At 41.7% G+C, this 288358-nt stretch overlaps 1 protein-coding gene and 3 long non-coding RNA genes across 15 annotated transcripts; 1 reads left to right on the top strand and 3 right to left on the bottom strand.

Moving 5' to 3' along the window:
- The first annotated feature begins 54875 nt into the window (after window positions 1-54875).
- Window positions 54876-253684, top strand: lef1 (lymphoid enhancer-binding factor 1). Of its 11 annotated transcripts, none has more exons than XR_011353913.1 (11): window positions 54880-55666; window positions 55795-55864; window positions 55986-56113; window positions 147343-147523; window positions 161195-161285; window positions 178815-178937; window positions 180403-180565; window positions 188353-188460; window positions 191379-191430; window positions 227897-227951; window positions 236484-236562. XR_011353913.1 is itself a non-coding variant. In XM_069925776.1 (10 exons), exons 1-10 carry the CDS (start codon window positions 55454-55456, stop codon window positions 251160-251162), a joined length of 1206 nt encoding a protein of 401 aa, XP_069781877.1. In that variant the 5' UTR covers window positions 54877-55453; the 3' UTR covers window positions 251163-253684. The 11 variants fall into 11 exon arrangements, 8 of the variants coding, with proteins under 8 accessions (XP_069781877.1, XP_069781878.1, XP_069781876.1 ...); XR_011353914.1 differs by having other exon boundaries at window positions 54883-55666; window positions 191382-191430; XR_011353915.1 differs by lacking the exon at window positions 188353-188460 and having other exon boundaries at window positions 54876-55666; window positions 191382-191430.
- Window positions 80913-108989, bottom strand: LOC138757825 (uncharacterized). Its single transcript, XR_011353918.1, has 3 exons — window positions 108788-108989; window positions 87241-87339; window positions 80913-81220 (listed from the first exon to the last, which is right to left on the bottom strand). It is a non-coding gene; the product is annotated as an uncharacterized lncRNA (long non-coding RNA).
- LOC138757824 (uncharacterized) lies at window positions 113638-119521 on the bottom strand. Of its 2 annotated transcripts, none has more exons than XR_011353916.1 (2): window positions 119347-119521; window positions 113638-113879 (listed from the first exon to the last, which is right to left on the bottom strand). It is a non-coding gene; the product is annotated as an uncharacterized lncRNA (long non-coding RNA). The 2 variants fall into 2 exon arrangements; XR_011353917.1 differs by lacking the exon at window positions 113638-113879 and adding an exon at window positions 119115-119183.
- A 12631-nt stretch (window positions 253685-266315) lies between the features above and the next one.
- On the bottom strand, window positions 266316-276550 carry LOC138756283 (uncharacterized). The gene is made up of 3 exons (XR_011352946.1): window positions 276466-276550; window positions 273074-273198; window positions 266316-266450 (listed from the first exon to the last, which is right to left on the bottom strand). It is a non-coding gene; the product is annotated as an uncharacterized lncRNA (long non-coding RNA).
- Window positions 276551-288358: the final 11808 nt, after the last annotated feature.

Genomic DNA, 288358 nt, shown 5'->3' with positions numbered 1-288358 from the left:
ACCTGCCTCTATCAGTTGCTTAGACAAGATGCTCCAAATTGGAACCACTCTCTGGATGAAACAAATTCCTCCTCATATGCCTTCTAAGCCTTTTACTCCTCACCTTAAACCATGTCCTCTGATCTTAGCACCTCCACCTTTTGGAAAATTTTCCTACACTCTACTCTATCTACACCTTCCATAATGTTCTATACCTCTCATAAATCCCCTCTGAACCTAAACTCCAATGGCGACAAACTCATCTGATCCAGTCACTCCTCATAGAACCATAGAATGCTATAGCACAGAAAACAGGTCATTCAACTCCTCTAGTTAGTGCTGACTATCATCTCCCTTGTCCCACTGACCTGCTCCCATACCATAACCCTCCAGTTCTCTCACATCCTTGTAGCTATCCAATTCACTCTTAAAACACACAATTGAGCTCACATTCACCACATCAGATGGCAGTTCATTCCACACTCCCACCACCCTCTGAGTGAAAAACCTATCCCTAATGTTCCCCTAAACCTCTTCCCTTTCAGCTTAAAACTATGTCCTCTCATATCTATCTCCCCCAATTTAAGTGGAAAAAGCCTATTCACATCCACTCTGTCTATACCTCTCATAATCTTGTAAACCTCAATCAAACTCCCCTCATTCTTCTTCTCTTCAAGGAATAAAGTCCTAACCTGTCCAATCTTTCCCTGTGACTCAACCGCTGAAGACCCAACAACATTCTAATAAATCTTCTCTGAACTCTTTCAACCTTATTGATATCCTACCTGTAGTTAGGCACCCAGAACTGCACACAATACTCCAAATTTGGCCTCACCAATGTCTTAAACAACTTCAACATGACATCCTAACTCCTAGACTCAATACTTTGATTTATAAAGATGCCAAAAGCTTTATTTACAACACTGTTCACATGCGACACCACCTTCAGGGAACAATGTATCCACACTCCTAGATCCCTCTGCTCATTTGCACTTCTTATTGCTTTATCATTTACTGTATATCTCCTACCTTGGTTTGCACTTCCAAAATGCATCACCTCACACTTGTCTGCCACTTTCTGGTCCATTCTCCTAGCTGGTCCAGATCCCTCTGTAAGCTTTGATAACCTTTCTCACTGTCCACTACACCTCCTATCTTTGTATCGCCAGCAAACTTGCTGATCCAATTCACAACATTATCATTCAGATCACTGATACATACAACAAACAAGGGTTCCAACATGGATCCCTGAGGCACACCACTGGTTACAGGCCTCCAGTCTGAGAAGCAACCATCCTCTACTATCCTCTGCCATCTCCCTCACAGCCAATTCCAAATCCAGTTTACCATCTCTCCTTGAATACCTAGTGTCATAACCTTCTGAACTTGCCTTCCATGTGGGACCTAGTCAAAGGGTTTACTAAAGTCCATATAAACAACATCCATAGCCTTGCCTTCATCCAATTTCCTGGTAACCTCCTCAAAAAACTCCACTAGATTTGTTAAACGTGACCTACCACGCACAAAGCCATGCTGTCTATCCTTAATCAGCCCATGACTGTCCAAATACATATATATCCTGTCTCTCAGAACTCCTTCCAGTATTTTACCCACTACTGACATCAGGCTCACTGGCCTATAATTACATGTTTTTTTCTGAGCCTTTTTAAAACAACAGGATAACATGAGCTACCGTCTAATCCTCAGGCACCTCACCTGTGGCTAAGGACATTTAGAATATATATCAGCCATGGTCCCTGAAATTTCTACCCTAGTCTCCCTCAAGGTCCAGGAGAATGTCATATATGGTTCAGGTGATTTATCTACCTTTACTCATAACTGACACCATCCTGGTAAATCTACTCTGCCCCCTCTCCAACACAATCATATCATTTCAATAGTGCGCTAGCCTGAACTGAACACAATATTCCAGTGGTAGCTTAACAAATCCTATTAGACAGAAAGCAAGAGTAGGAATAAACAAATCTTTCTCAGGTTGGTAGTCAGCAGCTGAACTGGTAACAATAGACTGGTCCTTGATCTCCAGTTGTTCATGATCTATACCCATATTAGTCTAAGTATGAGGTCACTTGTCTAAATGCTATTGGTACCATATAAACCAGTATTACCTGTCAGATGGTTGGGTGGTTGGTGACTAATCCGGCTCCCCCACCAGGCTTGCCTGGTGCAGAGGGTGGCTGGACATCCTGCAGGATGTAAAACAAGACTCAAAGGGCAGACAAACCCTCTTGTAGGGACAACAGTCATCTAGAAAAAGCATGCCATGAAGTATGGAAAGGGCATCGAAGCTTGGTCTGGCCAATCACTGCAACAGAAATTTCCCCAGCTGTCTTGGACCTCACCATACACTGGATGTGAGAGGGGATGTCGAGAGGGTGGATCTGGACCTGTACAACTCCCTACTCACCTAAATCTATTCACACACACGCTGTTCCTTTCTGAGGAGTGGGGATTCCTATCAAACCCCACAAACTGACTAAAAGGAACCATCGTCATCTTATGCGAAGGATAGCCAGAGGAAGAGAGTCTATGACCAAATATCATATTGTATAAGTAGCATCATAAGTTTTCAATTGATACAAAGCTCATTGGGATTATGAGAAGTCAGGATAAAGTGAAGAACTCTCAAAGATGAATGAATGGGCAATGTGGTAAAATGTGAAGTTATTCACTTTGGTGTTAAAAACAACAAAAATGTCAGGTTATTTTTCAGATGTTGGGTAATGTTGATGTTCAAAGGGACGTTTGCGTTCACAAGGCATTGAAGGCCAACATGGAGCTGTATCTTACTTTTTCTTCTTTAATATGGGAGGATATGAGAGCAGGATTAAAGATATCTTATTGCATTAATATGGGGCTTTGGTGAGATTATGGTTTGAATATTGTATATAGTTCTGTCTCTTTTCCCAAAACAAAAGTAATACTTGCCACAGAATGAGTGGTGCGAAGTTTCAGTTATGGCAGCATTTATCATGGGATCAGAGACGGCATGGACCAGACCAGTATACCCTTGAGATTTAGAAGAATAAGGAGATCACATGGAATCTTCTAACATTCTTGCAGCATGAATGAATGGATAATATTTCCACTGACTGAGAAGTTCAGAACAAAAGCTCATCTCCTTAGAACATTGAGTATTGAAATAACAAGAAAGATCTTCAATGAGTGGTTTGTGAAAATAGATGGAATTCTCTAGCCACAAAGGTTTTGTAAAGTTATTTGCTGAGTATATTAAAGGGGAAATAGATAGAGTTTTATTTATTAAGGGAATCAAATGATCCATTTAATTTAGAAGTACAATACAGTAATAGGCTCTTACGACTCACGAGCCAGTGCCATCCAAATACACTCATGTGACTCATTAACTTTATAGCCCCATACATCATTGGGGAATGTGGGAAGAAACTGGAGCACCCAGAGGAAATCCACACGGTCACAGGGAATACATGCAAATTCTTTACAGACAGCGGCAGATTCAAACCTGTGTTGTTTCCTACCCATTCTCAAGATCGATCCAGGGCCATACACTTTGGAAAACAGGTCATCTTTATGGAGTCTTTTATCAAGATTCTTTGAAATTACAAATAGGAAAGAAGTACCTACAGCACATTTATTAACCTTGAGATAACCTGAAGCATTTTATCGGCAACAAAGAGTTCTTGAAACATAGGAAACATACATGCCAGACTGTGCAGAACAAGATCCAACAAACAAAAAATGTGACATAGAAACACAAGCAGAAGATGACAATGTCAGGATCATTTGTTTCCTTCTTGGAGATGGTGAAAAGACTTGAACAAGCAAATAATTCAGTTTGAAAGCTACTTTTTCGTTCATCTGAAATTCTGGACTAAGTGCCTATATGGGTGGAGGTTAAAAAAAATTTCCAGAACAAATTACCATGGCTGGCAATTGTTCTTCATTCAACAAGCTTACACCAGTCCACACTTATGAACATGGGGCTGGTGCAAGAAGGAACAGAAATTGAACATGAGTCATCACATTACTGAATATTAGAACAAAGAGTTTGCTAGTCTCATCCTGCTCATTTTTAATGTTCTTTTTTATTGCATATTTGTGGAACTTGTTAAATTGGCTGTCAGGAATGCCAATATTGCAATAATCATTGCATAAAAGTATTCATTGGCCAAGATGCACATTAGGATGTATAGAAGATGCAAAAGGTGGTATATCAAATCAAATTTTTGATGTGAATAGAGCCTTAATAACTTCAGGTCAATGGTTGATTATTTAAAATGTCTCATTACCACAGGGCTGCTGCAAACCATAACTTTCCCAGTGGTTCCAGTGGAGTTTTTGTGGTTGTCAGATACATGTTTTGTACGTTGCACCTTAGATTTTCACAGAGAATTACATTATGATTTCACAGTCAGCTATCTTAAAAAAGAACTTTCATAATCTGATGTTTTTTTCCTTGCAGAAAATATCACAACTAGCAACTAATCAGAACCCACGTTAGACCAAAATGAGACACATTGGGTCTCCAACGCTACTTCAAGGTCAGTAAGATGAGCAGCTAAATCATTGTCAATTAAATTGGATTCTGGAGCACAAAGATTTATGGAACAAAAGTGAATGTGACAGGATATTCGGATATCTATATAGCAGTGCATGGAGAATGCATGGTCAAAGTGAAACACAAGGACAAAAAGCAAATGCTAGCATTCATCGTGGTACCAAAGGATGTACAGGCCATACAGGGTTTAACAGCCTGTGAGAAACCGAACCTGGTAAAAAGAGTCCTCGTTGTGGAAAGCGAAGGAGAGACAGTCTATGATGAACTCATGAAAGAGAACAATTACCTATTTCAGGGTCTAGGCTGCCTTGCAGGAGAACACACGATCAGAGTGGATAAACATGTGCAACCGATAATACATCCATGCAGAAAAGTTCTATTTGTGCTTCAAAAGCAACTAAATACAGAGTTGGACAGGATGGAAAGCCTGATCGTGTTTCAGAAGATAGATGAGCCAACAGAGTGGGTGAGTTTACTCGTTGTTGTGGACAAAAAGAATGGAAAGCTTAGAATTTGCATGGATCCCAGAGATCTAAACAGCAATAAAGAGAGAACACTTGAAGCTTCCAACACATGAAGAAGTCATGTCATAGTTTGCATATGCAAAGTTTTTCAGCAAGTTAGATGCATCATCAGGATTTTGGCAGTTGAAGTTGGATGAAGCAAGTTCAAGACTGTGCACCTTCAATAGTCCATTTGGCAGATACAGATTCCTAAGGAATCTGAAGTGTATCACAAAACTATCTATATCATCTATGAACACCTAGACAGAGTTGATATCTCAATGGATGAGGAACCGCGAGAATGGAGCAGGATGCGAGACACATGCACCAAAACCTTTAACAATTAGTGGAAACAGCACTAATCTGCAGATATATTCTACTTAGACTTTGAGAACTCTTGGTCAAATAAAATATGATGTTTCTCATAATGAGCCAAACAAATTTAGATCAACTGACCACGCAAATAGACAGATATATGAGATGACTTGTTATGTGTTTTCCTTTAAATGTTGTATGTACATTTATATGTTAAACTCAATAAAAATATTTTAAAAAGAAAGGAAGGTTCATTGGTCACATGGGTGTATTTGGGCCACACAGATGGGTGGGCCAGAATAGCCTTTTACTGTGTTGTATCTCTAAATTAAATTAAATCAAATAGTTATTCATATGGTCTCAAAAAAAGTATCTGACCTGAAATATTGACTGGTCTTGTCTATAGATTTTGCCTCTGCCCCTGTCTCTCCAGCTTTAACTCCCAGAAGCCAACCATTTTAATATCCTTCACCTCTCCCACACAGATACATCTGTCCTTGACCTCATCCATTGCCAAGATGAGGACAAACATAAGTTTGAGGAACAACACATCATATCCCTCCTGGACAGCCTTAACCCAAAAGCATGAATATCATGTTTTAAGTTAGGTAATCCCCTCCCTTATCTGGTTCCATTGTTTTCATTTCTTCTTTACTGTCTCCTATTTTTGCTTTTTCTCTCTAACTTCTACCCTCCACTCCCAGTGGTCTCTTGCTGTACCAGTCTCTCCAGCTCTCCCACTCTCTTTCTAATACCCCTACACATCTTCCCCTCCCCAGCCTCTTAACTTGATATCACCCCTCCCTATTTTGGCCTTGATAAAGGGTCTTGACCAAAAAAATTGACTGACCATTTCTACCCATGGATGTTGCCTGATCCGTTGATCCCCTCCAGCCTCTCACTGCTTGCTCAAGATCTCAGTATCCACAATATTTGCCTTTCCCTCCAGCTTCTCTTTGTTCACTCAACATAGCGATCCACTTCATTATCTATTAATTTCAATTCCTTGCCCCATTCCTACGCAGATATGACTGTCCATGGTCTCATCCACTGCCAAACTGAGACCATCTGCAAATTGGAGGAACAACATTTCATATTTAGTCTGGGCACCTTCCAACTGGATTGACTTCTCCGGTTCCCATTAGGGCCCCCCACTCCCAATTCTTCTCTTTCCCTATCCCTCTGTCTTCTTTCCTCCAGTTTCCCTTCCCTTCTCTCTCTCTTTATATCTCTCTCTCTCTCTCTCTCTCTCTCCATATTCTGTCTCCTTTCCTCCACTTCTGCATTCACATAGCTACCCCCTCCCCTGATTAAGTCTCAAATGTTCTCTCCTCCTCTCCTATCCATGTCCACCCTTGGCCTCTTGGCTATTGGCCTGTGCTTCTCGCCCTGTCTCTTCTTTCCTCTTACCCCTTGCTTTTTATTCAAGCACCTGCCTGTCTGCTTCTTGTTCATAGTGTGACAAAGGGCTCAAGCCCAAAACATTGGTTATATATCTTTGCCTCACATGGATGCTGCGAGACCTGCTAAGTTTCTCCAGCACTTTTGTATATTTACTACAATCACAGGGTCTGCAGACTTTCTTGTTTTACCCCATGAGGAAGCGTATAGGAGGGAGACAGATCAGCTAGTTGAGTGGTGTTACAACAACAACCTTGAACTCAGAGTTAGCAAAACCAAAGAGCTGATTGTGGACTACAGGATGGGGAAATTAGGATAACACAAACCATTTCTTGTTAAAAGGTCAGCAATGGCAAGGATTAAGAACTTCAAGTTCCTGGGTATCAACATCTCTGAAGATCTGACCTGGGGCCTTCATGTCAATGCAATCACAAAGAAGGCTCATCTGCGGCTATACTTTGTGGGGAGTTTGAGGAGATTTGTTACATCACCAAAGTCTCCTGCAAATTTCTACACATGTACCATGGAGAGCTTTCTGACTGGTTGCATCAGAGTCTGGTGTGAAAGTGCCAATGCACAGAACTGAAAAAGACAACCGATAGTTGTGCACTTGGCCAGCACCATCATGGGCATCAATCTCCACTCCATTGAGTATATCTACAAGAGGCAGTGTCCCAAGAAAGGAGCCTCTATGCTCATCACACAGGCCATTAGGAATCTGAAGATGAACACCCAGTGATATAAAATCAGCTTCTTCCCTTCTGCTGTCAGATTTCTGAATGAACAATGAACCACAGTGAACCTCACTTTCCTTTATTTTTGAACTAATTTATTTATTTTTTAAATGTAATTTACAGCAATATCTGCACAAAGACGCTGCTGCAAAACAACAAATTTTGTGACATGTTCACAACAATAAATTCTGATTCTAATTCCAATTCTTTTTTTCTATCCACTTTAATTGGCTGGATGGTGCCAATTTTGTTTCGAGCTACCAGCACAATATGGCCCAAGCTATTGACTGTGTGATAGACCTTTATGATAGACATTTAGTCTGCCAAGATAAAATTTCCCCAGCAATTTTCTTGGTACTTTCATCAGATTTCTCTGGTGATTTCCTGTGCAATAAGCTGCAATTACACTCTCCATCCACTGATGGTGCTGCAGTGCCACTGTTGGTGAAAGAATGGAATTACAACATGACAAGTTTACATGTGATGCTTTAGAAGTTTAGAGTCTCATGAGAGTGGGATTAAAAATGAGTGCAGAGTGTGTAATTTTAAAATAGAGATTAGCAATGTATATTTCACATCTGAAAAGGGTAAACGGCATAAAAGGAAATGTGACAGTAGTTAACAATGAACACTCTTCCAGGTGTTGGCTGATACTAAATCATCACCTCCGGTCCAATTATCCCCACTTTTCATTGAGACTGCAATTCACATTGGGTTTTTTTTTGTGTATAGCACAAGAGGTGATCAATTAATGCAAGTGAATAAATAAATATTTTGTGAAAATTACATTTTGCAATCTATTTAAGTCAATAAAAAAATTGCACACGATCATTGGGATCCAAAGAGCAAGTAATTTTTTATGACTTTAGGATTTCACAAAATGTATGCCCAAGCTATTACTAAACTACAAATATATTTATTTCTTTATTCTAAAAGGAAAATAGAACGAAACCAGGAAACAACTGGCGAGTTAGCTTAAAATCTCTTAGGGAAATGTTTCTCAGCACGTCAAACAAGCATCCTTAGGAAGTAAGGATTATCGAACATTCCACACCCGGCCACTTCGCTAGGTGTATGCAGTAGCCTGAATAAAACGGGGGAAGGAGCACAGGGTAACAGGTAAGAGGTTACAGGTGGGAGGGTAGAAGAGAAAAAAAGCTGAGACGTGATCAGTGAAGAGGGTTGAGGGTAGCTCAGGCATGAAATATTGGTTACCCTTTCCTTTCTATGGATGTTGCCTGACCTACTGAGTTTCTTCAGCATGTTTGTCTATTGTTTTGAAAATCCTGCATTGGCAGACTTTCTTGTTTTTCTCCTCGTGGAAATGTTAGCATCTTTTAATAAAGATATTATAGCAGGTCACTTAGAACACTTCAAGGCGATCAAGCAAATTAAACTTGGTTTTATGACAGGGACATCGTGTTTGTTCAATTTTTTGGAGTTCTTTGAAGTAGCATGTGCAAAGGATAAAGGGGTACTAGTAGATCCATGGTACTTAGATTTGCAGAAAATGTTTGATTGGGTGTTGTATCTCACCTAACAATAGAACCCCAGAACACAGAAACAGCCTTTTTCCCCAACAGACTATTATTTTGCCTAGTCCCATTGACTGCACCTGGAGCTTAGCCCTCCATACCCCTCCCATCCACGTATTTATCAACATTTTTCTTAAAAGTTGAATCAAAACCACATTAATTACTCAGATGGCAGCTTGTTCCACACTCTGCATGAATAAGGTTACCCCAAATGTTCATTTTAAATGTTTCTCCTCTCATCCTTAATCCATTTTCTCTAGTTCTTGTAAAAGCACACAATGCTGGAGAGACTTAACAGGTCAGAGTCCTTTATGTAGCAAAGGCAGAGATACATAAAGCACCTTGCTGAAGGACTCAAGCCCGGAACGTCAGTTATGTACCTCTGCCTTTGTTACATTAAAGGGCTCTGTTTGACCTGCTAAGTCTCTCCAGCATTGTGTGTTTTTACTTCAACTACAGTGTCCACAGAATTCTGTGTTTTAGCTTTTCTTTAGTTCTTGTCCCAACCCCAACCAACCAATTTTCCCCTGCAGCCGCTGCAACCGTGTCTGCCTGTCCCGCATCGGACTTGTCAGCCACAAACGAGCCTGCAGCTGACGTGGACTTTTACCCCCTCCATAAATCTTCGTCCGCGAAGCCAAGCCAAAGAAGAAGAAGTTCTTGTCTCACCTAGCCTCAGTGGAAAAAGCTTATTTGCATTTACTCCATCTATACCCCTAATAATTTTGCATTTCTCCATTAAATTTCCCCTCATTCTCCCACTCTTTAGGGTAACGGTGCTCAACCTTTTTCTTTTCACTTACATACCATTTTAAGTAATCCCTATGCCATCGGTGCTTAAGGTGGTTTGTGAGTGGGAAGGGAAGGTTGAGAATCGTTGCTCTAGACCCATTTGTTACTGAAATATTTTGCTTGAGAAAAATTGTCATTGGCCCATTTCCATTAGAGTTATGAGGAACAATTAGATACGATTAAAACTGTGGTTCTCAACCTTTTTCTTTCCACCCACATACCACCTTAAGCAATCCCTTACTAATCACAGAGCACCTATGGCATTGGGATACTTAAAGTGGTATGTGAATGGAAAGAAAAAGGTAGAGAACCACTGCTCCAGAGAATAAAGTTTTAACATTCATAAAGTCTAAATTAACAATGAACCATTAGACTACTTCACTTTGTCTTTTTTTTGCTTTATTGCACTATTTTTATTTATTTTGAAATGTAATTTATATAAATGTTTTCACTGTGATGCTGCCACATAACAACAATTTTATGACATGTTCATGACATTTCCGATTCAGATTCTGATTCTAACCTATTCAACCATTCCCTGGGATCAGTCACTGAACCTGCTCAGCTCTCTCAGAGAGATTTACAACCCTCATTATAGAGGCATTTCTCCATATTTCAGTCCTTGAATAGATGATCATTTACTCAGCAAAAGGGACGCACGATTGGCGTGGTGGTTAGCGCAATGCTTTTACAGTGCCAGTGATCGGGGCTAGACTGGGGTTTGAAGCATGCTGTCTGTAAGGAGTTTGTAAGTTCTCCCTGTGTCTGCGTGGGTTTTCCCCAGGGGGCTCCAGATTCCTCCCACCCTTTAAAAAAAAACATACTGTGGGTGTAGGTTAATTGGGTGTAAATTGGGTGGCGCGGACTTGTGGGCCGAAATAGCCTGTTATTGCGCTGTAGGTCTAAATTTAAATTTTAAAGAAAGCAATGTTTCCTTGTTCTACTATTCTCAATGGGTATCATCCAGACTCCCTGAGGGCCACAGCACATTTGAAAGGTGGGGGGTGGGGGCACGATCTGAAATAATTTAATTTTTTTTAATCTAGCCGATAGGAGAAAGTACAGAAGAAACCAACTGAAGCGTCATCATCACAGTGAAGGGTGCCCCTACTAGGAGACAATAGCTGAAAACTGGCTGAGAAAGGCTGTTTTAGGCCATCCAGCCAGAGGTTAGAATCCCTTAGTATCTAAAATACGATTGGAAAATGCTGGTCAGGCTGCAGCACTTGCAGACTGTTATTGTTTCAGGCTGATGTTCCCTCATCAAAATTTACAAATCAAAGATGCTTTAAGTGGCAGGAAAGCAGGAGGAGGGGATGAGAACAAAAGGAATGTCGTGTCCATCATGTATGTGGCGGAGACCAAAAGAGACTGAATGACATAATTGGTGGAGGTGCTGGCTGAGAGAGGAGACCAAAAGAGACTGAATGACATAATTGGTGGAGGTGCTGGCTGAGAGAGAGTAGTGAAAGCTTATTGTTCCCAGATGATCCGCCTGTCCCACCATGCATGTTATCCTGGAGATGACTGCAGTGGAATGGAGACAGGTCGCCCACCTCTTTGCTGAATGCAGTTTAGCAAAGAGTCCATGGAGAGGAATGCAAGAGTCCTTGTCATTGTTTTCTACATGTGATCAAATCAGGTTCGGTGGATTCGCAGAGAAATGAACCCAGACACAGGCTTACCAAACAAAAGGCCCTTTGAAACTGCTGTGTAAAATGGGGTTAAACAGGCAATTTGCCCAGTTATCACCCCAGTTACACAGCAGTTTAAAAAGGTGAACCCCAATGGAATCCAACTGGGTCCCTGACCTACCTCAGAGGCAATCAGGGAACCCAGTTAAACTTATCTAGGTCCTGTCCACAGGTAATTCTGGTGACATCACCACTTGAGTGCGTGCATCACTGGCAGCCAGCATCCAAACATCCGGCAGTACATCCAGCGAGTTGGTGACGTGTCATTGCGAGGGCAGGATCTCGCTTAAATCACTGGGTTGGTGATTTAATAGGTAGATCCCCCTGAAATTTAAAAGGTGCTTCCAGCGCCTTTGCCCCAGTAATCGCAGGGCTACTCAGGTGCTGCAGTTTAAAAGAGGCTAAAGGATGATCTTTATTGAAACATGGGGAAATAGTAATGGGGATGTCACTTGGTACTTTAAACAATGTAAACAGTCACATTACATACAATGATCTCCAATACTAGTGGCTATTTATTCTCTCTCTCTCTCTCACATGCACACACACACACACACACACACACACACACACACACACACACACACACACACACACACACACACACACACACACACACACACACACACACACACACACACACACACACACACACACACACACACACACACACACACACACACTTGCATTGACTTCAATATGTACTCCCGGTTCCCTGTTCCAATGGGTTACGGCTCAATGCTAAGTATTCCCACAATACTACGGTCCCTAGACAATAATGTATGGTTGAATAGATGGCAAGTGGAATTACAAAATTGTATACCTTTATAGAAAATAATGTATAATTTATGGAATCAACCAGAAAAATTTGATAAGATTTGGAAGCCATATATGGATTTAATTGGTAAAAGTTCATCTGCAGCATTCATTACTCCCACTCCAACTTGCTCTAGCTAACTTAGACGTTCAAGATAATATTTGTAAATTTGAAATTGAATTAATTAATGAATGATATATGATAAATTCGGGTAAGCTTTTTTTCCTTTTTTCCTACTTTTTTGGGGAGGGGAGAGGGGAAGAAAATATAAAATTAAGTATCATTTTAAATCATTTTATTATTTTGTATGATTATGGATAAGTATGCTATGTTTGTCATTGATACAATAAAAAATAAAATTTTCAAAAATAAAATATTTCAGTCCCGCAGTCAGTATAGTGCCCACTTTACCAACAACTCCTACAGAGACGTTCACAGTTCGTGACCTGGCATAGAGCAGCATTCATAGTCAACACCAAGGATCAAAGAGAATGAGCTCCTGCATGCAGTGGGCTTTTAAAGCGCAGTAAGCTGGGGAGTCCGACCCAGGTAATCAGTAAGTGCTTTAAAGGGGTGAATGTTCTAGTTATGGGCAGAATCCAACCTTGATTGGCAGGTGCTGCGTCTTCAGACTAGGTTCCAGACAGAGAGGTTACATGACCCTCCATAATCCACACTACACGGTTCATCCCAGCAGTAGCGTGACAGAGGACTCTCTGATCTGCAGGCTGTCCCCAGTTACACAGAACTGCTGGAAGACCATCAACTTGGTGAAAGACGCACTATGGTCTGCCCGAAATGTTGGTCTTTCAGCACATGGAGACGTGGGTGAGGGAATGCTGCCGGCTGCCACATTCCAGGCTGCATGAGTATGTGCTGAGGGATGCACAGAGACCAGGTGCAGCCAATGCGAGGGGCTGAGGGAAAGGATCAGTCTAGAGCCCTCCCATTCCCAGGTATTGAGGGACTGAGACTGAGGGAAAGTTCCTCAAACAATATAGTGCAGGGAGAAACAACAAGGAGTCATGGGGGTGGTGCTGTAATGGCACTGAAACATGACCACGACAGTGCTAAGGGTGTATTTAGAGAACAAATGTTACAATGTACATTGATGGGAATGTACAGATGTGATTGACGCTATGAAAAGATTTTGAATGGTTTTCTTTTTTGTAAATAATTTAATGTGATTAAAGTTTATTTTGGGAAAAAAGATGATCCAACTGGTGGAGGTGCAAATAAGGGAGTAGGGGGGAATGTCAACAAAGGAGAGAGGAAAAAAGTGGTAGATTGCAGAAATAAGAGAGAATGCAGGAAATAAGAGAGAATGCCGCATACAGAATCCCACATTTCTTCTTTCCTCTTTCATCTGCATTCATGTCCCTCCAGGCTGAAATTATAGAAAGGGAAAAACTGGGTTAAACTTACAAGTTGATGAACTGGCTAATTCTGAAACAAAAGGGTCTTTGACCTGAAGCATAACGTCCCACAGATGTGACCTGAATTGCTGAGTATCTTCAGCATTTTATGTTCTTATTTTTTAATTCTGATAAGAACTGGAAAGCTTACTGCTATTTATCTGAAACTGTTGGAAGATGAGATGAGTGGTTCCCCCTTTTCCCACAGTTCAGGGAATGACATAGTCAAAACCAACCGCACAAAACCAAGTTACAGTCTCTAAAATGTGTTAACATCCAAAGCAGGTAATACTCTTGTCTCAGGAACCCATTCCGCACAGTTACAACAGGCAAGAGGATGCAGGGTCCTGTTATCTCATGGGTGTGGGTGATTTTCTGCTGCTCTTCACGTACAGGAAATGCCACTATTTATCCTTGTAGTTGCCCTCTGAGGAGAGGTTATTCCAATGATAAAACCACACAAAAGGCAATAGGAACCCATCCTTTCATGTGTGAGATTCCCTGGGGCAACACAGTACATGGACAGACAGCTCCAGACTGCTGAACCTGACTATGTGACACCAGGTGAAATCTTAATTGTTAATCTAAAAATCCCTCCTTCCTCCTGACATGCTTACCTGATAGCACATGGCATGCAGCCAACATAATCCTCTCCAGCAGCGTTTCTGAAGTGTGCTGTTTTGGCACGATGCAATCCTGAGATAACTTGTACTTCAAACAAAATGAGCTGCGTTTTAAAGGCAGCAGATATATTTTCTCTAGTCCTCCTTCACTGTGTTGGTAACACAGTTCATGGATCCATCAAGGGGACCAAATCTCCGGGTATGATAGCCGCATTTTATAGTGCACATCTTTCAGCCATCTGTCTATCCAATAAAATGGTCTTTTACGGTGCCAGCAAATTGCCATGAATCAATCTTTTCAAGAAAATTTATTACTTTTTATCTTCCCATTCTGCCAGCTTCCCACTTAATGAAAATCATCCTCAGAGATGGAGAGGGGATAAAATATTAGCCCTACGCCATGCCCGATGGATTAAGCCCCAAGCCAATGCAGAAACTAGAATGATGTATTGTTTTATTCCCCCACTCCCACCACCCCCCCCCCCCTCTTCCACTACCACCACCCCACCTCCAACCATCTCCTGGTCTTTAGTCTGATCTTCTTCTCCCAAAGTCATTTCATTAACAATTAGCAAAGAGATGTGTGCTATGAGCTATTCCTCCAGATGAGACGCCAGCATGATTAGCTTAGCAACTATAGCAACCCAGGTTGGAATCTGCCACTGTCTGTAAGGAGTTTGTACGTTCTCCCCTTTGTCTGCATGGGTTTCCTCAAGGGCGCTCTGGTTTCTTCAAAAATATATGGGGATTATAGGTTAATTGGTGCATTTGGCAGGGGGTGGGGGGCATGAGCTCGTGGGCTGGAAGGGCCTGTTACTGTGCTATACGTCTAAATAATATAAATTTAGATCAGGAAGGGACCTTGAGTATGAATCATACCACACCTCATTCTAAAGGATGCTTGGTTTGATCAGCTCATTTGTTTTGCCCAGTTTCCCATCTATCATCAAATAATTAAGAACAAAGAACATTGAATCTAGTTAACATGACACTTCATCTATAGGTTCCCTTTGTAGACATGTGCAGCTGTTCTGCTACACTGAGTCATCCAGCTACAGACATTCTCATGTTAACCCACAGCAGCAGAAGAAAAAGGACCTGACCTTGTATGTGCACTGTGAATTTGAAGCATCTTTAAAATCAAAATGGAATCTCCGGCTATTTTCTCCTGGAAATGAATCAAGCTCGCATAATTACCTGGTTTTCATTTAAGCAATTAGGTATTAAGATTAGAGTGAGGTAGGGTTTATTGTCAAGCACGTATCGTACGAATGCATTTAAAATGTGGAATCACTGATGAGATGTTGGGATTTTAGGGGTTAAACTTAATGTGCATGGGCAAACTAAAGTTGTCATCACTCTAGTGGTATAATGATAGTGATTGTTGATAGATTTACTTTTATTTCAACTACAAAATTGGGGCTGTTTATCCTTAGAACCAGCGATTGCAGCAAACTGTGGCCTCCACCAACTCACTGACATACATATATTGGCCTGAAGGTTTCACATATGGATATCAATGAGGAAATGCCTGTCAGCTTCCTTGCTCCTAATAATTGCTCAGCTGGAAAGTATAAAGTCTTCAAATACCCTGCCAGCCAGACATGAGAGATCCTACTCCATATTTAACCCTCAAAACAAAGTCACTGGGTCATTATCACATTGCTTTCTCCAAGATAAGTTGGCTGCCATCTTTTCTACATTAAAAACTATTTCCATTTAATGAAGTTTCACTGGGTGCAAAATGCTTTGCGATGTCCTGAGGTTACGAAGGGTCGAAATGAATTACAAATCTGTTTTAAACGTTATGTTTCTGGCACCTGCTCAATTTCTCTGACTATCGAAAAAAAATCTTGCAGCTGTTGGAAATCTAAAATTTTTTAAAAAATCCTGGAAATGCTCAGCAGATCAGGCCACACCTGTGGGAAGGCAGAGTTAAATGTTCCAGGTCAAAGTCCTCTCATCAGACAGTTCTTTGACCCAATGCGTGAACTCAGTTTCTCTTTCCACACGACCTACAGAGTCTTTTAAGCAGTTTCTGTTTTTATTTCAATTTCTTCAAATGGCTATTTATACCACAAAAATTTGGAAAATTTGAAAAGCTTGAATTCTAAATTTAGCCTGTTTAAAAGATAAAGGCAAGGTGTGAAAAATTTTCAATGACACAAGATGCAAATTATATGCTTTGCTTGGGCTGTAGTTATGGATAGTAAGTTCTGACCGTTTACATTCATTTTGAAAATTTCCAATACAAATGTGATGTTATCAAGCCTACCCTGGCTGACAATAATGTGTATTTTCTGATACAAATTCTGGGTTATTTCCATTGGAGTTTCCACTCTGATAGTTTATACCCCTGTTGCTCACATATGCACCTCTTTCGAATTAATCCTATAATGGCTTACCTGTATCTTGGTACTGTTTGAGATGGTTTCATTTGAAGTTTATTGACCCCCTACTCTTCAGTCTTGAACCTTGTTTTCTCCATGCCTTTTATTCCTTTCATTTGGCAGCAGGTAGGAGAACTGAGGAAGCTTCAAAAGGCTTTGAAGTTCATGTCTGTCTTGCAAGACACCTCATGAGGTCTGTTCTGGAGTATCCATGGTGGAGAATGGGGATAAATGTTTCTCATCCCTTCCACCTACCATGTACAAACTGAGAATAGAACATATGCAGTAAAAAAATACAAGAATAATTTCACCCTTCCTCTGTTTCCAGTGGAATTCATTCAAAATTTATTTTTAGAGCCTTAAAAAACAAAATGATGAGTAGTTCTAGTTTATGTTTAATGAGTTAACCATTCTCATTAGAGGTGGCACAGAAAGTGTGACAATTGAGCTTGTTTGAAACAGCTTTTAAAAAAAAAAGATTTATTCAGTGGCTTTTGAAGTCTGTAAATGGAATATATATATAAAAAATATTTACAACATGATAGAAGTCAATTCTGGCCATTGAAACCCAAGTCGGTCAATTTCAATCAAATAACCCACAACTTCATACGTTTTTGAAGGGTGGGTGGAAATGGGAGAACCCAGGGAAAACCCACGCAGGTCACAGGGAGAACGTGCAAACTCGTTACAGACAGTGTCGGATTTGAACCTAGGTGGCAGGTTAGTATCATGCTCACCACTTCGCTAACTGTAATATGAAAATGCAAAATCTAATTGCATAAACATAGAAAGTTCCTATGAAGAGATTCTTACACTCCTACAGGTACAGAGGTTTCCCCCTGCAGTAGGCCAGTGGTGTACCACCACAGTTCCCAAGTACCTTCTCTCTCATGATCTTGACTGCCCTCACTTCTCTTCTAAGAGAGCCATGAGAGTCTGGTAAGCTATTAATGTCTTCCACAGTGAAGAATGATCCAAAATATTCATTCAGTTCCTCTGTCATCTCCTTCTCTCCCCTTACAATTTATCCAGCATCGTTTTCTATTGGTCCTATGTCTACTTTGGTCACTCTTTTTATACATTTAAAAAAGCACCCTTTTTGATTTTTTTTGCTAAATTCATTTTTTCCTTCCTAATCACCTTCTTAGTTGTCTTCTCCAAAATTTTTAAAGTTTCCCAGGCCTCTATCTCCCCATTAATTTTTACTTCCTTGTTTGCCCTCTCTTTGGCTTTTACTTTGGCTTTAACTTCCCTCATCAGCCACAATTGTCTCATTTTTCCATTCACATATTTTTTTTCTTTTTGGTATGTGTCTGTCCTGCACTTTCCTCACTTCTCTCAGGATCTCCAGCCATTGCTGATCTGCTGTCTTCCCCATTAGTGTGCTTTTACAATTGACTGTAATTTCCTTTACTCCACTGAAATGCCAACACATTGAACTCTAGCCTCTCCTTTTCAAATTTCACAGTGAACTCAGTCCTATTGTGATGTTTTACCTTAAATTCTCTAATCACCTCTGGTTCATTAGAATCCAGAACATCCCTGTTGGGCTCATCAACAAGCTGCTTTAAAAAGCCATCCCATAGGCATTCCACAAACTTTCTCTCCTGAGATCCCGTACCAGCCTGACTTTCCCAATCTACTTTCATGTTAAAATCCCACATGATTATCATAATGCTGTCCTCTGACATGCTTTTTCTATTTCCACTTGTATTTTGTGGTCCACATCCTGTCTGCTATTTGGAGGCTTGTATGTAACTGTCATTAGTGTCCTTTTACCTTTACCATTCCTTCACTCAAACCATAAGGATTCCACCTCTCCTGATGCTATGTCTCTTCTTTTCAATGATTTGATATTGTTGCTTACCAGCAGAACCATGCCACCCCCCCCCCCCCCACCTACCTGTTCATCCTTCTGATACATTGTGTATCTTTTACATCCAGATAACAGAAAGAATAGGGATTTCCGTTTGGAGTCTCATCCAAAGACAGCCTCTCCAACAGTGCACCATCTCCTCAATGCTACATTATAATGAGTTATACAACAAAATCTGAAGATGCTGGAGATGTGTGTATAGGTTGGATGTGGAGGCTGGTAGGGTGGTAGGTGAGGACGAGGAGAGAAGGGGCCAGGCCAGATGTGCAGGAGGTGGAAAGAGATGCAGGTGAGGGCTGATTAATGATAGTTTAGGTAAAATTGTGCATTGTGTTACATTATAATGCTAGTTTGAACATTTGTGTTCTAGCCCCTAGAGCAGAGCTTGAACTCTCAAAATGACACTGTGTATATTCAAGAGGGAAATGTTTGTGTGTATTTTGGTTAGTATGGTTCATAGAATGAAAAATAAAAAAAATTTAAAAAAGAATCCACACTGCCCATGACATGCTCTGTTCATCATCTGCTGCGATCAGGTAAGAGGTGACAAGACTTCACACCACCAGATTCAGGGACAGTTGCTACCCTGCACCATCAGACTCCTAAATAACACTCAATCACAAACTTACTTTGCCCATTATTTATTACTGAATATTTATAACTTTTATATTGCAGTTTGTTTATATTTCTTTATTTATTTATATTTCTCTTATTTGTATACATACCTTGCTTCTTTACAGTTTGCCAGTTTGCAGTTACCAATAAGTAGAAATTCTGCCTGCCCAAAGGAAAAAGAATCATTGGGTTGTATGTGATGCCATATATGTACTCTGACAATAAACTTGAACTTTTGAGCTTTTTGATCTTCTTGAATGGTGACCATGGTAAAGGAAAGAATGTGTGTTAAGAGAAAAAGAAAAAAAAACTAAGATTTTTTTCATTTTCATTGCCTGTGGTGACGTTAAAATCTCTGGAAATGTCAAGCTGAAAGGAAGATGGCAGATGCTGGAATGTGGAGCAAAAGCAGAATGCAGACAGGTTGTGCAGAATCTGTGGAGGCAAATGGGTCGAGACGAGCAAAGAGTCTGCAGATGCTGGAGAACTTGAGCAATACACAGAGACACTGGAGGAACTTAGCAGGCCAGGCAGCATCATGGGAAAGCAACAGGCAGTGAACATTTCAAGCCTCAGCCCTTCATCAAGATTCACCTGCATTGGGGATCAAAATACTGACCTATAATTTCCCCCCCCACCCACTGAGTTTTCCCCATGTTCTTTCTTTTTGTCTCAGAAAGTGTACTTTGATCCAGTCTTCAAAATTTCACTCATTTTCTCAGCTTTTATACATTGAATGGTTCAGGTGGTGTGCTGAGTGTGGGGAGCATGGAAGGATGAGAATTTGACCTTTCTCCCACTTTTATTGTGACCAAATTATTTACTGACTTCAATTGCAAAGCCCAGCTCTCAATTTCAGAATTTTTCTCCTGTCCTCTCTTCTCTGTGAGGGATCATTGGTTAGATTGTCATTGGTTTTGAATGCTATACTTTGTGTCAGTTCTATTAACTTCAATGAAACTAACTTAACTGGCTAGTGCAACATTATTATAGCATCAGCGACCGGGGTTCGAATCCCCTGCACTCTTTAAGGAGTTTGTACGTTCTCTCCATGACTGTATGGGTTTCCTCCCACATTTCAAAGACATACAGGGTTAGTAGGTTTTTTGGTCTCATGGGTCTATTTCGGGAGTGTGGGCTCATGGGCTGGAATGGCCTGTGACTGTGATCAATTTTTTTTAAAATTGGAAATAGATATGGTGGCTATAACAAGTGAAGATGATTTTTTAAATTGTTCTCTTGAATCATCATTACTTTAAATACTTTGTTTTGATGAAACCTTAATCTAAATATTAAAGAAAACTAGTTAACTCATAAAATAGCCCTCGTATCATTTTGGGTTGTACTCCATTCAAATCCAAGAAATAGTTCTTGAAGACAATACTCTGAGGGGCCTCCAAACAACAATTACTTCCTCACTTTTGTATTCAAACTACCTTGAGATAAAGGCCAACATTCCTTTTGCCTTTTTGGGAACTGGCTTGTGTTAGACCAATGTTGAGCAGTCTTGCTTATTTTTTAAAAACTCACTTCATCTGAATTCACTTTCTGTTTTGCCAAAACCACATTGGGGACCTGTTTTAAAATAGCAAGATGATAGTCCTTGATCTATCTGGAGTGAAACTGGGTGGAGTGAAGGCAATGGAGAAAGTCAGCATCATCTACATCATCCAAAGCTTCATTATTGAATCCTGCAATGGCTGAACAGCTACAATAATTCAAACGTGCAATATATCCCAAAATTTACCTTTACAATTCAGGAACCATAAACATTTACAAATAAGTAAAGGTTTCATCACGTTTCAACTAATTGATTCAAATTGAATTCTATCATTAACTGTGATTTTTATACATATTTTCTACATCTTGCTTTGTTCATTTTGAAATTTATATTATTGGGATCACAAGATACAGTCATCTGAAGAAGACTTCCACCTGAGAGTTCCATCTAAACTATCTCAATATTGAACTATTCCAGGGTTTTGCAACCTCAACACATTCTGTAAGGCTATTACAAGTGTCTGACATTCTCTGTGAAGAAAAAGTTTCCATTGATCTGTCACCCTTTAAAACTGTATCCCCACGTTCTTTTGAGTGACATGATGGTGAATACAGCAGAGATGCTGCCTCACGGGCCCAGGAACCCAGCTTCACCCTGACCCTGCTTGGTGCCTGTGCAGAGTTTGCACAGACCCATGATTGTGTAGATTTCCTTCCATGTCCCAGAGATGTGTAGGTTGACTGATTAATTGTCAACTTTATTTGTCCCTAGTGTGTAGGTGATTGACAGAATCTGAGAGGAGTTGCTGGGAATGTGGGGAGAATAATATAGGATTAAATGTTCAAGTTAAGTTTATTATAATCTGACTGTACATTTACAACTCGACTAACTAGTGTTTCTCTGGACAACAGTACACACATACACACACAATGCACAGCACATAATAATCACATATATAATCACATATATAAAGATATCATTTAAAATATATATGTAAATATTTTAGGATGATTTATTCAGTTACAGAACACAGTACTGTTCATCAATCTCACAGCCTGCAGGAAGAAACTATTTCCCAGCCTGGCAGTTCTGGTTGGATACTTCTGTGCCTCCATGCTGATTGCAGTGAATCAAAACTACTGTGTACTGGTAGGAGAGTATCTTCTATAATTCTTTGAGCCATTTTTAAGCAATGCTCCCAGGAAATGTCATCAATGAAGGAAAGGGAGACCCCAGTGATCTTCTCAGGTGTTCTCATAATTCTCTGAATTGACTTTCAGTCCAATGCTTTGCAGCTAAATGCTCGTAAATGGATGCTTGATGTTCATGGAACTCAGTGGGCAGAATGATACTTCAACACAGATGAGAAAGGCTGAAGGGCCTGGTTTCTGTGCTGTAATGCTCTATGGTTCTATGGACTGAGGTGTTATAGTGTCCATCAATATTTACAATAGGCCAGTAATTGAGTTAATGCCAGCTGTGAGGAAGTTCTGAGTTGTGAGGTAATAAGTAATAAAAGACCAGAATTCCTTATTCTGTGGTGAAATTCCTTTAAGTTGAAACTGAAAGTACAGCAACAGTAACTGTAATTGGATATTCATCCTTTCTTTCTACCCCTCTCCACAACTTGATGATTGATCTTCGATACCCTATCTGATCTGTTGTAATCTGTTGTAATACGGGAGTGCAGGATGTGCATCAACCATCTATCACTTGTGAACACAAATCTTATACTAATCCAATTTCTCCTCCTGCATTCCCATCGACTCCTCCCAGATTCTACTGCTTACCTACCTTACAATGATCATTTATTGCACTGCCTTGCACACCTTTGGGTTGTGGAGGGAACCGATGCACACCCCCCCCCCCCCCACCCAAGTGGGAAACCCACATTGTCACAGAGAGACCATGCAAACACCATGCAGGTGCTCTATTGTCCGCCCAGCTGCAACACTGGATCTACTTCCAGTGACTGGCTGACTCTCTCTTCCCTGGCTGCAGCCTCTGTCGGTGAACACAATTTCACTAATCAAAATGAGATTGCACTTCTCTTAGGCTTTGAAGTCAGAAGATAATTTCAATGGCATTACATATTTACAATGGAGGCGCAATTCAGAGAGGAGAATACAAATTTCGAACATTTTCACCTTTGATTTTTGTTCCTGTTGAAACATGTCAGCTGCATATTGACGAGAAATGCATATGTTAACAAACAGGTGGTAGTGAACTGGGATTCACTAGAAGTGTCCTGTACTGACGACTGCTCCTGCCTCCTGGCTCCTCCCCCAGGGGCCCAAATATAACCCTGACTTTTTGCCTAAACCCTGAACCCCTCTGAAGCCTGTTCATGAACCCTACCTGTGATGTAAGCTAATAAAAGCATTAGTTCCTCCCTCCAGTTGAGTGTGAGCTTTTATCTACGCTACAACAGGTCCTTCAGACTTAAATCAGGGTTCCAATATAATAGTTCTTGAATGATTAGCTAAAGTTCTCTTTCTCATGTTTTTTCTAATGTTCATCTGACTATTAGCAGCTTTGAAGGCAATAGTTACAGAACTCAGACACATGGAGCCCAACTTGCAGCTAGTAAAAATTACAATAGGTCAGAGAGGATATGATTAAAGTTTATCAAATACAGTAAACACTATCTCTTGCAGTGTGGTACATTCCAGAATCTACCGCAAATCTTGAAATTGTGAATGCCATTTTTTAATAAAATGCAGAGGTCCAAAAAGATGGGTCATCTAGCAAAGCAGTTAGCACAATGTTATTTCAATGCCAGCGACCCAGGTTCGAATCCAGTGCTGTCGGTAAGGAATTTATACATTCTCCCTGTGACTGTGTGTGTCTCCTCTGAGTGTTCTGGTTTCTTCTTACCCTCCAAAAATATACAGGGTTGTATGTTAATTGGTATATTTTGGCAGCATGGGCTCACGGGCAAGAAGATTTACTATCCAGAATCCATAAGGAATGGGCAGGGCTGGTCTGTTAAATGCGGTGGTTTGTGAAGAGTTAAACATGTTTTCACATAATCACTGTTATTAACTGCTATAGAATAAATGTAATAAAATATGCTGTCCTAAAGAACGCATCATAATGTTGGCAAATGGTATTAACGAGGCAGCAGGAAAATATATCAAATGATGCACTGTGGCGGGAGATCCCTGGATGCTCCCTCAGTGATCCCTGATGTCAGTCTGGGAGCTCCTTCACTGATCCTTGATGCCAATCTGGGAGCTCCCTCACTGATCCCTGATGGCTGTTTGCGAGCTTCCTCAGTGCTTCCCTAATGTCAAACTGGCAGCATCCTCAATATGTCCCAATGTCACTCCCTTTGTAGTGCTCGGATGCTTTTGAAAGCAGTCAAATGAGGTAATGTCTTATCCTTCCCACAGCACAATTGAATGGCATAGTGCTTTTGTTTGTGCGCATGCTGTCTACATGCATTAAGTAACTACCATGAACCACATCATCAGCTGGTCTCACCAGGTCAACTGATAACCAGCATGATTCTTCACCAGTCTCCCTCCCAAGAATAAATGAATACACCTTGCCCCATTGATATCAAAGTCTAGATGCATTCATTAAGCTGTGGTCTAATCAGAGCCCTCTGCAGACTTACCCAATGTGTATTGTACTGTTTTGGCTTACAACAGTTGAGCATTTATTGAGCAACTGTCTCTTCTGTGTGGTTGAAACTTTCAACATTGAGTCTCCTGAAATTTCCAGGTCTGACTCCACAATTCCCTCTGCCATTAAGCTTGTTAATAAGATGCAGTTAATGAGGTAATTCATTATCAAACATTATACAGTGTTATTCCCACTGCAAATAGAAATTTTAGACACATTATAACTGAGCAGAATGACAGTTCTGCAAAGGTGAGGATTGTAGTTCTGAGATGAAATGAACGAGTGTAGATATTTGTCCTTAATGATGCAATTCTAAAAATCAACTTGTTGAAAATATTAATTAATACATATTTCATGACTCATTTTTAAGTTTTATTATTTTCAGCTTTCCCCACCCAGTAAATCATACAACTTCTATTGGATTACTTCAGCATGTCTTTGGATCCTGGAAATTTCCCAGCCTTTTGAGGCAGAAGGAAGACAAATAACTCAGGCTGCCATGAGAATAAGATCCTTTCCAGTTGTGAAAACTCAGAAACTTGTGAAAGCCAGCAGTTCCTATCGCCAACTCCTCGGATAAATGATGGACAGCATCAACAATGTCAACTGGCATTTACCTTTCATGTAGGAAAATATTCAAAGACAATTCACAGTTGACTAATTATCAAAACTTCCCATTAAATCAATGGTTCTCAACTTTTTTCTGTCTGAGGCCCACCTGGCTTCTGACCTAACATGCCATGACCAACCATGGCAATGACTGAGCAATATTTTGAAATAAAAAACAGCTCTGAAAGAAACACATCTTTATCTAATTTAAAGTATTTTATTTAACATTTTTAAAGAACAAAAACTGCAACTACACATTGAACATAACAATTTCCCAATCAAAATCAAAGCTCAAGCCATTTTAATGAGACCCCTGTTCCTGAAGTTTCTTCACCAGTTTCCACATCCATGGTTCAGTTGGAGATAAAGCCCACCTGAGATCTGTATCCACTTCAATGTGGTGTTTTGCCTTTGTCTTTAATGTCAAAAAGCCAAATTCATAAAGATAAATGGTCGTGAAGGGCAGGATCTTCTGACGACACTCCTTTGGGGTAATAATCTGTCATGTTTGGTCAAAACTCAGAGATAGATGAAGTGTCGAACACATCTCTGCATCCAGAATCACCTTGAAGGTCTATGAGTTTATCTTGCAGATCATCAGGGACTCTGTTAAAGTCAACAAGAAAGGGGTTCCTCACCAGTGCCAGGCCTTCTCAGCTGATTTCGGGGAAATAGTGCAAGAATTCTTCTCAGAGGCAGCTGAGATGCAAGACAACTTCCTTTGCAAAATCAGCATCCATTCTATTAACAGCTACTGCTGAAAGAGATTCAAACATGGGAAAGTTTCCTTCCTCAGTCTTATGTTTCCAGTTTTCAAGCTTTTATATAAATGCATTAAGAATATCAGCAAACTGGATGATAGTTGGGTCCTTGCCTTACAGCCTATCCATAAGGTAAGCAAGGTGAAAGACCTACAACTTTTCATCGAAACAGGTTTCCAGTTTGTACTTTTTATGCATCAAGAACAACTGCAAATCTTCCCACAGTTCAAACACTTGTGCCACAACATTTCCGATTGATAGCCAAAGCACTTTGGTGTAGTAAAACAGGCTTGTATGCTCTGAATGCATATCTTTGTACAATTGAACAGTCAAGAGTTCAAAGCACCACTTTTCATGTAGTTCACAATTTCAATAACTTAACGAAGAACATCCTGAAGAGGAGGTGGAAAAGTTTTTGAGACAAGAGCTTGCCGATATAACATGCAGTGAACAGCAATGACTTTTGGAGATCAATCTCGTACAAGAGTTTGGAAGCCACTTTTCACTCCTAACGTGGCAGATGCATCATGGGTGCACACTCCACACAGATTGTGCCAGTTCAGACCCTCGGGATCAAAAAAAAACTATGATTGCTTTTCCATCACATCCATGGCTCTGGTATTTGTCTCCACTTCAATCCAAGTGCTGACACTTCAGATTCCCTGGCTTTCACTTGGAAAAGTCCACATCCTTATGTCAGTGTTGCGGTTTCAGCTGCAACTTGGGTGGCCCCAGCGAGTGATTTCTGAGAACCTTATGACACACGACGCTTTGTCTTTTTAATGCTCCACGAACATAGAAGGATGTGAATCCGAACTTCATGTATGGTTCATCACACCCTCGTTTTGTCATTTTCGAAGGGACTGTAAAAAAAAATTTTTAAACAAAATTACTTGGATATAAAAAGATGAAAATAGAAATGTGAGATATAAACCTTTTTAGATTTCTGGAAATAGATTAGTTTTTGAGATAAAAATAATAATAATAAGCCTGATAACTATACCTATTATCTAAATAAACACTGGTTCTACATTAAAGTTTATTTTTTAATCAGCTAAAAATAAGAATTACATGCCATTACCCACTGTTGGTAATGTATAATAAGTTTTGTTTCTCAGGGTTCGTTTCAGTTTAATTAGTCACATTTTTAGGATTTTTAATTTAGTTTGTGTTTTAATTATAAATGTCTATTGACATAACATGCACCAGTTAACAGGCTTTTATTATTTTTATTTGCTCAAAAACAAGGTTCCATTTTCAAAAATCTAAAAATGGTTATATCTAAAAAAAGAGCAAGTTCTGGAGAAAATAACATAAGAAAACACTTAATTTTATTGCAATTCATGAAAAGTTCATTTTCCAAATAATAACCATACATAAATACATGGTCTGTTAGTTTATGTTTAACTTATTTCTATAGTGTCAGGATGCTTCTTTGAACATTAAAGGTTATTCATTTGCTTGCAAGAGCCAAGTAAGCTTCTGACCTATCCTACAGTCCGGCAATCCTGTCCAGAGTAAATCTTCAATGAAAATTTTTGCAAAAAAATAATTTAGATCCACCTTAAGAGGAGAAATATATCATGTGTCTTACCTTATGAATAGGAGCCTCGAGTCTTGGCTGAAGTGAAGAACGACAACCAGTATTAAGACAGAAAACACACATTCAGTCTGAATCTGTCTTGTGTGGAGGTTTGAAAGGAATTGAATCTGAATGCTGAGCGGCAAGCCACTTATTTTGAGAGACGGCCAGATGAACTCACTGACCTCAGTGGCAGATTGCTCGCCACCCCATCCAAGGTCACCCGGGAGGTCCAAGATATGACCTAGACCCACCCTGACCTCAGTGGGTTGGAAAGTCTCCGTGGCCCACATGGAGACCAGATGTGGCCCACTGGTTGGGAACCACTGCACTAAATGGAAGAAGGGTTAAAAAAAAGAGTTTTAAAGAGGGGCCTTAAATAACAAGAAGGAGGGAGAGACAGAAGGGGAGAGAATGCCACAATTGTCAGAATTCCTGAATTTAATTGATCAGAGCAAATATAATGCAGCAAATAATGCTACTGTACGGGGTCCATTGGGGTGAGTTCTAAAGATAGTGCCATTGCCCTGCAGGTAACTGCACTCATTCACTCAACACTCATTGTAGCTCCCAGAATAAACCCTGCAAGCTTGGGCTAGAATTAAAATTCTGCTGCAGTGTCACCAATGGACGCAGTTTAACAAATGGGCAACAATACAAACTTCATGATAGCACTTCATGCCCGACCATAAAAAATAGTGTCACAGCATAATATTGTTTTAAAGTTTTGTAGTTAGGTATTAACCTGATAGAAAACATGTTTAAGTAGAGAGATGGAGAGAAAACAGGGAACCACTGACAAATTATATTGATATTAGACTACTGGGATCAATTGGAGAGAAAGGGGTTGAAACAAAGAGAAGAAGGGATGGTCAGATTGGACACGATCATTAGGAGTCAAATCAAACGCAAGGTTCTGAGGGACACTGACAAGTTGAATGCTAAGAGAACATTACCCCTTGTGAGAGGTAAGGAGCCTAATCTGTGATGGAACTGTCAGGGTAGTGGTTAGCGCAACAGTATTTCTCCATTAGTGATCTGGGTTCAAATCTGGCACTCTCAGTAAGACGTATGTATGTGGTCCCTTTGACTTGCCTGGGATTTCCCTGGGTGCTCCGGTTTCCTGCAACCCTCCAAAAATACATGGGGTGGCTAGGCTAATTGGGTGTAATTGTTTCAATGGGCACAATTGGTTCTACTGCGATGTAAACAAATTTAATTTAAAAACTAAGCAGTATTGTTTTAGAGCAAATGGTTGCCTTTTTAAGAAGGGGATAAGTAGGAATTTATTTCCTCAGGGCTGGGAAGCTCTGGGATGCTCTGTCCCAGAGGAAGTGTTTTTATGATGTTCAAGGTGGAGATTGACAACTATGTGTATTGCAAGGGAATCAAGGAATCTGTTTCAAATCTCATATTTATTGTCAGAGTACATGACATCACATATTCGTCCTTCTTCCACTGGCATCCCAGTTAATTGGCCATGCAGTGCCCCGGGATAGGAACCCATTTGTGCTGCTTCCACTGGGCCACCTTTAACCAGGACACTGACTGCTTTTCCATTGAACACACTCATCACCGGGGATCAGAGTCGATCTTGGAATGGAATTTGTCCTTTTTCCACTGGTTTAATCAGCACACTGCATCAGCTGATCCCAGGGATATGAGTAAAGGTAGAGGCCATCAATCCCCAGCGTGATTTGATGTTATATGATGAAGGCGTGCTGATTGTTTTCCTTTTCCACTGGACCCTTAACTGGTAAATTCCCCATTCATTCCTGGGACAAGGTGCCAATGGAAAAGGCCCAATTGACTGAGACTCCTATATTTTAAAAGGGCTGGATGGCTTGGAGTTTGTTAAATGTGTTCAGGAAAGTTTTCTAAATCAATATACAGAGGTACCAATGAGAGAGATAGAGTGAGAGAGAGAGAGAGAGAGAGAGAGAGAGAGAGAGAGAGAGAGAGAGAGAGAGAGAGAGAGAAAGAGAGAGAGAGAGAGAGAGAGAAATACTGGATCTCCTATTAGGAACAAGACAGGACAGGTGACAGAAGTATGTGTAGGGGAATATTTTGAGTCCAGTGATCATAATGACATTAGCTTCAAGTTTAATTATGGATAAGAATAGGTCTGGGCCTCTGGTTGAGTTCCTTCATTGGAAAAAGACCAATTTTGAGGAAATGAGAAAGGATCTATAATGCGTGGATTGGGATGTTGTTTTCTGGCAAGGATGCACGAGGTAAATAAAGGATCTTCAAAGATGAAATTTTGAGTGTACAGAGTTTATATGTTCCTGTAGGGAACAAGAATAGGGAACCTTGGTTTTTGAGGGATATTGGAGATCTGGTTCAGAAGAAGAAAGGTATATAGCAGGTATAGGCAACATGGAGCAAATGAAGTACTTGAGGAGTATAAAAAATACAAGAAAAACTCAAGAAAGAAATCATGAAGGCTAAAAGAAGACATGAGGTTACTTTGGCTGACAATGTGAAGGAAAATCCTGATGGTTTCTATTAAGAGCAAACGGACTGTAAAGCACTCAATTGGTCACCTTGCTAATCAGAGACATTAGCCATGTAAAAGGTAAGGGAGATCTTAAATGTTTTTTTTTTTGCATCAGTTTTTACTAAGCAAATTGGCACAGAGTCAAGTGAAGCTAAAAAAAAACAAGCAATTCGATCATGGAACCTCTGCAGATTAAACAAGAGGAAGTGCTTGCTGTCTTAAAGCAAATAACAGAGGATAAATCCCCAGGGCCAGACAAGATATGCCTTGGACCTTGAGGGAGGCTAGTGTAGATATTGCAGGGGCTCTGGCAGAAATATTTAAAATGTCCTTAGCCACTGGTGTGGTGCCAGAGGATTGGAGGGTAGCTCATGTTATTCCATTGTTTAAAAAAAATAACCCTGAAAATTATAGGGCAGTGAGCCTGATGTCAGTAGTACGTAAATTATTGGAAGATGTTCTAAGAGATCAGATATACAAGTATTTGGATAGTCAGGAACTGATTAGGGAGAGTCCACATAGCTCTGTGAGCAGCAGATCCATTTAACTAATATGATAGATTTTTTTCGAGGAGGTTACCATGAAAGCTGATGATGGAAGGGCTGTGGATATTCTCCACATGGACTTTAGTAAGGTCTTTGACATGGTCACACATGGGAGGATAGTCAGGAAGGTTCAGAAGCTTGGTATTCATGGTAAGGTAGTAAATCAGATTCATAATTGGCCTGGAGAAGCCAGAGAGAACTGATGGAACTGCTTCTCAGACTGGAGGCCTGTGACTAGTGGTGTGCCCCAGGGATCGGTGCTGGGACCATTGTTGTTTGTTGTCTATATCAATGATCTAGATGATAATGTGGTAAATTGGATCAGCAAGTTTGCTGATGACACTAAGATCGGAGGCATTGGACAGTGAGAAAGGTTTTCAAAGTGGCAGATAGATTAAGACCAGCTGAAAAAATGGGCTGAAAAATGGCAGATGGAATTTAATACAGACAAGTGTGAGGTGCTGCAGTTTGGAAGGACAAAGCAGGAAAGGACATACATGGTAAATGGTAGGGCACTGAGAGAGTGTGGTAGGACAGACGGATCTGGGAATACAGGTACATAATTCCCTGAAAGTGGCGTCACAGGTGGATAGGGTTGTAAAGAGAGCTTTTTGGCATATTGCCCTTCATAGATCTTTCTTTTTAAAATAGTTTTATTGATTTTAATAAAGAACTAATACAAACAAAATGTGTACAATTCTATGGACAGTTATACATGATGGCGACTAGCATCAAATCACACAAAGCAGAGTGCAAGTAAAACGCTATTTTAATAGACTAATATATACAACTAGGTCTTGAGGTCTTGCCCCTGTGCAAGCCTAGGCCAGAATAAGGGGGGATGGGTCTCCACCGGTTTACCTAGTGGTGTAATAACATACCACCACATTTACCCTCCTTAAAAAAAAATTGGGACACCCCCCCCATCTCTTTCCACATGTTCATAAGTGCAATATCTGACGAGGTTTCCTCTTCCTTCTGGACCTTCAGGGTGCTGGGGCAGGGGAGGTGAGGGGTATCCGACCCTGGGGGTCCTGGCCCTGAGCAAGGGTATGTTGCGGGGGTGTAGGGCTTTCCACCCGCATGCTGGTCTTTCGGGGTGTGCTCATCCATCGCTCATCATGCTGCTCCGTAGGGGTCCACGACCCTCCCGCGTTGTCCGTGATGCATTCACGCTGATCCGCCGGAGCCTGTGGCTCTCTGGCATCATCTGCTGTCCCGTCCTGCCGGTCCATAGACATCTGCAGCTCTCCTGCACCACCCACGCTTCCTGCCTGTGCAAGGTCCCTGGTGGCCACCGAGTCTTCCCTTCCATCCCCAAATGCGACGTATGCGTAGTGAGAGTTTGCATGCCTCATTTCCATGGGCTCAACCAGAGGGTCCGTCCTGTGGTGTCTGCAGTGCTTCCGGAGGACCGCCGGTCCCGGTGTCATCAGCTATCTAGGCAGCACCATGCCTGTTGCGGCTTTCCTCGAGAAAGAAAACATACACTCATGGGATGTAATTTTAGTGGCAGTACACAATAGCGAGCGTATGGAGTGCAGGGCCTCTGGTAACACATCTTGCCACCTTGCCACTGGTAGGTCCTTTGCTTTTAGGGTTAGCAGGACCGTTTTCCAGATGATGGCATTCTCCCTTTCTACCTGTCTGTTCTAGTTATCGAACATGAATGCCACGGATTGTTGGTCCATGACAAGGTGAAATGTATACAGGCCAGAAAGTGTCTCCAGTGCCTCACTGCTTCACAATGGCTTGGGCCTCCTTCTCCACTGCCGAGTGTCTTACCTCGGACCCCTGCAGGGTCCACGAGAAAAAGGCTACTGGTCGCCCCTCCTGGTTCAGGGTGGCAGCCAATGCCACATCTGAGGCCTCGATCTCTACCTGAAAAGGGACTGTCTCATCTATGGATCGCAGGGTTGCTTTCGCAATCAGATCCCGAATCTCCTTAAAGGCTTTGGTAGCTGCTGGGCTGAGAGGAAAAGTTGAGGCTTTTATAAGTGGGGGGACCCTGTCAACGTAGTTGGGGACCCACTGTGCATAATATGCAAAAAGCCCCAAACTTCTCTTTAATGTCTTCTGTGAATGTGGAATTGGGAGATAGGAGCAGGCGCATGCGGCCAGGGTCTGGGCTGATTTCCCCGTTCTGCACCACGTAGCCCCGAATAGCCAGCTTCCTAGAGCTGAAGATGCATTTATCCTTATTGTACGTTAGATTGCGGTCTTTTGCTGCCTGAAAAAAGTGTTGGAGGTTAGTGACATGGTCAGCTTGCGAGTGGCTGCAAATCGTAACATTGTCCAGGTATGGGAACACCATCTGTAAGTTGCACTCGTCCACTATGCAGTCCATCTCCCGCTGGAACAGGGATACCCCATTGGTGAAGCCAAAAGGGAGGCAGAGGAACTGGTACAGCCTACCGTTCGCCTCAAATGCCGTGTGTATCCAGTCGCTCTCCCTAATGGGCAACTGGTAGTACGCTGCCTTGAGATCAATGGTGGAGAACACTTTGTACTGGGCAATGCTGTTTACCATGTCCACAATACATGGAAGTGGGCAGGCATCCAGCTGCGTAAATTTATTGATTGTCTGACTATAGTCCACAGCCATGTGACTCTTTTCCCCAGACTTCACTACAACAACTTGTGCTCTCCAGGGGCTGGAGCTCTTCTCCATAATGCCCTCCTGCAGGAGTCTGAGGACTCTGCTCTAATGAACTCCTTGTCTTTTGGGCTGTACCTCCAGCTCTTGATGGTCACTGGGGTGTGGTCAGGAGTGAGGTTCATGAATAACGGGGGCCATAAGGTTACAGTGTCTATTCAGGGCCATAAGGTTACAGTGTCATCTATTTCTAAGGAGTAGTGGGGGGAGCGGCCCGTCATGCACTATTGTGGTGCTTTTCAGCTGGCACTGTAAGTCCAGCCCCAGCAGTACCGGTGCGCAGAGGCGAGGGGAGCACCAGCAACTTAAACCCCTCATACTCCTTACCCTGTATCTCCAGTGTGACCCTGCAGAAATGTTTGACCTTAGTTACATGTTTGTTAGGCGCCAATAAGATTTGGTGGTCACTCGAGTACATTTTTATTACAAGGCGTTCTACTAGCCCTTGGTCTATGAAACTCTCCATACTCCCACTATCTACTAAACAATTTACAGTGGACCCATTAATCTTAATATTAACGGTCACGTCCGTAAAATCATGTGGACTCGCCTAATTCAATCGTAGTGAGGCCAGCATGGCACGTCCTTCGTTTTGTTAGGAGTCTGCATCTTGGTCATAGTAGCATTCGGCATCGTATTTGTCACCCAGTCACGATGTCCTCTGTCCAGCATCTCTTTCCCAAGATGGCCGACAGCACATGGCACTCTGCTTTTGTTTCCCTGTGGGGGAAGGAGAAGAGCTTTCCCGTCTCTCATTTGCATGAGAGAGGGCTTTGGCAGGAGTCTTGAGGCTTCTGCAGACTTTTGCATAATGCCCCTTCTTTCCACACCTCGAACAGTCCTTCTTCCTAGCTGGGCAGTGAACTCTGGGATGCTTTAGTTGCCTGCAGAATGGGCACTCGGGTGCTCCAGTGGGGCTTCTGCTGCTATGTGCTGCCCTTGATCACCTGTGTATCTCTCCCTGTGAGGGGCTAACAAGTCCAGTTCTGAGTACTCCTCTAGTTCCCTCCTAGGGTCTTCCAGAGCCTCCACAATAGTTTCTGCCTCTTCAAGCCTAACTATCCCCTTTTCCAGCAGCCTTTGTCTTATTTCCGTCGATCTGACACCGGCTACAATTCTGTCCCTTATCAGGTCATCCACATACTTTTGGGCTGATACTGCTTTAAAAGTAGAAGCCCTCGTAAAATATTTCAGCACGAGTATGAAGTCTCTAACAGACTCTCCTGCCTGCTGCAACCTGGTCATAAGCTGATGCCTGGAGTGCAGCTCACTGTGCCCTCTATTACAGTGTCTCTGCAGAGTGTTCATCGCTTCAGGATACGACTTAGCATCCTGTATTAATGAGACGGGCGATCCCCCAGCTGAGCTAACAGTAGCATTAACATATCCTCCTCTGATGCTCCCTCCACCCCCATGTAATTTAAAAAACATCTCTGCCATCGGCCAAAGTGCATGCTTGCTCCGGATGTTCTGGGATCCAGCTCTAGCTTGTCAGGCCTCAGTACCTGGCTGAATGTCAGCCTGTGGATCGGTAGCTAGGGGGGCGGGGGGGGGGCACATACTGGTCCTGATCCCTCTCCCATGTGGTCACCTGGTCCTGTGGAAATGCAGGCCTTCTCCGGGGAATTGGGGATGGTTGGGGGTGGCTCTGGGTAGTAGTCCGTCCCCACAGTCCTGCCGGTAAATCGCAATCAGCAGGGCGACTTTCCGCATGCCTTCCACCCGTACTTGGCGTGACTCTTGATCATACACCAGGAACCCCAGGGGCTGTATGGCCGATCTGGTCCCGGCAAGTTAGTTAACAGGCAGAGATCTTGGCCGCTCATTACCTGCTCTGGGGTTTTTCTGCCCCTTCCGTAGTCCAGCATGACCACTGGGTGAGTCCCTCTCTCTCTCTCTCTCGATCCCAATATTGCAGCTCTCTGTCCAATCCATTTCTGGCTGCACATGCATGGGGCCCATCTCTGTTCCTGGGTCCCTGAGTCAGGACTCGGCTGAGTCAAGGGCTGGTTGGGCATCCATTCTGGATATATATTAGTCTATTAAATTAATGGTGACTAGCATCAAAATCACACAAAGCAGAGTGCAGGTAAAACACTATTTTTAGTAGACTAATATATACAGCTAGGTCTTGAGGTCTTGCCTCTGTTCAAGCCTAGGCCAGAATAAGGGGTGGGGGGGGGTGGGTGGGTCTCCACCGGTTTATACATGCAAGGTCACCAGGTGAGCCACCTGGTGACCTAGTGGTGTAATAACATACCACCACAATACAAACTAAGTAAGATATTTCATATATCACTAATGTACATAAATTGTAAATCATATCCATAATTCATATTCTAAATAGAATATGCCTTTTTTGGAAAAAAAACTTCTAATAGTATAAAAAAAAAGCAAGGAAGAAAAATAGTAGCAGAGGATAAAACTCAAACCCCTTACCTAACCACATTGTCAGATGCTGTATATGGCTATTATTAAAAGAAAAATGGTTAAAAATATTAATATAAGGTATGTGGAAAGATATAAATCAAACAACTTAATTACATTGGAATAAAATTATAAAGAAAGATAGTGAGTCATAAATGATCTCCATAACTTCTGGAATCTTATATACTGCAGGATCTCCTGCAGTTTACATACAAACCCCACTGCTCTACAGATGATGACATCGCCACAACCTCCATCTAGCCCTCAAGCACCTGGAAAATAAGGACATGTATGTCCCAATGCTGTTTATTGACCTCAGTTCAGCATTCAACACAATCATACCTTAGAACCTGATAGGGAAGTTGAGCCTGCTGGGTCTAAACACCTCCCTCTGCAATAGGATTCTTGACTTCCTGTCAGAGAGACCTCAGGCAGTTTGGATTGGTAACAGCACCTCCAAGACGATCACACAGAGTACAGGGACCCCCAGGACTTCGTGATTAGTCCACTGCTGTTCACTCTGCTGACCAATGACTGTACAGCTAAACGCAGCTTAAACCACAACATCATTTGCTAATGACACAACCGTGGTGGGCTTGATTAGTAAGAATGACGAGTCAGCGTACAGAGATGAGGTGCAGTCGCTTACGGACTGGTGGAGAGCCAACAACCTGTATCTGAATGTTAATAAATCAAAGGAGATGATTTTCAACTTCAGGAGGGATGGGGTGGTGGGGGGGAACCATGTTCCACTGACCGTTGTTGGCTCAACCATTGAGGTCATCAAGAGTATCAAGTTCCATGGAGTGCACTTGGCGGAGAACCTCACCTGGTCTCTTAATACCAGCTCCAAAGCCAAGATAGCTCAACAGCGCATCTACTTCCTGCGAAGTCTGAAGGAAGTTAATCTCCCACCCTCCATCCTCACGACATTCGACAGAAGATGAACTGAGAGTATCATGTGTAACTGCATCACTGCCTGGTTTGGAAACTGTACCTGCTCGTACCACAAGACCCTGCGGAGGATAGTGAAGTCAGCAGAAAAGATCACTGGGGGTTTTCTTCCTAACATGAAGGACATGATCTACACTCAAAGCAGGTGAAAAGCAATAAAAATTGTGAAGGATTCCACACACCTCTCATGTAAATTGTTCTCCCTTCTGCCATCTGGTAGGAGGTTATGTACAAAGCAGCAGGTATGGATGGAATCCCCCCAGAAGTCTGGAAGGCTGGCGGCAAAACTCTGCATGCCAAACTGCATGAGTTTTTCAAGCTTTGTTGGGACCAAGGTAAACTGCCTCAGGATCTTCGTGATGCCACCATCATCACCCTGTACAAAAACAAAGGCGAGAAATCAGACTGCTCAAACTACAGGGGAATCACGTTGCTCTCCATTGCAGGCAAAATCTTCGCTAGGATTCTACTAAATAGAATAATACCTAGTGTCGCCGAGAATATTCTCCCAGAATCACAGTGCGGCTTTCGCGCAAACAGAGGAACTACTGACATGGTCTTTGCCCTCAGACAGCTCCAAGAAAAATGCAGAGAACAAAACAAAGGACTCTACATCACCTTTGTTGACCTCACCAAAGCCTTCGACACCGTGAGCAGGAAAGGGCTTTGGCAAATACTAGAGCGCATCGGATGTCCCCCAAAGTTCCTCAACATGATTATCCAACTGCACGAAAACCAACAAGGTCGGGTCAGATACAGCAATGAGCTCTCTGAACCCTTCTCCATTAACAATGGCGTGAAGCAAGGCTGTGTTCTGGCACCAACCCTCTTTTCAATCTTCTTCAGCATGATGCTGAACCAAGCCATGAAAGACCCCAACAATGAAGACGCTGTTTACATCCGGTACCGCACGGATGGCAGTCTCTGCAATCTGAGGTGCCTGCAAGCTCACACCAAGACACAAGAGAAACTTGTCCGTGAACTACTCTTTGCAGACGATGCCGCTTTAGTTGCCCATTCAGAGCCAGCTCTTCAGCGCTTGACGTCCTGCTTTGCGGAAACTGCCAAAATGTTTGGCCTGGAAGTCAGCCTGAAGAAAACTGAGGTCCTCCATCAGCCAGCTCCCCACCATGATTACCAGCCCCCCCACATCTCCATCGGGCACACAAAACTCAAAACGGTCAACCAGTTTACCTATCTCGGCTGCACCATTTCATCAGATGCAAGGATCGACAATGAGATAGACAACAGACTCGCCAAGGCAAATAGCGCCTTTGGAAGACTACACAAAAGAGTCTGGAAAAACAACCAACTGAAAAACCTCACAAAGATAAGCGTATACAGAGCCGTTGTCATACCCACACTCCTGTTCGGCTCCGAATCATGGGTCCTCTACCGGCACCACCTACGGCTCCTAGAAAGCTTCCACCAGCGTTGTCTCCGCTCCATCCTCAACATCCATTGGAGCGCTTACATCCCTAACGTCGAAGTACTCGAGATGGCAGAGGTCGACAGCATCGAGTCCACGCTGCTGAAGATCCAGCTGCGCTGGATGGGTCACGTCTCCAGAATGGAGGACCATCGCCTTCCCAAGATCGTGTTATATGGCGAGCTCTCCACTGGCCACCATGACAGAGGTGCACCAAAGAAAAGGTACAAGGACTGCCTAAAGAAATCTCTTGGTGCCTGCCACATTGACCACCGCCAGTGGGCTGATATCGCCTCAAACCGTGCATCTTGGCGCCTCACAGTTTGGCGGGCAGCAACCTCCTTTGAAGAAGACCGCAGAGCCTACCTCACTGACAAAAGGCAAAGGAGGAAAAACCCAACACCCAACCCCAACCCACCAATTTTCCCCTGCAACCGCTGCAATCGTGTCTGCCTGTCCCGCATTGGACTTGTCAGCCACAAATGAGCCTGCAGCTGACGTGGACTTTTTACCCCCTCCATAAATCTTCGTCCGCGAAGCCAAGCCAAAGAAAGAATGTACTACTTGGACCTGTCCATCCAGATTGGGTAACAGGTTTTTTCCCCAAGCCATCAGACTCCTAAATTTCCAGAATGTTTGTGTATACGTCTTAATACTTGAACATTTTAAAGGGTTTAACTTTTATTCTAACTTATATTTCTGTAAATATGCTCCACAGTTCTGGAGCATGCTATGAATGATAAATAAAGGTGACTTGACAAATTATTCGCAGATTTTCTCCCCATATTCCAACAGGACATGCTGTCACCCAACCACTGATCATGAGTAGGTGGGGCAGCATCCTTCCATTTCACTAAAATCACACACCTCATCAAAAGGGAGGCAAAAGAAATGGGGAGACTCTGAACCAGAGACAAAGAATCATTCCCTCCCTTTATATTGAAGAGGGGCCACCAAAGGATTCAGTGTTAAATCTACATTGAAATGTTTTGATAAAGTATGGTAAACCTCTCTCCACTATTTTTCTAGACTAGGACAAGTCCAGAACATATGAATTAATGATGCTTCTCCACTCTTACACCTGTCACACCAGGAAGTCGTATGGGAATAAAAGCCAGACAATGCACTCTGTGTACCATTTTGATTTGTAATAGTCAATGTTGAGAACATAACGAAGAGCTATTAACCAACTTAAGAATTGTGTCCCAATCCACAACCGATATAGTCAAATTTAAATCCTGTTCCCAAGCTTTCATAAATCAAAGTATTGAGTACAGGAGTTGAGATGTTATGTTAAAGTTGTAGAAGACATTGGTGAGGCTAAATTGGGAGTAGTGTGTGCAGTTTTGGTCACCTAACTACAGGAAAGATATCAATAAGACTGAAAGAGTCCAGAGAAAATTTACTAGGATGTTGTCTGGACTTCAGGAACCGAGTTACAGGGAAAGGTTAAACAGGTTAGGACTTTTTTCCCTGGAAAGTAGAATAATGAGGAGTGATTTAATAGCGATGTTTAAAATTATGAGGGCTATACACCCTAAGGCAGATGAAGATTCACCATCAGCAGAAATTGTCCAGTGGCCCTTACATTCAGAGAAAGAGAAGCAAAAGACGGTATTCCCAGTCACTGGGTGTCATGGATTTGTCTCCAGCTCGTCCGCATCCTCCGCAGTCACACAGACTTTAGTCCAAAGCATCAGCAACTCAAGCTCCGGATCCAAACCTCTAACATGATCAGGAACCCCTCAGCACCCTCTCGCATTTCAGTTCTGATACCTGGCACCCCTTCAGTCATTCTCTAGTAGTCATAAACCTGCTGCAAGTCCTTTGACTGCAGTTGCCAGCAGCCTGCAGCTTGCGGGAGTTTCTCACCTGTGTGTTCTTCAGCCTCAGAGTCCCTCGCTGGTCCACCAAAGTGGTCACCATCCCATGAGTTGACTCCTTCGCTTCTCCTCAAATGGGGGGGAGGGGGTCTCCCCATTATCTGATGCCCTGTGCCAGTCCTCTGCAACCCCTCATGGCCACTGCTGAACATAGCCGTCGCTATCTGGGGACCAGACCCTGCAGTCGTTGAATAGAGAGTTCCAGAATTTCAATCCAAAGACAATGAAGGAACTTGGATAGATAATGCATTACATTTATCTATGGTACACTCTGAAACCATTGTGTGCTGACAGTGGAGGAATGAGTATTTTGGGTGGTGGATAGGGTGCCAAATAAATAGTATTTATTCTGGTGTTGTTGAGCTTTGTGGGTGTTGCTCGGCCAGAAAAGAAATTCCAAAACACTCCTAAATGACATCTTTTAGTTTGTGGAATATCTTTGACTTCAGAGAATATCCAACCTGACCAGGTAGATTCTGGAATTGAAGGGGTTAGCTTAAAGAGATGGAGTTGGATAAGACTATACAGAGTTTAGAAGGATAAGGGGGTGGGGGGAATAAACCTCAAAGAAACATACAAAATTTCAAAAAATAAAGTTGAAGTAGGGAGATGGTTTTCATTGGCAGGTGAGACAAGAACTAGGAGACATAGCCTCAAGGTTAGAATAGATTTAGGATAGAGATAAGGAAAAATGACTCCAGTAAGTAGTGAATCTCTGCAATTCTCTGCCCAATGAAATGGTAGAGGCTATCTCATTGAATGTTTTTAAGACCTTGAATGTATTTAAACATAGATTTTTGAATAATAGAGGAATTACTGGTTTATGGGGAACGATATCAGATGGGGTAAATTTTATACTGAAATCCGAGTCTCTCCCATAGCACAACATTCCCCCAAAAAACATATTGGGAGCATCAACTAAATGATGGAATGGACACAAACTCTAACCTTTTCATTCAGAGATAAGAGTGAAATACTGAGCTAAGCATGTCTCTTTGTCATAGCCTCCTCACACTCCATAATTATCCTCTCTATGTTAGTTATCCAGATACACAGATTGAAACATGAAACAAAATGATCAGAGCTTCTAATCTTCAGCTGCTTAAACAGTTAAAGTTTATTATCATCTAACTAAATATATACAACCGATAAAACAGAATTTCTCCAGATCGCAATGCACACACAGTGCATAATAATCACATATATATAAATTATATATAAAAAGATAGAATATAAAATAAATATATGAATATTTTGGGATCATTTACTCAGTTACAGGATGCAGCTCATCAATCTCACAGCCTATTTCTCAACTTGATAGTCTTGATTTTGATGCTCCTGTATCTCTTTCTTAATGATAGTGGGTCAAAGATGCTGTGTACTGGATGGAAAGGGTCCTCAAAATTTCTTGAGTCTCATTTAAACAACATTCCTGGTAAAAATCGCTAATCAAGGTAAGGGACCCCCCCCCCCCCCCAGCCCCCCCCCCCCCCCGTGATCTTTTCAACCATTTTGTTGATCCTCTGTCTTGATTCAGTTGACTATTCCCTATCAAATGCATTATGACAGAATTTCCATTTGTAACTACCTGATATTTAATAATGATCTCAGAGTGCTTGAGTCTGCTTCTGTGAACCTGATTTGATTTGTAATGCAAGGATATTGTCCGCCACATGCATGCCGAAAAGTGCCCTGACATGGCACTTGATGCCATTGTTTGCCTTATTAGATCGGCAAAGAATTGGATTATATCTGTATTTTGTTCACGTTAAAGTCAGAGTAATTCTACATGAAAACAGGTCTCTAGACCCAATTTTTCTGTAACTAGGATTTCCATTAAGTAAAACCAGCACAGTTTGCAACACCAAATGGCAATTCAGATTGTGTACTGTTTGGAAATGCCTGAACACAATAAAGCAACTTCCAAGTGGTAGCAAAAGTCAGCGAGAAGGTTGAGAATGGAAAGTCTTTAAATATAATGAAGGAACTAGCCCACCCACAATACCCAATATTGGCATCAACTTCAAGGCAATGAGGACCATTAACTCAAAGGCAGATGTTATATTTTAACCTTTTTAGCTGACCCATCACCAATAAATGCTGTCGCATCAGCCCCTGGGAGATCCAGGCATGCATGCTCCTTGTATTGACCAGAACAACTTGCCAAGCACATCAGCCAAGTCCATGCCCCACAGCTCCAATAACATTCATGATTCATTCAATAAATATGCCCTCCTATCAGTGGAGGAACATCTGAGAGAGAAATATATGCACTTGCTTGAGATTAGCTTAATTTAATATATTTTTTCCATTGACATTAGTATGATCTTGCTGCTCTGATTGGTCCACTTGAGGGAGAGCTGTCAGAATCAACACCTGAAAAACAAAGGGCTAATATAGCTGCAGAACAATAGGCTTCAACTTCATTTATTTTATTTCATAATAGTCACAGGCCTCCAGTTGCTCCTCAAAGTGTGTGCCTCAGGGATCTGTATTGGAACCATTGTTGTTTGATAATGTGGTAAATTTGATCAGCAGGTTTGCTGATTACACAAAGGTAGGAGGCATAGTGGACAGTGAGGAAGATTTTCAAAGCTTGCAGAGGGATCTGGATAACTGGGAGAATGTGCCAAAAAATGGCAGATGGAGTTTAATGCAGATAAACGTGAGGTGATGCATTTTGGAAGGGCAAACTAAGGTAGGAGATATGCAGTAAATGGTAGGGTACTGAGGGGTGCAGAGGAGCAAAGAAATCTGAGAATACAGGATATATTGTTTCCTGAAGATGGTGTAGCAGATGGACAGGTTTGTAAAGAAAGCTTTTGGTATCTTAGCCTTTATAAATCGAAGTATTGAGTATAGGAGTTGGGATGTTATATGGAAGTTGTTTAAGATATTGGTGAGGGCAAATTTGGAGTATCGTACGCAGTTCTGGTCACCTAACCTCAGGAAGGATATTAATAAGATTGAAAGAGTGCAGAGAAGATTTACTAGATGTTGCTGGGTCTTCAGGAGTTCAGTTACAGGGGAAGATTAGGACTTTATTCCTTGGAGTCAAGAAGAATGAGGGGAGATTTGATGGAGGTTTAGAAGATTATAAGAGGATTAGATGGAATGGATGTGAGTGGGCTTTTTCCACTTAGATTGGGGAAGATAAATGCAAGAGGTCATAGTTTTAAACTGAAAGGGGAAAGGTTTAGTGGGAACATTAGGGGAAAGTTCTTCACTCAGAAGATGGTGGCGTGTGGAATGGGTTGGCATTTGATATGATGAATTCAGGCACAATCTTGAGTTTTAATAATAGATTAGATAGACACATGGATGGGAGAAATCTGGAGGGTTATGGAATGGGTCAATGGGTCTAATGGAATTATGGTGAGCACAAATTAGAAGGGCCTAATGGCCTGTTTTCTGTGCTGTAGGATTCAATGATTCTATGGTTATAATGGGAAATCAAATTCCAGAAGAGCTTTTGTAGATATTAAACTGCTTGGCAAGAGAAAAGACAAACCTCAGTAGTTGAACAACAGGATCTCTACTGTTTTGTTTCCTTTGGTTACAGAAGAGGAAACAAAGAATGGTGAGTTTACTAAAATGTGCAATCTTAACTGAACGCCACAGAAACAGAGGGTCTGGCAGACTGTTCCCTGACTGAATGATCAGAACATTATCTTAACACATGTTATTTGTACCAAGACCAAATAACAGTAGGTTCTTTGTTAAGCAGCACCACCTTGGATTGTTCTGTTCATTCTTCACAGTGGATTATTTCTATTATTGTTTCCACAACATAAATAAATTCTAAATATGAATATTCAGAGAAATTGCATCAACTCTGAGATGCTCAGAATATCATGAGATGCTAACTCAATCTAAAATAATGGTCTTAACTCATTGAATAAAATAGTTCAGCAGGAGGCTATTTGGTTCCACTTCCCACATTTAGTCTGAGAAACCTTCACTTTTGCTCTTTTCAAATACATTTCCAATTTATTTGTGAAACTTACATGTTCAAGTTTATTGACTCAAGTAGGAAGGTGCAGTGAGAAAGTTTGCTGAGCAAGCAGTCCATCTGGGCCTTCTATACACAGTACACAGAATAATGCATAATTCTTAGTATGTATTACTGTCTAATACAAGTAATCACAGTAAAGATGGTCAGAGTTACAGAGAAAGGTTAGTTGGTACAGAGCAATGGTTACACACTGCATATTCCTGCATAATAGTTGATACTGTAAAATTTGAACACTTATTTCTGGCTCAAAAATTTTGCATTTTCCATATATCACGTGTAAAATTCAATCCCCTATTTTTGGCCCCAGCCACCCGTTGGATTTCCCAAACCCCCAATGGCAATGTCTTACCCAGGCCCCGACCGTCATTCTATCTGAGCTCCCGATGCCCCGACTGCGCATCCTCGACCTGGCCATCCACCTACTGGAGCTCCCAATGTCCTGACCATGGATCCATGTCCTGGCCATGTGCCCACTGGAGTTCCTGATGCTAATCCTTGCCTTGGCTGCCTGCCATCTGAGCTCCAAACGCCCCAACCATCTGAGCTCCCAATGGCCCGAAGCAGATTTACCACCCACTCCCATCTATCCAAGCCCCCAACACCTCAACTGATGCAGGTACTTACTGTGGTCAAAAGTAGTATGTGTTCAATAGGTGATCCCATAAATTTTACCCTAGAAATTGATCCTCAAAACTCAACTATTACATCAGTATATACGGTGATTTTTTTAAATAAAAATGATACAGCTCGGTAGAAGACCATTGGGTTGCCCATGAAACTTGTGCCACCCAATTACATCCAATTAACCCACCAACTCTACATTGGAGGATAGGAGAAAACCAGATCACTCAGAAAATCCCATACAGGTCACAGGGAAAACTCCTTACAGACAGTCAGGATTCAAACCTATGTGATCTTCCATTCAGTTAACAACAGGAAATAAACTGTCCTTGAATCCGGTGGTCCATGATCCTATACTGGAGAATCTTCTTCCCATCAGGTGGATGATGAAGTGAGTGTGGCCAGGATGACATGCATCTGTTAACACGTTGGCTGCTTTTCCAAAGCAGCTGGAAGTTTTGATGGAGTAGATGGATGGAGCAGGATTTGTATGATGGTCTAAGTTGCATCACAGCTCTCTACATCTTCTTGTGGTCTTGGGCAAAGCAGTTGCTGTACCATGCAGTGTGGCTTCCAATCGGTTTCTATCAATTCCCCAGGAAATATAATCCAAATTGAGGGTGGCACAATGCTGCAGTTAGTAGAGTTAGTAGGTGCTTTCAAGCTGCAGCACCCGGGTAGCCCTCCTTGGATCCAAGTGCTATTAGTGGGGCAAAGATGCTTCCAGCACCTTTTAAGCTGAGGCAGGATAGCCCCAGTAAATTGCCAACCTGGCGATTTAAAGGGTATCCCGTCCCTATAATGACACATTAAGTGATGCTTTACACCAACTCTTCTCCCCTGACCCCCCACCAGCTGTCAGTCTCCCTCCTACAGTCAATCATGCTTCCCCCCAGCCCGCGGAAGCCGGCCCCTGTGATCTGTGGCAGCCTACACCTCTGACCCGTTGCAGTCAATCCCTCTCCGCCCATGGCAGTGACCTTTCTCCTGCTGATTGTGGCAACTCCCGACCACACCCCCCACTGACCACATATCCCCCCCCCCCACCACGACATCAACCTCTCCCTCCATGGCAGCAGCCTCACTCTCCCGAATGTGGCTCCCATCTCTCCCCCTGCAGCAAAGACCTCTCACCATCCCCCCACTTCTCCACCCCAGGCCCTGCCAGCAACCTCTCTCCCCTCTGCCCAATCACCACAGACACTTCAGCCGGGGTTTCCCTATGACGCCAGCGCTTATACACTGGCGTCACAGGAGTAACCGGGTTGACCATTTTGCTGTTCAAGTCGCCGGTTGTCGTATCCTGGGTAAGTTTAACTGGGTTCTTGACTACCTCCGAAGTAGGGCAGGAACTCGGTTGACTTTGGACGATGCGAACCGGGTCAGACCCTTTCACGCTGCCTTGTGAGTGGGGCGCTAACTGGGTAAATTGCCTGGTTAAACCCATTTTACAATGCAGTTTGAAAGCACCTACTGACTCACATTTTCTGCAAACCCGGATCCCCAGGCTCAATTAATCCATGGCCCTCATGATTTTGTAACCTCTATACAGTATAAAGTCAACTCTCAGCCTTCTTCACTCAAGGTAATAAAGATCCAGATTATCCAGCGTCTGCCTTGAACTCAAACCCTTGAGTCCCAGTGACATTCTCAGGTATTTGACAGAATTTCTCATTCTCCCCAAATAAGGATGACTCACAGGTCACAAAACTCACTTCTCTTCTTAAAGCTCGAAGTGCTTGACCCTTCTTGTGAGAAACGGAAGAAGACAGGAAGCAGGTCACCAAAATAGCAAATAAATAAATAAACAAATAGATAAATAGCCCTAACTCTGAAAATACTAGAAAATAAATAAAACATCAAATATGTTTTTGAACAGGTACTTTGCTGCTGGCCTTAATTTTAACACCGGAAGTAGATTCAACCTATCAGTGATAACATGATGGCAAGCAAATGGAACTTTTTGGATTCACTCAGACAAGGTTTTCATTTTAACCTGAAATTGCACATTTAACATTAATTATACTTTTAATGAATGTTTTTGCTCATATAATTTCTCAATACAACAACTTTGTGTTTGCATTTTTGGCAAATGAAAATGAAGATTATTTCTTGCAAGTGCAATATATCGTACTTGAACCATGGTCTTCGTGAAAGTCCATCCGTTAAAGTGACTATTTAGTCAGGCACAGGTGATAGACCCTCCACTCGAGTGTAAATCACAAAATTCTCTAGACACTGTGAGTGAAGAAAAAAAAAACACAGTTTTTAACTCAGTGGTTTCAATGAACATTGGAGGAAGACAGGAGACTCTAGAGGCTGGAATCTGAAGCTGAACATAATCTATTGGAGGAACTCAGCAGGTCAAGCAGCATCAGTGGAGAAAGAAAACTGTTTAAGGCCAAAACCCTTTATCAAGTCAGATGAAGTTAATGGCCATTAGTTTTGGTGGGTGAACATTTAGCATGTGCATATGACAATCTTTTGTGATTTTACATTGACTGATGCATACATCCATTTCAAGTAACTAGGCAAATGAATATTATACACATATTAATCTTAAACTGTTATCAATAAAGATTTGAACTTTAAAGTCAGACTATATTAATTCCCTAGTCTACAGATATGAAAATGAAATCACAGTGCAATCAATGAGTACTATTTTATCAATTCATAAATATTAATGACTATATAACATTTTCATGTCGTGAAAATAAAATGAAAGAAATGCTTACAAGCAAACAGTATGGTAAATGTTTGGTTACTGATTAAACAGTACAGTTCTGGGAGACTGGCACACACCATAAGTTTCATCTGTCTTTCTTCTTGCACATTCCTGACAACATGTGGGCAGCATGGTTGGTGAAGTGGTTAGCGCAACACCTTTACAGCGACAGTGATCAGGACTGGGGTTCAAATCCCACCCTGTACGTAAGGCATTTGTATGTTCTCCCCGTGTTTGAGTGAGTTTTCCCGAGACTCCAGATTCCTTCCATCGTTCAAAACGTACTGGGGATGTAAGTTAATTGACTGTAAATTGGGCAGCATGAACTCATGGGCCAAAATGGTCTATTAGTGTAGTGTACGTCTAAACATAAAATATGACTCCTCTAATATTTGCCAATTACAATGCTGCCCTTGTGCCAGGCTATTCCATTCCACTTCCTATCAACAACAAATGCATTTATATAACCCCTTTCACAAGATTTAGACCTCAAAATGCTATATAACCAATTAAGCAGATTCAAAGTGCAGTTGATGTTTCAATATAATTCACTTGCATTCAATTGCAAACAAATTAATTGTTCAAACAATGTTGATTAGGGTATAATTGTATTTACTCATTGTCACATCATGAGAAAAATGAAATGCTTTGTTTTGTGTGTTATATGGGCAAGTCAACAATGCACTAAGTACAACAGGCAGGGCAATAATCAATCAAAATTACAGAGAAAAGCTCAACTAAATCAGTGTAAGGGTTGCAATGAGGAAAGGTTTATGTGATTAGGAGATCCATTTTTACCAGCAAAGGGTTCACTCGATCTTTGAATCTGGTGACATGTGACTTCAAACTCACGTGTCTTCTGCTCAATGGGAGAGGAGTGGGGTGAGAGGAAGAAGAGTATGATTGGAGTGGTTGGAGGGAGGAAGACTATGACTGGAGTGGTGGGGAGAAGAAGAGTATGATTGGAGACAGGGAAAAAGCATATTACTGGAGTGAGCATGAGGAAGAGTATGACTGGAGTGGCGCGAAGAAGGGTATGACTGGAGTGGGGGGGAAGAACAGTATGATTGGATGGGGGAGGAGAAGAGTGTGACTAGAGTGGGGTGAAGAAGAGTATGACTGGAATGAGGTGGAGAACAGTATGACTGGAGTTGGAGGAAGAGTATGACTGGTGTGGGGGGGGGGAAAGAGTATGACTGGAGTTGGGGGGAGAGAAGAGTATGACTGAAATGGGGGGGTGAAGAGTATGACAGGAGTGGGTGGGGGAGAAGAGTATGACTGGAGTGGGGGGAAAGAAGGGTATAACTAGAGTTGGGGGAGAAGAGTGTGACTGGAGTTGGGGGGAGAAGAGTGTGACTGGAGTTGGGGGGAGAAGAGTGTGACTGGAGTTGGGGGGAGAAGAGTGTGCCTGGAGTGGGAGGGGGGAAGAAGAGTATGACTGGAGTGGGGGAAGAAGAGTATTACTGGAGTGGGGGAGATTAGTAGGACTGGAGTGGGGAGGAGATGAGTATGATTGGAGTGGGATGAGTCTTCCAATATGTTGTCTGCTTTTCAAGGGAGTCAATGGACGGGAGATTGGTTCTCATGATGGCCTGGGCTCCATTGACAACTCTCTGCAGTTTGTTGAGTTTTTGGGCCGATTAGTTTCCATACCAAGTTGGGAGGCATCCAGACAGGATACTCAATATGGTGCATCTATGAAAATTGGTAGGAGACCAATTACAACACACTTCCAGCAATGCAATCTTTCTTCTGTACCTTACTGGGGCATCTGTCCAGAATTCTGAGCTTGATCTCTGAAACTGGACTTGAGACCATAAACTTCCAGATTTGAGACAAAGGTCCCAACTCTCAGCCATTGTTAGCAATTTACATTATTATCCAATTTGTCATTTAATCACCGTTGCCCTGCACCTTATCATAAGCTCTTCTCTGATCTTCCTTTCTCTTCATTTGACTTGTTCTGGCTTTTAATATTTTCATCTCCAATCTTCACTAATGCCAATCCTCCTTTGATTTCTCTATTGACGCTGCCTGACCTGGTGAATATTTCCAGCATTTCTGCTTGTATCTTAGCAGTTGTAGTATTTTCAGAAGAATGAGAAAGGATCTTATGTAAAATTATGAAAGGGACAGATAAGATAGAGACAAGAAAGTTGTTTTCATTGGTACATTTGAAACGTACCAGGGATGTAGTTTAATTGGATGTAAATTGGGTGGCATGGACTCGTGGACCAAAGTGGACTGTTATTGTGCTGTATGTCTAAATTTTTTTTTAATATAAAAAATTTAAAAATTGAAAGGTGGGACTAGAACAAGGGGACTGGAGTCCCAAATCAAGATTTGGGGAGTAAATTTAGAATGGAGCTGAAGAGAAACTGATTTTCCCAGAGAGTAGTGAAGTAGTAGAGGTTGACTTTTCAACAGATCTAAGGCAGAGATAGATTTTTGCTTAGTAGGGGAATTAAGGGTTGTGGAGGAAAGGCAGGTCAGTGGAGATGAGTTCACGGCCAGATCAGCCATGATCTTATTGAAGGGCGGAGCAGGTTTGATAGACCAGATGACCAACTCCTGCTCCTATTTCTTATGTTCTTATGAAGCAAATTGAGGTTGAACAACATGTGTGCGTGCGCGCGCGCAGAACTTACAAATCATTCCAAAAGACACAGCTCTATTACAATTAAGTAAACACAGCTTCCCATTCTTCACTGGGACATTGAAGAATTACCTCTGGATGATCAGGCCCCTTGATGTTGAGTTGCATATTTGATGATGCTATTTATCGGATTCTATTGGAGTGGTATTTAACTAAACAGGATCCAGAAAGCCAACGTTTCCACTGGAAAATATCTGCTTTAAAAAGGAACAATATTTGATTTTTGCAAAATGTAACAAATGCTGCTCTTCAGAGCTGCACAGAACATTGCTTGTCTTCACTAGTGGAATACAGATACACATTTACATCTCCTTTATTATATACTGATCGGAGCTCCTAGAACGCTTCCACCAGCGTTGTCTCCGCTCCATCCTCAACATCCATTGGAGCGCTCACACCCCTAACGTCGAGGTACTCGAGATGGCAGAGGTCGACAGCATCGAGTCCACGCTGCTGAAGATCCAGCTGCGCTGGATGGGTCACGTCTCCAGAATGGAGGACCATCGCCTTCCCAAGATCGTATTATATGGCGAGCTCTCCACTGGCCACCGTGACAGAGGTGCACCAAAGAAAAGGTACAAGGACTGCCTAAAGAAATCTCTTGGTGCCTGCCACATTGACCACCGCCAGTGGGCTGATAACGCCTCAAACCGTGCATCTTGGCGCCTCACAGTTTGGCGGGCAGCAGCCTCCTTTGAAGAAGACCGCAGAGCCCACCTCACTGACAAAAGGCAAAGGAGGAAAAACCCAACACCCAACCCCAACCAACCAATTTTCCCTTGCAACCGCTGCAATCGTGTCTGCCTGTCCCGCATCGGACTGGTCAGCCACAAACGAGCCTGCAGCTGACGTGGACTTTTTACCCCCTCCATAAATCTTCGTCCGCGAAGCCAAGCCAAAGAAAGAAAGAAGAAGATTATATACTGATTGAGAACACAAAGAATCAGATACATACTCAGTTGTTTGAAAGGTTTCTCAAATTTGTGCATGTGTGAGTGTATTTACAATGTGCATTCACATGTGGAACATCATGTAGATATTGGCACATGTCCAAAAGAGCTCTTGTTTTAGTCTGCATGGCGTCAGCTATCAAGAGCCTGGTCCTTGGCAAAGAAAAAAAACACTTCTTTTAATGCAGGAAATAAGTTTGAAGTAATTCAACATGGGGAAAAGTGCATTGTTGGTGAAGTTACATTTATTGTCAGTCCGTAGTTGTTCCAAAGTGCTCAAGTGGGTCTTCTTCCTAAGCCGTTTTAGTTGTTGATGTGCTGGTTTCACCCACATGTGTCTTATGTGGGGAAATCTAAGACTTTGTGAGGAACAACCAATTAGTTGCTAATGGGGAAGCAAATTTGATGTTGATTGTGTTCCATTGACATTGGTGATTCAAATTACAGGCCAGGGAAATTTTTATTTATTTAGACATACAGCATGGTAACAAGCCCTTTCGGCCCACAAGCACATGCCACCCAATTACACCCATTTGATATTTTGAAGGGTGGGAGGAAACCAGAGCCCCTGGAGGAAACTCACACAGACATGGGGAGAACGTACAAACTCCTTACAGACAGTGCAGAATGTGATAGTACAGATTCTATCACCAATGTGTCTATGGACAGATGGTAGTGTAGGATGACTGTGATTGGCTGAGAGTGTAGCCACACCTACTGGCAGGTCTTAAAGGATTGCTCCTAGCCAGACCAGGTCATTCTGGACTGGCTGACCTACTTGTTATATGCTCCATTCTTTTAGTTAATAATTGCTTATATTCAACCAGCACCTAGTTGGGACACTTTGATGTGTGTTTTATCATATGGATCAGCAAGTCTTTGGTTCTTTCGATGCGCTCTACACGGGATTCAAACCCCAGTCCAGATGGCTGGCACTGTAACAGTGATGTACTAACCACTAGGCTAACCGTGGCACTCCAGTGCTATGAAAGAGACCCTATTGAGTTGCTGCAATACACAGATGTGCTGGACAAACTCAGCAGGTGATGCTGCATCCATAGAAAGTAAAGGGTAACACCAACATTGGTCACCTGAGCTGCTGAGTTTCTCCAGCACATCTGTGCATTTGACTCCAGCATTTGCAGACTTTCTTGTTTAACTCCTATTGAGTTGCTGTTGTATTGAAGTGCTGCAGTGGCTGAATTAGTCAACTCTAAATCTAATAGTGGCAGCAGAATCAACTGCTTCACTATGGCATCTCGAACAAACAGGCAAGGGATGAACCTTCATCTGCAATTCTGGCTTGAGCCATGTAAAGAATTTGAGATCAAGCATGTGACAGAGTAGCCAAACCCTATCCATGTTGCCAGGTGGATCTAGTTCAGTGGTGATTTGCCATTGAAATCTTGTGGTTGGCACTTTCCTTCTTAAATATGTTCACTACCTGACACCTATGGAGCTTGTTAGTTATAGCTGAAGCTTGAATGGAGAGGCATCATCTGTACACATTCTCACTCCTGACCACATGATGAGAGAAAGCCATCAAGGAAGATGGTTGGGCAGAGGACAATTCTGAACATTGAATATTACAGCACAGTACAGGCCCTTTGGTCCAGAGGGCTGTGCTGACTTCCACAAACCTACTCCATGACAATCTAACTCTTCCTTATCTCACACCCATAACCCTTTATTTTTCTGACTTAATTGATTGTTCAATTAATTGAAGGATATCATTTTCCAGAAGTCCCAATGACTTCCCATGTTCCTTGTAGAAGTGTCATGAATAATTAACACTAAAAGGCCATCCAAAAGAACGTCCTGATTTCACCCCCCCCCCCCCCCCCCCTTTAGTGTATTTGAGTCTGTAATGGGAGAGGATTTCTGGAAGGTGTATCCACGTTTTCTTTAAGATAAATTCATATACAAGATCCTTTGTTTTTAAGCAATGGTGAGTTGAAATAACTCTGAGCTTCTCGTGCTGTCATTGGGAAATCCGACACTGAATTACTGGAAAAATAAGTTAAAACGTGTAATGGAGGAAGCCAGAGTATCCCCGGAGTGCAACAAACGAGCAGAATATTAGTTTAAACCAAGTTCTCAATGAAAAACACTCAATTGTGAAGCTTCAATCGAATCTGAACTGTCGACAAATAAGATCACAGATGAGTTTAAGTTTATGAATTGCAGACAGCCTTTTTGCCCCTCTCTGCAGTTTTAAAACATTGGACTGATTCCAATCTCCACATTGCATCCAGATCCAATCCTTTGATCTCTGTGTGTTTTATTTTCCTTCTTTCACTCTTCCCTTTACCCGGAAGTGAACCGTTGCAGCCTCAGCTGGAACACGTGGAAATAACTGCATTTTGAGCTCGGCACTTTTCCAAATGTGAAGTCGGGGAGAGAAGAAAGCGGCCGCCGAAAGATCAAAGGCAGTGTCAGCTCCACCTCCTGCCTTATAAGATCAGTGCCGTCATTAACCCTGTTCTCACGCGATGTGCAGCCGGGCGCTGGGATGCGTGCTGTACCAACTCAAAACAAAACATCTTGAAGCGCAAATACATTTAAAAAAACCCTCCCTCCATAAGTTCACTCAACTGCAAAGTGCCTCCCCACGTCTCCCTCTCGCCCAATTGTTTATCCAGGGTTCGGCGAGATGAAAGAGTTTGTCAGTGCACAAGTTTCCCGCACCGAATTTAAAGAGGTTTTCAAGTCTGATGGTCAAGTCTTCTCAGAGCCACGTTCACTCCGCGTTCCGTGTCGGTCAGATCAAACCTGCAATCTTTCTATTCAATCTCTCCTGGGTTTGTATCCTTTCACTTGGTCCTGACACACAGCCCGTTTTGTTTTCATACCTGGACCGTGCTTCTGTGTAGTATTGACTGGCGACATTATCATTTAATGGTCTATTTTTATATTCAACCAGCACCTAGTTGGGACACTTTGATGTGTGTTTTATCGTTCTCCATCGTTTTCGTTCGTGCGGATGCTGTGTGCCTTGGTGTTTTAACGCTGAGGAAGCAGCGTGTGGGTCAGATCAGAGACGGTCTCTGCCCCCCCCCCCATCCCAAAAACGTTGTTCTCTCCCTCTCACGACCACACGCTGTTGGCGCAACAAGTTTGCTCCTCTCAGCGCTGCGTTGGAGGTGAAACTTCCCGAGTTAATGGTCTTGGCAAAAAAAAAATCATACCCCCACCCCCTCCTTCTGCTCCAACCTGCACTGGAAACGATTCAGGAGCATGAGGGCAGAACGAGCGACACCTTCAAATAAAACTTCACTGGACACACACTGCAAGAAGACAGCAGTGATTTACCATCTAACATGTTTAAAGCCACCCTAATTTCCGATCCCCAGTCAGTTACACTCTCACGGATTCGAAGAACTTCGTCAGCGATAGTGGCCACTCGGCCTTCGCCTCAGTCTACGCTCATTGGAACACCTATTTTCTTCGCGTTTTAAATTCCTCTTCCCAATACACATGCATATTACACAGTGTCTATCATCTAAAGTTCACTGGTATATTTATTGTTACGTGTTTTGGGGACTCTGGACATTGGCTTAAATGTACAAAGGAGCTTTAAAAAGGTAGCATTTCCTCGGTAGTATTAAACATTGCCATATTCAGGATGTCCTGCGATTGTTTACTTCCCACTTACCGCTGAATGATCCTTTGTCTTCATCAGAACTTTACATTTTCAAACGCGTATTTATTTACACAGGGTTAGGAACTTTTTAAAAAAAAAACATGCCTTCAATAATAAACACAGAAAGTGGGACTATTGTGGTTGGGAGTTTCATTCGTATTCTTTTCCCTCTTGGGTTTAACCTAACATCATTTTCCTGTGTTTTAATAAAAAGGAGGCCGCGCACCTTATAGAGGCACAACGCGTTCCAAAACCCATTGCTAGGTCTGCAGCAAGACAAAATCCTTTGATCTAGTATTTCAAGTGGACCTGACTTTGGGGGGGGGGGGAAGGTTGCAAAATGCTGCCCCTTCGATTTGTGTACTGTATGCGAAATAGCTTCAAAATGGGAGTTCATTTAGCCGACTCTCACTGATTAAATATCAGCCACAAAACAAATCCTTGTACTTTTCTGAATCCGAAGGGGAAATTAATGTTACCCCTTAGCAGATCCTTTCCTAAGTTACATCATGATTGGGTTGAAAAGAGATTGTATTGACCACAGAAGGTTTAATTGTCCAAACAAAAAAGCTGGACGTGGGGTTCAAAAAAGGGCTGTTTATTTTGCGAATTGATTGAAAAATTCACTGTGTGTGCTGGTACATTTGCAAAATCTCTTCGGTCTTCGCCTGCAGAGGCTGCTCTGAATCTCATTAGGGTTGGAAGAGGACAATTGTAAATCTCTCCCGTCAATCAGAGCTGTCAATCAGGCCAGCGGCGCAGCTTTGATCTCCGCTCTCCCTCCTCCTCGCCTCGTTTTTTTCCTCTCTCGCTGCAAGTCTCCGCCGTCTCCCAATACAACCAACTAGTCTTCTGAGCTTGCTTTAACTAGCTGCACTCCCAAGCCAGAGAGAGAGAGAGCAAGCAAGCAAAGCTAGAGTTTGCATTTCACCAGAGAGTCAGTATTTTCTCTTCTTGCTGGAACTTCCGCGATTGTTTTTATAATTTTACAGGGGTTTGGGTTTATATAAACAAGACTGGCTTTTTTTCAGAGAAGACCGTTTTTCTCTCTCGAGATTCCATAAATTAACATTGTTACATTAAAAGATACAAACTTCCCCTCCAAAACATCAAGGAGGGATGCCGCAGTTAAACAGCGGTGGCGACCCAGAGTTGGGAGCGAACGACGAGATGATTTCGTTCAAAGACGAAGGCGAACAAGAGGAGAAAAGCCTGGCAGAGATCAGTGGTGGCGAGGAGCGGGATCTGGCGGACCTCAAGTCATCGCTGGTCAACGAGTCGGAGATCAACCCGGGGAGCGGAGACAGCGGCGGCGACTCGCGGGAGCCCGAGGTACAACTGCACCCCCGCCCCCGCCCTGAACCATCTCCCGCACTCCTCCCAACCGCTCCTAACCTCTGCTTTTCTCTCTATCTCTCTCCCCCCCCCCCCCCCCCGCCCCCAACACCCCGACTCTCTAGGTGGGCAGAAGGTTACAGGTTAACGAGGACTCCTTTCGAGATAAAGTCCGCCGTCCGGGTTCGGAAGAGGGTGAGTACTCTCGTGTTTTATTTACACACTGAACCAAGCGTTCCTCTTTGACTCCTGCAATTTCCCTCTCTGTAGCTGGGCTTTTTTAAAATAATATTTTCAATAAACTTTTTTTTAACAGGAAAGAGGCCGGATGGAACAGTCGGCCCGGTTTTCTGCGGTTACCAACCCAGTTATATTATGATTCCCAACATGAGCAACGAGCCCTACCCGAACAACGGTTCCCTTTCCCCTCCGGGCTCCAGGACGGTAAGTCAAATGAGACCCGGCTGTGGCTCATCCCCACTCGTTCAGCCACATAATCCTCCCGCCCCTCTCCTCGACCTCAGGCTGGAGTGGCTCCTTCGGCCGCTGCAAGTGTGTCTCCGGACAGCTCACCTGCTCAGGTTGCGGTCTGCTCAGGTTATGGTGCGGTATCCAGTTACACTCGAGTTGCATTAACCAAGTTCTCCTCGCAGTCGGCGTGTGTGTCAAAGTACAATGAATCTGTTATTTATTTTCTTATTCCTTTACTATACATTCTGTGCAGGACTTTTCCTTATTGACCTTTTTTTTAAATTCGGGTCGTTTCGACAAGGTTATACCACTTGTCTTCCTCTTCACACAGAGAATGACGTCCAGCTTTTTTGTTTGGACAATTAAACCTTCTGTGGTCAATTTTACCCCTGTAAATTCTTTTAGCCGCTAAAATTAAACAGGCCGAGAGATGGGTTCAGCAGTTTGATGTTGAAAGATGAGACATTGTTAAGATGGAGAGGGGAGAGTTGTTTGCAATCCTTGTCTTATCCACTATCACCCCTGGGCGTGAGGGGGAGGGGGTGGCGGGGTCTGTGGGGAGCAGTCTTGGAAGAGGGTTCTGGTGTTTGTCAGTGGAACTGTGCATACCACTTGTCAGATTGCAGGGGTTTTTTTTTTGGTGTCCGAATAGATCCCATGCTTTAAAAAAAAGTTGAGATTGTATCAAATGATGTGAATTTAACATTTAGTGGTGGAGTTAAGAGAAACCTCCAGTAGCAGAAACCTTCATGATAGAATGTTGTGATTGCCCTGTTACTGTTGCATAGCTGTAGATGTGGTCACTAAATCCACCATTGACTACCTGGGATATATTGATTGCCGAAATACAATAAGGTCCCTCTGTGATCCAATCTGTTACAAGATTATATCTAGAGCAAAGGCAGGTTTCTGGTGCCCCAAATTAAGCTTTAATAAATACTTATTTGGCTGTGTTTTGGATATTGTGATGCAGTAAGCTTGTGTGGCTCTGTAGGTTTCACTGTTTTTGATCTTTGGTGTGTGTAAAGTAAAAATCTGAGTTCTTGACATGGTGTAAATTCAGCCATCCCCTGACATTGCTTCACACCCATTGATGTGCCCACTTGATAGCTTCCTATAGAGACTTTTAGGAAAGGATAATCTGACACTACCTTGAGTGATTTATATACCCTGCATTGATTGATAATCTGTGGTTACAGAGTGATTGTAATTGGTATCAAACATATGGTGGCATTCCCAAAATAAATACATTTTAAACTGTAGGGCATCTGCATGTTTGAGATAGTTATATATAATGAGTTTCCTGTCTACAAGAGTTTTGAAAAAGTATTTCACCTCAAAGAGAAACAACTAAAAGATGACCGAGTGACTGTGGGGGGGCTTGGGAACAAGAGGTGGAGTATAAATGTGATGGCCATAAATATAAACTGGCATTCAAAAATAAAGGACCTGAGGAAAATAATTAAATATGGCATAGTTGAAGGTAGTAGTGACAATGTGTTTATTTTCTATATACATTTTACATGTGCACCAAAATTCTTGTTTGTTGCTGCCGAACAGGTATTTCATTTAAAAAAAAACCCACCATAGTATACATTAAATTAAAAAGATATTCATAGTTGCCATTGCGCAAGAGAACAAAATGGCATTACAATTGTTCAGTCAAGACTTCTGGTGGTGTCGGAGTAGTTCATGATTAGTGTAGTAAGGGGAGGTTCAAGATCATAACAAGTGTTGGAAGGAAACTGTTCTTGAATTGAGAGGTACTGGTCTTCAGACCTTCTCCCCAAAGTAGTTTTCTACATAATATGCAAGAGGGAGCAGAATTAAACAAAGTGCAGATTGGGGGAAGAAGGTTGACCCAATTGCAATATGACTCCAGGCATGGTTGAATGTCCTCTTCCTGTGCTGGAAACACTACATAAGGTAGTTAAATTGAAATTACATTAATAAACACTACATAAGGTAGTTAAATTGAAATTACATTAATAAACATGATTAGTGTGACAAGTCTGTCTTGATGATGTCACATTGCAACTTTAAAACAATGTGATTCCTGCATTTGGCCTATTTCTGTTGTATCTGCACCAGTTCTTAGTGGATGTGCTAATTGCTGGATGTTCTTCAGGTAGACCCAGAATGACATCAACAATCCCTGCTGCTCATCCCTGTAAAGTGTGGCTTTTATGCAAATATAGTACTGCACCATTTTCAGCCTATGGGGGAGGGGTGTGGGGCTGTAGTTGTGAGCTTTTTTGCAGTTTTGTTCTGTGTTCCCTTTCTCTGGGGGCTTTTAAACCTGATGTCCAACCAAAACTACCCCGATCTGTTCACCAAGTTAAATTTTATCTCCTATTGTACTTACAGCACCTCCCTTTCATGCTGTGCGAGATCCTTTTCCTAATTGATCATGAAGTCTAGGTAGACAAACAAGATTCCAATCTGCCTGTTAATGCAGACAACTTTTATTGTGGTGTCTGTTTGGCAGTTGTGAGAACACGTGTGCATGTGGATCAGAGGTGAAGCGATTGTGGATTTTATACCCTTGTAATATGAATGGTTCTGCACACAGTTCAATTCTGACTGAAGTGGCTGCAACACCCCCTTTTCATGATATAATTCATTCTGACTTGGTGTTTACATGCTACTGTTCCTTTGAAGCTTGGTATATTTTGGACCGTTTTAAATGATAGTCTTGATGTACAAGGATGAATTTTATTGAGCTTGGAGATACCAGGAAGAGAAGGACAGAAGACCAAAAAGCTTTTCAGATTTACTTAGCTCATTTAGTTTTGATTTATAGCAAGATCCATTTAATACCAAGTGCTGCTAAAAAAAATACTGTGGATGGTGTTAATCTGAAGTGCAAATAGAGAGAACTGAAATACTCAGAAAGATACGCAGCAAGGTGCTTGTCCTGATAGAAAGTCAGGTTTACACTGTCACTGTATATAGTGACAACACAGATTTGCCACTGTAATATAAATTAGCTGTAAATATGAAATCTTTTTTTGAAAAGTGTTGCTACACTGATTTCAATTATGTTTATTTGAAGGTAACAGTTTTGACTGCCTTTGCAGTTATGTTATATTGATGGATTAGTATTCACTCTCATCCAATACAGAGCATATAAAGTAATTGTTTGATTATTTCACTCAAGTAGAAAATTGTTTTACATTTGGAGAAAACAATGGGACTGCTTTTGCTTCTTATATAATTGGAGTAGATGTATACAGATTTAGTTAATCATTTTAAGAAGCAAAGATTTTCATGACCCTTATAATATTTGGGGAACACAGCACTGTTCTTGTGAATAGGCTTGTTAAAAGGAAATTGAAATGGATCTATTTTGTTTAAAAATAAATCTGTGTGGGTGCTAAATAGTGTGCAGCAGATGCTTTCAAAAATAAACATTGCTCATATTTACTGTGCTGGAGACCTCACTACAGTGTGGTCTGCAGTAGCATTTATGCTTCGAGGTAAAAACATGTCACAATTTTGTACAGTTTGATCAGAGAATCTTCAGAACAAGGGAATGCTCAGTGGTCCCATGTGTTTTGAAAAATCTGTTGTACAGTGGAATAAAAATCTGCAGATGGTTACTTCCTCCAGAGGTTTATGATTACCATGCCCACATGATGAAGAGGCCTGCTAACTTTTACCAGTTTCTGTTCCCCCCCCCCCGCCCCGCCCCGCCCCCCCCCGCCCCGCCCCCCCATCATTCCACTGCTTGCTGATCTACATTAGCATCTGATTGTTGCTGTCAGTGAAGTTCTTATCCCTGGAGTTCAAATCCAGGCACGCCCATTTCCTATCCATTCCCATCTCTCACCTCTTCCAACTCTGCTGCTGAGTTCTCTTTCAGTTTTTCTTTCTGCTCTTCAGCTCCAAGTTCTCTCCAATTCCTTTTACTTCTTTACCTCTCAAACCAACTCTTTGATCAATTCACCTGCCCTAATGTCCCTTCCAATGGTCTGGTGATAAATTTTGAAGGATTGTGCTCTTGTAAAGTGCCCAGTACCAATGTTAAACATGCCATCGCAAAATGTGGGTTGTTGTTAATTGTCAGTGGCTTGCTTTTTAAGATGCAAATTGAGTAAATCCTTTGCCAGTTGGAAACTTTGTGTATCAATCAAAGCTGCATGATACTTATTTAATTCTTTAAATGGTTGATTAAAGTTCTGTTCCTTTTGCATTCGACAAAGCAATTGCTTAATTTCATGGGTAACCGATATTGCCATTATTGGTCAGATTTATCTTGCTAGAAGTTAATTGTTCAGAGCCAGTGGAAAAAAATCATCCAGATTGCCAGTGTCAAAAAAGTGCTGGACAGATCAAATAAATTTTAGGGATTTGTGCAAACATGTGAGGAGAGGAGAGAAGGGAGGAAGAGGAAGGAGCACAAGTGATAGTTAGATCCAGGTTGGAGGATAGAAGAGAAAGAAGCTGAGGAGTGATGTGTAGAGGGGCTAAAGGTAACTCTCTGATAGGAGAATGAGGGGAAGGGACTGGGGAGCTGGAGGAAAGAAGACAGAGGGTTAGAGAAGGAGAGATACCAGGGAAGGAGGTTAACCAAAATTGGAGGTTAATGATATTGATGACAGCAAAGACAGAAAATAAGGTGTTGTTTCGTCAATTTGCAAGTAACTTCAATTTGGCAGTACGAGGTGAGCTTGAAGTACAACTAATTGTCATTTTGGGTATGCTATCTTTATTTTTAAAAATTGTCAGAATAGATTTTGCATTGTTGATTTAGACCTACTGTCTAGATCACCAGAACAGAATTAAACAAAAATGCATGCAATACACAAAAATGCTGGAGAAATTTAGCAGGTTGTACAGAGTATGTAGGAAATAAGGGGAAACAACATTTTGGGCCTGTGCCCTTTGTTAATATAAACTTCTACTTTAGGTTTTCACTGCTAAGATGGGAGTGAGTTGGGGGAATTGGCTTTTGCTGCCTTCTACCATTTCATTGTTGCACAAAGAAATTCTATCCATGATGTGTTTTACCTGAGGCGATGGATAAGCAATATAAATCTGCCTTTGAGTTAATTAACAGAGACCTGATCAAAAACCTAGGTGAAACTTGTGTGTATGTCGAAGGAGAACTCGCTGCTGGGGTGCTGCCTTTGGGGAAAAATGCCTTACAATGAGACCAAAATACCCCCCCCCCCCTGCCATTCACTCCTGAAAAATCCCTAGACATGGTGTTATTTTGAAGGGGATCATGAGCTTCTGATCAATATCTATCCAGCAAATCAACATTTCTTAACAGATTATTTATAGACAATAGGAGCTGGAGTAGGCCCTTCGGCCCGTCATCAAGTTACTCTTTGTGGAAGTTTGCACTTTACAGATTACTTGCTGAGGTTCCTATATTTACAAGTATGACTAGATTTCCAAAGCACATCTTTGGCTGTGAAGTACATTTAGAAGTCCTGAAAATGCCACAAAAGGTGCTATATAAATGCAATCTCTCTTGCTGCCTTTCAAAGCAACTTGAAGCCTATAACTGCATCTTCATTCAATAAACGGACCTATTCCTATTTAAAAAAAAAGCTTTAAAATTCATTGAAAAAACACAACAGATCATTCAGATGTATTTTGCATTTGGAAATGCTGCTGTTTCGAGAATCCTGAATGGTTTAAGTATAATTCTTCAACATACTGATAAACCAATTGTGCAATATTTACAATTGTGTTTACAATTGTGTTTTATATATGTTTAGACATTGTAAATGCAGTTCCTAAAAATAAAATGAAAAGTATAGTCATTGATAATTCTGGATTAAGCAGCCTCAAATCAAATTGATGTAGTGTGCACTTATTTTTCAAAATATACTTATAAAATAATTCAAAACGTACTCTATGGATTAAAGAATATAAATATCCCAACGTGTTTAGCATTGCATTACTTTGGATTTATGAATCCAAGCTAGTACCACTGGAAAAAAAAGGACAAAATAATTCAGATCATGCAATTTAAATATTCATATTTCACTTGTCACAAAAGATGATTTCTTGGCTTCTGTATTTAATCACTTATAATCAAGCCCTATTGTTCCATAGTCAATACGTTTGTGTGTGCTAAGATTATAAATCAGACTGTCTACTCTTTGTTGTAACCCATATAGCCGTTGCTATTTTCTACAACTTTCTAAATGATAAATTTCATTGTGTTATCTCTCGACAGCGAAAGCAGTGGGTTTATTTTGTGTTTATTTTTTCCTTGCTCTTTGGCAATGCATCATTGTCCAAAGTGAGCTGATCAATAGTCATGGTCACTCAAAAATGTGGGTATTATTGATATGCATTTTTTTTTAAAAAAGTTACCTCATTTAAAAAAAGATTACCCCAACAACAAAAAAAAAGAAAATATTAAACCATGGTACCAGAAAGAACTTGTCATAAGATAGTCAATTTCTTATGGTGACCTTCCCTGTGTGGAGGTACTAGTTGAATTGGGCCTGACCTGACACCCCCATTGATGCGACCTTGCTTTCCTACTGTTAGAATTAACGACAGACAGAACTTCAAAGGCTTCCTCTAATGACGGACCAAAGCTTCAAAGAAGAAAGTGTTGCAGTGTAACCACTAATGAAGAGGGATCCTGTAGAATTGTAATGAAAAGCATTAACTCCTGTATTTTTCCGTGGGACATTCTTGGGGAATGTGTTTTCCTAAGATCATTACAACCAATAAGTAAATATTATATCTATGTATCTGCTGTCTCAACATATTTATTCTTATTGATGCACAACAATTTTTTTCTCTGATTGCTGTGTGTTGAATGTATCTGCATAGAAATGGCATAGAGCTCTATTTAAAATTTCATAGCAAATTTAGGGCATTCTGAGCAGTAAACGTTTATTACTAAGGATTTTATTTATGCTGTTAGCTCTATTTCATTTAATGGGAAACTGGTGCAGGACACTGCTTTCTAAGTATTCTACATTGTAAGCTGGGGAATGAGCCAAGGGTTTTTAGTCAGCTTTCAAAACGTTTATATTTTGAGATGCACTACTGCCTGTTAACTTGTTTATTATCTCTGTGCAGTGTTGCCTGAAGCTGGCCATCTTCGTTGTCCACTGAAACTCAGTGTGCTTTTGTTATCCCTTGTCTTCACTTTTCGGGCAGCCTGCCTTGCTCCACCCTCCTTCAACGGGAGGTCATTGAGAATTCTTCAGCATTTGTCTTAACTGTTCACCCATCTCTCCTGCACTTGCTGAGGTTCTAAGGAAGTGATGCCTCAATTTTAACATTTGAATTCTAGTTTACAATTCCCTCCAGAGCTTCACTCTTTCCAATTTCTTTGATTTTATTCAGCTCTGCAGCCCCCTGAGAGTTGTGTCTGCTCCCTTCTGGCTTCTCTGTGTTGAACATTGTTTCTTAACCATTGCCAAAGCCTTGAACTCTGGAATCCCTTCTCCAAGTCACTCTGCCTCTCTCTGCTTTAACACATTCTTTAAAGCTTACCTCTTTGATCGGGCTCTTAGTTATCTGCTCCAGTATTCTCTTATGTGACTGGTTGGTGCCAACATTTTTTAGAATTATAATGAGTTTATTGTCCTATACATTGCACAATGTATATATGCACCAAAATTTTACTTGCTACAGTCAAGTGCCCAGGAGTGCAGAAGACTGTAAAAGATAGTGAACCTAGCCAGATCCATCACAGCCTCTGACCTCCCATCCATTCTTGATGAAGGCTCTGGAGTCAAAATGCATTCAGCCCCAGCATCTGCAGACTTTCTTGTTTAATGTCATGACAATGATTTGCTTTAATACTTCTTTCAGTTGTGTAGATTATTCAGTCAGCGTTCCACATAATCTTAGGCTTGGAATATCTGTGAATTGGTCTTTACAGAGGGAACAACTTGTATTTAAATAACACCTTTGTTGCAGAGAGATATTCCAGATTGCTTCATGGGAGGATAAGCCAAATTTGACATCAGCTTCATTAGGTTTTAGGACAGGTGATTAAAACTAAGCTTGAATTTTCTGGCTGTTATAATGAGTACTGTATTGTTTGGCTTTAATGTTTCCAAGCTGTTATTTTAACACAAGGGGCTAAGATCTGTTGAAGAGAATGAGAGGACCAATTATATTGCATCTCAGTTTGTCACAAGCATTGCTCTTTGATGAACGGGTATCCTGTAAATGAGTAAATTATTCTAAAATATTTATGTATATTATTTATGTATATCTGTGATTATTATGTGCTACGTATTGTGTGATGTGTGCACCGTGGTTGAGAAAAACGCTGTTTTGTCTGGTTGTATGTGTATAGTCAGATGATGATAAACGTGAACTTGAACTTTGTTCAAGTCTGTTTAATTCCAGTCTTTTCCAGGCTTATGTGCACAGGAAAGAAAGAATCTGTTCTTTCTCTTTCCACAGAAACTTGTGGTAGTGCAAGGCTGGTGATTCCAAAGCCCCTTCCACTAACTACCTTTTGTAATCTCTGTTCAATTTTTTTTTCTTTTGAGCTAGAAATTATCTGTTCTTCATTGTTCTGCACCTTTGAGTAATCTTTGCAGTGACCCGCGTACATTAAGCAGTAAGCTATATTGGTACTTGATTCTTTGGGCAGCCTTTCTCCTAGTAAGATTCTGTGATGTGTGGAGGTAGAATTTGCTTGCTGGAATTGGCATGTTTCCTGGTTTAATTCCCACTATTCGCTGTAAAACTGAAACACAGTTTAAACTTTATTTACTTCAAAATCCACTTAATCAGGCACAAATATCTTTGAAGTTGTAATTTTTAAAGTAATTATTTGCACTTTTCACAGGTAATAACATTGAATCAGACACTGTTGTAGGAAAATGTAACATTAAAATAATCCATAACATGGTCTAAAGAATCATGAGATACATGTCATTAATAAAGTTAGTTAAATAATAAATATTGGGCTGAAGACTAGGGGAGAACATTTGTGTACTCCTTCATTATGCTGGTGGAATGTTGATGTATAGCTTAGGTTAACAAGTTATCTGATAGAACAAAGCACAATGTAGCCTGGATTATGTGGATAGGGGTGGATCTCAAGCCCACTTGTAGATTTTCTACATGCCTGTAATAGGTACAGCAGTGTTAGTTGTGAATGGGAATGAAAATGTTTGAGTTTGTTTTTGGTAAATCCTTGGTGTAAGAGGCAGAACAAGATCTCTTTGGGATCAGCCCCAGAGAGAAATTTGATTAAGAATGTAGGAGAAATGCCTTTACATAGAGATTGCAGAATTTGGCAAATACTGTAATGACATGTTCAGTACTAGGTTAATCATATATATACATAAGGGAGAAAACAATGGGAAGCAATGTAAACAAGAAATCTGCAGATAAGGGAGTCTAGCTCAATACATCGGAGTTCTGCAGATGTTCAGCAGGTCATGCAACATCTATGGAAAGTGGGTTTTGGGTCTGAGCCCTCCTTCAGATTAACTTTTCCTTTCCATCAATCCGGTATGACCTGCTGAGCTTCTCCTGCACTCTTGCATACAGCAATGGAGGATTCTTTGACAGGGGAAGTGAAGTAAGAAACAGGGCTCGAGAACATGATGTATATCTGGGGCTTTATGCATCAGGTTGTAGGAAATTTGATCTTCTTTGGTCTGGTCTCACTCTTTGGGAAAGGTCGTAAGACTTTCCATTTATGAGGCTTTCCCTGATTTTTTTTTAAAACATGGTACCAGAATTTTAGACTTCCCCCTTTTCCAAACAGTCATCCTTAAGCAAGCAGGGTTTTTTTGTTTCCAACTTTTAATATACCTCCTGGGAGAATTTCCTCCCATTTTGGGAAGACTTATTTCAGCAGAACATTTTCAAAGGGGATGTCCCAACTATTCTGATTGAAAAGTATGTAGGCCAAGAAATAATTGAAGTCATCTATGGAATCTATATGGTATGGAGTGGGGATAACTTTATTGAAATGCCATCACTTGTTGCAAATGTATTGATTGCTTATTATCACATGTAGAAAGACATAATGAAGAACTTTGCTTTGCATGCAAAAATAGAATAACAAGTAGTGCAAGAATAAAAATAAAAGTGCAGGTGATAATATTGCAATAAATCAAAATTGCAGGTTTAATGCCACATAGGACAAAAGTGTAGTGTATAGTATTAGAGAGATAGGTACAATTAAACATTGGAAAGCATCATCTTTAATTAAAGAGAGGACCATACAAGAGGCTATAAACTTCAGGAAATAAATTGTCTCTGAATCTGAAGGTGTGTGTTTTCAAACTTTCAAACTTGTGTACCTCCTATTTAATAGGAAGGGGGAAAATGGAATGTGATTAGAGTTTAGCTTGTTGTGGTGCTACCCTGATGTGTGTATATGTATATGTGTGCTGTATGGGCTGGCCTGACCCCTGAACCTGTGACTCTTCCCTCCCAGATATCCCCATAAAGGCTTTTACACCCAATTCCCTCCCTCAGTACCTGCCTTGGAACTGGGCCAGCAACATCCAAGTTGTGCTGACACTTTAAGGTGATTAGAGCCAATTAATCATGATTCTCTGTCTGATTGTGGTTGATTGGAGGTACACTTGTGTGATGATTTGAGCCATGATCATACTGAATTTGAGGAGTACAATTTTTGTGATCTGGACCTGTGCATTTGAAGTTTAAATGTGAATGAAACACAACAATTTCTACAGTGTCCAGAGCGGGCAATATAGCTGTGGGCAGAGTGTGAAGGTGATCCATGTCAGAGAGGAAACCCATTTCTCCCTTTCGCCAGGAGTCCAAGACAAATCAGGTGGAGCATTCCACAGGTAACCTGTCAGAATCCACCCCATTCTTATAATTCCTTCACTAAAGCTCTATGAGAGGTTACTGGTGCCAGAAAAAAAGACCTGGTTGCAATGTGCCAAATATCACAAAATATATAACACAGTACAGGCCCTTCGACCTACAATGTTGTGCTGACCTATGTTAACCTATTCCACAACAATTGAATCCTTTCCTACCTCACACACATAGCTCTCTATTTTTCTTTCATCCATGTAACTAAGAGTCTTTTGAATGTCCCAATTGTGCCAGCCTCTGCCACCACCCTTGGCGATCCATTCGAGGCATCCACCACTCTCAGTACAAAACCTGTCTCACACCTCCCCTAAACCTTCCTCTATTTACCTTAACAGATGTACTCTGGTACTTCCTATTGTCACCCCAGGAAATAGATGCTGGCTCTCCACCCTATCTAAGCTCCTCATAATCTTATGTACCTCCATTAAGTCACCTCTCTTCCTTCATCACTCCAAAAAGAAAAGCCAACCTTGTTTCATAAGACAAGTTCTCAATCCTCTGACTAATGAAGGTCAAAACACCATAACCCGTCAACACTGTCAGTTAAGTGGAAATGAAAGGTAATAAAAACTGAATTGTTCAAGTTTATTGTCACATGTATCAAGCTACAGTGAGAAAGTTTGATAATGATGATGTTCATTGCAATGTACATTGTGCAATCTACATATCCAATGAAATTCTTTCTCTTGTGATGTCAGAGTACAATGTAACAACATGAGATGCAAGATCTTGGTAGCCATTGGAAAGAAATAGAGGTGCAAGGTATGAGTTTGTATGAGTCAACTTATGCACAGTACAATAATTAATAGCACAGTACAGAATTACAGAGAGTGATCAGTTAGTATAGAGCAAAAGCATCATCATTTTACCAGAGTGAGATTTGTTGATATTAACCATGAGAAAGAAACTGTCCTCGAATCTGCTAGTGCATCATCTCACACTCCTGAATCTTTTTCTTGATGGGAGGAGGGAGAAGAGAGTGTGGCCAGGGTGGGGCAACCCTTTTTACATGATGGCTGCTTTTCCAGGGAAGTAGAAAGAGTCGATGGAAGGGAGAGCAGTTTGTGTGATGGTCTGAGCTGTGGTTACAACTCTGCAGTTTGTTGCCATCTTGGGCAGGGCAGTTTTTGTACTACACCATGATGCTTCCTGTCAGGATACTGCTGACAGTACATCTTTAGAAGCTGCTTGGTGGGTGGGGGGGGGGGGTGGGGGGTGGTGCTGCAGGTGATATGCTGAATTTCTTCGGGTTTCTGAATCATTCCTCAGGCTCCGGAATTAAGGAATTAAAACTTCCAACAAAGGTAACTCTGATTGGAAAAGGAATGGAAGGGGGTGTGGAGCTAGAGGATTGGAAATAGAAGGTTAGGGAAAGAGAGCCGCACGAGGAGAAGGTAACAGAAATTGGAGGAGTCTATGTTAATGTCTCCTGTTTGGATGCTGCCAAGACGGAATACAGGATGTGGTTTCCTGATGAAGGGCTCAGGCCTGAAATCTTGGTTACACTTTACTTCCTATGGATGAGATGTAAGACATTATCCTAAGATGTAGGAGCAGAAGTAGGCTATTCAGCCCATCGAGTCTACCCTGCTATTTAATTACGAGTTTGCCCATTTTCCCACTCAGCCTCACTGCCTGGCCTTCTCCCCATAACCTTTGATGCCCTGGTTAATCAAGAACCTATCAATCTCTGCCTTAAATACTATGTGACCTTCTATGTGTCCTGCTGCGTTTCTCCAGCACATTTGTATATTGTGCTCGTGCTCCGCTTCTGTAGATTTTCTTGCTCAAAGTTATACGTTCCCATTTCCTGACGTAAATATGATAGAGCATTCTGTGTTCGATGACCTCTGAAAAATGTCAGCAACATGAAAAATCATTATCTTCCGAAACAAATGAAGAACCATCGTCAGAATGTGAATAGTGACGGTCTTGTATACATTAAGTTGTTCAACTCCACCACCAACAATGTTAGTCACTAATCTCACAATCGTGAGAAACTGTTAAAGCCAAAAACAAGAAAAAAACTAAATTAAAACTGTGGTTAATTGTGCAGGTTTGCTTTAATGTTTTGGCTGTGTCGCATCCTTGAGTCAGTGAGAAGGCTTTATACACACAAGTGCCGGGAAATTGCTTCGTGGTTCACACAGGAAGGAATGGGAGAGCTAGTGAGAGTTGTATCTTTCTCTTTGTTATCTCGTTCGCTGTTGCTTTTGGCAAAATTGTAAGTGGGGCAGGGAGAACTGGAAGAAAAGGAGGAAGATTCATCTGGGAATTGTTGGAAAGGTAAAAGAATATTAAAGCATTCCTGTTTGACAGGAGAAATAGGGTATGTCTATAGGGATTTTAAACCTCATTTGCCTGGTCTGACACCTGTTTAACACCCCATTCAATTAAATTACCCAGTAATACCAATACTTTATGAGGCTAAAATCAAGGATTTAAGAATTTCAAGAGCAACCATTCACTGAAGTGGACTTTGGAACTTGTACTTTCATACTGGCCACTGAACCAGTCAGATCCAAGCTGATGGCCATTGTGGGAGGGGAAAAAAAAACAACTTTGCTTTTGCTTCAGGTGATTTGTTTCAAAAGCACCTCTCTTAATAATGCTGCCCTAAATCACATGTACTGTGTCTGCTACCGCCAGCTGTTGTTTACGCCTCTTGCATGCACCTTCTCAGGGAGTGTATGGTGTAATGTGTCTGTCTTGAGCTATACAAGTTAACCCGCAGTACCTGAACAGATATCTTATCTGATGGGTTGGTGAGGAGAGGTGGCTCAGCACTGAACACCTGGCCATGTTGTTGATGTCTGGCTGGTACTGTGCAAGAAGTGTGTGTGTCCGTGTGCACTTCTGCGCAACCTAAGCGTGTGTGCATCAAAGAGTAGTCTGAGTGAGAACTAAGTGTGTGTGTGTGTGTGTGTGTGTGTGTGAGATTCTCTGAGTGTGTTTATGCAAGTATAGTTTGTGCAACCTGTACTGATGCCTGTGAAGTTAAGGTTGAACCTGGGTATCACACTTTTGACATCCGGTGTGTAGTTTCATTCTTTATGCCTACAATGAATTAAATCCCCTTTTTGAGCAAGACTGGCAGGGATGAATGTTTTTAAAGATTTAAGTATATATTTTATGGAATAATGCACTAAAATCTTAAAATGATGCAAAGGCTTTTAATAAAGAAAATCATATAAAAGTTATCTCAGGAAGAGTAAAAGATGCTGGCAAAGGGAAGATGGAAGGGAAATTTAACCCTGTAGCTCAGTCACTTCCAGCACTTGCCATTTTCCCATCACCTCTGTCTTTCTTTCCAGTTTTTCTTTCACTTTTTTTTTTCATGAGCTGTAGATGTCACTAACAATAATGCCACTATCAAATGTGAGCTAAAGAGAGAATCGAGTCAAGAGACACTTTTTGGTGTAAATTTGGCAAGAATTGCAGAGTTACTTTTTTAAATGATATTATAGAACCCTCTTTTTATACTCAGGCAGTCCTTTGGTATTAGAGAATAACTTGTGAATTCAGAGATGTCTAGCGTGGGAACCACACACACTTCCCACAGACAAAGCAAGCGGACCCGAATAGGTCAGGTGGGAGGGCAGTATGTGAGATGGTGTGTTTCTTCTGCCATTTATACATCTCCCACCATCTCCTCATTTGTTCAGGCTTTCCCAAATACCCATTTTCATCCCTCCCTATAGCTCCTGCTTTGGCTAACCAATGTTTTTTTTCTTGCCATCTTTGCAAGATGTCTTGGAACATTATACCATCAAGCTATGGAATAGACGTGGAATAAAAGATTGACACTGGATTGCTTGTGCCAATGTCAGCTTTCAGCATAAGTCAGTAGAGCTGTTGTGTGGGAGGGAAAGGTGGAAAGGGGTAGAAACTTTTATTTAAGGTCCCAGTCTTGAAACCGCTGTCGATGCTGGGTAACCTGTCGAGTTTCTACAGCACTTTTGGATCTAGCAGTAGGGCAGTTGTATACCTTTGTTGAGGCTTTGAGCACATCCTTGGATCAATGCTTTGGATTTTTTCCTCTGACAGAGCTCAGCCTGGAATATTTGTTTCAGGGGTTCTGTGTCGCCATGATAGAGCTGAGAGACTGTAATTTGGGGGAATGTTGCATGGGTAGGAACACTGACAATGATTCACTTATTCCTTCCAGTAAAGTCGGGGGATTTTTCAGAGACAGAGCTGGGGGGTATCTTTCCAGTGTCTCGGAGCACCTGCTATTGGTGATTTAGGTATTAGAAGCACAGAAGAATGCAGGAATTAGGGCAGTCAGAATTATAACATATCATGCATCTTGTCTGTTTCATTTTCTGAAAATACAGGAACATACCTTTCACTCATATAATCATCTGACACACAATGGATCATTGGTCAATACAAAATGCCATGAATGACAAATACGAAGGATTTGAGAAGTAACAATTCCTCACAGTTGCTTCAGTTTTGCTTTCAATTTAAAGGACCTTTTGTAATGGTTGTTCAGTGGCCAATTCATTTACAGTGATTTTGAGTTTTTGGAGTTTTATCAGAAGCAGATTCCTAGAAAGACTTGAGTGTTCTTTTATTCCCTTTTACTTAGGTCCAAGGGAAAGACTGATTAAGTAAGATACATTAGGTAATTTAGAGATAGAATCTTAATGTGGGAAGGTGTCACTGACGTTAACAATCAGTCCTAATCTTACTGAATGAAGGAACAGCAACAAGGAACCAGGAAAAGAGTTCAAGAATCATGAGGAAAGGTTGCAGCTCTGTAAAACCCTGATTAGACCACATTTGGATTATTGCATTCAGTTCTGGTTGCTTTTAGTATGCTGGCCTTTATCAATCATTGCATGGAATATAGGAGTTGGGAGGTGATGTTGAGATTGTATAAGACGTTAGTGCGGCCTAATTTGGAGTTCTGTGTGCAGTTCTGGTCGCCTAATTATAGGAAGGATATAAACAGAGTGGAGAGAGTGCAGAGAAGGTTTATCAGAATGTTACCTGGGTTTAAGCATCTAGAGTATAGGGAGAGATTGGACAGATTAGGTCTTTATTCTTTGGAGCGTAGAAGGTTGAGAGGGGATTTGATAGAAGTATTTAAGATTATGAAAGGGATAAACAGAGTGGATGTGGATAGACTATTTCCGTTAAGAGGAGGAAAGATTAAAACAAGAGGACATGAGTTAAGAATTAAGGGGCAGAGGTTTAGAGGTAACATGAGGGGGAACTTCTTTACTCAGAGAGTGGTAGCTGTGTGGAATGAGCTTCCGGGAGAAATAGTGGCAGCGGAGTCAATTGTATTATTTAAGAAAAGGTTGGACAGGTCTATGGATGAGAAGAAGATGGAGGGTTATGGGCATTGTGCAGGGAGGTGGGACTAGAGAGGGGTGTTTGGTTCGGTGCGGACTAGAAGGGCCTAATGGCTTGTTTCCGTGCTGTAATTGTTATGTTATTACAGGAAGGATGTAGATGCTTTGGACTGGCTGCATAGAAGATTTACCAGGTGTTGCCTAGATTGGAGAATATTCAATGTGAAGCAAAGTTGTCAGAGCTAGGGCATTTTTCTTTGGAGTGACAAAAGATGAGAGATGACTTAATAAAGATATATAAGATTAGGAGGGACAGTCAGCTCCTTAATCTCTGGGCAACAATAGCCACTACTAGAAGTAATTTGTTTAAGGTGAATGAAGAAATTTTAGGGGAGAGGTAAGCTGTTTTCACACAGAGAGTGGTGGGTGCCTGAAAAGCATTGCCTGGGGTATTGGTGGAGTCTAGAAAATAGGGACATTTAAAAAAACAACTCATAGGCACATAGATATAAGAAAACAATAGAGGGTTATAAGGTGTGAGGTCGGGAAAGATCAGATTTTTGTGGATTAGATTTACATAGGTCAGCACCACATCATGGGCCGATGGGCCTGTATGTACTGTTCTGTAATGTTCTATGAACAAGGTGGCTTATTCCTCCATCTTCTCCTGACGTTGCTAATTAAATGTGGGTGAGTTCAAAATGTGGATACCTTGCTTTGCACACATGAACAGGATCATCAAAGAAGATAGAAGTGTTCTTAGTGAGATTAGGTTGGATTGTTTTACCAAAGAATTTGCATAGCTTTGTATTGTTGACTGTCCTCGTGTGTTAGAAGTGCTGAATTCTTGGTAAATCCTGATGGCTGTGATATATCACCAGCTTGAATATGGCAAAAAATAATCAGCATGAACTATATGTGGATATGCACTTGATGTGCCTATAACTTACAAACCAAAGCTGGAAAGTGGGATCAGTGCCAATAGCACAGATAGAGCGGGTCAGGTTCTCAACACAATGAGGTAAGAGGTAAAAGCCTTAGATAGGGTATGGAGAGGATTTACTGGAATGGATTCAGGAAAGAAGGATTACAGTTATAGAGACAGTCTGGAAAACCCAGCGTTGTTCTGCTTTGAGCACAGGAGGCCAAGGGCAGATTTAATACAGGTGAAGGATTTGGAGAGATTAAGTGGACTCTTTCTAGAGGCTGAATGGTCAATAACCAAGGGAAACAGATTTAAAGTCATTGCTAAAAGGAGAAATTACAACATAAAGAAACATTTTTTCACACACTCTTTAAGACTTGGACTGGATTGTCTGAGAGGTGAGGGAGGAGTGGGTGCAGCTTTCCATGTTTTTAAAGGAGATGATATTGCAATGGTGGAGGCAAAGAGCAAGGAAGTAGGAATAACTGGATTGTATTTTGAAAACCTGGTATTGACTTGATGGGTCCAATGGCCTTTTCTGCACTCTTATATCTTGTGATTCAGATTGCTGCCTTTGAGTTAGGGAATGGAATGGGGAACTTAATTGCTTCAAAATTTAATTGCTTAACATTGCTCCTTTCAGTTGAAAGTTTCCAGGTTGTTACATGTGACCCTGGCCATGTTTGAGTGGCTTTGAGTTTCCATGCCAAGGATAGATGGTGTGATATCATTGTCCTTTGAACCTATGAGGGGAACTTGGACCATGTTGAAGAAGTGATCAGCTGGAGTAACCCAGCCCTCTCAGCACTGGGTTGAATTTTCATTCCAATGAGCTGTCCTATACTTAACCTTAAACTTATTTGTAATCCTCCCCACACCCATTTGTGACCAAATAAGCCTCATGCTCTGATACAAGACCCTCCTTTCCCCCTCTCTATGATGCCATGATCTTCTAGTCCTCTGCCAATCTCTAGATCAGCCATTTCAACCTTTTTTTTTTGGATATGGCCCCCATTGGACTCTGCTCAAAGTTTATTGGCTCAATTCCCTGTCAAGTTTTGGTTTCTTCTGTACTTCTCTCTTATTGACTACATTTAAAAAAAAATGTTTATGTTACATGAGGTGAAAAGAAAACAAGGATTTTACTTAAATATGCTGCCCCCCCCCCCCCCCGCCTCTTGCAGGGTCCCCATTGAGAATGACTGCTTTGGACCCTAACTCCATGTGGGTGGAAAGAAAAAGTTTGAAAAGCAGTATTTTAATTGTACCTAATTGACTCGTTATGTGCACAGTTTCATAACTCCAAAGGAATTGGGCCAATGACAATTATTCTCAAGCAAAATATTTCAGTGACAATTGGGTCTAGAGCAGTGATTCCCAACCTTCCCTTCCCACCCACATACCACCTTAAGCAATCCCTTACTAATCACAAAACACTTATGGCAAGGGGATTACTTAAAGTAGTATGTGAGTGGAAAGAAAAAGTTTAAGAACCATTGGATCAACCTTTTTGGTGCATAAAAGATTTCTAAAGGCAAGAGATTTTGGGTAAATCTGCTAAAGTATGAAATGGACCAGATCAGCCCCATTTCTTCCACCACGTTAAATCATAGTAAAAGCAAGTGAGGTCGGCATCATAACAAGACGAGCACATAATAACAACACTGGTTGAAATCTGAACCAAGAGTAGACAGGGTGTTTTGCTCAATGAGTCGGTCAGCCTCCGTGGAGAGAGTAAGGTAAGGATAATTTTCCATGTCAAAGGCACTCTTCAGAATCCTCTGAGGGCAAAGGTGAGTGAAATGAATGCTGCGATGGGTCCGGAGGCAACAAGACTCAAGCTCTACTTATTCTACAACCAGAGCTTGATGAAAACAGGTGAAAGGAAATAAACCTCAAGATCATTTATACATGATATCTGTGATTCTCTTTACACCTTTCTCAGGTAGTTGTTCACATTTGCCTCCTGGGCTAGTGACCAGGGTAGTCTCCACCACATCGCAGATGGATGGATTGGACATTTGGAAGGGGAGGTGAGTCATTGACTCGTACAGAGTGGAAATGTGCCCTTTGGCCCACGCCGACTAAAATATCCCACCTTCCTTCATTTAGACCATATCCATCTATCTGTCCATTTTTTTCTTAAACATTGCAATAGCACCTGCCTCAACCACCTCATCCAGCAGCCAATTCCATATACCCATCAACACTCTGTGTAAATATAGTTACCCCTCAGTTTCTGTAAAATCTTCCCCCGGCCCACTCCCACCTCACATTAAACCCATGTCATTTGGTTGCTGATTCCCCTACACTGAGCAGGAGACGCTGCATTCACCTGATTTATTCTTGTGATTTTGTACATCACCTTTTTTTGTTTTTTTTTCTTTTGTTGTCATTCCTGGAATACCCCTGGTTTGTTCAGATCTACTGTTTTAATCAAAGAGATGGCTTGGAGGAAGAAAAATAGCAATAGCTCTTACAGTGTAAGGGAATATGGGAAGGAAGCAATTGTACATAAAAGTGTTGTTATCTCTGGGGCTGATAGCAGAAAATAATTAACTTGTCACTCCTAAGGTTGTCCATGTTCTTACTGCAATTTAAATGATTTCTGATGCATAAGCACATGCCTCAAGTCACATTCAAGTATTTTTTTGGCATAAGAAAAAAAAAGATCTGTGCCCAGCTTTTAACCCTATAGTCACTGATTTGGGGTCATATTGATCCAAAGCTAATAAAATGTTGGCCTAAAGAGGTTACTCTGGAGGAGGTATCATATGTGGCTGATTGTTTTGTTATGTACAAGCAGGTGGGGAGCATCTTCTATCTCCAACTGGCAACACGAGTGAAATGCTCTGAAGTACAAACACTCTGAATTCCACCCTATCCTTTCACCCTCCCATCCCATCAGTTGTTACTCTTGAGCTTCATCTCCCTGAAATACTCTACATAACACCTCCCACCATTCACTCCACCCTCGTCAGTCCTTGAGGCTTTCTCAAGCACCTGATCTCTCCTCTCCCTATGTCTGCTACATTCACTAAACATTGATGGTGCCTTTGAGAGGCGTAGACAGTCAGAATCTTCTTCCTAAGGTTAATATTAGAGACCATGCATTTAAGGTGAGGATGGGAAAGGTTAATTGAGGAGTTTGGGGTGATTTTATTTTACACAAAGTGCTAGATGCCTGAAATGGGCTTCCAAAGGCAGTGGTGGAAGCAGATGCAATAGGAGCATTTAAGAAGTGTCTAGATAAATACATGGATATGCAGGAGACAGCAGGGTTAGGTGCAAGCAGCAGAGTTTTAGTTTAATTTGGGCATCATGTTCAGTGCAAAGATCATGGGTAACATTATATGTTCTAAGATGGAGACAAGTTTCTTCATGCTGTTGAATATGTGAACAGTGTGCCACAGTCCTTCCAAATTGTTGGAATCAAAAGGTTTTGCGGTCAGAAAAGGCCATTCATAGTTACACCCTTAATTTCTCTTGGAGTTGAAGCATGGTGAAGGTCATGCCAATGGTGCAGCTCTCATGAATGGCCTCCACACTTCAATTCAAGGGGCTGACCCTAGCCACAAGATGGATGGGGCTGACTAGGAGAACCTGACGATAATTTTCCCTATGATCCTTTTGTGGTTGCTGTAATCACATTTGTGTCTCCACTCTTGAAGATGGTCCCTGTTACAGAGACTCTGAGGACCCCTGGCGTGGAGTATTTTGCTCTTTCCAGATATTGGAGATGAGGCTGTAAATTTGTGTCTAAAGTTCTATCAGGCATTTGGACTTTAACAGAGATCCTGTTGTTTTGGAGACAACACGGGAAACTGCAGGTACTGGAATTTGAAGCCAAACTCAGAGGGTTGAGCAGCATCGGTGGAAGAAAATGAATGCTCTCGATAAAGGGTTTGGACTCCAAACGTCAACCATTCTTTTCCTCCCACTTGTGCTGCTTCACCCGCTGAGCTCCTCCGACAGATTGTGTTTTGCTGTTGCTCGTGAGGCCTTGCTATTTCACTGGCTGGCCCGAGCAATTGGTTGTTGGATGGGGTCAGGCATAATTCCATCAAGGAGACAGTCTCGAGGTCTTGGGAGCTTGTCTGTCTGGGCAACCAGTGTTCTGGTTATTGTAAGTCCATGTGCCAAGCATTGAGTCAGAAGAAGTGCTCCATTGCCATTAACGTTCTGTACTGCCTCCTTGCCAATTACACCTTGCCAAAGGATTGCATCCTCTCCAAATCCTGGCATTGGAACCACCCTCGAGGATCAGTTTGTTTCCTGTCTGGGATACAGGCCAAGGTGCCTTTAAATGTTGAGGTAGATATCCTTTTTGGATTTATCTGGTTTCCAGGGCTGAGTATATGTACTGATGACTGTAGTGTGTTCTTTCTGCATTGGAGAGGCAGAGTGCCTCTTATCCCTCAGAGCGAGTTGCTGATACATCAGATTTGTTTACTTTAAAATGGCAAAGTTCCATGAAGATGACATTCCTCCTCTGGTTTGGTCTCTGATTGGAAGACACATCCACTGGCTTGTTCTGTGGCCCTTTGTGTCTCAATCAGGGTGGAGATGTCCACATCAAAGTGTCCCTGGACCATGAGAGTGGAATGATATTCAGCTAATCCCAAGAGTCCCAAGACTGCAGCTCTCTTTGCACATCAGCTACCACATGGAATCATTAGTCTGAGAGATTAGTCTAGTGACAAGGAGGTCCAAGACGATGGAAAGCCAGGCTCTGCCAGGGACATATAAAGATGGTGTATATACCTGTTGACATGCCTCAGATATGGGCAACCTTTCCCACTGCCTCATCTCCAGTGCTGCCCAGCTAGCCACCTTCCATGATCCCCTTCATCCCTGCATCTTTTATCATCTGGAAATCTTGCCATCCCCTCCCGACCCTCCTCAAACTCTTACTCACCCCATCCTCCTTTTTGCACTGCTTGTCCCTCCGCTCTTCCTTACCAACTCTTTCCTTTGACTCCCAACTTTACACCTTCTCTCCTCTCCATCTCCTTTTCCCCTTCTCACCCTGTGCCCACCCCCCTAACTTCCCCATGCTCGCCTCCCTGATGTTGGCCTTGCTCCCCCAACCTTGTCCCCCCAACCTTGTCACCCCACCCCCAACTGCAATGGCCCAGGGGCCCATCAAAACCTGTGTCCAACCAGCCTTCAGCTGCCTCACACCCCATCCTGTCACTAAGAAAATGATGTTCAGCAACTGATGCTGCTTTTTTAGCTGCCAGTTTAATTATAAGAGGGGTAAGAACTGAGAACTTATCTCATTTCACACTTTCATTCTAGTTTCCGTTTACGCTAAACATGTGAGATTATATTTCAAAGTGAGAAACTGAATGCATCTCCCTGTGCATGTGGTAGGTTAATGACTTAGGACAGTTTTATGTGGTACCTGTGTGTTATTTTTTTAAATTAACTTGTCCTTGTTGACAATTCAAAATTAATATATTAGTCTGTTAACTTTAAGGTTAACTCGCTATGCAGAATTTGCAGATGGATTTATTTATATGTTAATTCTATGTTATAAAACCATGATACTAAATTGAAAATGAAACCAAATCCATTTGCAGGTATGGGTCAGAACTGCACTCAAAGGGAATAAAATAGTTGTTCGGAGGAATGGCAATTGGTTCATGATATTTCTGGGACATGAGGCTATCTGTACTGATGTTCATTGGACAATTTTACAAAGTTCAGGACCAGGCCAGCATGTATAGATGAGCATGTTGAGACTTTTAAATTGTTGTTACATGGATAGGAGGGTTGAGAAAGATATGGGCCAAATGCAGGCAAATGGGACAACCCCAGAATGTCAATTTAAGTCAACATGGATAAATTGGATTGAAGCCCTTGTTCTATGCTGATTCTGCCCAAGTCACTTGGTAGGTTGGTCACAGTAAGTTTGTGGAACATCACCAAAGTATTAAGCAGTCAGAAGAATTTATAGGTGGCCAATAATGGGATTGGATCAAGCCACTAGTTTATACTTTGCTCCATTTACCTTTCCGTTAGTGAGATGTAAAATTGAGCTGGTGCCAGTCAGGTGGGAGACCTGGTGATATTTATTTCCCACCTGATGAATTGGTTTTTTTAACATTTATTTGTATGATCTGAGCATTGTTGATAATATTATAATTTATTGCCCACTCCTGATTGTTCTTGAGAACATAGAACAGTGCAGGATAGTAGGAGCTGCTCAGCCTACATAACCTATTTCACAACTATCTAACTCTTCCCAGCCTCGTAGCTTATAATCATCTATTTTTTCTTGTATATCCATGTGCCTCAATTTCTTGAATGGCCCTATTATACCAATCTTCACCACCAGGGACCCACCACTCTCTGTTTTTTTGAAAAACAACAACCTCTGAGAAGATGGAGGTGAATTGCTTTCTTGAACTGCTGCAGTCCTGATGACGATACTCCCACGACGCTGCTGTGTACAGTGTTTCAGGATGTTGACCCAGTGACAATGAGGGACTGGTGGGACATTTCCATATTAGAATGGTATGCAGGTGGAGGGAAACCTGCAGATGGTGGTGTTCCCATGCATCTGCTACCCTCGTCTTAGAGTCAGAGAGTTTAGCTTTCTCATCCTTGCCAACCAAACTTGTCCCATTTGCCTGCATTCGACCCATATCCCCCAAAAAAACCTTTCCTATCTATATTCCTGCTTATATGCTTTTCAAATGCACCAATCATCTCCACTCTGCCTCCTCATTCCATGTACATACTGCCCTCAAAATGAAGAAGGTGCCCCTTAGGTTCTTTCTAAATCTTTCCCCTCTCACCCTCTGGGGAAAAAGACCAAGACTATTTAACTTATCTCTGCCCCTCATCATTTTATAATCCTCTGTTAGGTTCTCCCCTTATTCTCCCACACTCCAGTGCAAAAAGGCCCAACCTATCCAGCATCTTCTGAAAACTCAATCTGAGCAACATTCTCAGGATTTTTTTCTGTATGCTCTCTAGTTAATGATATCTTTCCTGTAGCTGGGTGACTGAAATTACATACAACATTCCAAGTGCAGTCTTACCAATGTCCTTTATCATGATCTCCCTGCTCCTGTACTCATCGTCCTGGCTGACGAAGACAACCGTGCTAAACGCTTCCTACGCCACCCTGTCCACCTTCCTTGTTACTACTGCTATTTGCTGCCCTTCCAGGTAGTGGAGGTCACAGGTTTGGGGGAAGAACAGCAGAGCATTTTGGATTTGGTACATACTCCAGTCAGCATGTGCTGTGGTGGAAATAAAGGTTTACTGTGGTTCCTGGGATATCTCTGACAAGATCGAAGAGCTCTTTTAGAATTGTTACTTTATTGTGAATTTAAGTAAGAGGCCCAAAATATGCCGCTCCACAAACATTTGCCGTAATTGGCTGTGAATCTTCAATGGATTATTTCAGGAATTTAGAAAATCAGCCCCTCCTCCCCCCACCTACCATTACTATATTCCATGAGTTTTTCATCTGTTAATTTTATTAAAGTGAAAATTGTGGGTAACAGTGAAGGAAAAAGAGCCCATTAATGTTCTGAAGCTTGTTGCAGTGTTTAATTAGGTCATGGTTGATCTGCACTGATATCTATCTCCTTCTAATCCACAATCTTCAGACAAAATTTTTTGGAAACTCAGCCTTCAACAGTTCTCAGCAACAATTAGAAGCAGTTTCATGAAGGATAAACGACTATTCAGAAACTTTGTTGTTGGGTTTATTGAGAAACATTATTTATTAATGAAGTGATTTCCAGGGGGTTACTTTTGACCCCAGTGATGCATATGAGGGAGTTCATTTGAGTTGTTGGGTCACCCCGGGAGTTGTCACAAGTGACATATTCTGTTTGCTCTGAACATGCCTGGCCTCTCCAGTGTTGTCTCTTTCACATCCTGAATAAAGGTGCTCTTGTGTGGGAAGAGGGTTGGAACAAATGGATTTCTTCAGCCAACAGTAACATTCACTCATCGAGCATTATGCATCTTGATCTAATGGAGAGGCGGCTTCCGTTTCAATCACCAAAGCTGTAAGAAGGGCAACAGAAGAATATCAATATTGTCAAACATCATTCCTCTTTCTGTTGCAATTTAGGTCTGGAACCATAAGCTGATAGTGGGATATTTGTAGGAAGTACAACACTTGAACAGACTATTTTGATAAAAAGCTGGAAATCACGCACAAATTTATTTTGGCTTCTTCTTTATGATTTTCCTGACTTGGTTGTTCCATAGAGGTATGAAATAGATCTTTTTGTTGGTGATTGTTTTAGAATGGATGGAGTCCTGGAACTTCATACTGAGTCTGAACTACCAGCTGCGTAATAAAACAATGGTTGTGGGTTTTATTTCACGTTCAAAATTTGAGTTCATTTTCTTCAAGGAATCATATTTCAGAAGCGGATAAAAATTGTGAAGCACCTTGTTTGTTTCTGCTCATGCCAAAGGATTCATTTTCCCTGCACCATGTAGGTGCATGCTGTAGTTCGGGTATGGGAACAAGTGTGTATGATTTCTGGGTGCATGAGTGTTGATTTGGGCCGGTTATTTTTGTTGGGTTATCGAGTTTGTTTCTGTCTTTTTACATGGTGTCAATTTTTCATTATCTGTTATTTTACCTCGTGTACACTTAGTTTGAATGTTCATATAGTTTTCTAACTCACAAGTAGAAAGGGTTTTGAAGTAAACCGAAAGAAATATTTGCAGTTAATTTCTTTTTTAAAAATATACTCATGTAATAGTCGATCCTGTGTAAAAAGTGGTCCTTTTTTTTTTTGCTCCCAAAATCACATCTATCCCATTTTAAAGACATACTCCCCCATTTTTGGCCCCAACCAACCTCGGTACCCTGAACATGGACTTGCCTCGCCTCAGCCACTCACCCATTCAAGCTCCTGATGCCCCGATCACAGACTTACCATTTGGCCATGGACATCTGAGATCCTGACATATCAAATGATGCAGGCACTAACCACAGTCAAAAGTAGTATCTGTTTAAAAGTCAACCTCCCAAATCTGACCCAAAAAATCAGTCCCCAAAACTTGACTATTACCCGAGTCTTCATAGTAGTCTGAACGTTGCAAGTGATTTATCAATTTAGTTTACAAAAACAGTCTTTGTCTTTAGTGAAATAAAATAGATAATTTTAATGAATAGTTTTATCAGTAACCTCTGGTGTAAATATCCCCGTGTGTCAACAAGAGGTAATTTTCAGATTTCCCCCAAAATTGCCCAAGAAAATAGTTTCTGGAAAATTAAAATATGGAAAAAGCTGAGTTATCAATTTAGTTCTGGCAAATCTAATTAGCTTTTGATGTGAGTGAATATAATAGTTTATCTGTGGTTTATGGTAAAGGTATGGAAGTTGGGAGCAAGGGCTGGGAAGGGTGTGCAGCTTTGTTGTCTGGATTGGTTATTGATGAGCTCCAAACCCGGACTGGCAGCATTCAGAATGCATTTCATCTGTAATCTGACATGACATTGCAAATGGATCTGCGCATAAAAGCCTGTGATGGTCCCAAGGCACACAACTGCTTCTGGCCTTGGCTTTGATCTCCTTCAAGAGCATCCTCCTGGATACGATGATTTGGCTCGTCGTGCGTCTCACTGAGAGGCAAGAGGCTTGTATTCAGCCCGGGATCAATCACTGCACAAAAAGAAAACAATTACATGTAATTCAACCTACATGGAAATAAGGCAGAGATTAGGGAGGGGACTTGTTACCTGAGCAACCGTGTGGAGATGGAAGTAAGGAACATTAGAACCCTGCTGACACACAATGTCTCAATGGGAATAATAGATACATGAATGATGTGGCAAGGGTATGATAACAAATGCTGGTCCTGATGCCCAGCTGAGCAGAAAATGTAGTTACAATTGGGGATTATGTTTGCACATGTAACCCTATTTCCACCAGCTGGATAACTCCAATGATCTGATGGGACCAGCTAAATCGCCATAACTTACTGTCTGGGTTCTCCCTTTTAATGGATGCCCTTCTGACAACGGGTCCAAGCACTCTAAGAAGACCTAGAGTTCTGGGGTTGGTGTAGGGGATCCATTATAACTTGAAATTTAAAACTTAACGTAATATTTGCTGCAGAAAAAATATACTATGATGTGAAAAGATCAGAGTGTCATTGAAGTCAGCTTGGTGATAATATTTCTTTAACCCAAGGCTAATTCTAACCTGATGCTCACCTCTTGCAACACTGACAATCTGCTGTGTTCTAGTCCCTTGCAGCAGTTTCAGAACTGATCACAATTATTTCCAGTCACCTAACAATGAGGTGAAGAGCATGTTTTCAATCTCAAATGACAGAACGCCAACCCCAAGAAATGAAAGATTAAGTGAAAGCAATGAATTGGATTTGCACTGTGCCTTTCTCCTCCTTTTACGGATGTGCTAAAACACCTTAGATCAGTGCATCAAGGTTACAAAGTAGAAAGCGTGGCTGTCAGTTTATGCAGAACAAAACACTCATGGGTAGCAAAATGGTGAGGAGCAGATAAACCATTCTGATGCAGGGTCTCGACCTGAAATCTCAACAATTCCTTTTCCAGCACAGATGTGGCCCGACACTGAGTCCCTTCAGCAGTTTGTTTTTGTTCCACGTTCAAGCATTGGCAGTCTCTTGTGTCTTCACATAAACAGTCTTAGTGTTATTGATTAAGGGGTGAATATTGGTCAGGAAATGGGGGTGAACACCAATGCTCTTTGAAATAATCCCATGGGTAATTTAATATCCATCTATGCAGACAGATACACACACACACACACACACACACACACACACACACACACACACACACACACACACACACACACACACACACACACACACACACACACACACACACACAATTTTTTTTTAAATGAGTGAAATAACTTTGAATTTTTTTCAGATTGAAATAGCCAGCTTTTGGAACTATTTATTTTTAACCTTCTTTGGGGATATTTTTGACAATAAATGAGCTGCCTCTGATCTTAATTGTACAACATTCAAAAGAGTTCCGCGAAGTTTGAAACAGTTGTTGAAAAGTTGGCAAGGAGCCATTTCTTCCCATTTAGATTTCCAAATAAAACCACAGGAAGTGTTTCAATTGAAAATGTCCACTCAGAAAATGACTTTTACTTGGTATTTACAAATTAGATATTCATCAATAAAATCAGCTTGAAAATTGCTTTTTAATATTAGTGGTTGAATTTTTATTGCTTAACCAAGGCTTTTCAGATAAAACTGGCAAACAGTTCTGCAAAACTTTAAAACCAGAAAGCCACATGCAATGGCCTGTCTACTTATGTTGGCAAGAATAATATGTAGTTTATGTAACAATCATATTTTGTCCATTGAAGCATTGGAAAGATTTATTGTGTCATGCATGTCTTCAAATGTTTTGTGTGCAGTTAGATTGCAATCCCACGCAACTTTATATCCTAATAATTAAGGTAACTAATGGGTGAGGTGTGTGCATGGATATTTGTGTGAGATGCTTCACTGGTTTGCCAACCGTGTCTGAAATAGTTGTAAATACAGTCTACCTTCAAAAAATAGATCAATATGAACTCTGATTATTGTGATGTGTAGGGTTGAATGTGCATGTCTTCAGTTTGTACAATGGTGGTGTGTAAACTGTGAGCTCTGCATGTGCAGTGGCATTCAAATGCATGCTTTGTGTTTGTGCAATGATGGATACATGCTTGTATGCTGCAAGCATCACTGTGTCTGCACAGAGGATACGTACAACTGAATCCATATACACAGCACTCTGTATAATATAGTACGTGTTTGATCATTGTACAATTTTCCACACTTGTTCCAAACAATGTCTGCAGTGCTGCTTAATATGAATGCGTTATGTGTTTCTAAGATGATTATGTGTATATGTTGGTAGTATTGCTGAGGGAACAGTGGTATAAATGAGACATCAGTGATGAGATGGAGTGCTGCGTTTTGTGCATCAACATAGCCATTGACTCTCTGAAGAAAAATGTTTAAAGAACAAGACTTTAAACCTGGCACAAAGCTCATGTTCTGCTGGGTATTAGTGACCCCTATCATCAGAACATATGAAACAGGAGCTGGAATTGGCTAACTGTACCATCGACCTTGCTCCGCTATTCACTGAGCTGATCTGCGGCTCGGCTCCACCTACCTGCCATTTCCCCCATCACCCTTAATTCCCCTACAATCAAAACTCCATCTAATTGTGTTTTGAATAAACTTTAATGAAGCAGCATCTATTGCTTCATTGGGCAGAGAATTCCACAGATTCAGTACTCTCTGAGAGAAGCACTTCCTCATTGTCTCCATCTTAAATCTATCCCCTTTAATCTTGAGTCTATGTCCCCTAGTTCTTGTCTCACTTGCCAGTGGAAACAACCTTCTTGCTTTTATCCTGCAACCCCATGCATTTTTGAGTCATGGGCTGCTTATAAGAGGGCATCTCAAGGTAAATTGAATTGAACCAAGACATAGTGAAAAGCTTTGTTTTGCATGCTATCCAGGCAGGTCTACCTTTATCTAGCTACAACAGGTATTGCAATAATAAAACAAAAGTTCAGGATATGGTACATAGAACATTACAGCAGAGTACTGGCCCTTCAGCCCTCAATGTTGTACCAACCTATATATTCCTACCAAAAAAACCTGAACTCTACCTACCTCATAACCCTCTATTTTCCTTTCATCCATGCTGGTCTAAGAGTCTCTTAAATGCCCCTATTATACCAGCCTCCTCTATCACCCTGGAAATGTATTTTAGGCAACCACAACCCTCTGTATTTTTTTTAAATGTGAGTGGTTGGAGGGTTATGGGCGGAGAGCAGGAGGGGGAAGCTAGTGGAGTTGTTCAAGTGAACCGGCGTGGACTTGAAGGGCCGACATGGCCTGTTTCCATGCCGTAAACAGTTATATGGTTATAAGTGATGTCTACCCTAATCTTTCCTCCCTTCGCTTTGGACTTTGCACTAGCAAACGCCAGAGGACATCTGAACAATGTCACTAGGATAAAGTACAGGGAATGGAGAAAAGTACAATGAAACATGCTGGGGCATACGCTACCAAAGTCTCCATAAAATCCCCCAATGTATTGGAAAGATAAATAAATCAACTTCAGTGTCGTCTCTGGTCCACCAAGGAAGCTCTATTTGGACAAATTTGGGTCAGAGAGGGGCAGATTGCATGGCTCACATGCCCGGCACCTGACTCCAGAACTTCTATCATAGCTGGAGGTTAACAGATAGATGGAGAAAATGTAGAAGGATGTTCTCTGTTGGTTATACAGTTGGTTGCAACTGTATAAGGTACTGGTGAGACCGCACCTGGAGTACTGTGTCCAGTTCTGGTCTCCATATTTGAGGAAGGATATACTGGCTTTGGAGACGGTCCAGAGGAGGTTTACTAGGTTGATCCCTGGGATGAAGGGGTTGGCTTATGATGAAAGATTAAATCATCTAGGATTGTATTCGCTAGAGTTCAGAAGAATGAGAAGAGATCTTATAGAAACATATAGGATTATGAAGGGTATGGATAGAATAGATGTAGGAAGGTCTTTTGAGCTGGCCGGGGAAACTAAAATGAGAGGACACAGTCTCAAGATTCGGGGGAATAGATTTAGGACGGAGATGAGGAAAAATAGTTTTTCCCAGAGAATAGTGAATGTTTGGAATTCTCTAATGAGGCTGCCTCATTAAACATATTTAAAATTCGGTTAGATAAATTTTTACATGATAGAGGAATTAGGGGATATGGGGAGAAGGCAGGTAGGTGGAGTTAGGTCATAAATTAAATCAGCCATGATCGTATTGAATGGCGGAGCAGGCTCGATGGGCCATTTTTGGCCTACTCCTGTTCCTACTTCCTATGTTCCTATTTCTCAAAGCTTCTCTGAAAAACCAACAATTCCACCAAATTGTGGGAAGCTCTGGATCGTACTGCTCAGAGAAGATTTATGATGGCATTGAGAATCAGCGTCCCTTTGTGGTGAGCACACAGAAGCCCAGCGTAAATCATAGAATGAGTGCACCACCATTCTGAAAACTCACGGATTCAATCACTGCTGTAGCAGGGTCTGTAGGTCCTCTTTCTGCTTTAGCAGTCACTTCAGACCCACTGAACTGCAAATCATCCTTGTTACTGAGGAGCTGTTGAAAGAAAAAGAGGGTGGGTGTTGCAGTGTGTTTGTGAACAATGGCGGGTATCAGTGTGTTGTGTGAGTAAATGAGGTGTGCATAATAGAATTCTGCTTTGATGACATTAACATATGTGCATTTAAAGTGGTGTACCTGTGAATAATAATCCAAACTTCTGTGAAAACAAAGTAAAATGAAACCATTTTTTCTATCAATACAATGTTTTGCAAGCTGCCCTTCAGGTGACTAAATGACTAAAAGCTATACAGGCTGATTATAAACTGTTGCAAATAATATAGGACATTGTGCGTAGCTGTACATTTTTAGTTTCCTCTGCTTCTACAGGGGGAGAAATTCATCACTGGTTGCTCAGACTGAGTGTGTGCGGAGTAGTGTAGTGCCGACAATTGTACTCTCTTCCCATACACCCAGTTTCTGTCACTGAATGTGTGGAAGGGATATTGTGGCACTTATTTAGTGATTGTAAGCAAAAACCACTTTTAGCTTTGTCTGCAGGTGATATGGTTTCCTAAGCATATTGCCCATGTGGATAAACTTTATATGTAAGTCTTGACTCAAGGATACAGCTGCTGATTTGACCGTGGGGACAACACAGCTCAATACTTTATGTCAACCTGTGGCCATCTGGGCATTATTTTACACTTTGCTAGCTGTTCCCCCTGTTTTGGGCATCTGGTAATATCCAAGCACGCTACACTCCCTGATGCCTAGCCAGATCTAAGGTAGAACACATCCTAACCACAGAAAGTTAAAATAATGGGCTGTGGAATTATCTCCAGTGGCTTTTTCTTGAAGGGTATTGTAGCAATTCTTTGTGCACGTCAAGTTACCGTGCACAGCAGTAGTCAGTTTTTATACAGAGGCAGAAGGATAAATATTGGTCGGGGAGAACTTCCCAGCTCTTTAAATAATCACGAGATATTTCACATTCATCTGAAGAGGATGGAGAGGTCTTTGTCAAAGATCCATCCAGTAACAGATTTTAAATGCCACATGAAGATTATTTTGAGTCAGAAGTGAACAGAAGGTCCTGGGATCATGTATTGTCAGCTGCTTTAACCATTTGTGATTATTGTGTGTGTGTGTGTGTGTGTGTGTGTGTGTGTGTGTGTGTGTGTGTGTGTGTGTGTGTGTGTGTGTGTGTGTGTGTGTGTGTGTGTGTGTGTGTGCGCACCATGGTCTGGAGAGACGCTGTTTCATCGGGTTGTGTATGTATCAGATGATAATAGACTTGAACTTGAGAGAAATCTGAGAGGCTGCTAGTGGAAGATCGGCTGGAGGAGTACGGGGAGAGAGCTCCTACTCTCAATTGTTGCTCTTTACTCCCTCCCTTTGGAAGTTGGTCATGGTTCATCTTGGGCATTCCTGCTTCCCTCGCCCTTGGGATACTAATCTCATTAGCTGGAATCAAATGTGTGGAGATGGCATTGTGGAGAAAATATTATTGGAGTTGCAACATGATAGCATCTATCATGTATAAAATAACCATGATTGCCTTGCCAGCATGTTTTCTAAATCAAATATTATTGGAGTTGCAACATGATAGCATCTATCATGTATAAAATAACCATGATTGCTTTGCCAGCATGTTTTCTAAATCATAGGTTTTAAGAAAAATCACCAAAATCATGATTGAAGGGGTTGATTTTAAAGAGCTTTTTATTTACATTTAAGAATAACCAATCTTTATCCTGCAGCCTATGGATTTAAAAGCTGGCCACTGCAGTGCATGGTAGCTGTCCATGCACAATGTTTGCTCTGCTTCTTTCTATTAAGGGTATTTAGGGAGGGAATCCCTGGGCTGAGGCCACAGTCATAGAACAGTATATCACAGGAATGGGGTCTTCAGTCCACGACTCCTCTGAATGTGATGCCCAAATTCTTTGCTCAGAGAGTGGTAGCCGTGTGGAATGATCTTCCGGGAGAAATAGTGGCGGCGGAGTCAATTGTATTATTTAAGAAAAGGTTGGACAGGTCTGTGGATGAGAAGAAGATGGAGGGTTATGGGCATTGTGCAGGGAGGTGGGACTAGAGAGGGGTGTTTGGTTCGGTTCAGACTAGAAGGGCCTAATGGCCTGTTTCCGTGCTGTAATTGTTATGTTATATGTTATGTTAAACTAGAGCCCCATTGCTTGCACAAACCCCTCTATTGCCTGCATATTCATGCGTGTATCTGGAAGCTTTTTAAACACTACTATAGCATCAGGTTATACCACTACACCTGGTAGCCTATTCCAGGCACCCACCACTCTCTGTAAATTAAAAACTTGCCATACACATCTCCCTTGAACTTGCTGACTCTCACCTTAAATGCATATCCTCTACGACAGTAGTTTTCAGACTTTTTATTTCCACTCACGTACCACCTTAAGTCTATGCCATAGATGCTCTGTGATTAGTAAGGGATTAGTTAAGGTACAAGGACTGCCTAAAGAAATCTCTTGGTGCCTGCCACATTGACCACCGCCAGTGGGCTGATAACGCCTCAAACCGTGCATCTTGGCGCCTCACAGTTTGGCGGGCAGCAACCTCCTTTGAAGAAGACCGCAGAGCCCACCTCACTCACAAAAGGCAAAGGAGGAAAAACCCAACACCCAACCCCAACCAACCAATTTTCCCTTGCAACCGCTGCAATCGTGTCTGCCTGTCCCGCATCGGACTTGTCAGCCACAAACGAGCCTGCAGCTGACGTGGACTTTTTACCCCCTCCATAAATCTTCGTCCGCGAAGCCAAGCCAAAGAGAGAAGAAAGAGTTAAGGTGGCATGTGAGTGGAAAGAAAAAGTTTGAAAACCACTGTTTTAATCGTACCTAATTGACTCGTAATGTGCACGGTTTCATAACTCCAAAGGAAATGGGTCAATGACAATTTTTATCAAGCAAAACTTTCAGTAACAATGGGTCTAGAGCAACCTTTATTCTCCTTCCATATATCACTTTAAGTAATCCCTTACTAATCACAGAGCACTGATGGCATAAGGATTACTTGAGGTGGAATGTGAGTGGAAAGAAAAAGGTTGAAAACCACTGCTCTTGGCTGTGTCATTTTTACCCTGCGAAAGGGATTCTGACTGGCTACTCTATCAAAGTCTCTCAAAGTAATAAAACTCCCATTAGGTCATCCCACAGTCTCTAACGTTCCAGAGGAAGCAGCCCAAAATGTCCAAACTCTTTTCATAGTTCATACCCTTTAGTTCAGACAACATCCTGGTAAATCTTTACTGAACCCTTTCCAAAGCCTTCACGTTCTTCCAGTGATGAGGCAGTTAGAATTACACATAATAAATACTCTGTGTGTTCTTTACATTGTAACATGACTTATTCTCAATACCCAGCCAAAGAACCCAAGCATACCACACACCTTCTACTGATAGGGTGACAAATATGTTCCCTAGTGGTGAAGTGAAGAACAGAGAAGCAGGGATGAACTGAGGACCAATTCTGGAGAATCTGAGTCCGTTTACTGTTTTAAGAGCATGGATTGACCAGAGACTGGATCTTATTGCTCCAGTTGATCTCCTATGATGAGGCAATGTTAAGATCAAAACCAAATTGATATTGACACAGTCTCATTTTCATCAGATGAGGATATTTAAAGATCTAAAGATCCCAAGATTCAAATTCAAAAATGTAATACAGTGAAAGCCCTGGTAACTGGCATCAATGGGGTACATGCTGGATAAGTGAATTTTCCAATTGTTTGAGATTGCATATTGCATGATCAGAGAGCACGCCAATTTTAAATTTCCATTTTTAAAATCTATTTATTTTTAGCGTTTTTTTTGGCCGATTGCTTGGCTGTTGGTTGCTTGAATTCTGGATAAAAGGGATTTTACTGTAATGCACAAAATTCATCAACTTTTATCTGCTATAAAGGCATTCAAAGAAGTACCACTAGCATTATCTAGTGCCTACTTGATAAGGGAAAGAGAAGGAAAAGACAGTTCCCTTAAAGACACCGAGTGTCAAAATCCTGGTTGTCAACATCTCCTGGGATCTGTGCTGGACCCTCCATGTTGATGCAATCACAAAGAAGGCTCGCCAGTTATTATACTTTTTGAGGTGTCTAAAGAGATTAGGCATGCCACTGAAAGCATCTACAGGTGTACCGTGGAGAGCATTCTGGCTGGTTGCATCACTGCCTGGTATGGAGGTGCCAGTCTCAGGACAGGAATATACTCCAGAGGGTTGTTAACTCGGTCTGTGACATCACAGGCACCAGACTTCACTTCATCGAGGACATCTACATGAGGCAGTGTAAAAAGCAGCCTCTATCTTCAAAGACCCTACCACCCAGGCCATGCCCTCTTCAGTCTGCTACCATTGGGGTAAAGGTACAGGAGCCTAAAGATGAGCACTCAACTGCACAAGGATAGTTTTTTCCCCGCTGCCGTCAGATTCCTGAATAATCAATGAGCCCTCCTTGCCCTACGGCACCCTCAAACTTCAGTCTGGATATCTGGCTGACATGAGCCAGTCTCCACCACCCTGTGTGCGTCCCTCATTCATCAGTCACCAGCAGTTTGTGTGGTTTCTTCAGCCACTGATCCCCTCACCGGTCCACTGCTGTGGTCACCTTCTTTGTATGTTCCTCTCCCAGGCTGCTCCTTTTCAACAGAGGGAGAGGTGGGGAAGTACTCCTGTTCTGATGCTCTGCATTGGTCCACTGCTAGTCATGGGTTCAGCCTTCTTGGGCATGGACCTCCGCGATTTCAAGATGACAAAAAGCACCAATGTCCCCTTTAAGCAGCGGGGCATCATGCATGGACAGTAGGACCCTATGGAGGATTTCTGTGTCTCCATTCCCCACTCCCCTCATTCCACATCAGTAGCAGCATAACTTTTGCAGCAGCTCTGTCATCGCTGCCACTTTCCCTCTTTCAAACCTTCACTGTTGAGCCTTGGAGGTTAATCGTACAGGATTAGAGGGATATAACCATATGGCGAGCTCTCCACCGGCCACCGAGACTGAGGTGCACCAAAGAAGAGGTACAAGGACTGCCTAAAGAAATCTCTTGGTGCCTGCCACATTGCCAGTGGGCTGATCGCGCCTCCAACCGTGCATCTTAGCGCCTCACAGTTTGGCGGGCAGCAACCTCCTTTGAAGAAGACCGCAGAGCCCACCTCACTGACAAAAGACAAAGGAGGAAAAACCCAACACCCAACCCCCAACCAATCAATTTTCCCTTGCAAACGTGCCTGCCTGTCACGTGTCGGACTTGTCAGTCACCAACGAGCCTGCAGCTGACGTGGACATTTACCCCTCCATAAATCTTCGTCCGTGAAGCCAAGCCAAAGAAGAAAGAGGGATATAGTCCAAGTGCGAGCAAGTTGAACTCGTTCTGATAGACAACTTGGACGGCAAGGATGAGTTTGGTCAAATGGCCTGTTTCTATGCTGCGTAGCTCAATGAATGCTGAGATCGTGAAGGGTAGCAGGGCTGGTGGAGATGGGGAAAAGAGGCTGAGAGTTTTAAAAACGGACACTTTGCTGAACTGGGGATGCTTGTCCATCAACATGCACAGAAAGATGACTAAAATAAGGAAATGCAGAGTTATGGACAAGTTTGTGTTCAGACAAATGAAAATGAGAGATCAGCCAGTGAAGCATTGAAAAATATAATATACACTTTCTAGTATTTCCAAAGACCGCCGTGTCATGTAGAATTTCATTTCATAATGTTGATCTTTTATTCAGTGAAGTATCTGTGCAATACCGAGGTCTGTAAATGATTCAAACAGTGTCATCGTGGAGCCAAAATTTTCTTTCTTCAGGGCTTTTAAACTGCACTGATGATAAAGGGCTTTCTTACTCAACTGGGTTACTCCAGTGTACTCAAATGTATCCCTGTTTTTCCACCTTGGAAAATTGTTTTCTTCTTGGCCGAGGGCTTTTTACAAAATATTTTTGTACAGGAGGGTTAAGAACTGAAAAGAAAAGGGATATGATTAGGTCTCTTATGTGCAAAGTATAGAACATAATAACACTTCTAATGCCGTCTGCATCCTGCATATTACTTACAGCGCAGGGGAAGAATACATTTTTCTTTTATCTGTAAAATGTACTCTCTGCAGAAACAGTGGAGAATGACAGCTGAAAGGCTATAGAGTCTCTGGCTGATGGTCTATAGAATCAGGTAAAGCCTTTTATGCTGCTTAAGGTTAGACATCAGAGACAGCGAGTCACTTTGAGTACTGATCTTCAAACAATGAGTCAAAACAAAAAATCAATCCACTCAGTCCCCGGGTGCAGTTATCTAAAGATGAAAGGAAAGGTACAAGAATGGTGAAGCTGATGCTGGAATGAAAGCCACGGGAATGCAGAGGGCAAGTGTGAAGATGAAGTGGCTCTAAAACAACATCAACAAATAATATCTTATCAGGGAACACGTTTGCCAACTCCTTTGCTTTCACGTTTGCATTTGCTTGATCTAGAGTCCTGTGTTGATTTCATTTGCAGTTTTATAGCTACAGAATTTATCTGATAAACAATTTTACAGGTTGACTGAACCCTGATAAGTAATGTCCAACCTACAATGCAAAGACACACCACAGAGTTCCACCCTGCTAAACAATGTTCACGTGTACTACACAGGACATGGTAAATTGTTCAACACCTGTGATGAGTAATTTTATACATGCAACAAACTAATTAGTGAATAATTACATTTTTACAACATACTCTCAATGAGTAATGTCACATATATAACACCGTCCTGCTGAACAATGTCACATGCACAGAACAGCCTAGAATACGGTGTTACATTTTTCAGGTACGCTTATTAATAGCAAAATCCACAGAAAAAAGCCAAATTAATTTCCTTTCTTCGTCTTTTATTCAATGAATTATGATATGGTTAGCAATTTTGCATTTTTCCTCATTTTATAATATTAGTGTACTTTTAAAAACAACAAAAAAATAAATTTCAGAGTACTTTGGCACTATTTTGCTATTTTAGCCACTTAATTTAGAGTTCTACAACATGTGGGATGGAAGGTCTTTGTTTTGAGTAAACCAACAAAGGATGTTTAAAGGAACAGTACATGCATTGAGAGGTGGCAATGCCAATGAAAGAGAGAGCGACTGCCAAGTTGACATTGTATATTCTTGTTCCCTACCATTATTAAATCACCTAGTAGACTTCAAAGCAGCTGGGAGTTTGTGAATAGACAGCTTATAAAAAATGTCAGACAGCCCAGAAACCTCTGCATAATATTATTTATCAAGAATATCTTTTGTAGTTTCCAATTATTCAAGATGTTAGCAACATAAAGAGACACACTAAATTTGTGTGTATGTGTGCGCGCGTACGTGCACACATGGGTGTCTGTGTACTAGGACATTTTGACGTCCACAATTTGGCACTGGACATTTTAGGGCTAACATTTAGGTCGATTTAATTGCTGGGTGAGGGGACTGTGGAGATGTCATTCCAGGGAGAGGGGAGTGCAGAGATGTCACCGCAGGTAGACAGGTAACCCTAAACAAAATTATAATAAATTAATAATTTAAATATAATAAATTAAATGACCATGTCTGTTGACAAATGCGAGTGCCAAAATGTCCGAAAGGCTACAAAAGTCTTGGTTTTTTTCACCAAAATGTCTGTCACCAAAATGCAAATGCCAAAATATCTGATTCTGGTGTGTGTGTTCACACGAACATGCACACTGTTGGTGTTATCTGTGGAAATGAATTGCACTTGGATTAGAAACAATTCATTGTTCACAATCAGGTAACTGGACTCACTCAGGTTCAGACAGGCATGTGCAGAACAAATAAATATCATTTGAAATTAATCTTTGAATTTGTGTTGCAGCACATGGTATAATTTTATATTTAGCACTTAGATTGGGAATAAATATCAAGGCAAACAAATTAAGTGCAAATCTTACCTTGGATGCCTTTTATTTTGCCATGTTAAAACGTTCAGGTTTAAGAGTGCAATTTCTCTTTGTGCTTTCCCTGCTTTATATTATTGGGATGCCTATCAACCTTGGTGATGGGGGACATTGGACAAGCAGTTAAAGGTGATAAAGAAAAATTACATTTACGGTTAATGATCTCAGATACCCCAATATGTTTCACGGTCAGCGCCTTTGAAATACAGGGCAAGTTTAAGTGTAGGGAGCTGGTTGTCAATGTATGCAGAGTAAATTCATTAATCACCATTGAACAGATATTCATTTTTTCTTAGAGGAATTGGTGGGTATAGAGCTTGGTTAGTTCTCCTGCCCTTATTTGAAATGGGACTGCAGGATCATGAGACTTAAAAGGGAGTTGAGGCTTTGATTTAACATCTCATCCTAAAGAAGGGACACCCAACGGTTTGGAAGCGAAGTACAGCCTCATCTTTTGTACCAAACTCTTAAGTTAAGGTCTCACAGCCAAGCCGCCTATCACTGAGGCAACAGCCTCAACAAATCTGAAGCTTGTTGGTTTATCCAGTTTTCTAATATGGGTCTGGATAAGGTATCCTGAAATATGCCATCTCTAGGTTCGTGTTTCTACTGGGACACCTCATATCACCCCGCATCACCTCGCATCACCGCAAATTTTTGTCCCCCGCATCACCTTGTATTTTACGACTACCCGAACTGTTTCTACTGAGCGATAAATACACGGTGATGCGGGGCAATGCGAGGCGATGCGGGGCGATGCGAGGTGATGCTGGGCGATGCGAGGTGACCAGGAAGTCGCGTATTTTAAGGTCACATATCAGGTCGTTTTGTTTTCCCATCCAAAATGCCCTTCACCATCATTTCCTGCCATTTTGTGATCAAGAATCGCTGAAGATCAAATGTCCAGTTGATACTGTCCGACATATTCCAACGAAGAAACGAAAAAGTTATTATAACGACAGACAAACTTGATATTTGTCCAGGGAAATTACTCCAATTTAACGATACACAAAGGAACAGCGGAGGCAGTATAGCTAGCTAGCTTGTGCAGTATATATACGCAATAAGATAATGCGCTGTGCCGGTGCGTGCATGCGATGATCAATTGAAAAGCGCGGGTGAAAAATCGAGACTTCCGGTACACCGCAAATTCATTACTCGCTGTGTTTCTACTGAAAAATCATCCCTCGCATCATCGCACATCGACCACCTCAAAAGGTGGACGACGGAGCACCTCGCATCACCGCGCATCGGTCACTACCCGATGCGTTTCTACTGAGGAAAAATTCGAGGTGTTACCTCGCATCACCTTGCATTGCCCCGAATTTTCATCGCTCAGTAGAAACACGGCCTAGGACGTATCAGGAATTCTAAGGGATAATTTGCTAATCTGTGCGTTGACGTTCCATTCTGGCCTGAAATGCAATGTATTCCAAAATCTAAAAGTAATCTGAATTGATCATTGATTCAGAAGTGGTTTGCTCTACATTTTCTAAGTAAAATGTACATGCAATAATTGAGCAACCATCTGGAACAAGCAAGAGACTGAGATGACCACATCATCAGCTATTAACCCAGACAGCAAACCTGTCTCTTTCCAAGTCAAAAAATTGCACCTGCTGAAAATCTGGAATAGAATAAAGACTGCTGGAAATACTCAACAGAGTGCTCATCAGCTGTAGAGAGAAGCAATTAATGTTTCAGATTGATGATTATTCTGAAAAAATGTTAATTACTTCTTTCTTTATTGAAGCTACCAGAGCCCTTTGGTATTTCAAGCATTTACTGAGTTTAGTCCTCTTTCTTGTGTGCCAAAGCTGTTAAATTCAACACGGGGTTAGGGATTGTCAGAGCAACTGAAGTAAAGTTCTAACATCTTTCCACGTTGTAGAGTTGGAGTGTGATTTGGCTCAGTTGGTTACATTTCTCAGAGTGGGTGGAAGCAGATTCATGTCCCACTCTAGAAATCTGACCAAACCATCCATACTGATGGTCCAGAATAACACTGAAGAAATGCCTTGCCGACAAATTAGACAAAGCCACACACTCTCTAAAGGAGATGCAAGAACCCACTGGTACCATTTGAAAAGTCCTGTCCAACATTTATCCCTGAACTAAAATTAGATGAACAGACTCATTGCCATGGGCTACTTGGTTCCTGTCTTGTGCTTTACCTCATTGCCAAGTAATTTGCTGCCTGTGAACTTGGTACCGAAAAAATGTACTACAGTGGTACCAGTAGTGATCACCCACAGTTGCCTGGAGATTGTAGGAGCAAGGTGTTTTACAGAGGGGACAGAAGAGATTTAACAGGAATTCAAAATTATGTTAGATTTTAGTATAGGTGGTAGAAAAAGAGAGAATGATAATTGACAACAGAATCCAGGGGACACAGAGTCAAGCTCTTGGGCAAAGGAATAAGTGACTAGATGAGCAAATGATTTTTGCACGTCGATCTGTGATGCTAGAGTGATGGAATTGGATTCAACAGTCAGATGAAACATAAATGAAAGAGAAATTTGGAGCTGTGAGAAAGAGCAAAGGAGAGAAGGCTTTGGACATCAATACTGGTATGATGGTCCCAATTCTGTGCCATTTAGCTTTCCTCTGTCTCTAACAACTCACTTTAAAAGGCTCTATAATTGGAAGGATTAATTTTTTGAGATGTGTTGTCCTGATGTACAACATAACGAGCTGCATTTGACATTTTTATGCCATGTTATAAATGAGTTGGGAGCAGACAGTTTTGCAAAGTAGGGAATTTTACTGTCAAACCTATTATGTTTTAGACATTTCAAAATATTCCAATCAAAAACAAGAAATGTAACACTGTGAATAGTTATGTCCAGTTATCTTCCAACAAAAACACCCAGTATTACTTAGTCAGGAACCTAATTTCCTGAAGTCTGCATGATGCATCCAAAACTTTGCACATTGAGTGAAACATATAAGGCTGCAGAAGCAGTGATTGCGGTAAAAATGCAAACATGCTGGAGGCACTCAGCAGATCTCACAGCATGCATAGGTGGTAAAGATATATAACCGGCATTTTGGTCCTGAGCCCTTTTTTAAATATTTTTACAAATTTTTCACACTATGAACCATATTAACCAAAATACACACAAACATTTCCCTCTTGAATATACGCAGTGTTGGTCCTGAGCCCTTCAAGGTGTGAGCAAAAAGCATCTGAATAAAAATGCTCCTTATTTCCTTCATGGGTGGATTTGGAAGAAAGTTTGGGTAACCTCAAACTTCAATTTAATTGAAACAAAAATGGGAAACTGGGTAATGGCAGGGGAGGTGGGGGGGGGGTCGACGCCCTGTAGTTGGAGGAAAAATGATATTAATCGTTTATCTGAAGAGATTTAGCATGCCATCACATGCTTTCAAAAACTTCTACAGGTGCACTGGCTGGTTGCATCACAACCTCGTTTGGAATTTAAGTGCCCAGGAAGGCTACAGAAGGTAGCAAACATAGCCAGGTCCATTGCAGACACCTCTGTGAAGTGCTGCCTCAAGAAGGCATCCAATATCATAAAGGACCATCAGCACCCTCGTCACAAACTCTTCTCACTGCTACCTTTGGGTCGAAGGTACGGAAGCCTGAAGACCAGCACCTCCAGGTTCAAGAACAGATTCCTTCTAACAGCTGTTAGACACTTGAACCTCCCCTTGGTACCCTCATTAAAGACTGCTCGAGCACCACAAAAGAAATGTCTGTACTATTGCAAGTCACTTTTGTTGCACAAGAATTACTGTGAATATTTATCATCCATCTGTTGTATATATTTAGTGTCTTTTTAAAATCAGTTCAATTAGTTTACCATTACCATTTTCAGCTACAGTAAATAAGAATTTAGGTGCAAATGTGCATTGTACAATGTGTATGTCAATAAACTCAATGTCATTATCCCATCAAACTAGCTCAAAGTCTGTGCATCTGTCACTGATGGGTGGAAAAATAGCTGCCAAGGTTGAACTATGCAGATCTTGGTGCTAGATTGCTTTGTCTCTAAAGTGATTTAGGATTTTCATCCCCATTTTGCAGCATGAAACATTATTTATAGTAGTGTCAGTACAAACTAGCTCCATTGACATCAGTAGAAATTCATTTTGGAATCAGAGTATATTGTATTGCAGCTACAATATGCTGTGTGTTATGCCTCCTGAACAGAGATGAACTGTATATTTTTAATGATGAATATCAATGAATGATGAATATTTTGAAGTTTGACTACCAATGGGGTACTGCCTCTGACTCTATTTTCCTCACCTCACTTCAGGAGGGATTTTCCACTTGAGGCGGTCCGGCTATAAGATTATACTGAAGAAGTGGGTTTGCACTTTGGAACAATGAAGGTGGAGAGGAGGATGTGAAGGCAGTGGTTTAGAGGGAAGCTGTTCACATTAGCACGTATTTAAAAGGTAACAACCAAGTGTGATAATAGGTTTCTTACACCAGATATGGTTATGATCTGGAACTCACAGCTTGTTGAACTGTGGAAAGAGACAAGCAGAGCTTTCAAAAATAAATTGATTGACATTTATTATATAATAATTTACAGGCTATGAGAAAGAAGCTTTTTAATGGACTGAATGGCTTTTTTCAATGTTGAAATAATTCTGTGATTCCATGTTAACTGTTCTTGGTTTTGAATGGAAGAAAACTGTTTAATTCAGGAGAATCCCAACATTGGAGTGGTGCTACAACATTTTAGCATTAATTTTACTAAAGCTGAATTGAAGGACTTGAAGGGCCGACGTGGCCTGTTTCCGTGCTGTAAACGGTTATATGGTTATTTTTAAGAGGCTATAGTATTTCGCTAAGGCAATACAGTGCCTTAGATATACAATATATAGTACAGGTTTGATACCCCATATCCGAAATGCTTGGGACCAGATGTTGTTCAGTTTTGGGTTTTTTTTTTGGTTTTTGGAACAAAACGGGATAAAAACCAAAAGCAACACAGTAGCATCAACAGTATACTTGTATCAGCAGTTATTAACAACAGCAACAAACAACGATATGAAAATTCACACGAAATAATGTTCAATACATACCAAAAAAAAGATCTCCGTTGCCTGTCCCTGACCACCGCCGCCGGTCTCCGACTACGATCCCCACTCCTGCCCAGGAGCCCGAAGTGACTTCTTCGACGCAGACGGCACCGCACCGATGATGGGAATGAAGTCATTGTCGCCGACTCTGGCTGCAGTCTAAGCTGAAGAATTGGGCCCAGCTCTGTTTAGTATCATCCGGGCCAGAAGCAAAGATTTTGTTGTTTTTTTACTGTTTTTGTAATCAAACCGGTACCAAGAGAGCGTCAAAGCCCCACGTGATTGAATGCGTTGAATTTTTTTTACACTTGTGACGTCAAGCCGGTGCTTAAAAAAAAAAAGTTTGGCTTTTGGATCTTTTTGGGTTTTTGGAACTTCAGATACAGGGTACTCAACCTGTACCTGTAATATGCTGGAATTGAGCACACTTGTGTTTGTGAAAGAGGTGTAGAAAATGATGATGGGTACAGATAGACTAAATGAAAGTAGGCCTTTTTCACTGAGGTTAGATGAGATACATACCAGAGGACATGGATTGAGGGTGAAGGAGGAGAAGTTTATGGGGAACATTGAGGGAATTTCTTCATGGATGGGAGAGGTATGGAGGGTTATGGACTGGGTATAGGTCAGCAGGGCTAGGCAGAATAATAGACTAGAAAGCCGCCTGTTTTCTGTGTTGTAATGTTCAAGTATTGCCACACACACATTTCACCTCTAACAAAATATTCAATTTATTACATTTAATTTTACGGTTAACGCGTCAATAACCCATACAAAAATATCACTACCGGGCTGGGCTCCCGTAGATTAACTGCATCTTGTGCATCTTTTGAAGTGTAGCAGAACAATAATTGAAAGCAGTCTTTCCAGGTAGTTGAGGGTCCAGTTCATGTATTGGGAATGAATCTGACATTCCATGTTGGCTCTCAGAGATGCAGTAGCAGTTATGAAGCAACTGGATATCAAGTAATGACTTTTCTTGACCTGGGGACTTGGACTAACAGTTGTTGCCAACTCATGGCTACTTCCATTCAGCAATGGCAGAAGTTCAAAAAAGTTCAAAGTCCAAATTTATTGTCAAATTACATACATGACATCACATACAACCCTGAGATTTTTTCCTGTAGGCCAGGAAGAATTTCTACTTCTCAGTAGTCAAATATTCAATAATAAATAATGTGCAAAGTAAGACACCTTAAATAAGTCACTGATCGAGTTTGTTGTTTAGGGGTCTGACAGTAGAAGGGTAGCAACTGTTCCTGAACCTGGCAGAACAAGTCTTGTGGCACCTATACCTCCTCCCTGATGGCAGGAACAAGAATAGAACATATCTTGGGTGATATGTGCAGTGAACTGGGATTCACTGGTAGTGTGTTGTGCTGATGACTGGATCCACCTCCTGGCTCCGCCCCCATCTGCTCACTTATAACCCTGGTTTCCTGCCTAAACCAAGAACCCTGCTGAAGACGACTGTGAAGTCCTACCCTTCGTTATAAGCTGATACAGGCGTTTGTTCTCCCTCTAGTTGTGAGAAGCTTTTATTCACACTATAATATGGATCCCTGATGATTGCTGCTGCTCTCCAATGACCGCATTCCATGTTGATTTTATTGATGATGGAAAAAGTTTGCTTGTGATGTCTTGGGTCGTACCCATTACATTTTGCAGGGTTTTCTGCTCAGAACCATTGGTGCCCCCATACCAGGCTGCCACGCAGCCGGTCAGCGCATTTTCCACGACACATCTGTAGAACTTTGCCAAGGTTTTCAATATCATGCCAAAATTCCACAAACTGCTGAGAAAGTAAAGGTACTGACGTGTTTTCTTTATGATGATGTTAGTGTGTCGTGTCCAGGAATCATCCTCTGAGATAGTGACTCCCAGGAATTTAAATTTACTCACCCCCCCCCCCACCTCTGATTCCCAATGTTCACTGGATTGTACACCTCTGATTTTCATCTCCTGATTCTACATTCAGCTCCTTGGGTTTGATGACATTGAGTGAGAAGATGTTGATAGTGCACTATTCAGCTCCCTCCCGTATGCTAACTCATTTCCCCCCCCCCTTTATTCAACCTACTGCTGAGGTATTATCAGGACATTGGTAGGTGGTGCCATTATTGTACTGAGCCACACAGTCTTAGGTGTAAAATGAGAAGAGGAGGGGGCTAAGGATGCAGCCCCGTGGTACTCTGGTAATGATGGAGATTGTAGAGCAGATCCTCACTGATTGTGGTCTGGAGGTGAGGAAATCCATGATCCAATTACACAGTGGGATATTGAGGCCTTGGCCCTGGAGTTTGCTGATCAATTTTGAGGGGATGATGGTGTTGAATGCTGAACTGTAGTTGATAAAGGGTATCCTGATATATGCATCTTTGCTGTCCAGGTGTTCCACGGTTTTGTTTAGAGCTGGTGAGATGGCATTTGCTGTCATTCTGTTGCTGTGGTAGGCAAATTGAAATAGATCCATGTCACGGTTCAGACAGGTGCTGATATGCTTCAACACCAGCCTCTCAAAACATTTTATCACTGTGGATGTGAGTGCCATTGGTCAATATCATTTAGGCAGGTTACCACACAATTATTAAGAACAGGTACAATTGAGGCCTGTTTGAAACAGGTGGGTACCATGCCCACCTGTTGAAGATATTCATGAAAGTATTAGCAAAATGGTCAGCACAGGCTTTCATTATTCAGCCAGGTGCTCCACCTGGACCAGATGATTTCCTTGGATTCACTCTCCTGAAGGCAGTCCGCACATCATCCATGGATATTGACAGCAGATAATCTTTGTGGGGATGGGGGTATGGAAGTACACAATGACTCTTTCTTGTTCTGGTGGTCAAATTTTACGAAGTAGGCTTTGAGTTAATCTAGGAGCAAAGCTTTACTGTCTTCTTCTGTACTGGAAGCATTCTGGGGCAGGTCTACAGAATTTAGGTTTTATCCTGCTCTCCGATGCTTTCCCTGTGGAGTTTTCAGATTCTCCCTGCAACCACTGTAATCTCAAACATGTGCAGGTGTTGCAGTAGGAGGGTGAATTGGCCATTGTTAATTGGTCATGATGTGCAGGTGAGAGGGAGCTAATGAGAACATGGAGAGAATAAAAAAATAGTGTAAATTGGCGGTTGATGGTTAGCATAGACTCAATGGGCTGAGTAGCCTATCTCTCCGATGATCTTAAGTTATTCAAGGTCTTTATTCTTTTGGCAAATGAAAATCAAAATAACTGCAGATGCTGAACATCTAAACAAAACAGAAAATGTTGGAAATACTCAGCAGGTCAGGAGGCATCTGTGGGACGAAAAACAAACAACGTTTCAGGGTAGCGACCCTTCATCAGATCTCCTCCTCTATTTACAGCATTTTCTACTCTTGTCTTCCTTATTCATTCATCTTCAGTGGGTTTTCAGGCAATGCCAGCATTTATCATCCATCCCTTATTCCCCCTAATCCAGGGTGGGAATCAAGAACCAGCCACATCCTTGGGTTTGATGAGGTTGTTTTGTCTTGCATAGAATCTCAGTTATATTGAAGTTGGGGCAAAGCACATCAGCAGTTGGAGTCAAATCTCACACAAAGGAGATAGTTAAGGTTAGTGGTTAATCATCCCAATTCCAGGTCAATACTGCAGATGGTTAAGTCACGAGATGAGTCTCCACTGGTTGCACTGTGTTTGAATCACACCAAGGCAGCTAGTTTGCTTGAAGTCATACAGAGCAGACTCGATGGGCCAAATGGCCTAATTCTGCTCCTAAGTCTTGTAATTAGGTGAACAGTGGTGAACCAGATTGGTATTTATAAAAATCTAGTTTTTTTTTGTTCCTATCACTGAGGCTATCTGTTAATTCCAGATTAATATAAATTAATCAGCTGTTGTGGCATGTTTTGAACTTGGGGCTGGATCCTGAGGGTTGGGTTATGTTCCAGCTCAGAATTTGTATGCTTATCTAAGTCCCCTGTCTGCAAGTGCAGTAAGTTAACTGCCATGCTAGTCATGTATGGGTTAACACACAAAGTGCTGGAGGGGGGAGGGTGAGGAAAACATCCAGGGAAGGCAATAGACAGTCAATGTTTTGCCATGCATCCCTTCATCAGGGCTTGAAAGAAAGAGGGCAGAAAGCTGGCAGGTGGGAGGGAAGAAGGTGGGTGGGAAAAAAATAGGAATCATGGTCTGTCCAGCTGAACCATTGGCATTTCATGCTTCTCTTCCCCTCCTTAAGACTCTGCTTAAAACCTTTGTCTTTCACTAAATATTTAGCTTCCAGTGCCGATGCTGCCTTTTTGGCTTGGTAAACCTGTGCCTGGTTTACTACTATGGATTATCCTGAGGCGTTTTGCCTTGTGAAGGGACTCTATAAATGCAAGTTGATATTGATGCATTCACAGATCTGCCCTGAGTGAAATGGATTTCCAGAGAACAGATCATGTAGATATTCCTATTTGTTGTTGTGGGTATTTGAAATTTTGTGTGCGAGCGCGTGTATGCCCATGCATGTGTGTATGTATGTGTGCCTTCACCAAATGAAACTCTCATGAATTGCAGCTAAAAAACAATTTCTTGGTAGGTTTCCCATGGAAACTGTTTTATCTTGGTTTAATGTGCTCTCTGGGGTTTTACTATGTAAATTTTTGATGCAGCTTTAACTTTGGGGCAAGGTTTACGGTATTACGTCTCAATTAATTTTCCTCCTGAAATGTAATCTCCATGCGATCATGGAACCCATCTCATTAACCAAGGCACATGTCCTGCCTTGCTGTGAGGGGACCTCTCCACAGCTAATTGCATTGCTTGCAGTCTTGAGGCCCAAAAGCCAAGAGGCAAGTCCACTGATAAAAAGATGCTCCATCTGCATTCATCAGAGAGCAAGAATAGAAATGCATCAACATTTATCAGCAAACTCCAAAAGTTGCTATTTTCTGTTGAGGAGCTTGGAATTTCTCTGCGAATATCGATTTTAAAAACCAATGTACTTTGAAAGCTCAGTCTGACATTTTTCTTGAAGTCTGGGTGACTAATCTATCTTGCTGTATGGCTGCTATTTTCAATGATGGCTATTATATCAACCTTGGCTAAAACTGTCAAAAACTAGAGAATTATCCTTTCATTGACCACATATACCAAGCATTTCCGGCAGAATTTAATGATTATCAAGTAGATGCATTTTGATTTGAATTTGCCTACAGTACAAGGTAACATATGTATAATTTAACAGTTTTGAACCATTGTGCAAACATCACATAAATATTCAGATACTGATTATTCAGTACTAATGATACGCAGTTTTAAGCTTCAGCTTTGCTCTGATCCATCATCCTTGTACTTATTTGTTATTCCTGTTGAGCATGCAACAAATTTTGGATGATATTTGGTTTATATTCCATTGAGTATAGAAGATTAAGTACTGATCTAATTGATTTGATTGGGTAGATACTGAGAAACCAGTTCCTTTGTGCAGAACTCTCGAACAATGGGGACTTCATTTCTGGCCATTCATTAGTGAAATAATGAAGGATTTTCAGAAACAGAATCGTAAAAATGTGGAACTCTCCCCCTAAAAGGTTAAGGACTCTGGAACAAATGAAATTTTTGAGATTGAGATCAATTGGAGAGGAGAATGAAAAATAGGAAACAAGACCCAGATAAAACATGGCGTAGCAGAATGGAGAAAAGGATGTAGGGGGCAGATAGGGACCCCCTGGTCCTGTGCTTTCACTGTATTAGGTGTGGATGGTCCATTGCAAAATTGTGGAGAGTTGGCAGTGAGTTGCTGATGAAGGGGCTGGAGAAGGCCTCAGCTGCAACTCTGATAATGATGCAGAGGAAGTTGTGTGTGCACAGATCACACCCTCACAGTTCTTTAGAAGTCATTGTTATTTCTAACTGTGATAACTTTCAGAATATGAGAATAACGCTGGTACAGGTGGCTTAAAAAATAATGCTGCCTGGTGCAATGAGAGCTCTGATAGAAGTCAGATCTGCCTCTTGAAGCATTTAAGGTGTACCACAGGCATGGTGACAGTAATAATGTACAAAAACAGAAGAAAACCTATGATTCAAATAATGAACAGTGAATCTTTCAGAAGTCATGTACCTTGCATTGAGTGTGCTGTGCCTTGCACAGAAACTATTCACATTACATTCAGTGTGGCGTAACTGAAAGTTACATTTAAAATGGACACAGAACCAAGTGCAATGTAACAAGACAGAAATGCAAGAGCTGCAGATGCGGGATCCTGGAGCAGACCAACGATTGCTAGAGGTAGTCAGTAGGCTAGGCAGCAATCATGGGTAGAAATAATGGCCAGTCACTTATGGTTTTTAGGCTGCAGGCATACAACATCACAATCGAGGAATTTTGCTGCTACACGGGCAGTCTTAAAAGGGATGTGCAGAAATTTTGAATCAATTCCTGCACCGCGATTTATCCTGCAGGACCCCTACAACTTTTTGGAGGAAGCCTGCAATGTAAATCATGCCGGAAAAAATTTGTTCAATCCACTCTACTACTCAACTTGCAGCCTAAAAGTGTGAACGGCCACATGGGGAGTATTCATGTTCATTTTTTTTTCCCCGTGATTTTCCTGACAGTGCAGTCTAAAAACCATAAAAGTTTCAGATCTGGACTCTTGTTCAAGGCTCGAGGAAAGGAGATGATGTTACATATATAAAGAGGGAAAGAAGCTGGGGGAAGGGCTCAGGCGTATCCTCAGGAAAGCTGGCTCTGCCTAATCAAGGCCCTATGCAGGTCAAGCCCTTTCTGATTGAAATGGGGAACCCTGCCCCACAGATTTACTTACACAGCTGGCCGGGCCAGACTCCCAAGCCGTCAGAGAATGAATATTTGTGAGTGTCCCTTTGATGATTCAAACATTCAAAAATTATTAAAAATTAAGTTTGCCATTAAAATCAATAAACTCAAAACACTAGCAAATGCTTAAAATTATTACTATTATCTGAATTAACAGAAAAATTGTAAATGTCCTGACTTTTACAGTCCTGCTCACAGCTAATTTTCTCCAAATAAGTAAGATCACTGTTGCTGGGATTTAATGATTTTCCAGCAAAGTTCTGAGAAATTTAAGCAAGCTTTCACTCCCTTCCATGAAGATCCAACGCTGGAGTGGAATGGGAAACTCTCAGCCAAGGTGTGTAAATGCCAGCAGAAGAAATAAATGCTGTGAGATATACTTGCAACTGCTGGCATTTCTGTTGCAGGTCTGTCCTAATGTATTTTTCTTAGCTCTAGTCAGAACACCTAAACTGGAAGATGAAGTCCATCATGAACTGGGCATATCTGATGATTGGAACTGTAGGAGAAATCTGGCATCTGGTATATTAGTTACAAGTCTGCAAAGCATGAGGCAGCTTTATATGGCTGGAACACTAGCAATGGAGGTAGCTCCACAGAGCTGTCCCATCACCCCTTTCATCAGCACAGGATGTCCCATGACTCTTCACGCCCAGTTGCAATACATTGCTGTTTGTACACAGCAAGACCCTACAATGAGCTAAGGGTCAACGGCCTATCATGCGATTGACACAGCACACCAAGGTGCTAGAGGAACCCATCAGGTCATGCAGCATTCATGGAAAGCCGAAGTCTTTACATGTACTAGTTCCTCCAGCATTTTAGTTAACTGCTCTGGTTTTCCAACATCTGCAGATTTTTTGTTTACTTTTTTTACGACTGAAGTTCAAGTTTATTAGCATCCGACTGTACGCATACAACCAGACGAACAGCATTTCTCTGGACCACTGCACACACACATACACAGCACATAATAATCATATGTATACATAAAATAAATGTATAGAGATAAATATTTTGGGATGGTTTACTTGATTACAGGATTCTGTTCATAAATCTCACAACCTGCGGGGAGAAACTATTTCCCAGCCTGGCAGTCCAGATTTTGATGTTTCCCTACCTCCTACTTGATGATAATAGGTCAAAGATACTGTGTGATCAATAGAAAAGGTCCTCAATAATTCTCTGAGCCCTATTAAAGCAACACTCCTGGTGAATGCCAAGAAAGGGAAGCCCAAGTGATCTTTTGGCCAATTTGATGATCCTCTATATTGACTTCCAGACCGATGCTTTGAATCTACCTACAGTACCTCACGATAGGCCTTTTTAGTGTTTTTTTTAAAAAAGCGAATGTAACGGTGGATATTCTCTGCCTTTACAATGCTTAACTTACCTTGTAGAAAGCTTCGAGGGTGGATTCCGGAGGCAGACTCTGATCTGCTTAGGGGGTAGAGCTCAGAGATGGAGCGACTCTCTCTGCCTCCTCCCTGAAGGCAATGCCACTGAAAGCGGCTGCCATGGGGTGGGCTGATGACGCCGTCAGCCCACGACCCAGGAGAGGGATTTTTAAAACCCCTTATGCTGTAATAAAGCTAATTACATTATGCAGAAGATCTGCCTGAGTCCTAAGACTCTTTGAACAGATCTCCACCTGCCCTCTTACCTGCTCTTCGGTCGTCATTTTGGGTGTAGGCCGTTTTCCCTTCTTGGTGCATATGGATGATGTCAAGGCAATGGGCGGAGCTACTCCACCACTTGCCCTGCCTCCCTCAGCTCTGGAAAATGACTCCAGACGCTGCTGAGATGAAAGGAATGCTGGATCCGCCTTTTCCATAAAAAGGTAGGTTAAATTTTTTTTCGTTGAGCCGCCTTTAAGGCGGCGGTGACACACCATAAAAATGCCTAGTGATGCAGCCAGACAAGACACTTTCAATTGTGCGTCTGTGAAGTGTTGTCATGCTGGAGGCCAATAGTCTTGCACTTCTCAACCTTCTTAGGAAGTGTAGGCACTGTTGTTCCTTCCTGTTACCGCTTTTCAATCTTTCTACCTAGTGTGATAATTGTAGAATAACCTGAGATGTTTTTTGAAATTGTGGCAAATAGCTTTATGCTCTCATTTCCTGAGGAGGCTTTAAAAAAAAAAATTCACAGTGAGCCAAATCACAGAATACTGAAGCATTTTATACCTCAGCAAAAATAAAGCAAATTATTAATCATTGCACAAAATGAACTTGTGGGGTTCCATTGTGTTTAAGTTTATTATAAATGTCTGTGACTGCTCTCTTGGCACTGAAACTGTATTGAGTTCAGGTTAATGAAGCTCTGCTTCTGGTTTAAGTAGCTCACTCACATTGGCACAAAGCTGTTGCTGGGGAATTAATTCTGATGTTTTGGCCTTTGTTATTTCCTGCTTGTTTCTCTTTGCTAATTGACGCTTTTGATGTGATGTAGTCTGGGGTAGATGCATTGTTGGTGGGGGAATGAGGGAGGAGGCATTGAAGGTTGTTGTTGGGTGTTTGGGATGGGGTTGAAAATAAAGGGAAGAATATTGTAAATAGACAAAAGTGATGGAGAAGCTCAGCCGGCCCCACAGTGTCTATAGGAGGCAAAGATATATTACCAACATTTCAGGCTTGAGCCCTTTGTCAAGGTATGAGCAAAAAGCAAGCAGGTGCTTGAATAAAAAGGTCAGGGGAGTAGGCTTGGAGCTTGAGGGTGGTAGGGAGTGCAGAGGGGAAACAATTAGAGAGAGCCACACAGAACTCCCTTTGAAGAGGAGAAGGAGAAGAACCTCTTCAGAGCGGACATCCCTTGAAGAAGATTTCGTAGTGGAACAGCCAAATAGATGAAACAAGAAAGTTTGCAAATGCTGTGATTGTAGCAAATACATGAAAGTGCTGGAGAAACTAAGCAGATCCCACAGGTGAGAAGTGGATCAGAAGTGTGTAGCGTGATGGGCTTTGAAAGGAGGGATTTACTCAGAGCACCTGTGGAATCAGTGTTGCCATCTGCATTTTTATAAAAGAATGAAATTCATGAAGATGCTTTTAAGAGTTATTTTTCATTAAATTAACCTTAAATTAAAGCTTTTGCTGATAAGCACAGCCAAATTTATATATATTAATTTACGATGTAGATTTTTGTGTTGCATCAGAAGGTGGCTGATTTTCTCAGGAGATTATGGTCATTTCAATGACAAGTGTGTTGAATGATCCTGTGATGGACAGTACATCTGCTTTTTTCTGCTTATCATGAATTATAACCATAACATATAACAATTGCAGTATGTTGACGATCTCTCTCTCTCTCTCTCTCTCTCTCTCTCTCTCTCTCTCTCTCTCTCTCTCTCTCTCTCTGTCTTTCTCTCTCTTCCCCCCACCCTCCCCCCTTCTTCCTTCTCTCCTCTCTCTCCCAAATGGCAGTGTGTGTACCCCAGGGCTAGTAAAGGCCCTCATTGCATATAAATTACTAATGTGAGAAGTAATTATTAAAATTCTTCTTCCTCTTTCCCACTTAGCGCAGAGTGATAATTGCCTGGGATATCACAGGAGATCAGTGCATTGTTGATTATACATAACGACATTGCTCTAATCATTGCAGCAAGTTTTGGTCTGTTTAATTCAACATCTAATTATGACAAGACAGAGTGCTGTCAAGCTAGGGGGAAAGAAACTCTTAAAATATTTGCTGGGCAGAGCTGTGTAGTGGGAAGGATGGATTTTTGTGAGTATAGACTCCCTTTAAAGTGCTAATGACACCAAGTTTGTTCTTGCAATCTTTCAGTCCTGTAAATTCAGCACATAAGGAGTTAAATATCCTGTTGAACAATGCACATTCGTTTTTCTGTCAAATGGGGAAACTTTGCTTGTTTTGATAATGAAGAATTAATATGTTTTTTTCAGTTTCATTTGTTAAATTTTAGAAGGAATTCAGCATGCAATATAAAGAGAAAATGCTGATTTTAGAAAATACGAAAAATATACAAAAGTATGAGGGGTACAGATGGAGCAAATGTAATCAGGCTTTTTCCACTAAAGTTAGGTGAGACAACAAATAGGGGTCATAGATTAAGGGTGAAAGGTGAAACATTTAAAGGGAACATTAGGGGATAATTCACACAGATTTGTGAGAGGGTGGAATGAGCTGCCATCTGGAGTGGTGAGCACAGCCTGATTTTGACATTTAAGAAAAAGGGATAGATACATGGATGGGAGAGGTATGGAGGGCCGTTGTCTGGGGACAGATCGGAATAATGGTTTGGCGCAGACTATAAGGGCTGAAAGGCGGGTTTTTGTGCTGTAATGCTCTATGGTTCTATTCTAAAATCTGAATAATATGAAGGATTAAATCGCGGAGGGCAACCTGTTTCCAATGTGTGGGTCGAACAGTGTGCCAGTGGTTGAATGGCAGGCCACACTGATGCTACCATAAATGAAATAAATACTGAAGCACAGACATTGTCATTTAAGTTTTCAATTGTCTCTGCATGAAGCAGGTCATGTACAATGTATGAGCATAACTGATGATAATTTATCAAAAAACAATCCACTGAAAAAGTTCAAGCAACGAGATCAACCGTATTCCTTCCAAAAACTATAATGATGTGTTTCAGGTCAGGGAAGGCATCTTCAAATCCGGAAATGCACCAAAAATCACGAGTTAGTCATTAAAATAACATAATTAAAAAAACGAAAGACGAAAAGGAGAAAAATTAGTCATGTTGAAAACAAAGTAACTAACCCCAAAACAGACAGCAGCTCAATAAGTGGGAAACATGATTTTGTTTGTTGTTTGAAAGCTTTTCAATATTGGGTGATGTCATTGTTGATGCCAATAACAAGACATCATCTCAAGTTGTGCTATTAATCTCACCACCGGTCAAATGAACTACTTGGCAGGAGTGATAAAATCATCCCTTGCTGGATATAAATATTTCAAACAGGTGTTTGGATTGCTGCAAACTGTCATTTAAACTTGGTTGCTTTTAAATAATTCTTCAAATCAGGAGTTTAAAGAATAATTAGTAACAATTATTTTACTTGTAAAATTGTGGACATAATAAATTTGTCGAATACAGCATCCTGAATCTTTCTCAGCATAAGCTATTGAGATCCAGATCTCCCACTTTTATTTTAATTTCTCTGCACTCTCTGCACTGTTTAATGTGAGGTAACCCCCATTTCGGAGTGAACAAAATTTGCTTTCTGCTAAATGAGTTTTGCTTGTAGCCTGAGTCGGAGGAAGGAACACTGCAGCTTCCCACACCTTTTTGAGCGGCTCAGGGGGCACTCATGGGAGCGGCTCAGGGGGCGGCTCGGGAAGCAGGGAGAGGGGGCGGCTCGGGGAGCAGGGAGAGGGGGCGGCTCGGGGAGCAGGGAGAGGGGGCGGCTCGGGGAGCAGGGAGAGGGGGCGGCTCGGGGAGCAGGGAGAGGGGGCGGCTCGGGGAGCAGGGAGAGGGGGCGGCTCGGGGAGCAGGGAGAGGGGGCGGCTCGGGGAGCAGGGAGAGGGGGCGGCTCGGGGAGCAGGGAGAGGGGGCGGCTCGGGGAGCAGGGAGAGGGGGCGGCTCGGGGAGCAGGGAGAGGGGGCGGCTCGGGGAGCAGGGAGAGGGGGCGGCTCGGGGAGCAGGGAGAGGGGGCGGCTCGGGGAGCAGGGAGAGGGGGCGGCTCGGGGAGCAGGGAGAGGGGGCGGCTCGGGGAGCAGGGAGAGGGGGCGGCTCGGGGAGCAGGGAGAGGGGGCGGCTCGGGGAGCAGGGAGAGGGGGCGGCTCGGGGAGCAGGGAGAGGGGGCGGCTCGGGGAGCAGGGAGAGGGGGCGGCTCGGGGAGCAGGGAGAGGGGGCGGCTCGGGGAGCAGGGAGAGGGGGCGGCTCGGGGAGCAGGGAGAGGGGGCGGCTCGGGGAGCAGGGAGAGGGGGCGGCTCGGGGAGCAGGGAGAGGGGGTGGTTGACAGTGGCAGTGGCTCAGTGGAGAGGAGAGGATGCTTTGGGATCGCTCTGAAAGGTTTGCCCTGTTGGTTGCCCAGGTCTACACTCTACATGAGTGGCCTGGGACCAAGAGTAGGACAGCTGGCCACTGATGTACAGCTTGTCTCAGGCCCATCTGAGGGCAAAGCGTGTTCCCGGAGGTGCCAGGGTGAGTTATTTTTCCAGGGGCAGAAAGTGATGTGGTTGATGATCGATTCCAGGTTATAATGATGTAGAGAGACTTCAGTGAACATTCTGCGTGAGCATAGTCATCTCGCTGCCCGGTTCACAACCCCGAAGGAACGTGCAGCATTTTTATAACCACAAAGTATTTCCTTTGCTGAAGGATATTTAATCCACCCGCAGAGTCCCGGGGCCACCAATGAAAAAGGCTGACAGTTTAATGCGGCAAATGGTGTATGTTGGAGTGGCTGAGGGTGATCGGGCAAATGCATTGGGTTGCAGGCCAAATAAATTTGGATCACAGGCTGCAGGTTGTCAACCCCTAGATTAAATAAAGACACATTAGAATGTATGAACAAAATGAATCAAATCTGGAGAGGGCCATTTGGCATGTTGTACTTTGACCACCATTCAATAAGACCATGGTTTTCCTTCATTAATTGCATATCACGCCCGTACGAGTCTCAACAGTCTCTTGTATAGAGAATTCAAAAGAAACACTTCCCTCTTGGTAAAGATATTTCTTGTCATCTCCATCCTGAATGACAGTCTCATCCCAAATAGCGAAAACATCAAAGAGAACTCTGGAAGACCCTCAGCAGTTTAATCAGCACCTGTGAAGGCAAAAGGTTATTCTTCTCAAGACCCTGCATCAGGACAGAAAAGGAAGAAGAATGATTGCCAATATATAATGCAGTGGCATGACAGACTCAAGTAAGTGAGGGGTGGAAATAGATGGGGAGGAATGATGGACAAACAAAATCAGAAGTGGGAGGAGATGAGAAAGCTTAACAATGGAAAAAGAAAGTGAGGTGGACAAGTGAGTGTTCAAGTTCAAGTTTATTTATCATTTGCTTCCACAAGTACGATGAAACAGTGTTCTCCGGTACTTGGTGCTTGAATGTGAGGGAGAGGAGAACACGGGGCGAGGGTTACATGAAATGGTAAAATCCAATATTCAATGCACTGGGTTGTAAGCCACCCAAGCAGAATTAGAAACATTTTTCTTCCCATTTGCCCTCTCCATAGCAACGGAGAAGTCCAAGGGCAAGTGTGGACAGGCGCCTGTGGGAGTGGGAAGGAGAATTAAAATGCTCTGCAGCTGGAAGAGAAGATTTACAAGGATGTTGCTGGGACTTGAGGAGTTGAGTTTCAGGGAACAGCTAATCAGGTGAGGACTTTATTCCCTGGAGTGTTGGCGAATGAGGAGAGATTTGATATATATATAAAAAAAAAAAAATTGGTATACAAAATTGTTAGGGGTATAGATAGAGAAAATATAGACAGGCTTTTCCCCCACTGAAATTAGGTAAGATAAGAACCAGAAGATGTGTGCTAAAGGGGACAGGTGAATGCTTAAAGGAAACATTAGAGGGAACTTCACACAGAGAGTGGTGTGAGTGTGGAATGAATTATGAATGCCAGCTGAATTTTGACATGTGAACTATTTGGAGGGCAATGGTCTGGGTGCAGGTCAATGCGACTAGGTAGATAATAGTTTTGTACAGACTAGATGGGCTGAAGTGCAGTTTTATGTGCTGTAGTGTTATATGGAAGCTCATGATGGCCATTGTGGGTGTTCTGCAAAACAATTCCCAAGAGTATGCTTGGTCTCAGCATTGCAGAGATCGTTCTGCGAGCATTTAAATCTGTGCACCAAGTTGGAAGAGGTGCAAGTTAACCTCTGCCTCAGTTTTTTTCCAATTCAAACATAATGTATTTAATTTCCCTGCCATTGCCTTTGTTCCCAATATAATACATCCTATCTAATTCTGTAAGAAGCCACATTTATTTTTGCCTGTCTTTTCCCTTTTATATACCGATAGAAGCTTTTACAGTCTCCAGAAGTGCTGAAGAAACTCAACAGGTCACACACCATCCATAGGAAATAAAAGATAGTCAACTTTTCGGGCCTGAGCCCTTCATGGGGATCTGTCAGGAATATGTCAGGCTTCCTGAATGAAGGGCTTAGGTCCAAAACATTGACTATCTTTTACTTCCGATGGATGGTGTGTGATCTGCTGAGTTCTCCAGTGCTTTTGCACTCAATCAGCAGAATTTCTTATTTAATAGTTTTTGCCGTCTGTTTTGTTGTGTGTCTGCTTAAGTTAATGTTATATTCCTTTGCTAATTATAGTGTTGTCAAAAATTCTGCATCAGTGCCAGAACGAACGTTTGAGGGGGACATTAGCATGTTTCGGGGGACGCACAGTGCAACACTAATAAACTCGCTCAGGGGTAGGGGTGGGGGTGCTTTTACCATCATCGATCCCTCTGATATAGGTGCAGAGAAGACTGCTTTTATGGTGTAAAGTGTCATTAATTGTGCGAAAGATTATGTTATATTTTATTATGTATAGATATGTTTTAAAGGAGATAAATTGCGGCAGGTTTTTTAGTTAAATCACACAGAGATACAAACACTTCAAAACAGATCTCATTTAAAATGCCAGAGCTCTGCTCAAGCCAGACAGTCCAAGCTCCGAGTGCCTTTGCAAAAACTTCACAAGGTGTCAATTGGACATGCTGTGGAGTAATGGATTATTGTTTTGGAAAGCAACAGATGAACGAGCTCGAAAGATTAGGTCCGGAGCTACAGTCTGGCTGAGTGCAGTTGCCTGTTCTAAGAGGGTCATGGGGTTTTCTCTAAGTGAGAGAGAGAGAGAGAGAGAGAGAATTCAGTTCTACAGTTCAGCAGCAGCAGCTGCAACTGGAACAGGACAAGCTGGCAAGCTTGTGGAAAAGCCCCAGTTTGAAGACTGGTCGTGAGTTCTTAGTTCAGCCTGATCAAAGCCCTTGTGGTCCATACAAGAGGAGAGGACTGGCTGTATAATTTTTCACTTGAAATAAGGGAAACAGAAAAGGAACTCCATGGTAACCTGAAAGAAAGAGGTTTTCACCTGAAAAACCCTGATGGGGCAGGTTGCTTCGGCAAGATAGTGACATGGCTGATCAGTTTGTGTCCAACGAACAACAAATCTCTCTCTGAAAATTGACAAGAACCTTCCTGAGCAGTAACCATTTACCTTTCAAGCACCAAAGCCTGGTGAAATTCATCAATGTTAAATTCTGTGCACAGTATAAGAATTGCCTGCAACCAGTGAACTTGGAGGAGTGAGAAGTGAGATTGGACTGGGAATCAAATAACTTTTTTGAACTTGCACACACATTACATACATATGCACTAAGAATTAGAAGGGGGTTAAGTCAATAGTGATAATTTAAAGTGTGATTCTGTTTTCATGTTTAAAGATAATTAAAACCAACTTTTGTTTAAGTAACCATTTGTCTTGGTGAATTTCTATTGCTGCTGTGTTTTGGGGTCTTCTGGGCCCAAAACAGCTGCTAGTAATCTTGATTCATTCTAGTGATGCTGGAGGGGGTGGGGTCAGGTCTGATGGCAAGTGATGGCCGTGACCGAATGGGGGGGAATGGCTATTGATGCCACTCCTCCTCTTGGTGCCAACCTGACTATAATAGAACCGTAGAACATTATTGCACCAAAAAAGGCCCTGACAGCCCTTCTATGCTGAAACTTTTGTTGCTTAGTCCCACTGACCTGCACCCAGTCCATAGCCCTCAGTACCTCTCCCATCCATGTACCTGTCCAAATTCTTGTTAAATGTTAAAATTGAGCCTGCATTCACTACTTCAGCTCCAGCTCATTCCAACTCCCACCACTCTCTGTGTGAAAAAGCATTGAGGTTTCTTGTTCATCTGGTTAGTGGTGTGAATGTTTCAAACCCATCATGTATGGAAAATGTTGAACCAGTCATTAACTGCAGGGAATGGGGAAGAGGCAAAGGGGAAGAGAGAACTTCCCTCCACAAATGGATCATTTCTTATGCTAGGTTGCATATTTATTTGAAACAGAATTGTATAAACAGTACCTGCTATACATAGGAATACACAAATTCAAAGCAGGAGAAGACATGGGCCCATGAATCTGCTTCTCCATTGAATAAGAATATGGCTGATCTCAACTCATCCCAACTTGCCTTTGGATATCACAAAATGCAAGCTCTGTTTCTGCTGAAGTAGGGAGCCTCAAGGAATCACAACACTTTGAGAGAGAAAAGAAAATCTTTTCTCTGCCTTAAACTGGCATGAATTTCAATCCTGAGAGTCTGGATCCATACCAATCTTGCAATGCTTCCATGTTTATTTACAGGATGTAGGTGTCACTGGCAAGACTAGCATTTATTGCCCATCCTTTGTTGCCCTCTGAACAGAGTAGCTTGCCTGGCTATCTCAGAGGGATAGATTAGGAGATCTGAAGTCACTGAGTCAAAGAGTTGAACAGCTTACATGTGGACCCCTCAGACCAACTTGTCCATGCCGAATGTAATGCCTATCTATGCAATCCTCAGTTGCCCACATTAGACTTATACCCTCTGTTCCTTTTTCTATCCCTGTCCAAAAGATGTAGAGTCACCTTGAGGCAAGTTCTTGCAAAATTTATAAATTTTCTTCTCTCTAGGACTGAAGGAAACCAGGTGGATTTTTAGGTCTAATAGGTTTTTTCATAAAAATTAATAAAAATGTCAGTTAATATCATACACACAAGTAGAATATACAGATGTACCAAAATTCTTGTGCTGGGGTGCTTTGTAAAAAGAAACTTCAATAATATGCATTAAATTACCTTACAGAATGAGGTAATAAATATCAAAGTTTGATAATAAATATTCAGAATTATGTAATGTTAGAAAAAAAGTGTAATTACACGAATGCTGAAAGGTCTTTTTGTGGTCTAGCAGATGTTTATGGTTAGCGTGCTTAGTTGAGGAGTCTGATAGCCATTGGGGAGAAAAAAATCTTGAACCAAGAGGTGCTGCTTGAAGGTAGCAGTGAGAAGAGGTTGTAACTAGAGTGGTGGAGTCATGACCAAAGTGGTGGGGTCTCTTTATGATAGGAGGTCAGAGCCTGTGGTGGACTTGGTGATGTTCTTTGACCTTCTACAATCCTGGGGACTTGAATGACCAAACCAGGCCATGATGCAAACCTGTAGAAGTTTGATAAAGCATTAAACAGCATGCTAAATCTCCCCAGATTTCTCAGAAAGTAGAGGCCTTGGAATGCTTTCTTCATGGATGTATCAACGTGCTGGTTCCAGGATAGGTCCAACAGTATGTGAATGCCAAGGAACCCTCTTCACCTCTGCTTGATCAATGTGGACAGGTATCTGGCCCCTTGCCCCCCCCCCCTTCCTGCTATCCACATATCCTTAGACTTGGTAATGTTGACAGCCATGTTGTTCTGGTACCACTCACCCAGATTCTCGATCTCAATTCTGTATTCTGTTTCATTGTTTCCTGTTATTTGCCCAATCATGGCGGTGTCATCAGTGTATGTTTAGATTGTTTTGTAACCAAACTTAATTTGTATCATGAGTGAATATGGAATAGAGCAAGGGTCAAAGTACACAGCCTTGAGGTGCCCCTGTGTTGATCGTCAGAGAGGAGGAGGTGATTTTGCCGATACTCTCTGATTCGAGTCTACCAAAGAGGAAGTCAAGGATTCAGTTGCAGAGGGACAAACAGAGTTCCATGTCTCTTAGCTTGATTATAAGTTTTGCTGGTGTGATGCTGTTGAAAACCGAGTTGAACACCTGACATAGGTGTTCCTGTGGTCTAGGTGATTTAACACAGAGGATCAGTGATATAGCATCCTCTGTTGATCTTAAGTTTCATCATCAACTATCTTTGCTGTTTAAAATAAAAACAAAGATCTGTAAAAATTCTTGAATTTAAAGTTCCCAAATTTCATGTTGGGACTGAAGTGTCCATCACCCAATCAACAGGATTTTACTTTAGCAAATGATCAATTAAAATATCATCCATAACTACTTCATTTTTCCCAGGCTTCTAGTTTATTTGTATCAGTCTTTTCTCAGCTGCTGAGTTTTCCCGTCTCTCCTGCAATTTGGAACATAAACTACAGTTTTAATAGATCAGTGTCAAACAAATCTCTATACATTTCTCTTGTCCAAAAGCATTAAAATAAATACTGTATTTATTAAAGTCTAATCTAAAATAGTAGGGTAATGTCACATGAATGCAAATGTACAAGCAGTCTTACTTTAGTGTTCAACAATCCAGTCATCCTTGCCTTCCTGTAACTTATATGAGTAGACAATAACATGTGAGCCTTCATCTTTTTTCAAAAATTAGGCATTAGTTTATGCTGATTTTACATTCTAATTTATAAAAATGTCTTTCACCTTTTGACAGTTTTGTTACATTGGCCAATGAAGTGAGGTCTATATTATCAGCCCATTGTGAGGTATTTGCATTGTGTGTATAGTCCCAAAAAAGTTTTAAAAAAGACTACTCTCCCATCATGTTTTTGGACAGCAAAGTTTACTCTTTGAGTGGCATCATAAACCAATCCTAAAACTCACTGTATTTTGTTGTCATAGATTCAAAGTTCTCAAAACTTGTGTGTCTTGGTTCTGTGAGTTCCACCTGTGGAGTTGGCTGGACCAAGCCAGGATGATTAAAATTGCCTTAATATTAAGACATTATTTGTGACAGCTTTTGTATCTTTGCTTGGAACACACAAGAGCACTCGAAAAGAGGAACAGGAGGAGGCCCCTCAAGACTGCTTTGCCATTCAACATGATCATGGTTGATCTACCCCAGGTCTCAGCTTGATATCTATGGCCCTCCATCCCTGGATCTATTAAAAATGTATCTATTATTCGAATTAATAAACCTCCATAATTCTCCTGGAAAATAATGGTTAGTAATAACAGGAACAGAGACTTTGGGATAGTATAATGTTGAAAAGTCACTCTTCACAGAAATAATCAGCTGCACCCTGAAGGACAATATTGTAACTTGTGAGAGAGAAACAGAGGTTTCAGGAGGGGCCCTTCTAGTCCACGAGTCTGTGCCACCCAAATTAACCTCCAGCTCCCGAACTTTTTGAAGGGTGGGAGGAAACCAGAGTGTCTTAAGGAAATCCATGCAAACATGGGGAGAAGGTACAAATTCCCGACAGATGGTGCCAGATCCAAACCTGGGTTGATGGTAATTTAATAGCATTGTGCTAACCATTAGTCCCTAATGAGGCACCAGCACATTGTTGGTTGAAGAGCCAGTGCAATTGATTCACTGAATGATTATGTCACAACATTAAACCTCTTTTTATGGCTGTAAAGATCTGAGATGTTGTTAATCAAAGTGTCAAAACAAGAGATTTGCAGAATCTGTGATCCTTGCTAATTGGAAGCATGTGAATGAAAAACACAGTGAATGCATCCAAGCCCACATGCGAATGGGGAGGAAAATATTTCCCGAATGAAAGCAAAACTCAGTGATCATGTGACCTCTGCCTCTTTGCCACCAGCTAACAGACACGAGAAAACCTTTAAACAAATTGTCCAAAATCTTTCACATAACAGTGAAGCTCACTATTTAAGAGAATTGTGTCAATTATCTGCATTTTTCAGCTATTTTGCCCAATCTCAGCTGAACTGAACCATCAGGTTTCCCAGGTTGGGACCTTCCTATTCCCTCACTGACATGTCTGTGACCTCGTGTACAGTTCTGCCACATCAAGGCCACCTGCAAATTGGAGAAACAACGCTGTATATTCCATCTTGCAATCTCCAACCAGATGGTTCAATACCAATTTCTCCAATTCCTGTTAACTCTGTCCTCTGCACTCTTTCTTTTCCTCACCCCTCTGTCTCCCTCCAGCTCCCCACCCCTTCCCTCTCTTGTCCTATCTGAGAGCTATCTTTCTTAGCCCTCTGCCCTCTCCTCTATCACTTCTCAACTCATTTCTCTTCAGTCCTCTCACCTGTATTCACTATCACCTCTTACTTGTTAGCCCATGTTCCTCCCCTTTCCCTTTTCCTCCTCCCTTTGCCTATTTATCTGGGTGTCTGCCTGATTGTCAGCACTCCTGAAGAACATCTCATTCCCAAACCTTGGACTGCCTTTTACTTTATATGAACACTGTGTGACCTACTGAGTTTCTCCAGCACTTCTGTGCACTGCACTTCCCAGATTAAGGACTACTTGCTTAAATCTTGACAGCAATGAACTTCAGAATGAAATACAAGCAAGAATGGGACTTGTGCTTGTACTGTGATTCAATAAGGCCATTGCTAATCTTTTACCTTGCAATCTTTGATTCCCATAATATCTAAAAATTTATTGTACACTCTCTTAAATATTTTCAAGGTCAGCCCTGCTGGGTAGAGGGTTCCACCCTCTGGGAAAAATTTCTTCTCTCTCCACTCAGTTTTGAGATGGTCTCTCCTGGTAGAGACACTTTCACCTCTGCTCTGCTTGGTTCTATGAGAATTCTGTACATTTCACTGAGATCACTTTATTCCTCTGGTTAATCACTTTTCATCAGACACTTTCATCAAATGATCTTTTTTAACTGTTACTTCACAGAAACCCTTGTTTTCAAAAGTGAAAAACATCTTGTGTTTGGTATTCATAAAAGTTCCTTGTTTGAGGTAGATTTTATTCCTTGGTTATAATACAGAAGATAATTAATTGGCAGCCAGTTACAATCTCTGTTCATTTTCTTGCCCATTGACTTCAATGGATTAAATAATCTGTGCACTAACAGGTTTCTGTATTGTTATTTACACAGTCATAGAGTGTGCAAGCCTATTGAGAATAATTTTGACATTGAACAGTTGTTGAAAATAAGCGGAGTTGAGCATTCATTAATTATAAACACAGTAATTTCTATTAAATCTATCAGCCAAAATTAAAAGACCCAATTTTTCTGATCCTTGTTGGTCTGGATATTTCTACCTCATATATTAACCTTTCCCTCTCCCAAACATCTACAGAGTAAGCCTCAATAATCTTCCAAAATACCATCTCTCTACAATTAGGTTCAATATTGTTGCCTTCTCCCATAGATATTTTGGTACTGACTATCTTAGTATAACTTGGCTACTCAATCTTCAACTTTTGCTGAGAAGTGTTCCTGTGTAAATTATACTAATTTCACACATGTAAGTCAAATTGTTGAGTAGCTGCATGGAGAGAATAGGTAGCATGAATTTTAAAAAAAGGGCACATTGATTTTTCTCTTGTGCTTTTCTCTTCTCCCACACCTTCTGACTCTCATTTTCCCTCCTTTTCTGTTGTCCTATGTTGTCTTTACCCCTCTCCTTCTCTCCCATTTTTGATTTTACACCATCCTGTCCTTTATTCTCCCTACATTATCTTCCATCTTCTGATTTTCATTAATTCACCAGGAAGCCCATTGTCCTTGTGCCATCACCACTGCATGGAGTGGCTAACTAGTTCATTTCAGACAATAGATAAATCAACCACAATGCATGGATGTGGATTTACTGAAGGACCGAAGTCCTACCTTCCCTGAAGGACATTAATGAACCACAACTGTTTTCGCATAATTCATTGCTGATTGCAGCTTTTAAATCCAGTTATAAATTGAACTAAAATTACAGGATAGCAGGGATAAGATTTGCAATTTTTTCTGGTTTATTAGTCCGGGGCTCTGCATTACTCAGCTGATAACAAAACCAGCATGTTACTGCACCCAACTTTTTACCTCCTATTCACTGTCTCTCAACCTCCTCCTCCTCCTCCTCTCCCCCCCTCCCCCTCTCTATCTCTCTCTCTCTCTCTCTCTCTCTCTCTCTCCCCCCCCCCCACCCCATCAGCTACTCTCTTTTCTATCCCCTCCTCAGTCTTCCTCCCTCTCCCACTCATGGTCGTGCAATTTCCTCTCTCCCTGTCTGAAGGTGCCCAATGCTGTTCCTTTGTGATACAACTCCACATTTCAATGTTGAGCCAGAAGCCAATTCCTCATTACTCTTGGTTGCCTTTTGTCTTTCTCGTGTTAAGTAATTGGGGGACATGTGTCCCAAATCTTGGGAGGATCAAGTCAAAAATGGAGTAATGGGTGTTGATGAAATGGAGGAATAGAATCTCAACCATGTTTTGCAAGCTGCCACGTTATCGATGCTTTTGAGATCCTTCAATTTCCATTTCACTGGCTGCCAGTAGCCACCAGGCATTCATCGCAGTGGGGGCGGTAACTGGTTTTGTTCTGCCAGGGACAGAATCTGCTTTGTACCGTGAAGCCTACAGGCATATTGTTTTTGTCACCTGACATTCTATCTAAAAGAACAGTATCCAGCCAAGAAATTTTCAAAAGTAATGATTTGGGAATCAGCTTAACACTCAAATTGACCGACAGGAACAGAGTAATGTTACATTTATAGTGAGGGTTTATCAGAAATTCTGCATGCTGTTCTTCCAATATGGCCTCCATGCCTTTTCTCAGGAGTCGATTTGCCGTAATCTCTTTTTTGTCCTGATAGAGAGCAAGCAGCCGGAATTACTGCCAACTGCGTGTTGAACCATTTTCAACAATTCCAGTTGAATATTCATCAGCGAGGATTTAGAGCAATGCGTACACGGCAAACAAAATTAATTCCGGCAACCACAGATCGTCCATTTATTCTGCCCACAGCAAAGTATTAGATATTTATTTTCTGAAGATCTATCCTGATTTCATTTATCCCAATTTTTTTTCTTCCCCACGTGAGTCAAGAGCAGAATCTTGCAGTGTTTAATTATACCAGGGGACATCCCTCAAGCACAATGAATTATGTTAAAACCCAGATTCTCAATATCCCAATCGCTGTTAGATTCTACTCTTTTAAGATACAAGCTGTCAAAAATGTTGCCCATTTTTTTCTGACAAGTGATGTTTGTCGCAGGAAGTTAATTATTGTTTCTGAATTATCAAGTGGACTACAGCACAGCCTTCAACACCATTATTCCCTCAGTGCTGGTCAAGAAGTTACAAACTCTAGGCCTCTGTACCCCACTCTGCAACTGTATCCTTTACTTTCTCATTGGAAGACAATAGTCAGTACGAATTGGAAACGTCTCCTCCGCACTGGTTATCAATGCAGGCTGATCCAAGGATGTGTGCTTAGCCCACTGCTCTTCTCATTATACACCCATAACTGAATGGCCAGACACCATTCCAAAGCTATCTACAAATTTGTCGATGACCCCACAGTTGTCCGCAGAAACACAATGGCAATCCGCACTGGTTATCAATGCAGGCTGATCCAAGGATGTGTGCTTAGCCCACTGCTCTTCTCATTATACACCCATAACTGAATGGCCAGACACCATTCCAAAGCTATCTACAAATTTGTCGATGACCCCACAGTTGTCCGCAGAAACACAATGGCAATGGGGAAGCGTACAGGAGGGAGATAGATCAACTCGTTGAGTTCTTTGGCTTGGCTTCGTGGACGAAGATTTATGGAGGGGTATGTCCACATCAGCTGCAGGCTCGTTGGTGACTGACAAGTCCGATGCGGGACAGACAGGCACGGTTGCAGCGGTGGCAAGGGAAAATTGGTTGGTTGGGGTTGGGTGTTGGGTTTTTCCTCCTTTGTCTTTTGTCAGTGAGGTGGGCTCTGCGGTCTTCTTCAAAGGAGGTTGCTGCCCACCGAACTGTGAGGCGCCAAGATGCACGGTTGGAGGCGAGATCACCCCACTGGCGGTGGTCAATGTGGCAGGCACCAAGAGATTTCTTTAAGTAGTCCTTGTACCTCTTCTTTGGTGCACTTCTGTCTCGGTGGCCAGTGGAGAGCTCGCCATATAACACGATCTTGGGAAGGTGATGATCCTCCATTCTGGAGACGTGACCCACCCAGCGCAGTTGGGTCTTCAGCAGCATGGATTCAATGCTTGCGGACTCTGCAGCTCGAGTACTTCGATGTTGGTGATGAAGTAATTCCAATGAATGTTGAGGATGGAGTGGAGACAGCGCTGATGGAAGCGTTCTAGGAGCCATAGGTGATGCTGGTAAAGGACCCATGATTCAGAGCCGAACAGGAGCGTGGGTATGACAACAGCTCTGTATACGTTGATCTTTGTGTGTTTCTTCAGGTGGTTGTTTTCCAGACTCTTTTGTGTAGTCTTCCAAAGGTGCTATTTGCCTTGGCGAGTCTGTTGTCTATCTCTTTGTCGATCCTTGCATCAGATGAAATGGTGCAGCCGAGGTAGGTAAACTGGTTGACCGTTTTGAGTTCTGTGTGCCCGATGGAGATATGGGGGTGCTGGTAGTCAAGGTGGGGAGCTGGCTGATGGAGGACCTCAGTTTTCTTCAGGCTGACTTCCAGGCCAAACATTTTGGCAGTTTCCGCAAAACAGGACGTCATGCGCTGGACAAACAACCTTGTGGTCAATATTAGCAGAACCAAGGAGATGATTGTGGACTTCTGGAGGAAGTCAGAAGAACACAACCCAGTCCTCATCGAGGGCTCAGTAGTGGAGATGGTCAAGAACTTCAAATTCCTGGCTGTCAACAATTCCTGGAGCCTCCATGTTGATGCAATCAGGAAGAAGGCTCGCCAGCGGCTATACTTTGAGGTGTTTGAGGAGATTCGGTATGTCACCGAAGACTCTCGTAAATTTTTACAGGTGTACCATGGAGAGTATTCTGGCTGGTTGCTTCAATGCCTGGTATGGAGACGCCAACTCTCAGGACAAGAATAAACCCCAAAGGGTTGTTAACTTGGCCTGTGACGTCACAAGCACCAGACTTCATTCCATTGAGGATATCTACATGAGGCGGTGTCTTAATAAAGCACTTTCTATCCTCAAAAATTCTCATGACCCAGGCCACATCCTCTTCACTCTGCTACTAATGGAAAAAGGTACAGGAGCTTAAAAAGGAGCACTCAATGGCACAAGGACAGCTTCTTCCCCACTGCCATTAGATTTCTGAATAATTAATGAAAGACACTGCCTTACTTTTCATGCACTAGTTTTTGTTATATTCATTGTAGTAAGATGGTTTATAATATGAATGTTTGCATACGACGCTGCCACAAAATACCAAATTTCATGACTTTTTCATGACAATAATTCTGATTCTGAGTTAGCAGATTGGGTGGTGTTCAAGGACTCTGCTGAGAATCTGAACGAGTACATTGAGGCTGTCACAGACTGCATCAAAACAGCTGTGGATGAGTATGTCCCCACCAAATCGTTCATGGTTTCCCCCAATCAGAAGCCCTGGATGAACAATGAAATCCAGAACCTGTTGAGTCAGATCACAGGCATTTAAGTCTGGAGATCCAGATCAGTGCAGTAGGAGCAGGTATGACTTGCAGAAAGCTATCTCCCAGACAAAGTGGAGATTCCATATGAAAATATAAACAAGGGACACCCGACAGCTGTGGCTGGGCCTTAATACCTTAACCTGTTAGAAAGCCAAATCTGGTAAAGTAGCAGATGGAAAAGCTTCTTTCCCAGAGGAATATCTGGCTGAGTATTAAAAATCTGTGCTGACCAGCTTACCAATGAATTCATGGATATCTTCAATATTCTCACTCCACAGGGTGTGGTACCTACCTGTTTCAAACAGGCATCAATCAAACCGATGCTCAAGAAGTGTGTCATAATCTGCCTTAATGACTATTGACTAGTAGCATTTACATCAACAGTGATGGTGTTTTGCAAGGCTGGTGATGAAACATATCCGCTCCTGTCAGAGAGGCGACATGGATACATTCCTCTTTTCTTTTTCAATCTTTTTATTATTATAATTTATAAACACATACAGTTCAAAGAGATATAAAAAATACATAGTAAGTAATGAATTAATACAGAGATATTAAACAATAATATTACAGAATAAAAATATATCATAAAAAAAAAATTTAGATCAGTTTAAGGTGTGAACTATCTCTAAAAAAAAAGATATAATTAATAACAATATATGAAAAAAGAGAAAAAAAAAAACCCAAAAAAGAAGAAAAAACAAATCTGAATTAAAAACAGCTTAAAAAAAAAACCTACAGATATAGCTAAACCATGCCGATCACTCCGATCTCATCTTACAGCCCAATTATCATACATAATCATAGAAAGAAAACAGAGCCAGATCAACTCACCACAAATGAAAATATTGAATAAATGGTCGCCAGGTTAACTCAAACTTAGAAGGGGATTCATAGACAGAGTTTCTAATTTTCTCTAAGTTTAAACATAGTATAGTTTGGGTAAACCATTGGAAAACAGTGGGAGGATTAACCTCTTTCCAATTCAATAGTATAGATCTTCTAGCCATTAGTGTAAGAAAAGCAATCATACGATCCGCAGGAAGAGATAAATAAGTCAAATCTATCATAGGTAATCCAAAAATTGCAGTAATGGGATGTGGTTGTAAATCAATATTCAAAACAGTAGATATAATGGAAAAAATTTCCTTCCAATAATTCTGTAAAGAGGGACAGGACCAAAACATATGTGTAAGGGAAGCTATTTCCAATTGACATTTATCACATATAGGATCGATATGAGAATAAAAGTGATGGAGTTTATCTTTAGACATATGAGCTCTATGAACAACTTTAAACTGTATTAGTGAATGTTTTGCACATAGAGAAGAAGAGTTTACCAGTCGCAGAGTTTTATTCCAATTTTCATTAGAAATATGAAGGTTGAGTTCTCTTTCCCAATCATTTTGAAACTTTTCAAAAGTCCCAGAATTTATTTTTGTAATTATATTATATAATTTAGATATCACACCTTTTGGAGGGAATTTTGAATCTAGTATATCCTCTAAAACAGTCGTAGTCTCCCGATTGGGAAAAGAGGGTAAAGTCGAAACTAAGAAACTCCTAATCTGCAAATATCGAAAGAAATGAGATCGAGGTAAATCATATTTCATGGATAATTGTTCAAATGACATGAAAGAGTTATCCAAGAATAAATCCGAAAAGCATGTTATACCTTTAACTTTCCAGAGTAAATAAGCTTGATCAATTAGAGAGGGATGAAAAAGGAAATTTAGTACAATAGGAGTTTCCAAGATAAAATGACTTAGGCCAAAAAATCTCCGGAATTGAAACCATATACGTAGTGTATGTTTAGCCATTGGATTATCAATTTGTTTATATAATTTAGTAAGAGTAAAAGGGAGAGCAGCTCCCAAAATAGAGCTAATTGAAAAATTTTGTATCGGTTTAATTTCTAAATTTACCCAATGGGGATTTAGAGATAATTCTGAATAATTCAACCAATACCTTAAGTAACTAATATTAATTGCCCAGTAATAAATTCTAAAGTTGGGTAATGCCAATCCTCCCTCTAGTTTAGATTTCTGTAAATATTTTTTCCCCAATCTAGGATTCTTGTTTTGCCAGATATACGAGGACAATTTAGAATCGACCTTATCAAAAAAAGATTTAGGAACAAAAATAGGTATAGCTTGGAATATATATAAAAAATTAGGTAAGATCATCATCTTAATAGCATTAATTCGGCCTATCATGGATAGGGATAATGGTGACCAATTGGTAAGTAAACTGCCGATCAGGTCCAATAGAGGGAAAAAATTAGTCCTAAACAAATCTTTATGTTTTTTAGTAATCTTAATCCCTAAATAAATAAAATGGTCTCTAGCTATTTTAAAAGGTAAACTATCATAAATAGGAACCCATCCATTAAAAGGGAATAATTCACTTTTATTTAAGTTCAGTTTATATCCCGAAAAATTACTAAATTGGGCTAATAAAGATAAAACTGCAGGAATAGAATTTTCAGGATTGGAAATATATAACAATAAATCATCTGCATATAGTGATACTTTATGAATATCCCTGCATCGAATAATACCAGTAATATTGGGTGCTTCTCTGATAGCAATTGCCAAAGGTTCTAAAGCTAAGTTAAATAATAAAGGGATAAGGGGGCACTCTTGCCTGGTGCCCCGAAATAATCGAAAATATGGCGATCTTTGGGTATTAGTAAAAACCGAGGCAACTGGGGAATTATAAAGAAGTTTAATCCAAGATATAAATATCGGACTAAAATTAAATTTTTCAAGAACTGTAAATAAATAAGGCCATTCTACTCTATCGAAGGCCTTCTCAGCATCTAGTGAAATAACACATTCTGAAGACTTATGTGAAGGAGTGTAAGTAATATTCATCAATCTTCTAATATTAAAGGAGGAATAACGATTTTTAATGAATCCAGTCTGGTCTTCAGAGATAATATATGGTAATATCTTCTCTAGCCTTGTCGCTAGAATTTTAGAGAAGATCTTAGAATCAACATTCAACAAAGAAATAGGTCTATAAGAAGAACATTCAGTCGGGTCTTTATTTTTTTTCAAGATTAGAGAAATCGTAGCGACATGGATACATTCCAGTTCACCTATTGAGGCAACAGGTCTATAGCAGATGCCATCTCACTGGCTCTACACAAAGCCCTGGAACACCTGGACAGCAAAGATGCATACATCTGGGATGCTCTTTACTGACTACAGTTCAGCATTTAACACAATCATCCCCTCAAAACTGATCAGCAAACTCCAAACCCTGGGACTCAACACCTTGCTGTGTAATTGGATCCTGGATTTGCTCACCTCCAGACCACAATCAGTGAAGATTGGTAAGAACTTCTCCATCAGCACTGGAGCACCATAGGGCTGTGTTCTTAGCCCCCTGCTCTACTCCTTTTACACCTAAGATTGTGTGGCTCAGTCCAACAATAACATCATTTAAAAATGTGCTGACAATACCATGGTAGTGGGTTGTATAAAGGAAGGAGATGAGATTGAAAACTTGGCTGGATGGTGCACCAACAACAACCAAAACTGATTGTTGACTTCAGGAAAAGAAAGCCAGAGGTGTACAATCCAGTGATCATTGGGGGAATCAGAGGTGGAGAGAGTGAGAAAATTTAAGTTCTTGGGAATCACTATCTTGGAGGATCTTTCCTGGAACCAACACACCAATGGCATTGTGAAGAAAGCACATCAGCATCTCTACTTTCTCAGGAGTTTATGGAGGTTTGGTATGACATCAGAAACCCTGGCAAATTTCTATAGAGGTATGGTGGAAAGTGAGAGGTGTGGTGGAAAGTGTGCCGACCGGCTGCATCACAGTCTGGTATGGAAACATCAATTTACCTGAGTGTAAAGCCTCCAAAAGGTAGTGGACACAGCCTAGGTCATCACAGACAAAACCTTCCGCGCTCTTGTGTATATTATCTACAGGGAATGCAGCAGTTGGAGAGAAGCAGCAATCATCAAAGATCCACACCACCCAGCTCAAGCTCTGTTCTCACTGCTGCCATCAGGAAAGAGGTATAGTTGCCACTAAAGTCACACCACCAGGTTCAGGAACAGCTGCTACCCCTCAATCAGGGACTCATTAAGGACTCTTACTTGTGCACTTTATTGATTTTTCTTTTGTTCTCCCTGTATTGCACAGTCAGTATGTTTACATTAATTATCTGTTCACAGTTCTTAGCGTGTTTGTTTACATGTTGCATGCTGTACAGTTTATTTTTGTATGACCAATTTGTGATAATTCAGCTGCACCCACAGGCAAAAGGAATCTCATTGTTGTATGTGATGTTATGTATCTATTCTGATGATAAATCTGATCTCATTCAATCCCGATGGTGTTTCTCAGAAATCTGCAAAAATTGTGGCATTCGACTTCATTAGGAACAGGAATAATTCTGCATCTGATGTTGCAGTATCCTGTTCAGTCAACAGGCTACAGGATAAGGACTGCAAAACAGACATGTTCAGGGAGAGCTTTTGGTCTTTAGAAGCATAGAGGTAGCTAGATGAAAATACTCATGATGCCTCAGGTTTGTTTTCTGTCTAGTGAGATGCACTGCAGTATTGCTGTGTATGGAGAATGTGGAAACACTTTTGAAAACTCCTAGTGAAATGTAGAGGGAGAGCTCACCTAAAAGATTTGGAAGTCTCCAAACCCACACTTGTAGAAGTAAGTAGTTGATCAATGCCAATGGCAAATGTGGCTAAAGGACTCAGAGGTTATCAGAAGTATGGAGCGTGAATTTAATAGAAAACTTGCAAAGATACAGGTTGTTAACCTGACCAATTTCAGTCAAAAGAACATCTAATCTAATCTTGTTAACTTATTCCAAATTTGGGTTAAAATAGGATCAGCTGTTACTCTGAAGCCAATCGGAAATGTTGGCTGTGACTAACCAATGTAGTATCAGTCTGCAACCACATTAACCGTATTGCCTCCAGAAGTGGTCAATAGTTTCAGGCAATGGGCAGTTTGAAGAAAGAGATGGGAGCCACAATGAAGGTGACATTGTAGATAGGAGGCTGAGCTACTGCTCAAATGGTCAGGAGCTGACCACAGGCCACAAGCTGAGACCCGGCCAGAGAGTAAAACTGGACACCACACCAGGACCATCATACTAGCTGTGGCAGTGGTCCAACAGTGTCAATAAAGTTGGTGATGAATCAAAAATTGGGTACGAGGGGAAGCGGATGTCTTGCAGTGACTGAAGCCTCACCACAATACCTCAAAGGGGCTCTTCCCATGTCTACTGACTCAATGGCTCTTACTGGCCGGTAAAGAACATGCATTACACCATGTATTGGAACCCTGGATGACAGAGTGTCAGTCTCATCCCAAATCAGGCTGCCACCGGTTTCCACTGTTCATTTTCGGAAATCATGGTCAACCCTCCAACTACTTCCCAGCCAGCAATGATGGAGAGGAGGAAATAATGTCCCCTATTTCATGAAATAAGACTCCAGTAGGTGTGCAATTTGTTGCATATTATTCAATTCATCGGAGTTAACCTTTTTGTTTTGGTAGGTTGGCAATGAATATTTCAAAATCATTTAGTCACAGTAGTTTGTACTGATCAAGGAGAGATTGCCTCCAGACACTGAATGCTTTTATAAATGATTAGACATTTACACCCTTCAGCTTCTTCCATTTTTCAATTCAAACATGATTTCTCTGGTTTTTATGCAGATCATTTCATCCTTTTACCTAGCAAAGTTTGTTGATCCCAATCAGCTAAGTGTCAATTGAATCATCATATCTATCTTTTCAGGGATAGCAGAGATAGTGGGTAAGTTTCAGATTCCTGCTGGAACACACCCGCCTTTAACCTGGATGAAGGGCTGGGCTCAAGCCCATAATGTTGGTTATGTATTTATCTTTGCTCTATAAAGTATGCTGTTTGACCTGCTGAGTTTCTCCAGCATTGTTTCCACTTCTAACCAGCCTGGTTCTAATTTTAAGAATATGTTCTCATCTACTGCTTACCAGACAATATAAAATATTTTCTCTGCAGCAACCCTGGTGAATATTCATTTAAATAGTCCAGATCATTCTTTCATTTCAAGGAAACATTCTCTATGGTCTTAATTCACTTTGTCTTTGTTCTTAAAGTAGAATAGTTACCTGTTTGCAAGTGACTGCAAAAGACTTTACATTAAGAAAAGGTCACTTTTAAGGCATTTAAAGGCCAACGAGCTTATTACAATTTAATTTCAGAAGCAGTGTACAATGTGACACAGTAAGCTTCCGTAATCAACCATGTGATAATGACAGAAAATCTCTTTTGCTTTGTTTGCCGATGCATAGACATTGGCCAGGACAATAGGAAAATTCCTGTGGTTTTCCTCAAAATATTTAGAGGGAGCATTTAGTTTAATTTGGAAGAGTAGGTATGGCCTTGATTTAATGGTTCATCTGAAACCTGGCACCAGCAGCAGTGCAGCACTCTTCTCAGTGGTGCAGGGGAGTGTCAGCCCAGAACAATGAACACACGACCTTTGACCCAGGGGTGAGAGAGCTACCCACTCCCAGCCAGAAGTGAACATATAGTCTCTTTGACAGAACTGCTGCATCCTACATACAAAAACAAAATGTCCTCCTCCTGTTGGCTGCCTAAGAATAACTAAAATTGTAGCCACACATAAAATACTGCAGATGCAGCAAATCCAAAATAAACTTCCATAAGAACTTGGCTGGTTGGACAGCAATGACAGAGAGAATTTTTGTGAAAGTATTGAGAGGCATACGGATTTGAAGATGAAAGGAGAGAAAGAAATACCATTGTCCAAAATTGCCAGATAATTTGGTAACTTCAAAGAACAATTTTACTTTTCATTGAAGTATGGGTTGACATGGCTGGATAGCATGCCACAAAAGCTTTTCACTGTATCAAAGTACATGCGACAATAAGCATTTCAATTCATTTACACCTTCTCCTGCCTGAGCTTCTTGCCCTTTTCCCATCCTCTTTCAACTTGCACCACCATTCTTCCCCAACCTCTATGTATGAAAGAATTTGCTATTTGTTCTTACCTTCCTTTACCTCATCTTAAAGCCAGTTCATATCTAAGGTAATTGAAGAGTTAACTGCTTTTCTCTCCACAGATGCTGCCTGATTTTGCCAAAGATCTATTTGACTAGATGTTTTAGTCCCTCACTTTCACATTAATAGGTTTCAATGACATATACAGACAACTTTTAGCCCTTGGAAATCATGGTTAAGGCCTTGATGGCAATGGGGAATATATTTCCATTATGTTAGGTTTCAAACTACAGGTAGTTATTAATTGAGGAAGGGATTATACTCCAGGAAAAAGCTTGCCTAAGCAAATTTGGTGAAGGTTGGGCAAAATGCACTGTGGGTATTTTATTAAATGCACACAATTGCTGGAGAAACTCAGCAGATCCTGCAGCATCCATAGGAGACAAATATAAATGACTAACGTTTCGGACCAGAGCCCTTCTTCATGGTATGGATATGTTAGTGTATTCCAAAAGTTGAAGAGTTGCAGGCTATTGGTAAAGGAAAGATATATTTGTAAATCAAAGCCATGTACCCAGGGAGTTAATGGCATCAAACTAAAATTGGTTGTTGAATGTTGGCTAATTGAGGAACATTTGCTTTTTTTTTGGCTAAGGTCTGATGGCTTAAGTTCACAGGATCATATACCTCCATGGTCTTTTATTCATTCATTTGAAGAGAATTTCTGCTAAAAGCCAAATCAGATTAACCATAAGGATAGAGGTAACATCAGCAAACGACTTGGTTAACATGAAATTTGCAACTTACAAAATAGACTTGCTGAGCATAATATAAATATTATTCGGCACCTTTAGGAGTTTCCTAAAAATCCGAGGTATGATGACATATTCCTGTCGAGTGTTCTAAAGACCTTGAAATTTTAATTCACCCAGAAAGGGAATGAACCCACTCAAGTAATTACTGAAAATTGTAAAGCAAGACCTTGATCTCAGTAGCTAGTCAATCTGTCTTGCATCAACTCTGACAGAGTGAAGTCTGGACTGGCAGCTCAAGATGCACACTATCAGGAGAATCTATTGAGAACCCCTGAGACAATGATGTCACATGGCAACTTGGATCTCCGAGTGCAGATTGAACAAAAATGGTGATCCTCAGCAGGTCCAGAAGGCTTTCAAAATGTCAAAGTAATTACTATTTCATTTTCCCATTTATAATTTGAATTGGTGGGATTCGCGGCACTCTTAGATTTATTTTGTAGTTGTGCAGGTACATTAGCAGAGCTTGCAGAATTACACCTTCTTTCACAGCAAAGGGAAATAAAGGAATGTTACATTGCAAATGATACTGCAGGCTTGCTGCTTCTCTCTGTTTCCATCCTGCAGGAGAGAAGAAAAGGACTGAGCTTAAATTAAAATCCTACAGTTCCTTATCTGCTTCCCACATGACGGCAAATCTGAGTTGAAAACCGTAAAATTAAGAGAAGATCGGGGATAGTTTAATTCAGCAAATCCATCAGTTCGGCTTCTAGTCTCTGTGACTAGAGGGAGGAAAGGGGGGGGGGGTCAGATAGACATTAATAAGGTGCAAGCTAGAAATTTGCTTTTCACTGCGAAGCATTTGTACTTCCAGTAAGAGGGAGGTGCAAGAGAAATAGCATTAGTATATAAAATGCTGATTAAATATTTCTGATGGTAGATCTGAAAGTAAATTTCTGGCAGGGTTTAAAAATCAAAGCCCCATTCCTAGAAGATGTGACATCGCCCATGATTGGTGATGTCACTGATTGTCTTAACATCATGAAAAAATAAAGTTAGTTTTGTTTCTCTGCCTGCCCACTGATGTTGCTCTCTCATTTTGGACAAACAGCTTCAACTGAACAGATAGCCTATGATCTATCAGGATAAGTCTGGGTGGTCCAGGCAGACAGTTTTTCTGAGGGCAGTGATCATTTCAAGGTTTTCCTGATGCATTTCTTTTTTTTGGAAATACGCCCCCTCTCTTTTTCACCCCCGGGGCTAACTACGTTAGAAATGAAGAACAATGGGTAGTTCCGCAGTCAGAGGAACCTAGCTATGAACACGCAGTGTTCATAGGAGGTAAAGATATATAACCATCATTGTTATGTCTACCTCTTATGGATGCTGCAGGACCTGCTGAGTTCCTCTAACATTTTTGTGTTCTTACTACAATCACAGCGTCTGCAAATTTTCACATAGTTCCACATTCACTTGACCAAAATTTATTCCTCAAACAATGCCTCAGACAAATGACCTTGCTGTATGTAAACTGCGGTGGTTCTTGCATTACAAGAGTGATGCTATTTCTGAAACACCCTTTCTGCTGTGACAGACTTTGGAATGCATGAAGGTTGTTGAAGATGCAGTGTAATGGCAGTTGGTTTTGGTCTTACAATAATTCTGCCATTGGCATCATTTGGAATTCAAACCAGATTTAATGCAAACTTCAAAAACTGTTAGAATCTCATCTTGCTGGGTGTCTGGATTGGGATAGCAATGTGCCACTTTAATTGACGTGGGATGTGTTGATAATCTTGAATAAAGAGGCTTCAGAAAAAAGTATTTAAAAATAGATTATATTGGCACTTCAGCTGTTTAGACAGCATCTGTGCATTATCAGAGGGGTAGCTTGTAGATAAGTTTGTAAACTGAGACTCTATCCATTGCTCAGATGGACATAAAGGATTCTAGGGCTCAATTTTGTCCAGGGCTATTCTGCTGAGTGTCCCAGCCAGTCTGATCCATCATGACTTAAGCAAACACTGTTGGACTGAATCTCAACCTTGTTGTGACTCCTGAATTTGGAAAGCAATGTGTAACTCACATTTTATGTTCAGAAGTAGATCTGGCAGTTCACAGCAGAATATCTGGTCAAAATCCACCTGTGATGATTTGGATCTCGGTGCCTGCATGGTTGACTGCCGTGTTTTAATGTACAACAATGACATCACTACAAAACTGTTTTCATAGTAATGAACACAATGAAGAGTCATCAAGCTGTGACTAGTTTCACTTCTAGCTTCCATTCTATTTCATTTGTCCCCTTCTCCCATTCCATTTTGGGGAATGTCATCAGGATGGAAGGATCAGGGAGTGATCTTTGAAGTTAAGCTACTTGGAGGCCACAATATACTGCGCAGAACCAGACGTCAAACCTAGGGTGGGGGTGGAAGACGTTTTAAAGCACTCATTAAAGGAATAAGGGGCCTTTAGGCTTATCATTGATCAGTTACAATTGGGGGTTGGCAGCGTGGGATCTGCAGTCTTCTAACCCATTCATGACATTTGAACACAAAAAATCTCTGTGATGTAAGTGTTCTGCAGAATACAGTGCAGTGTTTCATAATCACTCACTCTCAATAATGCTGACATTGTACACCGCAATTCCTGGTGTTGCCTGCCATTCCTGAACATGGTTTAAGAGAGAGCTTTGACTATATTAAACCACAGTGAACGTGGAATTCCCCTAAAGACATGATTCATCCAATCCAATCATAGGGAGATAAGAATCTCTGTACCTGGCATCAGTTTTCCTGATTTCTTTTTGCAGTGCCTACAGCAGATTTTTCTATTAAACGCAATACAGATTAATAGCATGCATGATTACTGTATATCTGTTATTTGCATATATTCTCACTGCAGCAAGTCATTTTGTGCTGAGATTTCACTGTAACTCCAAGATTCACATGCACAGTGTTGTGTCCAGCAGAAAGACTGGCAGTCAGAGAATTTTTATAATGTCATCATTAACTAGGGATAAACTGTAAAAGTTTGGGATTTAAATTTGAAATATTTGAGCCTCATGTAGCCTACAGTATCCAGTTTCAACTTCTGTGTGTGCACTTTTAAATGTCTTGCTTGTAACATGTTCTACTCTTCATACGAGGCCTTGCATACTAAACCTGCCAGAAGCAAAGAGGATCAAGTGTCACACTTTGCTGATTGGCTCAAGTCAAAGAAGGCACACTGATTCACTGAGCAGGAGAATCCACAAAGTAACTCGGCCTATCCAACGTGGTAAATTTGATTGCACAGGCTAAAATCCCCAACCTTTTTCCAATCTACCCGAATCATTTGCCATCTAATGCATCTTTATAATGCAGAAATCATGGATATAACACATGGCACTAAGATGCTAAACTCACCCAGAAAACGCCTTATTTCAAACGTCAGCTGCTAGTCTCCGAGGGAATCCCAGCAGGTGAAGGCATGGAGCATTCTGTTGGGATAGCAGGGGAACTCATTGTGGAAATGACACCGGACACAGACAACATGGAATCTATCTCTATCCCACAGAAATAAATGGAAGTCACCCAGCAAAGTATCTCCATGATTCTTACCTCCCATTCTACTCAAAAACATAATTGAATTACAGGTGTCATGATGTTTTTTCATATATAATTACTCATGATCTATTTGCCACTGTGGCCAATGTCTGCTGCTTTTCCATAGGGGAATATATTTATTAATTTACCAATCATCTGTTTAAGAAATGTCTTGTATCTGTTATCTGAGAGTAATGCAACATAATCAATATCAATAATGCCTCTCATTTCTCCATTTTAAATGGGACAAGTAAAAGTGAATTATCCATCAGTTGGCTGTGGGTTTGAAATCTGGTCCACTGGCTGATCCATGTATTGATCAACCTTTCTGAAATTGGTGCATGGCAGTGAGGGATGAGCGGTGAGATTTCTATACATCAGAAGGGTGGAAGGGCCAGTTACCATGCTGTATCTTGAAATTATAAATTAAATGAAATCTTGGTGTAGATCTGCCAGACCTTTTCGTATCTCCCTTAACCACAGGATTTACGATAAAATTAAAATCCACGGAGACCAAAACCCACTTCCTCTCAAGATATTGAGGCCTTGGCTGGTTGGGCTTAATATCAAAGCTTTACTTCCTGTTGCTTTAATTAGTGCAGTGGTTTGACAACGGTGTTCAAGGTTACTTTTCCTCCTGAGGAATTGAAGTCAAACATTGCCTTTGTGGTGAAGTTGAATACAATTCTATGCAATGTTGTTGGATAGCCTTTTGTAAGGCTCAGTGGAACCACCCATTTGGCATACATCCATTAGGGAAGGGGCTGTTATATAGATTGCCTTTAATAAGTATTTTATGATATAAAAAACAGAAATATTAATGATTAAATTTTATCAATAAAATTTTTAAATAAAGTTTTAGTTTTATATAAAACTTATAAATGTTTTTGTCACTAACTAGTTGAAGCAACATCAAACAACGTCTAGATTTTGTCCTTCCACCAGCTCAGGACGTCTCAAAATGTTTCAATTCCAGTGAAACTCTGGTGAACCCTAACCAGTTCCTCTGCTGGGAATGATGGAAGATGGTTTTTCACCCTAAAAGTTCACAGAAACAGTAAGGGAGATGAGTGACCAACTAGCGGTCTCGATGGTTATCGACAGAGCATCAGGAGAATCCAATTACTTTTTGTATTACTCCATAGAATATTTTATAGATATTTGAGCAAAATCTCATCTGAAACAGCATTTTTGGCAATGGATTCAAATCTCCAGAAATAAACCTGAATCCACAATCTTCTGATTGAGGGAAATTGATCAAAAGTGCCACAGTTGGTTTTTCTATAGAAGCAATACTGTCTTCACTTTTACTAGGATGCCTTTGGTGCTCTGTGGTTAATAAGGGATAACTTTAGGTGGTATATGAGTGGAAAGAAAAAGGTTGAGAACCACTGGGGTAGATGATAGTAGCATTTTCCCCTCAACAAAGATGACCATAATCAGAGAGCAAAGGTAAGGAGTAAGAAGTTTAGAGGGGCATAATATTTTCACTCAGAGGGTGGTTGGAAATTGGATGCACTGCCTGAGGGAGTTGTGATGCTTCTTTTAAGCAATAAAGAAACGTGGGTTCTTTTTGAACAATTATACTTTATTAGCTAAAGAACTCACTCAGGATCATGTGGAGGCATCCATCTTGAATCCAACTCAAGCTACATAGACTCGTCTCTGACTCCCTCTCGTGGTCAGGAGAAGCACTAACACTCTTATCATTTCATCCCCATTCCTTGAGATGTTTAATCTAACTTGACAGACCAATTCAGTATTCATTTCAATTTAAAGTTCCAACACAAATGTAAACACAACCTCAGTAGCAGAAACTTTTTAAGTGTGCAGTTCTTTTAGAGATTCAGAACATCAAGTGCTTTGATAACCCATGTGGATCTTCTTAACACAGGTGCTTATGTCGGCTCTGCTGCTCCACTACTGCCTAGCCCTGGTGGTGTTTCCTCTGTGGCTCTGTAGGCTGGATCCTCTGCATTTGTCTGTTCCTGCAGTGTCTCTTGCTTTTTCAGCAGGCTCTTTCGATTCCTCCTCAGTATTTGACCATCCTCTGTTCTGACAGTGTAGGACCTTGGATTTACTTCCTCAAGAACAGTAGCTTTTTTGTCCCAAGTTTTGGAATTTCTTAGTCTCACTTTGCCATGTTGTGCCAGTGGCCCTAAGCTTCTTACTGACTTGTCATAGTTTACTTTTTGTCTCCATTGTAGATGCTTTTGTTTCCATTGAACATCTTCGTCATCTCTGTTCTTGTTTGGGTCTGCAGAGTAGGGAAGTGTGATGCATAGTCTATGTTCCTTAAGTGAAGCTCTGTAACTCAATAGAGCTGGATAAGGATCTGGGCCACTGTCTTATACTTTCTTGAGCAAATGTTTTACTATGTGGACTCCTTTCTCTGCTTTGTCATTTGACTGAGGACTTCAAGACACTTGTTGAAAACAATACTAGGAACATAGGAAGTAGGAACAGGAGTAGGCCAAAAATGGCCCATCGAGCCTGCTCCGCCATTCAATATGATCATGGCTGATCTAATTTATGACCTAACTCCGCCTACCTGCCTTCTCCCCATATCGCCTAATTCCTCTATCATGTAAAAATTTATCTAACCAAATTTTAAATATATTTAATGAGGTAGCCTCAACCACTTCCCTGGTTAGAGAATTCCAAACATTCACTACCCTCTGGGAAAAACTATTTTTCCTCATCTCTGTCCTAAATCTACTCCCCTGAATCTTGAGACTGTGTCCTCTCGTTTTAGTTTCCCTGGCCAGCTCAAAAAACCTTCCTACATCTATCCTATCCATACCCTTCATAATCCTATATGTTTCTATAAGATCTCCTCTCATTCTTCTGAACTCGAGCGAATACAATCCTAGATGATTTAATCTTTCATCATAAGTCAACCCCTTCATCCCAGGGATTAACCTAGTAAACCTCCTCTGGACCGTCTCCAAAGCCAATATATCCTTCCTCAAATATGGAGACCAGAACTGGACACAGTACTCCAGGTGCGGTCTCACCAGTACTTTATACAGTTGCAACATTACCTCCATACTCCTGAATTCAATTCCTCTAGCGATGAAGGCCAACATTCCATTTGCCTTCTTAATAACCTGCTGCACCTGCAACCTAACTTTTTGCAAAGGTCTGGAATTCTCTACAGGTGTAGCATAGTCCATTATCACTGTAGACAATTTGAGGAATTCCATGTCTTACAAAGATTGATTTCATATATTTGATCACAGAAGCAGCAGACGTGTTAGGAAGCAGTGCAATCTCCGGATAGTTTGGAAAACAGGTTTTGTATGAATTTACCAATGAAAGTGATCATTCTCCATCCTCTCAGTATGCTTTTTTGTTAGTGGGTCTGGGCATCTCTAAAATTGCTTTCACCTCGTTCTTGTCTGGTTCCACACCTACCTCTGACAGTTTATCTGCCAGAAGGTGACTTCCCTCACACCAAACTGACATTTTTCTCTGTTTAACTTTAATCCATACGTCTGAGAGCATTGTAGCACTTTGAAGATCTTCTCGTTGTGTTGTTCTTGTGTGGATCTCCATAGGATCATGTCATCCATGTACATGTGTATCGCATATATGCCTTCTAAGATGTGCTCCATTGTCCTATGGAATACTTCTGGAGCTGATGAAGTTCCAAAAGGCATCCTCAGATTGGTGTATTGGCCAAATGGTGTATTAAATGTACAGTGCTATCTTCATGCAGTTTTATTTGCCAGAATCTTTGGGATGCATCCAATTTAGTGAAAAATTTTGCACCAGCCCATCTCACTTGTAATTTCATCACTGGTTGGAATCTGATAATGTTCCCTCTTTATATTGGCATTCAAGTCTTTTGGGTCCATGCACAGGCTTAGGTCACTGTTCTTCTTTTTGAAACACACTATTGAATTCACTCATTCTGTGGGCTCCTCCACTTTCTTTATGATCCCCTAGTAACATCATTTGGTCGAGTTCCTGCTTGAGCTTTTCTTTTAGTGGCACTGGAATGCACCATGGAGCATGCAGTACTGGTTGTGCATCCTCTTTTAACTGTGAACGGTAGAATTCCAAACCCCTTGAAGATGTCGGGAAATTGATCCAGTATTTCGTATACACTGTTCCAAACATTGGTGCTATTAATGTAGTACACCCTCTTGCCTTGGCTTAAAGTTTCACATGCTCTGGGACTACTGTGAACCTGAGGTGGCACTCTTTATCTTTAACTTGCACCTTGAGTTTTCATGTACCTTTCATGTCGATGCTCTGTCCATTGTAGGCTTTGAGATGTATAGAATTTGAATGGATGTATGGCTTTATCATCATTGCCCTGATGATGTGCACACAGATCAAATTGACCTTTATCCCTGTGTCCAGTTTGAAAGGAATATTTTTTCCATTTGTTTGTAATGACACTTGACCTGCTTGACTCTGTTCATGCTTGGTGTTCAGTGTCTGTTAGTTTGGAATCTTTCTGCATTACCAGGCCCAAAAAAAGTGTGCCACTGAGTGTAGTTTATTCTATTGTGTGTACAGTGTCTTCTATAGTGTGGACAATTTTATGTCTGTTTTATTTCCCATTGGAAAAACATTGCTTTGTGTAGTGATTCTGCCCTTTTCACTTATTACAGATTTTTCCAAAGGCAGAGCATTGTTTTGATGCATTTTGAGTGCTACATCATTTGCATCTCTTTTTTTGTTTCCTATGTTTCGTTCTCTGTTTGTGTGTGGACAGAAACTGTCTTTTGTACTCTCACCGAACTTTTCTTTGTGCTGCAGAGCTAATTTACTGGTGTGGCGTATTGTCACAGCTCCAGCTAAGGTGAGCTCTGTCTCATGCAGCAACCACTGTCTTACTTTCTTATCAATAATCCCGAGCACAATCTGATCACAGATCATTGAATCTTGCAGCGATCCAAAGTTGCATGTTTTTGCTTTCAATTTCAAGTCCATTTTTTAAAAAAAAAAGTATCAAATTTCTCCCTACAGCTGTATGTGCAAGCAAAACATGTACTCTCAAATGTTTCATTTTGCCTTGGTGAACAGTGTTCATCAAACATCTCAATAACCTTGTCGAACTTGCCCTGGTCTTCTGCCTTGGCAAAAGCAAATGTATTGAAAACCTCTAGTGCTTGCATTCCCACCACGGTAAGTAGAAGTGCAATCTTCCATGCATTATGTTTGTTATCGAGTCCAACGGCTTGCAGGTTCTGCAGGAATCTTTGTTTGAACAACTTCTGCTCATGGTTGACATTTACAGTGTCAGGGTCCTTCACACTATCCATTTCTCTTCTGCCATATCAACTGATTCTCACTCCTGGTACCATGTGATGTTTCTTTTAAGCAATAAAGAAACTTGGGTTATTTTAAAACAACTGTACTTCATTAGCTAAAGAACTTGCTCAGGACTGTGTGAAGGCATCCATCTTGAATCCAACCATCTTGAATCCAACTCGAGATGCAACAACTAGTTTCTGACTCCCTCTAGTGGTCAGGAGGAGCACTAGCACATTATCATTGCAAGAGTAGTGGAGGCAGATAATTTTACTACATCTAAGAAGTAGATATATGAGCGCTAGAATAATTAACGCATAGCTATGGACCAAGAACTGGTAACTGGAATTGGTATAGGTGGGTACTTGATGGTCACCATGCATGAGATGCGCTGATGGGCCCTTTCTGTGCTCTGTAACTATGGCCATCATTTGTCCCTTTACCATTGTATCACTAACCTACCGGCACCACCTACGGCTCCTAGAACGCTTCCACCAGCGTTGTCTCCGCTCCATCCTCAACATCCATTGGAGCGCTTACACCCCTAACGTCGAAGTACTCGAGATGGCAGAGGTCGACAGCATCGAGTCCACGCTGCTGAAGATCCAGCTGCGCTGGATGGGTCACGTCTCCAGAATGGAGGACCATCGCCTTCCCAAGATCGTGTTATATGGCGAGCTCTCCACTGGCCACCGTGACAGAGGTGCACCAAAGAAAAGGTACAAGGACTGCCTAAAGAAATCTCTTGGTGCCTGCCACATTGACCACCGCCAGTGGGCTGATAACGCCTCAAACCGTGCATCTTGGCGCCTCACAGTTTGGCGGGCTGCAACCTCCTTTGAAGAAGACCGCAGAGCCCACCTCACTGACAAAAGGCAAAGGAGGAAAAACCCAACACCCAACCCCAACCAACAAATTTTCCCTTGCAACCGTTGCAATCGTGTCTGCCTGTCCCGCATCGGACTTGTCAGCCACAAACGAGCCTGCAGCTGACGTGGACTTTTTACCCCCTCCATAAATCTTCGTCCGCGAAGCCAAGCCAAAGAGACTAACCTGCCACTATTAATTGAGAGTGCTTACAGACACAGTTTACAAGCCACTGACAATGTTTGGTTTTGACAGAGAGCAGCTTCAGAGTGAAAATTTAAGCTTAGAACAGAATTTCTTTGGCGTTTCTGTTAGGATCCGAGAATTAGTTGGGAAATTCCAGCTCGCATTTCTGCAGACAGTGTACGAAGCTGAAGTCTCCTGAGACTGGACATTCTTGCCTCTGTAAGACTGCTGATCATATGATTTGGCATGGTGGCCTCGATTTAGCATGTATGTGGTTGATTGGAAAGGAAGGAAGTTGAAGGTGTTTATTTTAGTGACTTTATTTTATTTCAGTAATAAAGTTACTCTTAGTGTTTGACTCAGTCCATTGTCAGCCATGTTAGACCAGATCCACTCACAGTATTCATGAGGATGGTGCTTGGTTCTGTTACAGGACACAACTACAAACCCTTTGAACACCATTGCTTCGAAACTCATCCCCAGCGGCAGTGATAAACCACTTCATAGACATGTCAGCACGGTGTATGTACTGTGTCCCTTGACATTTATTTCATTGACTATGATGAGCAATGATATTAAAGAGGCAAAATCAATTTAGCTTCATACAGCTCATTTCTCCTGAGGAACATAAATTGGGAGAATTGTGTAACAGGCTATTGCTGTTGCCATTTCACTCAGTGTTAAAATTACCCTCAGGCTTTTATTCATTCACTTTCCAAATGAAAACAACATTTACCAGTTGTTTGCAATACACAAAGGTGCTGGAGAAACTCAGTAGGTCACATAGCATTTCTAGGAAACAAATTATAACACACATTTAGGGCCTATCATCGAGTAAAATCCAAAATGCTTCTGAGCTGGAGGATTTTTATGCAGTCCACATCTTGGGTCTCCAGCCAATGTGGGCTCGCCTTGAGGTACTCAATGGCTTCAGACACTTTTGGGGGTGGGAGTGGATGCTCCTCATCGTCATGCTCCTGTGGTTCAGGAACTGGTGCTATAGTAACAATATGGATGATCTTAGAGTCCCATCAGATGCTCAGTTGTTGGGCATTCATTGTTGGCAGAGAACCACTGGCGAAAATCCTCTTTGCTAATTTCAAACAGCCTTTCCACCTCACCCACCTCTTCATCTGCGAAGCCATAGAATTCTCGCTCACTGTCATCATCTTCATCTTCCTTTGTGGATTGTTGTGATGAAAAGGCTGGGCCCAGACACCTCTCCCAGCATTTTTCCAACACGAGGAGCTGACTACTGCTCAGCTCTTCCCACCTAAGTGGAAAACTTCCTTAATGATTCGTCTACAATTCTATGAACTAATTCACGCCTGTAATTCTGCTTGGACGCAGATGATCCCTAATCTAGTGGCTGGATCTTAGATGTAGTGTTCTTTGGGAGGCAAGAAACTCTGATCTTTCCGTCGTGGCTTAATAGGTTGGCAGCTGGCGGGTGGGCGGGACAGTTGTTAAACAAAAGAAGAGCTTTGAGTTCTAGCTTTTGCTTACGCAAATGAGAGAGGATAGCAGGGACAAAAGTTTTGTAAGACCAATGCTCAAAGATGACACTGGTCCTCCAAGCGTTGCTGTCATGCATGTATTTGAACGGTAATGACTTCACGTTGACATGATGGAAACAGCAGGGCGATCGAAATTTGCCATTCATGAGTGGTTTTAACTTGTGTTCCAATCTTGGTAACACCAAACAACAACATCACGCGATCTTTGTATTGTTTGAACCCTTTATGTCGATGGGTGTCATCTTTGCTGGCCTGCATGCCATCTGGGATCATGTTGTAGGAGAGGCCTGTTTCATCATAGTGGTACAATTGTTCTTTGACATAGCCGCCACCTTCTAAGAGAGTTTTTAGTTCTGCTGGGTATTCGCTGGCGGTGGCACTGTCGGCTGAGTGAATTTATCCAGACACTAACACTTGAGAAATCCCGTAACAGCCATCCATTGCTAGCTTTGAACTATGGAGTTTCTCCATTGATCAGCTTGTTAAACTTCTCGGTTGGAGCTTTGAGAATAGGTCCAGGAATGGGAAGGCCTTCTGAGCACGTGTGAATGAACCGCTCATACAGGTAGTCATCGAGGTTGATATCTTTGGCTGTCTTCATATGTTTGGCCTTCAGTCCCACCTCTTTCTCGTCTTTCCAAAATGATGCTCAAACTTATCTTCTTGAGATTTCCAGGCACAAAGTGTTGATTCAGGCATGGCGCGGTCTCGTGCAACTTGGGTTTGACTTTTAGTCTTGATCGCGTCAAGTGCCTAAAAGCTTATCTTTCTCGAAAAAAAAAGATTTTTGTTTTCTAACGGTGTATTCCATTAAAAAAAAACACTTCAATTCCAGAAAGAGCAAAAAAAAGTGTCCGATGGCTTATCTCATTATATCCAGATTCACGTTAAATCGGGATTCCACTCTAATCATATAAATGTTTAGTAAAAGTTGCAATAATATCTGCCTTGACCATCTCCTCTAACAGCTTGTTCCATATACCCATCACCCTTAATGTAAAAAAAAATTACCTCAATGCTCACCTTAAACCCATGTCCTCTGGCTACTGATACCTCCACACTGGGCAAAACATTCTGTGCTCACTTTTTTAAAAAAAATGTCATTTGGATTTTCTTTGTGTTCATTTTGAAGTTATTTTCTTTTACTTTCTTTTGGTAATCTTGACCTAAAGTTGTCAGTGAAGGTCTTTCTGATGCCCATATTTCCACTATATAGATGCATTAGTTCACTCCCAAAAGCTACAGAACCTCACTGTACTACCTTAACCGTACACTCCAGAACCACCAAAAGATCTGTGTGCACTATTGAAACATCACTTTTTTTTGCCCTAACTGAAACTGTAAATATTTATCTTTTAAAATATATTATCTCATTTCTCTTTCTTGGTGTTTGATGGTCATTTAATTCATGTTTTTGTAATTGGTTTATCTTACATAAATTAGTGGCTGCAGCAAATAAGAATTACGGTGCATCTCTATATTGTACTATGTGACAATCAATTTTTATTTATTCATTCAGTCATTGCAGTGCCAGCGACCTGGGTTTTAATCCAGTGCTGTCTGTAAAAAGATTGTACCTGTGACCTGCGTGGGGTTTCCCCCAGATGTTCCAGTTTCCTCCCACCCTCAAAATGTATGACGTTGGTGGGTTTATTGGGCAGCACAGGTTTCATGCTCCAGAAGTGCCTTCTACCATGCTCTTACGTTAAATTAAAGAAAAACATCAGTCGCTTGTAGATTTCATCAATTGTCACTGACGTATGCTGTCCTGTTGTTTTCTGTCCTCCAGTCAAACAAGGTGCCTGTGGTGCAGCCGTGCCATGCTGTTCACCCTCTCACCCCTCTCATCACTTACAGTGACGAGCACTTTGCGCCAGGATCACATCCGACACAAATCCCCACAGATTCCAGCTCGAAGCGAGGTGAGGAATCTCTGATACGAAGTGTGACTGAACCTGAATACAAGGGAGGTAATGTTGCAAGACTTGTTGTGTTTAATTTCCATTCACGATTTGGACAATTAAAGTTGTGGGATTGTTTTTGTTGGATCAAAGGAGATGGAATGGAGATTTAATTGAGGTATATAAAATTATGAGAATGAGTCGATGTAAACAGGAAAGACCTATTTCTCTTGGCAGAGAGCTTAATAACTGGGTGACGTAAATTTAAACTATTTGGTCGAAGGATCAGAGGGAAGTTGATAAGAAATGATTTCAACGAGTAAAGGCGGGTGTGGATCTCACGATGTGAATGATTGACGAAATGTATATCACATTTAAAGATTATTCTACAGGGCATAGTGGCATATCTGGTTGAACTTTTGCCTCACAGCTCCAAAGACCAAGATTCAGTCCTGATCTCCCTTGATGTGTGCCGTTTGCATGTTCTCCTGGTGACCATGTGGGCTTGATCTGGGTGCTCTGGTGGGAGGGTTAGCCCAAGTGTATGGGTGAATGATAGGATTTAGGGAGGATTGATGGGAATGTGATGAGAATAAGTTAAAGGGAAAAGTAGTGGTGAATGTCTATGTGTGCCAGCATAGACGAAATGGACTGAAATGGTTTGCTCTGTGTCCGAAAAAAAAAATTCAAGTTTATTGTTGTGTGTATCAGATGCAGTGAAAAAATTTGTTTTTGCAAGCAATCCAGCTAGTCAGCCCATCCATAGTTAAGCAATTAACAACACAGATTTCTTGTACTATGTATGTTTGACTCACTGAAAATATAGAAATAATAGGTTGTAAAGCATAAACTGGAAAATGAAAAGTTCAAGATAATGAGAGGCTTTGATAGGGTGGACAGCCAGCACCTTTTTCCCCAGAGCAACAGTAGCAAATACTAGAAGACATTTGTTCAAGTTGAAGCGAGGAAGGTTTAAGGGAGATATCAGGGATAAATTTTGTAGACAGGGAGTAATGGGTTCCTGGAATGCATGACTGAGGCTGGTACAATAGGGAGATTTAAAATACTCAGAAAAAATACTCAGGAAAATGGATGCAAGATAAATAAAGGGTGATGGGTGTGAGGCAGGGAAGGTTTGGATTGTTGAGTAGGTTTATATTAGGTTGGCACAACATCGAAGGCTAAAGAACTGTAATGTTCTATGTTCATTTCTTGGAGAATGAGCTGAATGGCCTCTTTCTGTGTTGTAAATGTCAATGAAGCATATGATAAATATAATCCTAAACTAAAGCCTGGGTTTTGTGTTTTGCGTTAATTCATGACACACCCAGTCTTCCAGACTCAATTTATTATGAACAAATCTTAGAGCATAACACAGCTGGCTGTGTGTCACAATAAACGTTAACTAGTCTGCATCTGGATGGAGGAGGTTAAGAAAATTAAGGAAATGTAGCAGCATTTAAAATATGTCATTGCAGAAACAAATAACTAGGATAAACCAGCACAAAGTTTGCCATCAAATCCAGGTTTCCAATGTTGAATTAATCATTTGAACAACTTTTCAAACATTGTTTTAGCCACAATCCTTCAAAGAAGTCTTTTTAATCTGTAAGTAGAATTTTAATTTTGGGTAAAATGGTTGTAAAGGCCAATTCCAATTGAAATGAAGAAAGTTGTTGACCTAATACTGCCCACTTTTTCAGTGTTGCACTGAGTAATGCTAGGACCTGCTCTGGTTATCAGCTGAAGTTATCTCAAAAAGTTATCCTAATCCATTCTAAAATAAAGCTCCAAGTTCAGGAACAGATTGGCTGGACCAAGGGGACCGTAAAAGAATTGCTTCGTGGCTATACTTTATTTCCACTACAATAAATGAAGGGCAGAACTGAGCAGCGCTGGGTCCTGCTTGTTATGGGGTGCAGCTAAGCAAACACGGAGAGGAAGTAGTATTTATATGCTGCTCATTGGCTAAATGTGCAGAGTTGCTTGCTTTTAGTCAGTTTTAGTTTACATGCATTCATGCAAGTGTGTGTGTGTGTTTTCATGTTAGTGTGTGCATTCAAGTGGATGTATATATTCATGTTGGTGTGTGTATTCATATTGGTGTTTATGTTCATGTTTGTGTGTGTGTTTTCATGCTTGTGTGTATTGGTGCAGGTTTGCATTTGGTGCATGTGTTTATTTGTGTGTTTGTGGGAATTCATACGTAACTGATATGTGGGTGTGTGTGCACATTCTTTTGCATGTGCACATGGTCTGCATGCATGCAAGTGGGTGTGTGTGTAAGGCTGTGTATATGTATGGAGATGGGGAATTGTAATTGTAAAGATGTGTGTCTAATCCTAACTGTGTTTATGGGTTATTGCACTACCTGTTGTAGCAGTCACCCTTGTCCCTTTTTGATGGGTAGAAATCACAGGTTTGGAAGGTGCTGTTAAAGTACCCCACGTGAGTAAAAGTGGATTTTATAGATGTTACTCTCTGTAGACATTATGCACTGCTGATAAATGGAATGAATGAATATACTGATGGATGGGATGTCAATCAAATAGATTTTTTTAATTTTATAAAAATATTAGACACATAGCACAGTAACAGGCCAATTTAGCCTTACAAGTCCATGTGTCCCATTTTATACCCCATTAACCTACACCCCAGCAAGGTGGGAGGAAACTTGACCCACCGAAGAAAACCCATGAAAACACAGGGAGAACGTACAAACTCCATAAAAACAGTTCAAACCCAGCTCCAGTCCCAAATGCTAGCACTCTAAAGGCTTTGAACTAACCACTACGCCAACCATGCTGCCCTATTTGTCCTTTGTCCAGATGCTGTCAAGTTGTTGACAATTAATTGTCAGAACTGTTCTTATCCATTTAGTGTGCAGTTTTGGTTACCTAACTATAAGAAAGATATAAATAAGATTGAAAGAGTGCAGAGAAGATTTACTTGGATGTTGCCAGGACTTTAGGAACTGAGTTACAGGGAAAGGTTAAACAAGTTAGGACTTTATTTTCTGGAGCGTAGAAGAATGAGGGGAGATTTGAAGGTGGACTTCTTCACACAAAGACTGGTGAGAGTGGAACGAACTGCCAGCTGAAATGGTGAATGTCGGCTTGATTTTGACATTGAATAAGAATTTGGAGAGGTACATGGATGTGGGGGTTATAGAGGGCTATGGTCCGGGTGCAGGTCAATGGGACCAGACAGTATAATAAATCAACACAGACTAAATGGGCTGAAGAGGCTGCTTCTGTGTTATATTGCTTTCTGGTTCTAAGAAATCCCACGCCATTGAATTATTTCCAAATTCTGGCCAGCATGAACCTCTCATGCAACATTATTGGAACAAATGCTCTTGTCATTATCAGTTCTAAGTACCATTACAGCAGAAGGGATTTTCCTTCTTTCATGAGATTATCAAGAGTCATCTTTGGTTGTCTTAGTTCTCCCCAACCTGCATTTACATGACAAGTTTGACTCAATTTTCAGCTAAAGGCAATCCATAAGTATCTCTGATATCCTTAAGAGATCTTGAAATCGTCCCTGATTGGGTGGATTTTGACCAAATAGAGAACAGAGGTTTTTTTTTGCGAGTATCCAGTCTCAAGTTTGTTGCCTGTAACAGACTCGGGGAAGAGTGAGGAGGGAGGATGTTGGAACCACCATAAAACAGGGGAGTAAGTTGTGATAAGTATTCATCTCTCTCCTAATAATGCATTAGGAGAGGACTTAACAAGATTTTCATTCATCTCAATGGTCTTAAAGCTTACCATACTCCTTATCAACTCACCCTTATCCACATAAGAGATTCTTAAATAAAAATAGAGCACAAGGAAAATGCACCTAACATTTTTCCTAAATGTCAAAATTGAGCCCTTATTCACCACTTTAGCTGGTAGCTTGTTCCACATCCTCACCACTCTCTGTGTGAAAAAGTTCCCCTAATACTCCCTTTAAACATTTCACCTTTCAACCTTAACCCATGTCCTCTAGTTATTGTCTCACCCAATCTTAGTTGAAAAAGCCTAATTGTATTTACTCTTATCTATTCCCCTCATAATTTTGTACATCTATAAAAATCCCCACTCATTCTTCAATGCTCTAGGGAATAAAGTCCTAACATGTTTAACCTTCCCCTGTAACACAATTCTCAAGTCCCGGCAACATCCTTGACAATTTTCCGTGTACTCTTTCATATTATCATCCATCCACCTGAGAGGACACACTAGCCCTCTCTACTTTAATGTTTTATCTTTGATTGGACAGTTCTCAGGAGATCATGGTCACTTGTCTTTTTAGTGAGAGTCAAATCCACAACCTTCTACAATATGTCAATAGCAAGGAATCCACACTGCAGCACAACCCATAATGAATGAATTAAGGATCTTTTCAATATCCACATGTCCTTGGTGGAACATGCAGATACCTCCTGGATATTAACTATGTGGAAACATGAAGTCTGGATTAGACAGATCCCTGTTGCACTAAGCTGCATTTAATACTAACACTTATCCAAATTCCCAACAAGTACGTTTTTAAAAATGCACTAAAATCAGACACTTGTTTTCTAAAGAGACCAGGCTCCATTGAACATGAGTGCACCAGTCTGTTGCACAGTGATCTGAGATAGGCACACTCCTGTAATAACAAATACACACTGGCAGGAGTGTCGGAGAATTTCTAGACTCACTCAAAGGGGCATTGAAGTCCTGATCAGTGTGATAGGTGCAAATGCCAGGAGTGATGTGTACCACGGGTTCCAGAATCTCTCTGAGAGGAAGATCCATTTGCCTTCTCCATTGAGAATCCTTGTTCAGTAAAACAATAAGGAAATTAATGCTTGTTTTGAAATCCACACAAGCTACATACATCTCAGCAGCTGAATGCTGGAGAAAATGCTCATTGATATTTGTAGCTCACTCTGAGTCTTTGTAAGGAACTTAAGTCAATAATCTGCACTCATGTTGTATCTACCATTCAGATCTCATAGTATCAATCCTGTATTCCTTTAAGTTAGGAGAGAAATGGGAGGCCAGCATGAAGTGCTCCTATATTTTGTGAAAATCTTCCCAAACTGTTGTCATTTGGATTCTTTGAAGTCCCCTTTACTCCAGAATTGGCAAAATTGGGAGTTGTATTCACAGTGTCACCTTTGGGTGTGCTGGGGAAAGGTCAGGCATCCTCGTGCAGAATGCAACGAGAAGCTAAATAATAACATTTCTCAGCAATAATCTCGTTGCTCTGTTGTAAGAGCGTGTAACTAAGGAACAGTTTTTTGGGTTGTGTGAGGATTGTCAGACATTATGGGTCAGACTGCAGTCTTGCCTCTGTCCCTCCATCTCAATTAGACCTGGAGCCTTTTCTGCTAATTGAACAGATTGCAATGTTTTTCCAAACAAACTATTTGTTCTTTGGAGATATAGGTTGCCCTCCTATAGGTTTCTTGCATTTTGTTCCTTAGATTGGCCTTTGATAAATGTTTAAAATACCCCATTCTGTGCCCTGATGAGTCCACAACATTAATTGCAATCTGAGAGAGAGTGCAGGAGGCATTTGCAAGGATGCCTCCACGGTAGCCTAGAGATCCTGGTTTGTTCTACTTGGTGCTATTTTGGTAGAAAGAATTTGATCGAAGTGCTTGGATAAATAAAAGAGAGGGTGCTTCCATTAGCAGGTGGTTCATTCTTCAGGAGATGGTGATTTAAAGTGAAGGACAAAAGAAACATATGGAGGAAAGAGAGAAGAATCTTTCATTCAGCAGCAAGTGGTGATGCCCTGGAACTCACTGACTGTAACAAAGGTTTCAAAAGGGAATTGGATCAGCACTTGAAGGAAGTAATTGACAAAGTTGTGAAAAGATGTAGGGGAATAGAAAGCCTACAGGAACTTGATTGGCCAAACTTCCTTACTGTGTGCTGGATGGGTTAAATTTTAAATTTAGACGTACAGCACGGTAATGGGCCATTTCGGCCCACGAGTCCATGCTGCCTAATTTACACCCAAATAACCTACACCGCTGGTACATTTTGAACTGTCGGAGGAAACTGGAGGCCCCAGGGAAAACCCACACAGACAAGGGGAGAACGTATAAACTCCTGAAAGACTGTGCAGGACTCGAATCCTGGATTCGATCGCTGGTGCTGTAAAGGCGTTGCGCTAACCACTACGCCAACCGTGCTGCCCTGTGATTCTGTAATCCAGAGTAACATGATTTGGTTTCATTCTGAGACAGTTGTTTGTGTGTCTGCTGTGGGGAAGGGGAATTTAATATGAGAAATCATTGCTTTTTACAGACTTCCCAGGGGGACATTTTCAGGTATACCATGAAATGCAAAGGTCTATTTGGGATTAAAGCCCTGTTTTAATCCTGCCAGGCTCTTCTGAAAGCTCTAGGGCTTCATGTTTGTGGGTTGTCAGCAGAGAGAGAGTTCTCCCGGCAGAGCTTTGGATGTTAAATACTACACATGCAAAACTATTTGACCTTGAAGCCCCAAGGAATCAGCTTGATGAAGAGCTTAGTATGAGCTGGAATGACAATCGTGAGGCAAGTGAATCATATCAAGTGTTAGCATTAAGGGACTGAAAATGACTCTTAATTAACTGCTGATCCTGTAAAGTTGCAGATGGTGGAAATCCCTGTTGGGGGGAGGGGGGAGGGAGGGAGGGAGGGAGGAGTGAAGAGGGAGAGAGACAAAGAAAGAGAAGAACTCGGATTGTAGTGTTTTGTAGCCAGAGTACATTGCTTTCTTCTGCATCTGGGAACCCTGGGCATAACCAAGGTGCTGAAGAGCAATTGGACTGGGAAGCAAGAAAGTTAAAGTGTTTATGTTCAAGATATAGTGGAGTTGGAGAAATACCAACAGAAGATTAAATGTTACATTTAAAGTGTTACAATCATTGCTTTCATTGTGTGTATGTGTGTTATGTATGCCTTTTTATAGGTGAAAGAAACTGAAACATTTTAATATTAGTTCCTTAAGGGAATAGTAAAAAGAAAATGCTAATAAAAATGAATTGAATATTTTTCTTCTGTTCACACTGTCCTGCGACAAAGCTTTGAAAGGTAAATTGAAACTCACTTTCTTAACTAGTTGACACATTCATTAGTGATGATTCATACATCACATCTATCAAGAAGAGAAAAGGTTAATTGTAGCAACTGCAGCATATAAAAATTCAGTACGGTTGTTTTACAACAGAAAAGCTATGTTTTGGTTTCCTTCTTGAATCCTACAATTTCTTTCCTGCAATTATTTTGCTGATGAACATTTCCTTTGTATAAATTAATAAAAAAAAGCTTAAAGGATTATATTCAGTTTTTATCAATCTTGCAAGCTGCTGTTCCATTTAATTGATTTTTCTCAAAAGAGAGTGTCTCTGCCAGGGAACACCTGTGTAAAAGAAAGTAGATAGATTTGCATAGTTCGCATCATGAGTTCTGCAGGTTCCAAAGCATTTCACAGCCAATGACGTAATTTTGAAGTGTCAACATTGATGTAACAGAGGAAATACAGCAGCCAATTTTCACAGAGCAAGTAACCAAACAGTAATGTGATAATGCTGGACAATCTGTTCTTAATGTTGATGATCAAAGACAGACAGACACACACACACACACACACACACACACACACACACACACACACACACACACACACACACACACACACACACATCTATATATAGATATAGATAGATATTTATCTATATATCTCTCTCTATTTATATATATTTATAGATATATATATCTATCTATCTATGTGTATATATATAGATATATAAATATATCTATCTATATATAGATAGATAGATATATCTATATATCTCCTTTGAAGAAGACCGCAGAGCCCACCTCACTGACAAAAGGCAAAGGAGGAAAAACCCAACACCCAACCCCAACCAACCAATTTTTCCCTGCAACCGCTGCAACCGTGTCTGCCTGTCCCGCATCGGACTTGTCAGCCACAAACGAGCCTGCAGCTGATGTGGACATTTACCCCCTCCATAAATCTTCGTCCGCGAAGCCAAGCCAAAGAAAGAAGATATATATATATATAATATATATATATATATATATATAATATATATGTGTGTGTGTGTGTGTATATATATATATATATATATATATACTATATAATGCATATATATTATTTATATATATATATAATATATATATTATTTATATATATTATATATATATATATATTTCTTTCTTTTGGCTTGGCTTCGCGGACGAAGATTTATGGAGGGGGTAAAAAGTCCACGTCAGCTGCAGGCTCGTTTGTGGCTGACCAGTCCGATGCGGGACAGGCAGACACGATTGCAGCGGTTGCAAGGGAAAATTGGTTGGTTGGGGTTGGGTGTTGGGTTTTTCCTCCTTTGCCTTTTGTCAGTGAGGTGGGCTCTGCGGTCTTCTTCAAAGGAGGCTGCTGCCCGCCAAACTGTGAGGCGCCAAGATGCACGGTTTGAGGCGTTATCAGCCCACTGGCGGTGGTCAATGTGGCAGGCACCAAGAGATTTCTTTAGGCAGTCCTTGTACCTTTTCTTTGGTGCACCTCTGTCACGATGGCCAGTGGAGAGCTCGCCATATAATACGATCTTGGGAAGGCGATGGTCCTCCATTCTGGAGACGTGACCCATCCAGCGCAGCTGGATCTTCAGCAGCGTGGACTCGATGCTGTCGACCTCTGCCATCTCGAGTACCTCGACATTAGGGGTGTGAGCGCTCCAATGGATGTTGAGGATGGAGCGGAGACAACGCTGGTGGAAGCGTTCTAGGAGCTGTAGGTGGTGCCGGTAGAGGACCCATGATTCGGAGCCGAACAGGAGTGTGGGTATGACAACGGCTCTGTATACGCTTATCTTTGTGAGGTTTTTCAGTTGGTTGTTTTTCCAGACTCTTTTGTGTAGTCTTCCAAAGGCGCTATTTGCCTTGGCGAGTCTGTTGTCTATCTCATTGTCGATCCTTGCATCTGATGAAATGGTGTATATTTTATATATATATATTTTATATATATATATATATTTTATATATATATATATATATATATATATATATATATATATATATATATACATATATACCAGATATACACAATCCTTTATCCAGACATCTAAAATCCGGAAAGTGGGAACCGGCGGTCGGGGGAGACGTCCGGGTGGCTGAGGGACCGGCGGTTGGGAGAGACATCCGGGCGGCCAAGGGACCGGTGGTCAGGGGAGATGTCTGGGCGGCCGAGGTACTGGTGGTTGGGGGAAACGGCTGGGCGACTGGAAGGGGGAGGGGGTGGATACGGCAGCACAATTCGGGTGGGCTTTCTGAAATTCGGAACACACTGTCCCCCAAGGGTTCCGGATGAAGGATCGTGTATCTGAATATATATGTATATTTATAGACAACCATCATGTAGCTAATGACATAATGCCTTTTATGAGCATCCTGAGAGCAAGAGGAATCACAGTTCCAACTTAATAAGATTTAGAAAGAAACTCTGAATGAAAATGCTGGATGAATTCTGACAAAGGGCCTTTGACCAGAAACATTCTCTATCTTTCTACAGATGCAACAGAATTTGCTGAGTGTGCCCATTATTTTCTATTTTTATTTCTGGCATCTGCAGTTTTTTTTGATGTTCAGGAACAGAAAGTAAATTGTCCTTTAGAATAAATGCTGATATCTGGGAAAACCCCCAATATTCGATAAATGTGAAGGTTGTATGTTCTTATATGTCCAAAGCACACAAAGTGGTCATTTGGCCACTTGGATTCAAAGCCCGGTCACTGGTCCTGTTACAGCGTTGGGCTAACTGATTTGCTAATCATGCTGGATGAAGGCTTAGTGCGAAAGATTTGGAATTGTCATAGCTTTTCCTTTTTCTTAGCTGGTCCATCAAGGTTATAGGTGATTTGCTTCCATTTAAGTCTTGTAGGTTTTGAGAAGACTGATGTGAGACAGAGATCTTGCTGCTGGTTGAGCAGACAATACATGGTGGGGTCGTTAGGTTGTTTAGAAGATGGTGCACTCATTCCAGCATTTGTTTTCAATGCATAAACTTGAGGTTCTCAGTACAGCCTGAGACTTCTATTTCTACTTTCAGTGGAAATTCAGAAATTTCCAGACATTGATGGCAATGTTGTACTTTTTCATGGATTTGAAGAACCTGAATCTCTTATTCTGACAAAGGCATAGAGTATATTCTTAGGAAGTCTGTGTTTCAATCATAATGGAACTGATTGAGCATGATTAGAGCCTCAGTACTGGGGATGATGGTCTGGCAGAGGACATTGACATTGGTTCAGTTGTACTTCAGGTGGACTCGGAGGATTTTGCCGGGACAACGTTGGTTTGAGGTGCTTTGGGCATGTTGTTCAGATCTCAGAAGCATGCATTCCATCTTTGATCACTGTTGCCTAGTAGACCATGAGTTTTCTGCCTGGTTTGAAGCACCCTTTTCCGCAGATAGCCATAGACTGCACTGGTGAATTTTATTGTCAATGTTCACCTTCACCAAGAGATAGGAAATGATCCCTGTTTTGTAGGGTGTCTTTCAACTTGTAATGGAATATTTGGGAGATAAATTGGTAAAATTAGAGTAAGTTAAATAAATACACACACTTTAAAATAGATCTTATTTGAAATATTGAAGAATTAATATTCAGTAACTTTACAGAAACTATGGAGAATGCTGTGCACATTTCACAAATAGGTGCTAATTGAAATGACGTCATTAAAGCAACAAACAGGAGACACTAGCTGTTAAAAGCTCTTTGCAAAGGTTTTAACAGAGTGCACAGAAAGGTTACTCCTGGGTTTTTGTTTACCTAAAGATAACAGCTTGACCAAGAAGACTATTGTTTGCTGGAGAAGGGCAAGGGTTTTGCAAGTGAGAGAGTCACATAGACTTTCTGACAGTTGGTATCTCAGATGAAAGAGTGAGAGAGAGAGAGACAGCTGAACAGTGCAAGCCAAGAAGCTCATTGGAACAGAAGCAGAAAACTCCAGAGCGGCGGATGGGTGGAAGTGCAATCGGTTTGATGTTTCTCTTGGAATAAGGGGAACAGAAAGAAACTCTGTGGTAGCTGATAGAGGTTATCATCTGGAGAACCCTAATGGGGAAAGTTTCATCAGCAAGACATTGAGTTGACTAATGGTGATACCTCAGTTGTGGACATCCTGGAACAACAAATCTCTCTCTGAAAACCCTATGAGAGCCTTCCTGAGTGGTAAACATTTACCTTTCGAGCACCAAAGCCTGGTGTTGAATTCTGTGCACAGTTTAAGAATTTCCTGCAACCAGAGAACTTGGAAGAATGAGAAGTGAGATTAAACTGTGAACTAAAGAACTTTTCTTAAATTTACACACACATCACATATACGTGCACTTAGAATTAGAAGGGGGTTAAGTTGGGTTTAGTTAAGTTAATAGAGGTAAGTTAAAATTTGATTCTGTTTTCATGTTTAAAGATAATTAAAAACAACTTTTGTTTAAGTACCTACTTGTCTTGGTGAATGTCTATTGCTGCTTGGTTTTGGGGTCCTTTGGGCTCGTAACAAACTATAAAACTTAACTGTAAGAGGGCAATGTGGTACAATCGGTTAGATTCATGAAGGTTCTATATTTTATAATGTTCATGTGTATGACCTATCCTCTCATCCCTTCAATGAACAAATTGACAATATGAACTTGTAAGTCAGTCTCCAAATGTGTGCATATGTAAATGTCTGCAAATCGACCTTTGTTCTTGAGTAGAATTTTTAATGTAATTTAATTTAGATATACAGTAAAGTAGCAGAATCTTTCAGGCCACAGGCCTGTGCCACCCAACCACATGCCTGTTAATCCTTTGGGAAGCTTGTGGAGGCGAGAAAGAGTGACAAAATATGGCAATGATCAGTCTCTACACTGAGACTGGGCTAGGTGATGAGGATCGGGACTTGCATGTGATCATGAAGCAAAGATAAATTGAAGACAAAGTTACGCATTCAGACAAATTTGAGGAGGGTTCTCCATATTTCCACCTCTGACTTTAAATCATTCATGATACTCACCAGTGCATTGCAAAGAAACTCACAGGGTATTCACATTACAAATCACTTGATCACAAGGAGCACTTTTGATTACCTGTCCTCAATATTCCCTTCGTTGGCTCATTGTCAGTTATGTCTGATTACAATCCTGTAAAGTGCCTTGAAGGGTTTATCATTTTTTTAAGCATAACTGGTGCCACATGACGAAGTTCGGTCTGGCGATTGTATTATTTGGTACCCAGATATTGAACTCCTGGATTCTAATATTTCTATGTGGTCTTCAATCCAAGCTCAAAATCTGTTAGCTGGGTAATTAGAGGAAGCACAGCAAGAATCTATTATTCCCTTTTATTACATCAAAGGAGCTATAGGAATTAAATCCATTGAGAATTATCCTTTAATGTTATTTATCTTTGTACTTGAATGTACCTGTATTTTAACAATCTCAGATAGATAGTAAAGCAACATAGACATACAAACACTGGTTTTGTGTGGTCCTGGGGTGACTGAGTGCAGTCGGTATGAGATTCTTCAAGGGCTTCACAGGTTGTACAAGGGCGAAGGAGTACTGGGGTTAAAGTTTCAAAATAAACAACATGGCATTTGGTATTAAAAGAGGGAGAACCCATCCCACCCTAGTCATACTTTCTTCTCCCCCCTTCCATTGGGCAGAGTATGAAAACAAACCATCACATTGAAGAACAATTTCTTTCCTGCTGTTATCATAATTATGCACTTACACTGATTTAACTGAACTTTTCTCTAAATCATGAACTTTGCCTTTGTAACAATATACCCTGTGCTCTGACTTACTGAAACACTATACTCTGCACTTTTGTTTTACTATTGCATTGCCTGCTTTACTTAAGTATGAGTTGACGTGCCTGGATAGCATACAGAACAAAGCTTTTCACTGCGCTTCAGAATAATCAATTCAATAAATAATCAATCTTCACTCAGGGTTTTGAATCTCTAGGATTCACTTTGGGACCACAGTCAGCATAGACAAGTTGGGCCGAAGGGCCTGTTTCCATGCTGTTTAACTCTGACTATTTTGGGAGAAAGGAAGCTCAATCATTGATTTTAATCATCACAGAGATAGAAGTTTAGATGGTAGAGGAATCAAGTCATGTGGGATAGGGCAGGGAAATGATGTCGAGGCATCAGATTAGTCCTGATCTAATTGAAAGGTAGAAGAATTCAAGGAGCCAAGTGGCCTCCACCTGCTTATATTTCATATACAGGCAAGGAATGCCTTTTTCTTGTTATTCCAGCAGATATTTTGAACAAGTCCCAAAATAACAATGAAGAAAGCTGATAGGTTATCTAACCTCAATCAGGTTAACATAATTATTTGCAAGCATAAGTAATTTTAATTTTAGTTTAGTAACGTAGTTGTATGAAGAGGCTATTGATAACTGGGGAAAAGGAAAGACCAGTTAAAGTCGTGATTTCAACGGAACTCCTTTATCATTAATATTCAAAGTACTTACCAAGTTTATGACTTCATTTTAATAAAATAGTTACTTAAATAATCATTAATATGGTGAAACTGTGGTTGTGTGTTCAAAAAGGAATTGAAAGAATTTCTGATTATATCTTGCCCTAATGCACATCCTTTTCAGCTTGGGTTAATTGTGTGCTGAAATGACTTGTGGAAATTTAATACGTTTGTGTTGATTCACCCGAACTGTCCCTTCCCCCTGCAGGCATGCACAGACATCCCCCAGGTCCAGATATCCCCACCTTCTATCCCCTGTCTCCATGTGCTGTTGGACAGCTCACACCTCCTCTTAACTGGTAAGCCTTTAGTTTTCTTTGAACTTAAGCAAGTTGGCTGCAAGCCTCTCGATTTCTTTTCAAGCAGTTTCAAGACTTTGAAATTGACATGGCATTGCGATCATTGTGAGACTTTAATTGGTAAATTTAAAGAGGCCAGAATTATAGCTGGTGATCAACTCTGCTGTTTTACATCCGAGTTTAAGTCATTTTTTTGAATCAACCTAGCTAATCCCAAAACACCTCCGAGGATCAGTGGTTTTCAACCTCTTTCTTTTTCAACCTCTGCCTAAAGAAATCTCTTGGTGCCTGCCACATTGACCACTGCCAGTGGGCTGATATCGCCTCAAACCGTGCATCTTGGCGCCTCACAGTTTGGCGGGCAGCAACCTCCTTTGAAGAAGACCGCAGAGCCCACCTCACTGACAAAAGGCAAAGGAGGAAAAACCCAACACCCAACCCCAACCAACCAATTTTCCCTTGCCACCGCTGCAACCGTGTCTGCCTGTCCCGCATCGGACTTGTCAGCCACAAACGAGCCTGCAGCTGACGTGGACTTTTACCCCCTCCATAAATCTTCGTCCGCGAAGCCAAGCCAAAGATATATTCCACTCACTTTCTACTTTAAGTATTCCCTATGCCATCGGTGCTCTGTGATTAAGAAGGGATTACCTAAGGTGGGATGTGGGTGGAAAGGAAAAGGTTGAAAACCACTGTTTTAATCGTACCTAATTGACTCGTTACATGCACGGTTTCATAACTCCAAAGGAAATGGGACAATGACAATTTTTCTCAGGCAAAATATTTCAGTAACAATCGGGTCTAGAGCAGTGATTCTCAACCTTCCCACTCGCGTACCACCTTAAGCAATCTCTTACTAATCACAGAGCAGCAATGGCATAGGGATTACTTAAAGTGGGATGTGAGTGGAAAGAAAGAGGTTGAGAACCCCTGACTTGGATAATGATACAATAGCCACAAATATTAGATCAAAGATGCAAAACTTCTGAATACTCTTTTGGAGGGAATTGCATTGCCTGGTTTTCCTTAAACTGAATAAACCAGGACAATCCCAGGTTTGGATGCTTGTCCATATGTTCCATGTTGTTAATCTTGGTAATTACCTGGCTCTTAAAATCAGTCTTGTCATGGAAATTTTAAAGGTAATCAGTTTATTATTATATACTGTGATATTTACTTGCTGCAGCCAAATAGTAACAAACTTACTACAATAGTATACAGAAATTACCCCCGTATGGAAAGAGATAATAAATATAAAAGATGTATAAATAAAAATTCAGCAAGAGAAAAGTTGACATTTCATCAATATCATTATCAGCCAATTAAAAACTGATTCATGTGAATGTTCTAAGCAATACCCTCATTGTTTTGCATTGGTTTTCTTAAATCCTTTCTAGCTGAGTAGGTCAAACATATATCCAGCCATTGAAACTTTTAGGGCAGCACTGTTGATGTAATGGTTAGTGCACCGCCATTACAGTGCCAGTGACCCAGGTTTGAATCTGCCACTGTCTGTAAAGTGCTTGTACATTCTCCCTGTAATTGCATGGGTTTCCTCCAGGTGCTCTAATTTCTTCCCATGTTCCAAAGATGTACGGGGTCAGAGGTTAATTGGTCACATTAGGTGTATTTGGGTGGTGCAGCTTGCAAGCAAGAAGGACATGTTACTGTGTTGTATCTCAAAATTAAGTCGTTTATTGTCATTTGATTGTATAAGTACAATCTGACAAAACAATGTTCTCTGGTCCTTTGTGAAAAGAAAAGCAGACATACAACCCAACATAACATGCATACAGACAATCAATACCTATGCAGTGCATGTAGGTCATCTATACTAGAGTGGGCTGAGGACACAACCCTGAGTTGCGCTGGTGTTCAGCATGATGGTGCTAAATGTTCTGCTACTGACACGGACAAACCGTGGTCTTTCCATAAGGAAGTCCAGGATCCAGTTTTAGAGAGGGGTGTCGAGTCCCTGCGAGAACAGCTTCTCCACCAGTTTCTGGGAAATGATCATATTAAACACCGAGCTGAAGTCGATCATTCTCTGGGTGGGTCAGGACAAAATGAAGTGACAAGGCTGAAGCATCATCTGTGGAATCGTTTCTTCTATAGGTGAATTGAAATGGGTCCAGTATCACTGGAAGGTGTGCTTTGATGTGATCCATCACCAGATACTGGAAGCATTTCATAATGGTGGAGGTCATTGCCTTTGGGCAGTAGTTATTGAGGTCCATTATTGTCATTCTCTTGGGTACCAGGATGAAATTAAAGAAGAACTTGCAAATAATCCTCAACTTCATAAAGATATTTTTCTTTATTTCATTTTAAGAAAGGAGAAGGGAAAAGAAGTGAAACTCATTTGATTCTAACCCTACATTAAAACTCATATGTGAGTTTCAATATGAAACCTACAGAGTTCCTAACATAAAAAAAAACACAACTGTTTGGATATGCCTGTATGCATAGTTGTTACACCTTCTCCTGGCTTAATTTCATTAATTTTTGAAGGTGGAATAAGCATTTTGGTCCAATGTCCGGGGGTTTCATTTAATAACACCCTCACAAGCAAACACCCACACGCATTCCACAAATGTGCACACAAAAATACACACATGCATGCACATACCACAAACATGCACATGAGCACGCCATAATCCTCATACCCATGCAGACACTCCCACACAAGCAGAGCCCAAAATGTGCCAGTCAATGTGCAATATTTTCTGCACTATGGCTAATTTTCATTGGGTTGTATACAAAGTTGCCCAATGAGTTCTGCTTTGTGATTAAGAACTTGGAGAGTTCTATTAAATTAAACCAGTCCAGCTCTTTTTTTGGTTTGTAATCACAATTCTCTGTCCATAGTTTGGTCATTAATCTCAGATCACTTCCCTCTTCATGAACACACTCAGCAGAACCTTTTAATGTGAACCTATCGGTAATATTTTCAGGCATTGTGTTTTCTCTTCAGTGAGTTTATTTCATTTATTTTAATTGCAAGGAAATTTATTTTCCAAGCTACTCTCTACATGTTTCCTCTTTCATACTCCAGCCTCACAGTTCTCATTATCCTTCCATGAGGGGAAATTTCTTCACGCAAAGGGTGGTTGGGATGTGGAATAGGCTTCTGGCGGAGGTGGTTGTAGCAGGAACGTTATTTACATTTAAGGAAAGACTGAATAATTACATGGAGGGGAGAGGATTGGAGGGGTATGGACCAGGTGCTGGTCAGTGGGACTAGGAGGGTGGGGATTTGTTACGGCATGGACTAGTAGGGCCGAACTGGCCTATTCTGTGCTTTATATGGTTATATGATGCCTATTCTGCAGTCTGTGATGAGTCATTCCTCATAAACTCTGAGGCCAACCAAGAGTGGTTCTTTGTGGAATTGCATAAAGCAACTTCTGAATAGACTGCTACAAAGCATGGAACTAGATTATGACCAGGTAATTCCTTTCACTAAACAAAGGGCATTAATTAGTTGATTCTTTTCTGCTTTACATTTGTCATAATTGTTGCTTGATAGCTATCCAAAGTTTACCAAATATTGTAATTAAAGCTTAATATCTTGCCCAAAAGAGCTTTGATTTAACAGATCCTTACTCTGTCCAGTTTCAGAACCATTAGGACACCCACCTACTAAAAAGAGACAGTCTCCCTTTCAAATTAAACAATCTGCATATTGAATATGCCAATTTAAAGCTGATCGCTCATTGCTCCAACATAAATAAGTTCCTGTGTCTATCCTCTGCTGCTTTTGAAGCAACCCCTCCAGAACACTTGGATTAGCTGCAAACATAGTTCACCAATTAGTCTTCCTAAATATTTTAGTCTTAGATCTGTTCCAGCTCTTGTATCTATGTTGAAGGAATTCCATCCAATGTTTGTAAAGCAAGATTTCATTCTACCGTCCCGATGTTTGAATGATTTATTTTCCCTTAAAATCCTCACCCGTGAAGGCAGTGACTCATGTGGCAAACAATGACACATACATCCACACACGAGCTCTCAAAAAATATTGACACATCTGAATATTTTCATACATACTGTCAGATTCATGCACTGATTCTCTCATACACATTCTCACAGACAAGTCTCGCACAATAATGCCTGCACACACTGCAGTATTAACATATATACACTCACTCGCACACAGAGCATCTGTGCATTGGACAACAATGGAAACAAAAATGCTGGAAAGGCTCCATTTGTCAGGCAATACCTACAGAACTTGCATTTGAATGTCCTATTGTTAGAATAATTTATATGAGGTGGTTGAACCTAGGGAGCTCTTGCCTCTTATCTGCATGTGCTCCTATCCCTTCCCCTTCATCCCTCCTCTCTTTCATTCCCCACTTTTTCCATTGCGTCTGTCTGTATTTTGCTTCTACCTGACGAAGGGCCCAGGCCTAACATGTTGGTTACTTTTTAACCAACTCTAAGATGCTGTGTGACTTGTTGAGTTTCCCCAGCACTTTTGTGAATTGCACACGACCTCAGCATCTGCAGATATTTTTTGTTTAACTCCAATGAGCTAACTTGAGAGGTTTTTTTAAGTATGGTATGGATTTATGACTATTTAAGGTCACAATTTTATAGCATTTGCTCCTAAAGGAACTGAATACTGAGGAAACAAGCCAGCTGATTGTTTTGGATCTTTTTTATCTGACCCCAGGCGAGGTCAGCTTGTGCACCCAGACTAGTGGATTCTGCCAATTGAAGCCAACAGCACCTCCTATTAACACTTCCATATCGAGGTTGGCACCAGGATGGAAAGTCTGCTGTGAGGCTCCAGACATGAACGAGCAAGCAGCTGTCTCACTTGTGACTGAACTCCCTATTGCTTATCTGCCATTACAGCCCAATTAATGCTTATGTTATACAACTTTGGTATTCTGTTTCCTCTTCCCCTGCCTCATCTGGGGAAAAAGAAAAGGTATGTAAGGTTATATTATATATACCTTTCACAATGTCAGATCAGCCTGAAACACTGTGCAGTTGAAGACATGCAATAATACAAGAATCACAACAGCTGAACTGTCACAGCTAGCTCCTGTGGTCAATGTGTAAAAATGTCCATGTCATCTGTTTCTCAGTGATGGTGATTAAGGAATAAATATTTCTGAGGACATGAGGGAGATGTCCCATCAAAACAGAGCTGTGAGATTTTCTGCACCCTCCATATAAGAGCATACAGGCCTCAGTTTATATGTTACCTTCCATAATCCTCATTGTTGGTCAAGTCTCCAGAATGGAATTTGACCCACAGCCACCTGATTCAGCCAAGCAAGGGGTCATGGTAGATTGCAGTTAGCTCTTGCTTCAACATTCTCCCACCACAGCAAATTATACACACATGAAAGGTTGGTTTAAAAAAAAATAAAGAGGGCATGTTTGATCATTTATAGTGGGCCTAGCTTTTTCAATGTAATCACCAATTATATTGTGAAGGTTTTTTGTCATGTTTTCTTGGTATCAAATTATAATTATTCAGTGCACTACAGACACCAATACTTCTATAAGCAAAACTGCAGCAGTTCATAAGTTATTCTTTGATTAATTGGAGTCTACATCCATCACCGCAGACTCCTTGCCCCGACAAAGTAAAGAATGAGAGAGACTGAACGGAGATTGTGGGAGAATGAGAAAGAAAATTCCAGAGAAAGATGAGGAGGGGAGAGAGGGACAGGGGGATTTGCTGGTAAGGAAAACATTTATAGACTATCTCCAATTGCCCGCAATTGTGGTAATTAGCCAGTTTATATTAACACTGCTGTCTGTACCTGAGCTGAAAGCGCTCCTGTTTAAAAAGGAGACGCCCAGGCAATGCAGCAGTAAACTAAATAAGTTCAGGTCAGAATTGTGTATGATATGTAAGGGAAGTGGAAGACATTGCTGCTCTTACCTTTCAGGTTAGTGGAGGTGAGAGGCTTGGAAGTTGTTGTCAAAGAATTCCCAGCTCATTGTTGAAGTGCACCTTGGAGATGGCATATGTTGCAGCCAAGGTGTGTCAAGAATCTTTCAAATACTAGAGGGTCAGGTGCTAGTTAAGTGGGCTGCTTTTACCTGGAAGTTAGTTAACACACAAAAATGCTGGAGGAACTCAGCCAGTCTTTTCAGTATCTCTAGGAGACAAAGATATGTTGCTGATGTTTCAGACCTGAGCCATTTTTCAAGGAAAATTCAGAAAGGGCAGATTCAGGATATATCAGAAAGTCTCAGAATTCAAACAATGGGGGAGGAATCCAGATCAACAAAAGGTGTTAATTGGATGTGATAAGGGACTAGGTAGAATTTATCATGTCTGTGTGAAAGGAGACAGGGAAAGGAGAGACAACGAAAGTCAGAAAAGTTGATATTAACCCCATCTTCCAGTTGGAAGATGAGGTGTTGTCCCTCCAATTTACATGTGGTCTCAGTCTGGAAGTGCTTGATACTATGGACAGACATGTTTACAAGGGAATGGGATATAGAATTAAAATGGGTGGCCACTTACCTCCACTAACTTGAAAGGTAAGAGCAGCAATGTCTTCCACTTCCAAAAGGCAAAGGAGGAAAAGCCCAACACCCAACCAGCCAATTTTCCCTTGCAACCGCTGCAACCGTGTCTGCCTGTCCCGCATCGGACTTGTCAGCCACAAACGAGCCTGCAGCTGACGTGGACATTTACCCCCTCCATAAATCTTCGTCCGCGAAGCCAAGCCAAAGAAGATATCATACACAATTCTGACCTGAACTTATTTAGTTTACTGCTGCATTGCCTGGGCATCTCCTTTTTAAACAGGAGCGCTTTCAGCACAGGGTAATTACCACCATTGTGGTCAATTGGAAATAGTCTATAAATGTTTTCCTTACCAGAAAATCCCCCTGTCCCTCTCTCCCTTCCTCATCTTTCTCTGGAATTTTCTTTCTCATTCTCCCACCGTCCCCGCTCAGTCTCTCTCAGTTTTTGCTTTGTCAGGGCGAGGGGTCTATGGTGATGGCTGTAGACTGGGAGATCCATGCTATTGCAGCAGACAGAGCCAAGGTGCTCAACAAACTAATCTCCCAGTCTGCGTTCAGTCTCCCCGATGTAGGAGCACCCGATGCAGTAGATGACCCCTGCAGATTCATAAGTAAAATGTTGCTTCACTTGGAAGGTCTGACTGGGGCCCCAAATGGTCCTGAGGGAGGAGGTGTGGTACAAGTGGAGCATCTCCTGTGGTCTCAGGGGTAGGTCCCAACTCCCACAGCTACCTCGACTATACCTCTTCCCACCCTGTTCGCTGTAAGGATTCCATTCCATTCTTTCAATTCTTGTCGCATCTGCACCCAAGATGAGGACTTCCATGCTAGATCATCAAAGATGTTCTCCTTCTTCAAACAACGTAGTTTCCCTCTACCATCATCTTCTTGGCATTTACCTGCACATCTGCCCTGGCCCCATCCACCCCCACGTGCAACAAGGTCAGGATTCCCCTTGTCCTCACCTATTACCCCACCAGCCTCCACATGCAACTCACCCTCCTCCGCTATTTCCACTACCAACTACATGCTCCCACCACTCGACATATTTTCATTTCTCTACCTTCTTCATGGACCACTTTCTTTGTGACTCCCCTGTCCATTCCTCCCTGCCCAATGTATTAGTACAGATTCTATCACCAATGTGTATATGTCCATATGTACAGATGGTAGTGTAGGATGACTGTGATTGGCTGAGAGTGTAGCCACACCTACTGGCAGGTCTTAAAGGATTGCTTCTAGCCAGACCAGGTCATTCTGGACTGGTCGACCTACTTGTGATATGCTCCAGTCTTTTAGTTAATACAGCCTTGGTTTGGATCAACAAGTCTTTGGTTCTTTTGACGTGCACTACACCCACCAATCTTTCAACTCGGTACTCTCCAACCGGATGAAATTAGTATGGACTTCTCTGACTTTTGTTAAGAACCCCGCCCCCAGTTGTCTCTCCTTTCCTTGTCTTCTTTCGCACAGATAGGATAAATTCTAACTAGTCCCTTATCATATCCAATTAACACCTTTTGTTGGTCTGGATTCCTCCCTAATTGTTTGAATTCTGAGACCTTCTGATATATCCTGCTCCTGGCTTTTCAGAGGCCCGAAATGTCAACAATATATCTTTGTCTTCTATAGTTGCTGAGAAGTTTGGGTTCCTCCAGCATTTCAGTGTGTTTACTACAATCACAGACTCTGCAGTCTATCGTCTTTCACTCTTTACCTCGATGTTATCAGGTATCTTGTTGTCGGTTGTTGACCTTCCTCCACTATGCATCAACAACTCTGTAGTGAAGGGAGTGGCAAGCACCACGTCCCTTGGGGTTCACTTAACTCGTGACCTTTCATGGACCCAAAACATCTCCTCACTGTCAGGAAGATGCAACATTGACTGCATTTCCTGAGAAGATTGAAGCGGCCAATGCTACAGGCCACCATTATGTCAACCTTCTATAGGAGCACCACTGAGAGTGTCCTGGCTAACTGCTGTAGAGAAATAGATTGGAGATCAATCCACAGGACCATAAGAGTGGCAGAGAGGATCAGTGAAATCTTCCTTTCCCCCACCAACATGATCCACCAAGATTGTTGTCTGAAGAGGGCTCGCAAAATCATCGAGAAACCCTTACACCCTGCACACAGCATCTTTCAGCTCATCCCATCAGGAAAGGGATACAGGAGTATCACCACCAGGCTGAGGAACAGATCCTTCCCATGGGCAGGGAGAACTGCTCACGCTAACTGTCCGAGATTCTCATATTCATGAAACCAAATTTATTTATTTATTTATTTGTATATCGGAATACTTGTCCTGCATATGTATTATTTGATGGTGTGCGTGTTATGTCTGGCTGTGTGTCTGCATGCTTTGCAGCCAGGACCAGAGAATGCTGTTTTGTCAGGTTGTATTTGTGCAGTCAGATGACAATAAACTTGGCTTATTCTTGACGGGTGCTGGAGTTTCAAAGGAAGTGAAAAGCGTTCAACCACATTCCAGATCTGTAGATCTGGAGCTCATAAATTCTAATATAATGGTAACTCATATGCAGGTCCCAGTTAAACTTTTGACCAGTGGTTATTGATAATTAGGAATTCCATGGTGTGATGTCAATGGTGAGTGGAGAGGTGAATGGAAAGTCAGCCAGAGTCCTCCAAGAAGGTGTAAATGTATTGAAGGCATGGTGTCCTGAGGTGATCACGCCAATTTGAAATTTTCTCTGAGATGGTTACTTTAAGTTAACTGTGATAGGATTACGTTAAACTTATGGCTCTTCAAAAGTGGATAGGAAATAAATAATCATTTATTCTAATGTTTGGGTATTTAAATAGCCATGAGCATCAAACTTAAAATTAATTACATTTTTTATCTGATTGAAAACACAATTATTACTGTATAATCCATTTTAACAGAGAATAACAACATAACGCCATTATGTAGTCTCAATTTTAATTGCCCAAAACAGTTTTTCCCATTGCTTTTCTTTCATGTCATTTTCTGTTGAACCAAATTGCATAGGCAGAGTGGCTTAATTTAACTCAATACTTGTATAGAAAAAAAACATAATTTTAAATGGCTGGGGCATACGGTAACTGTACACATTCATAAAAACAAAAATGCATGCAGCAGAAAATTACTTTGCAGTTTTACCTTAACCTGTCCTTTCAAAAGCATGTCACATTAAACAACTCAAATTAAGTTGACACAACAGTTTTCTGCTTGGGCTAGCTAAGAGAAAACAATATTTGGCCATAATCTCAAACTCTGACAGACTGAGCCCACACACAAGTTGGAGGAACAACACCTCGTATTCCATCTGGGGATCCTCCAACTAGACGGCGTTAACTTCTTTAGTTTCCGTTAGCTATTCCCCTCACTCTATATTTTCCCCTTTCCCTCTCCCACTTTCTATCTCTCCTTTCCTCCAGGTATGCATTCATAGAACTACACCCCTCCCCCAATCAATTATCACCTTTCCTCTCCTAGCTATTAATTATGTCCAATTATCAACTTTTACCTGTTGGCCTGTGCTCCTCCTCCCCCAGCCTTTTTATGTAGGTGAAGGATGGGCCTGGCCTTTTTGCCACACATTGTCCCAGTCAGCTGTACTTTGCCACACTACCTATCCTTTGTGAAAAGCTTTTTCCAACAAACACTTTTGACTGCAAGGCAGAGGTCAGCATGGAACATCTTGCAGACACTGAGACGAGTTCACGATGGACACAGGAGGGTAGTTCCCTGAGTAGATTGTCTAGGTCATCTAGTAGAATGCCTCATCACCAGTGCTCACAAACATGTACCAGGAATTGGCCTGGCTAGCAGTGAGAGGAGTTCTCCCAGTTAGAACCTTTCTGTACAATCGGCATATCCTCCACATTATTCCTGAGGATGCACATCCGCTAAGAGTGTGTGAAGAAGGATGCAAGAGTCCTTGTCATGGTTCATCCCCAGCAGCAGCATGATAGAAGACTCTCTAAATTATGGGTTATTCCCAGGTACACACACACAGAGTCAGACAGCCATCAATTCGGTGAAAGACACAGCTTGGTCTGCCCGAAACCTATTGCTCTTTGAGCACAAGGAGCTATTGCTGTGGGAATGCTGCCAACTGCCACATTCAAGACTGCAGGAGTATGTGTTGAGGGATGCACTGACGCTTGGCGCAGCCAATGCGATAGTGCTGTGGGGGGAACGACCACAGTGTAGAGTCCTTCCGTTACTGGGCATTGAGGGTCTGAGACCGAGGGGAAGTCCCTCAAACCACAGAGGGGTAAAATAACTGCCAGGTGCCACAGTGGTGGTAATGGTGTAAATGTAACAATGTATTGTGATGAAAATTATTGGATACGTAACTCAGGGTGAGAAGACTTTGAACAGGTTTCTTTTTAGAAATAATTTATTGTGAATAAAGTCTATTTTTGGTGAAAAATAGTTGGTTATACAGTATATCTTTACCTCCTATGGACCCTGCGAGACCTGCTGAATTCCTCCAGCATTTTTCTGTTTTACCTACGGTCTCAACATCTGCAGACTTTCATGTTTCACCCTAAAAGGTTCATGATCCTCATGTGAGCCATGTTATAGTTTCAGTGCAATACTGGCCAGCTTAATTTGTTCACAGGGTTCTGCATTCTCGAGGCTGTTTTCCTTGCTTGTCTAGTTTCCCAAGGTGTGATTAGATTTTTTTTCCTTATCTTCTGATCCATTTGCACTTCCATACATCGTTTACATGCCCTTCATGCCATGAAAATTCCAGAAATGACCAACACTAAAAAGATAGTCTAATGACTTATTCTGAACATTTACTCACCAAGGCACTCATCATCACTGTCCCCGACCAGAAACCCAACTGGACCATCCACACAATCTCTGGGGCTATGAGTTGGTCAGGGCCTGGGTATTCCTGACGCTCCAAAGCCTTTCCACAATTCTAGAGGGCAGAGTTCAAGAGTGTGATGGAATATTCTCCACACCTCTCAGGAAGCCTGACACCATTCCAAACAAGCAATCCACTTGATTGGCAATCTCTCCATTATTCTAAGTGTTCGTTGACTCCTCCATCATGGCACCATGACTGCAGTTTGTGCTCTCAACCACTGCATTACATTTACACTAATATGATAGAACTTCCTGCTGTCGAGAAGGATGAGAGCACCAGGTTCAGTTTGTGAAAATATACTTCAAGTTCATATTTTTTTTATCATACAATTGTACAAGTACAACTTGTGTGTTGGATTCTCCTACAAGTCGAACATCAACCTGATTTGGAAACATATCACTGATTTCTTCATTGATGCTGGGTTTAAATCTTGAAAGTCCCAACCCAAAAGCATCCAGGGTTCAAAGCAGTGGCTCACCAATACCTTCTCAGGGGCAATTAGAGATAGTCTTGCTACTACTGATGCCTACAACTCATGAATGGTTAAATTAAAAAAAAACAGCTGACCCCTTCCTACATCATGACTTGCCTCCCACACGTCAGGATGCCTCAACCAACAGTTTGGGACAATATTTCTCAATAACAGATTATTTTTAGAGTCATAAAAGCAATTTAATTCCACCAAACTGCAGGTACCCACTCACTCATTAATCACTAACGTCCATTCGGTATCACCCTTCCTGTCAGCACCTCTCTTGGCAGAGGTAGGGAACTAGCTATGTCTGTGACAGGTTTGAGGACATGAAACAAAGATTTATTCCCTCTGAATAGTCTTAACTTTTAAACATGTTGTTTATGGTTACTAAATCAAAGTTCCACCTCTCTGCTGATTGGCGGGTTCTTAATGACTTGAAAGATAAGATGATAAGTTGAGTAATCAATGGATTTCCTTCTTATTTGTGACTGCTACCAATACACCCCACTCCATTCTTTAATTTGTGCAGCTACCAGTACAAAATGAATACTTGCATCTGTGAGTGATTCTCCGGATGATAGTTGCAAATACCAGAGGATATCCGTATAAGGTGAAGGGAGGGAAGATTATGGGAGACATCAAGGGTATTTTTCTTACACAGAATGTGGTGGGTGGCTGGAATGCATTGCCAAGGGTAGTGGTGGAGGTTGGTATAAAAGCAACATTTAAAAGTCTCTTAGGCACAAGGATGCAAGAAGAGGGATATGGGTAGGAGCCAGGGATGTTTGAGTAGGTTTATATGGTCTAGCACAACCTTGTGGGCTAAAGGGCCTGAACTGCACTGTTATGTTCTAATTGGTTATTTTATCAAGGGCTTTCTGACATTCTGGGTGCGGAGTAACTAAAAGTTTCACAAAGTAAAACACAAAAGTCTGCAGATGCTGTGGTTAAAGTAAAACCACAATGATGGAGAAACTCAGCAGGTCAAACAGTGTACTTTATATAGCAAAGATAAAGATACTTAAGCAGCATTTTGAGCTTGAGCCCTTTATCAGGGCATGAGCAAAATGCAGGCAGGCACCTGAATAAAATGGTAGGGAATAGGGAGGAGCACAGGCCCACAGGTGAGAGGAGGATAAGAGAGGGAGGCACAACAGTAAATGTTGTGAGGGGGAAATGGCTTTGTGAATGGAGAGGGAAGGTGTGGAGCATTGGAGGGAAAGAGACAGAGGGATAGGGAAGAGAGGGAGAACAAGGAATGGTCTAGAAGAAACCGGAATAGTTGAGGTTAATGTCATCCAGTTGGAGAGTTCCAAGGCAGAATATTAGTTGCTGCTCTTCCAATTTATGGGTGGCCTTGGTTTGGCAGTGCATGAGGCCATGACGGTGCAGGAGTGGGGCATGGAATTTAACTGGGTGGCCACTGGGAGATCCTTGTCATTGTTATATATATTAACGATCTGGAAGTAGGGGTGGAGAATTGGATAAGCAAGTTTGCGGATGATACAAAGATTGGTGGTGTTGTGGACGGTGAGGAAGATTACCATAGATTAAAAGGTGATTTAGGAAGGCTGGAGGTGTGTGTGGGCTGAGAAATGGCTGATGGAATTTAATACAGATAAGTGTGAGGTGTTACATTTTGGAAAGGCAAATCTAAATAGGTCATATGCATTAAATGGTAGGCTATTGAGATATGCAGAGCAACAAAGGGATTTAGGAGTGATGGTACCCTCAAGGCTGATACTCAGGTAGATGGTGTGGTGAAGAAGCTATTTGGAATGTTGGCCTTCATAAAATGGAGTATTGAATTCAAGAGTAGGGAGGTTATGATGAAATTGTACAAGGCATTGGTGAGGCCAAATTTGGAGTACTGTGTACAGTTTTGGTCACCAAATTATAGGAAAGATATAAACAAAATAGAGAGAGTGCAGAGAAGGTTCACGAGAATGTTGACAGAATTTCAAGGTTTGAGTTACAGGGAAAGGTTGTGCAGACTAGGGCTTTTTTCTCTGGAGCGTAGAAGATTGAGGGGGGACTTGATAGAGGTGTTTAAGATTTTAAAAGGGACAAACAGAGTAAATGTGGATAGGCTTTTTCAATTAAGAGTTGGGGAGATTCAAACTAGAGGGCATGGTTTAAGTTTGAAGGGGGAAAATTATAAGGGGAAATTTCTTTACGCAAAGGGTGGTAGGAATGTTGAATGAGCTTCTGGCAGACGTGGTCGAGGCGGGATCATTGGTTACATTTAAGGATAGACTGGATAGTTACATGAAGAGGAGAGGACTGGAGGGGTATGGACCAGGTGCTGGTCAGTGGGACTAGGAGGGTGGGAATTTGTTACGGCATGGACTAGTGGGGCCGAACTGTCCTGTTCTGTGCTGCAAGTGGTTATATGGTTATATGTGGAGAGAGTGAAGGTACTCAGCAAAGCAATCTCCCAGTCTGCATCCATTCTCTTCAATGTAGAGTACCAGAAGCAGTAGATGAACCCCATAAATGGACTGTTTGGGGCACTGAAAGATGGTGAGAGAGGAGGTGTGGGTGCAAGTGGGGCACTTCCAGTGGTCACATGGGAATGTAACAAAGGGACGATTAGAGGGAAAAGATGAGTAGACGAAGGAGTCGTGAATGAAATGGTCTATATGGAAGGTGGAAAGGGGTAGATGTGCCTGGTAGTGGGATCATGTTGTAGGTGATGGAAATTGCAGGGGATAATATTTTGGATATGGAGGCTGGTGGTGTGAGGTCAAGGGGGATCCTGTTTTTGTTGCATCTAAGGGCAGAGGGGGCCAGGGCAGATAAATGGGAAATGGAGGAGATGTGGGTAAGGGCTGAGTTGATGGTGGTGGAGCGGAAGCCATTTTTTAAATATGAGACAGTGGCTTGATGTTTTATGGTGGAATTCTTTTGTAGGGCTAGGTAATAGGAGATGTCTGAGAGCTCTCATCTGGCCTCAACAATGTAGAAACTGCAAGTTTCTGGCTTGGTTAAAATGAAGACACAAAATAGTGGAAATGCACAGCAGATCAAGCAGTGTCTCTGGAGAGAGAGAAAAACAGTATTCGTGTTCCAGGACACTGATCTTTCTTCAGAAGAACCAAGTCAAGAGAGATGTATCCACATGGGGTAGGGGTTTCCTTTCCTCCTGATAATACCAAGTCTGGTTGAATATTCTGTGATCTGGGATGTAGGCTTTTGGCTGTTTTATAACAGAGATAACCATTCTCTGAAATTAGCCAACAAGGTGGCAAAACTTTTCCTGTTGCATTTGAAAGCGTTCAAATAGTAATTTACTGTGTTGAGGTATACATCAGCTTCAAAGACAAATGGGGTCTATTCCATGTACCATTCTGCAGTTTCTCTAACAAATAAAATATAGTCTTTTGGAATTTTTATACTAAGTGAGACTTCCCTTGCACCAACCCACTTCCAAAAGCTCTGGACACTTTTTCATGGACTGTGTTCTGCTCTGTAGTGAATTTTAATTGAAATTGTGATCATTCATGTGTTGTGACTCATTAACCATTGGGCCTGTTAATGTGCAGTTGGGAGTTAACTTCACAAAAGATTCTCCATTTCACTATCAGATCTCTCCATAATCTCCTAACCTCTTTTCTGTCTGCACTGTTGTAACATCACATTTTTTTTGGCATTAACTGCAAAACTCTGAACATTTATAAATTTTATATTTATGATTTTAATTTTTAAAATGTTAATGATGCAGCCATCCTATTAACCTACCAAACCCTGTACTTGCATGGAATATGAAGGGAAACCGGAACACCCGGGAAAAAACCCAACAAAGGTCATCGGGAGATCATACAAATTCCTTACAGACAGCAGCGGTTTCAAACCTGGGTGGCTGGTGCTGTCGTAGCATTGAGCTCACCACAATTATCTCTTATCATCTCTTTCCTCTCTTGGCAAATTGTAGTCATTTAACATGCAATTTAAAAATAAATAGACATACAGCATAGCAAAAGGCCCTTCCGGCCCATGAGCCTCTCCTGTCTGAGTACCCCAATTAACCCACAACCTCTGAAGGGTGGGAGGAAACCGGAGCACCTGGAGGAAACCCATGCAGACACACAGCGAATGTACAAACTCCTTACAGTGTCGACTTTGAACCCAGATCGGTGACACTGAAATAATGTTGTGCTAAACCACAACACTAACTATGTACTACCGTGGTGGTGTACCTGTACCAACCTTGTGTATCTGTGTGGCTGCAGCAACTTAGAATTCTGGCACATCTGTGTGTGTGTATATGACAATAAACTCTCATCTCATCAACTCATCCTTTGAGTTGTCTGAGCAGAGTATGCATGTTTTCCCTGTTATTGCAAACCTTTCCTCAGGGTACTGGTTTTTTCCCATATACCAAAAATGAGCAGAATAGTAGGCTAATTGGTCGTTTTAAAATGCCCCAAGTTTGAAGGTGAATGGTAGAATCTTGAAGCAGAATAAAATGGGATCAATGTTGGATTAGTGTAAAGAGTGCAAGATAGCACGACTCCATGGGTTGAAGGATGTGTTTCCATGCTGTAATACTCTGATTCAATATCTAGGCAAGTATTTGAATCACCAAGGCATAGAGGCTATGGGCTGGGTGCTGGAAAATCAAATTAGTATAGATCAATGGGCTGGAGTGCCTTTTCTCATGTGGTTTGACTCTTAGTCTGGAATTCCTTTGCCAAACCTCTTTGCTTCACTATCTAACTCTTTTTTCAAACCACTCCTTGGATCTATTTCATTAGACCAAATTTTTGCCCTAATATATTGGCCTCACACCAATTATATTTGGTTAAAGGTCGTCAAACATATGTTAAGCTCCTGGAACCCTCTGTTATGTGGGCCTTTTATAAAGCAAAAAATCTGAATGTAAAGGCGGAAATTCTCCCACCCTCTTGTCGGAAAACTTAAATGGTCCGTGAGCGGCTGCAAGGTGGTGACTCCAATTCCTCCAAGGTAATGCTAGAGATGGAACAACGTCCGCTGCATGGATAGCTAGGGGTGGGCTGATTTCACCATCAGCCTGTGATCCCATTCACATCTCTCTCCCACAGGTGCCGTTAGGGCAGGGACAGCCTGTGGGGATTGTCAGGGCAGTGGAGTCCAGGCCAATGGAGTTGTCAAGGGGCGGCTGGGGTGGGCTGTGACAGCCCCAATGGCAGCTCAATCCTCTAGCTTCTCACTAGACTGCTTCAGCCTTTGGGCCGCTCGTCGGCGCCAGTGGCTCAATACAGGGCAGAGCAACGGATATCTACCCTACCCATAATCCCCACGCAGCTGGAACCATTCTAGGAAATACAGAGTGGTTCCAGCTACATGGGATATTATGGGCAGGAAAGACGGCCATTGCTCTGCCGTGTATTTATGACGATGGCGTAATGGCAACAGTCGTTTAAGGCTGCTCCAAAAACAGGCAAATTAAAAATTTTATCCATGTTTGAAACCAGTCTCAAAGTGGAGGCCCAACATAAAAACACCATGTGACTGTGTAGTTGCTGAAGGTTGGCTTGACATAAATATCTGCATTTACACTCCTGTTATGTGATCAGTGGGAAATTTGCTGCATTCAGACACTTCTTCTGCAGTTGAGTTTACAAACAACTCCAGAGAGTCTGGGTTTAGTGCTGTGTTGAACGCAAATTTTCTTTTTCTGTTGTGATTCAGGTTTTCACACCCCATGGTTCCAACTCACCCTGGTCCTCACACAACTGGAATTCCTCACCCCACCATTCAGAATCACCAAATCAAGCAAGAACCCATTCACAACGAGATTGAACTCATGAACACGTAAGTTGAAAATTTGGGGATTTTATTCAAAGATTCTTTAAAAAAAACTGCAGATGTTGAAAATCTGAAATAAAAATAGAGAATGCACAAAACAACAGGTCAGGTGGCATCTGTGGAAAGAGAAGCAGTTAATTGCTTCAGGTCAAAGATCCTTTGTCAGAGCTGTTCATTGTTTCTCTTTCTGGAGATGCTGTTTGATTTTGGCTTGCAGGTAGAAAGCAGAGTGTAGTAGTGGAAGGAAAGTATTCTGCCTGGAGGTTGGTGACTAGTGGAGTTCCACAAGGATAGGTTCTGGGACCTCTGCTCTTTGTGATCTTTATTCATGACCTGGATGAAGAGGTGGAAGGATAGGTCAGTAAGTTTGCAGATGATACAAAGGTTGGAGGAGTTATGGATGGAGCTGAAGATGGTCGAAGGACACTTAAGGATAGAAACAGGATGTAGAGTTGAGCAGAGAAGTGGAAGATGGAGTTCAATCTGGAAAAGTGTGAGGTGATGCATTTTGGAAGGACAAACCAGAAGGCTGAGTACAGGGATGGTGGTGAAGGCTGAAACATTAGGGGCATTTAAGAGACTCTTAGACAGGAAAAGGGATGGAAGAAAAATAGAGGGTTACAGTGTAGGGAGAGTTCAGTACTTTTTATAAGGAATATATTGGCCGGCACAACATCGAGGGCCTGTACGGTGCTGTTGTGTTCTTGTTAGGCAAGATTTGAGGTGTGATGGAGCTTCAGCAGGGTACATCAGATATGATCTTATTGCATGGCAAAACAGCTCCAGGAATTAGAGAAACACAGGAACCTGTAGATATTGGAGTCTTGGGCAAGCAGAGGGGAACTGGAGGGACTCCAAAGGTCAGGGAGCTTCCAAGAAGTATCATGGGCAGTCAAACTTTCAGATTGGGATTCTTTCATGAGGGTAAAAGGCATAAGCATAAAAAAAAGAGGTGGGAGGAGTGAGGAGGGACCTATAGGCAATAGGATATTGGATAAATGGAGGTGGGGAAACAATAAGTGGAGAAGATCAGTGGAGGGGTGGGTTGAGAGATAAGCAAGTACTGAAATAGACTAGGAAAATGGGAAGAGGTAGAAGGCAGATGGAAACAGGAACAAGGGTCTATTTGGCCTATGCTATCATCTTCTAGGAAATAGCACAGGTTGGAGGAACAATTTTATTTTAAAGTGGTTGCTCCCACAGTGGAAATAATTTGTGTTAGTCATCAGTATTCTTTTAAGTAAAAACACAATGCTGGAGAAACTCAACAAGTCAAACAGGCACCTGCCCACATTTTTTCAAACACCTGATGAAAGGCTCAAGCCTGAAATATTGGTTGTGTATCTTTACCTTTTTGCTCTATAAACTGCACTGTTTGACCTGCAGAGTTTTTCCAGCATTGCTCTTTTACTTCAACCATTGTATCTGCAGACCTCCATGTTTTACAGCAGTGTTTATTTTCTGTCCACAGAAAATCCCAGCACGAAACAAGGAAAGAACAGGAGGCAAAAAAACCTCACATCAAGAAGCCTCTCAATGCCTTCATGTTATACATGAAGGAAATGAGAGCGAATGTGGTAGCAGAGTGCACATTAAAAGAGAGTGCAGCCATCAATCAGATTCTTGGCAGGAGGGTAAGTGGATGCTCTGATTCAATAAAGTTTGGATTTTGGAAATTATTTTAGAGTGGACAGCCTACTACAGTGATTTAGGAAGATGATGCACCATTATCACTCCTAAAGGACTGTTTGGGATTGGCAATAAATGTTGGTCTTTCCATTGATTTCTGGTATCCAATAAATAAATAGAAAATTGCAACACTGTGTGGTGATCATGCTGGATTGGGTTTGTTTTCCAAAGCTATGCCCATTGTGATCTCATTTTCACTTAATCAATGTTATAATCAAGGGGAAATTGCCTGTTACCAGCAATGGAGGGAGATGTAGAGTCATTGAGGCATACAGCACAGAAACAGACCCTTCAGCCCAACTTGACAACGCTGCAAGATAATCCCATTCTCCCACTTTTGGCCTCTCTCTTTAAACCTATCTTTACCTTTCCTATCAATGTACTCATTTAAAGGTGTTATGTTCCAGTGTGGACACTGTATATACTTATGTCATAGATGATACAATATAAAAGTCAAACTCCACCCTCCTATTTTTTAAAAAATATTTTATTTTGATTGGTCCAAAAATCTGGTGCTTTCCATATATCGCATGTAAAAGACGACACCCCCCCCCACCACCACTATTTTTGGCCACAGCCACCTGCTTCCAATGCCTTGACCGGAGGCTCTCGCCTAGATCCAGGCCATGCGCCCACTAGAGATCCCAACACCCCAACCGCAGACTCTCGCCTGGCCCTGGCTGCCCACCCATCCAAGCTCTCAATCTCCTGACTGTAGACTCTCGACTTGGCCTCGGCCACCCACCCATCTGAGTACCCGACGCCCTTACTGTGGACTCTTGACTTGGCCCCAGCCTCCTGCCCATCTGAGCTCCCGACACCCTGACCGTGGTCCCGCCTGCCCACCCATCAGAACTTCTGATGTCTCAAACGATGCAGGTACTTACACAGACAAAAGTAGTATGTGTATAATAGTTGACCACTAAATCTTACTCTAAAAATTGGTTCATAAAATTCGACTATTACATGAGTATATTCAGTAATCAAGTTGGAACATTAACCAAGTTTGAGGTTGTGTGACATAACTCCTGGAATCAGAATTGGCAGGCACTATCACATGACATCATTTAAACACTCAGAAAAATGTTTTATGCAACAATTCCTTTAATTCATTTCCCTTGCCTCCCTTCCTCCACATTCTGGGGTTCAGTCACAATAAGATAGCAGACAATTAAGTGTTCGCTGCTCTCCTGGAGTCACCATGTTCTTCCAAAAGCAAAGCTTTATTTGGGGTATTCCTTTAAGTAATTTTGAATATTTCACACTATCTTATCCAGCACTGGCAACCAATCCACTACAATTCTAAATTACCGGCCATCATTGGGATACCAGATCAGGTTGATAATTTATTGGAAATTTCATAAAATGCCCTTTCACTCCTGATGGCTTGCTCAGTCAGTAGACTCTACCTTCTTATCCTGAACATCTAATGCAACAAAAGCATTCAAAGAAAATGACAAGCATTTTTTTTTAACATGGAACCTGCAAACTTTCTGCCAGCTTTCTCACGTCAATTTCGAAAGGGATTAACCAGTGATTCCTGGAAACTCCTGGGAAACTTTGCATCCCACATTACTCAAAGCATATTGGTACAGAACACATCCCAGAGTATTTGCAGTGGTTGCAACGCTTGCAGAGGGAGGCAGCATTGTGAACACAAAGATAAACCGCATGGGATCGATGCTGGGTCACACAAAGGTCCTGTGCAAGCCCACTGGCATTCCTACACAAAGAGTTCCAGCCTTTCATACCTTGTGAAAATTATCAATGTCAGTTTATAAGTAATATCTGTCCCTTCAGTTATGGTTGCTTCTGGCTATGCTCGTTTGTTCTGTCATTTGATACATAACGAAAAGAAAAGTGCCACTGACAACCCCCTTAGATTTGACAAGTTTGTACTGCAGGGTGATTCTGAAGTGCATTTGACCAACAGCCTTCTTTATTGTCAAAGGGTGAATGTGGGAGAGGAGACAGGGTGAATTGAGAATGAATCAGAGGAACTGTTTTGTAAGAAATTTTTCAGAATGTTTAAACTACCTGCACAAACCTGGTGATCTCATAAAAGAGAGATGCCCATTTTGATTGGATAAAATTCCAGGAGACATGGCGCAGCATCAAATTAGCCTCATGTTCCAACTATTGATTACCCACTGGAATCACCGAGTGATACAGCCATTCAGCCTAACTTACCCATGCCGACCAAAGAGTCCCATCCACACTAGTTTGCCCCCCTGCCTGCATTTTATTTGTATCCCTCTAAAACTATCCAACCATGTATCAAATTTTTGCCTCAAACTTTGCAACAGCCCCTGACTCAATCACCTTCTCTGACAGCCCATTCCATACACCTACCACCCACTGTGTAAAAAGGTTACCCCTCACATTCCTGTTAAATCTTTCCTCCCTCACCTTAAACCTACATCCTGTGATTACTGATTCCACTACTCAGGGCAAAGGGCTCTGTGTTCACCCGATCTATTCCTCTCATGATTTTGCACAGCACCGGAACATAAAATAACACACAAGTGCTGGAGAAACGGAGCATTTCATGCAGCATCTACTTCATTATTTGAGAATCAGAATTAGAATATATTGTTGTGAACAAGTCGTGAAATTCAGTGTTTTGCAGCAGCAATGTTGTCCAACCATTCATATTATAAACCATCTTACTACAATAAATATAAAAAAAAATGGGTTCATTGATTATCCAGGAATCTGATGGCAGCAGGGAAGAAGCTGCCCTTGTGCCATTGAGTGCTTGTCTTTAGGCTTCTGTACCTTTTCCCTGATGGTAGCAGAGTGAAGGGGGCATGGCCTGAGAGGTGGGGGTCTTTGAGGGTAGAGACTACTTTTTTAAGACACCACCTCATGTAGATGTCCTCGATGGAGTGAAGTCTGGTGCCTTGATGTTATAGTTAATAACCCTCTGGAGTTTATTCTTGTCCTGAGAGTTGACACCTCCATACCAAACAATGATGCAACCAACCAGAATGTTCTCCACTCAACACCTGTAGAGGTTTACGAGAGTCTTCGGTGACATACCAAATCTCCTCAGGCACCTCAGAAACACCTCAAACACTGCTAGCGAGCCTTTTTTCTGATCGTACCAACATGGAGGTTCCAGGATAGATCCTCGGAGATGTTGACACCCAGGAATTTGAAGTTCTTGACTCTCTCCCCTACTGAGCCCTCAGTGAGGATGGGTCATGTTCCCCTGAAGTCCACAATTACCTCCTTAGTTTTGCTGACATTGAGCACTAGGTTGTTGTTGTTACACAACCATTCAGCGAGCTGATCTATCGCCCTCATGTACACTTCCCCATTGCTGTTGGTGATTCGGTCGACAACTGTGATGTCATCGGCAAACTTGTAGATGGCATTGGAATTGTGCCTGGCCACACAGTCATGGTTCTGACTTGGGCTGATCCCTTCTTTGAGCACATAATTTTGACTAGCTATTGTTTTCTATCGATATTGCCTAACCTGATGAGTTTCTCCAGCACCTTTGTGTACTCCACAAGACCCCAGCATCTGTAGACTTTTTTTGTTTATCCCCATTTGGAACAAAACATCTTCCACTAATTAATTATCTGATTGGATAATTCTTCTCCAAATGATTTTACCCCAATTAATGTATAATAAATAAAAATGTTCAAGTAAAATTAAGACATTTGGCTAACATTTTATTACAAATTTTTGGAATATTAATCGTTGATACCTGAAGGCACCAGGACTTTTCAGGATGAAAGACAGACAAGATATGACATGCGGACCTCTGGAAAAGTTCAGTCTGTGTCTGTGTCTTGACTCCTTGTGTGAACCTGAAGGTTCATGAGATGCTCAGGCAAAGATTGCTTTTTTATCCATTGTACATGCAGCTTGTGGATATTAGGGGCAAGGTCAGCATTTATTTCCCATTGATGTACTAATTACCCTTGAGCCTGAAGAGTCAATCACGCTTGCTATTGGTCTTGTGGAGGTGCTGGAGAAACTCAGCAGGTCACGCAGCATCTATAGAAAACAGTAGGAGTCTCGTGCAGGCTGGACTGGCTCTCCTTCGCTGGTAGTTACATTTCTGTGAGAATCGGAAGCTTCGCAAACACCTAATACAAATGTGCTGGGGAAACTCAGCAAGCAGCAATATGCAGTCAGCGTTTTGGGCCTGAGCCTTTCTTTGGGAGTACTGAAAATCAGGTAGGCACCCGAATAAAAAGTGGGGGTGGAGGGAAGATGGAGGTAACAGGTAAAAGGTAATAGAAGAGAGAGAGTAATAGAAGAGAGAGAGAGAATAAAATAGAGGACTAATAAGGGTGACTCTCTGATAGAAGGAAATGGTGGGAAGATAAACTCCCCTTCTCTCTCTCTCTCTCTCTCCTCTGCTCTTATCTTCCTACCGTTTCCTTCTATCAATTTGGAGGTCCATATTGATGCCGTCCACTTAGAGAATATTACAAGACAGAACATTACATGTTTTTCCTCCAATTTGTGGGTGGCTTCAATTTGGCAGTACATGAGGCCATGAACAGATATGTCAGTGGGGCAATGCTGACTTGAATTAATGGTTGGCCACTGGGATGTCCTTTTACTGCAGCAGACAGAGCAAAGATGCTCAAAGAAATGATCTCCCTATCTTCATATAGTCTCCCCTGAGGCCAGATCAGGAGCACTGGATGCAGTAAATAATCCCTATATATTTACAAATGTTGCCTGTGTGATGGTCCACCACTGCGGTAATCGAACTGGCCCTCCGGTGGTTAGTGCAACCAAAGGCCAGCAGGCCGCACAGCGGCAGGCCCAAATAATTAAATTGGCGGGTAAACGGCAAGGGCACCTTAAAGGCCAGCAACCCCAAAATAGCACTGGCCTTAATACGTAGCCAACAGACAGAGACAGCGCCCGGGGAAGAAGGGCATTATTATGCAGGAAAGTACCCGTGCGCGGGAAACCCGCTTTTGTTATGCATGTTGTAACATCAGCCAAGTGGGGCCACTGCAGGAACATTGCAAGAATAAAAGTTGGCCTGAGCCCTAATAAAACTCAGAGCTTAACCTGATTACATTACGTGTGTGTATCTTCTTTGAAGTAGCTTGTGGCTACATCTATTCACTTCACTGTAAGCAACCATTGTCTTATTGTTATCAATATATTATAGCCACATTCAGGGAAAATGCTGTGGAGTGAAGAAGACTGGGTAATTCCCTTTTTGTAAAAGGCAAAGACAATTTATCAGCAAATGGGAGGTGGGGGGGGATGCTTCTGAAACATCCCCATAAGTAGTGGGGTCCATCATGCAATGAGATTGAATTGTTCACAGCCAGGTTCAGCCAGCAAAGACAAGTGGATAATGCATCTGGGCTTCCTCTTGGGACCCTCTACCATAGTGCCAGTCTTCCATCAGTCTGATTCGCTTCATGGGTTATCAAGAAACTGGAATGGAGACGGCAAAGGATATAGAGCTGAACATCAACCTGACTGTAAAATTGAAGACCTGCACTGCAGACCAAGCTTTTCCTGTGTAGTTACCACACTAACAGCTACTCAACGAAAAGTAGAACAAATCCAATCCAGTTGGTCTAGTCCCAAAGCAATGACAGGTGTTGACAAAACTATCATGTGGTGCGTGGTACCCTGTAAATCATTTGTTAAATAACGAAGTGTTTGACTTGAAACATTGGGTATGTGAAAATGAGAACATTTGAAATTAAATAAGAGCCTTGCTCAAAATCCCGAGTTTAATGGAGGAGAGGGCACTCATAATAAGGGAGGCAAAGGAGAAGGGAACTAAAATGCAATTAACTCAGACACTGGGACAAGCGTGGAATAGTGGGACTAGCTCAGGTGGGCAACTTAGTTGGCATGGATGTGGGCTGAAGGGCCAGTTTCCATGCTCTAAGAATCAATTGCAATCTGAGAACTCAATTCTGAGAGGACATTAGGATAGTTGGAAGGATTATGGTTAAAGTCTAGGATAAGTGGGTGCAGTAACAAGATAATAGGTTTGCCATTCAAAAATGATGTGAGAAAATATTTCTTCACCCATAGGATAACAAACCATTTTACTTCTTTTCTCAAGAGAGCAATGGAAATTCAGTCAGGACAGGAAATGAGGCAGAGCAGGGATGGGGGGGGGGGGGGGTGGGGGGGGGTGGGGGCAAAGTGCCTGCTCTTGTTTCTGTGTTTATATAAAACCTACCCATCACTGCCCAGTTTGGGCATTCCCAGGACCACTTTGTTCTAGAGCTTTGGAGGTGAAGTCAGCTTTTGACCAAGTGTGGTATCAAGGAGCACTGGTAAAACTGGAGTTGATGGGATCTTCAGTTATTTTACAAGTGACCTTCCTCCCAGCTCAAGGTCAGAGGTGGGGATGCTCATTGACGATTGCACAATGTTCACTCAACTTTAGCCAGTGAGGCACTATCTGCTTGTGCGCAACTAGTCTTGGTCAATTCTCAGGCATAAAAGTGACAAATACCATTTGCATCACTAAAGTGTCAGCCAAAAACCATCTCCGATAAGAGACCCTAGCAGTCTATTGTTAATATTTAATAGGTAAAACGCAGGATTCTGTTGACCCCGTGGTTAAGTGAAAGAACACACAAATGCTGGAGAAACTCAGCAGGTCAAACAGAGCCTTTATGTAGCAAAGGGCCTTGATGAAGGGCTCAATCCCGAAACATTGGTGATGTATCTTTACCTTTGCTACATTAATAGTTAATAGCATTACTGTCACTAATTCCCCCACCATCAACATGCTGGGGAGGAGGAGGTGTCACCATTGATCAGAAATTCAACAGGACCACACACAAACAATGTGGTTAGAACAGGACAGAGGCTGCGACTCCTTCTGGCAAATGACTCATTTCTAAACACCTCAAAGCCTTTACATTATCTACTTTGCCACAGAGCACTCTCCCTAGCCCAGACACATCTCCATAATAGCAATGTTGGGTACAGGCTTTCAAGCTTGTGCAACCAAACAAAGAGTTAGGGAGGCAGCCATTTGCACCACATCTAACAGGAGTAGTCTGACAATACATGGAGTAGTTGCTTCTGGTCCTGGTCAGGGAGCAGTCCTGAGCTCTACATCTCAGCACTGTGTTGACTCTTCTTAAAGGGTGCATTTCCACACTGGGTGACTAATTGTTGCGGACTGCTGGATTCATCAGCACCACCCGACACTGTCACATGAAACCCAACCAGTTATCATGGGAGTAGATACCTATGAGCGTTCAAGCTGGAGAACCCATGTTACTGTAGATCAGTGGTCCTAATAACTAGAGAGATGGGATGCCACTGTAGGCTGTTTGCTCCAATCCATCTCCACTCATCAGTTAATGAACCTTTGCCAATAAACCTCTAAGATAATTGTTAGTACAAATCAACTGCAGGACACAAAAGTGCTGGACAAACTCAGCAGATCATGTAGCATCCTTACAAAGTAAAAGGCAGAAAACGGTTCAGGCCTGACCCCCTTCCTCAGAATGTGGAATTTTCCCATATTCCCAATGAAATGCTCAGGCTCGAAACATCGACTTTTTTTTAAACTTCCTATGAATATTGCACAATCTACTGAGTTTCTCCAGAACTGTTGTGTGCTGCATTGGACCCCAGCATATGGAGATTTTCTTGCTTACCTCATGAACTGCAGTCCTCCATTTCTAACTTGTTGCTCCATGCTGCTTCTGCCTAGCTAGATGTGATGAGTAAATTTCCCACCCATCTATTCTTCTAGTGGCATGCCTTGTCTCGCGAGGAGCAAGCCAAGTATTACGAATTGGCTCGGAAAGAGAGGCAACTTCACATGCAACTTTACCCAGGCTGGTCTGCACGGGATAACTATGTAAGTTTCTTAAAGCTTTGTCTCGGGATCTAAAAGGGTCTTAGGCTTTTATTTTATTTCAGGCATCTTCTTTTGCCTCCTGGATTGCTAAATAAACAAATTTTCAGACACTACTTGCATGAAATATATTCAGTTTCTGAAGGAGAAACCTTATGAACTCTGCTACCATCACCTCTGCTCCTTAATATAAGAAGGCTCACTGTTCTTCAAGGAAAAAAAGCCAGAACTAACACAGGAAAATTGAGGCGCATTCAATTTGTAGAATGCTGCACCTTTGTTCCGTGGGGTTGATTGGGGTTGTTTGATCTTATTTCAAATTAGTGCTTATTCAAATTGATGGTCATTATGGTATCAGCTGTGAATGTTTGCAGCAAATACAGCTGTCATCTCACAAGCTCAAGTCACATCTTTCAAATCTATTTCTTAATAAATTCTCAGCTTGATGAGAACATCACCAGTCTAGAGTGAGTCTTGTTGAAATGATGTGGTGTTCACAGGAAAGAACCTGGCAAGCCTTTCTTTGTTGAAGGAGTAGAAGTGGGTGATACTTTTATCTCTGTTGTGTATGAGTTGCGATGTTTTAGAGATTAATGCAAATGAGCAGATAAATCTCCACCAAACATGAGAGTTGACCATGGTTTTCATTATCTGAATAGGAAGCTTGCTCATTATTGATCAATGGGAGAGAAAATCAGATAGTTTCTGTGACAGGTGTAGTTTCAAATTCTAAAACAAAACAATTTATTTGAAGAAAGTGATGCTCATTTAAGTTTAAGATCTTCCTTTCTCTCCCATTATTCCCAGCCATCTATTTCATTCATTAAGATGTGGCTCCTCAGAGCTTTCATTTGCCTAATCCAGGTGGCCAATTAATCATGGGGATTTTGACAGTCAACGATTATGTCCTTTTTCAATCAGATAGACGGCAGAGTTCACTTAAAAATTTTCATGTGCAATGATTAAGATTCTGGATGGATTTTTTTTCCCCCCCAGAGCAAGCCATTTGGATGAGGCCAGTTTCATTTCACTAACTGGCAATTGAGACCAAACCCCTGACAGACTGACCAGCCTGGAGTGTGAGCTTGGGTTCTTGCTTCTACGTGTGATTGAATTTCATTGACCTATTGGGGCCCAGAACTACTCAGTATGGAACTAGTTAATTTTGGTTCAGGTTGTGTTCTTATAGTTCATTAAATATTTTCAAAAAATATATTGACCTTCATGTTAGTCAGAATTAACTATAAAATTAGCTGATGCAGTTTTGAACTCAGTACATAAAGGAGCAATTGAAATAAAATGAATCTATTTGCCTATGTTGTCATGGTATCTTATCAGAGCCCCACAAAAATTAGTTCCTGTATTATGTTTCAGGTAGAAGCATACAGAAGGGGAACTTAGTTTTTATAGACTGTTAAGATTCCAAGAACACTTCATTGCCCCTTGCCCAGACGGAGTCATATACCCACAACCTTATTGTAAGGTTGTAAATAGATTCTCTGTTATGAAGCTTTTGGAACTTGGCTCCTGATATCACCACTGCTAGTTATAGTACTTTTGCTGTAACATGAATCTTATTACAAAGCATCCTTGACACTTGAGATCTTTCCTTATGCCAAAAGGCTTATTCCTCCCTTTTTCTCATTAACTGGAAACTCAAACTCCAATGCTTCAAATCCTTCCTGCGTGGGTGAATGCACTATAGCCCAACAAATGCTTTATTCCATTTCCTGGTGAGTTGCTTTCTGCGCGTTAACTTGAGTCACCCAGGATGGACATATAGGTGAGCGTACAAATGTACAGCTGGAAATGTATCAGAGTGAGTGACTGACCAATTGGGAGCAGAAGGAGGAGCAACAAATGCTTCTTGTATTGGGATCTGGTTAAACATGGCCATCATTCTGCTCATAACAAAAGTTACCTGCTTGTCAGGAAATGGCATGAAATAAGCAGTACATATGCTGGCATGGCTTCATTTCAATTTTTGGTTGCAGATCCTTTGACCCAACAGGTCTATGATGACCATTGACCACCGATTTTTACACTATTCCTTCACTGATCCCCACATTTCCATGAAACCTCCCTCAGAGTCTATCACTCATCTACATTCCTGGGTCAATCAGCTTACCAATCTGCACATCTTTGGGATGCTGGAGGAACCCACGGGGCAGGGGCTGGTAAAATCCACACGGTTACAGGGTAAGCTTGCAAACTCAATGCAGACAGCACCAGAGGTCAGGATTGAACATGGGTCACTGGAGCTGTGAGGCAGCAGCTCTAGTGGCAGCATCATTGCCCCACCCATGTGTTCCTTGTGTTTATATGGGTACCTCTTGGACTCATGAAGAAAGCTTCATGAACTCACAATGAAGAGCCTGTTGTGTCTTCAGAACAGGATGCAAGTATTGCCACCATTAAACTGTTGACCACTCCTTTAATTTGTCATCTGAGTCCTATTGATGCATTAGGCCCACAGAATGCATTGGGACTTGATCATCTTGCCTAACTGAGGTGGGGATCTCATCAGATGAGGCAATGTTAAGATCAAAACCAAATGGTTATTAAAAACCATCTCATTTTTACCATCTTAAATGGTGGAAGGTAAGGATAGTTAAAGTTCTCCCTCTTGTGTCTTTGAGGTTGATTGGTAGAGAGATTATGGGCCAAGTGCAAGCAGATAGACAACTTGGTCAGCATGGGCGATTTGGACAGAAAGGCCTGTCTCTGTGCTTTTTAGCCTGATGACTCGAGGCTTGTGTGTCCACTTGATATTAAGATGATGAGGACATTCAGAGTGAAGTTCTCCTGGGGCAAAAGTACGGAATGAACAGTGATGAAGGAAGAGCAATAATGATGTGAGATATATATGTGTTCTGTAAATAACTGATCTATAAACTATCTTGAACTTGTTTCAAATGTTGAAGGGGAAGAAGAAGAAGAGGAAACGTGAAAAGATGCAGGAAACCACTTCAGGTAAGAAAAATCAAATAATTCCTGGAAATTCCAATGATGAAGTAAAATCTCACACTTTAGAGTGTGGATCCAGTGCCTTTTGTAAACATGCAACCTGCTGAATTGAATCCTTTCTTACCAGATCCTGTCACAGGATAAATGTAATTCCATTGCGGTGGGGATAGGGTTTTCTGGTGTAATTGTAACATTTCCCTCCGCTTTGCCCCTTTTGTCACCTTGAACACCAAAATGCGTCTGACCAAAGGGTAGCATGTGGGGCTTTGTAGGCTTATTAACTGTTTGCTGTAAGTTTGAACATGCACCTTGTATTCAAACCACATCAATATTGATATTGTGTAAGGAGTATCTTACACAATCTTGTGAGTAATCTTGAAATCTCTGGAGTGACTCCCAGAAAGATAGTAGTGTTAAGTGGTAGTATATGTTAAGTTGTCCCTTGTAGTTATTGCATTCATTTTAAATGTGTGTGTGTGTGTTTTTGCCGATTCTGTGCTGTGCTGAGTTTGCTTCTGAAGTCAAGCTTCCTATCCAATGTTGAAGTAAGCCATCTTGAAAAACTGTTAATAAACTGTTATTTGTAGCATAGGAAGAAATCATTGAAATAACACACCAGTCATGGACATTGTTTTTGAAGTTCATTGATTCATAAGGTAGTTGGAAGCCTATGGAATTCACTCAATGAGGTAAATGAGTTTTGCACTAAAATCCATTTCCCTGGGTTGAATGAATTTTGGTTCCCAGGTGGACAGAAGTCATTGCATTCCTATTCCAAAAGGAGAAATGATCTAATTGCATTTTGGATGATATGGAAATTGAGATTTTGTTGTTAATTGTGACAGTAATGGTGAAAGTTGAAATCAAAAACAACTGTAGTTGCTGGAAAGCTGAAATAAAACTAATAAAACCTGGAAACACTCAGCAATCACCCAAAAAACCACAGAAAGAGAAACAAAATTCATGCTTCAGGCTGAAAAACCTTTATCAAAACTGGAAAAAGATTTTTTTAAAAAAAAAAAAGGCAGTTTCAATTTGCAGAGCAAGCTTAGGGTGTATATATATATATATATATAAAAAAAAGAGGGAGTATCTTTAAGGCCTGGGTTACCACAAGGCTGAGCTGTAGGAGCTGATCAGTCAAATGGGATAGTTGGAGAAGTAAGTATGTGTCAACATAGACAAAAAGCATAATACAGTTACACAATCATTTATCCTGGCATATAAAATCTGGAATGCTCCAAAAACGGGCAAGTGGGGAGAGAGAGACGGCAGCGCAAGTCGGGCAGGCGAGGGAGAGAGACCGGCAGCGCAAGTCAGGTGGGTGAGAAACCAGCAGCGTCAGTCGGGCAGGTGAGTCGGACAGCAGTGTGACTGGAAGGGGGTGGGGGTGGATACGGCAGCACAATTCGGGTGGGCTTAAACATGGCTTTCCGAAATCTGGAAAAATCCAAAATTCAGAACACACTGTCTCCCAAGGGTTCCCGATAAATGATTTTGTACCTGTAGTGGTTAACAGCAGGGTTGTATGACATATCCAGCTATACTATTGGAGAGAGAAAACTGAGTCAAAATCTGAGTCCGCGGCCAGATCAGCCATGATTGCTTTGAATGGTGGAGCAGGCTCAATGCGTCAAATAGCTCCAAAGCTTTTTTTTAAACTTTCAATGCCTTTTTTTTTACATTGTTATGTTAATATTTTAATGCACTTGGAGTAAGTTAGATGATATTTTTGCAAAATGTTACTGCTCCTCTGACATACTGGCACACTTCATTCCCACTGTGGCAAAAATATGCAAATCTAAATGACTGTGGTAGATCTAGGCTAAGCACAACTTGTCCCTGAAGCAACTTGTTTCCTGGTTTAAAAACTATATTTGTTTTTGTTCTGGACCACTGGAACAATCATGACGTGGGCTTCAGTAACACGAATGTCTCCTCCACTTGGCATCTTCCCTGGATTTCCCCTGATGCTTTTCCTTGAAGACTGTGCAGATGAATTACTTTGGACCTCATGAATTCTTACATTTCCAGCACTCCTCCTACTGACATGGCATTAAAACCAATGTTAGCCAAAGATTGCAAACTATTCATAACTACAGCCTGCTTTTATTTCAGTATATTAAAGGTGTGTCATGCAAGTATGAATTGGCTTATTGCCATAAATAATCTTAACTTTATAACATCCACGATAGTCTAGTGTAGACAACCAGCACGTGGGCATTAGACTTCAAAATTATTGATTGCTGGGGTTGTAATGTGTCAAGGAAAGATCAGGCGAGCCTATGGGTAGTTAGAAGAGGATTATTTGTGGTGCAAGTCTTATGTGCAGTGAGATGAGGAATGGAATGCCACAGAAGTGTCGGTGGGCATGAAATACTGAGACAGTGCCCCACTTGTATGTTTACAGTTAGATTAACCGACAGATAAAGGCACAGCCTGACAACCACAGGCCCCATCGCTACAGGGCACATAAATGTTACATTTCTAGGAAGGTGTGACTGATCTTAACAGGCGCTGAACCTTCGCATTCACAGAATACAGGTAGCTTGGTGCAGATAACTTGCCTGTGTTTATTTTCTGTGGTGTTCGAAGAAGCTGCCAGCATGTGTTTCAAGCCTGCAAAAGCTACGTTTCAACATATAACTATGTCTGTAGCAGCGTTAAAAAATGAGAATCTTTTGAGCCAGTAAAGTTCTGTTGTCATTTGCTTTTTTTCATAATCAAACACCTTGATACTTTAATATTTTTATTTAGCAATTTATGTGTGGTTTTGGGGTTTAAGAAATTTTAAAACCTACATTTTCTGAATGTCCGTAAAGGTCTACAAGTGTGTGACAAGCAATTGGCTTTCAATTGATCATTTGTCATGCTGCATTAGTCCAAGTCTTATCCAAAATCTTCAGGTGAGCCTACTGCACAAATAAGGGAGTGCTGTAATGAAAATGATTATATGTTTCCAATATAATGCTAATGTGCCTGTGATTTCATGGTACTATATTAATAAAGCACAGGGCAGTTATCTCAAGTGTGGCAGAAAAGTTGAAGGTTCTTTTCAGTGGAAGAGAGATACAATTGTAGATATTCATGTGTTAAAAAATCCAAACTGACTTAGTTCATTAAAAGTGCTAGTTTCATTTTTCTTTTTTAAATATTTATTTTTTTTAAATTGATTTTCACAAATAAACCTGCATATACAAAACATTTATGGAATGCACAATGTTAATGACAAATTAGATAACTCACCAAACTATAAAACAATAATACGACCATAATACAAAATTATATCAAGACAGATTTTTAAAATCACATATAGCGTGTTTCTAAACCCCCTAAAGTGTATGACTAAAGAAAAAGTGTACTTTGTTCATGAAATAAAATGGCAAATTTTAAAATTTCAAAATAATATTATGCTTGAAGGTTATGTAAGTAATTCAGGAAAGGTCCCCACAACATTTGAAAGCTTATGCTTGAATTATTAATTGAATAACGGATCTTTTCTAGGTTTAAACAGCATAGAATGTCCCTCATCCATGGAGCGTGAGTGGGCAAGGCAGCATCCTTCTACCTAAACAATTTCACATGTCCAGCCAAGAGAGATGAACACAGAACCACATTTAATTGGAGTTAGAAGAATATCATCCTCTCCAGTTGTACCAAAAAGAGCCACCAAAGGATTAAGCTCTAAATTTACTTAAGAATTGAAGATAAAGTTTGAAATATCTCCCTCCAATATTTTTCAAGGCTAGGACATGTGCAGAACATATGGACTGAAGAAGCTTCATCTCTCTTACATTTATCACAAGAATTTAAATTTGAATAGATGCAAGATAATTTAACTTTAGACAGATGTACAACTTTAACAAACAATAACAGGCACATAACGATGTAGTATTAACCAGCTTAAGAATTAGATCCCAGACTTCATCTGTAAATGAGTGGTTTAAATCCTGTTACCAGGCATTTTTAATTTTAACTAGAGGGGCATGTCTCAAATCCACCAACAACGTAAATAATGGATATTAAACCTTTGCGAGAATGTTGTAGCCTAAATAATACATTCACAATGTTTGCATCGTGTGCCCGAGGAAAATCAGATATCTGAGTTTTAAGAAAATGTCTGATTTCCAAATATCTGAAAAAATTAGTATTCGGTAAATTGAACTTTCCAGAAAGCTGTTCAAATGTCACAAAACTGTAGTTTGATTTAATCAGTTTATGTGATTTGCATAGTATCATAGAACACTGCATGCAATCAGACCCTTCAATCCATTTAGTCTACCTAGCCCCATCACACCTATAGCCCTCCATGCCCCCTCCCATCCATATATCTATTCAAATTTCTTATAGATGTTGAATTGAACCGATCATCTCTCCTCCTCTGGCAGCTCGTTCCACACTCACCCCTCTCTGAGTGAAGAGGTTTCAACTATATTTCATTCAAACATTAAAAGCTTTTATTTTTTTTCCATCAAAATTAACATTAGAAGGAATAATTAACATTTTAATTTAAGTACTCCCATAAAATCCAGGTTCTCTATTTTTATGCTTCCGTATGCAGCACTGGTTTAGAAACACAGAAATAAAAACATAGAAAACCTACCACACAATACAAGCCCTTCAGCCCACAAAGTTGTGCTGAACATGCCCCTACCTTAGAAGTTACTAGGCTTACCCATAGGCTTCTATTTTTCTAAGCACTATGTATCTATCCAAAAGTCTTTGAAAGGACCCTATCGTATCCGCCCCCACCAACGTTGACAGTGGCCCATTCCACACACCCACCGCTCTCTGGTTAAAAAAGTTACCCCTGACATCTCCTTTGTACCTACTCCCCAGCAACTTAAACCCATGTCCTTTTGTGGCAACCATTTCAGCCCTGGAAAAAAAGCCTCTGAATATCCACATGATCCAAGGCCTCTCATCATCTTATACATCTCTATCAGGTCACCTTTCACCCTCCATCACTCCAAGGAGAAAAGGCCGAGTTCACACAACCTTTTTTTAATAAGGCTTGCACCCTAATCCAGGCAACATCCTTGTAAATCTCATCTGCACCCTTTTCACTGCCTCCACATTCCTCCGGTAGTGAGGTGACCAGTATTGAGCACAGTACTCTAAGTAGGGTCTGACCAGGGTCCTATATAGCTGCAGTATTACCTCTTGGCTCCTGAATTCAATTCGACCATTAATGAAGGCCAATACACTGTATGCCTTCTTAACCACAGAATCAACCCGTGCAGCTGCTTTGAGTGTCCTCTGATCCTCCACACTGCCAAGAGTCTTACCATTAATACCACAGGTACTCCCCGACTTGCAACCTATGCAAGTTATTTCCATCTGCACATACGAGCAAATTTTAAAAAATTTTAAATAAAATTTACGTGGTTTATGTTGTATTTGACAAACTATAACAGGGATACAGAGCATGTAAGAGCCAAAATGTGGGTACTTACCTTGTTAGTCGGTGTCCCAGGGTCCGTAGGCTGGACGTCGCCATCTTGATTCCTGTGTACACATGCGAGTCTTCAGTTGGCGCATGCATGGTGGATTCGCATGTTGGAGCTTGGTTGGCGCATGCGTGATATTTAAGGGCGCAAATTCAATATTGTTAGGGTGCTTAACACTCACATATGCACCAACCAAACTCCAATACATGAACCCATCACACATGCGCCTACCGAAGGCTCGGGCATGTGCACAGGAACCAAGATGGCCACACCCAACCTATGGACCCTGGGACACTGACTAACAAGGTAAGTACTCAATTCTGATATACATCCATTCTGAGATATGACCGGTTGACCAGAATGGAACATAGATGAATGTCGGGGAGTACCTGCATATTCTGCCATCAAATTTGACCAATCAAAATGAACCACCACTTTTATCTGAGTTGAACTCTATCTGAGTTGAACTCCATCTGCCACTTCTCAGCCCAGTTTTGAATTCTATCAATGCTCTCTGTCACTTCTGACAGCCCTCCACACTATCCACAACACCCCCAACCTTTGTGTCATCAGCAAACTTACCAACCCATCCCTCCACTTCCTCATCCAGGTCATTTATAAAAATCACAAATATTAGGAGTCGCAGAACAGATCCCTGAGGACACTGGTCACTGACTTCCATGTAGAATATGACTTGTCTACAACCACTCTTTGCCTTCTGGGCAAGTTCCAGATCCACAAAGCAATGTCCCCTTGGACCCCATGCCTCCTTACTTTCTCAATAAGCCTTGCATTGGGTACCTTATCAAATGCCTTGCTGAAATCCATGTACACTACATCGACTGCTCTTCCTTCATCAATGTGTTTGGTCACATCCTCAAAAAATTCAATCAGGCTCGTAAGGCACGACCTGCCCTTGACAAAGCCATGCTGACTATTCCTAATCATATTACACCTCTCCAAATGTTCATAAATCCTGCCTCTCAGGATCTTCTCCATCAACTTACCAACCACTGAAGTAAGACTCACTGGTCTATAATTTCCTGGGCTTTCTCTATTCCCTTTCTTGAATAAAGGAACAACATCTGCAACTCTCCAGTCCTCTGGAACCTCTCCTGTCCCCAGTGATAATTCAAAGATCATTACCAGAGGCTGAGCAATCTCCTTCCTCAATAGCCTGGGGTACATCTCATCTGGTCCTGTGACTTAATGCTTTCCAAAAGCTCCAGCACCTCCTCTCTCTTAATACCCACATGGTCAAGCTTATCCGTCTGCTGCAAATCATCACTACATCACCAAGATCCTTTTCCATAGTGAATACTGAAATCTTTATTAAGTACCTCTGCTAGAACCTTCTGTTCCATGCACACATTCCCACTGTCACATTTGATAGGTCTTATTCTTTCACATCTTATCCTCTTGCTCTTTACATACTTGGGGTTTTCCTTAAACCTCCTTCTCATGGCCCCTTCTGGCTCTTCTAATTTCCTTCTTAAGGTCCTTCCTGTTAGCCTTGTAATCTTCTAGATCTCTAACATTACCTAGCTCTCTGAACCTTTTGTAAGCTTTTCTTTCCTTCTTGACTAGATTTATTACACCACGGTTCCCGAACCCAACCATAACCTCCCTGTCTCATTGGAAGGTACCTATGAGGAACTCCACATGAATATCCCCTGAATATTTGCCATGTTTCTTCCATACTTTTCCCTGAAAACATCTGTTCCCAATTTAAGCTTCCCTTTCCTGCCTGATAGCCTAATAATTCCTCTTACTCCAATTAAATGCTTTCCTAACTTGTCTGTTCCTATCTCTCTCCAATGATATTGCAAAGGAGTTAGAATTATGATCACTATTTCCAAAGTGCTCTCCCACTGAGAGATCTGACGCCTGACAAGGTTCATTTCCCAATACCAACTCAAGTACAGTCTCTCCTCTTGTAGGGATATCTACATATTGTGTCAAGAAACCTTCCTGAACACACCTAACCAACTCCATCCCATCTAAACCCCTTGCTCTAGGGAGATGCCAATCAAGGTGGCCCTTTTGTCATAAGTAGCTAGTTCAAGTTCGTATACAATATACATATACAATGAGACAGAACAGTGTTTCTCCAGGCCATAGTGCACACACATACAAGCACAATACACAACACATAATAATCATGTGTATACACACAGATTTAATTTTAAATAAATATTTGGTATTATTTACTTGGTTGCAGGATACTGTTTATCAATCTCATAGCCTGCAGAAAGTAGCTATTTCACAGACTGGCAGTCCTGATTTTGATGCTTTTGTTTCTCCTTTGTGATGGTACTAGGTCAAAGCTACTATGTTCTGGATGGAAAGTGTCCTCAGCAATTCTTTGAGCCCTATTTAAGTGGTTACTGTATATACCACCCGAAAAAGAATTATTGTAACTTTTTTTTCCACCAACCCCCACTGACCTCTATTCTCCTGCAACAAGCACAGACTCTTAACCACCATCAGTTTGCAAGCACCCACCCAATGCAAAGTGGGAGGTTTGTTAGATCTGATCAAAAGTGACAAGCACATCACACCTGAAATAAAATCTGCATGTTCTTCACCCACAGAAGCAAAACAGCTTTCTCCCCTGCCCCTCCCAAGGCAATGTTATTTTTCCACACATGGGGATTAACTGTTTCTGTGCTGCAACGAGCTGTCAGGACAGTTATATAGTGCACATGGAAAGTTGTTTTGTTGACATCAGAAATAATAACCATAAAAATTAACTAATTTTCTAATTAACTAGTTTTTAAGTGGAGGTTGTTTTCTGCTCTATGCCATCACTTAAAAGTATGACCACTGGTTAAATTTCTACTGGTGATTTTGAGCACAAAATAAAGTGTGTATAGTTTAACTGAAGTTTCAATGCTTCCAATTCCATTATGGGATGAAGGCAGACATTAGACTGCCTTGTTCAAGTGGTTTACTTGCAGTGACTCCCCATTGAGCTGGATCCTTGTCCAGTGCAGGAAACCAGGAATGGCGGAGTGGCAGTCATGGGAGAAAGGTGGAATCAATCAAGCATTTGGAGCAATTACCAAGTTTGAAATGTAGTCTCGTTGGGGTCGGGAGCATTGTTTAAGTGAGCACCCCCCTTACTTTGTGATAGCTGAGAATGCCCCAAGTTCTTTCTCTGGACAATCTGAGTACCTGATGATCCTTTCTCACCCACAGAATGCTTCCACTTTCAAATCCTACTTGTCTTGCCTAGAAGGTAGTGAAACAAGGAAGCATACAGATGCTGTGATTGTAGTTAATTAACTAAAGTGCTGGAGAAACTCAGCAGGTTATGCAGAATCCATAGGAGGCAAAAATATTTAACCAATGTATCGGCCTTTGCTCAAGGGATGAGTTTGGCCGTTGGCCTGTGCTCCCTTTCCCTCCTTCCCCCATTTTTTTTATTCAGGCACACGCCTTTTTTTTTTGCTCATTCTTGTCATTGGATGTTGTCCCATTTACACTTGGAATTAAAGTGTGTTGCACAATCATCAAGAAACAATGGCCTTTGGAGAAGAACATCTAACAGTCACTGTGGGTAATATATGTTACAGTCAATAAGTGGCCAGGCTAAGTAAGACGCCTCTACTTAGTTTGTTGTGTCATTGGCAGTGAGGTAACGGGTGAAATTTTTGAGAAATGTTTATATATCATTTGTACTTGCTCTATGAAATGGTTCTCAAGTCTGTGCTTGGTCTCACTGAAGCAGAGAAGGTCACATCGGGAGCACCAAAGCTGTAGCTGAGGTTGGAGGAGGTGCATATGAATCTTTGCCTCACCTGGAAGATCCCTGGGTTGTGGTGAGGGAGAAGGTGTAAGAGTAATAGAAGCACTTCCTGCTGTTATAGTGGGGAGGAGGAGGGCGTGCTGGTGTGGTGGGGGGGGGGGGGGGGGGGGGGGGGGGGAGGAGTGTACCAGGGGTCATGGAGAGGCTGATGGTGGGTGGGAAGAGGGAGCTCCTCCATGATACTTTCACAGATACCCAGGACTTCCTCCTGAATTAGAATGTTCTTATTTCATGTAACAAATCCCCTCTTTTTCCTCTGTACCTCTTTTCCCCTTTTGCTTTCCCCCCCCCCCCCCCATCTTCTCACCCATCTTTACCATGATCTTGTCTGAAGAGGGCGCACAAAATCATGAGGACCCCCTTCCACCTCAAAAACAGCATCTTTCAGCTGCTCCCATTGGGGAAGAGATACAGGAGCATCAGAACCAGCCCCACCAGGCTGAGGAACAGCTTCTTTCCATTGGCAGTGAGAATACTGAACAACAAGGCTTGGGTGAAGGGCAAGAGACACAGTTAACAATGCAACGATTGTTTATATGGCTATAAACTATCATATACATTGTCCATTACCATGGTCCCATGGTAATCAATGGAACACAGACACCAACCAGTCACAGGGTCACAAGCCCCGGTGTTCCTACAGTCACATAGATGTTGACAGTTTGATCCATGAAACCCCAGAAGTTGCATTTAAAAAAAAGCTGCACTCTCACTCGTGTTAGGCCTGTAGCCTGGAAACACACAGCAACTGAATGTAAGCTTCATTCCCAGGAGGTAATGGATGATCCTTTTATAAAATGACAGGTAACCAGGAAATATAGGGTTAGTGGTGGGGAGGTGGTGGAGTTGGGGTAGAAGATTAGATATGGAAAGTAAGGAAAACAAGCAGTGAGGTCATAGAACCTATATAGATTAAAGAGGAGGAAGTGCTTGGTGTCTTAAAGCAAAAAAGGGTGAATAAATCCCCAGGGCTTGACAAGATATTCCCTTGGACCTTGAGGGAGGCTAGTGTAGAAATTGCAGAGGCTCTGGCAGAAATATTTACAATGGCCGTAGCCACGGGTGTGGTGCCAGAGGACTGGAGGGTATCTCATGTTTTTTCAATGTTTAAAAAAAGGCTCCAAAAGTAATCCTGGAAATTATAGGTTGGTGAGCCTGTTATCAATGATAGGTAAATTATTGGAAGCTGTTCGAAGAGATTGGATATACAATTATGTGGATAGCCAGGACTGATTAGGGATAGTCAACATGGCTTTGTGGGTGGCAGGTTATGTTTTGCCAATCTTAGAATATTTGAGGAGGTTACCAGGAAAACTATGGATGTTATCTACATGGACTTTAGTAAGGCCTTTGACAAGGGACGTTATTCAGGAAGGATCAGACGCAAGGAATTCATGGTGAAGTAATGAACTGGATTTGACAATGGCTGGACAGGAAGAGCCAGAGAGTAGTGGTGGATAATTGGTTCTCAAACTGGAGACCTGTGACGAGTGGTGTGCCCCAGGGATCGGTGCTGGCACCATTGTTGTTTGTCATCTATATTAATGATCTGGATGATAATGTGGTTAATTGGATCAGCAAGTTTACAGATGACACTTAAGATTGGAGATGTTGTGGATGGCAAAGAAGGTTTTCAAAACTTGCAGAGGAATCTGAACCGGCTGGAAAATGGCAGATGGAATTTAATGCAGACAAGTGTGAGGTGTTGCACTTTGGAAGGACAAACCAAGAAAGGACATACATGGTAAATGGTAGGGCACTGAGGAGTGCAGTAGAACAGAGGGATCTGGGAATACAGCTACATAATTCCCTGAAAGTGGCATTACAGTGGACAGGGTTATAAAGAGAGCTTTTACATAAATCAAAATGTACAAGACACGGGTGAGGCCAAATTTGGAATATTGTGTGCAGTTTTGGTCATCTAACTACAGGAAAGATATCAATAAGATGGAAAGAGTGCAGAGAAGATTTACTAGATGTTGCCCAGACTTCAGGAACTGAGCTACAGGGAAAGGTTAAACAGGTTAGGACTTTATTCCCTGAGGCATAGAAGAATGAGGGGAGATTTGATAGAGGTATTTAAAATTATGAGGGGAATAGACAGAGTAAATGTAGATAGACTTTTTCCACTGAGGGTAGGTGAGATACAAACCAGAGGATATGGGTTATGGGTGAAAGGGCAAAATTTGAGGGGGAACATGAGGAGGAACTTCTTCACACAGAGTGGTGGGAGTGTGGAATAAGCTTCCAGCTGAAGTGATAAATGCAGACTCAATTTTAGCATTTAAGAAGAATTTGGAAAGGTACATGGATGGGAAAGGTCTGGAGGGCTATGGGCTGGGTGCAGATCAGTGGGACTAGGGAAAAAGTGGTTCGGCACAGACTAGAGGTGCCAAGGTGGCCTGTTTCTGTTCTGTAATTATTCCATGACCAAAGGAACTTCTCACACTAAACATCCGAGATTCATTTGTACAAACAATATTTATTAATTTTTATAGACATAATACTTGTCTTACATATGTATTATTTGTCTGTATGTGTGTTATGTCTGGTTATGTGTCTGCATGTTTTTGCACCGAGGACCAGAGAACGCCATTTTGTCGGATTGTACTTGCACAATCAGATGACTATAAACTTGACTCTTTGATTCCACCCCCCTCCTTATCCCCATTTCCCCTCTGGATTCTTCCACACTCTCTCTCTCTCTCTTTCTCCTCTCCACCCTGTCCTTTTCCATCTGGGCTCTTTTCATACCACCATTCTCAGCTCATCAGATTTCAGCACCGGCAACCTTGATCTTCTGCTCACCCACTCCACCATCTCCACCTGACCCCTTTGTCTTTCTTGCCTCTTCTATTGCCTGGCACTTGCCAATCTTCTGCCTCTGTTCATCACACTTCACCCCTCTCTGGTCCACCAATCCCACATGGGTTCCTATACTCCTCCTCCCCTGTCCTCTTTAACACCTACTCTCTCTCTCTCTTCATTCCCATTCTTGATAAAGGATCCAAAACATTGACTATTCTTTTTATCCCTCATTTGCTGCTCGACTTACTGTGTTCCTAAAGCAGATTGTGTTTAGCTGCGGTCTCCTCTGTGCCTTTAGAATCCTGATTTTTAGAAGTCTGCACTCTTATTCCAGGTTAAATTGAAGTAGTCATGAAGTCATAAGACTTGGGAGCAGAAATAGGCCATTCAGCCCATCGAGTCTGCTTGGCCATTTAATCATGATCTGATTCATTTTTCCCACTCAGCCCCACTGTCCGGCCTTCTCTGGATAATCTTTGATACCCTGGCTAATGACCCGCCTCCACAGTGCCTGTGGCAACAAGTTCCACACATTTACCAGTCCCTGGCTGAAGAAATTAATCTGCATCTCTGTTCTAAGCGGATGCCCTTCAATCCTGAAGTTGTGCCCTCTTGTCCAGGATCCTCCCTCCATAAGAAACAAACTTTCTATATCTATTCTGTCCCTGCCTTTTAACATTTGAAATGTTTCAATGAGATTCCAACACCCCCCTCCTCCCCCCCCCCCCCCACCAATTCTTCTAAATTCCAATGGGTACAGGCAAAAAGCTGTCAAATGCTCCTCATATGAAAACCCTTTCATTCCCAGAACCATCCCTGTCATCCTCCTCTGAACTTCTCAAACGTCAGCATATCCTTTCTTAAATGAGCTCAAAACTGCTCACAATACTCTGTGCCTTATAAAGCTGCAACATCACCTCCCTACTCTTATATTCTATTCCTCTTGAAATGAATGCCAGCATTGCATTTCCCACCTTTACTACTGACTCCACATGTAAGTTTACCTTCAGGGTTTCCTGCAGGAGGACTCCCAGGTCCCTTTGCATGGGTATTTTTTTCTTCCAATTTTTTTTTAACCAAAGTGCATGACCATCACTTTCCAACGTTATATTTAATTTGCTCCTTCTCTGCTCGTTCTCCAAATCTGTCGCAGCCTTCCTTTTTCCACTATGCAACCTGCTCCTCCACCTACCTTCATATAATCTGCAAACTTGGCCATAAAGCCATTCATTCCATAATCCAACTCATTAATATACAATATAAAAAGAAGCGGCCCCAATATTGACCCCTTTGGAAACCCACTAGCTACTGGCAGCCAACAAGAATATGAACCTTGTATTCTAAATTTCTGCTTCCTGTCAATCAACCAAGGCTCTACCCACATTCATATGTTTCCTGTTATACCTGTTGTACATTTTTCTTATCTTGTTAAGTAACCTCACGTTTAAACCTTGTCAAAGGCCTTCTGAAAATCCAAATACACAACATCCACTGCATTTCCCTTATCCGGCCTGCTTGCCACTTCTTCAATAGGTTTGTCAAGTAAGATTTTCCCTTAAGGAAAGCATGCTGGCTTTGGGTAATCCTGTCATGTGCTTCCAAGTTCTCCATAACCTCATCCTTACAATTGACTCCAACACCTTCCAAACCACTGACATCAGGCTAACTCAATGATTCTCAACCTTTTTTTGGCACTCACATACCACCTTGAGTAATCCCTCATAGGATGCCATAGGTGCTCTATGGTTAGTAAGGAATTACTTGAGATGGTATGTGTGTGGCAAAGAATCCAGAGATCTTTCTCCTAAGTAACATAAAAAACAAAGAATTTGGAATTGATTTGGAGGATGCACAAAAAAGATTTGTTAAGATAGCTCTAGCCGTAGCAAAAAAATGTATTATGTCAACCTGGAAATTGGAAGATAATCTGAAAATACAACAATGGTATATAGAAATGAATAAATGTATTCCATTAGAAAAAATTACATATAGTTTAAGAAATAATATTGAAATATTCAAACAAATATGGGAGCCTTACATTAAATACAATAGCGAAAACCTACCGGGAACAATCATTACCTAAGTTGATGGAAGGAGAAGGAAAGAAAAGAATGGACTCAGTAGAATTTCTGGTGTATTTTTGTTGAATGACAACATTGTCTGACTGATTTAATGTAACCTAGATTGTATACTTAAAATGGATGGGAGGGGGGGTGGTGGGGGGGTGGCTTGGGAGGAGGTGGGGGGGGGGGAAGTCACTGTATATGTGTGAAAAAGAAAAAGTGTGTATCATGGCTAATGTGATTTATGGTGTGAAAAATAAAAAAATTAAAAAAGAGATGGTATGTGAGTGGGAAGGAAAAGGTTAAGAACCATTGGGCTACCTAGTCTATAATTTCATTTCTGCTGCCTCCCTCCTTCCTTGAATAAAAGGGGTGACATTTATGATTTTCCAATCCTCTGGAACCACACCAGAATCTATTGATTCCTGAAAGATCATTACCAATGTCTCCCTAATCTCTACTGCTACTTCTTTCAGAACCTGAGGGTGCAGTCCATCTGGTCCAGGAGGCTTATCCACCCTTAGACCATTCAGCTTTCTGAGCACCTTCCCCCTTGAAATAATAACTGCACCCTCTTCCCTTCCCTGATATCCTTTGCCACTTGGCACTCTGCCTATATCTTCCACAGTAAAGACTGATGCAAAATACTTCATTTAGTTCCTCTGTCATCTCCCTGGCTCCCATTATTATTTCTCCAGCATCATTTCACATTGGTCCTGTATCTACTCTTCTCTTTCTTTTACTCTCTATACAGTATACTTGAAGTAGCTTTTTATATCCTCTTTGATATTATTTACTAGCCTATTTTCACACTTCATCTTTTCTCTCCTTATAAGTTTTATTCACCTTCTGCAAGTTTAAAAAAAAACTTCCCAATCCCCTATCTTCCCACCAACTCTTACTTGCATACATGCCCTCTCTTTTGCTTTTATATTGGGTTTGACTTCCCTTGTCTATTTGAATATTTCCTCTTTATACCAATTGGAATCAACAAACATCAAGCATCCATCCCATTTTACCTCTCAAGAACCCTATCACCTCAATTCCCTCCAAATCTTTTCTTCTATTTACCCCTTCCAGGAAAAATTTCATTGAACGATTAACCTACCAATCAGCACAACTTTGACTTGTGGGTGAAAACCTGTACATGGTGGAAAAATCACGAGCTGACCGGGAGAACAAGTAATATCCACACAGGCAGTTTTGGAGATTGGGGCTGGATCCCGGTTCTCTGAGACAGCAGCCATTTCCTCTCTGAAGGTGATAATCGAGATGGTAACGCCCTTGTTAAGAGGACTTCAGTTGAATATCGTTATGCCAGAAATACCAAGAATGGGGTCTAAGAAAGATGAGGAACTGCTGCGAAAAGTAAGCTTAAAACCAAATAAATCCTAGGGATCCGATGATGAATGCTCTAGTTATTATCTTCCTAATTCTTATAGATTCTGGACATGTTCGTCTGATTGGAGGGCAACGATAATAACCCCATGAGTAAAAAGGGGGAAAGAACAACCCAGGAAAGTCTCAACCTGTTAGCCTGACATACTGCAAGTTTGTAGGGAAGAAGCTGGATATACAGTATAATGAAGGATATAACATTAAAACATCTTGAATAAAAGTACTGAGGAGAGGCAGCCTGGATTTATGAATGTATAGTCAGGTTGGACTAATCTGCCTGATGAGTTCTTTTAGGATTTGAAAGTAAAGGAGATAAGGGAAAACTAATGAACGTGGAATAAAATTAGAAAATGTTGGAAAGAGTCAGGTAGGCTAGCAGCAGTGGCAAGATAAATAGAATTAAAATTCCAGGTCAAAGACTCTTTATCGTCGAGAAAATACTTTAAATAGCAGAGGGGTAGTGAGGGATTATACCAAGGGGATATCTCTGCTAAGGAGAGTTCAGGGTTGAAACAGTGGAACAGTTTATGAAGCTACCTGGTTGATAGATAAATGAGGCCAGTTAGAGAGAGAGGGAACAAACAAAGGGACTTGTAAAACATGAAAATCTGTTTAATGCTGCTGCAGTGAACCAGACCTAAAACAAGTAGGCTGGAAATGGTCATCAGATCAGTCAATGGAGGGGGGAAAACTGAGATAGTGCTATATTCAGCCATACTATTTACCCAGTTTTTCCTTCTCCACAAACACTGTATTTCTAGCACTGTCCTTTGGTTTTGTTTCTCTATTCCAGACCTGAGTTGCATTTCATGTTTTATTCCTCTCTCTCTCTCTCTCTCTCTCTCTCTCTCTCTCTCTCTCGCTCTCTCTCTCTCTCTCTCTCTCCATCTTCATTGGTGTATCAGCCTATTGTTTCATAAACACAGAGCAATGCCACAACCCTGATCTCATCCCATCAGAGATATTCTCTTTGACCATCCGTCCCCACTCAAACTGAAACTAACTAATACTCTCATTATTCACTTATGAATGATCTTCCACCTGCAGTTTTCACTATTTTTCCCGCCACAGATGCTGCCTGACTCTTCCCCCCACCACCCCCCCCCCTTAACCCCCAACCCGGCTGAATGTTTCCACCATGTGGTGTTTTTATTCTCTTACGTTAAATTTGTATTTGAATTCGATAAGATCCTCCACAAGAAGTTAGTCAGAAAAGTTAGAATAAAGAGTTAGAACAAATGTGTTGATGTGGATTGAGAATTGGTACTCAGACACAAACCAAACGTGAGAATATCCAGCACCTCCTCTCCATCTAAACAGCCATTTCAAGTCTGAGTCACACTCTCAAGATCACATGTCTGTCCATGGCCTTTCACACTACCCCACCTTGACCACCCTCAGATTGGAGGAACGACACCTCATTTTACATCTGGCAACCCTCCAGGGCATGAACATCGAGTTCACTGCATTCCACTAATCAGCTTGCTTTTTCCCCCCTTCGCCCCCCCCCACTAGTTATTCTAGTTCTTACTTCCTTTCTCTCTCCACCTAGCCTAGACTCCTCCTCCCCAACCCCATGGTGTTCCTCCCCTCCTCTCCACCTATCATCTCCCACCCTCACCACCTCCCCTCCTTCCTTCACCCTTTTGTTCAGACATCTCTCATGTTCCCCCACACCTTGATGAAGGGCTCAAGCCCAAAACATTGGTGATGTATTTTTACCTTTGCTACATAAAGGCACTGTTTGACCTGCTGAGTTTCTCCAGTATTTGTGTGTTTTTTCACTTAACCAACAGAATCCTGTGTTTTACCCCTGAGAATATCTGGATGTTACTCAGGTTGGCAGGTGAGACAAGGTGGAGGGAGCAGAGTGAGGTACTTGGGCCCCAACTCATCGCAATTCTTTATCAACTTTGACTAAGAGGACCTATTTTGAAATGATAATAAAACAACATTGGATTGTGCCGAGAAAGATGAGGCTTCAAGGGGATTTGGGTATGCTGAGTGAGTGGACAAGGTGGAATATAGGGTGGGAAAATGTTGTTATTAACTTTGATGCACAAAAGCAAAGCATTTTTTAAAAATAGTGTGAGATTGGGTAATGTTTGTGTCCTTGTCCACAAACCATTGGCAGTTAACATTTAATTGCACAAAGCAATTCAAAAGTCAATATGTTCATTAAATGCCATTCTGAAATGATAGGAAGCCCAGGCAAGAGAAGTCCTGAAGTGTTATGGAGTCATACAGCATGGAAATAGGTGATTTGGCCCACTATGTCCATATCGACCTATGAGCACCCATCTGCATTAATCCCATCTTGCAGTACTTGGCCCACAGCCTTCTATGCCCACACAATTCAAGTTCTAATCTAGATACTTCTTAAATGTTGTCAGTGACTCTGCTTCCCTCATTTTGTCAGACACCCTCTGTGTGAAAAAGGTTCCCTTTTGAATTTCGTACTCCTTACTCTCAATCTATGTCCTCCATTTTTATTTAACTCTACCTTATCCATGCCTCTTTCAATGTACTGTCCCCTTAATCATGTCTCCTCTGAACCTCTTTTCCTCCAAGAGAAACAGTCCTACCCTCTTATAACTGAAGCATTCCATCCCAGACCACATTCCAATGAATCTTCCCTGCATTCTCTTGATTCTCTATTATATGTCTCCTATGGTATGGTGACCAAAACTGCCCACAGTGTTTCAGCTGTGGTCTGATCGATTGACCAATTACAAACCATCTTGGACTCCTCATTTAAGGAAGGATACACTTGCCATGAAAGGAGTGCAGCAAAAATTTACTGAACTGTTTCCAGGGATTCTACATGAGGAGTGTTTTAAAGTTAAGACCTTGTATTCCATGAATTTCAAAAAAACAAATGATCCTCTCTGCCACTCTTATGGCCCTGTGGATTGACCTCCAATCCATTTCTCTGCAGCAACCATACAGCACTGTGATACAGCCGGCCAGGATGCTCTCAATAGATAATAGTGACCAGTTGTCTTGCCTGCTTCCGTTTTCTCAGGAAGAGCAGTCTCTGCTGTGCCTTTCTGACAAGTGAGGAGATGTTGAGTGTCCGCGATAGGTCACTAGTTAAGAGAATTCCAAGGAATTCGGTGCTCTCCACTCTCTCTACTACAGAGTTGTTAATGTGCAGTGGAGGGGGATTGAACATGGTCCTCCTGAAGTCCACAACCATCTCCTTCGTCTTGTCCATGTTGAGACTCAGGTTGTTACTCTGGCACCATTTCAGGAGATTTTCCACCTCTTCTCTGTAGAGTGACTCATTGTTGTTGCTGATGAGGCCAACTATTTTTGTATCTTCTGCAAACTTGATGACACTGTTGGAGATGGATCTGGTGATGCTTTTGTTGGTCAGTCACATGAACAGGCGCGGGCTGAGCACACAGCTCTGAGGTACGCCAAGGCTCAGTGTGACAGTGCTCGATATTCTGCTACCAACCCGGACAAACTGTGGTCTTTCAGTTAGGAAGTCCAGGATCCAGTTACAGAGAAGGGTGTCGAGTCCCAGTGAAAGATGGTATTAAATGTTGAGCCAAAGTCAATGAACAGCAGCCTGGCTTATAAGGTGTGGTTCTCCAGGTGGGCCAGGACAGAGAGAAGCGACAAGGCTATAGCATCATATGTGGGATGATTTATTTTACAGGCAAATTGAAATGGATCCAGCATCACTGGGAGGTGTGCTTTTATGCGTTTCGGACACTCGAAGCATTTCATAATGGTGGTGGTCAGTGCCACAGGGCAGTAGTCAGTGAGGCCTGTTATTGTAGCCCTCTTGTGTACTTGGATGATGGTGACTGTAATGAACCCTGTGGGAACGACGGACTGCTGTAGTGAGGTATTGAAGATGTCTATGAAGACATCTGTCAATTGGTCTGTGCAGTCCTTCAGTACCCAACCAATTATATTGTCTGGTCTCATCGCCAGCTGTTCTTCAGCCTGGTGGTTCTCAGATTCAAATTTCAGATTTATTGTCAGAGTGCATACATGTCATCACATACAATCCTGAGGTTCTTTTTTCAGGTGGGTGAGGTAGATTTACCACTTATTGGAAGTGCAAAAAAAAACTGTACACATGTAAACAAATAAAGAAATTTATTTGCAATACAGAGAGGGAAAAAAACAAAGTAAGGGTCCTTGAATGAGTCCGCGATTGAGTTTGTCGTTGAGGAATCTGATGGTGGAGGGGTAGCAGCTGTTCCTGAACCTGGTGGTGCAAGTCTTGTGGCACCTATGCTGTACTTCTTTCCTGATGGCAGCAGCAATAACAGTGTGTGTGCTGGGTGATGTGGATCCTTGATGATTGCTGCTGCTCTCCGAAGCAGGGTTCCATATAGATGGTCTTGATTATGGGGAAGGTTTTGCCTGTGATGTCCTAGGTTGCATCCACCACCTTTGCATGTTCTGGTTCTGATACTTCTGTATCTTTTTTCCTGATGGGAGTAGCTAGAAGATGCTGCATGTGGGTTGGTAGAGGTCTTTCCTGATTGTGCAAGCCCTCTTTAAATGGTAAATCACATCAGGTGGGGGGGGGGGGGGGGGGAGGATGACCCCAGTGATCCTTTTTGACAACTTTTATGGTCTTATGTATTGACCTACGATCTGATGCTCTGCAGCAACAATACCACACTGTAGTACAGCTGCCCAGGAAGGACACTCTCGATAGAGCTCCTGCAGAAAGTTGACAGAATGGCAGCCGGTAGCCTTACCCACCTTAGCCTTCTAAGGAAATACATTCGCTGTTGAGCCTTCCTGATAAGCGAGATGTTATGTGTCCAAGACAGGTCTTTTTTAAAGTGGACTCTGAGGAACTTGATGCTCTTCACTCTCTCCACTTCCAAGCTATTAATGTATAACGATGGGTGATCGTCCCTGATCTTCCTAAAGTCTAATATCACCTCCTTCATCTTCCACATTGAGACTCCGTTTGTTGTTTTCATGCTATTTCATGAAATTTTCCACCTCTTCTCCGAATTTTGACTCATCATTGTTGCCGATGAGGCCAACTACTGTCATGTCATCTGCAAACTTGCTGACAGTTCGAGCTGGAGCTGGTGTGGCAGTCATGGGTCATTAGAGTGAGCAGGAGTGATTTGAGCACATAGCCCTGAGGTACTCAGAGAGGTGCTGAGGAATATCACTTAGGACAGAGATTGGCTGCTGTCTATTTTCTACTTTCAGGGGATGAAAATTTCTCATCTCACACTCCTGAGGCTTATTGGTTAATGCACAAAAATGCTGGAGAAACTCAGCAGGTCCCACAATGTGCATAAGAGGCAAAAATATACAAACAAAATGAACAAAATATAGGCAGGTGCCTGAATGAAAGGGGGGGGGGGGTGGGAGGAGGAAGAATGAAAGGCCAAAGGGGGGAGTAGTACAGACCTGCTGCCAAAAGACCATGGGTGGATCCTTATGAGGAACAAACTGAGAGGCTGGAAGCCTCATGGCACAAGAAGACACTGGAATCATGTCACCAGGAAGGACACAGCACTGTGGAAACGAGTCTGGATGAATACATGGTCATTGTGCTTGAAAGTAGCAGGGAGTGCAAAGGGGAGCAATGAGACTCTCACGGAACTCCCTTAGGAGAGAGGAGATGATTTTTTTTGGGGGGTAGGTATCCCTCAAAGAGACTCCTGTTTTTGTCTAGTGAACTTACTTCAAACTATAATGCAAGCCAAGACAATTCATCTCCAGGATAACGAGGCCAGTCAAATTTATTTGAATAGGGTTTTTTATGAAGACAATGTTTTGATAATAATCATGTCTCCGTCAGATCTTTGGCCCCTACTCTCTTATCGTTGGTACTTTTTTATATGTTAAATGCCCGTGGCAAAAGCAGAGTGATCTGTAGATTGCTGCCAGATTTGATCAGTCTTATGTGCTCAGCTCTCAGCAGATGAAGCTTCTTCTGAGTAGACCAGTATCTTGCATGCTTCCAGCAAAAACATTGCTATCTTAGTAAACAAATACGCGAGTGGTTAGCAATATGTCAGGTAGACTGTTTGAAGCAAACAGGAAGCTTGGTGTTTTTACACCCACTGATCTGCAGATTGAGAGCTGATGTGACCTAATGCAACCTCTTGGTTGATCTTGAGCTTCTGTGCCAATAATACAGTTCTCAGTAGTGTTGCCACACACAACATGATGGATGAACTCAACAGATCAGGCAGCATTCATGGAAGGCAAAATTATTACTTTCCATGGATGATGCCTGACCTGCTCAGTCCCTCCTGCATCTTTCTTATTGTTGGTTCCTGTTTTGCAGCATCTGGAGTTTTTCTTGTTTGCCTCATTTGTGGTGCTTTGTCGTTTCTGCTTGTGATGCAGGTAACTAAATCCAAGAGCTGAACAAAGAGAGGCTGGAAGGACTTAGCAGGTCAGGAAGCATCAATGGAGAGACATGGTCCTTCAATGTTTCAGGTCAGGATAAAGGATCCTGAGGCAAAACGGCAGGCTGTTTCTCTCCAAGAATTTCTCCTGCCCCACTGAGTCTCTCCAACCTCTTTATGCACTCAAGATTTGATCAGTTGCATTTTTGTGTTTCCCTGAAGTTGAATTTTGTTTTCTTTTAGTGAGACAATCAGTTGGTAGACATTGTGCTGCCTGACCTTGCTTCTCATGCTTTGGCTCTAAGTTCAGATTTATGACCAGAGAACACGCATAACATCACATGAAACACTGAGATTCATTTTCCTGCGGGCCAGACAGAATTTCTACTTGTCTTTCACTTGAGTACAGTTTATCTGACTAATATGTATACAAAAGATAGAAATGTGAACAAAGAAATATAAACAAACTGTTCAAAGGCAGAAAAAAAATTCAGTAATAAATATTATGCAAACATAAGAGTTGTTAAATGAGTCTCTGATTGAATTTGTTGTTCAAGAGTCTGATGGTGAAGGGGTAACAACTATTCCTGAATCTGATGGTGCGAGTCTTGTCGCACCTATATGTCTTTCCTGAAGGCAGCAGTGAGAACAGAGTGCTGCCATCAGGAAAGTTGTCCTGGGTGATGTGGATACTTGATGATTGATGCTGCTCTCTCACAGCACTGTTCTATGTAGGTGTGATGTACTGGGCTGTGTCCACTAGCTTTTGCATGGGTTTCCTCTCAGAGCCATTGGTGCCCCCATACTGGGCCTTGATGCCGGTTAGAACACTTTCTACAACAGGTGCTCCGCTTCTTACAGTGGTCCAACTTATGATTTTTTTTAAGTTACGATGCTTCGAATCCGAACTTTCAATTTTGAATTCTGATCTGTTTCCCGTGCTTGTCATATGTGGTACACTACTGGGCGATGACAGCATCGGCGACAGTATTGTACAGCATACTTTAAACATTCTTCATGCCCAGTGTGCTTTCAGCTGTGTCTGTTAATGGGTTTTTTTCAGTGTGGAATAAAGGTATGCAAAATTTAATTTAAAAACTAGTAAGTGCGGCATTCTTTTTATTTACTTACAATGCGTTTGCCAGAATGCAACCCCATCATAAGTTGAAGAACACCAATACATGTCTGTTGAAGTTTTCCAAGGTTTCCGCCGTCACACTGAACCTCCACAAACTCCTGAGAATGTAGAGGTGCTGACGTGCTTTCTTCACGATGACATTAGTATGTTGGGTCCAGGAAAGGACCTCCGAGATAGTGACTCCCAGGAATTTAAATATGCTCACACTATTCACCTCTGGTCCCCCAATGACCACTGGATCATACAGCTCTGGTTTTCCCTTCCTAAAGTCTACAATCAGCTCCTTGCTTTTGATGATATTGAGTGAGAGGTTGTTGTTAGAACACCATTCAGCCAAGTTTTCAATCTCGCTCCTGTAAGCTGATTTTTATATAGCCCACCACTGTGGTATCATCAGAACATTTGTAAATGGTGTTTTTGTACTGAGCCATGCAGTCATCTGTGAAAAGCAAATAGTGCAGGGTAGAATATGCAGCCCTGTGTTGTTCCAGTATTGATGGAAATTGCAGATGAGATCTTCTTATCATTCGCACTGATTGGGTCTGAGTTAAGGAATTCCAGGATCTATTGAGGTATGGAAGCCTAGGCCTTGGTGTTGGCTGATGAGTAGATGGTGGTGTTGAATGTTGAACGCTACTGACCCATAAATGCATCGCCAGATCCAGCCCCGACAGTGTCAACAAATTTGCAGATGATACATAAGCAACAACAATGAATTGCACTTCAGAGAAGAGGTGGAAAATCTCATGAAATGGTACGAGATTAACAAAATGAGTCTAAATGAGGACAAGATGAAGGAGATAATCGTGGTCTTCAGCGGGACCTGGAAGGACAACCCTCCACTACACATCAACAACTATTAGTAGAGAGTGTGGAGGCCACTGAGTTCTTTGGCATTCACTTAACAAGTGACCTCGGACTTGCCTGCAGCTGACGTGGACATTACCTCTACATAAATCTTCGTCCGCGAAGCCAAGCCAAAGAGAAAGAGAGAGAGACTTATAGTGGACACTCAACATCTCCTCACTTGTCAGGAAGGCACACAGCGACTGCACCTCCTGAGAAGACAGAAGCAGGCCAAGGCTATGGTCCACCATTATGTAAACCTTCTATAGGAGCTCTATCAACAGCGTCCTGGTCGGCTGCATCGTGGCATGATGTGGTTGCTCCAGAGAAATGGATTGCAAGGATCATTGGAGTCTCCCTCCTCCCCCATCATTGACATGATCTACTGGGATCGTTGTCTGAAGAAGGCCTGCAAAATCATTGAGGACCCATTCCACCCTGCACACGCCACCTTTCATCTGCTCCCGTCGGAGAAAAGATACTGGAGTATCAGAGCCAGCACCATCAGGATGAGGAACAGCTTCTTCCCACAGGCAATGCAAATTCTGAACAACAAAAGGACCTGCTCACACTAACCATCTAAGACTCTTATGTTTATAAACAATATTTATTTGTATAGATAAATGCTTGTCCTGCATCTGTATTGTTTGTATGTGTATTACGTCTGGTTGTATGTCTGCGAGTTTTGCACCGTAGACCATAGAATGCTGTTTCATCAGGTTGTACTTGTTCAGTCAGATTACAATACATTTGACTGTAGTCAATAAAGAACATAAGAACATAATAAATAGGAGCAGGAGTAGACCATCCAGCCTGTTGAGCAGGCTCTGCCATTCAATGAGATCATGGCTGATATGAAATGGGCTCCTCTCCACCTACCTACCTTTTCCCCTTATCCCTTAATTCTCCTACTTTTTAAAAACCTATTCAACCTTGTCTTAAATATATTCACTGAGGTAGCCTCTGCTACTTCAATGGTCAGCGAATTCCATAGATTCACCACCCTCCTCATCGCCATCTAAATCTATTGCCCTAGATCTTGAAGCTATGTCACCTGGTTCTAGTCTCCCCCACCAATGAGAACAACTTACCTATCTCTATCTTGTCTATGCCTTTCATAATTTTATACATTTCTATAAGAGCCCCTTTTATTCTTCTAAATTCAAGTGAGTACAGCCCCAGACGACTCATCTCTCCTCATAGGCTAAACCAGTGTTTCAGAATCTTTTTCTTTCCACTCACATATATTTAAGTATTCCCTATGCCATAGGTGCTCTGTGATTACTAAGGGATTGCTTAAGGTGGTATGCGAGTGGAAAGAAAAAGTTTGAAACCCACTCTTTGAATTGAACCTAATTGACTCGTTATGCACACGGTTTCATAACTCCAAAGGAAATGGGCCAATGGTAATTTTTCTCAAGCAAAATATTTCAGTAGCAATTGGGTCGAGAGCAGTGCTTCGCAACCTTCCCTTCCCACTTACATACCACCTTAAGCAATCCCTTACTAATCACAGAGCACCGATGGCATAGGGATTACCTAAAGTGGTATGTGAGTGGAAATAAAATAGTTGAGAACCACTGAGCTAACCCCTTCATCTCTAGAATCAACCTGCACCACCTCTACACAAGTAAGGAGACCAGAACTGCATGCAATACATTGGATGCAGCTTCACCAGAACCTTGTATAGTTGCAGCATAACCTCCCTGCTCCTAAATTCAATCCCTCTAACAATGAAGGCCAACATTCCACTTGCCTCCCTGACAACTGCTGCTCCTCAAGCCAACCTTTGGTGATTCATGCACAGTTACTCCCAAGACCTTCTGCATGCAGGTGTTCCAGTGTTTTATGTAAAGCTAGTGAAATAGCACTTCCCATTGGCAGGGTGAACAAATTGGAATGGATCCATGTCACTGCTCAGACAGGAGCTATATTTTTCAACTCCAGCCTCGCACAAAACTCTTCATTACTGTGAATGTGAGTGCCACTGGTAGGTAGTCACTTAGACAGGTTACCAAATGCTTCTTGGGCACTGGTGTGACTGAGGTCTGTTTGAAGCAGGTGAGTACCACGCACTGCCAAAGTGAGATGTTGAAGATATCGGTAAATACATTGGCAAGTTGGTCAGCACAGATTTTTAGTACTCAGCCGGGTACTCTGTCTGGACTGGATGCTTTCCTTGGATACGCTCTCCTGAAGGCCACTTCCTCTACGTCATCTTCGGATACTGACAGTAGAAGATCATCAGAGGATGTGGGAGTGTGCAGTGGTTTTCCTTGTTATGGTGGTCAAATCAGGCGTAGAAGGCATTGAGTTAATCTGGGTGTGAAGCTTTCATTTCTCCCAATGCTCTGAATTTGGTTTTGCAGCAGGTCTTCTCATTTAGGCCCTCCCACAGCTGTCAGGCATCCCTTTTTGTTTCCATTCTTGTCTGGAATATCCACTTTTCCTGGAAGATGGCTGTCCATCGGTCATACCTGCTCTTTGTGTATGTTCTGGATCTCCTAACTTAATGCCTCTGATCTGGCTCTCAGCAGGTTCCTGACTTCATTGATCATCCAGAACTTCTGACTGGGAAACTCTGAATGATTTAGTGGAGATACACTTATCCACAGCTTTTTGATAAAAATCTGTGATGGCCCTAGTGTAATCATTCAGATCCACAGCTGAGTTCTTCAACACCACCCAATTCAATGACTTGAGGCAGTCTTGTAGCCACTCTTCAGCCTCCAGTGACCACCTTCTGATCTCTGCAGCCTCTTTTTTTAGACTCTGTCTGCCTCCAGTCAGAAAGAGCACCATTAGATGATCTGACTTTCCAAACTGCGGTCTCAGGAAAGAACGCGAGGCCATCCTTATCTCGGTGTGGCAGTGATCGAGTGTGTTGGGACCTCTGGTACAGCAACTTGCGTGCTGGTGATAATTGTAGTGTGCCACGGTGAGCCTTCTCTCCACAGGCTACAAGTGCCTGTTTGTAATTGGCATTGGGAGGCATATAAACTCCAATAAGAATTACTGATGAGAGTTCTCAGGGTGAATAGAAGAGTCTGCATTTGATCAATATTTGCTCTAATGCAGTGGAGCAGGAGGTCAACATAATCCTAGTGTCTGTGCACCAACCTGTATTAAATAAAAAGCACACACTATCCTTTTTGCTCGAATATGAGTTCTGGTCCAGTCTGTGAATGGTGAAACCCTCTGGTTTGATCACAGAATCCACTGTGTTCTCTGTTAGCCAGGACTCAGTGTAGCAAATATCTGAGATTTGTCTCACCTGTCTCTGATAAAGCAGCCTTGCACGGTGGTCATAAATTTTATTCTCCAATGAATGGACATTTGCCACTAATATGGATGGTAGGGGAGGTAAGAATAGTGATTTATTTCATCCCAATCCAAAGGTTGGAAATGAAGTGCTCAATTGAGCTGATAAGACTGCTGAGAAGAGGCGGTTTTACAAATGACCAGTCAGGCCAGAACCAGGCTAGGATTGGCCCTGATCCACCTCTTGTAGAACTGCATGCCGCTAGTGTCTAGCCTCACACACATCAAACTGTTGAAGTGCCAGAGGCACTCAAGGAGCTAGAGGTCATTGCCAACTGAAGAGAATGATTATAAATGTTGAGGTACCAAAGGCACATTAAGTCATGAACATTTGATACCTTCTTTGTTTCGATCTCCCATCCCCAACCCAACTCAAATCAAATTGAAAAGTTCACCTCTTTGATGATTTTGCTCCTTGGTACACATTGGGTGGGGTTGGTAGTGAAACAATTATTGTGTGGCGTGTAAACGAAGAGACAGCTGTTGCAATTGTAGATTAGGAAGAGAACCGCCTGTCTGCTGGGATCTTGTCACTGTTTTGTTTGAAGTCTAACCACACCTGGATGTGTTGTGATTGTAACTTTGTGTGGGCTTCACTGCTGCTTTATATTCTGCTTGGGCTTGCCTTCCCTAGGCCAGACTTCAGGTGTGGGGCTCTTCCTGAGGAGCTTCAGATGTGGGTGTATTAATTGGAGTGCAGGGATGAGGGGTATTTCAGGGGGTTATAAATGGCAGTGATTGCATGAAAAGTACATGAACCTGAAATGTATCACAGTTGTCTATAATCACATTCTCCTGATGTGCTAATGCCATCCCATCCAACAGTACATCTTATTTAAATCTCTCTCTCTCTCTCTCTCTCTGCATTCCCCTTTTACTGTCTGAATGGAATGTGATTCAGAACACATTAAGATGTGATAACTCTGCCTCAGCTTTTGTTGTAATTTATAAATAAATATTGATAAACTTTCTTCAACAGCTATTTATTGTTCTGAGTTCACCTTAGAGTGTCATATTTTACTGGCTAGTTGTGTGAAAACAGTTTTATTTCGAACTCTTGAGGCTCTATTTTAAGCTTTAATCATAGTTTTGGGGTGGGGGTGAGTTGAGCATTATTTCAGAAATGAGGGTAAATATTGTCGGTTAATCTTGCAGTCTGTACTATAATAATCTTGAAGGTGCTATTTTGAAAATGAAATGCAATGGCTAAGTTCTGTCAGCCCTTTAGAGAGACAGAAGGGATCTCATTCTATGATTTTGAAGAACAGGGTGTAGGCATCGTGCTTGGGAATGTCCTGACTTTGTAAAAATGGTTTGTCTGCGTACTAATCCTCTGTTTTCCTTGTCAACTGCATTAATAACATTATTACCAGACCACCGTGGATCACATATTCTTTGCACAACTGGCCAAATATGAACAATTATTATTTTATTTTCTCTTCTTTTTATATTATTATTTTTGCTCATTGTGGCATCTGAATTATATTTAATTTGTGTTAGTATGTTTTACAACAGAGAAATAGCAGAATGTGAGACTTTATTGTATTTATACATCATATTGAATTATATGACAATAAACTCTTCTTCGCTCATTTTTCATTCATTCATCGTCTTTTGAGTTTTGTCCTGTCAATCACAGAGACTCCAACATTTCCTGCCTTGCCACTACAGCTGTTCCACCTCAATCTCATTCAATCTGAACATTGTCAGGGCAGTTAGTATGACATTATTACAGTGCCAGTGCCCTGGGTTCGAATATGCCACTTTCTGTATGGACTTTGTGTGTTCTCCCTGTGACTGGGTGAGTTTCCTCTGGGTGCTCCGGTTTCCTTCATATCACGTGAGGTTGAGTATAATTTGGCTGCATGAGTTTCAATGGCTGGAATTGGTTTCTACTGTCTAGTTTTAAAAAAAAGGGACATAGAATATGGAATAGATCCTTCAGCACACAATGTCTGCACCAAACATGATGCCCATTTTAAACTAAAATTTTGCTGCTTGTACATGATACTCAATCCTCTATTTCATGCAGAATCAAATGTCCATCTAGAAACCTCTTAAATGCTACTACAGGTACACAATCCTTTATCCAAACATCTAAAATCCAGAAAGCTCCAAAATCCGGCATTTTTTTTTCCTGGTGCTGGTGCAGCAGAGGGAGAGAGATGGCAGTGTAACTGGAAGGGGGTGGATATGGCAGCACAATTCGGGTGGGCTTAAATCTGTGGCGGCTGGCTTTTGTTCTGAAATCCGGAAAAATCCGAAATCCTAAATTTGGAACACAGTTCCCTAAGGGACAGGTACCTGTATTATATCTGTGATTCCTGGCAGTCCATTCTAGGCACTTACAATTCTCTGAGTAAGATAGCTTACCCCTCCATACATCTTCTTTAAACACCAACCTCCCCCCCCCCACCCACCTTACATCCATGTTCCCTGATGCAAGACATTTTATCTCCAGGAGAAAGATCTGACCATCTATCTTTAGTGGCATCTCTCTCAATTTTATGACGTTCCAACCAGCTGCCCCTCAGACTCTGGCACTCCACAGAAAACAACCCAATCTTGTCAAACCTCTGCTGAAACCTCAATTAAATTTTTTGAAAGAAATCCACCTGTGACTGATTGCACCAACGACTGCACTCTTGCTTCCATTGTGTGTTGGGAGGCTGATGTTGGCATGCAAGCATTGTGCTAACAACTGAAGACATTTTTATTTGTTCCAAAGCATTTGGTTTGTCATTTAGTTCCTAAATAAATATTTTTACTCTGCTACATGATATGTGACAATGTTCCTGAGGCCATCTGGTGTTGAATTACTTATCCCCTAATCTGAGGTCGGGGAGAAGGGATAACATTGAAATCAAGTCAAATGAGAGAGTCAGGAAATCCTTCCCCAAATCCAAACAAGAACATTGTTTGCTATTGATACTCATCCAGCAGAAATGCAGACTAACTTATACATAGTGGTGCAGGTGAGAGCTCATTGAGAGAGACAAAACTGTTGAGAACATTTGAGCATTATATGGCACAGTCAGTTATGGGGGTATCTCCCATGACTCAACAACCCAAAGATCCTTGGGGAGGACAAGGAGGAGGGGCCTTAACTGAACTTGGAGCTATCACCTGAAAGGTCCAAGTTCTGCTCCTGAGTGTTGCTCATATCTTTATTTGCACACTCCTTACATCCCAAATGTCATTTTAAAGATGAACAACAAGACTTGTTAAAGAATACCAAATATTAGTTTGTTGAAACTTGGCAACAGTTACTGAGTAGATGCAGGTTCTGTGGCAGCTGCAGTTCCTGCATTCATTTTCATTGCATGACCTTGATAAAATTTTAAAATTTAAATGTAAATTTAAGTTTTAAAAAATTTAGACATAAATACAGCACGGTTACAGGCCATTTCAGCCCACGAACCCATGCTGCCCAATTTGCACCAAATTAACCGACACCCGGGGTATGTTTTGAATGGTGGGAAGAAACTGGAGCCCCTGTAGAAATCCCATGCAGACACGGGGTAAGGGTATAAACTCCTTACAGACAGTGTGGGATTCGAACTCCAGTCTGATCGCTGGCGCTATGAAGGCATTGTGCTAACCGCTATGCCAAATGTGCATGGTAGAGAATGAGTTCTGATTATCTGAATCCACATTTTGAGTTACTGTCCTATATTTTGATCATCTGGTAGCAGCTTTCTCTCTTACGACAGAAGATGGTGCTTTAAGACTCATGCCAGATACCCAACTGCATGACCAGAAATGATGTTCCTGTGAAGTAATGCCCAATAAATACTTCACTGCAAGGAAGGTGGACATTTCCGATAACTTAAAGTTTCATTTAGAGATATAGCATAGTAACAGGTCCTTCTGGCCCATAATCCACGCCATCCAAATACATCCACATGATTAATTAAGCTTCTAACCATGTACGTCTTTGTAACATGGGAGGAAACTGGAGCACCCAAAGGAAACTCATGCAGACTCTGGGAGAACGTACAAACTCCTTACATACAGACAATGCTGGATCTGAACCCGGATTGTAGGTGCTGTAATAGCACTGCTCCACTAACTACAGTGCCCAAGCTGATGCTCTCAGAATCCGAGCAAGCCCTTTACCACTCCATGAACCAGCATCAATTAGATGAATTACCTCGCACGTCAGAGATGGATTCACAGAAGCTTAATTAATCATGTGAATCGCAAAAAGTTAGGTTGCAGGTGCAGCAGGTTATTAAGAAGGCCAATGGAATGTTGGCCTTCATCGCTAGAGGAATTGAATTCAGGAGTAGGGAGGTAATGTTGCAACTGTATAAGGTACTGGTGAGACCACACCTGGAGTACTGTGTCCAGTTCTGGTCTCCATAATAGCAGTGCTATTACAGCACCTACATTCTGGCTTTGGAGACGGTCCAGAGGAGGTTTACTAGGTTGATCCCTGGGATGAAGGGGTTGACTTATGATGAAAGATTAAATTGTCTAGGATTGTATTCGCTCAAGTTCAGAAGAATGAGAGGAGATCTTATAGAAACATATAGCATTATGAAGGGTATGGATAGAATAGATGTAGGAAGGTTTTTTGAGCTGACCGGGGAAACTAAAACGAGAGGACACAGTCTCAAGATTCGGGGGAGTAGATTTAGGACAGAGATGAGGAAAAATAGTTTTTCCCAGAGAGTAGTGAATGCTTGGAATTCTCTAACCAGGGAAGTGGTTGAGGCTGCCTCATTAAACATATTTAAAATTTGGTTAGATAAATTTTTACATGATAGAGGAATTAGGGGATATGGGGAGAAGGCAGGTAGGTGGAGTTAAGTCATAAATTAGATCAGCCATGATCGTATTGAATGGCGGAGCAGGCTTGATGGGCCATTTTTGGCCTACTTCCTATGTTCCTATGTTCACAGCAAAACCCATGGAAAGACCATTAATGGCAGCGTGAGTTACTGATCTACTGGAGACAGTCAGCACTTACTCCTAACATAGTATGCACAGTGAAAACATGGGAGGAAGGAGTGAGAAACAGCTCAGAAAATAACCATGTGGCTGACAGTGTGTTGGATTGGTAACTTGCTCTGAAATATGCATTATAATATTTGTTCTCTTAACATGGGTGTTTATTGGTTCAGTTAGAATTTATCATCTGTCTCACCCTGAACTAACTGAGCTGCCAGGACTTGTCAGCTGCTGTTTAATAGTCTGCATTAGTTTGGAGTCACATGCAGGCTGGGAACCTGGTAAGGGCAGCATATGTCATCCTCCAGAGGACATTAGACAACCAGATGGATTTTTAACAATGATCCACTGGTTTAAGGCTAGTTTTTAAACTGTGTTGTCAGCCTTGTATGAGTTGGTGGTTCTCCATTCAGTCCCTGACTCTCCCCCATCCTGAGGCACTGCTACTGTTATTAATCACTTGGACTTGAATGACCAGCTGTCAGACTGATTCAGCCTCCTGTCTCCCCATCAACAGTTCCAAGCCTCTGGATACTGAATTCTCCTGAGGCCAGCCTTTCATGATCAAGGGTGCCTTCCTCCACTCCAGGTTTCTGGGTTCTGTGCTGACTGATGAGGTCAAGGTGGGAACAGCAGACTCTTCCACAGATGACAATAAATCCTATTTGAACGAGAAAGAGACAACAACTTGGCAGGAAGCTGCTAAGACAGTAGATGAGTATGACTTAACCTATGTTTAGATGGATGCCAATTAAAACTTCCCATAAAGGTCAGAGGGATAGTCTGAGTAATGTAGCAAGTAAACTCAAGAGTAGTAATAGACCCAAAGACGAAGGGAAGAGTCTATTACTATTCAGTGTGTGAGCCTCCCTTCCACTGGCTATGCAGGGCTTGGACTCAAGGTATCTGTACAATAAATGATCCACCTCCACTTCAAGGAAAAAAATTCCCAGAAGCCAGGGGTAAACTTTTTCTGATAGTCTTTGAACACATTCTTGAATCTTATCCTGTAACTGCCTGAGAATCTCATTCCAAGACAGAACTCGGAATAGAGTGTCATTTAGGGAGTTAAACAAGAAAATATAGTGTCAAGTGCAATACACAAACGTTCTGGATACCTAATGAAACACCCAGGCACAAGATGTTGGTATTCTTTTACTTCGGTGGATGCTGTGTGACCTGGTGAGCTTCTCCAGCATGTTTGTATTTTGCCTATTATGGAATCTAGTGTCAGGTTGCCAAATGTAGCCAACAAAGTGTAACTCAGAAACACCAGGGTGTTGGTCTGGGAGAAGAACTGATTTAACAATTATGATCAAGCTTCCCTCGCACCCCCCCTTCAAGCCCAACAAACCCACTTACTTCCTTTCTGATGTATTCTTATTGGCTGTACAGCTATTTGCTAGTTTTAAAAAAATAATTCTAGAGGTACAACATGATATCAGGCCCTTCCTGCCCAGCAAGCCTGTGCCACCCAAATACATAATTTAACCTACAAATCCCATACATTTTTGGAGGATGGGTGGAAAACACAGCACCTGGAGTAAACCCTAATGGTCACAGGGAGAATGTGCGAACTCCTTTCAGACAACTCCTTTCAGTGATGTACCATCAATAATTCACAAAAGGCCGAGTAGTGAAACAACCAGGCTTTTAATAGCTAAAGAATGGAACACTATCAGACAGCCATCCATCTCCTTCACTGATCAGAGCAAAAAGAAACGGGTAGCCTGCAAGGAACTATGGGTAGGATCGGTTTTGGGAGGTGTTTCCAGTCCATAGCAGCCAATCACAGAGTAACAGTGGTTTACCATAGTCTGATTTGAACCCTGATCACTGTAGTAGTGCTGCTCTAAACTACTACGCTAACCATGCCACCCCTAGTTATGTTATAACTTGTTATGACATTAAGTTAAGGCAGTTGACAGCTGATAAACCTTTAGGCAGATGTAGCACATGATCTGCACATCTAATGAAAGCAAGCTTGGTGTCTTGATTTGCATGCACCAGTGTGAAAGCACAAGAGAAGCTGGAAGTGGGTGGAGGTTGTATATTCTGAGGGAGTGGTAAAATGGAAGTGGGTTCACTTTATGAAATTAAAACAAAAACATGTAGATGCTGGAGATCTGAAATCTAAGCAAAAATTACTCAGTAGTCAGGCAACATCTGTGGAAAGGGAACCAGGGTTAACATTTTGAGTCGACAATCCTTCATCAGAATTGGCAAATGTCAGAAATCGAATTAAATTAGAGGAGGTTGGGAAGGGTGAAGTGAACAAAAGGAACACAAGTCACTAGCGACAATCGGGGGTTGCGGGGGGTGGGGGGTTGTGATGGCACCAGGTGACGCCATCAGAGGGGATGACACCAAAATGACTGCCTATAAAAGTTTTGTGCAGTGTTTCAGCAGAAATGTATATTTTTATATAAAAATATCCCTGTACTTAGTCTTAGCAACAAAAATATTTTTCGTAATCCCAGTTACATGTATTAATATACTTATGTAGCTGACCGCTACAAAGAAACACACACTCACAGTGTGGCAGGTTAAGCTTACTCGTTTATTAGGGCTGGAAAGGCTTGCCTTTACACTGTTCAAATTCCCACCGTTTTTTGCTGATTGACTGAGTCAGCCAAATGAATAACAATAGCAGGCGGAAACATCCATGCATATGAATGTCCTTCTTCTCCAGCCTGTTTCTGCTGAGTTAGCTGGGCAGTTTGACCAATGCCATTGTTCTAATGCTGCCCCCTGGTTCTTTGTTCTAGGAGTCGCTTTAGCGATCTCTGTCCGTGTCTGCTGTTGCGCCATGTGCCCGGTCCGATCTCCACAATTGCGGGCTGCCACACTTGCAAGGATAAAACTCTATGTTAATTTATTTTTGGAACCTCTAATGCGCTCCGGTCATAGCTGTCATTATTACCCAATTACGTGACACGTCGAATCACGTGGTTTCATCTGCACGCACTACAATCACGCGCTGTTGTTTTCATTGCTGCTGGTGTTTTTATAGTCGCTGCTTTTGTCAAATTTTCTCATGTTTTAGCTACAATATTGTGGTAATTAGTATTTGTGAACCTATATCAATAACTTTTTTTGAGTATGATATTGTAATTTAAAGGTGAGATTTTAATTTTGCTAATTGTTTATCTCACTACTATTGCCATTACATTCAGTGATATACGGGAATTACAGTTTATAAATATCATTAGTACAAAAAACATTGCTAAGTATTCTATGTGGTCTGGTACATGAGGAGGTCCATGGGGGGTGGGGGTTGACACCATGAGTAACCGCGCTGAGTGACACCAACCCTAGCGACACCACTGACACCAGTGTCCACGTAGAGACCATGCGAGATTAAATGGCCTGAGTGTTGAAGGTGCTGAATATATGGGCTTGGTGAAGGCTTTTAATCAGTGTTGATCAACTGGATGAGGTGGAAATAAAGAGAGATGAGTGTAGACAGAGGAGAGAAAAAAGAACACAGGAACATGAGGAACTGAACACTGCAGGGGGATTTACAGTTCCCAGAATACTTAGCAGCTTCTGCTTTTGATGTCTGTCTCATTATTTATGTCCTGACTGTTGTCATTTTTGATTTGAGCAAGAAAATCTGCTGGTGCTGGGGCCCGGTGCATTACACAAAACTCAGCAGGTCACTCCAAAACATAGGAGGTTGTTGGTTAATTGGGTGTAATTAGGTAGCACAGGGTTCAATGGTTGGAATTGGCTTCTACCGTGTTGTAAATAAAAAAATTTAAATTAAATCCATGGGAAGTAAAATGCAGTTGACATTTCAGGACTGAGTCCTTCGTCAGGAATAACAGGTAAAAATCTTCATAAAAATGGAGGGAGAGGAGCATGAGCTAACTGGTAAGAGGCTTTATCTCCCTGAGATTAAGGGGTTTTGGGTTTCGATCCAAGTCTGGGCTGTGCTGAGGCAGTGCTACGCAGATGGAATGCTGCAATTGAGCCAAAGCATTAAACAGAAACTTTAACTTCTCTCTCAGTTTGATCAAATGTCCAGTCAAATTATTTTGAGATGGACTAGGAAATGATTCCTGGTATTCAGATCTAAATATTCTTCAACTAACACACTAGAATGAAAACCATAGAACAGAGCCAGTAGAGCACAGGAACAGGTCCTTTAGCCCACCATGTCTGTGTCAACCATGATACCTATCTAAGTAGTCTAGTCTGCCTGGAGCTGCTCCGTATCACTCTATTCATTGCCTGTTTATGTGTCTGCCCAGGGGTTTGTGCTAAATTTTCACAACAGCAGGCACTGTCAATAACTCACCTCTCCACAACCTTTCTTTTAGAATGAAGTCCATTAGTGCTCTAATTCCTGGCGAAGCATCCTGACCTCCAAATGAGGTACTACTGTATGTCAATTCTTGCTCCTCCTTTTGTTCCCCTAAGTGATGCTGTAATTTCTTCGGGATGTTACAGAATTGAATGACATGAGAAAGTCTGCAGATGCTGGGGTTGAGTACAGTGTTCCAACGTGTGGAAGAAACTCATCAAGTCAAGCAGCATCCATAGGAAGTAAAGGGTCACCAATGTTTTGGGCCTGAGGCCTTCGTCTTTTACTTCTTCTGGAGGCTGTGTGACATGCTGAATCTCTCCAGCAGTTGCATATTGCACAGAATTAGAAAGGGCTGATTTTGTCAGAAAGTAATGCAATATTATCTAACCTTGGGGAGAGGACAGAGAGAATTCCTTTGGCAGTCACAACCTCTGCATTCTGAAGGAAAGCTAAAAGTCCTCAGCAGCCCTTTCAACTCCCAAGTGATTTTTTTTTTGTTTTAAGATCAGGTCAGCTGCTTTGTTGCAGTCTTTTATGAAGACATCTCAAACAGTGAGTGTACTGTTCTGTTCATTCTAGGTTCACAATATGAGCCTAAAGCTTGCTAACAGATCACTAGACAATGGATAAGAGTGCTATTTGTAGCAGTCATTTCAGAAGACTCTAGACAGTGTAACCTTGTTTTCTTTTCCCCACTGTTGAAAACTGATTGGGAGGGGAACAAGCTCTTCATTGTGTTTCATGATATATGATGTAGTAATATATGGAGATAGAATAGGTGAGAGGAAAGAGCATTTTCTGTGAGAAAGACTGAGACAAGCAGCCAGGAGCCATTCTGGATCTGGTGCAATCTGTTAGTAATGAGCTTCCACACACACATGCCTTCAATGTTTTATATCAGGTCATTCAAGTAGGAAGACAGAGGAGTAACTTAAAGGAACACTACAGCACAGTACAGGCACTTTGGCCCTCAATGTTGTGCCAACCTAAATATTCCTACCAAAAAAATAAATAAAATTAAGACACATGAGAGACTGGAGATCAGTGGTTCTCGACCTTTTTATTTCCACTCACGTCCCACTTTAAGTATTCCCTATGCCATAGATGCTCTGTGATTAGGAAGGGATGGCTTAAGGCCTTATGTGGGTGGAAAGAAAAAGTTTGAAAGCCACTGTTTTAATCCTACCCGATTGACTCATTATGTGCACGGTTTCATAACTCCAAAGGAAATGGGCCAATGACAATTTTTCTCAAGCAAAATATTTCAGTAACAATTAGGTATAGACCAGTGATTCTCAACCTTCCCTTCCCACTCACATATCATTTTAAGCAAACCCTTACTAATCACAGAGCACCAGTGGCATAGGGATTACTTAAAGTGGCCTTTGAATGGAAAGATAAAGGTTGAGAACCACTGTTATAGATGCTGGGATCTGGAGCAAGACACAATCTATATATTGATAGGTAGCCACTGGCTATCTCCCCTCTGCTCAGTTTTGATGAAGGATTCCAGCCCAAAACATTAACCATTCTTTTTCTCCCACTGATACTGCTCGACCCATTGAGTTCCTCAAGCAGATGGTTTCTTTCTTCTCAAATAGGAAGTCTGATTTTAATTTGTTTTTTTACCTCTGATCAGTGGTTTGTGTGGTTTTTTTTTGCACTGTATTCAACTTGGCCATTCTCTCTCATCCTTGTCTCTCTCATCCACTGAAACCCTCACCTTGTTACCCACAATCAACCCAGTAAATAGAACATAGAAGCTTACAGCACAGGAACAGGCCCTTTGGTTCACACTGAACACGATGCCAAATTAAATTAAATCTCTGCTGATTGCACATGATACATGTCCCTCTATTCTCACCATATTTATGTGTCTATCTACAAATGACTTAAATGCTACTATCATATCTATATTCACCACCTGTTGCAGGCACCTTCCACGCTCTGCATTTAAAAAAAACCTTGTCCTGCTCATCTCTTTTAAACTCCCTCCAACCCAATCTTAAATATATGCTGACTGGTATTTGACAAAAATTTGAGAGAAAAATGTAAAACATGAAAGTTTGCAGACACTGTGGTTGAAGTAAAACCACAATGCTGGAGAAACTAAGCAGGTCAAACAGTGTACTTTATATAGCAAAGATAAAGATACATAACCAACATTTTGGGCTTGAACCCTTGATAAAGGTATGGAAAAAATGTAGGCAGACGCCTGAACAAAATGGTGGGATGGTGGGGGGGGGGGGGGGGGGGAGCACAGTTCCAAGGCCAGGAGATAAAAGCTGGATAAAGGAGGGAGGGCACACCAGCAAACAGGGGAAGGAGGGATAGCTCTTTGAATAGAGAAGAAAGGAGGTGGAAAGCTAGAGTAAAGAAAACAAAGGGAAAGGGGAAGGGAGGGAGAATGGAGAGTAGGTTAGCAGAAACCAGAGAAGTCAATTTTAGTGCCATCTGCTTGGAGAGTGCCCAGATTTATGGGTGGTCTTGATGGGAAACTAGATGAGACCATGAACAGACATAAGAACATGGAAGTAGGGTGTGGAATTGAAGTAGTTGGCCATTGGGAGATACCTGACACTAATAAGGACGAAACAAAGGTGCTCAGTGAAGTTATCTCCCTGTGTGTGTGTGTGTGTGTGTGTGTGTGTGTGTGTGTGTGTGTGTGTGTACGCATGTGAGGAACTGCCTCAAGAAGACAGCGAAAACCATAAAGTACCCCCATCACCTTGGTCACAGCTTTTTCTCACTACTACCTTCAGGCACAAGGTACAGAAACCTGAAGACCAGCATTTTCAGGTTCAAGAAGTTTCTATCAGCCTCTTAAATCTTCCTATGGCACACTATTCATAGACTGTCTGAAATGTTAAAAGTTGCTTTTTAGCAAGAGGATTTATATGAATATTTATTATCTAACTTAGTGTCTCCTTCAATTTTATTCAATTAGTTTACTATTATAATTTTTCTTTACAAATACCTGTTCAGCTGCAGCAAGTAATAATATTGGGCACATGGACATTGTACAATGTGTATGACAATAAACTCATTATCATTATTTAGATGAATCACACTTTCTACTCATGCCCTATAAACTTGGAGGGACTCCTCTAACTTTGTTCCACATCTGAAGTGGATTTCTTCCTCTACTTCTGCTTCAAACTGTAACAGAGACTACTGGGGCTCACCTCCCCTCTAATAGAATATTGAACAGTCCTCCACAATATGGGACCTTTTGCCTATGACATTGTGCTGATCCGTGTTCTGTTTAGAATAGTATCAGATTTGGTGGGTTCATAGAGAGATGAGTCTGGACACAAGTGCTACAATCACAGGAAACTTTAAAGAAAATACAGGAGACAAACAGGGGAGAATGTCAAATAATACTCAATTGCTATTTTACTAAACAACTATATAGACATTTACATCGGACCCAGGATGGACTCCAATACCAATGGTCGCCTATACTCGACATGCTCACACACATGTACACACTTTACAGACAGAAACTTTCATACACACTCCCAGTTCCCTGTACCAATAGGGGTGTGGCTCTCTGCAAGCACTAATCTATCGCAATACAGGTAGTCCTCGACTTCCAATCTACACGAATTACATCCACCCGCATATACGGCCAAAATTTAAAAAAATATCTTTATTAAAACTACAGTATAAATTCATATTTTATATTAAAAATACTGCATACAGTGGTCCCCGCTCCTGGGGTCAACCCAAATTCCATGTTCCCCCCGGCAGTCTGAGATCCCCTTTCCCAGTGGCAGCCCGAGGTCCCCTCTCCCTGACTTATGACCAAATCCAAGTTACAACCAATCCTTCCATCCCCATTATGGTTGTAAGTTGGGGAGTACCTGTACTACCACTCAGCTTACATGTCATGCGCACCTTGCGCACGACACTTCCAGCAATATCCACAGTACTGACCTGGCATGGAGCAATGTCCAGGGCTTGGACACAAAGCATAGAGAAAGTATGTGCTATGCATTGGTAATATATACAGTTCTGATCAGGGCGCCTAGCCAAAAATGATCCTAGGTAATTTAAACAAGCCAATGGCAAGGTGTGTACTAAAGGGTGGCCGGAGACCAACCTTGATTGACAGGTGATGTGACTTCTGAATAACCACCCTCAATCCATAATATTCCAGACAACAGGGAGGCTATGTGTTTCTCCACAATCCACATGTAACATCATGTAAAGCCATTTTGCATCACTTTAACCCTTCCCTCCTTTACACCCCATAATCCTCCATTTTTTTAAAATATCTACACACCTAAGAGAGTTTTTTTTAAATGTCCCCTTTGGACCAGCCTCCTCCACCACACACAGTTCCATTCCATGCACTCACCACTCCTCTGACGTCTCCTCCAAACTTTCGTCCATTCAACTTAAACACGTGCTCTGGTGTTGGCCATTACTGGCCTGGGAAAAAGATGCCTCTCATAATCTAAAAGCTGTGTCTCATCATCTGTCACTCCAAAAATAAAAACCTACCCAACCTTTCCTCAGATGTTCTCCAATCCAGGAAACATCCTGGTAAATATCCTCTGCACTTTCTCTAAAGCTTCCATATCCTTCCTATAATGAGGTGAACAGAAGTGAACACAAGAATCCAAGTGTGATCTTTCTGCTGTTAACTTTATATCCATGTCCCCTCACAACAGATCTCTGCTTAACTAATATAGTTCCTTCCCTACTCATGCCACTCATAATATTGTAGACCACAACTGGATAACCCTTCCAAAGAAATAACCTCTCCAGATATAGTGAGGCTTATAGATAACTGGATTAACCTTCCTTCTGCCAAAAAGGGTGCCAGACCAATCGAATCTTATTGCTGCATGCTTACATTGTGGATGAACCTGGGAGCAGTGAAGAAAGCAACAACAATTTGCATTTATATAGCATTTTTGATATAAAATGTCTGAAGCTGCTGGATATGAGTATTATCAACATAAAACCAGCCACTTAATCACATAAGGAGTTATTAGCACTGCTGTCTAAAAACTTAATGGAGTTTGTAGAGCATGTTGAAAGATGTGGGGAAGGCTAACAAAGAAATTCTAGAACTTGAGTCCAGAGCAGTTTAAATAGAAACAGATTTTCTCAGCAAACATTTGGATGAGAGTATTTGGGTATAGAACATTAAGAGGTAGCAAATGTGATCGTAGAAAGCATCCTTCCAAAGAAACATTGAAAGGAACGTTCCTATGTCCTTATCTTTTGTCGCAGAGTGTTCCCTGGCAATGAATAACATTTGAAGTCTAACATAGCATGGAAACTCAGAAAACAACTTGCACACAAGATCCAGCACATTGCAATGAATTGGCACTGGTTAGGGGTTAAATGATGTCTTGAAGTGGCTCTGACCTTTACTGGAGTAATGCCTAAGGATCTCATCTGCCTTCTTCAGGGAATAGGCAGGGTCTTATGAACATGGCACCTCAGGTACTGGAAGACAGTGAATGTTCAAGTCTCTGGCATGGGGGGTTAGAAGCCACAACCTTCTGACATGTGGGATGAGAGTGCCACATCTAAGCCGCAGCTACCAGAGCTTGGAACAGAAAGGGATTCACAGTGGTTTTGCCAGCTTCATTCGTTGCTAAAGCAAACATCTATGGGAAATGTGAGATTACAAAGAAAAAATATCGTAGCTCATTTAAATGTCTTGGCTTATGTATGTGTGTTGTTTGTGACTCTGTGGATGAATCATTTTTAACACATCCAGTAACATTAGCAAAATACTATTGAGCACAGAAGTTGTCTGTAACTGAAGCTTCCCCATGCCTTGGGATTGGGATCCAGTAAACTAAATTTGAATTGCAGTTTTGCTGCACTTTTTTTTGTTCCTTAATTAAAATAACCCATCCATATCCACTTTCTGTCTACAAATTTGCCTTTTTTCTAAAAATAATTTATGCTAAAAATGTATATTTGGATGCTTATTAAGAATCAGAAAATATTGCTTGCATTATAAATAATTAATAAAATTTGAAGTGTTTTCGGTGGGCATTGTCTTGTTTTATTGAATGGCATTACTTTAAAAAGAATCATTATACTATTGCACTATATGATAATTTATGTATATTTCAGCATAATTAAGTTCTGTTATGTGTGGATGTGTTTAATGTGTGTCTGTGAGTGAATGTCTGTATATACACATGTTTTCAATTGTATTATCGTGTGTAAGAGAGGGGGGGGAGAGAGAGAGAGAAAGAGAAGATTCCCTTGATGGATCCTTGCCTAACTACAAGGTGTGGCTGGTCAGCTCATAAACTAGCTCCCATTTCTGGAAGGGTTTTAAACTGTGTGATGCTTCGATGGAATTGTCAAAGATTCTCCACAGAGGAGCAAGGATCTCTCCTGGTGTCTTTTTGAAAATTCCCTTCTTTGCCAAAATTAGGTTGTTGATGTAATTGTCTTGTTTGTCGAGCCTTGTTGAATGTATTTTCCAACAGAATAATAACCATAGCATGACTGTGAACTTCTCTGGGCCACCTGGAGTCCACAAGCACAAACACAACCACTGAAGATAAATGCCTATACTTTTGTGAAGGGAGACATTTTGAACAACCTCTCATTTTCCCCAGAACATCTTTTACACTGGGTTGAAGCCAACACTACAGTGTAAGCTCATTCTCAATTCTCACACAACGTTTAATAGAAATCATGGAATTGAGGGCACATTATTCTGGGCTTTCTTACTTGATGCAAGATACTTGGGACACAGAGCCTGAATAGTGGGGTTGCAGCAGTAATGATTGAAAGTTTTGTCTACTCAGTAGATATGACTACTTCTCCTGGCGATTCTGCTGATTGGGCTGGAGTAGCTATGCATGGCATTCCCTCTGCTGCCACTCTGTGACTCAACGTCCAAAATGGCAGGATCCCATAAACAATCAGAAGCAGTATATTTCTGTTAATTGTGATATCACCTTCCTCAACATCCTCCAAACCCAGCACCAGTGAATTTGAGTCAAAGGCTCAGTATGCTATTTCTTTTTTTCCTCACAGCTCCTTCATGCCTTGATATGTTGGCTTTGGCCTTTACCATGGATTGTCCAGACAGAAAGAACTTCCATTGTTTTAGCTACTTTCACTGGCCCAAAGAATTACAAGTAGTGGCAATGTATGTAGCCCTGGCATCAAACTTTAGATACAAAATTAGCTAGATTTAGCAAAACTGATAATCCAGTATCCTCAAGATCTTAGTGATGATGGACTGGCAGATTTTCTAGACTGTTCGATGTTACTCTTTTGAATCCTTTCCTTTCCTTGGGTATGTAACACATCAGTGTAATAGATTTTATAAGGAATCCATTGAGTGTAAAGAGAGCTCACAACACAAGGCCCAACTTAGTTTAAAGGGAGAGCAGGAAGAGATCCAGCTTTGGTATAAGGGAGTAAACTGGAGCACTTGAAGGAAACCCAGACAGTCACAGCGAGAACATGCAAACTCCACAGAGACAGCACTGGAGGTTAGGGATGATACATGGGACAGTGTGGCTGCACTGCCCACTTTAGATATTGGTTATGGGTTCATTAGCCTCCAAATGAGAGTGTTTATCATTGAATCCAAAATACAGCACCTCTGTAGGTTGAGCACTCATTACTAGTAGAATGTTATCATGATTGGGAACTCTGAATGAATTCTTAGGCTGGGGGTGTGAAGGCCAATTACAACTGCCACAAAACGATAGCTGGTTCAGTGTGGACCAGACTCCAGTATCAGCCTTTCTGAGTAAGCCTCTCTTACACAACACATGACCAGGAGAGTGCAGCAAAGCTATTGAACCGATGAATACAGACGGCAGGAGAGGTTTGAACGTCCTTCTCCCACGTCTGTACATTTTACTACTGTGATAGGGATCCATGAAGTTATTAACAAAGAATTAACCTCCCACTTAACTCTGCACCATCTGTTTATCTCTTAATGAGCTGGAACAGTGTTGTGGGACCAAATCTCCTTGGTGATTCAGAGCCACTTTGCAGAGTTTCTCCATGGACTGAACTATTTCATGCAGTTGCTGGGATGACTCTTGTTTGTTTTATTGAAGGGAAGAAATCAGGCAGGTCCTTGCTGCTCTTTGTTCTTCTGTGTTGCAATGATTCAGGTGAGGAACTGAGAAGGACCATATGATAACCTGGTCTCTGCTAGTCATGTGAAGCAGCTGAGATTAACCTGATTCAATTAGCATCAAGTTCACACTAATTTAGTGACCGTAGGCATGACCACCAATCATGGTAACCAAAATTTCTAAGTGGTATTAATTGAAGTTAAGCAGAATTTGGTACAGTGGAGCCAATCACCCAGTGCTTGACAGGTATAGAGGAAGAACAGGGGGAGATTGGTCTCTGAGGAACCTTGCCCCATCTTACACTGGCTTCTTCGGAGGAAGATCAAGTGAACGAATCAGAGAAAGAAGACTAAAAACAGAGGCAAATTCTGTCCTCTTGTCATTGGCCGATAATTATAGAAACTTTGTTGGTATTTTTTTTCTTGGGGGGAGGGTAAAAATTTGTGTTTTCTTTCTTGGATTACTTTTTCCTCCCCATGTATTCATTTTTTTATTTCCTTCTCGCAGGCCACTCACCAAAGCTCCTCCTCCTGCAGCCAGGAGAGCAGGATGGGTTGGGGCACAGACTTCTCCGAGACTCTCAGCAACGCTGTTCCATCATCAGCCAGCAGAAAGCAGTCAAGTGGGCTGAGCCAGACAATGGCAGCTTTTTCCCCCCTCTGGAGATGGAACGTCTCACGTCAAAGTGGTGCTCTATCTAGCAGCCCACATGAAAACTGACACACTCAAATAAAAACAAACAAAAACACTCACCTGACTGAGGCAGACAGTTTTGAGTGGCGGGCTCGGAGCTTGGGACCTTGTGAATGAGACTTAAGCACTCAATGACTTGAGCAACTGAACTGTTGGCAGAGACTGTCTGTTTAACCTGATCATTCCGCTGGACAAAAACCCAAATGGGCTCCTGGTCATGTACCTTTTTATTTTACAATTTACAAGCTCTTAGCAAGGAGCTTCTTGCCAATGTAGGCCATGCTTTATTTTGTACTGCTTATTGTTCCCACCCTGAAGTAAAACCAGCACTCTGTGTGGACATGGACACACACACACACACACACACACACACACACACACACACACACACACACACACACACACACACACACACACTTTGCCTGTGTGCTATAGTGAGGAAATGACGGATTATTTTGTGTAAAGATTCTTTCAGGTTTGCAAGCTGAACCTCCCAATTGCGCCTTCAGCTCTCTCCTGTGGTACACATGCATTGTTATTGCTTTAACCGTTTGGAGGAAATGTTACTAGAAGTGGGACTGGAGATAATTAAGAAAAATATATTGTATAGATTCCAATGATCTTGTTAAGAAGAAAGGATATTTGTACAGTTCCCAATGTGAGCCGAATTGGTGCTTCCTAGCATTTGATTCTTACCTCCATTATTGCACTTCATTATTCTTGCCTAGAAGCGCACTGTGATGCCACCATCAATGGCACTTTGTTATTGTGCTTCACGGAGGGTGATTTGATTGTGATGGAGCTTTGTTTCACTCTTCCCATTCTCCCACCTGATTACTCCACCCACCTCGTCACTGCCAGGAGTGGATGCAGAGAGAAAACGCCATCAAGGCCCAATCAGATCCCTCAAAGCACTGATCCTTTGTGCATAGGCCCTGCTGAACTCACACAGTTAGGACCACAGCATTAGCCTGTGAGCAGATGCTTATAGTTCTGGCTCGACCACTCTAAGGCGCCGAAGCTCTTTCCTTTGAGCAAATGCGGGCTTGTTTTATTAAAGAACTGGAACAGAATATTTAATGGTGTCTCTTTATTATCGAGAGTTTTAATCGAACTGATTGGACAGATTTATGGCAAAGAGTACTTCCACATTGCAAGTCTAGCAGGGATTCTTAAGTAAGCTTTCTTGTCAGCTGTATTACTCTACTATTTCTTTTGAAGCAGATTTGTTGAGAATATTGGAATTAAATAAAATAAAGTGAAAAGCTGTTTTTTTAAGATCTTCGTGTGGTTTATCATTTATTTGTGCGGGAAGCACTGTAACATTCACTGCATGGGATACTGTAGTAATTATGTTTATGGACTAATATTCTCAGAAATTGGAAGTTCAAATCACACCACTGAATACAAATCTTTTCAAAATCTAGAAATTAAAATGTTGCTGTCAGTAAGTGTGCCTCAAAACCTGTTGGGTTCAGTTCTTTAATATTTGCCAGGAAGGAAAACTGTCATCTGTTTGACATGAAGCTTATATCTCAGAGTGACATGGTCAGTCATAACCTCCAAGCTTCCCAATGGTGCCCACATCCCAAGTGTGAACAACAAAATAAAACCTTTCCATGTGGCACAGAGCGAGCTGAATTCACATGCCTGCGCTTTGATCGTCTTTGAGATTAGGAGCACAGCATGGGGTTCAGTACAAGGCTGAACTGCCTTAATCTGCTGATGTCGAAGTGGAGTTATTGGTTGGTGTGGGAGATGTGAGAATTCCAACAGAATCGTGTCTCATTTCCTCCAGTGAGGAGATGCATTCATCACTGCTAAGGGGGAGACAGCGTTGCATTGCCACGCGGGTGTTGCTTTGCTGCATTTGCCTTGTTGCTTTCCTCTGCAGCAAGCCAAAGCTGCTGGGAAGAGATGTCTTTGGTGTTGTGTGGAATGCAAAGGAAATGGATTAAATTAAACCAATTCCAAAGAACAATTTAATGGTGTTTCATTGATTGGTGGAGGTGGCAAACTTCCATCTACTGTTGTGTTGGTACCTGCTAATGACAGTTAACTCCTCTCACCAACATCTACCGCCCCCCCCCCCCCCACTCTCTGCCAGGTGGAAGGCCTTTCTCTGTGTGGTATATGATTAGCTTGCCCACTGAATGCTTATCGTGACAAAATATGGTCAGTTCACGATATACTTTGTCCTTTTGACTTTAACATTCAGTAGTCTAGCTATCAATCCGTAACCTTTCTCTGGTATATATCAGAGACTTGGATGATCTTCTAAGCCATGAGCAGTGCAGTGAGCATGGCGATTAGCACATTGCTATTGCCAGAACTAGCAACCCATTTTCCAATCCAGCACTGTACGCTCTCCTTGTGTCCACATGGGTTTCCTCCCATGTTCCAGACATATAGGGTTAGTTGGTCACTTGGCGTAATTGGGCAATGTGGGCTCGTGGGCCAGATGGACCTTTTATGCGTTGTTTCTCTAAATGAAATGAAAATCTCAGTTTTGAACAGGCCCACATTGGACAAGGGTTTTTATCTGCATTGATTGTGTGAACAATAGTTGGGTGAGAAAAATCAGAATTTATTGTCATGTCCAAGTCATGAAATTCGACTTTTTGCGGCAGCATCGTTGGGCAAAAATAACTCTTACAACATTTCTATGAAAATAAACAATAATAGTTCATGAAAAGTAAGGCAGTGTCCTTGGTTCATTGATTATTCAGGAATCTGATGGCAACGGGAAAGAAGCTGTCCTTGTGCCGTTGAGTACTTGTCTTTAGGCTCCTGTAGCTTTTTCCTGTTGGTAGCAGAGTGAAGAGGGTGTGGCCTGGGTGGTGGGGGACTTTGAGGATAGAGGCTGCTTTATTAAAACACTGCCTTATATAGATGTCCTTGATGAAGTGAAGTTTGGTACCTGTGATGTCGCAGACCGAGTTAACAACCCGCCTGTGATGTTGCAGACCGAGTAAACAACCCTCTGGACTTTATTCTTGTCCTGAGAGTTTGGACCTCCATATCAGGCAGTGATGCAACCAGGCAGAATGCTCTCCACGGTACACCTGTAGAAGTTTACAAGAGTGTTTGGTGACATAGCGAATCTCCTCAGACAACTCACAAAGTATAGCCACTGGTGAGCCTTTTTTGTGATTGTATCAACATGGAGGCTCCAGGACAGATCCTTGGAGATGTTAACGCCCAGGAATTTCTTGACCATCTCCACTACTGAGCCCTTGATTAGGACTGGGCTGTGCTCCCCTGATTTCTTCTTGAAGTCCACAAGCATCTCTTTGGTTTTGCTAAAGCTGTGCAGAAGGTTGTTGTTGTTACACCACTCAATGAGCTGATCTCTCCCCCTCCTGTCCACTTCCTCATTGTTGGATGTAATTCTGCTGACAACTGTGGTGCCATCGGCAAACTTGTAGATGACATTGTGCCTGGCCACACAGTCACGGGCGTATCGTGAGTAGAACAGAGGGTGAAGCATGTATCCTTGGGATGCGCCTGTGTTGATAATCAGTGAGGAGGAGGTTTTTTTCCAATTCATACTGACTGTGGTCTTCTGATAAGAAAATTAAGGATCAAGTTCCGGGGGGGGGGGGGGGGAGGTTTAGAATTTGTAGCTTCTCGACCAGCACTGAGGAAATAATAGTATTGTAGTCGATGATATGCTATTTTTGAGGTGGTCCAGAGCTGAGTGGAGATCCATTGATTTTGTATCTGCTGTGGAGTGATGGTGATGATAGGTGAATAGCAGCAGGACCAGATCTTTGTTGAGGTACATGTTAATTCTGGCCATGCCCAGTCTCTCAAAGCATTTTCACCCCAGTAGAAATTAATGATACTGAGCGGTAATCCTTGAGGCAGTCACACTACACTTCTTGAGTACCTGGATGATTGGTGGGAACCTCTGACTTCAGCAATGAGAGATTGAAAATGTCTGTGAACACTCCTGCTAGTTGATACCATGCCAGGTACACCATCAGGGCCTGACGCCTTGCGAGGGTTCACCCTCTTGAATGTTGTTCTGACGTTGTCACAGGATCTTCAGCCTTTTCAGGGATTATAATAGGCACTGCTTGGTTCTTCTCAAAGGAGGCGTAGAAAGTGTTCAGCTCATCAGGTAACTTCACAGCCATCTATAGCTCCATTCACACTTGCCAGTGATCCCAGGAATCAAACGTCAATCAGTCTTTAAAGTGGTAAGTGTGAAAGCAAAATCTGCTTAATGCTGGCATCAGATGATGTCATCTCATGCCAGGGATTGCCGGCCTTGACCCTTAGTCTGAAGATGCCAGCATTGAGATCAGGCAAGTGCGAAACAGGCAATTTCATTGCAGGTTCTTCCTATTAAAAATAGAACAGACCAAATGCCGGGGATAAATCCTTGCAAGTGTGAAAGCGTTCAGTGACCCGGTTATAGGAGTGGCCTAGTGTGAAAGGCCAAATCCCCATTCATATCCTGGACACTTGCCAATTTACTGGGATGCAAGTGGAAAGGGATCTTGTAGTATTCGCCCTTGCTTTGTAGGCTGTAATGGCCTGCACTCCCTGCAATCGCTGGCGTGTATCTGTCTCTGTCTCTAGCTTCCTTTGGAATTGCCACTTTGCTTCAGAGATGGCCTTCCACAGATCGTACCTGGAGTTCTTGTAAAGATCCCGATCCCCAGCCTTAAATGCCCCAAACTATCTCCCAAAGGCCACCATGGGAGCTGGCAATGTAGACATTCAGCTAAACGAGTGACATGTGAAACTGTGACAAAATTTAAGGACATTCCTGTTGAGTTTTTTCAATGAAAAAGCAGAATACTTAAAGAAAGGGACTAAGGGTTATGTTGGACCAACACAGTTTGGACGTCCATATCTATTGATCATCAAAAATAGTGTAAAATGTAGTATTATATTTTGAGTTGGTTATGGTCATTATAGGCACAGTAGACTCTCAAAACTAAGTGAGAAAATTCAAATTGAATTGTTTACTGAGGTACAAGGAAAAACAAGTGTGCGTGCTACCTGGACAATTCAGCCCATACCTAAGTTCAATAGTAAATGCACAATGAAATAAAAGTGCAGAATATGGTGTTACAGAGAGAAAAAAAATCAGTTCAAACAGTGCAAGGGCAGCATCAATTTACTGATGAGAGGCTCATTCAATAGTCTGATAACACTGGGGAAGGACATGTTCTTGAATCTGGAGGAGCACATATTCAAACTCATCTACATATCTACTGCTCTACACAGGAGATGGGAGAAGCATGATCAGGATGGGAGGGGTCCTTTAATATGTTGCTGCTTTAGACCACAAGATATAGGCCCATTGAGCTTGCTATGCCATTTGAATCACAACTGATGTATTTTTCTTCTTAACTCTTTTGCCTTCCTTCTCCCATCTCCTTTGATCCTCTTACTCATCAAGAAGGCAGTGGGAAGTCAGACAGAACCGATAGAAGGGAGATTGTTTTGGGTGATGCCTGAACTGCATTAACAATTCTTTGAAATGCAGTCTTGGGCAGAGTTGTTCCCCTACCAAGATGTGATGCATCTGGATGGGATATTTTCTAGTGCATCTATAAAAAGGTTTTGAGCTATATTGGAGATATGCTGAGTTTCTTTAGGTTTCTTTTCAAGAGAAGAGATAAAATTCACAAGTATTATTGCCACTGATTCCATGAATTTGTTCTCCCATAGAATTCTTCTCCCACATTAAGCATCAATGAGTGTGTGCTCCTCAAGATTCTTCTAGTTCTCTTCCTGAACAACAAAACAAGCCCATTTTCTGTATACACATGGTCAACATCAAATATTCTCGAGTTAATCTGTTCGGTTAGAGAGAGGGAAAACTGTATTCTGCCCCAAAAAAGTGAGTTCATAATTTGAAATAAAAATCAGAAAATGCTGGACACACTCAGCAGTTCAGGTTGCATTAAAGGGCGAGAAACAGAGCGAATATTTCAGGCCCAAGATCTTTCATCAAAACTGTTTTCTTTCTACAGATGGTGTCCTACGTGCTGAGTGTTCCCAGTGTTTTCTGTTTTTGTATTAGATATCTACTATTTGAAGTTTTTGGATTGTCATTCTGGGTTCATAATTCATTCCAAATGGTTACAACGTCATGGGATAATCCGTCACTGTACCTGCTGCCACTGCAGTACCTTAACATGTCACATATACCTGGACCCTCAACACCAACAGGACCTACACTTTCTAAGGAAGGTGAGGGGGAGCCACATCTGACAACATTTTTGAGGCGAGTCATATCTGGCTGCATCTTCGTGTAGTATGGTACCGGCAAAACATTGGACCAGACGTTAATGCAGAGGGTCGTCAAAACGGACGAGAAGTTCACGAGGGGTTCCCTTTCCTATATTGACATTAACCAGGAATGTTGCTCAAATAGGGCTCAAAAAATTGTAGAAGATCCTTTCCATCCATTTCACAGTATCTTTGACCCTCTACCATCAAGAAGGAGGTACAGAAGTATCAAAATCAGGGCTGGCAAGCTGGAAAATAGCTTTTTTCACTACAGGCTGTGAGATTGATGAACAGCATCCTGTAACTGAGTAAATCATCCCAGAATACTTTTATATATTTATTTTGTATTCTATCTTTATGTATCTATATGATAATGATGTACCGCGTATTATTTGTGTTCACCATGGTCTAGAGAAATACTATTTCATCGGGTTGCATTTGTAGTCAGATGATAAAAATAATTTGAAGATGTCTTTTCTGGAGCTGAACTTTATCTGGTCCAAACAAAGGACCTGGTCATCGACATCAGGAGATGGAATGGACCACATGCTCAATGCGCTGAAGTGAAGATCATGAAGAGGTTTAGGTGTAAATATCACCAACAATCCGTTGATGCTCTAACCAAAAAAGTTGCATCTATGCCTCTACATCTTCAGGTTAAGGAAATTCAACATATCTCCAGCGTCCCTTACCAAATTTTTATAGATACACAATAGAAAATATCTTGTCTGAAGTCATCACAGCTTGGTACAGAACTGCAATTCCTTACAGCTGAATGCAGCTGAAGCCATTACACAAACTCTTCAACACTCCCCCCCCCCACATCAACTCCACCTTCACCTGCTGCTGTTTCAAACAGCAACCAACATAATAAGTGACGCATCCCACCTTTGACACACACTCTTTTCCCTCCCTCACTAACTCCCATTAGCCAGAAGATACATGAGTTTGAAAACATGAACCACCATATTCAAGGACAGTTTTGTAACCATAGTTTTGAATGGATTTCTCATGAATAAAAGATGATCTCTTGATCTCACAAATGATCATATCAAGGCTCTTACACTGAATATCTCTGTAATGCTATTGTTACGAGCCCAAAGGACCCCAAAACTCAGCAGCAATAGGCATTCACCAAGACAAGTAGTTACTTAAACAAAAAGTGTTTTTAATTATCTTTTAACATGAAAACAGAATCAAACTTTAACTTATCTCTATTAATTTAACTAAACCCAACTTAACCCCCTTCTAATTCTAAGTGCACGTGTATGTGATGTGTGTGTAAATGTAAGAAAAGTTATTTGGTTCACAGTTCAATCTCACATCTCATTCTTCCAAGTTCTCTGGTTGCAGGCAATTCTTATGCTGTGCACAGAATTTAACATGTATAAAGTTCACCAGGCTTTGGTGCTCAAAAGTTAAATATTTACTACTCAGGAAGGCTCTTGTAGGGTTTGCAGAGAGAGATTTGTTGTTCCAGGATTTCCACAACTGAGGTACCACCTCAATGTCTTGCTTTTTTAAAAAAAACTTTATTTAAGATTTTCAAATTACATAAAAATAATAACAAAATAAACTAAAACAATATAAACCCACCCACTCCCTCCCACTCTCAGCATACCCTGCAAGGGGAGCAAAAAAGACCCATATCAACTATATAAACTATATAATATCTTAAGATATTTCTAAATCCATACATTCCAAATAAGGTGACCACATATGAACAAAGAAAGAATAATTATCATGCAAATTATGTTACTTTTTCCATATAAATACAAGATCTCAATTCATTGTTGCCAACGAGTCATATTTACTTCGACATCATCTTTCCAAGTAATCACAATACATTTCCGTGCTACTATCAATGCTAAATGAACAAAAGCTATCTGAAACTTGTCCAACCCCAAACCAGTCAGCGGCATCGTCTGCAAATAAAAATACATAACCAACGTTTTGGGCTTGAGCAATGTTCAACAAGGTATGAACAAAATGTAGGCAGCGGCCCGAACCAAAAACACAGCGAACCTGGAATTTCATTTGATTTCAAGGTATGAATTTCTGAGTACACTATTCTGTTGCTACTGTGCAACACATGAGAACTGATTCGGGTTGGATTTCTACACAATAGGTTATGTTTTAAATTTAAATGTAAAAATACAGCATGGTATAAGGCCCTCCTGGTCCATGAAACCTATGCAGCACAATTAACGTACCGATCCGTTAGGTTTTTTTTGAAGGGTGGGAGGAAAGCGGAGCACCTGGAGAAAACCCACAGGGAGAGCATACAAACTTCTTACCGACAGTGCCTGATTCAAACCTGAGTCACTTGCACTGTTACAGAATTGCGCTAACCGCTACTTGGGAATAAATGTACATTTGAAGGACATTTAGTCCAGCAAGTCTCTTCCTTTGATCAATAAGACTTAGGCTTCCTGCAATCCACCAGGCTCTTCTCCATCTGTGAAACAGGCTGAGGTTGTGAAAGGGGCTAAGGAACTCAGCATCGTTTGGTCATGTGGGCAGTAATTGAAAATTTCAGCACATTTCAAAGCTCTTGGCTATATCTTTGCCATGTTCTGATTCAGAATCGTAGCTACAATCTTCCAGAGAGTTTCAAGATTGCTTCATTTAATTTTCAGCCATAATGCTTCCGATCTCATCCCTCTGGTTCTACACAAGCAGACACTGTATCTTTTCTCTACATCTTAATCCCATTCTGCAGGTTCATATGGATTTTCTAGATCGTTATTCTTTTCTCACCATTTATTGCTCTGCTTGGTTTTTAAACCAGTGGAAACCATGATATATTAGAATCAATGAAACATCAATCAAAAACAGCTGATTTTCAAGTATATAAGTGCAATGTACAGGTGCAATGATAGTCTTATTTGCTGTAGTTTCTCATTACGTAAAACACTAATAAGAATGAAAATGTAATTAACACATGAGACATCACGTAAAGAAAAAAAGATAAAATATAAATGAAGATATAAAAAAAATTATAAATATTTACAATTGGCTAAGAGTGCAAAAACTGTGTTATGTCAGTCGTGCAGACAGATCTTTGGCGATCACGAATGTGTGTGGTTTAAAAAGGAATATGGCATTAGTCAAGGCATTGAATATAAGAGTAAAGAAGTTGTGTTGCTGCTATATAAAAGCTTTTGTTTAAGAGATGCTGAACAGTAACTGGCACTTCCAGTCTAAAAGTGCATGCCACCCAAATATAGCAATTAACCTATAAACCCTGCATGTTTTTGGAGGATGAGAGGAAGCCGGAGCATCCAGAGGAAACCCATGCAGACACAGGGAGAATGTACAAACTCCTTACAGACAGCGTGGGATTTCGCTTCAATAGCATTGGGCTAACCATGACACTAACCATGCCAACCTTCTGTGCAGGTTTGGTTGTCCCAGTACACGAAGGACATGGAATTTTTGGAAAGGATATTGCTGGATAAGAAGATATGATGTATAAGAAGTTGAACAACTTGGGTTGTTTTCTCTGAAGTGTTGGAGACAGTCAGAATATTGTCCCAGGGTAAAAAGGTCACAAAAAGAGGACCACATACTCGTGGCCATGCGTTGAAATTGAGGAGAGGCTGAATTATAAGAGATTTGCAGGGTTTTTTTTTTCACAGAGGATGGTGCCTAGAACAGGCTGCCAGGAGTAATGGTGAAAACAGATACACCAGAACAATTTAAGAGACTTCAAGACAGTCACATGAATATGCAGGGGATAGAGGGAATGTATCATGTACAAGCTGCAGAATTTGATTTTAATTTGGCAAAATATAGATGCTCCTAGAGTTGGCATGATTGGCATAGACTATATTGCCCATCTTTTCTTGCCACGGGTGAGCTTTACACTTAACTGTAACAAATTATTTGAATGAACAGCAGATTGCTGAGCTTCTTGGGTCTTAGATACAGAATTCACTTGGTTATTGTTATGTGGACAGAGATACAGTGAGCATCTTTTTTATGCCTGGTATTCAGGCAAGTCAACCCATAAGTACAACTGGTAATACAAAAATAAAATGCAGAGCACAGTGTGATAGAATATTTGTAGATGTATTTGGGAGAAATTGGTAGAATTAGAGTAGGTTACATACACACACAGATGCTTTAAAATTGATCTTATTTGAAATAATGAAGAATTCGTATTCAGTGAATTTACAGAAACTATGGAGAATGCTGTGCACATTTCACAAGTAGGTGCTAATTGAAATGACATAATTAAAGCAAAAAGCAGAGACACTCTGGCTGTTAAAAGCTCTTTGCAAGGGATTTGACAGAGTGCACAGAAAGGTCACTCCTGGGTTTTTGTTTACCTAAAGACAATAGGTTGACCAAAAAGACTAACTTCTATTGTTTGCTGGAGAAGGTCAGGGGTTTTCCAAGTGAGAGAGTCACATGGGCTTTCTGGCAGTTGGAGAAAGAGACAGACAGACAGACAGACAGACAGACAGACAGGCAGACAGACAGACAGACAGACAGACATTTGAAAAAAGTAAAGAAGCTGGTTGGAACTGAAAAAAACTCCAGAGCGGCGGATGGCTGGAAGTGCTATCTGTCTGATGTTTCTCTTAGAATAAGAGCAAAAAGGAACTCTGTGGTGGCCTGAGAGAAAGACGTTATCATCTGGAGAACCCTGATGGGGCAAGTTTCATTAGCAAGACATTGAAGTATTCCTTTTTCAATGAATAATAGATATTCAAAGGTATGGGAATCTGGAGGTATAAATGTGATGGAGGATTGTTTTGAAGAAGGACAGTTTCTTTCTTTTAATCGACTTATAGAAAAATTTGGAATATCAATTAATTCTTTACCTCACCAAAGCCTTCGACACCGTGAGCAGGAAAGGGCTTTGGCAAATACTAGAGCGCATCGGATGTCCCCCAAAGTTCCTCAACATGATTATCCAACTGCACGAAAACCAACAAGGTCGGGTCAGATACAGCAATGAGCTCTCTGAACCCTTCTCCATTAACAATGGCGTGAAGCAAGGCTGTGTTCTCGCACCAACCCTCTTTTCAATCTTCTTCAGCATGATGCTGAACCAAGCCATGAAAGACCCCAACAATGAAGATGCTGTTTACATCCGGTACCACACGGATGGCAGTCTCTTCAATCTGAGGCGCCTGCAAGCTCACACCAAGACACAAGAGAAACTTGTCCGTGAACTACTCTTTGCAGACGATGCCGCTTTAGTTGCCCATTCAGAGCCAGCTCTTCAGCGCTTGACGTCCTGCTTTGCGGAAACTGCCAAAATGTTTGGCCTGGAAGTCAGCCTGAAGAAAACTGAGGTCCTCCATCAGCCAGCTCCCCACCATGACTACCAGCCCCCCCACATCTCCATCGGGCACACAAAACTCAAAACGGTCAACCAGTTTACCTATCTCGGCTGCACCATTTCATCAGATGCAAGGATCGACAATGAGATAGACAACAGACTCGCCAAGGCAAATAGCGCCTTTGGAAGACTACACAAAAGAGTCTGGAAAAACAACCAACTGAAAAACCTCACAAAGATAAGCATATACAGAGCCGTTGTCATACCCACACTCCTGTTCGGCTCCAAATCATGGGTCCTCTACCGGCATCACCTACGGCTCCTAGAACGCTTCCACCAGCGTTGTCTCCGCTCCATCCTCAACATCCATTGGAGCGCTTTCATCCCTAACGTCGAAGTACTCGAGATGGCAGAGGTCGACAGCATCGAGTCCACGTTGCTGAAGATCCAGCTGCACTGGGTGGGTCACGTCTCCAGAATGGAGGACCATCGCCTTCCCAAGATCGTGTTATATGGCGAGCTCTCCACTGGCCACCGTGACAGAGGTGCACCAAAGAAAAGGTACAAGGACTGCCTAAAGAAATCTCTTGGTGCCTGCCACATTGACCACCGCCAGTGGGCTGATATCGCCTCAAACCGTGCATCTTGGCGCCTCACAATTTGGCGGGCAGCAACCTCCTTTGAAGAAGACCGCAGAGCCCACCTCACTGACAAAGGCAAAGGAGGAAAAACCCAACACCCAACCCCAACCAACCAATTTTCCCCTGCAGCCGCTGCAACCGTGTCTGCCTGTCCCGCATCGGACTGGTCAGCCACAAACGAGCCTGCAGCTGACGTGGACTTTTACCCCCTCCATAAATCTTCGTCCGCGAAGCCAAGCCAAAGAAAAAAAAAGAAAGATAATGTCCTGCTTCTCCAGCTTTGTATTTTTACACTGTGTTGATAACAACATTAAAACTGGAGCACCACCAAAAGTTTTTAATTTCATACTGAAATAATATTTTTAGAATGTGTAAATGAAAGATAGATGGTGAAATGCTTCTAAAACATGTTTCATTATTTTTGGTGCACCATGTTGATTCAGTGAAGACGCGATCATGAAATGAGACCAAACAAAACAACTACAGGGGACAGTGAACTACAATTAAACAGATTGGCTGCAGGAAGTTATATAAACTGTGTGCATAATATGTTATGGCGCTATTTACACATGGTGTCTTCATAATTCTGCATCTGTTATTGAGCAATGAGCTCCTATGAATAAAAGTTTTGGCTCATTGACGTATTTGTCAGAGACAAGTGTGAAATCTGGGACAAAGAGCGTGGAACCCTGCAGCAGTGGGAAATCTGAAACAAAGCAAGGAGCTGTTGGAAATGCACAGGTGGTCAGGCCCCACTCATGAGGACAACAGATGGAATGAAAATCTAGGCCAGAGAGAAAGGTGCAAAGGGATGTTTTGACAGAGAGCCCACACTAAAACATTGTCTGATGCTGGCTGATATACTGCAACTGGGCAATCTGTTTTGTCTGGATCATGGGGTGGTGCCGGGAGCTGACAGGCAAGGTAAACGTTCTCTGTGGATTTGCATAGTAGCATACCCAAGTATATTTGACACAAGGTTTGAACAAGCTCAACTGATGGAGTGAAGAGTTTTTAACCTTAGTAAAATAAATCTGAAACAATGTCAGCCCAATTACTCTCAAAGATGTGGGACCATGCTTGACGACTGCTGTTTGCCTTCACACCTGTCCTTGCTGTTTGCGATCTGTCCAACACTCCACCTTTTACTCTGGAACTATTCAAATAATTCCTCTTAAATGTGTCCGATTGCCCATGCCTGTTCCGAGCTAATGATTCCACATTCTCAAAGTGGAATCCTTCTTGGGAAAATGATTTTTGTCATATAAATAATTTTAAAACCAGAACAGTAAACCCCCCCCCCCACCCCGGTATTTGGCTCCTGTGGAGATAAGTGAATTTTCCAGTTGCTTGAGACTGCATGTTGCATGGATTAGTGAACTGACCGATGTGTGGGGTGAGGTGGGGGGTGCAATTTTAAACTCTCATTTTTTTTAACCTTTTTTGCCTGTTGCTTGAATTCTGGATAATGTGGATTTACAATTTTATTTGTTTAATAAAGAAATCTTTTTTAAGTTTGATGAGGAGTCATGTTTTTGGAGATGAGAGTGAACTTTGCATGCTGAGGAGATCTGAGATAGGAGTTTATTGTCGTATGCATAAGAACAATATAGACATACATTCTAAATAGATTCCTTGGCATTAACAATTATATTTGGTTGTTAATAGGGAAAATAATGAGAAACTACTTCCTCTGACAATTATTTAGTGGTCAGAGGTCACTAAATTAAAATAATTACTTGTTGAACTGGACAGGATGTGATTAAAAAAAACAATTTTATAGGCAATGAATAGTCGCTGTTGTACTGTTACAAAGTAAACAATTGATGATAAGTCCCACAATCAGAAATGAAATAAGTGGCCACATAATCTGGGTACCATATCGGTTAAACAATAGGCATTAGCCACAGGAAGGAAAGCCATTTTTTGAATAAATGACATGGATTATTTTTGTATGTCCATTGAAAGATTAGGATTGAGAGCTTTGGAATAATAGGCCATCTGAAATCATGATCCCAACTGTTACTGCAAGGATCTGCCAGGCTACTTAGGTGATGAGTGTTAAATGGTGGGTGTCGACACAGACTCTATCTCAATGAGCAATAGGCAATTCGGCAAAGGTTTCACCTGCTGCCCATTGGTCTGACAATATCCCAAGGTGTCCAAGGCCTTCTTTCTTTCACATCTGACCAGATTATAACTGCCTCTTTCTGTTTCCTTCAAGGAAAACAAAACACATTCCCGACGTGCAAGACAAAAGCAGCAACACCAGGCCCGCTTCTAGAGATGGAGGCTTGTTGACAACTCGCCCACAAACATTCTTGCCAAGTGACATGCCAGTTACATTTACTCGCAGTTTGGATTGACCTATTCAGATCACCTCCTAAATGGCAGCTGGACTTGGGCCTACATCAAGATTACACATGACCTGTACAAGATTCAAAAAGCACAGTGAAAATACTGTAGGCATCAGACTCGGAAAATGGCCACTGGGATTTCTTTCTGGTGAACAAAGAAATGTAGATAGATTTCAATTTATTTTACTCTTTTCTGAACTAACAGCTGCTTTCTCCTCATTTACTCTTTTACATCTTACTGTTTCTAAATTATGCATTCAGAGAGTGTCAATTAATTTAAAAAATACATACACGCAGAGATCAGGAAACCAGTGATTCAGCTGAGGGATCTTCATGGAAGGACGCAGTCAGCTGCTGAACACTGTTCCCTCTAAGCTGTGCACGTGTGCACATGTGCACACATGGTCTGCAACCAGCGCACAATGAAATTAATGTGCGCACAAAAGGTTAGTGACCTAAATTAATGTAATAATTAATTATTGATGTTTTATTTAATGAAACAACAAACTGAACAAAGTAATTCAAAATATAGAATAAAACTTTAATTAAATACATTACTTCGTAGAATGTAGTCATACTAGTATTATATTAAAACATGCCAATACAGTTTTATTAGCCACAAGAGATAGGCTTTGCCAAAATTATCTTGGAACAATTTCAAGTTTACATTTGCACAAGCATTCAGTGTGCACACACTTGCACCATAGGAAAAAAAAATTTGCACAACATAAGATTTTAGCACACACTGACTACTAAAAATTAGAGGGAACATTGCTACTGAACGGAACAGTGCACTATGGAACTCAGCCAGGGCTGGGGAATCTCCATGTGGGTGTAACAAGTTGTGCAAATTGTGGAAAATGTGAGGCTTTAAAAGGAAACACTGCATCTCCAGTCTTTTGTAAGCTGAGCAAAGGGTTTAACTCCATTCCAACATGTTGCCAAATGGGAGTGAACATCTTTATTCCCAGATGGAGATTTAGAAGTTGTGTTTTAAAAACTCAGCACTTAAATGTTGCTATTTTTTTTCATCTTCCTCTATGTTATGTACTTGTTACGTTATGTTGTAATTACCTACTGATTAGATCTTAATGTAACTTTTTCTCGTCAATAGAATATATCTGGTGCAATGTCATTGATTAAGGTAAAACAGGTTGAAGCCATTACCTTTTCTCAAAGAAATGTCAAAATGCTTCTAATCTTTTATGTACAGAATTTGCCAAATTCAAGTATGTCACAAATTTTTGTGTTTTATGTGGAAAAATATTGTGCCATTATCTGTAACCTCAAACTTGTGGAACAAACTAAATGTTATTTGAACACCACATATGATTGATTCAACAGATTGCATCCTTACCACGTTTGTTGTTCTCAAAAATCAAGACCCCACAGCTGGGTTCTTTTACACCAAGGGTGGAAAATCTACGGCATGTGGGCTGGATTCGACCTGATATCAAAATTTATCCGGCCCGCAACCCTAGCGTCCGCTCCCCAGCATTAGCCATTTGGTTGACAGCAGGTCTGTTGGCGTGAGCCATTTAACACAGGGAGTGGTGATGATTGCATGCTGCGAGCCATTTAGTGGACGGTGGGGTCAGTTGACAGGAGCTCTATAATGCGGGGACTGGTGACGATTGCTTGACATGAGCCCTTTAACATGGGGAGTGGCGACGATTGCTTGGCGCGAACCATTTAGCAAATGGCGGGATCAGTTGGCACAAGCCCTTTAACATGGAGAGTGGCGATGATTGCTTGGCGGACAGTGCCCATTCTCCAATGTGTAGCCTGTCATCCCACATCTGCCAACTGTATGGAGATGGTGGGCTGCAGCCATGGTGCACAGACAGGAGCAGGCCTTCATCCACACCCTCAGGTACCCAGCTGGTTTGGCTACCACCACAGCTGGGGGGGCAGGTGAGAGACGGTCTGTGTGATTCTGCCCCAGGGAATGGGGGGGCCTTGTGGTGGAGGCTGGGAAGGGGGTGTAACCACTGCTCCCCACTCCAGGTTCATTCCCTCCCCTCATGAACTCCAATGTGGTCTTCAATCTGCTCTTACACTACTAAGACATCTGTACGAAGTGAAGGGAGGGAAGTTTAGGGGAGCCATCAGGTGTAAGATTTTTTTACACAGAGAGTTGTGGGTGGCTGGAGTGCCTTGCATTGATGGTGGTGGAGACTGAAGCATTCAGAGTATTTAAGAGATTCTTTGACAAGCACACGGATGAAAGAAAAATAGAAGGTTCCGAGGTAGAAAGGGGTTTGTACTTTTTATGCTGGAATATATAGGTCGTCACAACATCGAGGTCCGAAGGGCCTGTACTGTGCTGTAATGTTCTATCTTTCTATTTCTTATGTATCCCTAACCTGAAACGCATCATCATAGTTTTTGGAAGGAATACACTTGATCTCGTTGCTTGAACTTTTCAGTGGATTGTTTTTTGATATATTATCATCAGTCATGAACATTGTAGATTACATACTTCAAGCAGAGACAATTGAAAACTTAAATTACATAATGTCTGTGTTTTAGTATTTATTTCATTTACGGTAGCATCAATGCAGCCCACCGTTCAACCACTGGCACATAGCCCACGCATGGTAAAAGGGTGCACGCCCCTGTTTTACACTAACAGTTAACATGATATACTTCCTGGAATATTACAGGATGCTTGACACTGAAGTATTAGCTACATGTTTTTCATATGGCTAGGAAACCTGTTTTCTAATATTGAATTGAATTGAATATTTATTTAAATAGCACATTTTAAACACAACGGAATGTTTCTCCAAAGGGCTGTACGCCAATTAATAAAAGAATACACAAAGCACAAAATCAACAAACACAAAAGACCAGGCACTTGACAAGAGAGTCATCTCGCAGAAAGAATAGCAATGGGTTGGAGAAACACATGGGTGGCAAAAGGCTACCTAAACACACTGGCACGGCTGACTTAGCCTCGTGCCCTACAAGCCCAAACTATCTGGGCGGGTGTTGCAGCTCCCTAGACAACCATGGCAAAAGTGAGGCGAAGACTTTTATCTGAGGTCAAGGGAATCAGTCACATTCGAAGCTGATCATCAGTTCTTAAAGCTGCGACAGTTACAATGAGCAGCAGTAAAAAAAAATGAGATAACACTCTGGAGACTGCTGTATCATTAGGGTAAAACAGAAGACACAAGACTAAACACAATTTAGACTTTAGACTCAAAATTACATACATTATAAGCAAAACTAAATTTATTATACATAAAAGAGTCAGTTGCAATTATATATCAAAAAATGAAAACCTGTGCCACCAATTCTTTGACTAGAAACCAACACTAGCACCACAGAATTGAAAGACCACAGCAGCCCTCAGTAGCTCAAGTAAGGAGTCTCTCCGTTCATAATTTCTGGTGCCTAGGGTTACAGTATAGGCACCTCCGTGCCCCACAAGCACCCGCTTTACAATCAATGCGGCCCCTCAGGAGCACCCCACCAGCGTGGAGAAGTCCCAGCCCTGCAAACAGTGCACAGTCTAGCTCCATAACCTTGATGTGGCATCCCTCAAGCACATCTGCCAACTTCACCCAGTGACAAACCCTGGGCTCCACCTCAGCTGACTCAGCTCCACGTCAGTCATCCCAACCCCAAGCTGGGCCTCCCCGGTCTTCAGCCATCAGGGCTTCCGTAAAGGACGCTCCTCAGACGGAGCCAGAGTCACCGCCAGCAAATTTTTCAAACCGCAGTATATCTTTCAAACACTCCATGGTGCTTGTCTGCTGGTTCCAGTGCCTCAGACACTGTGCACATTCTTAAGGTAATGTGCATCCGAGACTGGAGAGCTGCATCGAGCTGCAGTCACGTCGCTGCCATTTTGCACAGTATACTGGTGTTTGTGTATTCAACTGCAATACACAAAGCTGCTGGGTAAAATGTTTCAGGGCTGACCTGCTGTGTGACCTGCTGAGTTTCTCCAGTATGTTTGTGTATTGCATTAGATCCCAGCATCTGCAGATTTCGTCTATTCAACCCCAAAGGTTTAAAGCAGACTGCTCTATTAAGATCATGAGCAGATAAGGCTATGCTTGTTCAAGACATTACATTATTTGGAGTCACAAAAAACTTCCAGAGCTTAAATAAAATCATGTTAAAGAAGAGAACAGGGAGACACTGTTGCAGGCCTTGAACATTTATCACTGTTGATCTTCATAGTTCTGTATGAAATGTCCTCTACTAGAAGAAAGTTTCTACCTGATGGACCAATAGGTGTTGGTCAACCACCACTCCCCATGTTGATTCAATCTCATGGCCTGTCAGGAACCCTACTCTCATGCTGGGTCACTGTATTTGTGGAGGATATCAAAAACCTGCATGCACCTATGGTACATTCCCTCGTAACTGTCACAGAAGTTCCTAACTTCCTGAGAGATCTTTGCTGTTGTCATATCGACAGCCTTCCAATTTTGGACTGTTTTGTGAAAGGTCACATACTTCCTGCAATTTCTTAGCAGACAGACTGAGAAATCTGTCCACTGAACCAGACCTGTTTAGACATGGCACTGGCCTAGTGATTCCATTCACTGCAATGAAGACGGAAGTAGGTAACTTACATGTTATTTACATTGTTTCAATAAATGTACCTGATTAAATACATCAAAAATTGCTTAATTTTTAATTGTTCTTCAATACCAGGAATATTCAAAAAGATTCGTTACTTATCTGCCTTGCCAGAGAGGCAGAGGCAGCTATGATGGCAGCAATCAAAGTGTTATGAAGGGATTACAGTGAGAGGACCTTTTCTGCTCAATATAATTTTTAAGTGGGTGCAGGCAGTGAGTGACATAAGATTTTGGAGGTATCAGGCATAAATTGAGCAAGTTGATAGAAAAACAAATTGGGAATTTTAAAATATGCAGATACTTAAGAGAAACTTTTACTTAATAAGCTGTCAGGTCCCAGCTAATTTGACTTTATGATGCTTTTGCCTTGTTCACCACCATCCACAACACATCCCAGGCCCTCTCCATGTTTCCTTTTCCCTGCTATTCTTCGATAAAGTGTTGGCACAAACCTGTTCAAGTTCCCAGCTGATGCATTGTTCTTTAAATCGTGCACGTTTAAAGGATGCCATGTTATAAAGTGGGCCCAAAGAAGATTAAGTGGTAAGGCTGCAGATGTGTAAAGACATTGTAGAAGACTGACTGCTCTCCATACACCAAGGTAGGTTAAATGGATGTCCTCAAATTGAGAAGGATTTTGAAAGAGAAATTGTTCCCATTGAATCAGCATACCAAGTTAATTGCAAGCCATTATTATCTAAAATGTACTGCCTGCAACCGTCCACTACACCACCAACACCCCCCACCCCCCCCAAGAATCGCAAACAGTTCTCACAGTCTTGGTTTTAGAGTCTTTAGGAGGGCGGGAACATATCCGAGGAGCAGGAAAGGTTCCGTGCCGTCTTGGTGGGCCCGTTTCAAACAATCCATAGTGAACATATCCTGTCTACCCCCAACGTCCAGAATAAAAACCACCCCATCCCTTTTAAGCACTTTAAAAGGTCCATCATAAAGGCATTCATTGTAACGGGGTTCCTGACGAATATGAAATCTGCAGTTTTCAAATCTTCTGGGGCATGGCAGGGTGGCATGCCGTGTGTGGTAGTAGGAAGTGGGCGTGGGTTGGCTGTGCTGTCCTTTAAACACTGCAGGACATTCATGGCATTGATTGAGGTTCAAAGGAGGTCAAATGAAGGTCACCTGGAATGGCAAGTGGTGTCCTGTAGTCTATCTCAGCCGATGAGGTGGGGAGGCCTTCTTTGGGTGCAATGCGGATGTCAAGCAGGACCCATGGGAGTTCATCCATTCAGTTCAGGCCCTGGAGTCGAGCTTTCAATCAAAAGCGCTGTAATTAAGTTCGGGTGGCCTCAGGTGCTTGCTGAAGAAAGAAAATGGCTTCCATTTTTGATCGAACCACTGCTGCAGTACTGCGCCAACAGCTGTCTTGGAGGTGTCTTGTCATTGACAAAGGGAGGCCTTTACTGGTGTCAACTGCCAAGGCCACTAAAGATGGTTGGCTTGCTCATTTCCTGGCACCCGGCTGCATGTGGATCTGGGGAAATTACAGGGAGGGATGCAATGTCGGGCGTTTTGGCCCCATTGATGGTCGTAGTAGCAGTGACCAGTAGCCTTTTGGAATGGTCGCCACACTGCGTCTGGTGAAGAGTTTTGGCTCATAATGTCGACTGTCCTTTTGTTCTGCTAAGTTCCTTCAGCAGATTGTATTTGGACTTTCCGGGTGAGCATTTCTTCCTTCCACTCACCTCTAATCCTTCACCTAAAATCGAATGCCCCTCACTGCTAGGGAAGAAAAAAATGCTAGAAATGCTTGGGTTCACCCTGTATACATCTCCCATCATTTCACACAACCTGAGCAGACAGAGAATTGCTGAAGGAGCTCGCAGGTCAGACAATATCTATGGGTAGAAATGGTCAGTCAACACTTCAAAGTCTGGGTCAAGATTTTATTTATTTCACTAGAATTCAGCATTCTGTCATTTTTACACTTCTCTATTTTGTACATCTTGTTTATCAGATATATTGATCATCTCAAGGAGTTATTTGCAAGGATTTTGTTTCCCCTGACTCGTCTGATTGATGAAGAGACTGCTGATGGTGAGGGGAACTCTAATCACAGACCATGTGGGACAAGAGGCCTTTAGTTGCCATAATTATATGTTACTATGATTTCAAATGCAATCTTCATTGTTCGGCTGTTCAATGGGAGCAGATGGTGTAAAGCTGTCTCCTTCCATTTGCTTTTTGTTCTTGTCATTACTAATTTCTACCACTTCTCTCTCACTGTTGTATCCATGAATCTGGCATGTTACTAGCGGCAACGGCATCCAGTCTACTTGAGGTGTGCTCATTCAGTACTCAACAGCCATAAACTGAAATCTTCTGAACTGTTCAGACTCCCTATAAATCTTTGTCTCAAAACCTCCTGGGGTTAAGCCTTCTGAAATTCAGGGCCTAAAATGAAAATTATTGGTGGCCAAAAATGTTCAAGTTTGTGTGCTGTGGTAGATGAAAGGGATTGTTTTGAGTGGTATCCAACAAGTTTCTCCATATGACAGAATAAAGAGCAGAGATACAGTGTGAGATCAGTTCGAATGGACTAAGAGGAACATTATTTTACTCATGTCAGGATCATTCAGGAGTATGATAGTAGTGGGAAAGAAACAGTTCTTGAATTTGGTAATGCATGATCTTACACTCTTGAATCTTCATTCCAATGAGAGGAAGGAGAAGAGAGTCTGGCTAGGATGAAATGAGCCCTTGAGTGGGCTGGGTGCTTTTACGCTGCATGAGATGTAGATGCAGTTAATGCGGGGAAGGGGGTTCATGTGATGATCAGAGCTGCATTCACAGTTCTGTGCAATTTCTGTTTTTTTGGAATATTTTATTTTTGAATTTTTTCAAAAATATTTATAAGATCTTCAATATCACAATATATTAAATTTTTTCTTACAAACAACAACAAAAAAACCCCTCCTTTTCATACATAAGAATCTGCACATAGTCAGAGCTTACATATCTTTTAAATATATAGAATACAGTTGGGGAAATCACATTTGGATTTGTATAAGAGTAACATTTATAGTCCTTTTTCAATTTTTGTTTCATTACGGTATTTGGGCCCCTATGCGGCCCAGGTATGACAAAAGTGTCATACTTATTCTTTAAACTATACGATTTTTTTTTCCATAGGAATACAGCTGTTCATTTCCGCAGTCCATTGTGCTATAAGTAGAGGGGAGTAGGACTTCCAAGAGATTTTGATACATTGTTTTGCTACAGCCAATGCTATTTTTATAAATGAGATTTGATATTTATTCAATTTCCATAAAATTACCCAGTAGATATAGCTCTGTGTCACCTGTTAAGGCCACATCCTGTATCCTGGTTAATTTTTTTGTGAAGTCTTGCCAAAATGGCCTCACCTTCACTCATGACTACATAGCATGTAGAAAAGTTCCTGTCTCAGCCCCACATCTGAAACACATCTGATATTTCTGCTTTTGATCTATGTAATTTCTGTGGGGTAAGATATAATTGGTGTAAAAAATTATATTGAACCAGTCCATATAATTGATGTCATGCTGCCCTTACACCAATCTGACCAGCTTCTTTCTGAAATCACCACACCCAAGTCTGACTCCCATCTTTCTTTTGACTTCTGTAAACCTTATTTTGCACTTTTACTCTGGAAAGCATTGTATATTTTTGTTACATATTTGGGTGTATTCCCCATCCAGACTGTTCATTCAATTTCACTAATTTCAGGGTCAACATTAGTCCCCATCTTTCTCTTAAGAACACTCTTAGCTGGAGAAAACAAAAGAAGGTTCCATTGGCCACTCCATATTTGTGTTTTAGTTGTTCGAAGGACATAGAGTTCCTTCTGCATAGCAGTCTTTAATGCCTTGGCCATACCACATATTTAATATTCTATTGCATATGATCATAGGCGTTAACATATTTTTACACAGTTGTGCTTTTATTGATATCCCTACTTTTTTCCTATACATTCATTAATTTCTTGCCACATTCTGATCATATGTGTGGGATTATCTGTCTTTTTTTTCTAGAGATTTGACACTCCATTTATAGATAAAATCCTTTGGTTCCCCCTCCTCCATTGAGTACCTTCCCATCTGAATCCAAGATGGAAGGATGTCTTCCAAAAAGAAGGCTGCGAGAAACCTAGCCTGTGCAGCTAAATAGTTTTTTTTTAAATTCTGGGTCTAATTTCTCCTAGCCAGTAGCCCAATGTCAGATTTTTCCAGGCTGATTCTTGATACCTTATTATTCCATAGGAACTTTCTAATATGATTGTTTAATAATTTAGAAATTTTTAGGTAACGAAAAAGGCAGCAATTGAAAAAGATACTGCAGTCTTGGCATTACTTTCATTTTGACACAATTAACCCTTCCCACTAGAGTTATTGTTGTCTCTTCATTTCTGCAGATTTTCTTCTACCTTTCCCAAAACAGGAACATAACTTTGTTTATACATATTTTGTAAATTGTTATCAGTTGCTATTCCAAGATATTTTATTTCCATCCATCTTCCATATTCAAAATGCATCAATAGTATTATCTTGCTTTTGTCCATATTTATTTTATAACCAGATATTCTTATATATTTTTCTAGTGTTCCTTGCAATTTTTCCAAAGATTTAGCTGGGTCTGATAGGTATAATTGCACGTCATTGGCAAATAGACTAATTTTGTGTTCTTCTTGTCCAACTTTGAAGTTTCTGCATCCCTTCTTATTATCTCTGTCAGTGGTTCAATTGCTAAAATGCTAGGGATGGGGGAATTCTTGTCTACTCAATCTACTCAAGGGGAATACCACTGACATCTGATTATTGGTTATAATTTTAGCTTGTGGTTTATGATATTGCAGCGAAGTATTCTAAACTGAGCTAATATAGACATCTGTGTACATGTTGGCAAGTTGATGTATGCGTTGTGGAGTCTATTGCAAGACTGACACACCCAGGCTTGCATGCTGGGCTTATATCCATCACTGCTTCTGTTACATGGACAGGAAGTTATGTCATCAGTCCAGATAAAAACCTATGTTGGATGTAGGTCAATTTCCCATGTTTTCCACAGCACATCTACCATTTTTGGAGCCGGTTCACTTGCTGGTAAGTAGGTCACCACATGACCAGCAATCCCACTGCGGACCCCTAAAATCTGTATATTTTTTTTGGGCAGCCTTCCTCTTCGCCAAGGTGACTGAACCACAACTGGTCCATCCAGATGGGCAGGTTTGAGGCAGTCAATTGCAAATGTTTTCTCTTTAGCTCTGATGTCCAAAATGCACCTCAAAGGGACCCTCATACAGATGCTGGAATGGTGCTTGGTGTGCTCCTTTCTGTACAAAAATGTACCTGTAGTCCAGCAAGTCTGGGTTATATAGGACCTGGCCTGACCATATTGAGATGTCAGTGGGGCCGCTAAAAAACTAAGCTACTCATGGAACTTGCTTAGGACTGCTGTGGGCATCTCTTCCTGTCCTCGTGACTCTGATCCAAATTCACCTGGGACCATCAGGGGTATGTCATAGACCAGCTCTGCCGATGAGGCACCTATACCATCCTTAGGTGCCGTTCATATGTCTATGAGTATCTATGGCAATTCGTCAACCTAGTTATATCTCTACAGATGTGCCATAAGAGCCGATTTCAAATGCCTGTGGAACTCTCTAATAGTCTGTTGGATTGTGGATGGTCAGCAGTTGTGTAGTGCAATTTAGTTCCAAGGAAGGTGGTCATTGCTTACCACAGACGTGATGTGAATTGGGCACCCCTGTCAGATGTGTTATGTGCTTGCAGAGTGAAACGTGCTACCCATGCAGAAATGAGAACCCTGAGGCAGGTCTCAATAGTCATGTCTGCCAGTGGAACTGCCTTTGGCCACCACATGACCCGATCCACTATAGTGAGAAGAAAACGGGAACCACGTGACACCAGGAGGGAGCCTACAATGTCCACGCGTACGTGGTCAAACCTCAGATACATTGGCTCAAAAGATTGTAGTGCGGCTTTCATGTGTTGCTGGACTTCAGATGTATTCACCCAATTGTTGACCTGTTTTCGAAGGCTATACCACACAAATCTGTTTGCTACCATCAGACAGTCATTCTGATCGATTGATATGCCAACCCATGTACCACGTCAAATACCTGCTACCTCCAGGCCACCAGAACAATTGGATGAGGACGACCTGTCAATACATCACACAGGAGTTTGAGCTCCCCAGGCCTTTCATGACCACCACGTAGTCCACCCCTTCGGCTAAGGTGTGCATGGATTGTATAGCTGGGCGAGACCGCACATCTGCCACTATGTTGGCCTTTCCTGAGATGTGTTCGATGGCCGTCGTGAACTCAGAAATATGATAAATGTCTCTATTGATGAGATAACTATGAATCTGATACCTTAGTGAGGGCAAATGTAAGTGGCTTGTGGTTTGTAAAAGCTGTGAAATGCCTGCCTTCTAGAAAGTACCCAAAATGTCTGATAGCTAGGTACAGTGCCAACAATTCTGGTTGAAAAGTACTATGCTTGAGTTCTGGTACTTGCTAAAGAAATCCAATAGTTTCCAATGCCCTTCTACTGCCGTACTGGATGCATCCAATGCCAGGGCTGCTGGGACATCTGTTCTTGCGTGGACCAGCAATGCAGCATTAGTTAGTGCCTCATTGGCACTCTTGAAAGCTGCCGATGATTCTTCATCTCAAGTGACATCCCTTGCCTGGCCTGACACCAGGGTGCAGAGGGGGTGCATGATGTGAGCCACTGATGGTAGAAACTGGCAATAAAAATTCACCATTCCAATGAACTCCTAGAGGCCTTTAACTGTGCTGAGCTTAGCGAATGCCTGGATCACCTCAGCGTTTGCCGGTAGTGGCTTTGTTCTGTGTTTGTCAATTCTATGGCCCAAAAAGTGGATGGTAGCTAAACCAAATTGACAATTGGCCAGGTTGATGGTCAGCCCAAACTCATTCAAATGAGTGAAAAGCTTGCGCAGGTGGGACAGATGTTCCTGCAGCTAGTGATGACATCTAGGTATATGAAGGTAAAGTCGAGATCACAACCCACTCTATCCATTAAACGTTGGAAAGTCTGCATGGCATTCTTGAGACCAAAAGGCATCCTTCTGAATTCAAAAAGGCCGAAGGGTGTAATATTAACTATTTATGGAATGTCATCCGGGTGGACTGGATCTGATGATACCCCCAGACCAGAAAAGATGTGGGCTCCCTGCAGTTTGGATGCAAAGTCCTGTAGATGCAGTACCGGGTAGCAATCTGCTGTGGCAACTTTGTTCAACCCACGGTAATCATCGTAGAATTTCCATCTGCCTGTGGGCTTGGGTACCACATGGAGCAGGACAGTACAGGAGCTATCAGACTGTTATACAATACCCATGTCCTCCATCCTTTCAAACTCCTCTTTAGCCAGACAAAGTTTGTCTGGAGGGAGCTTGCAAGCTTGGGCATGCAGCCGAGGACCTTTGGTTGGTATGTGGTGCTGCACCCCATGTTTTGGCATCACCAAGGGGAACTGTGGGATAATTACTGCAGGGAATTCCATCATCAACCTGGTGAATTCATTCTCCAAAAGAGTAACAGAGTCTAAATGTGGGGCTGGCAGCTTGGCATCACCCAGGGCGAAGGTCTGGAAAGTGTTGGTATGAACGAGCCTTCATCCCTTTAGATCAACCAGCAGGCCAAGTGCTCTGAGAAAAATCAGCTCCAGTAGCAGTTGTACAACCGCAGCCAATGTGAACATTCACATGAACTTAATATTGCTGAACTGAAGCAGGATGCTATGTGTGCCAGAGGTCTCGACACTACTGCAGTTTGCGGCTTTCATCAATGGCCTGGGTTTTAAGTTACATGTCACACCCCAAAGGGGGAAGCACACTGATCTCAGCTCCCGTATCCACCAAGAAACACTGGCCAAAATATCTATCCCCAGCCGCCACAGCCATAAGCAACAATTGGCCCCAGCATTTCCCTGAAATGCACAGGGAGGTCAGCAGCATTGAGCTTCTGTCCCCCATCATTGAGGTAGAAACACTATTGGCTGCTACTTTTATCCCATTGTCTCCCAGCCAACTGGCAGTCTGACAACGGATTTGATCGATCCTGCTGCTGGTCTAATGTTGGAGTTGCACAGTCCTGCTCCTGTGAACAGGATCTGGTGACCTGTCCTACTGACATCAAACTTTCTTGCTTAGCCCACCACAGAATGGCAGCACACACCACAACTCTCTGTGGGTCACTGAAATCATCACTGGCCAACAATATGTGGATATCTTCTGGCAACTGCTCCAAGAAAGCCTGCTCAAACATGATGCAGGGCCTTTGGCATTCCACTAGTGCCAGCATTTCATTCTTGAGCACAGAAGGGGTCTTGTCTCCTAAGCCCTTCAAGTGAAGTAAACAGGCCACTCACTCACATCATGAGAGGCCAAAGGTATGGATGGGCAGACTCTTGAGTACAATATACTTGCCATTCTCTAGAGAATGCTGCAGAAAATCAGAAACTCAGCATACCATCTTTTGATCCAGGGCTTTTACTCCATCGTAGTACCAAATGCCTCAACTGGAATTGGGCTTCTGATTGGTCAAACCATAAACATGTTTGCAAAGTCCAAAACATTAGCAGTTTCAAAGTTATGCATCAATAAAGAAAATTTCATGTTGGGATCCAAATATTGTTTGGACCATCAAGGTAGCAAAATATTCTATACTAAGCTACTAATAGACATCAGTATACACATTTATGTAAAGCCTCATGCAAGACTTGCACACCCAGGCTGACATACGTCACTGCTTCTGTCACATGGACAGGAAGTGACATCATCAATGACATAATCAGCCCAGATAAAAACCCGTATTGGATGCCAGCTAATTTCCCACATTTTCCACAGCATGTCTGTCACTTTGTGAGCTGGTTTGCTTGCTGGTAAGTGGGTCACCACAATATAAAGATTTTATCCAATTTAAAAATGTTCTGCTAAATGCCAAATTTTTCCAGTCTTTTTAAATAGAATGGGCCATTCCAAACATTCAAATGCTTTTTCCAGTTCTAGGGAGACTGTGAAACTTGGATTCTGTTTGAATTTTGCCATGTATATTATATTAAATAATCTTCCAAGACTATTTGAGGAATGTCTTCCTTTAACAAACCCTATTTGATCTGCATGTATCAATTTTAATAGATTTTGTCCTAATCTATTAACCAATGCTTTTGCTAGTATCTTATAATTGGATTTTAACATAGAGATTGGTCAATAAGATGAACATTTTAATAGGTCCTTTTTTTGTGGTAATTCCATAATATTTGCAGTTGAGAATAATTATGGGAGGGTCTGTGTTTCTACTGTATGGTCCAGAACATCCATTAACAGAGGCATTAAGGATTCTTTGAATTGTCTGTAAAACTCAGTAAAACTCCACCCTACCCCAGTGATTTATTAGCCCGTAGAGTACCCAGGGCTTTTTCAATTCACTGCTTGTAAAGGGTGTCTAGTTCTATATTTTCTCTTTTCTAGTTTTGGAAGTTCAACATTCAACAAAAATTCTTCCATTTCATTCTCATCTAGTAATTCTGATTTGTATAATTTTGTGTAATATTATCTATTCCTTATATGCTAGAGTGTCTGTCTCTGTTTATATAACATTTTTAATTCTTGATGACTCCTCTGCTTTAATCTGCCAAGATAAAACTTTCTGCGCCCATTCACCCAACTCATAGTATTGTTATTTAGTGTTTAATATAGCTTTTTCTGTTCTCTATGTTTGTATTGTATTGTACCTTAGCTTTCTATTCTCCAGTAATCTGTTCTTCTTGTAGTTCTGTTCTTTGATTTTTTTATAAATCTATATCTTTCTCCAAACTATTTACCTCTGCCATATATTCTTTCAAGATTATTTGTGTAGGATATAATTTGACCCCTCAAATATGCTTTGAGAGTGACTCATATCAAAAAATTATTGTTAGTAGATGGCAGATTTGTTTTGCAAAATGTTTCTATCTGTCTCTTTATAAACCAGCAGAAGTCTGTTCTTTTAAGTAGCATAGTATTAAGACACCATCTGTATACTGTGATCTGATAGAAGCCTCACTAGATATTCTGTTTATCACTCTACTTTTTAACTGGCAGACATTAAAAATAAGTCAATCCTTGTATGTGAATCATGCGCCCTTGAATAAAAGGAGTAGTCTCTCTGCGGGATTTAATTGCCTCCATATATCAGTAAAATTTAGATCCTTCATTTCTGAAATTATAGTTTTTGCTGCTTTTTCCCTTGTTATTGTTCTTGCAGATTTATCTAGTATTGGGTCTAAGCAAAAATTAAATTCTGCTCTGGCCAGTATATTTTGTCGTCTTCCTGCTGTTTTTGATATCCTTCATAAAGGCTTCATTTTCATAATTTGGGTCATAAATATTCATAAATGAACATGCTTCTCTATAATTTTTAGAAGCTGCCATTGCACACTTTTCAAATTGGTCAATGTATCTTCTATTAAAATTGGCATATTTTTATTTATTAGAATTGCTGCCCCTCTTGTCTTTGAACCAAAGGAAGACAATATTATTTGTCTTACCCATCCTCTTTTTAATTTATCGTGTTCCAGTTTGGTAAGATGTGTTTCCTGCAGAAAGAATATATCTGATTTTAATTTCTTTAGGTATGCCAAGACCCCTTTCCTTTTCATCATCACATTTAACCTATAAATATTAAGACTAATAAACTTTAATGTTTTAACCATAACCACTTTTCAAACAAATATTGTATAACAAAATCTTTCCAATTTTTAAATAATATTGATAATAATACATTTCCCCTTTAAGAAACATTTCCCCTTTAAGACACACACACACACACACACACACACACACACACACACACACACACACACACACACACACACTCTAATGGTGACATTAACCAATAAAACCTGGAAGCCAGTGGTAAAAGCCCATTGAATCTTTCAAAGAAGAAGAATCCATCTATTTTACACCATCTTTTAAAACCACTCCTTTCCTGTGCCATTTTCCCCCTTAAATCGGGGTCCCCACCCTGCCACTTTCCTCACCATCTTCCTTTCTTTCCAGACCTCTCCATGTATATTACAATGATTTTTTTTTTCTTTTAGCAGCAAAAGCAAGATGACTCAGTACTACAAAATAGTAAAAAAAGATATATCCTTCAGTTAGTCCCATTCCAAAATGGTCCTTTCGATCTTATCTGGCAGTTCAAATCTCTTCAGAACTTTTGTAAAAACTCTTCCACTTTTTCCTTATTCTTGAAAATCATCAACCCTCAGTGTCACTGGGTAAATCATTAAATATTTAAAGTTTTTGAATTACAGATGTCGCTTTACCTCATCACTTTCTTTGTTTGACCAAGACAGGGCTACAGTCCTGAAAAAAACATTACTTTTAAATTGTCTACCACCATTATTATTTTTTGAATATTCATATGTGTCACATTTGTGGCCCGAAATGTGAAGTTAATAAAACATTAAACACAAGTTTTATCAGATAAACTTCTCAGAGTCTTTATTTTCCAGTTTCCTTTGTTCTCCTGCTTGTGCTCTTATCTCTCTCTCTCATACCACGTGACTTCTGGTACATCTCATACATATTCATTATCATCCCTCCTTTAATCAGAAATAAACTTTACCTTCACTTACCAATATCCCTCGGAAACCTACAAACATCGTAACTAATGGTAATACTATAACTCAACTACATAAAATTTACTTCCTACAGCACTCATACATGCACATTATGATATAAGATTAAAATACTGTCCCAAAGTTCTTATTAAAACTATGGCACAAAGTCTTCGTATCGTTTGGGCGCTTTCCGGTTTCGTTTCGGCCTGCCTGCGATATTGTCGTCGCTTCTCGGTTGTTCATTCTCAGCGTCGGAAATACTGCTCGCCTCGGCTTCGGGTGTTTCTGGCGCTCTAGTCACTTCATCAGGAGTGCTGGTAACTGCCTCTGGAACATCATCAGGTCTCTCAGTTTCAGCATCTCGTATTGGCCTTTCAACCTCTTCGCTCGATGTATCTCTGGACTGGTACCTTTTTACACCTGATACATTTCTCTTATACAGGACTCCAGTCGGAGACTTGACTGTCACCATACTGCCACTTCTGGATACGACAGTATAGGGTTGATGGTAATAAGGTGTATCTAGCTTACCACCAGTTTCATGCCTCACTAGAACATTATCTCCTGGCATGATGTCTGAATACTTGGCTCCACGTTTCGAATCTGTGTACAGCTTTGCTGCACCTTTCTTTTCAGCATCGTGGTCCCTCATCTCCTGGTCGTCTCTGATTTCCTTTATTTCTGGCATTTTTGTGCTGATTTTTCTCCCAAAAAAATGCTTCTGCAGGACTTTTTCCAGTGGTTGCATGAGGCGTTGCTCTATAGACAGCCACATAAGATAGCAATGCTTCTCGCCAATTTTGTCCTTCTGCGTGTGCAATCCTCAATCGTTTTTCAATGGACTCATTTTGTCTCTTGTAACGATACAATCCACAGTGAGTCACAAAGTTGTTACATCTCGGGAACCTGAATCCAGCTCTAATTGATGATAGCCCCATTTCAGATCAATTTTCAAGAATACCTTGCTGGTAGTTAGTTCTTGAAGTATTTCCTCCACTGTTGGTATAGGGTGTCGTTCTCTAATTATAACTTCAATGGCCATTCTCATGTCAACACATAGTCTTATGTCACCCTTTGGTTTGGGCACAATCACTACGGGACTGACCCATTGTGTCGAATGTTCCACCGGTTCAATAATGTCTTGTTCAATCAATTCTTTAATTTTGGCTTCGACTTTCCCACGAAATCCAAACGGAGTTCGGCGCATTGGTTGTGCCTTGGGTTTGACCGTTTCATCTACCGCTAGCTTCAATTGTCGACCTTTCAGCTTTCCTACTCCTTGGAAGACTGCGGGGAATTCTTGCTTCATATCCTCGTATGACTGAATTGAATTGACACAAGCTCCAATATGAAATATTGTCAGGTCTTGCACTGTGCTTCTACTCAGCAATGGTTCTCCCCTCTCTTCTATGACCATAAACTCTGCTTCGGTGTACTTATCTCCAGCTTCAACAGTTGCAGTAAAACATCCAATGGTCTGCAATGGCTTGGTTGCTGTGTATGGATACAGTTTCTTGGAACACTTCTTTGAGGTACAGATGATCTTTTTCCTTTTCAACTTCTCCCATAAATGTCGATCAATCACATTACTGTCACTGCCTGAGTCTACAATGACCTGCACTGTCACTCCACCAATGATCACTGGGACCTTCTCATGATGTACTTCATTCAACGTAAATTGGTAACAACTCTGTTCCTCCTGGGTATCATCATCGTCACCGTCTATCTGGCGAATGGTGTCTTTCTTTCCAGGATACTTTCCTTTCCCCCAGGCTTTGCCTTTGGAAGTTATACTCTTCCTCTTCTGGTCTGCATTGGACTTGCTTTTGCACTTCTTTGCAAAGTGGTCCTTACCTCCACACTTTCTGCAAACTTTGCCTTTGGCCGGGCAATATGGGTCTTTTCCAAAGTGACCTCGGTTTCCACATCGATAACACTCCACGTCCTGTGTCGACGCATATCTTGGCTGGTTATGGCGATGTGAGAGCCTCTTAATTTGCTGGCTTGAGTTGTCTTTCAGGGTCATGGTATGAAATTGCCCTTCAACAGCCTCTAATGCAGCAGCAATGGTTAAAGCATCGGTGAGTTCCAACTCACTCCCTTTTTCCAGTAGACGTCTTCTGAGTTTATCTGATCTGCAGTGCTGTACGACTTGATCCAGTAATTGGTTGTCCAAATCAGCTGGCATGTAATTGCATCCAACAGCTAGCTGGCCTAGTCTCGTCACGTACTGAGCAATTGTCTGGCCATCTTCTTGTCTCATTCTCCGAAACAAATGGCGTTGAAATGTAGCATTCGGTGTCACTACATAGTGTGCATTTAATTCATCTAACGCTTTCCGGTACTCATCCTTTCTTCCAGTATTCAAAAGTGTCTTAAATGTTTCCCAAACTGCGGGACCAGCAGTGAAAAGAAGTAACGCCCTTCTCTGCGCTTTTTGTTCAACTGTACCGGTATCTAGAAATAGGCCACGACTGTCGGCGTAGGATTCAAATTCTTTCAGCCATGCCTTCCACTTCACACTTACAGTGCTTGCATCACCCGTTGGGTCAAAATGAGCAATTCCACTATGTGTAAGAAAGTCACCGTCTGCCCCAGCCATGAGGAAATATTCCAGCCCCAAAAGTACTGAGACAAAGAGAAAATTCTTATCACCTTGAAGTTCTCTGTAATACTCTGTAATCTTCTTTAGTCTTTAATTTTCTTCAAACTTCTTTCATCCTCATCGTCAATGTCACATTTGTGGCCCAAAATGTGAAGTTAATAAAACATTAAACACAAGTTTTATCAGGTAAACTTCTCAGAGTCTTTATTTTCCAGTTTCCCTTTGTTCTCCTGCTTGTGCTCTTATCTCTCTCTCATACCACGTGACTTCTGGTACATCTCATACATATTCATTATCATGACATCATGCTGCTCCTAAGATTGCATCCATCTCCCAGTAACTTAAAAGTCTTGCTAAGACTGGTCGTGGTCGCTGTTTGCTGGTTCTTCTGGGTCCAAGGGTCCAGTAAGCCCTTTCAATTTGCAACTTTGCATTTAACTTGTTTTATCGCAGCATTTGTGGGATTCCTTCTCTCCGTATAATGATTGCTTCTGCTGAATTTTTCTATATGCTTGATCTTCTCCATCAATTCTTTTCTGTCTGTGTCCCATGTTTTTGCTTTTTCTTCTAAAGCCTTCAGCCTGTCTTTTGTTTTGTCCGGCTCCGCCTCCACTTGAGTCATTTGTTCCATTAAATCTTCCGCAATTTTTAAAATTTCCAATATCTTTTCCGATATGTCTCTTATTGCTGATTCAATACTTGTAAAATAAGTGCACAAAGTTTCTATCTATTTCAGGATATTAGCTATATCTTGGGCCAACCCCCCACCCCCCTGGCTCTGCTGGGTTCAGCCGGTCCCAAGGCCTGAGCTGCTCCTCATAGGTTTTTCATTCAATGTTCCTGGCTGAGCTGTTGCTTCTTCAGTTTTTGTTTTTGACTGCCTTGGCCATTTAGTACTAGTTTTTCCCATTTTTGATGATGAAATTCTGGTTTTTGAGTTTTCAAACTATCTTTGTAAAACTTTTTATAGAGAGCTCCTTCAAAACACATCTGCTCGGATTCTCTGCATGTCCATGCCCCCCCCCCCCCCACTCCCCAATTCAGTGCAATTTCTCATGATCTTGGGTGGAGCAACTCTTGTACCACACAGTGACTCTCCTTACAGGATACTCTTGATGGTGTATCTGAAGGATTATCTGTGATCAGGATAAAGGAGTTAACATTTCTGGAACTGACAACTCAGCAGACTAAATTGTCCAGTATAAAACATTGTCTGTACTTTGTTTCTGATCCACCATCTTGTGTCATTTCACAGTATTGCAGATAATAGATCTGTTGCCTCACAGTTCCAGAAAGTTTAATTCAGTCCTTTTCTCAGATGCTTGCTCTGTGGAGTGTGCACACACTTTCTGTGATCATGTGAGTTTCTTCTGAGTGCTCTGGCTTTCTCTCATATCCAACAGGTTGTAGACAATGTTCCCTCTAATTTTTAGTTGTCAGTGAGTGCAAAAACTTTTGCTGTGCAAATTTTTTTTTCCTGTGACGAAAGTCTGTCCACATTAAATGCTTGTGCAAATGTAAACTTGAAATTGTTTCAAAATAATTTTGCCACAGCCTATCTCTCATGGTTAATAAAACTGTATTGACATGTTAAATATATAGAAATAGAAGTATAATTTAATTTTACGAAGTGATGTATTTAGTTAAGATTTTATTCTATAGCTTGAACTACTTTGATCAGTTTGTGCAGACATCAATTTCCTTTGTGCGCTGGTTGCAAAACGTGTGTGTGTACATATAGGCACAGCTTAGAGGGAACAGTGGTTGTAGGTTGTATATTGCTCTTAATGTAAAAGTGAATGGTAGAATCTGTGGAGAGTAAGAAATAATGTGGGGAAAATAAAAATGGGATCATAGTGGAATAGTATGGACTTGATGGACTGAAGGGCCTATTTTTGTGCTGTATGACTCCATGGCATCATGGGCATTTAGAGCTTTGTTGGACTTGTCAGTTAAAGAAAAGGTTAACTAAAACTGGATGATAAATGCTCAGATGAACTTTTATCTAAGTAAGCATCAGGCAATTTACTAATGGCATTCACAGATGTGTACTGTTGGGTGATTAAAACTCAGCATTTCCAACTTTTCCACAAGAGATCTGTGTTCAACCCTGATCTGGTGCTGTCTTTGGGGAGTTTGCATGTTCTTCCTGTGAGTTTCTCCTGTGTCTGCGTGGATGTCCCCTGCATGTCCCAATTTTCCTCCTCATCCCAAAGATGTGTTAGTAGGTTAACTAGCTGCTTTTAAATTGTTTCAAGTGCAGGTGAGTGGTAGGTAAATGAGATGAAGGTTGTTCACAGGCATGTGAAAGGAAATGTGTTACAGGGAAATTATGGATTGGATTGCTCTGGGAGCCATCATAAATTCAAAGGGACAAATGGCCTCATTCTATGTCATAGAATCAATAGTAGCTTAAACTGACTCTTTGGATGAAAGGTAATCTGACTTCTGTCATCTAATTTCTGTAAAATTTCACTTAAACTGACAAAGTTCAACAAAACTCTAACTTTACAGCATGGAAACGTACCAAATGATCTGATCCATGAGCCCACTCAAAGGGTCAGGCAATGTCTGTGAGGGGTAATGGACAGTTGACATTTCAGGTTGAGGCCCTTAATATGAAATGAGAGAGGGAAGAGGGGAGATGGTGCAGATTCCAGCACATGGTTTGCACATGAAAATGCGTGTAGGTGGATGGTCTTTATTTAAAAAAATGCTATGGGATCTTTTACAGGGACATTCACACACTTATGTAGCAATGCATGGACAAACAGAGGCATGCATACATAAATATACAAATACCATAATCACTCAACACACGGGGTGACGCGCTCACATGAGGTCACGTGCTCACACGCACAGTTGCTCGTTCTTGCTCTCACAAGTATAATGACGCATTGTGAAGAACACACATCCATACACAAGTACAAGCAGGTCAATTCACAGCTTCTTGAATGAGTAGGTTATTTTTAAAATTCCCCTTATTTACCTTCTTTAGTCTGTTGCATTTCTGAAAACAGTCAGCATTATTGCCACTAGAGGAATTCCGTGGGTCAGGCAACTTCTGGAGGTAAATGGACAGTCAACATTTCAGCCCGAAAACATTCATACATGCTGAAAGAGAAGAGGGACAATAGCCAGAATGAAGAGTCGGTGAGGTAAGAGCTGGAAAGTCACAGGTGGATCCAGGTGAGGACTGGCAGATAGTCAGGTAGGGAAGGGTGGAGATAGTTACGCAGGCTGGGAGGTGATACATGGAAGCCATAAAGTGTTGCAGTTATGGAATCTGATAGGAAAGAAAGCCAATTATATAATCTTGATTTTAAGACACAAGTATCTCCAACAGCATTAAGAACAGCAACAGGGAGCCTTAGAGTTTTCAGGAATCTTATGTCAGCATAAAGTTCCGTCGTGTCTTCATTGTCAATTATTTTGTCCAGATTTAAAATGAAAACGACTTGTGTAAACTTGTCACTTTACAATTATACTTGTCTTCAGTTGGTGGCCCAATGGTACCTCAAAGTTAAAGCTGCTTGTGGCTCTCTCAACATGTAGTGCAGGGAAATCCCTATAATCAAAATAATTCCATAGCAAGGTTATTGATCTAAAACAGAAACATTTCATTTGCTACTGATTTTTGTCAAAACTTGAGCATTTTTTTCATTTCCAGTTATCTGCTCCCCAACTGCCAGAGGGACTCTATTAAACCCAAAATATCAAATCAAATTATTAGATAAAAATGACACAATGTATGATTTTAAAAGGGGACTGAGTGACATTTTTTTTCCCTTGGGGCAATTACCATCCATTCTTTAACACCACCATGGTTCTTGGTCTCAAATGCCCATGTTCAATACCATGAAAAATCAAGGAGTTTCTGTAAAAGAAAATATTGTTGATAGTGAAAGCAGAACATGATAATTAAAAAAAGAAAACTGCTTCACAGACATAAAAAAATCTGTTGAAACATTTCAGTTTTCTAGCCAAGGGCAATTTCATATCCTTGGAGTTTTCCAATTCAACCAACTGCCAACAGAAAGGATTTTTAAAAGTTAATTAGAAGATTTCCCCAGTCACTAAATGCTAGCAGAGATACACAGATCAAAAAGGACCATGATCTGATACCAAGGCTACAATGTTAGCTGAACTCAAAATGGACAGTCAGAATACTGCTGAGATTTTGGGCTGGGTTGGGAGCAATTAATTCTGATAAGTCCTATAGTAGTCCATTGACCTTGTTCAAAAGTGTGTGCTTGTGCATATTTGTATATCTATGTGTCTATACACATCTGTGTAGATATGTCTCCATGTGTGAGTATTTCCCCACATAAATGTATGGCTATCCATGGCACTCTGAAGAATGGGAGCCAAGCAATTGGATCATCTGTGTACATTTTTCACCTAGTGTAGGAAGTTTTACCTGAGTTTTCTTGTATTACTGATCACTTCTATACAGAAATGTGTCCATCAGGAAATTGACTCAGGCATTCTTCTGTGTAATTGACCTGAGCACAATTAATGTTTTCCAAGTGTTAAATGATCACCACAGATGTCACAGGTCATGCACCACACCTATCATGTGGCACTGGAGCTTTCACAAGCAGTGTACCACCTTTGTTTATTACTCCCAAAAACCTCAAAGTATTTTGCATTGGGATCAAAAATTCATGTTAAAAGTTGCATTCAGTATTGAGGAGCACCTACCACAGGTTCCACAAATCATGCCATATAGGTGGAAATTTGAATCAAAAAGGATGTTGTCACTTTGTGGAGGTGTGTTACAGATCTCCCAACAGTCAGCAAGAGAGAGGAATGGAATATAGGTAGATATCAGAGAGATGCAATAAAACTAAGGTTATCGTATTTCAATTTCCAAAATATTAATTGGGATTGCCTTAGCGCTAGATACTCGGAGGAGGTGATATTTTTGAGATGTGTCCAACAGAGCTTTTAGCCAATGAGAGAAGGATCATTACTGGATCTTGAGAAATGCAACTGGCCAAGTGGAGGAAGTTTCAATGGGGTATCATTTACAATAATGTCAGAACTCCGTATATTTTGTAGTTATGGAAAAAGATGGACCAGTAATGAGTCTTAAATTGGGTGAAGGCTACTATTGTTAATTTAAGAGAAGACCTAGCAATGGTAGATTGGTCGTTAAAGCTGGCAGCAGTCAATTTTCCCCAGGAAACTATAGGAGAATTGGAGTGTGGCTATTAATGGGAATGTGTGAGAGAATGAATGCTGGGAAATAATGGGGAGATTGGGATTGATGGATCTACTCTGGGAGTCAGCATTAGCTACGCTGGCTATGGTACTCATCTAAATACTTATGTGTTGGGCAAATCTCTCCACCAATTGCTCAGGCACTAGATTCCAAATTTCAACTACCCCCTAGTAAAACTTGCCCTCACACCACAGAATTCTGTGCAAAAAGAAATGTATCTACCTACCCTATCAATTCACTGATAATTTTGTATACCTGAAGCAGGTCTCACTCAACTTTGGAGTTAAAGAAAATCTGCGGTTGCTAGGGTCGAGTGAAATATGCAGATGTGCTGGAGAAACTCACAGGTCACATTCAGGCCGATGCATCTTACTGTCTATGAATGCTGTGTAACTTGTTGATTTTCTCCAGCACTTTTGTGTTCTGCTTTCTCTTCTCCAAAGAAACCAGACTTAGACTTTGCAGTTTCTTTTCCCAGCTGAAATGTTTCACCCCAGGCAACATCCTTTGCATCATCTGCAGTCCCATCACACCCTTCTGACAGTGTGGTGAGCAAAATTGCAGTGTCCACAGTGTGAGAAACACAGCTCACTGATTAAATAATTTTGCAGATTCAATAGGTGAAGCGATATTTTTTATTCAATGTTCTTGCAAGAGTGGGTGTCCTTCAGAAAGGCACACACACTGATACTCAACAACCTTTTTTATACATTTCTTTGTGTGAATAAGCACTCCTCCATTAGTTTAATTGGTTAGTTAACTGAGTAATTGATATGTTAGTTTAACCTATCAAAAGCTGTTCCTCTCCTTGTCTTAAAGCCCACCCTTGTTTACTTCTCCCACGACCCTTATTTTACTACCCTTATTTATTCTCATCCTTATTTGGTATGATGCTTTGTCACATGTTCCCGTTCTTTCGCGATTTTTAAAATCAACTTGGCCTTATCTGCAATTTCTTGCAGGAACTGACCTTCCTTCGTATTCTAGCAGGCAACCCCCCCCCCCCACCACCCCACCCTTCTCTCCCACAAGTCTCGCATCTGCTTTCTCTGAGCAGCCATTATTAACACTGCTCATTACGTTTTGCAGAAACAGCTCTTTGAATACTTTTCACAACGGTTCCCAACAGATGTTTTATATGGTTGTATCATTACCTCCCTAGCATGCATTCTAAGGAATGCAAATGTTCTTGTGTTGATGGGCAAGAAAGAGAATAGATTGCTGGGAAATTGTTGGTGGGGGGGGGAATGGAATGGAACAAATGTGATTGTTCTGAGATCAGTGGACTGAATGGCCCTTTATTGCATCACCAGAAAAAATACAAAAATACATAAAGTAGCCAACACATGCACTACCTGATTCAAGGACAGTTTCTGTCCTGCTATTGTAAACCTCACATCTAGGAAAATAATCCTGCCTCACTCTGAACCACCGAATCTCTCTCTATAACTCTGCCCCTCTGTACTGTATCTTTCTTGTTGCAGTATAATGAGATGGCTACCTGGAATACTCGAGAAACAAACTTTATCGCTGCATCTTGCGGCATGCAACTTGAACCTGAAGTGTGCTGTTCATTGGTCCATACAACATCCAGGATCTTCTATTTATTTAATATTGTTGTTGGGTGCAAAAAGGCTCAAAGCATCCAGTGTGTAACATGAAAGAAAACTTAGAGTTTCACAACACACAGAGGCCCTTCGGCCCAACTTGTCTATACCAATCAAGTTGTCCACCTTTGCTCGTCCTATTTTCCTGCATTTTGCTCATATCCTTCTACCATGTGTGGGCCGGATGGTTGAAGAGTCACCATAAATTAATTAAATAATTAAATGGAATGAATACGATGATGTATTTCAAGTCAGGGAAGGCATTGACAAGTCTGGAAATGCATCAAAAATCACATATTAGTCATTAAAATGACATATAAAACAAACGTCATGAAGGAGAAAAATTGGTCACAATGAAAACAAAATAACTAACCCTAAAACAGCAGTGAGAGGGGGAGAATGTTACAGTGGAGAGGGGGAATGTCACACTATTGGGCCTCACGGGGTTCTCGCGCAGAGAGAGGGGCGTGTCACAGAAAGAGAATGAGTCACACACAGAGAGGAAGTGACAGAGAGTGGGATTTATGCACAGATGGGGGCACCACACAGAGAGAGGGAGTCCAACAACAGAGGCAGATGACTACAGAGAGATAAGGAGTGATACAGAGATTATGTCATATACACACAGAAAAAGTCTTACATACAGAAACAGGAAGTGAGAAGGCAAGGAATATCACACAGAGATAAGTTGACAGAGCATTACATAAAGAGGTGGTGTTGCAGAGAGGTGGATTCTCACAGACACGGGCCTCTCAGAGGAGAAGGCTCTCACAGACAACAGGATAATGTCACCATGAGAAGGGGGAAGAACGTCACGGGGTGGGGGTTCTCCAGCGCAGAGGGCAGGAGGGGGGTGTGTAGCGTGAATAAGAGCTCTAATGACTGGAGGGAGAACAAACACTTTTATTAGCTTATAACTGAGAGTAGGATCTCTCAGTGGTCTTCAGAAGGGTTCTGGATTTAGGCGGGAAACCAGGGTTATTGGTGAGCAGATAAGGGTGGAGCCAGGAGGCGGGGCCAGCCATCAGCAAAACACACTACCAGTGAATCCCATTTCACTGCATTCATCCCTTCCTGCAGAATTTAAAGTCTGTGAATCAAGACAAAGAACGTGGGTTCAAAATAAAGTTTAAAAACATTGTTATTTAGACATTTACATAATTAAGTGGTGCAGGGGTTTGGAGATCCTGGTGGAACACCTTAGCATTGGGGAGGCCTTGGACTCCTTAGGTCTCCTGGTCCCCTTGTGGGGGAGGTGAGGCAGGCAGGGTCTCCGGCTCAACGATGGAGGGGGGATACACTTTCCTCCTGAACTGGATTGCCTGAGGCCTTGACTGAGGGTGGCGAGAATGAGCTCTGTGGCTCGCAGGGCACTTGAGGCAACATACCCTTGTACTGGTGGATGTCAAACCCCTGATGGATACTGTGTCCTCCCTGCCATCCGGGTACTCCACATAGGTATACGTGGGATTGGCTTGGAGCAGTTTCACCCTTTCCACCAGAGGGTCAGTCTTGCTTCTCCTCATGTGCTTCCTGAGAAGGATTGGACTAGGATTATAAGCCAGGTTGGGAGTGTAGTTCACGATGGCAATCTTCTTTCGAAATTGAATAGGAGCTCGTGAGTAGCGTTGGTTGAGATACATAGTAGCGAGCGTATGGAGTGGATTTCCATAGGGAGGACTTCCTGCCTGCGTGTGTCTGGAAGGCTTTTTGACTTCAGGGCCAGATTGACAGCCTTCCAGACCATGACCTTCTCCTTTTCAACCTGCCTGTTCCCCCAGGGGTTGTAGCTAGTATTCCTGCTGGACAGAATGCCTCTTGCCAGCAGGTACTGATGTAGCTCGTCACTCATAAAGGATGAGCCCGGTCACTATGAATATAGCTGGGATGCCAGAACAGGGTAAAAATGGAGTCTAGGGCCTTCGTGACTGACGAGGTGGTTACGGAATGGCGAATGGAAAGCTGGAGTACTCATCAATGATAGAGAGGAACGTGCTCCCATTTGTGGAGGGGAGCAATCCCTTCAAATCGATGCTTAGCTGTTTGAAGGGCCTGGATGACTTGATCAGGGGCAGTAGAAGTGTGGCTTGCACTCCACGCAGACCTAGTAAGACCTGGTCATTTCCCTGACGTCTTCCATGGAATAGGGCAGATTGTGCAGCTTGACGAAATGAGCCATACAGTTGACCCCGGATGGCAGAGCAAATTATGTAGAGACTGCAGTTGGCTGGTGTGTGCAGAGGCATAACTTCCTCTGGATAAGGCATCTGGAGGGTAATTAAGGGCTCCTGGCTGATAGGCAATGTCATAATTGTAGGTGGGGAGCTCGATCCTCAACCTAGCAACCTTGTCATTTTTGATTTTGCCCCCCTTGTCATTATTAAACATGAATGTGACCAAGCACTGGTCAGTGAGGAGCATAAATTTCCTACTGGCCAGGTAATGTCTCCAGTGCCTCACAGCTTCTACAATGGCTTCAGTCTCCTTTTCCACAGATGGGTTCTGGTGCTCGTGGTCTTGTAATGTCCAAGGAAAAATATAGAACTGGCCTGCCCGCCTGGTTGAGGGTAGCGGCCAGGGCTACATCCAAAGCATTGCTTTCCATTTGGAAAGGTACATTCTTGTCCACTGCATGCATGGCGGCTTTTTCAATTTGGTTCTGGAGGTAGTTAAAAGCCGTTTGGGTTTCAGCTGAGAGGGGAAAATTAGTGGCTTTTAAGAGAGGGCAAACCTGGGCGTATTGAGGGATCCACTGGGCATAATATGAGAAAAACCCGAGGCATCTCCTCAAAGCCTTTGTGGTCCTGGGAACGGGGAGCTCTAACAGGGGTCGCATCCTATAGGGATCGGAGCCAATGATGCCATTCTCCACCACGTGACCAAGGATAGTCCTGAACACGCACTTGTCAGAGTTATAACTGAGGTTCAGGGCTTTTACTATGTGGAGAAAACTGGAGGATGATGTCATGGTCTTCCAAGATATGGCCATAGATGGTGATGTTATCAAGGTAGGGGAAGGTAGCCTTCTACCCTTACTCATCCACCATTCTGTCCATCTGCCTCAGGAAAATAGAAACCTCATTAGTGATACCGAAAGAGACCCTCCGGAATTGATAGAGATAACTGTTGGCCTCAAATGCCATAGACAGATGGTCCTCAGAATGGATTGGCAGCTGGTAATAAACAGCTTTCAGGATGATGACAAAATAGACCTGATATTGCACAATATCATTCACCATGTCTGAAATTCGAGGGTAGGGATATGTGTCCAGGAGTGTTAATAGTTTGGCTATAGTTAATTACTAGCCTGGTCTTTTTTTTCCCTTTCACCACTACCACTTGTGCTCTCCACGAGCTGGTGCTAGGTACGATGATACCTTCGTCGAGCAGACATTGTGACACATACTTTATAAAAATCTCTGTCTGCCTCCTGCTCTTGATAGCAATAGGTTTGCAGTCCAAGGACAGATTTGGGAAGGGGGGGTTGATATTCAGTGTGGAGAGACTGCATTTAGGTTCTGATTTTAGGGGCCCTCTGTTCCAAACCATTACAGGGGGGAGGACCAGAATACTCCAAGGTCATGCTTTTAAGATGATACAGGAAGTCCAGACCCAAAAAAACCAGAGGACACAATTCATCAAGTATATACAAGTAAAATTTACAGAATCCCTCCTTCAAACAGCAGATGTACTATACAATGTTGTTGAACACGCGTAGAATGCGAATGAGACACAAAGAATATGTGATAATTAGAAAGATACATGTTCAGGTTATATTTTTGCACAGTCTGTGAGTCTGAAGTTTTCAGTAGAGCCTGTGTCGATTAGACATTTAGTGGAATGTTTGTTTACCTTCACAATCACTATGGAGTTACTGAGCTGGTGAGGTTTGTCCTGATCTAGGACCATCGAGGCGAGGACCCTGGAGACTCCATACTCACATGAGTGCCCCCCCCCCCACACCATCCTGGATAGCATTGCATGGGTAAGATGGCATTGACCTTGTGGCACAGCAAGATGGCCACCCTCCTTCCTCCTCCGATACTGATGGCACAGAGTTTGAATTTGGGTCGCGGCAATATGGTCGCTGAGCCTTTTCGCGCCATTTCCTCACTGCCACCCTCCATTGACATGTAGTGCAGCAAGTGGGTTCGGGTGAATTCGGGGCAGATGGCTTGGGGCTGAAATTAGATCTGGGAGCGGTGCAGGCTGTGGACTTCCCTGGGCTTCCTCTCGTGTAGCAAACCCTCACCCAATACCCTTTCTTGCCACAACTGGAACACAGACTTTTGCTGGGCAACGAGGTTGGGGATGCTGCCTCTGGCTGCAGATAAAGCACTCCCTAGCATGGGCGATCCCTAGCATGGGAAGTGGCAGCCGTTAGGCTGAGGTAGTGGGAGTAGCCGGTCTTTGGAAGGGATCACCTCGGTGACTAAGCTAGCTGGCTTTGAGGTCATCGTTCTTGAGCTTGGCCTGTTCTAACAATTTGGCCAGCTTGACATGGCTAGCCAGGTATTTCTTTCTGGAATCAAGCAGCCACTGCTTCATGTACCTCGAGTGGACCCCTGCGACTAGAGTGTCCTGGATCTGTTCTTCCTCATGAATATGGCCCTTAGCCGCTTCATACCTATACTTCTTGGCAACGTTGGTGACGTAGAGCGAGTCGGTGCCTTGATAGGACCTTGTTTTGCGACTTCAGGTACCTACCCTTCAACACCTGAAAGGCAGCGTCATATGTAGTGTAGTCCCTGATGACTGCATACCCTTTCGTTCTCTTCCCTCGAAATGAGTGCAGACCTCCTGTGTTCATCAGTGTGGAAGACGTCTCTGGTTGCATTCAGGTAGGCCTGGAAGCAGTCTAGCCAGTGTGTGAACTCCTCAGCCACATCGGGTGGACAGAGGGTCCATCAGCAGGATACCTGGCTTGAGTAACGCTTCCATCATTTAGGGAATAAGCTAATAACATTGTAGTGTGAATAGAAGCTCTCACGACTGGAGGGAGAACAAATGCTTTTATTAGCTTATAACTATGGGTAGAGTTTCACGGTAATGTAACGAGCCCAGAGGACCCCAAATCCCAACAGCAATAGATATTCACCAAGACAAATGTTTACTTAAAACAAAAGTTGCTTTTAATTACCTTTAAACATGAAAACAGGATCAAACTTTAACCTATCACTATGAACTTAACTAACCTAACCCCCTAATTCTAAGCGCATGTATATGTAATATGTATAAGTTCAGAAACGTTCTTTGATTCACAGTTCAATCTCACTTCTCATTCCTCCAAGTTTACTGGTTGCAGGCAATTCTTATACTGTGCACAAAATTTAACATTTATGAAGTTCACTAGTCTTTGGTGCTTGAAAGGTAAATAGTTACCCCTCAGGAAGGTTCTTGTCAGTTTTCAGAGAGAGATTTGTTGTTTGCTGGACATCCACAACTGATTCCTTTTAATCAGCCACTTCAGTGTCTTGCTGATGAAACTTGCCCCATCAGGGTTTTCCAGATGATAACTTCTTTCTTTCAGGTCACCACCAAGTGCTTTTTTGTTTCTCTTATTTCAAGTGAAAGATTAAGCTACCATTCCTCTCCTCTTGTATGGACCACAAGGGCTTTGGCCAGGCTGAATTAAGCACTCACAACCCATCTTCCAAATGGGTTTTTTCCACAAGCTTGCCAGCTTGTCCTGTTCCAGTCTCTCTCACGCTCTCTCATGCTCCTTGCAAAAACCACATGACCCTCTTAGAACAGCAAGCAGCAATCCCAGACAGCCTGTGGCTCCAAACCTACTCTTCAGAGTTCTTTCATCTGCTGTTTTTCATAACAACAATCCATTAGTGAAGTCTCTTGGGCACTCTCTGTGGTGATATGTAATTACACCACTTGGTCACCAGGGGTCATCCTGGTGACCTTGTATATAAAGCAGTTCAGAGCTACAGTCTAGCCTTCCAGGTTCATCTTGCAGAGAGATGAGACCTCTTAGTGTACATATTATTTTATTAAAACTGTCTTATACTTGCTCTGCTGGTGTGGTTATTGTCAGTACAATTTAATAAACTAATATCATAGCTACTAGGATGGAAGCTGCTTCTGCTCCAACGCTCATTCCCGACCACCTGGAGACTCTTCCTGAGGAATAGAATCTGGGGACGACCAGCAAGCACGTGCATCCGAGGACAGAGATGGTGAGGGACCGCTGTACTGGAATTGTGGTGGAATGCGGGGAAGATCACAGAAGTATGATAGGGCAGGTAAAAAATGGCCAAGAGCTTTGCCTGCCCATGGGTTTGCCGGTACAGGTGCCACCATCCCTAAACCCCGGTCCGATCAGAAAGGGGCCACTACAAGCGCAGGTGGAAGGATCTCCACAAGTTGTGCTCCCGATCGCCACGTATGTGCAGAATTCCCGACCATCCCAGAGCCAGGGAAAGCAGACACTGCTACCATCACCCCCAGCAGCAGTTTCCCCAGTACCATGGAGACCTGATGCTACCCCTGGAATCCCCCTTAAGCCCACTGCAAATGTCCCAAAGCCAGAGACTCAGCCAACAGCCCCAAGCACCGTTACTCCTCCAGCAGACACAAGCCCCACAGAGGCTCTACCAGCAGCTCCCAGTACCCCAGGGTCCGCCCTTGCTATACCTAGACCCAAAGACCACGTGGAGACCGAGACGACCCCTGGGGTTCCCCCACATTACCTAAGGAACCAGAGACTGCGGCTTAGCCATGTGCTGTGACCAGACGGGCCGGAGCTCGACCCCAGAAATCCTGGAGCCGGCACGCACTTCGGCTGCTGGCAGAGATGCTTTCTGAATTACGTGGAGGGTGCTGAGGCATTGGATGAAGAGCTATTAATGCTGCTGTTAGTGCAGCTGGGAGACCACCCTTACTCCCTTATATAGGATGCCAGGTCCTACCAAGAGGCAATGAGCATTTACAGTCATTACAGTAAGGGGCATAGTGAACTCCTCTCCCCGTCGGTACAGGCTCATGACCACGTCACAACAAGTAAGGGGAGTCTGCCAGAGACTTTATACTATCTCTGTAAGACCTGGTGAGAGGCTGCAACTTTAAAGCAGTATCAGCTCAGGGGTATGCAGAGGACCTTATTAGAGACAGAATTGTTGCGGGTGTGAGAAGCAGAGATGCCTTCACAGATTTCACTCAAGACAAAAATTGAGAACAAAGAACATTTATTTTAAAACAGTGCAAAGTTGGGTGCTTCCCCTTACCCTGGGAATACCCGTATGTATCCAGCTCCAGTCGCCATACTGGGGCTTACCCAACTTTTTATACATTCTATTTCAGTACAGAGGTACCTCCCCCCTTAACATTCTTCTGCCACCTGGATTGGTTTAGCATTAGGTAATTCTGCCTATGTGCAGTTTATGTGCCTTTCTGTAAACTTGTTTACCAGGAAATGTCATGTCTTTGTTCTTATTCATAAATCTCAACCCCCAGGACTTGTTAAATCTATCTACTTGCTATAAGACCTCCTCTATTCTATTATACTTGCTTAACCCTTCCTCACATTCCATTCTTACTCCCCCCTTATTCAACCCATCATAATTCATTCCTATTTAACACTTTCTTGATATATTCCATTATCCCTTCACCCCATCCTAATTAATTCCTATTCAGCACTTGCTTGACTTTCCATATTCCATTATCTTTCACAATCCACCCTTTTTCTTAGCTACGCTTAGTAAACCCTCATTCGGGAAGTATTATTTTAAGCTTGGTCTTTTTCCCAGCGAGTCAGTAAACGAACTGCGACCTCAGCATCATCGAACGGAGTTTGGGAAGAATACATCATTTGGGTTGCAGTGACCTGACGAAGGGCCTGTTGAATTAAACAATGCACACAAGGCATTAAGCAGGGAATTATTATAAGGACTAGAATAAAAAGTCCAACTGCCATAAGGGCCGAATGTATCCAGCTCCAGTCGCCAGTAAAAATTTTAGTCCACCATACACCGGACCAAGGATGCCAAGTCTGGACCGGGACATGGGAAAGTTTTCGAATTCCTGAAGAAATATTTTTTTTACCACCTGGCCATTGTCATCAATCTTCAAGCAACAATTGGTAAGGTTCAATTTTCCACAAACGCCACCCTCAACAGCCAACAAGTAATCGAGGGCCAGGCGATTTTGATAAGCTGTAGCACGTATCTGTCGCTGTTCTTCAGCCAATAAATCCAAGGCCGTCGCTGTCTGATTGGTGATAATTTCCAAAACTGCCTGGAGTCTGATCATACGATTTAGTATATAAATGGGGGTTCGATATCCCCATGATCCATCCTGAGCCCAAGTAGCATGGCCATAATATGAAATAATACGTTCAGGGGGCCAATCTTCACCCCAATTTCCAATTTTAAGTTCTCTCTTTGGACAAGTATCCTGAGGAGATTGTGGGATTAGGTGCATATATAGGTTGGTGGAAAGGTGATGGTCGGCATGCAAAGGTAGTAAGACAAATTGAGGTTGAATGATTCCAATACAACAAGTGCCGCTCCAATCAGGTTCTAAAAGGGTATAAGCCATATTCCCACAAATCCAATATAAACCTTCTGGTGCATATCGTGTGGGATAGTCTGGTTCCAGATCTGCCAAAGCGAGGGGATGCCCCAGTAAGGATTTTCACCTGAACAGTTCCATATGGCACTTGTGTCATTGATACTCTCATAAAGCACACAATCCGAATCTTTTTCCATAGAGAAATACCAGGTAAGGGTTGCAGAATGCCAAACAGCTGTAGTACTCTTGAGCAGCTTAAGCTGTTTACAACTGGAATCCCCCTTATAGTGATGGCCTTTAGCCTTCCGGACGCATTCGTGACCCAATGGATGATTTATAAGATGCCAAGTTTGGGGGGGGTGTTCAATTTTATTCATTGTAGCATTAAACCGTAGAAGTTTCCATATATTCAAAGGCTCACCTTGCCAGGGCCAGGTTCCATCTTTAGTTGGCCCTCTGCAAATCCAACAATTCTTCAGCCCCAGCAAGTCAGCTGTTCGTTGACTTAAATCTACCCATTTATTGTCACCTAACCGGTGAGTAGCAGCTTGTCTGCGAGCATTAGCATTTATATCCCCTTTATTCCTACTCCAGGTATAGCCCTGACTAATATTCTGCTTATAATTCCCCTAAGGCTAGAGCTGGATGAGGTTCCCACCCTGGATGAGACATATAAGGCAATCGAACAACTGAAAAGTGGCAAAGCAGCAGGTATGGATGGAATCCCCCCAGAAGTCTGGAAGGCTGGCGGCAAAACTCTGCATGCCAAACTGCATGAGTTTTTCAAGCTTTGTTGGGACCAAGGTAAACTGCCTCAGGATCTTCGTGATGCCACCATCATCACCCTGTACAAAAACAAAGGCGAGAAATCAGACTGCTCAAACTACAGGGGAATCACGTTGCTCTCCATTGCAGGCAAAATCTTCGCTAGGATTCTACTAAATAGAATAATACCTAGTGTCGCTGAGAATATTCTCCCAGAATCACAGTGCGGCTTTCGCGCAAACAGAGGAACCACTGACATGGTCTTTGCCCTCAGACAGCTCCAAGAAAAGTGCAGAGAACAAAACAAAGGACTCTACATCACCTTTGTTGACCTCACCAAAGCCTTCGACACCGTGAGCAGGAAAGGGCTTTGGCAAATACTAGAGCGCATCGGATGTCCCCCAAAGTTCCTCAACATGATTATCCAACTGCACGAAAACCAACAAGGTCGGGTCAGATACAGCAATGAGCTCTCTGAACCCTTCTCCATTAACAATGGCGTGAAGCAAGGCTGTGTTCTCGCACCAACCCTCTTTTCAATCTTCTTCAGCATGATGCTGAACCAAGCCATGAAAGACCCCAACAATGAAGACGCTGTTTACATCCGGTACCGCACGGATGGCAGTCTCTTCAATCTGAGGCGCCTGCAAGCTCACACCAAGACACAAGAGAAACTTGTCCGTGAACTACTCTTTGCAGATGATGCCGCTTTAGTTGCCCATTCAGAGTCAGCTCTTCAGCGCTTGACGTCCTGCTTTGCGGAAACTGCCAAAATGTTTGGCCTGGAAATCAGCCTGAAGAAAACTGAGGTCCTCCATCAGCCAGCTCCCCACCATGACTACCAGCCCTCCCACATCTCCATCGGGCACACAAAACTCAAAACGGTCAACCAGTTTACCTATCTCGGCTGCACCATTTCATCAGATGCAAGGATCGACAATGAGATAGACAACAGACTCGCCAAGGCAAATAGCGCCTTTGGAAGACTACACAAAAGAGTCTGGAAAAACAACCAACTGAAAAACCTCACAAAGATAAGCGTATACAGAGCCGTTGTCATACCCACACTCCTGTTCGGCTCCGAATCATGGGTCCTCTACCGGCACCACCTACGGCTCCTAGAACGCTTCCACCAGCGTTGTCTCCGCTCCATCCTCAACATCCATTGGAGCGCTCACACCCCTAACGTCGAGGTACTCGAGATGGCAGAGGTCGACAGCATCGAGTCCACGCTGCTGAAGATCCAGCTGCGCTGGATGGGTCACGTCTCCAGAATGGAGGACCATCGCCTTCCCAAGATCGTATTATATGGCGAGCTCTCCACTGGCCACCGTGACAGAGGTGCACCAAAGAAAAGGTACAAGGACTGCCTAAAGAAATCTCTTGGTGCCTGCCACATTGACCACCGCCAGTGGGCTGATAACGCCTCAAACCGTGCATCTTGGCGCCTCACAGTTTGGCGGGCAGCAGCCTCCTTTGAAGAAGACCGCAGAGCCCACCTCACTGACAAAAGGCAAAGGAGGAAAAACCCAACACCCAACCCCAACCAACCAATTTTCCCTTGCAACCGCTGCAATCGTGTCTGCCTGTCCCGCATCGGACTGGTCAGCCACAAACGAGCCTGCAGCTGACGTGGACTTTTTTACCCCCTCCATAAATCTTCGTCCGCGAAGCCAAGCCAAAGAATTCTCCCACCATCTCCTTTGTACCATATTTTTGGCACTTGTCTTTTTAATACCTGTAGAGGCCGGGATGCAAACCCAATCCACTCCCCTAGGACAGTTCTGCTTCCCTGGTTCATGTTGGGATCCTAAATTAAACCATAATAAATAAGGTACCCCACTGTGAATGCACTCTATATACTTGTGCCCCGTCTGCATTCTAAAGGTAAACTTGTCCATTCTTCAAAGTAACTATCACCTCTGCTGCCCCTATTCCAGGAGGACTTAATACGTTGTGTACAATTGGGTGGTTTCCCAAAAATTGGGAACCAGCAGGAAAACAATACCGCAAATAATAAAAATAACATTACAACAATTTTTGTCGGCGGAGCGTGACTTTCAGACCAGAAGGATGCAAAACTGCATGCCAGGTGGAGGGGATATTATCAACGTCTTTAGTCTGGGGATTAGCGCGCTTAAATGCGTTGTACGTG

The sequence above is a fragment of the Narcine bancroftii genome, chromosome 3 (assembly GCF_036971445.1).
Source record: "Narcine bancroftii isolate sNarBan1 chromosome 3, sNarBan1.hap1, whole genome shotgun sequence".
Classification (NCBI taxonomy): Eukaryota; Metazoa; Chordata; class Chondrichthyes; order Torpediniformes; family Narcinidae; genus Narcine; species Narcine bancroftii.
The sequence above is the reverse complement of the archived record's forward strand: the minus strand, read 5'-3'. Positions and strand labels throughout refer to the sequence as shown.

Bases quoted from the DNA above. Each gene is read 5' to 3' on its own strand.
- lef1 (XM_069925770.1), top strand. From the start codon at position 55,454: ATGCCGCAGTTAAACAGCGGTGGCGACCCAGAGTTGGGAGCGAACGAC. The intron at 55,865-55,985 runs GTGAGTACTCTC...TTTTTTTAACAG, and splicing joins CCGTCCGGGTTCGGAAGAGG to GAAAGAGGCCGGATGGAACA. The intron at 56,114-147,342 runs GTAAGTCAAATG...TCTGTCCTCCAG, and splicing joins CCCCTCCGGGCTCCAGGACG to TCAAACAAGGTGCCTGTGGT.